The sequence below is a fragment of the Miniopterus natalensis genome, chromosome 16, assembly GCF_054644295.1.
Source record: "Miniopterus natalensis isolate mMinNat1 chromosome 16, mMinNat1.hap1, whole genome shotgun sequence".
NCBI classification, from domain to species: domain Eukaryota; kingdom Metazoa; phylum Chordata; class Mammalia; order Chiroptera; family Miniopteridae; genus Miniopterus; species Miniopterus natalensis.
In genome coordinates this window covers 19,090,972-19,379,329 of record NC_142096.1, presented here as the reverse complement: position 1 = coordinate 19,379,329, position 288,358 = coordinate 19,090,972, and the positions used below count along the sequence as shown (strand labels likewise).

The 288,358-nt window shown below is 39.9% G+C and overlaps 1 protein-coding gene and 1 non-coding gene across 2 annotated transcripts; both read right to left on the bottom strand.

Annotated features, from left to right (window-relative positions):
• Nucleotides 1-49,696: 49,696 nt before the first annotated feature.
• FAM110B (family with sequence similarity 110 member B) lies at nucleotides 49,697-52,227 on the bottom strand. Its single transcript, XM_087825387.1, has one exon. It carries the CDS (start codon nucleotides 52,225-52,227, stop codon nucleotides 51,115-51,117), a length of 1,113 nt encoding a protein of 370 aa, XP_087681513.1. The 3' UTR covers nucleotides 49,697-51,114.
• Nucleotides 52,228-52,266: 39 nt separating this feature from the next.
• LOC107533153 (uncharacterized) lies at nucleotides 52,267-163,140 on the bottom strand. Its single transcript, XR_015715786.1, has 3 exons — nucleotides 162,895-163,140; nucleotides 103,242-103,328; nucleotides 52,267-52,558 (listed from the first exon to the last, which is right to left on the bottom strand). It is a non-coding gene; the product is annotated as an uncharacterized LOC107533153 (transcript).
• Between the last annotated feature and the right edge of the window lie 125,218 nt (nucleotides 163,141-288,358).

Here is a 288,358-nt window from a genome sequence, read left to right as displayed (position 1 = left end):
ATATTTCTGGAGTGTACCTCAGCTCCATATTTTCCAATGCTCAGCTCTGCATGGAGACTTTAGAATATAAGTAGGTTAGGGGAACTCTTTGTGAAAAGGTTAAATAGATTGAAAAATTTCAAAGGTGACAAAAAGGGAGAGGGGTAAATAAAAAATGACTAACAATCTGTTGGGATTATTGATAAAGAGATTTTCAAAGATGATGTAAAAGGTAAATATGGTGACATTCAGTAGGAGTAACCAGTGGTTTACACAGGAACTTTCTTTCTCCCCACTATCAGATCGAAGGCTCAACGTTATCACCAGGAGCATCTTCCCAGTGTTTCCACGAGGAAGTGGGGGTGGGGAGGTCCTATCCCTGCTTACAGCTGGGGAAGTGAAATTCTCCCTATAGGTTTCCTTATCAGTTGGTGTTTTGGCGCTCACAATTAAATTTGTTATAGTCCCATATTTCCTAATCACTGGTTTGCAGGCACCACTGGTCTAAGATAAAGCTTCCACAAGTCCTTGAAAAAAATAAATGAGTTTTCATAAAGCCACATTCATTCAGTTGAAAGACTGACCTCTAAATTGCAATTATGTCCTTCCTACTTTTCCAGTTCTAGGAAACTTGACTGTTTTTCTTATTTAGAAAAAGAAATGGAGGCTCTAAATTCTTTTTATTTGTCCTTAATCCCCAAATTGGAATATCAATACTGACTTGCCTCACAATCAGAACTAATAAAACACATAGAAAAAATACTCATGTATATTAATATAGGTAATACTTTTCCTGGTGGTGTGTCTAAGTATCTGGCTATTATTTATTGGCCTATTCTACTGCTTTTGGCTACTGTATACTGAACACTTACCCTCTGCTGGGCACTGGAATAATTGCTGGACATGGATTATCCCATCTAATCTGAACCTAGGAGGGAAATACAACAATTATCCTCAATTTACAGATAAGGGAACTAAGCCATGTGGAGTGTGGCTTCCCAAGTCATACAGCTAAGAGAAACAGAATTCAAAAGCTGGCAGAATTCAGAACATTCTATCTTACCTACAGTGTGGTTCTACCATTGGCATGTTTATGTGGGTAATATTCAGAAGGTAATATAACCATTAAACAGATTCAACTGAAAAATCAATTGGGCACATAACCTAGTGTACATATTTTCTTTTTTTAATGGGTCTGTCAAATTCTGGTCATGGACTGAGTCAGGGTAATAGTAATAAACATAAGTCAATATTTATTTGCTCTTCTATCTGTCAGGCACTGTGATGATCATCTCAAAAAGATTATCTGACTTAATTCTTACCACAAGGTCATGGGTGAGAAACCTTTATTATCCCCATGTGCAGATAAAGAAACTGAGGCTACCAGAGAATAACTTGACAAAGATCCCAGTTAACAAAATGAGTGCATAACAAATTTCTTTTGTTTGAAGCCACCCAGGTTGTGGTGACTTGCTACAGCACTTGACATAGCTTATAAACTTACTGTTAAAACAAAACAAAACAAAACAAAACAGAAAAACTCTCTTAACTTTACTGCCGCCTCCAGCTGCCACTTTTTCTTTATAGCAATATTCCCCAAGACAGTTATCTATACGTACAGGCTCCAATTTATCTCCTCTCACTCTCTCTTGAATCTATACCAGCCAGGATTTTTCATCTCTCATGGTTCAGAAATTGCTCCTCAATATTGCCAATGACTTTTCATTCCTGAAGGCAACTGTCAATCATCTTGATGGCCCAGTGACAGTGACACAGTGGGTTACTCTCTTCCCTGAAATGCATTCTTCATCTGACTCCCTGACATGGCAAAGGCCTGGATTTCCAGGCCACTCTTTCTTGGTCGTCTGTGCTGGTTCCACTTCCTCTTCTTAAGAACAGAGTCCTCCACAGCCCTTCTCTCTTCTCACTGATTCCCCTCTGAGATCTCATCTGTTCTAATGGCTTAAACACCATCTGTTCCCAGTGACTCCCAAATTTATATCTATAGCCCAGGTCTTTCTGCTGCTTTCTGTACTTACGGAATTCAACTGCTTACTCAACCTGACTACTCAAATGGCTCATTGGCATCTCAAAGTACCATGTCCAGAGCTGATCTGAATTTTACCCCAGGCTGGCTTATTTATCTCCATTACTAACTGACGAGGGAGAGACCTCAGTCCCCCTCCTGTCTTTGTCCTTTGCTCTCTCACTATTGCCACACTCACTACACTTCTGACATCAGATGTTTTATGCCCCACTGAGCCAGCTTGGGATAACTCAGTTCTGACACTATCTCCAGACAGCATCAGATCCCACAGGTGAAGGGCTTATCCAGTCTCAAAAGACTGCGCCCACCCCCACTTCAGATGCCAATGGCAAGCCCAGGTTGTCACCTGGGCTTCTGACCTGGTCGGCTGCAAACTGGAAGTTACCACACACACACCCTGCCTCCAGTTTAAATTTGCTAGAGTAAGTTATAGAACCCAGTAAAACACACGCTTACCAGTTTAGTAAAGGATGTGACAAAGAATTCAGGTGAGGTTCCAGGTGGGAGAGATGCGTAGAACAAGGAACGTGGAAAGGGGTGTGGGCTCTCAGCCCAGTGGGGGCTCGCCACTCTCCTGGCACCTCCACCTGTTCCCCACCAACTCTACGGCTAACACGAGGGGGCCATGCCACCTCCATTTTCCAAACCCTGTACTTTGGGGATTTTTATGGAGGCTTCCTCACATAGACAGGATTGATCATTAACTTCATTTTCTGCCCTTCTCCCTTTTCAAACTAATAGGCAGCAGGGCTGAAAATTCCAAGCTTCTAATCATGTCTTGATCTTTCTGGTGACCAGCCCCCATCCAAGAACCCACCCAGAGTTACTTCATAGGAACAAAAGATACTGCTGTAACCCAGGAAATGTCAAGGGATTTAGGAGCTCTGTGTCAGGAACCAAGGTCAGAAATAAAATATTAGAACAAAAGATGGCTCTAGTGCTATTATCACTTAGGGAATTACAAGGGTTTTAGAAGCTCTGTGCTAGGAAATGGTGGGCAGAGACCAGTAGATATAATTTCTATTCTCTCCCATCAACCTTGCTGTTGCTCTTGTCAAAACCATTGGGGTCCTCTTTGCCTCCTTCCCTTCGCATTTCACATCCAACCCACCGACCAATTCTGGCAGCTCTCCTGCCAAAGTACACTTGGAGTCCAGTAATTTCCCACCGAGTTTATTGCTAACAGGCCGGGCATTGCCACCTCCATTTCCACCTGAGTGACAGCAGTAACTCCCTCAACGGTCTCCCTGCTCTACCTTTGCCCCTTTCACACGAGTCACAACCTGCAGCCAGAGTAGTGCTGCCGTATCCCAAGTCAGGTCGTGTCACCTGGTGGTCCATGCATTTCCTGGTCCTTCCTTCTGGAAGCCTCTCCCTGTGACCGCTTCATGGCTTGCTCCTTCATTCCTACAGGTCTTCACTCAAACGTCACATTCCCAATGGGGCCCTTCCTGACCACGCTGTCTAAAACCCTTACTCCCCTCCCAACACCTTCAAGGCACCTCCCTTCCTTTAGTTTCCTTGGCATCCAGCACTATCTGATATGCTTACATTTTATTTTTTTCTCACCTAACGCCCCACTAGAATGTAAGCTCCCTGAAGACAGGGAGTTGGGTTTTACTAATGCAATGCCTGGAGCATAATAGCACTTATCACCAAGCTGTTAAATAAATAAGTACATGAAAGTGCCTTTTGGAATATTAGAAATGGCACAAAAACAGGGGCAAAGTAAATGCACTGTGAATACATGTTAAGAATACTTATTACAAAGGCCAACGGAGTTAAGATGCAATTATCATGTAAACAATGGGATGATTATAAATACAATAAGTTGGGCTTACACTTCATATAAACACCTGTCTATCTCTGAAGTGATGTAAAGCCTTCCCGATATTGTTTCAGTGTTTCAGAGTGTCTCTGGGAGGTGGGCCAGGGGCTTTATTTCTATTTCCTTTGTTTGTCAGAGCTTCTTAAAATGCTATCAGTATCATTCAGATTGCAACCTTGATTTTTCCCCCTTTGTTTTTGTTGTGGAGACAAGGCCAGTTGGCTCTTAGTTAACTGAAAAACAGCTCCATCAGGGACCCAGGTGCCCTTTCTAACCTCTTGAACAGAAACTTGGATTCTTGTCTCATTGTTTAACGATGGTTTTCCCTTGCCGGAGGGGCTTCCCCACCACAACACTGCACCCCCAGAAATCAGGCTGCTCCTTTCCACTGGATATAATGTTAGTGGAAATATCTTTGTTGATAGGAACTAGCTTAGTTTTCAGTTTAACAAAGGCCAAAATCAGAGTGAAACAGTACAATCAATAGTATCTGAATGAATATATTGGAGACCCGTATAATAGTTCCTGATTCTCCTGAATATAAAAGGATACAAATAATACTCAAACAAGGTGCAGGTAAACCACTAGAAGACACTTCCATTTGTTGATTGCGCTAAGTACTCACATATTTACTTCTTGCCATTTGAAAATTTAAAATCAGTTCAAGGCTTAAGATGACATTGTCTTCAATTAGATTTTCACTTTAGTTACTGATAATACTAATGCCTACAATTTATTGAGCACTAACTCTGGGCCGAGTCCTTTACTTAGTGTATCCTTACGACAAATCATGGGCAGTAAGTGTTACCCCGTCCTCAAGACAAGGAGTTGAGGAGGAGAGGCCGAGTGGCTTGACGCAGTGGCTACAGAGCTGGGTTTAGGAAACAGGCAGGCCTTTGGCTTGGAAAGAGTTTTAAGAGCTAACACAGAGTTATTAAGGTTCAAACTGGTCTTTCTATTTCTGAGCCTCATGTTTTCTCAAGTACGTATTTATGGTCGTTTATATTTCTTATCAGTTGTTAACATTGCTGTCCCTGTGCCATTATTTATAGCTATTTATCAACCTCCCCCTCTCTCTATTTTTTGCTACACAATCCTTGTATTTTATTCCTGTTCAGTTTTTCACTTTTTAAAATATTTAAAGCTTTGTCAACCACATAGTCTTACCAATCATTTATTAGCCAATTGGTAGCGTCCAGAACAACACATTTCTGTTTCTTTCCATTTGGAAAGTGGATAATTTCAGTGCACTTTTCCTCCCTTTTTGATTGACTATTGCGTTGACATTGGTTAATAAAATTATATAGGTTTCCGCCCTGGCTGGTGTGGCTCAGTTGGTTGGAGTCTCATCCCTTACACCCAAAGGGGGCAGGTTTGATTCCTGGTCAGGGCACATACCCTGGTTGTGGGTTTGATCCCAGATGGGGGCTGTGCAGGGGGTACAGGAGGCAGCCCCTCAATGTTTTTCTCTCACATCAATGTCTCTCTCCTCTCTTTCTCTCTCTCCCTCTCTCTAAAAAAAGTCAGTAAAATTTTAAAAATTACATAGGTTGCAGGTGTACAGTTCATAACACATCATCTGTACACTTATTGTGTGTTCACCACCTCAAGTCACCCTTCCACTCTTATTCATAATATGCTACATTAATAAATTTCAGGGCTGCAAGTAATAACCTCACTTAAATCATTACTCTAAATGTAAATTTGAGAACTCTTTATAACATCAGAACTTATTGTCTAATTAAAATTGGAACTGATTGATTTAAAAGTATAGCAGACAAAAATTCTTGAAACAGGAATGTAGAGTCCATTGCTTTGCTTTTTCTAACAAAGTTATTTTGTTTTTTCAGAACTGGTTTATTTAGTCTGATAATATTTCCAGAGGAATAGTGCTCTTAAAGAAAATGATAGCTTTGGTCTTCATATTTATAATTCTTTGGGGACATTCCCTATATACATTTAAAATTGTCCTATAGGAAAACTTAAAGAGTAGTTAAATAGTTTCAATAAGTACGAAGTGATAGGTGCATTTTTGAGGAGTCTGGTGGCTTTTGCATAAGCAACTAAAATAGCTTTTATATGAAAACTTGGATAATAATATATTGGTATTTTGAATACTGTTAAAACAAAATAGCCAATATATTAATTCTGTCTAAAGAAGACACTTACTCATACTTTACCACATTTAAGATGTAAATGTATAGCTAGTTTTCTGCGTAAAGATTTGTTTTGGCTTGTTTAAGTATTGACGCACAAAAGAAACGTTTATTTTCCTCCCTTTAGCGATACCCCAAGTAAATTACTCTATAAATATGGAATTGTCCAATTCTGCATTGTCCCTTTTTGTGAATTTATTTAATATGTAAATATTACCTCTAGGAAGATGTATAGTTGACCTGTATACATCACATGAAGCTCATTTTCTAAAACTTTCAGAGGTTGCAGATTTACCCAGCATTCTGATATAACATTTTCTATGGAGATTTATAATCAGCAGTACCATAAAATGCATTATATATTTCTTGAAACTAGGCAAAGTAAGAAAAGCTTAAATTGGAATTTTGTCATGTCTTTAGTAGAAATATGGTTTCAGAGTCTAATTAGTGTCATTAAAATATGGGGCTCTGATAAGCACCACAACCCCTGTCTATTGTTATTACCTGGGTTTGTTTTCTGGGTAATATATTCCTTTGATTCAGTCTCTTTGTTGCCTGAAAAGGGAGCCGGCCAAGGGGCTGATTTTACCATCTATTTTCAATTATCACAATCACACAACCATAAAAAGTCAGATAAGAAACATTTCAATTTTAATAGTGTCTCAAAAATGAGCTGTTAAATTGTCATGTTCATTTATCATCTGGCATGAGACGTTCAAATTACTTTACTATCCTTTAAAATCAGTAAGGGTTGTGTTGAAGGAAAATAACCACAGTATTATAGATTTTGTTTACCCCTTTGTTAAAAGAATAAATATCAGCAGCTTGTGTCGGTTGGGGAAGAGATGATGAACTGTATGTGGAGTCTCGGGGAAACAAGAGGAGCCTTCACTTGACATCACAGACTGATGGCTGTCTCCTCACATTTGTCAGCTGCCTCGCTCACAGGCCCTTAGTCATCACTTTACTACTCTTTGCTGTCAGCTTGGGTTCAAGTTGTAGTCTGATAGGTATTGTGAAAACATATTTAAAATCGTGAATGAAGTTTGGAGTCCAATACGAGGCACTACAAAACCTGTTAACACGTATATTAGAAGAAATCTGGAGGACTTCTAAGGCTTACCTGCTGTACGGGATGGCTACCCTGCTGCGGAAATTAGGGGAGGCACATGGAGTGGGTCGTTGGGTCCTAATAGAGGTTTATTACTGGAGGTGAGGGATATTGTCTCCATTCCCTTCAAAGATGGAATAAATGTTCTCGACCTCAGCCACAGACCAATGCACAGACTCGCCTACATTCACATGAAGTTGAAGTTCATGTATGACTGACAGGCATCCACAGATCCTTGCTTGAAGAATGTTTGCAATGAGAATATGTATTAGATGCTCTTTTCCTTTTGATTGTTTCTACCCATTTTTCCTGGATTCAAATCCTGACTCTGCCATGTACTTATGGCATGATCTTGGGCAAGTCACTACACCTGTTAATGCCTCAGTTTCCTCAGCTGTAAGATAGGGGTAAATAGAATTCCAACTTCAAGGGAAATTATAAGAACAAGCAATTCATATAAAGACCTTAAAACATCTTGGGCTCACAAGCCTTCCAAGAGGGTTAGCCACTGTTGTGGCTGGTGGTGGGGTTACGTAGCCTGCTGTTACTGCCTCTTTGTCCCCATGTAGAGTAAAATGCACTCTCATTTCTTGTATCTGCAGGGAAAAGGCAGTTTTAAATTCCAGACTTCACTGCAATGTTCTTTTATTCACTTAGCTTCCCACAGACACTGTAGAGGCAGGTTCTGAGAAACTGCAGGTGCAATGCTCTAACTACCAGGAAGTTCAGATTTATTGGACTCCACTTTCCACCATGCAAGCTCAGTGCTTCTGCACTGTGACCTTACAATCAAACTGAAGGTAGGAATTAGCCATTTGCTAAGTCCTCAAAGATAACCTGAAGCTATATCAGAAGGGATTTAGGTGGTGGCTTCTATTCTTAATACAACCTCTAAGAAAAAGAAACCCTTACTTAAACTTGTCCTTGTGATAATGCGGACTGTAGCTATTAAGATATAGAAGATCTTTTGATTGAAGAAAATCAGACAGAATCCAGTTGACCAATGGAAAGAAATGGATATTAGTAATATAATATAATTAATATAACAATATACATTTTAAATCATTAATATAGTTCTCTTCCCACCCACCCTGAAATGGTTTATATGATCCAATTTAGGTAAATTCAAAAACAAAATGAAGGTCTTCAAGGTCCTCAAGACTACCCCAGAGAAAGAAATGGCCAAAATACCATACTCATGTTTACCTCCAGAGGGAAATTGCTGTAATTGGATTTTCTCCAAACCATGTCAATGTACTTGCTTTTGCAAAACTGGTCATGAGTCATTAATCATAACCTAAGCACTGCATCTCACCTGAAAGCCAAAAGATCCTCCTTTGGCCGCAGCCCAAATAATTTCTAAATGGCATAGAATATCTAGTTTTCAGTTCTCCACGTGCGTATTATTGACCCACCTCTGAACAAGTCCAAAAATAAATTCAGTTTCCCCAAACGGTGAGAATTATTTCACCCTAGAACATTTTTTCTCTTGGTGTCAATAGCACAACAGATTCCCTGGGACATGAAGCATTAGAAGCAGGACAAACCCTTCTAGGATGTTCTGACACTAAGAGTATAAGTACTAAGAGCCGTGGCAGGATCACTGCCAGAAGACAGCATATTCCTACCTTCCAAGGTCCCCAGAGAGGCCCCGATGCTTTCTGAAGATTTGTGCCTATTCATTAGTTTCTCGAAGGACCTCTTAGGGATGTTCATGTAATTCTAGAGACAAAGACAACGTCTAGGTTCTGGGGAATTCGGCTACTACCTTTATTCCATTCCTCTCACGGGGACAGAGTCTGGATAGAGGCAGATATTTTAACCTTCCATTTACAAGCTGTGTCTGGTAGAGCAGTAGCTTTTTCCAGGCACATTTTGTGCATTTTTTAAAGCCACATACTTTAAATTCACCCCCAATTTTTTGTCTGAGAAGATGCTTACACTCTTAGCAATGGATGTAAAGTAAATTACATGGAACATTAAAGTGTATATTTTGGAGAAACTTTTGGAGAGACCTCTTATTGATTTCTGAGAGAGGAAGTGGAGAGGGAGAGATAGAAACATTGCCTCTTGCATGCCCCCTACTGGGGACCCAGCAGAAACCGGCAACCTCCTAGTGCCTGGGATGGTGCTCAACCAACTGAGCCACACCAGCCGGACGAGACCTGTTCTATTTTATAGTAAGAACATAGTTTGTATTATTATCTTAGAAGTGGTAGAGCTTCCTATAGCTAATTTTAGAACCACAAAATATTTAATAATTTGCCAAACCACTTATCGTATGCATTTTGTACTTGTGCAAACAGTGTGTAGAACCCAAAATAGAAGTGTGCTTTTGAGCTTTCTCCTTGAGTTTTATTCCACAATGCAGGGATATCTCAGAGGGTCACATTTTCCTGCAGATTATCACAAAACTCCTCCTACAGATCCATCAGGGAGGCCGTGACGGGAGAAAATGTCAATATTGCACATTTAGGCTTAAATATCATCTTCACGGGAGCCTGTAAACTAAACATCCTGAGGATTCTGGCTGTTCTGAGTGTCTTGCTGGCAGCTGGAATTTGCACAACACTTTGGTTCAGGTCTCTTGATAAACAAGAACTAGGGATGTGGGGCAGCTCTGCCGCTCTGATTTATAAGGACGCAGTGTGTCTTGTAAGAGCAGAAAACACCTAGCCCTGCAGTTCGAGAAGTGATGACATGCTCTTACTCCAGACAAGATCATGGATTTATGGACTCTGCTATCTGTGCTCAGCATTTGCCGCAGAATGTGCAAAACAGTGAAGGAGGTGTTTTCTGTCCGGCCCAGAGCAACGGCAGTGATTTCTCCTTTCTGGTTTGTGGCCTAACTACTCCATGTCAGACCACACTTCAGCCTGGGATGTTTCACAGCCCATGTTTCCTTGGTGTGAGGATGACAGACAGTATGTATTTTATGTCCCAAGTAAATGTCAATCAGCCCCACGCCCCTCAAGTGAGGCCTTGCACTTTTGTGCCCGGTCTTATTCAAATGAGCCTTGAAATCCTCAGCTGTGTTGCTAATATGGCTCGAGATATTGATTCCCTAGGTTTGGGCTGTGAGGGGCTTTTTATGGAAAGCATCGACTCAGCTGCTCAACTCAGCTGAACTACTTTACATGCTCACAATGTGTTGCTTCTGCTGCTGAGTCGTGAAAATCAAAGAGGATCCTTTAGTCATTGGAAGTCTATTCAGATTACTGTGGGGGTTTCAGTTCTTTCTTACAGAGCTGGGAAAAGAAAAAGAAAAAAGATTGCTTTCATCATCATGGGGTCCTGCCCCACGCTTCCCTCCACACAGGAGTATATCTTGTGAAGAGACTTCGCCATGTGTGATTTTATTATTAGCTTTCAGAGACAGTGCTCACAAACCTTTCCCCAGTCACTGCCCACCCTCTCTTCTGTCGATAGCCAGCTCAGCCCTGCAGATGAACTGTTGTGACTTTCTGATTGTCTTTTTAAAAAATATGATTTATTGATTTTGGAGAGAGATGAAAGGAGAGGGATAGAAAGAGAGAAACATCGATGAGAGATACATTGATCGGCTGCCTCCTGCACACCCTCTCTGGGGATGGAGCCTGCCACCCGGGCATGTGCCCTGGCCTGGAATCAAACTGGTGACCTCTTGGTTCATGGGTCGATGCTCAACCACTGAGCCATACCAGCTGGGGCTGATTGTCTTTTTGATAATTCAACAATTATTGATTAATCAGGGTGCAGAGATATTGATAGACATGACTTCACAACATAAATAAACAAACAAAAGAAACCCAAACCATTCACCTTTGGAATGCAGGTTGTAAATTCCCTCGGGCCAGAGGTAGCTGGGGTTAATGAGAGTCAGAGGGCTCAATAAGCATCTTTATCATCAACATCATGATCAAGCTCTTAAGTCCTAGTCTTGAGACCCACAGTATCCTCTAAGGAGCCAGTAACCATTAACCATTCTTTGGGAATCAAACAAGGGCAATAAATTCTAAAACATTAAGTCACAGTGTAATTGGTTAGATGATGCCAGGGGCTCTGGGAATTCATTTACCCCACATGGCTGAGCACTGGCTTTAGGTCCTCAGTGACTTACCAATAATGTAAACAGTCCTTCTGAAGTATTGGAGAGGATCATTTGCTATTCATATTATGGGGATTGTGTGCTTCAGCGTCACAGCCTGGCATAGGTCTGTGCATACCTTCGCTTTGTCTGGAACAAAGCAGATGCTCCAACATTAGAATAATTGTTTTTAACGGACATAAAAATAATAGCTGCACTATAGTAATCTACTCTGCTACACTTCAGCAGAGTACAACCTACAGAGCATGAGGCACAGCCACAGGACAGGCCCTGTGCAGAACGTTACATACAGAATTTATTTGAATTCTCACAAAACTCTGGCAGTTAGATGTTATTCTCTCCCTTTAATAGAGAGAAGGGACTCTTAAGCTTTATGCTAAACCTATGCTGTCTGATGTGGGGGCTACGTGACCAATAGCCACATGCAGCTATTGAGAACTTGCAAAGAGAAATATGGCTAGTCCGAGTTCAAATGTGCTGTAAGGCTGGAATCCAAGACTTAGTATAAAATACAAAAAATATATCAATAATTTTACGTAATGGATTAGATGTTGAAATGGTAATATCTTTATACAGTGGGTTAAATAAAACATTATTAAATTAATTTTACATTTTTCTTTTTAAACTGTGACTGCCTGAAAAATTTAAAGTCCACATGTGCCTCTCATTATCTTTCTAAAGAATGGAGCTGTGTTAGTCTGTTTTCCCTTTTAAAGCATCTTCAGCTCTTACAAATAAACATTGTATTGGACCTGAGAAATTCTTTCCTTCCCTTTAAAACAAAACAAAACAAAGCACCCTGTGATTTAAAATAAAAGGAAGAGTGATAGTCTAGTTTTACAAATTCAAATTATATATTTACAAATTATAAATACATATATAAGACACGGATGAAAAAATAATTTTGCCTTTTTACTTTCCCCTTTCAAGATGTTAGTATAATTATTTTCTGTTGTCTTAATTTTCTTCAAGTGTCCACAGTTTGTTTATTTTGGTAGACCAAGTCCAGGGGTATAGAAGAGTGTTCTACCTTAGTACAATGTTTTTCTCATTCAAGGTGTCTTTTGTAATCCATTCATTCATTTAAAAAAATATGCACGATCATCTGAAGCCTTTCTGAATTGGTGGCCAAACGAGACAGGAGACATGTAGCAGAGAGCTACAGCACTACAGCAAGTATTTAAAGTCTGCGTGTCTCAACTTTAGGAGCATGAAATTCAGAATATTACATTTTTCTTAACACATTGCACTCTTCCCTAGCTGGTTTGGGTCAGTGGTTAGAGCATCGGCCCTTGGACTGAAGGGCCCCGGGGTTCGATTCTGGCCAAGGGCACATACCTCTGTTGCAGGCCCCATCTCGGGACCCAGTCAGGGCCTGTGTGGGAGGCAACCGATGGATGCGTCTCTCTCTCACTGATGTGTGTCTCTCTCTCCCTTCCACTCTGAAAAAGCAATGGAAAAAATATCCTCGGCTGAGGGTAAGAAAAAAAGAAGAAAAAACAAAACTGAGAACACACACACATTGAACAGCAGCATTTCCCTGGTGGACATCATTGTGCGTGGAACAGCTGAAAGCAGAGTTCTGATATTAAATCGCATGACACCCTCAGGTTTTCTACAGTTTTCACTCCCCTCCCTGATGGCCCTTTATTGCAGTCAACAGAGGTTTTGCACCTCAGGACTGAATCTAAACCACCGTTTCCAGGTACCTGAGAATGGCTTCTTCAAAAACTACTGTCAGTTTTTCAGACCAGAAGTCCCACTAGGTTAAAAAAAACAAACCACCATAATCCTAAACCCTTGCTGATACCACTGGGAGACAGGCAATAAAAATCAGTGGGACACATTCCCTTATTTCCGAGGTGGACATTCTGTCCTCGGGGACAGCTTTGGCCGGAGTCTTAGAGAAAAAGACACCCCAGGGCAAGGCACACTGGCAAAGCACTGATCTCCAGATTCCCGGCCAGGCGCGCACCTCTCTTACAATCATCGCTTTTAATGTGGGAGGAATTTGGGTTTCTTTGTTCTCATGATGCAATTTTTGTACAGTGCTTATTCTTCTTATAAGATCAAATGATTTAATCTTTTTCTAAATTCAGCGATAGGATCTGAGTCCAAGAGCTCTATGACAATGAGTTTTCCAAGTTCCACAAGAGATTATATGTTCCTTACTAAGAAGTAATGTGGTGAGGCAACCAAATCTGTCTTATGACAAACCAACAAAAACAGAGACTCACCATCATGGGTTGGTACAAAGGACAAAATTGTTAGGTGACTTTCTAAACCTATTCCTAATATTATCTCTTTGCTAAATAGGAAAAGCCATATATAAGAAGCCCTTAAATTAAGTTTCTTTATTTAAGGTACTATACTAGATATAATTTCTCTCTCCTGAATATTGCCCTTTTATCACAGGGGATGCAGAAACGACTCTCATAAGCAGCCTGGAGTTTGCATTGATCCTTTGGTTTTTTTCATTACTTACTTCTCAGGGAACAATAAAGACATCATATATATATTTTTTATGGACAGTGTATTCTAATCATGATCTTTGCTTTCCATTTGTGTTGCAGAAGCACCGCTCCCTGTTTTCCTTCTCAAATAATCTGAGGATACAGAATACCATTAGGCCTTGGGCTTTGGTGCGATGCGTGTGAGTTCCCCTGAAGAAGCGCCTGTCGCTAACGGAGCCCTCCGAGTGCTGGCGCTCCCTCTCCAGGTGGAAGCTGGTGAGCACCGCGGCTGCGCTGCTCGCCTCCCGTGTGTGAGAGCCAAGGTCTACAGGCCTGGGCAGCCTGCTCCTCTCGCTTAGCCCACTCGGGGAGCTCCCACTAGAAAGCACCAATTTTAAATATTCGCCAGCATAGCTTTAATTATGCCCTCAACCTAGGGAGTTGGTGAGCCTTCTTGGGACCAAGGGGCTGGACATTTCTCCTTACTTATTTATTTTTTATTAAAAAAAATCTTTATTGATTTCAGAGAGAGGAAGGGAGAGGGAGAGAGAGAGAAACATCAATGATGAGAGACTCATTGATCGGCTGCCTCCTGCACACCCCCTACTGGGGATCGAGCCTGCAACCCAGGCATGTGCCCTGACCGGGAATAGAACCTCCATCTCCTAGATCCTAGGTGGGTGCTCAACTTCTGAGCCACACTGGCCAGGCTCTCCTTCTCTGTGTACTTTTTTCTCTCCTCTCCTTATCTGGTACTGAAACAATTTGGGATAAGAATGGAGTTAGAGAAAGAGAGTTTTTCCCAGGTATATACTAATAGCATTGTGATATAAAGAACTTTTAGCCCTGGCCAGGGTGGCTCAGTGTGTGGAGCGTTGTCCCATGCACCAAGAGGTCGCTGGTTAAATTCCTGGTCAGGGCACATGCTCTGGTTTCAGGCTTAATCCCCAGAAGGGGGAGTGCAGGAGATAGCTGATAGAAGTTCCTCTCTCATCAATGTTTCTGTCTCTCTTCCTCTCCTTCCCTCTCTCTCTCTCTAAAAAAAAAATCAATAAAAACATTAAAAAAACCCCAAACTTTTATAACCTTTGCAGTAATAGAATGTATTGAAATAAATAAATTGGGATAATTGAATTATGAGCCCTTATTTCAAAATGAGTACATATTAAAGTGATTCCATACAAGTGTACTAGTTATAACACTTTCTTAATTCCTTCCCAAATATTAGAGTTAATAAATATATTTTTTAAGTTTGAAAGCAAAATAAAAGAAAAATTATTTTTGAGACTATCAGAACTATCATTATCAGTTCATAGTTATGTATCTTAATAACTTTATTTAAAGATTGGATTATCTCTCCCTATAGAGACAGTGAGTATAGGCTATCAAAAAGATGAATTTAAAAAAAGATGAATGACAACCTCAAAATTACCTTCATCATACTTCTAAATAGTGTTTTCTTAATAGTAAAGCACTGATAAATGTAGAGGGCATGTAGTTAACGCATGAGGGATGTCCTGATTGTCGAGGTTCAAATCCTCATTCTGACTTAGTTGCAGGGCTTATAACCTCTCTGCGCTCATTTTCCTCATTTGTTAAATGAGGGTCATAGCAGTATATGATTCATATGGTTGTTGTGAAGACTGAGTGTGTTAATACATTTTCTAAGCCTATAACAGTATGTGGTAGACATAAAAATGCTCAGAATATATTAGCTGTGGTTATTTGTAAACTTAGTAGTAAAGTGAAAACAGTTGGAAACTTCTTAAAACTTAGTGTCAACCCATCTGTTAAAATTGAATACTAATACACCAGCAGCGTAACATGCTCCTTTGTTTCTTCTGAAAAGTGCTAACCAAATACCTACCTGCAGGTATGCCAAGTAGAGGATGCAGATAAATATTTGGAAAAATATGAAAAAAGTGGGAGCATAAATTATCCTGTAATATAGTATTCTTCATCATTTAAATATGGAGCATAGTAATTAATAAATTGGGGACCTAATGGATATCAATGTTCTAGAACATTTAGAAAATATAATTGTAATATTTTATTTCTGAAAATTCTTTTTTCTTCCTCTATCTCTGATCAGACACTAAAAAAGTACAAAAAAATTTCATTGATTAATTTAGACAAATAAAAATCTGAAGTTAATTAAAGTAAAATGGTAAAAGCTCTCTACTCTACAATATGAGTCTCTAAATCCCAGTTTAATTTTTCCTGTCATGTAAAATAGCAGCTTCAATAAAAAGAGGAAATTTTCTAGTCTCTGTTTTTGTTTACAAATTTTATACTCTCTTTTCTGCACTAAAATGTCATCAATTAAATCACTGGTCATTTAAATCACCGTCCCCCAAGCAAATATACATTTTCCTTAAATTCAACAGAGCGTAAGATTTAAAATAATGAACTGCGCATCTAATAATTAAATATAAAATAGTAACTTATATTTTATTAACGAGATGGCTAGGAAATAACTTCTTATGAAAGAAATCTTTCATTAACAAAAGACATTTTCTAAGTAATATAAAAAATGCTTGTATACTGATGAAAATTTTAACACTAAGTGGTTAAGCATTTCATAGTTTAGTATTGTTTATGAGAAACAATACTTTAGATTAGATTCTTCAGGATTTGGAATGATGGAAACATTTTTTCAATAGAATGGGAATGTAAAGTATAGGAAATATAGTCAATAATATTGTAATAACTATGTATGGTGCCAATTGGGTGCTGGAAATATCAGGGGAACCCTTTGTAAAGTATATATTGTTTAATCACTATGCTGTACACCTGAAACTAATACAAAAGAATACTGAATGTAAACTGTAATTGAAAAAATTAAAGAAAAAAGAATTGTCCCTGTATATCCATATTGGAAGAGGAGGAATGAACCTAAGAGCACAAACACAGGCTTATATTTTATGCTACTTAAATAGTCATAGCTGTTCTATGAGAAATTATAACTGGTCCTGCTTCTCAAGCCCCTGGCACCACCCAGCTTCAGATTTCTGTGGGATAAAAGCAAGAAAGTTTTCAGTGTCTTGACTTTCCTCTTACCCTCCAAGCTACTCCCATCTATAGCCCACCTTCCATACTGCCTCATTGTCAATGTTCTGTCTCACTTTGCAAGACTCCTGTACTACTGACCAAATCTAATCTTCGTAACTGCCAAATATTTCTTAAATGATACTAAGAACAAACAATAAGTATTTATCAGAATTCTATTTTCTAAATCCTTTCTTCCATATTTTGCTTCTTCATAGCCCAACTTTAACTTTGGCTGTATTTTGTCCCTTCTCCTGAGTGTGATGAACTAAGTTTTCTGGAATGATCTCTCCAAGTTTCTTCACCTGGGTTTATACTCTCTCTCCCTTGTTTCCAGCTTTCAATTATTCTTTCTCTTTTAGAATGTTTTGATTGACTATCAGGTTGTCTTGCAGCAAACTAAATTTTACTGTCTTTACCATTTTTCAGTTTATCTCACTTATTTTTCTTGTCTCCTTGTCTGTCCCACCAATCATCAGTAGAGAGTTTTATCTTTGGAATAGAACTCTCTTGTCAACACCATCCTTTGACTCAGACTAGAAAGTTCCATGATTCAGAGAGCTTCTCTTTGGCCCTCCTCTGGAAGTGCCTCTCCCCATGGGGGGAGGAATCCATGGGAGGAAGGGAACATGCCAATTCAAATTCTGTGCTTCCTTCTAGAACTTTTAAAATCACATTTTGGTACGTAGGACTCTGTTTGCCTGAACTGTTATCTTCTGCTTCAGGCAGCTTCAATGTTTCATTGCCTCTGATTGTTTTCAGTAAATGTCCATGGGGAAAGGCTATTTGTACAGGTGAATTCAAAGTCAGACCCAATAAAGATATCCTTGCAAGTAGGATATTACAGGGAAATGCCACACAGTTCAAATAATGACAATCTTCTGGAAACAGGTCTTGAAGGAGCTTCACCAGCCTCATTCTGCCACCAGAGGCTGCCAGGTTGCTGTTTTTCACCTTGAATTCTGCCTGTCAGTTTTTAAGGCTCCCACAGAGCTTGGGAGGAGAGAATGAGGACAGAGTAAGTGAAAATACCACAAAGCTCACTGTTCTTACTGAGATTTAGCTTTTACTTGAATAAATGCTCCTCAGACTGCTGCAAGCTTTGTTTAATTTCCAGAGTGCAGAAAAAGTCAAATTTTGACCATTTTTGCCATTGTTTTCATTACTTTTATGGAGGAGAGAAATTTGGAGGTGTTTACTCCACTATTTCTGTTGGTGTCCTCAGCTTCTTTGATCTGATTGAAACAACACTAAATCTGGTCTTTCCTAGCACATGATAAGAAAAATCTCTCCTGAGTCTTCCTTGCTTCCTTTTTAAAAAAAGTTAAATTATAGTACCCTTTTAAAAAGGCTCTTTCTTTTAAACCCCAACCATATTTGGAAAGTATTCTTTCTCCACTCTTTCTTTTATCTTCTCTTATGTCATTTGAACCCAGGGACACAGTAACGCCACATTGTACACCTTTGCTCCATCCTGTTATTTTTCCTCATGATACCCATTGATCTCTGACCCCAATTTTGTAGCTATCTCTTCTCAGCCCCTGTCCTTTAAGGCTCTTGCCTGTCTTGTTTGCGGGAATTTGCCATGCCAAGGCAGGAAATGCTCCCAGATTGTGTATCTCTCAAATCCCGCTGGCCTCCAGCTGCCCCTGCAGTTCATAACTTCATTTTCCTTCTCCCTCTGCCTAATTCATCTTTTTCTTTTTCCTCAAGGTCAAAGACTTTCAAATTGGAGTCTGCTGAACTTGGGATGTGGGCATGGGGGAGTCTGGGAAAGGCCACGGGGGCAAAGCTTCAAGCCCCAGTCACTCTGATCAGATCCGCTCAGCTTTTATCTGTTTCATTTGCTTAAATCTCCCTGTAAGACTTCTTAACCAAGTGCTCCCTGGCAAAAGACAAAAAAGTTTGAAGATTACTTCTCGAAGGAAAACAACCCCATTGTTGCCACTGATGAAACTGATAGACTACAGAGCCTAATGACATGAAAGGAGAGCCCACCAGTAATCAATCCTTGTTTAAAGACAAACTTAAAACTGCTGGACTCTCTAGACCTCTACACAGTAAAGTTTAGCCTTTTATTTTATAGATGAGAAAACAAATGCCCAGAAAAAGTAAGTGATTTATCCAAGGTCAAATAATGGTGTAACTGGAGCCAGAAGTTAAATCAACAGTGTATTGGCAGGTGTGGGTCTTTCTCAGGGTCCTTAGTGCACAGCAGGCTTCTTAGCCTTCATGGTTCTTAGCCTGTGAATGTGTGATTCTCCACCCAGTCTAAGTCCTTCTCACTTTGCCCTGCTCTCCTTTACTGTTTACTCTCCTCTTCCCGTGCCTTCTTTGATTAGCCTCTTGTGGGTTTAAAAGATGGCAGCAAATTTTCTATTTGTTTTAATTAGCGATGTCTACGTACTCTGGCTATTTAAATGTCCCTTAGTTCAAATCCTTAAGATCTTAGATTCAAATCCTTAAATGCCTATTTGGTTCAGTCCAACCAATGGATTAGCTACCCTCCAGACTCCTAGTCAGTTATCCACCTCTGGTCCAGTAAATTGTAGCCATGGGAGATGGCTTACCTAGTATAAGCATAGCCATCCAGACCTGCTCCTTCACTGGGTTATGAGTGGCAAGTAAGCCAAATAGTAATAATGAAGCATATTTTCTATAGCATATCTTTATGTGGTCTTAGAGACCTGTAAGTCTCTTAATGAACAACTGGTACAATGGGTCTGTTAATGAATATTGCCCTTAGTCCAGGCTCTCTCTCTCTCTCTCTCTCTCTCTCTCTCTCTCTCTCTCTCTCTCTCTCTCTCTCTCAGGAATTGGACCAGGGGGGTTAAAGAAACTGGCAAATTTAAATCTGCAGTGTGGACCAGTAGGCTTGGACCCAGAAGGGCTGAAGGTGAAGTTCTAGTTGTAGGGCCAGGATCCTGGAGACTTGAGAGAGCCCATGGTTCCAATGCAATCCGCAGGAAGTCATCGGGAGACTCCCTTTACTTAGGAAAGCTAGTCTTTTTGCTCTGTCAGGCCTTCAACAGATTGGATGAGGCCCATCCACATTATGGAGAGCAATGTGATTTCTCTTAAGTTCTCTGATTTAAATGTTAACCTCACCCCAAACATATTCCAAGTTTATACCTAAAATTAACCATCATAAATGAAACTAATACAAAACAATTTTGAATATAAACTATAATTAAAAAATTAAATTAAAAATATATTATCAGCCACGGGGGGTGGGGTGGGGGTGAAATATTTACCATCACATCTACTTTCTTGGATTAAATCCAAAACAGCTCAGGTTCCACAGCGTGAAAGTGATTTGACAGTCTTCTTCAGTAACTCATTTCAATTCACTTTTTATTTAGCCCCAAATCATCCTTGCTTTTCCTTACTTAAATTTCTTGATACTTTCTTGACAGTTTACATGTATAGAACTGTCTAGAAGAACAAAGGGACTGACATAAAGAACGAAATGAGACTTGAGGTGGTCCCTTATACAGAGTGAAGTGGTTGTGTCATCTTTACAGACTCTTCTTGATGAACCGCCCGCTGACGTTCCTGGCAGGTAAACAGCGTCATATTTTGACCAGTGCATAAACGATAGTTTCAGAGGGATTCAGTACATTCCAGAGAGCTGGAAATTCCTTGATTACTCACTAACTTTTACATGAAGTTCAATAATAAACAGACTTCCAACTAACATGACCACATGGTAAAATTCCTTGCTAAAAATGCCTTGTTCTACTCTCTCTCCTCTTCCCCTTGGAAAATTAGAGCAACCTGTTTATTGTCAGTGCTATATGAGCTATAAAAATTAAATTAGGCCCTAAAACCCAATTCATAGGAATCTGGTGGAGACTAACTGATTCATGATCAATAAATCTTTCTAAAGCATGTGGGTCTATTATCCAAGTGCTAAGTGTTACTACTGTCACTATAAGTCATATAGTTGGGGTCTTCATTGCTCAGAGGAAGAAAAACAAATCCTCTTAGAGAACACAACACACTTTTGTATATCCATGGGCCATAAAGGTAGAAGTAAATGTCATGTACTGTAAGCCTAGAAAGGACATAACCATTCTTAATGTCGTAACCAGGGATACCAAACCAGTAATGTTTAGGCATATTACTCCTTACGTTCCTGCAGGTAACCTGAGGGTCATTTTTCTTTTTTTGACATGTAAATAATTTATTTGTCAGGGCTTTTAAAAAATAACACAACTTTCAAGATGCCACCTGCATCTTAGAAGTTCTAAACAGAGCCATGTTTTGTCTACTCTTAGGTAGATGTATACTAAGGTAAACAAGTTGCACTCCTCATCTTCAAGGAATTCCCAATCTGGTACCAGAGAAAGACTCATATATGAATATTTACCATGTATTCTGGTATGTGCACTGATGGGCACTTGCAATGATGGATATCAGCACAGATAGGTTACTTGGATACATTCTCTGAGTGCAGAGTAGGGAACCTAAATCAGCATAGATTAGAATTATAAAGCACCCACTGAAACATCCAATTCTGAATTTTTGTGTTTCATATGTCAGCCCATTAGTGGCCATAATATCAACTTAATTGGTCATAACCCCCATTTTTTTTTAAAGAAAAATAAGCTAGAAAACTTTTGCTTCCAGTCTTACCTTCCTCCAATCTACTCTCCACCACTTCTCTGAGATGCAAATTTGATGTTTATTTTCTGATTAAAGCCCTTCTGAGTCTCCTCTAGCCTGACTGATGACATCTAAATTCCTCCATCTGGTCTCCTTCCCCTCTCTGGCTCTCCTAACTTTCCAACCTCATTGCCGTTATTCACCTTTCTTGTCCCAATTCCTCAGCCACACTCACACACTACAATTTGTTGCCAATTCCTTCCCCTTAGAATGTTTGTTTGCTCTAGATGGTATCCGAAACAATCACTGTATAAGACACAGCTCAGGAGTTTTCCCCTTTGTTAAGCCTTTCCTTACCTCCCAAGCAAAGTGACCTCTGTCACCTTTGTGCTATCACTGGAGCTAATTTGTATCTCTATTATAGCAATAAGTGTAGAGCCTTGCTATTATTTGTTTATATACCCACCTCCACTCCTAGCCTCTAAGCACCTTGACAACAAAGAAAATATCTTGTTTTTGTCTGCCTGACATATAGAAAGTACTCAAAAAGAAACTTGTGATCTCTCTTTGCTTTGTCATAACAGTTTGATGTCTTTCAATTATTAATTTACATAATCTACTTCTAGTCCCAGTATCTTGAGGGCAGAGACTAGGCCTTAAATATTTTTATCTGCCAAGCATATGAATAAACAAACAGATGAGTTAATTTGGGAAACAGACTATTACTAGTAATCCTTTACATCTTCAATCACCATTAAATTTTCCTAATACAAATACTGCATTACTTGAGAAAAATATATCAAGAATGTAATTGGTGAAGAATATCTGCTAAGGTAATTTTGAAAGATAATAATAACCCCCTCTTTTCCTCCCTATAGAATATTAACAATTGACGATCCAGAAAGAGATATGGTACTAGATACCCTGGAAATAATCAATAAATGAATTAAAGTGAGACTTTAGTGACATGCAAATTGGCTTCTATTTGGCCATGCCATCACTCTCAGGGTTTGGGACAAATCTGAGTCCTGGAAAGTCAGCCCATCTTGATGCTTGTGGCAATCTATAAAAGGAACTAACAAAACATCAGGTGCCCCTGATTTAAGAGAAGATTCAAGAGCAGCACTTGCCCTTGGTAAGACCTTCTTTCCCCTCACCAAGACTCAGTTCCAGAATATTTAAAGAACCCCACAAAGCTTCAAGTCTCCCAGCTTCCTGGCCTCATAATGGATCCTATCCAAGGAGGGCATCACCTCTAACAACTAGAGACCACACAGCAAACACTCTAAGTGTTAATTTCTCTCTTTTTAGTTTATTTTAGTTCACTATTGGACCCCATCAAGACCTCCAAGCCATTGACAACCTGTCACATCTTCATTTGTCTACTTCAAACATTACCCAGCTTTGAGTGTACTATTTCCCACTATAATAGGTTACTTGGATACACTCTCAATTCCCTAGACAATGGGTCAGTAAACTAAGGCTCTCAGGAAAAATCAACCCACTGATTGTTTTTACAAGTAACATTTAACTGGAACACAGCCACCCTCATTTGTTTATGTATAGTTTATGACTGCTTTTGCACTATAATGGCAAGCTGAGTAGTTGTGACAGAAACTGTATGGCCCACAAAACAAGCCTAAAATATTTACTGTCTAAGGCCCTCTCTCCATCATATTCACTGGGGAGAACTCCAACTTTCCATTTACTCCTAATCTGCTCATGAGCAGCAGAATAATCTGAACAAAAACCCACACCTAAATTGAATAAGCTCAATTTAAATTTTTGACCACAATTTTCAAGTCAGCCTTCAACACTGTCCAAAAATTCAACTTTAATTTTCTAGTCAATTCACTCTTCTGTTCTCTGAAATTACTATTTCACATCTTCTGTTTCCTCAAAACTTGAATTATCCCCTTTCCCTTCTCTTAGATGATGACTTTACTTCTCATTTCACTTAAACAAATAATAACTATTAGGAAAAGATCTACCCTGTCTACCCACCACCAATTCTACCAACCTGTTGACGTCTCTGCCCATTTTTTTCTGTGTACTTCTTTCTTGCAATGCTTAAACTATGTCTACTCCTGAGGGCAGCCACTTGACATGTGTGTTGAATCTTGTCTACTCAAGGACTTAGATCCTGTAACTAATCCCTTTCTTTCCTGTTTTTTTAATTTATCTTTCTCTACCAGGTCATGACCATCAACAAACATACTAAAATAATTCCCATAAAAAATACTTTTCCAAGAATCCTCATTCCCTTCAGCTTCAGCCTTACCTTGTAGCCATCCATCTAGAAATCATTGTCCCTGTAGACTCTGTCTACACCTCATCTTGAATTATCTCTTCAATCCACTCCATTCCAGCTTTGCTCATGCCTCCAGACTGAAAACATAATTGTCAAGGTTACAAGGTCATTGTGTTCAACCTCTCGGGAGCATATGATATAAGGATTATTCTTTTCCTCCTGAAACACTTTCTTCTTTGGATCTTCAAAGCACTGCCACTTTCTGGTGTTCTTCCTTCCTCCCTGTGCCTCCTCGGCCTTCATTGCTGGCTCCTCCTCTCCTCAGTTGCTAAATTGTGGGAGATCCCAGAGCTCCGTGCTCAGTCCTCAGACCTCTTCTTTATTTACATTCATTTTCTAGAGGATCTTGACCTATCCCATGGATTTAAACATCACCTATATTCTGATGCTTATCAAATTTTTATCTCCAGCCCAGACCACTTTTCTGAACTCCATGTCAACTTCTCTATTATGCATCTCAAACTTAACAAGGCCATGCAAAGCTCCTCCCAGGCCTCTTCCACAGTCTTCTCTGCTTCCGTAAATCACTCCATTCTTCCAGTTATAATCCTACAAATATCCTAGACCCACTAGTCACTTCTTCCTTTTCATCCAGTCCATCAGAAAATCTCGTAGCCTTTCCTTTGAAATGTACCTCAGTCTGACACACTGCCACTCTGCTTCCATTTCCTGTCTAATTCTCTACCATCATCTCCTACTTGGTCTTCTTTTCTTCTACTCTCTCCTCGTCTCCCCCCTTTTCCTTCCTCTCACTCAGTTCTCTCCATAGCAGAGGGATTCTATTTTAAATATAAATCTGCTTATGTCATTTCTATGCCATAAACTCTCCCGTGGCTTTCCATGATGCAGGGAAGAGAGTGCAAACTCCTCCACAGAACCCAGAACGCCCTCCGTGACCTGCTTTGGTCAGTGTCTCTGACCTCATCTTAAAGAGGGCCACACTTACTCCACCTCAGCCCCCTCAGCATTTTTACTATTCCTTGATGTCATTGTTCTTTCCTCTCAAGGTTCTGATACTTGCTGTTCCCTTGGCTTGGGATACCTCCCCCGCTCCCCCGCCCCACCCCCCCAACTTCTTCATGTGGCTTACTACCTTACCATTGTCCATATACATTCTGTTCGAATGTCACTTCCTCAGAGAAATCTCTGACCACCAGCTTCTCTTCTGCAAGGTTATCCCCCACCCACCTACTTTGCTTTGTTTTTAGAGCACTTATCACCATGGCCATGACATTACACATTTAATTCTTATTATCTGGATCTGCCTGTAGAGTGTAAACCTTATGAAGCCAGTGACTGTCTAATCACCACTGTATCCTGGGGCCTAGAATAGTGCTGAACTCATGGTAAGCTTAAGGTAACTATTTTTTTGAGTAAATAAATAAACTTGTTTATATCTGATTCTGTGTCCTTGTAATCATTATAAGAAGACTGAACGTCTGCAAACTTAAAATAAAAATCAGCTGGGAAAGAAACGATCTCTTTCCTTAAAACACTGCAATACAGTTTTAGAATGACTTGATGTTCTATTGAAGGCCCATTAAATCTCTACAGTTTACTTTTGTTAAGGCCCTTATGCTGTCTCAGAGATCACTTTCTTGGTTAAATTTGTATATTTCAGAGTACTTGACCAGGGCTTATATTAGGAAGGAAAAAAGACGGGCGGTTAAAGAGTAAATGAACTGACCTGCACGACATCAAGGAGTGAGGGGAATGATGACCATTCCGGATGTGTCTGGCTGCCATAGGAGAGACTTAATTGTGTTTATTATCCTAGGTCTACATGGTCATCACACTTGCCAACAGTTTGTTACTTACGCAGCAATGCATTTCTCTCTCAAATATCCATTGAGGCAGTGAAAGATTCTGTGCAACGAATATCTTCCATCAAGTTCTAGTTCATAGAGGTAGGTCTTCCTGCAGAAGAAGCCTCCATAGGTCACACCTCACCATATATACAGCAGACATTCTAAGTATTCTTCATCTTCTACTTCTGAGAAACACGTAATTGCATTTAACAAAAATATGTAAACCCACAGTTTCAATAAAATGAGCCTTTAATAAATACTCATTGAGCTACAATTAAAAAATGACATATTCAGAGGAGAAAGAAAAAAACTAGCCCTCTGAAGAAAAGCACATACTAATTATTCACATTCAAGGATTTAGCCTCAAAATACAGTTAAAGGGCCAACATATGCTTTTGATTATCTCCTGTTCCCACCGTCAGGCTGGCTTCTGCGTTCTTTTCCTGCACTGATATTTTTCATGATTATAATTCCGATATACAAAAAACCTCACTCCTTCTACATTTACGGTGTCACAGAACAGCCAGTATAAGGCCAACGGGGAAAGAACTACAGTTCAGATTTTATCCTAACAGGAAAGAGATATCTTTATAATTTCCCAGTAGGAAATCAGACCTATTTCTCTGAGCAGCTTGACAAGATGATGGTATGTCTCTTCTTTCTCTATTAACTTAAAATATCAAAATAATGGTAACTCAGAGTTAAATAAACAGGAATAGGCTTCTAATGTCAATCAAAATATATACCAAACTTACTTCTACTGTCAGCTGCATGAAAATCAAGCTCATTATTGAATTTATTTATAATTTTCTTTCCTCATTTTTCTAAACCAGAGAGAAAAACATTAGGCTACAACTTTTATCATATCATTTCATTTGAAAAATTACCTTGTTATAATTTTCTCCCAACTGTCCTCATCCAGCTGACCCCCTCACCCCAGTTTTAGCTGCAAGGTGACATATGAAATAGGTGATATGCTGCTTATATATTTACTTGAAAAAGTGAGCATAAATCAACTTATGCAAGAATGATTCCTTAAATCAAATTTCCAGACTCAGGAACCTCTGGTTTAATTTGCAGAGGTAGCCTCAGATTAATTTTCCTCAGAGATACATTCTGTTGCTTTCCAAGTTGAAAAATGTATTCTAGATGACTAATGTTTCAGTGCTATTTTTCCCTAAGCAACATAAAATGGACTTTACATTAGAAGGAGACTGATTTACTGACACAGCTGTCTCTCAGTGGGGGGTATTGCCAAGTGCCTCCATATGTGCTGTATTTAAGATGCTGCTTCTAGGAGGCTTTTTATCAAAACAATGTGTAAAGCAGTGACACTCCTGGGGGGAGTTACTGGATAAAGAGAGAAACCATGAAGAGATGCCCAAGGCTGGCCTGGGCTCCTATTAGAACATCTATGAATTCTTCAGCTAAAAACTTTATCCTGGATAGGTGATCATATAGTCTGTGGTGAGTATGAGGCTGAAATTTAACAATGGAGAGGAGAAAGACTCAACTTAGATACTTCTATTACACACTGGACATTTATTCAGTGGACACAGAAAGGAGAAATTGTCAGGCCCTGTGTTCCTGGATTCCATAGGGGATAGGCAAAGGGTAAAAGAATAGAAATGGATTGGTTCTATTTCTTCATATAAATGTGTCTATCTCTATTAAATATCTATCATCTATCTATCATCATCACCATCTATTTATTTATCTCTAAAAGAGAGTGTATATGGATAAGATTTATTTATTACAGAAATGTCTTTGGAGAATACACACTCAGAAAAATATTTCTCCGCTCAGTGCTTGCACTTCTGAAATATATAACTGTGCGGTTAGCTAGATAATGATTTTATTGCTTGAGGTATAGCCAAACTCATTTCAGCTCTCCTGCTAAAAATATTTTTGGAAGAAAAAAATTAAAATTCAATTGTGTTCAACGTCCAAATTGTTCTCCTGTTTTTATTATGTTCTTGCATAAGACCCTTGCTATGTCCTCTAACTTTACACCCTTATGTGAGCCTGATAAAAGCTAAGAGGAAACACAAAATTAGCCCTGTCCACTGTGAACGCTGCAGCCATCGGCTGTGGTTAGGGCTTAAATGAAATGATGCAGTAAGACCTTCTAGAATCGCATATGCCATCTCTTCACATGGGTAGCTCCTTGAAAGTGCCCACACAGTTAACACGATGTTTTGGAAGAGTCATGAGAATCATGTCTTCCTATTCGGTTCCATAAATCACAGGAAGAATGGAGCCCACCGACTACAAATATTGGCTGTATTTAATGCGTTATATTAAATGGCATCTTTTCCTTAATACCACATCATAGATGCCTCATGTAAAGCACCTTTCCTCTTGACCTTCTGAAGGTGATATATTAAAACCTATTTTCTGGCTTATTAACTAAAATGCACATATTTTGTATCAAAGGCTCCTTTAAGCCTCTCACAACACGTAGAAAAGAAAATTAAATCGAACTCTTCAGTTGTTGTTGGGCTGTACAGTCTGATCAGGGGGTCTCAGTGAAATCTGCACCAGCACCAAAAAGTGACAAACAAAAGGAGCTACTGTAAAATTATAATAAAGATAAACTGATTAGCAATGCCTTGGCGTTCCATGTTGGGGAATCCAGGTGGCCTTGGCTTTCTTCTCCTTGGGGTGATGTTACTGGAGCTGCTGCTCATTAAATTTGCTCTACATGCATTGGTTAGAAAATTAAATAATAAGTTCCCTTAACTCTAGCACATAAACATGTCATGGCAAAACTACTGTGGTTAGAAAACAAATTAATTTGGGTTTAATAAGTAAACTTTCTTTGTTAGCATGTTTTATTAAGAAAAAACCACCGAAGTGATAAAGCAGTAAAATACAAGTGTAAAAAAAATACACAGAATGTCAAAAGATCTAAGTTAATCTGTGAGTGTACACTTGATTTAGAAAGAAGCCAATTCCCAGAAAATTAAGATTTATTGCTTACAACCCAGGAATACAGAATAAAATCTGTATTTTTAAGTACACAGCAGTGTCTAAGCTAAAACAGCTAAAATTCTGGGGTGGTATGTGTGTGTGTGTGAATGTATGATTACTAGAGTAAAATTTTTCCCAGAGCAATATTGGTTTACAAAATGTTTTCAGTTAAAGTAAATGGTCAGGCAGTTTCTAAACGGTTGCTTTTTGCAATGAGTTCTACTGTGGGGTTGTCACCCTTGAGAGTTTACTTCTAAAAAGGAGTCCTTTAGAAGCATTTAACAATCTGTCTACTATAGTTGACAATTAACAATTCACATGAAAACTGGACTGTACTATAGTTAATATTAAGTGCAATTCCCTTAATTCTTACCAGATAGTGTCTATATAAATATTTAACAACCAATTCTTGGGGTTGAGGGTTGGAATGCTGCCCTGATTTGTAGTATTTACTTACGTTCTGGGTGTGCATATACTCACCAGGCCGATTTCAAGTTACCGAGCTGACATCACAGATCGTGGAGTTGGGGAGAGATGTACAGTAGCCACTATTATATAGTTTTTCTATCACATGGGTACAAAAAGAACTAAAGATACTCAAGAGCATAAAGTAGAGGAAAAATGCAATAAAATAATTAGAAAGTGTTGATTTTTAAATGTTTATGCCTTTTATATAATATTGTAGAATTATTATGTAATTTTTAATAATGTCTATCTTTAACAACCAGCTTGAACAATTCCTGAAAATTTAACATGTGATTCTTGGGAATTAGTATGAATTAGCTTCAGCATATCATGTTAAGACTTTCAAAACTCTGTAATATTTTTTCTGAGAAAAAAAAAAATTTCATTTTTAAAGGGTGAAAATTTAAAGGGCCTTCGGTTAGCATGGATCAAGCCAAGGAAGTGGGCTCGTTTGTTTGGCGGTGATTTTGACTTCAGGGCCTCCACACCAGGATTAAGTGCTGCTGGGCTTGACCATAAAGAAGGGAGGAGCTCAGGTTGCCCAGGTTGGGACCCCGCAGGGAGCTGGGTGCAGCCGTTCACAGCTTCCCTGCTCCCCTTCCCGTGCCAGAGAGAGGCACCAGCTTCTTCCTCCCCAACTTTAATCCTTTAGATTAAAAAGTATTTTCTAGCTCATATATATCATTTTATATTAACCTTTTTTTGGGTATTCATTCATCTAGTTGATGTTAATCCCCTACCTGAAAAGTCACTGAATATAACAGAACATTAAGTAATTGCTAATATCTTTGTGAAATGATTTGGGAAGCCACAGGAAGAAATGAATTGATCGGGAGGTGGAAAAGAGGAGGGAATAGAATATCGCTGACGAAAGGAGGCAAAACCAGTGAAACTTAAATGTGGCCAGTGATTTTTGGAGCCAGTATAGGCAAACTTGTTTTAATATGTAATAGAATAAGAACATTTTGAGTGACATAGAATAAAATAAGAGTCCTTTAAAATGTGTGTTACATAAATAATCAGGGTGGAAAGGGTTGGCATAAAATGGTTTACTTCCTCTATCCTGGGGAATAAGTTATTTTTTCAAAAGACCCTATCATGCATTATTTCTTAATTCTTCCATGATTTTTTATTTCATTAGTTAACTTGAGTGCAGAATTTAAATCCAGGGGATACGAATTATGCATTTTAATTTAAAACATTTGAGTACTCAGTTTGCTGTTCAAAAGAAACCAAATGGCCTGGGATTCAGCCGTTTTAACAAGTTCCAAGTTTTCATACTATGAGCCATCTGCTTATGCAGCAGACAAATTGAAAACTCAGGAATATGTGTACACCAAATATTCGTAGAAATTAAATAGAATACATTCTTTAGGAAAAACTATTCATACTTCCAGATATGCTACAACACACAAATTACTACGTTTTGTTGTCAGTTTTTAAAAATTTTTTTATTGATTGATTTGAGAGAGAGAGGAAGGTTGGGAGAGAGAGAGGAACATCAATTTGTTGTTTCATTTATTTATGCATTCATTGGTTGATTCTTCTATGTGCCCTGACTGGGATTGAACTGACAACCTTGGTGTATTGGGACGGCCAGGGCCTTGTTGTCAGGTTTGTGTGGGTTAAGGGTAATCACATGCAACTTACTTTGTTTTAGATGTAACTACATATGTTGATGGCTTTGACTGATCTATTCAAAATACTTTCTATCCTTCTGTGTGTGGGAAGCCACTAGTTGCAAAGGGGTATTTACAGTTAAATAGAATTTTATTTATGAGCTCTCTCAGTCTTTCTTATCTTCTTGATTTAGATTTTTTTGCATGTGACAGGTTCAAAAGGTCAGTCTAGATAAGAATGTGAAAGTGATGGTATTTATTTAAACCTCTTGCATCTGCAAAATCTGGCCAGAATCTTTTGAGAGCAGCTGGTACCTCCGGCTTTCTTTCATATTGTCAGTCTTAGGCAAATTGTCTACCTCATGGCATTGCATCACTTCTGCTCTGAGCCCTGGCAGCAAAGGAGACATGCAGATACTGAGGAAACATCACATTTGGAGAGAGGAAGGAAGAGCTGCATTTTTAGCATTGGCTTTATGTGACATCAGTGGGTGTACAGATATGAAGGGATGGCCCTCGCCATTTCAGAATTGAGCCATTGAATTATTATAACATTTCAGGGATATTATACCTTTAAGCTTTACATTTTAGTATTAATAACTTTAATCTTTTAGATTATAAAGTCTTTTCTAACTCATATACATCACTTTATATTAATCTAATTTTTTGGTATTCATTAATCTGCTTGATGTTAATACCCACCTCTGCACTGGCACTGAGTGAAGTATTGGAGATCCATTTATTCGAATAAATTTTCATAAATAACTAATTCAAGGAGGTGCTCCTCCAAGACTCTTTTCTCTCTCCTTCCACTGAGTCAGTACCCTTTTAGTTTCTTTTCTTTCTTTTTTATTGGTGTAAATGAATCAAAATTATATCTATTTTTAAAATTTTATCACTTTATTTTTCAACTACAGTTGACATACATTATTATATTAGTTTCGAGTGTATACCCAGTGATTAGATACTACATAACTTACTAAATGATCATCCTGATAAATTTCATACCCATCTGACAACATATATAATTATTAGAATATTATTAACTATATTCCCTCTGCTGTACTTTACACCCTCATGACTATTCTATAACAACCAATTTGTACTTTTTAATCCCTTCACCTTTTTCACCAACCTCCCAACCCCCCTCCCATCTGGCAACCGTCAAAAATGTTCTCTGCATCTATGAGTCTGTTTTTGTTCTGCTTGTCTGTTTATTTTGCTTTTTAGATTCCATTGTTGATGGATATGTATTTATTGCCATTTTATCATTCATATTTTTATCTCTTTTCTTCTTCTTCTTCTTAAAGAACATTAACATTTCATATTATACTGCTTTGGTGGTGATGAACTCCTTCAGCTTTTCCTTGTCTGGGGCATCAGTACTCTTTTCTATGCCCCCAGGGCACCTGATTCATTATTTAACCAATATTTCTTGAACATTTTGTTAGTCAGGTATTGCTACAAATGAACAATCACTATTACAAACCCTCAGGGACATAAACCAATAAGCATTTGTTTCTTATTCACTCATCTCGCTGTTAGATGAGTGTTGGCTGATCAAGGTTGGCTTTGCTGAGCTTGGTTCTCAGCTGTGAAATGGGCCCAGGCCTGCTTCATTTGTTTTTTATCTTCCTTAGACCATTGGGTGCCCAAGGATCTTCTCATGGTACAGGCAGATGCACAAGAGGGTAAGTAGAAACGTCACAGCCCACACGCCGACACATTTTATTAGCCAAACAAGTCGCATGGCCACGTTCACTATCAATGGCGAGGGGATAAAATACTCCTGCCTTCGAATCTGGCTGGGGAGGGAAGGGAAGAATATCTGCTGAACAGTCATCTACTCTATCACAAAAGCCTACTATGTGCCAACCATTTGTAAACTGCTAAAGAGGCAATGCCTTCTAGAAATCCAGCGTCTGTCTTTATCCCCCACCCACAGGCCAGTGCAACGTGATCAGTTAAAGGCAATGAAGGGAGGGGTTAAGAATTTGGGCTCTGGAATCAGGCAATCTGTGAATTCTGGGCTTTCCACTTTATGAAATCTATGATCTTGGACAAGATTTTTTTCAATCTCCTCTGAGCCTCAATTTCCACATTAATAAATTGAAAGTGGCAATAAGGTGCCCAGCTCAGAGTTTTTTGTGTGGGGATTAAATAGTTAGTACATGTAAAGTTTTAAATTAGAGTCTGACCCAAAATGAATGCTCAGTAAATGGACACTATCATCATTACCAGACATCAGAAATGGCCAAGAAGAACGGCCTCACTTAGGAGGGACTAGACTAGGGAGTAAACTAAAGGAGGCTCTATTACCGTGTCTGTCTGGTTGGGTTACGTGAGTTGGCTGGCCCTTCTCCTTTCTAGCTGAACTGTGCGCTCCTCCCTCCCAGCTGTCAGCACACGGCAGGCTTTCAGTGCGTGTTGACGGTAAACCGCTGCAGTCCAGCCCCTCCCCACTGTGCTCTCCACAGAGCTGCTGTGAGAACTAGTGGCAGTGAGGGATCTCTTCAGTTTTTTGTTTTTCAGTGTTGCTGTTGTTTTCATTTCCAGTCTGTTGCAGATCATTGTTTTTTCACTTTACTCTGTTCAATGAGACATATCCCCAGATCATATGCCTGAATGTCGCAGCCATGTCAAATTGCCATAAACATTTCTAAACGTCACTCATTATTTCCACACTTAGCTGCTTGTGAACTAGTAACAATCATTCTGTAGACCAGCACCGGTTCCCAGACCCCCACTTGGAACAGTGCTGCTGTGCCTTTTATGAGTTTCCTCACTATATAGGCCCATGGAAAACTCTGGCCAAAAAAAAGTATGTAGATAAGCAGGTGTGCTTTTCTGAGAGCCAAAGGGCAAAACCATCGTTTTCCTTGTCAGCGGTTTTCTTTCAGATCATTTGTCCCTGCTTCTTCTCCACAGCCTGGTTTTCTTACAAAAATACAACAGAAGCTGCTACAAATGCAGGTATATGAGTCTAGGGTTGGGCCCACTCCAGTGAATTCTCCGTTGTGCAGTTCAGGGTCCTCTGACAATGCTTCAGGCCCTGACACCTCTCAAGCAAGGGACCATCACCACCCGGAGAAGAGCTTGGCCTGTGCCAGAAGTGTGTGAGTACTTTCTCAGAGGCTCCCAGGACTGTCAATAAAATTCACTGAGAAGCCAGTCAAGTGCTACAGCCTGAGCATAAAGTATTTATAGGCTGTTTCACTGCTGTCTACTTCTGGATGCTCAAGTAGCTCACTGCGTAACCTAAGTGGATCTGCCCAGCTGTGACTTTAGCATCAGCTCTTTCTAACTAACCTAGGCCTGGGGCGTGATCCAAGCCTCCCAGGAAATGGGAAGCTCCAGGCCTGGAGCCAGTGTCCAAGACTCTGCAGAGGGTTTCAAAAACCTCCAGCCTGCATCCCTTCCCTCTCTACCTCGCTTGCTGTCCAACACCATGGCCCTCACAGGCCTGACCCACCTGTACTGGAATGCTCTTATATGGGGGAAGGGTGGCGCAGCAGCGTGGGCCCCCTACAACCTCCAGGAGCTAGTGGGAAGGTGTGTAATTGGGTCATACCCCCTTCCCCTTGTCCCTACCTCTCTCCCTCCCCATCGGACTGTATGTGCCTCTATCCTCTAACCCCAGTCTCTCTGGACACCTGCGCTCTCCACCTGTTGCAGCAGGGTGCCCCTTGTTCCACCCAGATTTGCCATCTCTCCTCCCGTCCTGTACCTCTGTTTCTGGGGCCTCATCACTGTGGAAGATGGGGATGGTGAGGGTATTAGTGGGTAGGAGGAACGAGAACGGTCTGGAGTAGAACAAGGTGTGTTTCTGAAGGTGGTGACGACATCCAAGGGAGGGGTGACCAGCCTTGCCTGGTGCGTGAGAAGGCGTATTTCTTTTTCACCTTACAGTGCAGCCATGTGCCACACAATGTTTCTGTCAATGGCGGACCACGCATATGACAGTGGTCCCTTGAGGTTATAATGGAACTGAATTCCCTGTAAGAAATGGAAGGATATGTGCTTCCAGAGGGAATATTTTTTCCTCTGATGGGAGCAATATCTGTGGGGTTTGGCAGTAGATTCCCTCTCACTCCCAGGACCTCAATTTTGAGCACACAGACTACATCCCAATCAGCCAGCCACTGACCTGTTTCAGCATAGAGGAGCCTGTCCCCCTGCGCTACACATTCAGAGGGCGCTGCAGCCTCCCAGACCTCCAAAGAGCATATTGCAGTAAATTCTTTGTTAAGGACCTAAGATCCCATAAAAGGACACAGGTCCACAGGAGCTACCTTAACCAGTATTAAGTGTCAGTGCCATTTATTAGTAAAAAGCTTTCTGCAGTAGTGTTGACCCAGCCTGTTCCTGGACTTCGTAAAATCTTCAGGTTGTAATGATGTAAAGCATAGATAAGTTTTATTTCATCAGTTCAATATCAGAGAGAATCCTCTGTGCCAGTAGGGTCAATGGAACCCAAGACAAAATTCCAAAAGCAAAATATTCAGTCCTCAGCCATGCAGAGGAGTGAATCATACTCTCCTCTCTCAAGGTTGCTGTGAGGATGGAGTGTGATGATGCCTGAAGAGCTCTTAGCTCAATGCCTGCACCTAACTAATAAGACACATGCACTAAAGACTGTTTCCTATCACTATGATTATTATTCTCACTTAGAGACAGGGTATATTCTGGTGATTGTTATTAATAAGGCATAACTCACCAACAATTAATATACTATAGTATGGCCTACTATACAATGACACTAATATTTACAAATAGCATCACATAATATATTTTATTTCAAAGTGGTGTATATTAAAATATCTTTTTGAAATAATTTTATATTGTAAAAAGAAAACTAAGATGGTTTTTGAACTCTGCTTTACTTCCAAAAATAAATGTTAAGGGTCAGAGCTTGAATTTAGGTTCAGATAATTTTTAAAGACTGATAAATATAAAAATTAAAAATAAATGACTTTCCCCTAATTGCTAGTCACTCTAATTAAGATTTTCCTGAAAGCAAACATCTAAAAATTGTTCCCTGTAGTCTCTTCCACAACAGGGACTGGGTGAGGCTGAGCAGAGTCACTAGGCTCTGTTTGGGTCGAGAGCAACACAAAGCGAGTCTTTATCGGTTTTGTACCAACAAAGCTCTTTCAGGCAATAAATCGGTGTGACAGTGAGAGGGACGACACAACACAACAATACTTTACCTGTCCCCAAGCTAATTTGATGGGTATTTCTGAAATGTTTGGAGTTGTATGGCATTACTATAAGGACATATGCTTTTTAATAAACTGGCTGGAACTCAAACATCTAAATGAGGCTTACCCTTCAGAGTATTTACTGTGGGAGATGAAATACATATTCTCACAGGGGTGTCATTTCCTAAAATATTCTGGAGCTGTTTTTGGAATGGTTCTCAAGATACATTTTGAAAAACTGCATAAGAATTATCCATGTATTATTTATAGTTATATCTTATTCTAAAATAAAAATAAAATTTGCTGACTCATATTATTCTCTTTGGTTGTTTCCCCAAATGGATTCAATTTCTTTCTTTCTTTTTTTTTTTTAATGTATTTGTATCGATTTCAGAGAGAGGAAGGGAAAGGGAGAGAGACAGACAGAAACATCAATGATGAGAGTCATTGACTGGCTGCCTCCTGCACGCCCCCGACTGGGGATCGAGCCCAGAACCCAGGCATGTGCCCTGACTGAGAATCGAACCTCAATCTCCTGGATCCTAGGTCGATGCTCAACCACTGAGCGACGCCTGGCCAGGCTGGATCCAATTTCTAAACATGAGCATGAGCCATCCAAAGTGAAAGGTATCCTACTTCAGGTCTGTGGTTCAAGCTCACACAGCAAGGAGGACAGTCCTTGTGCAGGGGCAAGGGCTACAGGAAGCCACTGAGCAGGAGAAATTTGATCCTTAGGTTAGAAAGAAGAGTCATGGTTGGTCATCCTTGGGGAAGAGAACCCAGTACACGAGATCACTGTATCTAACACAGTGAAACGCAAAAGCCTAGGAAATCTCTGAGCCAAGACTGTATGCAGGTCTGACTCCAAAACCAACTGCTATTCAGAACCCCACCTGAGCTTCCCAAAATTTTATGCTGAGGGCAGCTACCAAGGATCCTTGGGCTTGTCTCTAGCTGCAAAGGGCCTCATTTACCCCTGAGTGTCTTGCAGATATGATTTTTCACGGGGGCTTGGAAGATTTGGAAGCACCGCATTGTGCTATGCACCACTTCATTCAATTGTTCACTATTTTAATTGACTATTATGGTTATTATGAGGCAAGCATAGTGGTAGATCTTGAAGCTGCTGACTGTGTACAACGGAGGGATAGACAAGAATTAGCAACATCTTCGCCTGTGTGGATAGTGAGAATTATGGAGAAATGATAATTTTTTCTTTATATCTTATCAGTTTTTTCCAGTATTTCTATAATTATTACGTATTGCTCGCATAATAAGAACAAACAAGTTTATGTTTTAAAGTGCCCATAACTTCAGAGGGAGCCCCTGACTTGGGTAGCTGAGGGGCCATTCTTACAGTGGTCCGCTGATTGTTCCTGCTGGTTCTTCTCTATGTGCTCTAACAAAGTCTTCCTTTCGACCAGTTTCCAAGGAGAACATGAGTTTGAGAAACTGGCTCAAGCCTTATGCGATTATCCAGTGTCTTTAAACTAATAGACTCGCAAAGACACCATGCATAGGGCATTCACCCGATTCTTTGCTGAAAGTGAGAGAGAACACAACCCACACTAATGTCAAGGGGGAGACGCCTTTTTTTCAGCTAACAGAACTGAAAGTCAGGTGGGCTGCAGGGCCACCCCTTTCCTCTCTGGTCTTAGGTAGGCCTCACTCTAGGTGGTGGCCACCAGAAGCTCCAGGATCACCCCCACTGGCTTGGTCTAGCAGAGCCTCTCTCCACTTCTAACGGAGAACCTCTACCTCTGATTGGGCCGTGTGCCCAGGAGATGGGACACTCTAGAACTGGCCCTGCATGGGTCACAGGCAAACCCTTAGCTGACAGGGAGCTGGCTGGGATGAGGGGCAGTGGTGGGGGTGGGAGGGTAGCCTTGAGACCTTAAGGAAATTAGGAGTATTGTTTGGGGAGAGTGGGTACTGCTCAGACAGAATCAACAGTGTCCACAGCATGGTCTCTGAGGACTGGTGTATAGGGAACAGTCCTGGTGAGCATGTCTTTGCATTTGCCCCACGCTGCTGAGTGGTCTGTATTCCAGCCTTGTATATTATCGGCACGAACATCCATTTCATCTACAAGGTCTCAGGGTAGAAATAAAGTCAGCATGCTTAAAATATTGGCTCTGATGTAGTAAAAAGCAGCAAACAAACCATGTGGCAGAGTTCTGTCCCCTCTATTCACACTTTCAAAGCCCTAAATTATAGAGCACAACTTTCCTAATAAAACTATAAATACACACTCATACACATGCTCACACACACACATTGGTATAAAAGCATTCCCACAGAAAATCCTGTGGGTTCAACAGTTCCAAGTCTTCAGAAGTGTTCACTTTCCGTAGCATCTAGAACACCAGCTGATCCTGTCCCACGGTCTTGCGGCTCCTTTCTGGGCCAGCAGTGGGAGATGTACACGGGAATGATCTCAGACAAGCTCTGCAAAGGTGCTTGTTTTCACTGAGTTGCTGCTCGTGGTCTGTTTCCCAGCAAACTGCCTCTTTCTATTTCAAGTTCAGTGCCATAATACAATTCCGCACAACTGAGCCCAGAATTACTGTGAGTCAATAGAAACACCGTGTAGCCTAATTTCTAGCCCATGGAAAGTTGTAAGAAATAATGAGTTCTACAAAAAGCTTTATTTCAGTAAGTCAAGTTCACAACAGTATCCAGCACTTAGCAAAACTTCTCTCCCTCTCCTTACTGCCCCCCCCCCAAGGTCACTAAAGTTCCGATAACTGTAAGAATGCACCACAATGGAAAACCTAGCCGCTTTAAATGATGTTTGACTGCAGGTGATCGCAAGGAAAGGAAGAGCAATGCTCGATTCAGAGCATGGATTGTTGAGCTACATTTTAATTAACTGCACATGTCTACATGTCTCTACACTCCATTTGAACCTAAACGATTTTTAGAACTACAGTTAATTTTGTAGATAGACAAAACCCAGAAAGTCTTCCACTGTGAATTGGAGTTAGAGTTAATGCCCTAACGCCCGGCAGCAGGCACGCAAAGTGGGTTTTCCCAGATGAAGCCACAGTGGGAACCTCCAGATGGGTGCTTTTCCCATTGCCTTCTCAGCGGGAAAAGTTAATAGACTAATGTAAGGTTTAAAGAACAATATTAGCAACAATTTAAAAAATGGAAGACATGATACCTGGTCATACATGATTTATTGCCAAATGTTTTCTACAGTACTTAAGTGTCATAAACATATGCAAAGAGAGGTGTTTTAAGCTGGGAAGACTGGGTGTGGGGTCTGGGGTGTGGGTCTGTGGCAGGAATGCAAAGACCTGGAAAGGAGGTAGTTAATTTGGGTTCCAGAGATTTGAGCTGGACAGGGGTGAGGGGCTACCAGGGACAAGGAGCTCCAGGTGGCTAGACGCTCAGGACTTGTGTACCCCCCCCCCCCCCCCCCCAGTAATCTTTTGAGTTCTCGTTAAGTTTCAAAAAATCCAGGACATGCCAGCCTGCAGTGGTAATTCTTATTTAAATGATTGAAAGGAGTTTTCCTTGGCTAATAATTTTCTAAAGCTCAGGCCCCCATTCTGGTGGCACACTGTCTGTTTTTTATGAAAGAATACAGCAAGGAGGTGGGGAGATACCAGACCCCACTGTGAAGTACTATGCACACAAATTTAACCCCCACAAAAAGCCTTCTGTATACACATATTTAACTCAGAAAAGGACTACTCCAGTGCCCACTGTGTATGTGGACCTGCAAACAGTGTCTCCATTTTACCAAAGATGAAACCGAGGCTCAGCAAAAGAGCAAGTTGCTGGGGGACCATAGCAGGAAAACAGGAGCTGGGAGCTGCACCCTCAGATCCCCAAGTGGGTTCCACCCTCTCTGCTGCCTTCTGGCAGGAGTGGGGAGACAGGAGGGGTCTGGAGCTTTCCAGGAGCAAATAGGGGAGTGTCAGATATTGCCACTGGCTGCGCTGCCAGAGTCTGGAGTTTCAAGTTCTCAGAGATGACTCAGCCTCTGTGGTTGGCTCTAGTTGAGGTTCCAGATATTTCTAGCTCTAGGAGACTCCACCCTGAAAGCTTTTGCTGGTCTTCATTGTTTCGTTGGTTTCTGTTGTCTGTTCTCCAAGTGGGGCTGGTGGTAACACTTTCTCCAACTCACCACTGAAAAAAGAACTCTGAGCTCAAGTAGGGTGGCCAGCTCTTCATGTGTGTGTGTGTGTGTGTGTGTGTGTGTGTGTATGAAAATGAGGTATATGTATGTGTTATATATATGTATAGCATATATGTATACCTATGGTCATATATGTATGTGATATATGTGAATTTATAGGAAATGTATTATGTTATGTATGTATACATTGTATTGTATATATGGTACATGTATAAAGTAAATGTATACTCACTATATAGATATGTATATATAATTATACACATGTAATTACTTTATTATAAAGATATGAAAATAGGTATTTATTTGAAATCTTTTATATTCTGTATTATTTACTTTTCTGTTACATAAGTACTAATAATTAAAATAAACTAGGATCAGCTAACAGTGGCAACTGTAATGGTATAGTACAGTAGCTAACAGTAGTAATTAGTAGTAGGACTAGGTAAACAAATATATGCAGGAAAATGTAGTATTTCTTACACTGTTCCTTTCGTCATCGACACAGCAGTTCAGTTTAGCTTGGATATTCCTCTTGGATAGTTGGATGTCCAAGGCTAGGTTAGGGGCACTGGGGACACAGCAGGTGATGAGTGTGGGCCACGAGGCGGCCTCCACTGCCGCCCACCGTCCCAACCCCTCAGCTTCCTTCTGTGATCTTTAGAGAACTGAGTTCCCCCCAAAGCGGTTCCTGACTCAAACATACTTAGGGAACAGTTTGTGCTAAAGCTGCCTCTCAGAGAATAAAAGGTTCAGACGAAGACCAGGGAGCCAGCTTGTTTGTTTCACCTGGAGTTTCCCCAAGATGACAACTGATTTATAGAACTTTTGTTCCTCTGGCACTTATTACTAAATAGCTATCAGGCCCTACCTGGTCCCCCCTTTCCTCTTCAGCCCTACTGGCCTCTGGCAGTTTATTTGATGTGTCTGTAGCCAGTATCTGCAAGGATCCACCCTCACTCCCGTCTTTACTCAGATGCCACCCTGAGTAAGCCCTCCTTCTATCACTCATCCCTGTTCTAGTCCAACATACTATACATATGTCATCTTGAGCTATTTCCTGTCTGTCTTGAGAGGAGACCAGAGCTCCTTGTGGGTGGGCATTCTGTCTGGAGGGCTCACTGCTGCACCCCAGGCCTAGCGTAGTGCTCCGTACAGGGTGGTGACTCATGGAAGGGAAGGGAAATAAATGGGGAAGACCGTGTCCATGGGGAGTCCTGGGAAGGGACAGGCACAGCGGATGGGAAGCCTCTTGCTCAGCCTTTCTGGCCTCTTCCCTCAGATTAGGACTCCTAGTGACCTTGGGTTCTTTCTGCCCCATATTCATTCAACAAACATTAAGCACCTACACCCAGTAACAAAAGGCAGTTAACTGGGCAGTGGAGACACGTGCTAGCAGGAGAAAGAGTGCCTGTCTTCAGGAGGTTCCTTCAGGTGGGCACATGCAAAGGGAAGCAAGAGGAAAGTGGAGGAGCAGGACACCACAGATTAGCTGTAGCTTTGTCACTAGGCAAGATGTTTGCTCGCCACTTTTTACTTTCCCCCTATTCCTGAATGTGTGGGAAAGGCAACTTAGCCATGGGGGAAAGAGAGTTAGGGCCCCCCAAAAAATGCTAAAGAAGATGTTCTATGTTTCCTTTTCAGCTAGAAACCAGCCTGACTATCTGCTGGTCTGCACATATTTCAAATCCCCTGAACGGACCCCCCAAAATCAACTGGATCTTAATTTAAAAAATAACCATAGTGTAATTTGACCCTCAGCACATTTGCCTGGAATAAATTCTTTAAGAGACCCAACATGTGCATACATACAAACACATACTCATGTAGGTGCAGAAAGCACAGAAAACCGTTTCAACTGTGAGACTGGATTTACAAGGCATCAGGTGATGAATTAAATGCTGAAAACAAAACCTTGGGAACCCGAAGTGCGGTTCAGATCTCAATTCACAGATTCCTTAAACCAAAGAATTCTCAGCAGATGGAGGCAAATCTGTAAACTCAGAGCAAAGGGTCTTTAGGGGAGTGGGTTAGCTTTATGTCAGATGCTGAACACTGAGATGCTCTGAGAAATCTGAAACATGGACAAAACACATCCAACCTGTGTTCAGACCAAGTGGAGTCATTTCCTGCAGCCACCGACGTAGCCCCACGTCCCTCAACCATGTGCAGCTATCGGTTCATTGGGAAAAACCTTTCATGAAATACCCACGGGCCCTGGAATTACTAATTAGATATTTTACCATTTTCCATAAAAAAATGCTCAGTAGCTCAAGCCCTTAAAGTGGTCTAGACCTCAATAGAGGAAAGTGAAGTGACTGAACATTTGGAGCCCGCCTGCCAGAAGCTGAGCTTGCGATGCACAAAAATAACTCACCTGGCTGCTGTTCTCCGTCTTTATGAAAAAGGGGAAACCACCTGAAAAGATTAAGCACGCATAGAAATCCTCGAAAGCTCCAAACTTATTTACAATCACGAAGGCAAAACATGCCAGCACAAGCACTCTGGGAGGCGGTGTAATGAGAGCCGCCCTCCCTGTCTCCTCCCAGTTGAACTTCCATATGTTATCAATTACGAGCCGCCGCAGTTTAATTCAGCTGAGGGAGCAATTGCATTCACGCGTGGCTTGCCTTTTCTTTTTCTTCCCTAGTTAGCAGAATTTTCAGAGAACAGGGTGGGGAAGCCGTGGTTGGGAGGTCAGTGTGCACACGTGGAAAGGCTAACATGGGGGGTGTTTCTGAACCAGGCCTCCCTTGGGGACAGCCAGCCAGGAGGGTGCCCTGATGGTTAATATTAGTAGTGTAACCTTGAGTATGTAATTTCACATAAAGGGTTAACATTTGTATTTTGGCGAAGAAAAGAGGTGTGTTGCTCCTTGACCTTTGGGACAAATAGGAGGGGGTCAAGATAAAAATCGAGCCTACAGTCTCGGATTGCCCCCTCCCCCCAATGCACACACACACACAGAGCTGAGCTTCTCACTGCTTTGGGCCACAGTACCTAGTGGACAGACGACTTCCCTCCTGCCCAAGGTACATGAGCAGGGAGTGAAAAATATTGCTTATAAAATCCCTTTACACGGTAAGGTCCATACCGTGGGCTCCCATTGCCTTAAACATGCTATCTCTTCATTTTCCGGGAAAGCGGCTCTTAGATGCCAACCCCGGCTCCCATTTGTGGAACGATGGAGTCACCAATGGGGACAGGAGAGGGACAGGGAGAAGCTGACAGGAGTTTCTGTTGTCATGAGGTGGGGTTAGGTGAGCAGCTTGGTTTGGGTTCATCCATTCATTTCAAAGGTACACTTTATTCACCAGCCCTGTACCAGGCACTGGACTAGGTACAGGGGGTGAAAGAGTGCCTAAGATAGAATAACTTATTGAATAAGGGAACTTCAGGTTGTGGCAAGGGCCGGGAAGGAAATAAGCAGGGGACAGGTTAACACAAGGGATCTAGTTGACCGAGTGGCGGGAAGGGTCCTCTGAAGAATGGACAGCTGAAGTGAAATAAGAATCTAAGATGAGAAGTCAGCCCCTGAAGGTGGGCTGCCAAGGGGGAACTGGCCTGCGAAGGAAAAGCAGCATGATCCTGGACCCTGGGAGGGGTGAGAAAGCGTGTATGTTCTACGGCACAGAGGCAGAGTGCAGAGAGAGGGGAGCCCAGGGGCCGGGGGCGTGGTGGGAGGAGACACGTCTATGGGCCGAGGTGCAACATTTTTAATTTTGCCATAACTGCACATGGAAAACCACTGAAAGATTTTAAGCAGTGGAATGACACTAGGTATATCCGTTTTTCAAAGTTCACTTTTGGTTTCTTTACGGGAATGAAGTGGGGGAGTGAGAGCATGGTGGGCAGTCGCTGAGAAGCTACAGGAGTGGTCCAGATGGAAGACCTGGGCGGTGGGGGCAGGCTGGGCACTGGGGATGGGCAGACTGCCGTGTGCCTCCAAACGCCAGCCTGCTTATCACAACCGGCGAGCAGTCTTGAACGCGTTTTTCATTTTCACAAATAAAAACTCCGAAGGCTAGTGTTTGTAATTCTGATTCTAAAATGCACTAAAAAATATTTTCACATATCTGGCAACTGTAGTATTTCTCACCTGTTTTCCAGTTAGAAGCATTAAAAGTTATCTGTGAAAGTAGAGACTGGAATTTTAACAAATCTAAGAATCTTCTGGAGGGCATTTGTTACAAAGACAGACCCCCTGAGCCCACTCCCTAGATTCAGTCTCAGGCAGTCTGCAATGGAGCTCAGGAATTTGCTTTGTGCTGAGAACCTCAAGAAATTCTAATATAGCGTTTGCGGGGAACTCTTTGAGAAACTGTGTGAAAGCTGGCCGGTTTATCCTGCCTCCTGCCTCCTGCTGGACTAACGTGGTCCTCTTTTATGTGTCTGCATCTTCACCTGGAGAGATTGCTTTTCACTGGAGGCAATAGTCAGGATGGCTTACGTGGTGCTGCAGTAAAAAGCAACTTCCAAGGTTTAGTTGGCTTATAAGGACAGGGTTCATGACCTGGGGTTTACCCATCCATTCCGGTTGCAGGTGGAGGGCTCTTTTCTACACTGACCTCGCTCAGTCAGGATCCTAATGATGGCTCCACCTTCTGGAACTCTGCACTGTCAGGGGAGGGGAATGGAGAATCTGGGCCTGGCTGCGTGCCTTCTCCCAGCTGGTCCAGGTGTCACTTCCGTTCATGGTTCATCATCCAGCCTAATGCTATGGGGTGTGAAAATGCAATCCTCTTGTGAGGCAGGCAGGACAGGGAAACGGATGCTGGAACCAGCGGCAATGTCTGCCCCAGGGGACACAAGAGGCAGGGAAATCAGGCCCAGAAAAATGATTCCTAAGCTTTTGAGGAGCACTGGGCATCTCTGAACTGTGGAGGTATTAAACTCCTATGAAAATAGTGGCAATCACTTCCAAAAGCTTCCTTAGAGGAATTTCTTAATTTTGTTAAGTATTTTATATCTGCTATGGTTAATTGAAAAATAATGTGTATTAACAGAAAATCTCCTAGTTGAAGTTTCTTTAAGTATCTGATCGTTTTCGAGACAAGGAACACTGCGTAGGAATAACAGAGCTTATGTTGATCAAGTTGCTCCCACTTCATGAGGTGGGGGGTTAGTGGCACACAGTTCCACAGTTCCCTGAGCAGGCACTCAGCAAGGGCCACGGAGCATCAGTCTTCCTCTGCTCCAGCTCCATCTGCAGTCAACCTGCACTACCGCCCCGGCTGATTCCTGCCATCTCATTCCCTGTGTCTGTTTCCGCCTCTGTAAAATTCGACGGAGGGGACAACTGATCACTAATGTCCCTCTCAGAAGTACCTAGAAGCTTCAGGCCTGATGTGATCAAACAGGATGAATAGTTTAGGGTCACTTGCTGGATAGAAGAATCACAAACCAGTACACACACTAGTGTTTTAAGTTTCTGAGAAATGTTCTGCTCTACAACTTATTGCAGAGGAGCAAACATGGCACCTGCTGTACTAGGTGCTAAAGTTTCATGATGGAATGAGTCTGAAGGGGTGCTTTTTCCACTTATTGGATGTGAGGCTTTGAGAAGTTGCTTAATCCTAAGATCCCTTGTGGGCAATTGGATTCTAATTTACTTTTAAAGTTCTTAATAGAATAACATGAGATAATGTGACAACTTAGCATCACATCTAAGTCACATTGCTCGTTGTTTCATGAATGTGAAATGATGAAATGCTCAGTGAGTGAAAGACAGTATCATTATTGTTCTCATAACTTTGTACATTGGTGTATGTGATCACATTCAATTCTGTCAACTTCTGACAACCTAAAAAAGTTTTTGGAGATCCCTTCCATTCAGAGAAGAATACTTTTATAGATGTCATTTCTTCCCCCAACTAATAAGAATCTCTCAAGCAGCTGATGCATAAAACGTAATTCAGTGAACTGTTTGGGCCCCATCAGGCCTTACCTGCCATGATAATATGAACCCAGTGTTCTCTAAATTTTCATATCCTTACACCTCAAACTAATGCTCCAAAAACAGTTCTCAGGGCTGTCACAAAGCCCTGAGGCAAAGGGAATACACCAGGCAAATGGCTTTCCTCCCATTTTACAGATGAGAGAATGGAAGCAAACTCTTAGGCACATGGGTCTTGGTTATTGGAGGAAGGGATTCCAAAATGCTGCAGAGGCCCTTTTCTGCCTGGATTTCCCTTCTATTGCATTTTTGCCAAAGCAAGGGGGCATGAGCTGAGCACATGAGAGAAACCCTCCATGAAGGTGACTTGTTCAGAGCTGAACATGCAGCCGCTGAGCCTGTGGGCCTCAGGGTACAGCTCTTGGATAGCCCTGCAGAAGTCCACAGAAATCTCAGTCATTGTACAGTTCGAGAGGGTGAGTCACGTTTGACACTTTCAACATGGTAGTGTCCTTCCTAAGAATCATTCAGTTCCTCTGGATCACCCTTAGCCTTTCTATTCCTTTCCCAGTGCACCTTCTGGTCTGAACATACCATGAAAATCCTCAAGGATGGGGAAATGGAGTGATGCTGATGCACCAAGTTGTCAAAATGTGTTTCCTGATTATTGAATTGTGGTGGCATTTTTCTCTGGTGTTGGCCCTTCTAAAAGTCCTTGATCAAAATAGGCAGGATGTGGTTTCAAAACATAGCACTTTCAGAACAAAAAGAATGCAATTCCAACAGCCTTGTCTCTCTGAACTCCATGGGCTATATGTTACTCCTAATAGAACAGCTGACATCTTTTTTGAAATTTTATTGGTTACCATTTAGGTAAGAGTGAAATTGCTGACTTCTGACTGTTTGAGACCTTTTTACATACGCAGGCAGCAGATAAAAAGTATGAAGATGAAGATGAATTTAAGGGCACTTCTGTTTTTAAGTACAACACTCTGTCTGCCTCTCCTTGTCGTGAGCTGGGTTACACGAAGGCCGGAGCTGGAACCACAGACTTTAAGTGCCGTTCCATCACTTACTTCCTCTGGGATCTTAGTTAAGGGGCTTAATCTCCGTGGAATTGAGGTTCTTAACCTCTAAAATGGGACAATAACTATCACCTTGGGTTCATTATAACATTTAGAGTGTAAGTAGCACAGGACTTAAATGTGATAGGTTAGAAAAAATTCACTCAACACCTAAGTATCAACTATATATTCTGGGTTGCCTGTTACGCACTGCCCAACTCTGGGGCCATAGGTCACATCATAATTACTTGATATTTGTAAATTTACTAGGACAGGTTTCCTTCCCCACCCCCCCCACCCCCAGCAGAAAACAAAATGTTTTGAGGAAAGTATCCCATTTAAAAATTCTCACAAAGGCACCACTGAGGCTAGCTAGCGTAAAGGGAAAAGGCAACATAGAAACTCAAAATCATCTCACTGGTTGATAGTTCTGTTGAATCTTGAAAGAGCAAGAGACTGCAAGGCCAAAGAGAGAGCAGAAAGCATTTCTGTAGTGGTGATTTCAAAACATGTCTGCATATCCTTTGATATTCCTTCCCTTAAAAGATGAGGTCTAACTGTCCTCTTCATGAGCGCGGGCTGATTGAGTGACATGCGTCTACACGAACTGGATATGGTGGCTGGGTGTGCTTCAGAAAACTGGATCACAACAGGATTGTGACTTCCTCTTTGTTTCCTCCTGGGTCACTCTCTCTGGGGGAAGCCAGATGCCATGCTGTAAGGACTCTTGCCAAAACCAAGTGACCCGTCTTGGAATTAGATTCTCCAGCCCCAGCCAAGCCTTCAGATGACACAGCCTTGGCTGAAGTCTCGTCTGCAGCCTGAGACACCGTGAGCCAGAACCATACGGCTAAGCCACTCCAGGATTCCTGAACCACAGAAACTGCATAATAAATATTTATTGTTGTAAATTGTTGAATCTTGAGGAAATTTGTTACACAGCAATAAATCATTAATGCAGTGGTAAGGTGTTTCCAATGGAAACTTCCTTTGGTTAGAGCCTGGCGCCTAAGATGGGTGGCTGATGGGCACAAAGAAGATACGGTCTGAAAGGTAACTGCCTGGCATTCTTTGTTAAGAAGTTAGGATTTATACTATCAGCAGAATATTCAAGCTGGAGGATATTTTTACATAGAGGACGTTTTTACATAATCAGAGTTGATTTTGAGAACTTTGGCATGAAATGGGATGTGAAGAGACTGGCTGAGAGGAGGGAGAGTTCCAGTTAGGAAGTTCTAGAAACAATAACAGGTAAGAGAAGACAGGAGTTAGAACTAAGACAATGGCAGAGCAGGTGGATATGGGAGGTTTGTCTTAAAATTTGGTGTTTTTTCAGAAAGAAACAAGTTTCCAGGCCCATCTAATGCAATCATGCTTCACTTTGCATTGTGTAGTGGAAAAAAGTGTGCTGAACTATGATAACCCTGTATTCATACCAACATCATCATCACACACACACGCTCACACACGAGATATTTACTTCCACACACTAATAGAATGAGCATTTTGTTAAGAAAACTTTACCATTAGGGAGCGGCTCCCTCTTTGGATTTAGTATTAAGCATCTGAATTAGTTCTTTATAGAAACTCCAATTTCAAGAACAAAAAGAAAATGAGTGCCTACCTTCCATAAAGGGAACCAAAAATAAAGTTACAGAATATGAGACTGAATTACAGTGGAATGATTTATATAGCCCCGTTAGAATACAATTTAATGTGGTTTTGAAATGTTGGAAGATTCAATAGAATTTATGACTAAAACAGCATAGGCAGTGATATTAAATTAGCAAAGAGGTGCTCATCTCTCAAACAAACTAGTTTCTTTAGAAAAAGAACATCTATTTTGGTATTTCAATAGCCCCAGAAAAAGATGGATATATATATAAATGCTAAGCCTTGAATATTTTAAATGGCCACATTTCTATCCCAACGGTGAAGGAAGAAAAAGAGTGTGTGTGTATTTTCATCCCATTATCTTGAATGCATTGTATAATCACTACTTGTAGCTGAATTTACAAATATTTCCTTTGGGAAGGAGTTCTAGTTGGACTGGAAGTTAATCGGAGAACCAGAAAGAATTCAAAACCAGTAGAGAGAGTCAAGGAACCAAATTTGATTTTCAGAAGAAAAATGTTTATGAACAATAATAGCTAGGAATCACATCATTTCTGTTTCTGAAAATGACTTTTTAAATAATGTTTTTTTACATTTACATATTATATGGAATTTGGAAGAAAAGTTAATCTTCAAATAATTTGATTCAATAAATACTCATTGAACACTCAATGTCCTAATAGGAAGTAAGACATTTCCACTAAGAGGAATATTTCTTTTAAGATTAATGTGAAAATCTAAGTTGCTTGAGGCAGAGACTGTGCTGTTGACCACAAGTCACATGTCTATTGTGAGGCCTAAAAAAGGGTCTCACTCAACAAATGACCTGTTGAAAGACAAATGAATGAATGAGTGACAAATTTATGAACACATGTTGTGTTCAATGAAATTGGGCCTGTATAAAAATAAGAACAAGACTGTAAACTTCCAAGGTATGTCTCCACTGTAAGAAATCATACACGTTTACAACTGAAGAGTCTAGTGGAAGGTGTAAAAGATTCTGATGTTTAAGAAAAGATAAAAATAACTGAAGTGTGAACTAAGAACAAAAGAGGCGGCATATTTTAGGAACCTTGATGCAACTACTTTAGCAAAAGCACACTGCTATAGCTACAATTAAGAACACTGCTGTTCAAAAGAACTGTGATATGGATGGGGAAAATAACTTAATAAAACAATGTTTCTTTAAGACTAGCAAAAATCTGCGTCTGGTTCACATTTCAAAGTTAAACTTTCATGGAGAGAGCAAAGGAAAGTACAAAGAGAAACCACCACCATTAGTGCCTGCACCAGAGCTATTTATTAGCATAAGTTTTTCTTTTTTTTTTCTTCAAGATTTCATAACAACTGAAGTATGTACAAAGTCTTACAGCATTTACACCATAAAAAGTTTCTTATTAGCTGATGAAGTCTAAGGTAGTGCCCCTGAACTTCAGAGCGTAACCACAACAGCAATGAAGCAGACCACTGCACGTGTACCTCTCTGCTACGACACAGTTGTCAGCTGGTTGACAGCTAACTGGAAGACAGGTTATTGGGGGAAAAGGGAACAAGTTGATATGTAGCACTAGAGGCTGGGGGTGGCGGGTGGGGCTATATAGTGTTGTGTTTCTACAGTTTCCTAGAGCTGGAACAAAGGTCCACGGCATGAGGGAATAGCATACGCAAGACAACACAGTCACACTGTTCAGATATGGTCCAGCCACCAAAGGTGTTCACTGTTGAATAGGAGGCTCGATACTGATATGGCTGGTATTTCCGTTTGTGTTCATGTCTTCGGATAGCACAAACCTGCACAAGCCCCACCCCCCTCTCCCAAATAAAACAACAAAAAAGGAAGGGAAGGAGGGAGAGAATTCGTTATTGACCAAAGAAGCAACCCCCTCAAAATTTTAAGACATTCAGTAACAACTTTAGGGTGGCCATTCCTGTCGAAAGATTAATAGTAGACATTTCTGAATCAACCCAAATCAGAAGAATATTAACAAAACCCCAGACATTCAACCTCCCAGATATAATCGCCTTCATTGTATCTGATTGTCTTTTCTTGGGGTCAGTATTACACAGAGCCACCAGCATTTATTTACATACTGAGTAGGACACAGGACATAGCATCGTTACCCCAACCATTACTGTAGCAAGTGGCAGGAGAATTGCAACATGTTAAGTGATTTAACACGGGCCTCACCACTTTCCTCAGAAAATCCAGCCTGGTTCTACCTTAGGGCAGTTACTCTGTTTGGTAGCAGATGCCATTTATTTCCCCTTTGTTTTGGTGTCACACGTAGGCAAATTGGCTTTTATTTCAAAAAGATTCTACTCTCAACTTAAAAGCCAGTTGATAAAACTTTTAATTAAGATACAATAGCGCGGGATATAAAACACAAGAAACCACATAAATATTGAAGAAGTCGTATACCGTTTCCGTGTAAACAGTTTTGCTTGAGATCAAAGCCCTAATCCGATTCTGGCCTGAAACCTTTGGCAGATGACGTGTGTTCAGCCAGGCTCTGCAGCGATGGTTGACGCGGACGCCAGGTCCGCCCCCATGTTGACAGGCATGCAACTTGAAAACATTGCACAACAAGCAACACAAAGAGAGTGGAGAAGCTCACAACACTTCAAGGAGACCTCACAACCTTCACAACTGCGGATGCACAGACGAGACCCACCCCTCCCTCCTCTGCACGCGCCTTCTCTTACACGTGGGAGACCTTCTGTGACTCTCTAGCTTGCTTGATGCTATACAACCACTTGATGATCCTAGCGTTTCTCTCGATCGCAGAAATGCCATACGGCACCCGGTCATTGGCACTGTCATCGTTTCTAAGGTCACTGTTACTGTCCTGAGACTGTTCACAGTCTGAGCTGATCATGCTTGCACTGCGGAAGTTGAGGGAGATGATGTCAGAGTTAGCCCTTGCAAAGTTTTCCATCCCAAGGTTTTCCAGCTCTTCGGGGTCCAGTCCGCAGTAGTTGAAGAACCTCTCCACGTCTGCGTCCACCCGGAAATATCTGTCACTCAGGTCGGACTTGGACCGCTGGAGGGAGGGTCTTCGGCTGACCCCGCAAGCTGGCTCCACGGGGTCGGCCTCGGGGGACTTCATGGTGGCGATGGCCGCGACCTTGGGCTTGGGGGGCAGGGGGGGCGCGGAGCTGCTGCAGGGGATGGCCTTCAAGGGCTTCACGCTGGTCACCTTGCGGATGTCCGAGGAGCTGTGGGACACGTGCAGGAAGGACTCGGCCGTCTGCTCCAGCAGCCTCCTGCCCACGTGGGAGCCGCTGTCCTGCGGGCTGCCTCGGCCCTGCGTGGGGTAGACCTTCAGGGACTCGGCGAAGGAGTGCCGGTGCAGCTCGGCGGCGTCGGGCCGGTGCGGCGGCCAGTTTCGGGAGCTGTGCTTGTGGCCCGAGCCCGAGCTGGAGCCTTCGGAGCTGTTGATGATGTTCTTCAGGATCTCGAGCTTCAGGGTCTCCCGGTGCACGCCGCCCTCGGCCTTGGCGTTGGGCCCGAACACCTTGAGCGTGGGGCTGCCCAGCGCGCGCTTGGCCCCCGGGCACACCGGGGGCTTGGCCAGCACGGCCGGCTTCACGGGCTCCTGCTTGGCGTTGATGACCTCCTGGCTCTTCACGTACTTGGCCTTGTCGGCTTCCAGCCTCTCCACCGCGCTGAGCCTCTTGGGGTTGGGCTCGGCCTGCCTGCGAAAGTAGTCGGGCCCCTTGTTGAGGATGCGCAGGGGCACGGCCGAGGTGAAGGTGCCCGCGGGGCTGACCGGCTTCACCATGCTACCTGTCTGTAGGGTCTCCGTGGGCATGGCGGGTGGTCTCTCCCCGGCGGCCGTGTTGGATTCTCTTCTGGGCGCCTCCGGATGCGCTGAACAGACACATGTACACGAAGCGCAAAGGGCAGCAGACGGACCCTGGAACCTGAGTGTCAGCAGCGGCGGCGGCGGCAGGAACAGCAGCAGCGCCTCATCTCACAGCCCACTAACCGCCCCTGGCTTTCGCTCACTTTCCCCCTGCCAGGCACCCCGGTGCCCAAAGGCCACAAGCCCCAAGTTCCTTTGATCCGCGCCGCCGCCTCCTTTCTTCTCCGCGAGGAGGTGGGAGTCTCCCCCAGGTCTTTGTGTTCAACTGCAGGCAGAGCTGAAACACAGAACAACCAACCGCGGGTTAGGATGGGCGAGTGACATCACGGCTGTAGCAACCGAGAAACCGCGGCGCCCCCGCCCCCGCCCCCGCCGCCGTCCCGGCCGATCCCGGGCGATCCCGGTTCACCGAGCGCACGGCGGGCCCGGGGCGGGCAGCAAGCGGGCGGCCCGCGCGCAGGCGGAGGCCGGCGTCGGGGGAACCGGGCTGACGGTTCCCACGCGTGAACTCTCCCGGCTGCCTCCCGATTGGTGGGAACCGCCTCCGATCAAAACCCCGGTTGGCACTGCTTATGCCCACACCCAGGAAATGCTGGACGCGTGTGGAAACGCGGGTTCAGCAAAGCCCGGCTCCCACTTCATCGCGCGCCGCCCGGCTCCTAGGACTCTGTCGGGCTCGGGCTCCAGCACCGGGGACCTGTGCGTCTCTTTCCCCGGGAAGCACAACTTCTGACTTCTTCCTGCCCATCTCAATTAACACTTGAAACAAGCACCTTTTAACTCTTCGAAAACTAAAACGATGGTTAGCGAAGGAGAAAACGTTTTTAGGAATCAACATTTCTGTTATCTTATTTTTGCCATTCAATAGATTTGAAAACACTTTTTCCTGGAAACCAAGAATGCTTATGAAGTTCATTCCATTTCAAGCTTATTTTTTAAAATAAAAAACAACAACTAGAAATACTTCTAGATAAACTATAGAAGCAGACAATTGGATTTTAAATGCTCCATCATTTTTCACACTCAACGAGCAGAAATCAAGTTTCTTTGTGACATGTATTCCCCACTGCCCTAGAAAACTAAGAACAAAATTTTAAGATGTCAACCATACCTACAATGTTACTGTGTAGAGAGTTTGTATAATAGTTAAGCATTCCTAGAACTAATTTATGCTTTTCTGAACTCGATGACCCCACTCCCAACCAACCAATGTATAGCTAGAGAGATTTTTTTCTACTTCGGAAACAATATAATGTAGCATTTACCTCTGCAGCGCTGGGAACAACTCTCTTTGCCTGTTATTGCTGGCAGAGAATGCTTATGAATGCATCAGCATTTGAAAGTAACTCGTTAAAGACCTTTTTAGCATCTTTGGTTATAATGAGGACTATTAGCATCTGCTCTCATGGTAAGAAAATGAATAATTAATAATTCGGGGGGGGGGGGCGGACGATATTTCTCCTTACCATCTTTTGAAACTCTTAATCTCTAAATACACCCATTGTCATGTTTCGTTAGAGACAATTTTTGTAATCCACAAAAGGATTTGTTCTAGTAAAAATATTTTCCTGTGCAAGATCTGAGAAGCCCCAAGGCAATTCCTACATAATGATTTCCTTTAATTGTGTGGTTCTATTATAATACTTCAATTTAGCTTAAAAAAACACCTCCTCTTATGAAGATTAAGTGAAATTGTTTCTTTGAACATATTTTGAGTGAAATGCCAGAAGAGAAGTGATGATCACTCCGCAGGGCCTCTGGGTCTGCCCATCCACCACCCTGGGCCCACCTCACTGGGAAGATGAACTGGGGCCCCTCCACTAAGAGGCTCACAGCCTGGGCTCCAAGACAAACCTTTTGGATCACACCCAGGGCGCTTGAGAGAAGAATGCCCCCAGGACAGGCCACGTGTGACATCTTCACCGATTACCTCTGCAGCTTCCAAAATTCATCCAGGGAGGGGACAGCCCCAGAAGGTTTGGGGGGCAGAGTGAAAGACAGGCCTGTTGTCTGCACCCACCAGCTTTCTGCCTAAGGACTCAGTAAACCTCCAGCAAGCAGGACGATGGCCCAGTAGACAAACAGGAGACAGAGCTTAGACCTCTTCTTCTGGGGCCTTGTCTCCTCACCTGTGAATGAATGAGGTGCTTGGACGAGATCCCCATTCCTTCTCCATCTAAAATCATGTGGTTCTGAGGAGCTAACAACGAGTGAGTTATTTCCAATTTCGAAATGGCACCTGGAACTATTGGCCTGTGACTGAATTTTTCTATGGTTCCTGAATTTGCAGTTCTTAGGAAAATGCTCTTTGATGAGCTATAATTAACATATAACCACCACTGGCATTAAAGCTCAGAATGGCCTGTCTTCTAATTTCATCTTATTAGGACCAGATGCCCCAAATGACCACTGCTACTGACCTGACTTGCCACCTGGACCAGGTTTTGGTACCATTTGGAACACTAAAATAAAAATCATTGCTCTCAACTCATGAGACTGAGAAATACCTATTTTCTAGAAAACGTTCTTCAGGAAGCTCATTGTCTTCCTTTCACACTTTCTTTCTTCACGGCAAAGAAGGCATGCATGAAATGGGTAAACAGAGGCAGACACTCTCCAGATGGCTCGTCCAGGCACTCCAACCACCCAACCTTATGAAGCAGTCACAAGACATAAAACCAGTGTGAAAGAATTCTTTCTCTCTCCCTCCCCCTCTTTCTACTTTCAAAATTTCCCTAATAATTTCAACACACTGATGATGTTTAGAAATAACCATGGTCAGAGTTTAAAAGTTTTAGTTTGAATTCTTTGAGGAGGGGAAAAAAAAGCATCTTATTGGAAGAACCCAAAGCCAGGATAATAAAGCACAATCTAAGTTTTCTACCTGTTTTAGTCAACAAACTAAAGCTACTTCAAAAATATGGCAGGTGGCTTCGGCTGCTCCTTCTCTTAATACTCACAGAATCCTTAACTTCTGTTCTTGTACTTTTTGATGTTTAAACAGTGTCGGCTGGAACAGAGCTGTATAGTTCCCAGAGTTTTTTTTCCTTTTTAAGAAATTTATTGGGTGTGACACTGGTTAACAAAATTATACAGGTTTCTGATGCACAATTCTACAACATATCATCTGTACACTGTACTGTGTGTTCCCCACCCCAAGTCGAGTCATTTCCTAATATGTATCACAAATAGTTAACAATATTGTGGTTATCACAAAAAATCATATTTAGAAGCAGAATGTGCTAATAAATAATGCTTAGTCCTGTGGGTTAAAGGCAGCAATGTCATTCCATTTGGAAGACATCAACTTGTCCATTTTAATTAAGAAGCCATGTTTTTCAACATTTTCCCTTCCCTTCCCAATGCACAGTCACTTTTATAGACTCCTTTTATATTGTGGAAATAACTTGTGAAGAATTACAAAGTAAAGTTGAACACAGACTAAGAAATCAGAGAACCAATCATCTAGAAACATTAAGCCAAAACCACCACCCTTTCAAGACCTGAACTTTCTCAATTACTGAATGACGTGCCTCCTTTTTTATCACCAGATGAAACCCCTCATCCATCTATAATACTGAAGCTGAATCTTCTCTTTTCAGCCATCACTCCAAGCTGTAAATAAAATCATCTTTTTTCCAACAACACTATCACTTTGTATATTCATGGAAACCATGGGCTTTTCCTAATAACATTTAAACAATGATTCCACTATCCAAGGCGTTATTTTTGCTTATACTTTCCTTTGGCTGGAGTAGGTCTTCAAATGGCATTTAATAAAAAATCAATAAATAAATCCTTGCCCTAGGTTACCATTCCTTTGCCTTAATTTTCCACATGTTGGGTAAACCATTTACCTCTTTTGAGCAACCTCTTTAAACCTTGTTTCTTGTGCCACATAGACTCTACTGAACTAGAGAGCAGGAAACATGTTGGAATGAGTGTAGAGGTGCCAGAGAGGCCAACCCTTACCTTCCAGTGACTTTATGGGTACCGATGAAGGCATAACGTCTACCCGAGGCTCTCATAAGTGTGCGAGGCACATTGGTGGGGCTGCACCACATTCTGCCAATTGAGGGTGTACCAGCAATATCCTGCAGGGGGCACTGTGACCTGAACAAGTCTGGAGGGAAGAGTCGGGGTGGGCAATTTCATACCCAAAGAGTTTTGGCTGACATGAGGTGGACCAAGAAAGACAGCAATGGGAATGGGGGGAAACTTCACCTCAGTTGAGTAGGATCGGGCAGCCTCAAGCTCTTTGCTCAGAGCTGTGTGTAGGACAGTGGCCAAGTGTGCCTGCCCTCATCTCAAACAGGCTGATGCTGGACTCCGGGCCCTCTGAAAACTGAGGAACACGGAGATGGGCTTGTAGCTCAGGCCTGAGAGGTTCAATGGCAGGGTCTGTCCTGGATTCTACAAACTCAGGATGCAGGTGAGGGGAAGCTGCGTTTCCATGTGCACGGGGTGAGGGTTTTCTAGGACTATGTGTGCACCTGGGGGAAGGTGGTCAGTGGTTACCTTAAAAGGAACTCTCCCCAAAGATTCTCGTCCTCCCCAAAGGAAGCCCACAGCCCTACCCTGAGGAAAAGGCTGTGAGCCACCCCCCAACGGTGGGATACGTGGCTGCCCCCAAGGGAACCCCAAAATTCCCCAAAAGATAGAGCTGTCTGAAGAATGCCCCTGCTCAGGGGACACTAGATTACAGGAGCAGAAGTATGGAGAGGAACCTTGTGATCTGAGGACTTTCCCTTAACAAGCTGCCTGCCCTGCCCTGCACGCAGGGCCCCGAGAGGTTAGAAGTGATACCTAATGGTGAGCAGGAGAGGAGCTGGAGCAGGGAGAGAGGGAAAAACCTACCACCACGTTTATTCAATTCCCTGTCCCCTCCTCCAGAAGTTTGTTTTCAGGCCAACACAGACCTGAGCTGGGAGAGGGAGGAGCTCATCTAGACAGGAGAGGCCAGAGTTTTGATCAGGAGGTTGCATGGGGCTCTTGCATGCCTGCAACTGAGCTGAGGACTTTGAATAATTTAAGACTAGCCAGAGAGGTTATGGGTTCTGTCTGAGATTTCATCCCAGGGAAGAAACATTCAGTAGAGTGGATTCTTAGGGCATGGGAAAAAGAGTATGTATTCTCTTCCGCTTTATCCGCTAATGAATCCAGGCCAAAAAATAAAAATAAACCTGTAGTATCCCCTTCAGGTTTTCTGTTTGTTTGCCTGTTGATGCAGCGCCCCTCCTCAGTTCAGAGCGAGGCCCAAGCGTCCAATGGAGTTTTCTGTGCCCGGCCACTTACAGCTCTGAGACTCTGAGCAAGTGACTCAAGCTTGGTCTACCTCAGTTTCCTCATTTATGGGACATTGACAGTAGTAATTCCTACATTTCATGGGGCTGGTGTGAGATTTCTGTGAGGAAACACATGGAAAGCGCTCAGCGTGGGCCTCGGCCCCAAGTTAGCTCAGTAACTGGGAAGCTGTTATTAAATTTCGTCCCCGGTGTCCACAGCTTGGCACCGATCATCACCATCATTAGATTTCAAGCTTTATGGTAACTGAATGATCTTTTGTCCTAAAATGATTCCATTACACTCAAGTGATAGCGTGTGTGGCTACTTCTGTCAAAGTGGATTGACTGTGCAGTTTCTGTCTCAGAGGTCACTCGCATGACCCCATTTTTATTTGAGTTACAAAGAAAATATGTGGTTGCAAATTTCAAAGCTAACACTTATGTGAGTGCAACAGGCCAGAGTAAATAATAAAGCCATTATTGGAAATGAAATAAAGCCTAAAGTGCTCAGAGGAAAACAGCAGGTCAAATCTCAATCCACGATGGAGCCTTTAATGTCACTCTCTAACGTCACTTAGAAAACTCCGTTCACGTGCTTCTTTGTAAGGAAACCCATTATAAAAAAAGGTTATGGTTTCTCTTAACATGTCTTCCTCCTATTTAAGACAATTAAAATGAAGTAGAGAATCAGACAAAAAAAATCACACTCTGGTTCAACACATTCCCTTGGCAGAAGGTAAAGAAAGGATTGCTAGAAGAGGGCCACTGACTTGCATGAATGTGGGGGAGCCCTGCCTTTTACCTGAGATCACAAAAATAAATGTGGTGCATAGCCAGTGTCAAAGTTGGCCGGAAACTGAATGATTTGCTAGATGAAAATAACTACAAGTAATTAAAAAGCAGGGCCACTAGAATTCCTAATGAAAATCCAATAGGATTGCTTGTCTTATCCAAGCAAACATAAAGTGATCCCACTTTCAGCCACTTTTGTCTTCTCCTGGAGACAGCTTTATGTGGCTCAGGTTCCGCTGTGAGAATGTGCTAGGCCACGGCCAAACTCTAAATGACCGTGGGGTTCAAGAGGCCATTGTCCTTTTTAATAAACCACTACACTCAAATCACAGGTTTTAGAAGACTCGCTGGTTATGTAAGTCTAAATGTAAGCTGGTTCCCCCAGTTAGGTGGACCTGGAGCACCTTCCCTGTGGCAGTAATAACATCTCAATGACCTCTAGAAGCAATTCACTGAGTTTATGGAGACCTGGTGCTGGGAGCTCACACTCACCAACCCATCCATCTTCACAATTACCATTTTAAGAGGTTGTCTGATCCACTTTGCATAAGTAAGAGGGTAAGTACTTGTGAGTGGCACCCGGACAGCCTTGCCCAGAACCCAGGGCTAGATCTGGGGACGCTGCATCCAGTTCTCCCACCAATACAGATTTTAAGCATCTGCACTTTGCATATTGCTTTCACCTTTAACTGTGTAAACTTATACTCTACAGCAACTGCATAGCACATACAATGAAAAAGACTAAATGGCAATAGAGATAGAACACTTAGTTCTGAAAATATTTGTAACTTCTAGTGGGCAGTCTTGGGACAAAGAATAAAATAAACTCTAAAACAAATATTAAAGTAAAATTGTGAAACACTTAAACTTGACAAGAAGAAAAGTAATGAGCATTTTTTAGAGAGTGAACCACGTTTGTTGTGAACATATTAGGTAAAATGCTCTATAAATTATTTACAAATTACCTGTTAAAATGACCAGTTCTTATTAAGCATATATGATGCCCCAGAACTGTACAAATGCATTATTTATAGGTTTCTAAATTCAATCCTACCAGTATCTCGAAAGCAAGTGTTATTATCCAAATTTCACAGGTGAGGAAATTGATGTCCAGAGACTCTAAGAAAGTTCTCTAAGATATTCAGCTACTGAGTGGCTATGGGCTCTACACCCTGGTCTGTATATGTACACCTTGACCCACCTCACCATGTCCTACTATTCCTTCAGGTCTTAAAAAGGTATGTATAATGTATTTTGAAGTGCTTTATATTTAAATATTATGGCTCAGGAAGCCACACTAATTATATTTTAGTTCCTAAAATCTACTATTTTGGCCATTCACTGCTTAGTACCATCTTCTCCCAGAAGGGCAAGGAGGAAAAGAAATCATTTAACTTGTTGTTAAACCAAATAACCATGCTACTTGCTAACAGCTTAAATGCACAGGCATTCAAGGTAGGTGTTTACAAATTGGGTTCCATTAATTCAATTTTCTTTTTTGATACCACTGGCTGCAGATGTACCAAAGTTAGCTGAACTTTGATGAAAATAATGATTATTAAAAACAGCAAGAAGGCAACATAAGACTGTGGTTTCAATCTATCTTCCTACACAGGGCATTCAGAGAGCAGGAATCATGTGCATTTTATTGCTATTTCTACTAACGCCCCCAGCCATGCACATAGCAGACACTCACTAAAATGTGCACGGAACTAACTAGAATGCTAAGCACTCAGTAGAAGGTCTAGCTCATCATTTTACATTGTAAAGGCTCCATAAAGATGCCAAATAACAAGCTGGGAAAGTGAAACTTGGAAATACACTGTTGATGAGTTTGAAATAGCACTCCAGGTGCTGCCTGTTGATTGGAGAGCATGGTGCTCACAAATGCACAGAAACTGTTTATTCACAACTTAATGAACACATCAGCACTGAATTGTGCTCAGAACACATATATGGTGCAAAGAGAAATCAGTACATGGCAGAATTTTAAAGCAGAACCAGTAGGTTCACTTAAAAAAATAATAAATACTGTTGGTTTCATTTGCCAGGAACACCTGGAATTATTTTCCATCTCTTGAATAGCTCTTGGTACAGCAGTTGTTAGAACGATTAGTTCTTTGCCTCAAGTGTGCTCAGAAAAGACAAACAGTATTTTTTCATTTTTAAGGACTCAGACTGCATTGTGGGACAAATAATAATTTTCAAAATAAGACATGGAGTCGACAGACACCTCTGTCTGCAGCACATATTTTAATCTTTAGCACTTAACACATCTTACATGAATCATTTCCAAGCTTAGAATGGTACAGGTAAGGCTTCACCACAATTTGCACCTGTAATATTATTTTTGGGTCCAAGTGACAAGGAGCTAGGAATGACTAATAAGCTCACCCCACCTTGCCTGGGCCCGTTGCAGCTCTGCCTGTGAGCTTGCTGAAACTTAAAGCAGCAGGCTGTGTGCTTTGCTGTGGCTAGTGGCAGACACAGAGTTAGGAGGGAGACGAGACACTGGTGATCAAGTGAGACACCTGGGGCTGCAGTTGCAGGTCCTCACATGTCCTTCCTCACCTGTCACCTGGAGCCCTCCTCCTGGCTCCATTTGCTGATGCCTTCTTCCATATTCTTCTCCTGACCAGAGTATTCCCAGCTGGAGAAACTGTCCCCAAACACACTGGGAAGCCTGTTCTGGTTTCTCGTTTTATGTCCAGTCCCTCCTGTCCTTCCTCCCTGGCACTGCCCTCATGGCCTTTATCATCAGAGCGGTGGTGATGCCCTGCCCCCTCCTGGCTCTCTTCCGCCCCAGTCTGGCACCTGATGTGGGTGGACAGAAGAGTTCAGACTCTTGTAAGAACCCGTCTGACATGTGTCCAGTTCAGGATGTGTCTGTGCCTCAGTGTAAAAGCTAAAACTACCAAAAAGGCTTTGCTTGCTTCCCCACCCTCCTACTCTTGCTGCCCAAACAAACAAAGGGAGCTTACCTAATAGGCTCTCTCAGGGTTATGACCGTTAAAAATCTACAGTAAAAAAAGTAATCTGATAAATACTTAAAGTAAAAACTGCAGACATTGCCAGATGGACAAAATAAGTCTTTCATTAGATCCGAAAACTCTGCCTTCGGTATCCGTCCTAGGACAATGCACTTTTCTACTCTGTTCCTTTAAGCTTTCACTGTAAGACACTATCTGCCTCTTCTTGACTCATTTTTAAGCTTCTCACTATTGTTTCCTAAAGAAAAGTGACTCATCCAAAGTGAAAAAAGGGAGTTAGCTTTTAGAAACAGTGTTTTTTTCTCAGTCTTTAGTGTTTCTTTTGATTGTTTAGCAAGCAACGACGTTTTCTATTATTTTTTTACATAAAAGAGAATAATGTTGTTTGTGCCAAAAGGTGGCTGTTGATATTTTGTACTTCATGATCTCTCAAAATTCCGGGCCCAATCCTGAGCCTGAGAAAGACCGTCCTCTGCTAGGCCTCACATCAGATGGACGGACACCTTGTATCCACCAGCCTGGCCCCACAGGCATCATTTGTTTCCTTTAATAGATGGGGAAACGAAGGCTCGAAAGGTTTCAGAGACTTTCCTGAAGCCAGTGAGTTGAAGGAGCCTGTGGCAGCCTCAGGGGTCTGCATTCTAAACCTGCGCCCTTGAACTGCTCGCAGCAGTCACGGAGACATCTGTGGCCGGGAAGGGGGCGGTTGGACATGAGCCAGGAAGGAAGGGAGGAAGGAACACGAGCTCCTGCCCTCCTCACCACCCCTAGCCCATCCGATGCCAGGCCCCAGGCTGCTCTCACAACAGAACCTCCTTCCTGCTGCGAGGGCAAAATCTGGGCAGCCGCAGTTGGGAGAAACTGTAGTTCACATCACTTGCTGTGCCACAGGATGAAACAGTGAGGGGGAGTGAGAGGCAGGAAGACGTTCTGAAAACTCTGTGAGAAGAGGGCATTCATAAAACATCAAATAACAGGCCCCATAAATGCAATTTGTGGCAGCGACAATAAAAGCTCTTTGTTTGGTAAGATTCTCTAAGGGGCTATCACAATTTGACTACACCCTCCTTAGTAAAAAATAATTATTCTAATGTCTTCTTTCTAAGGAAATGAGAACACAGAAAAATAACAATCTAGTCATCATCCGATCATATAAAAATCAGACTCTGTTTTGGAGAAGCCGGAGCCCACCTCTGGGCTTGCCTACAGAAGGGCATGAATATCCTTCAGACCACGGAGACCCACTGAATGGGACAAAGACAACTTCCTATAATCCCTGAGCTCAAGGGAACGTTCCCCTCTGGGGACACACTTAACATGTTTATACAGACATAGGACCTAGATGCAGGAAGCACCAGTAGTATTTCCTGAGCATCTACTATGCACCAGGCAGTAACCAAAATGAACAGTATGTGGAGCTCACATACATGGCAATAAACAAGATAAATAAATAAAATATCTAGTATGATGAGGACAGATCCCAAAAAGAAAAGGAGAGCAAGGATTCAGAATGGTGGAAATTATTGTTGACTTCAAAAAGAAGAGTTTTGGTAAAGTGACTGGTGAGGTTCAGGGCAGAATAAGAAACTGGAGACTGCTTATTTCAGGAGTTTTAAGATGCAGTGATAGCTGGAGGGCTGAGCAGCAGCAGGAGAGAGCTTTTTCTTACTAGACAGAAGAAATCACAATATATTTGTATGCTTTTGAGAACAGTACAGCAGAAAGAGAAAAATGCACATGATGCAGAAAAGACTTGACACGAACGTGCTGACAAGGGGAATAAAAACGAGAACCAAAAGCTTTAACACGGGTGGTAAACGATGGCTTAAGGGTGTCAGAGGTTGGGTGAGACTCTTCCTAACTGTCTTGTGACATCACAGGAGACCTTTTTAAATGCTACCAGCTCTACTGGCATGGCAAGGGAGAGCGCTGCCGAGGGTCAAGGCAGTCCCTGTACGGAGCCCTTGGAGCCTGCGGGTGGGCGGGGGGCTGAGTGCATCAGGCCGATGCGGATGCTAAAAGAGGTAAAGAAAATCACTGGTGTTGCCCTGCAGTGTGGCTCAGTTGGCTGGGCATCAGCCCATGCACCAAAAGATTCCAGTTTGGTTCCTGGTCAGGGTACATGCCCAGGCTGGGGGCTTCATGCCTGGTTGGGGGGCTAGTGTGGCTGCAGCCTGCAGGCTGTGGGGTCAGGCAGTCCCATTCCCCACCCCGGCTTATTCCACCCTTTACCGCAGGACCTTGAGCCTCTCTAACCTTCAGGTTCCTTACCTGTGCCGTGGGGATGACACTGGGACCTATCTTAGCACAGGAGATAATACATGTTAGCCCCTGTTCCTTTCCATAAGCTACAGAAAGTGCTACTGCAGACTGATTTAAGGAAGAATTTTTGAACAATTAAAAGTGTCCCTAACAGGACTTAACTTCTTTGTAAAGAGCAAGCTTTTTCTCTCAGGAAGGGTTTGTATAGACACAGGCTTACCAATCTGTCCTAGAACTTTGAGAGGGGATTCTTATAATGGGTGGGAGGGTGTGGCAGATGTCCACTTCCTTTCCAAAAAGTTCTGTGTATCTCTGAAACGTTCCTCACTGCCCAGCTTACTGTTACTCTGTTCAAAGCAAGTGAGGAACCTGAGGGCAGAGAAGATATGAAGACAGAATATGACGACAAAGAAAAGTTGAAGATAAACTGTAATAAGTTATTACGCACTGAAAGCATAATTGAAGAGGATATTTTAAGAAAGGGGCAAGAATGTTTTTGATAAACGGATTAAGTCTCCCAAGAAACAGCCCGTAGAGAGGAAGGTCTGAGCGAAGTGGGCTAGAGGAACGTGAAAGAGAAAGAAAGAGGGAGCGGGACATCTCATCAGTCATGACCACACCACGGTCACCTAGCTGTACCCAAGCAGGCTGCCCGCCTTCCTCTCCACACTGTTCCAGCAGCCCCAGATCTGTGCCACGGTTGATCTCTTACATTCTTTTTGCCCTGAAAGTCATGTGCTTCTTTACACAGCATGTTTCTATGTGTAGAATGTGTAGAGTCCTTCAAGCAACACACAGAGTCTTAAACTGCCCAGGTCGGTCTTAAGGCTGACTCAGGAGATCACCACGCAGAGGCCATTCATTGGGTTAAGGGATGATCTATGGGGCAACCAAGGGTGGTTGATGCCTGGAGGCCAGAGGCAGCTGGATGGTTAATACAGTAAGTGTGTTAAGAGAAGTGTTGTATCTGCATTCAATATGTCAGCTTATTTTTGAGATCATGTCATCCCAAATTCTTCAGGAAACATTTGGCCAACAACCGCAGTGCAGTAACAGTTATTAACCTGCAGTCAGGACGTTGTATGCTCGCAACTGGAGGCCACTGGCTCCAAACTGACAGATGTTGCCAGAAGCCACTTTGGATGCAATGCCTGCATCTCCAAATGAATGTTTTGATTCATGTAATTTCCTCCTCCATTAGCTTAGAGAAACTCTAACTCTTCTTCTGTGACATTCTTTTTTCTTTATTGATTTCTAGAGGGAGGGGATTGGATTTTTCTCTTTTGTTTAATAGCTTTAAAGATAGACAGAGGCTTTTAAACCTTCATCTGTTTTACTTACTAAGGCACCCCAAGATCACTCAGGGAGGTTAGAGCGTTCCTGTGTTTACAAGGATAGCTAGAAAAACATTTCTATAAATGAAGCCAATCTATATATGGAGACTAAATTACTCCTTTTATCAAGCTACAATTGACCATTAAAATGAAATTTATCTTAAGGAGACACTGGAAAAAATAAACTATATTTAAAAAGCTATTGTCCTCTCTGAAAATATTTCTGTAATCCATTGCTAGCCTTTGGACAAAGAGCTACTCAATACTCAACTTCTCATTTTTCAACGCCAGCTTTTTCAAACACTATGATAAACATTCTAAAGTGACCTACTTCTCCTGACACCTAAGAAAATTGATGTGTCATTCCAAACCCATTTCTCCCACTTGCAGAGCATGAGAGAATACTTCTAGAGTCATCCTTCTCTGACAGATGGGAAAGGTTCTTTTAAATGAAAATTCAAAAAAAAAAATTCCGAAAAGTACCTATCAAATGTTCCCTTACAGCTGGACAATGTAATAGCGTGACTGGGTTTGGCTCTCTTGCAGGAACTGGAATGTTCTGGTAGACTGAGAATATTCAAATCAGAGCCTTGTAGGGAACTAGGTAGTGAAGTGATGTAAAAGGATTAGTGGTTTTCAAAAAGCAGGGTTATCTGAGAGAGCATGTGGTGTGAGTCCCCCCTGAAACCAATGAAGATAACAAGACTTCTAGAGGGGCGGGGACACTGAATGCATGCAGGGCAGACTGGATTCAAGTTGGTCTATGTTTGTACCCTGCTTCCTTATTTTCTAGCTCTGTAATGCTGGGCAGGTAAACTCCCTAATGTGCTTCCATTTTCCCATCTGTTAAATGGGAATAAAAATAGTACTTTCCTCACAGGATGGTGTGAAGCTTCCATGTTACAAGATGGAAGGCACTGAGCATGGGACCAGGCATTCAGAAGGCAGCACTAAATTTTTACAGTAAAAGTGTTATTTCTTTCTTTATATTAAAAAATATATATATCTTTATTGATTTCAGGGAGAGGAAAGGAGAGGAGGAGAGAGAGATAGAAACATCAATGATGAGAGAGTCACTGTTCGAGCCCACAACCTGGGCATGTGCACTGACCAGGAATTGAACCCCGATCGCCTGGATCCTAGGTCGATGCTCAACCGCTGAGCCACGCCTGGCCGGGCAAAAGTGTTATTTCTAACCAAAAGTACCAAAAGTACTTGGTATTGTTGGAAAATCATTTCCCTGGTCAATTCATCATTTTCAAAGCACATGGAAATTCTAGATGTTCTTGTGGAAAAAAGATCCATCAAAAAAGAACTGTATCTACAAAAAAATCTGTCTGGGGTTTTGAGAGGCATTGCATTAGACCTGTGTAGCAATCTGGGGACAGCTGACATCTTTGCTAGGTTGAGTTTTCCAGAGTATTAACCTGGTACGTCTCTCCATTTAATTTAAAGTCTGATTTTTTTCACCAGAGTTTTATAGTTTTCAGCATACAAGTCTTATGTATTTTGTTAGATTTACCCTTAGTCATTTCATTTTTTGAGCCATTGTAAATAGTATTATATTTATAATTTTGGTTTCCATGTGCTCATTGCCAGTACATAGAAATACAATTGACTTTTGTATGTTGATCTTGTATCTTATGACCTTGTTAATTCACTTTTTTAGTTCTAGAGTTGTGTCTTTTTTGTCTTGTAGATCCCTTGATATTTTCCAATTAGACAATTACGTCAGACAAGATAGACAACAAAGAAGAAGTAGTGAGCAAAGTGGATGAAATGAAAACAGGCAAGAGAGGAAGGAAGAGTGACTACCAAGCAAATCCTCCCATTAGTTATATGCAAACACAAGATTACCTTTAAAATTTATAAGGAAGGGCAAAGGAACTATAATAGCTAAAACAATTTTGAAAAAGAAGAATAAAGTGTGAGGAATCATTCTGCTCAATTTCAAGACTTATTAGACAGCTATAATAATCCAGACTGTGTGGTATTGTGGAGGGACAGACATACACATCAATGGAACAGAACAGAGAACCCAAATATAGACGCGCACAAGTACAGTTAATTTGTTTTGACAAAGGTGCAAAAGCAATTCAATGAAGGAAGAATAGTTTTTTCAACAAACAGTGCTGGAGCAATTGGAAATCGATAAAAATGCAAAACTCATACCTTACAAAGGACTCAAAGCAGATGGATGAGCAGTGACTAACCTAATGGGGCACCCAGTGGGAGTTATATTCTAGGAGTCTGCTGGAAGATCCCAGTGAACGGTGAGTAGATTTTCCTGGCACTCTCAGCTGAAAGACGCAGGACCCAGGATCTGGACAGACCCAGAGCGGGGTTAGAAACCAAGCTGAAAATATATAGCCTGTGAAACTCAAAAGCACTGGCAGGCCCAAGACCCCCACCCTGACACCCCACCTCTGCCAGCACGCACAGGACTCCTGGGTGGGCAGGCATGGTTGCAAGCAGGGCTGAGTTAAAATGAAGGTGCCAGGCTCTGGCCAGGTAGCTCAGTTGGTTAGAGCATTGCCAGATATGCCAAGGTTGCAGGTTCGATCTCTAGTCAGAGCACATACAAGAAGCAACCAATGAATGCATCAATAAGTGGAATAAAATTCATGTTTCTCCCTCTCTCTCTTTCTCTTTCTCTCTCCCTCTCTCTCTCTCTCTCTCTCATCAATAAGTAAACACTGAAACAAAAAATGAAGGTGCCAAGCAGTGAGGTCTCCCGCTCCTTCCTCTGCAGAGCTCTCACTACCTCAGTAGCAGGAGATAGGGCACTTTCCAGAAGGAATTTTTTTTCCTTCTGAAGAAACTGATCAGCTCTGCGTAGGTGTGGGGTGGAGGAAGGGGGAGAGAAATGGGGAAGGAGAAGGAGCCCTAGTGAAGTTTAGGGGTTCTAGTTTGGAGAAAGCTGGCTCAGCATATGATTGCACAGAGTGCATGCTCCTCAGCAACTCCCACCTTCACTCACGGAGACCCTCATCTGATTCTCAGGAACTCTCTCAAGTGTTGACAGGTGGCCATGCCTCCAACAGGAAAGCCAGAGACCCAGATAATCTAGCAGAGAAAAAGGAGCCTGGAGGGAATGAAATATGCAAAGGACATTTGAAGAGAACTTCAAAAGGCCCAGGAAATCACCTAAAGAAATAAGTGAAGCTATTGCAGCCCTAAAATAAAACCCAAAGGCTCTTTTTTAAAAGGCAGTATAAGCATTGGAAATTAAATGTTTAATTGAAATAAAGATTCCACTGAAGGATTTGAAGGAAAAATCAAGGAAATTGCCTAGAAAGTAGAGCAAAACCCAAAAGTTAGAAAAATAGGAAAGAAAAGATGATAAATATGACAGGATCCACCCAGAAGGTTCAATATTCAAGTAATAAAAATCCGAGGCAAAGGGAACAGAGACTATGAAGGAGGGGTTCCTAAAGAGTTAGTCAGGTGGAACCAGAAACAGCAGTCCAAAGAATAAAGAAGCACATAGAAAAAATCCACACTAAGTTATGTCCCTGTTAAATTTCAGAAAATCACGGTAAGGACAGGATCCTTAAAAGCTTCAAGAGGAAAACAGGACACAGACAGGAACCAGGATGTCACTGTACCTCCTAAAAGCAGCACTAGATTCCAAAAAAACTAATGGTGCAATGTCCTCAAAACTGAGGGAAAATCGCTTTTTAACCTCTAGTTTTATGCCCAGGCCATCCTTCAAGCACAAGGATGAAATAAAGAACCCTTTCAAACATGCGGGAATTTAAAAATAGGCTTCCCAGGCACTTAGGAGGCTTACAGAGGATGTGTTTCAGAAGGCAGAAGAATAAACCTAGAAAGAAAAGACACAGGAATCCAAGGAAGGAGGTCTCCCCAACCCCACCCCCAGCCAAGGTGCAGTCCAGGATGGTTCCAGTATTCTGGTGACCAGAAGTCCCAGCCCAGCAGCTGCCGAGCAACTGCCCAGAAGTGACCCTGGGGATAAAGAACTCCAAGAAGCAGGCACATACGAGTATTTGTGACATTTGGGGGGAGGGGGGGGAATTGACTCTGGGTATATCAGAAAATAAAGCCAAGGGCCAAAAGAGGCCTTCAATATCCCCTCTATGATCATGAGACCATTTTCTAAAAGAAAGGAGCTGTCCTTGTAGTATGCAGAATGTGAAGATATATTACATTGTTCATAATAAAATCAACTTAAAAATAAATTAATTATAAAGATTCTAAACCTCATATAATTTTTGATGTCTGGCATATCCCCTGGGCAATTCAAGGGGGAAAATACAAAATGAGTTTAACACATCACTATATCACATCTGCATATAGGACAAATAAAACGTTTTAATTCAACAATGTTACATATAGAGCATTCTCAGATGGCTGTTTGGAAGCTGGGCACCTCATGTTGACTAAAATTCAAATAACCTTTCCTTAGTCTGATGAACTCTACCAGACTCTCAGGCCCACATCAGAATAAACGAAAGGCTTTATTACGCTGTCATGCCAGCGAGACCATTTAAGCTGCCTCCGCCGTGTGTGCATATGAACAACAGAGACCGATGACTCTCTGGCTTACCTCGTTTGGCCTCTGCTCAGATGTCACTTCCTCAGACCAGCAGCCACGTAGCCTCTGGACTCCCAACTGCCCCATCCTATTACAATGCTTATTTTTTCTGCATAAATTTGCCATTAACTGAAACCCTATGCATTCATTATCTGCCTCCTGCACCAGAACGTAAGCTCCATGAAGACATCACGGTGCCTGATAGTCACCCCTGTATCTCCAGGGAGCACTGTTAATGTTCAAACGATTGAACGAACAACGGGTAAGTAGGAGGAAGAGATATGTGTCTGCTATGTCTCCGAAGCAGTGTCCATTGAGCATCCCCTACACTTCTCACGCAGGGCTCCCCACATCACGAACCCTCAAACTCCACCTCATGGGGCTGTTGTCTGGATGGGCAAGGCATGGGTCTGCTGAACAGCTGCATCAGCTGATTTTGACTCTAGCCACCCCTCCGGGGTTTTAAATAACTATCACCTCTGCTTAGAGCCCAGTTCCATCCATTCTTGTTTGCTCGCCTTGGATATGTCATGGATCCCAGAGGCATGGACTTACTACCTTGCCAGGTGCTTTAAAACTCAGCTCTTGGGAAGCTAAGCCAAAACCTCACCAGTGTGGGCTAGTATCCCCTCCCTTTCAGTTCTCCAGCACTCACCCTTATCTACAGTAAAGGGGTGGTCGCTTCTGGGATGGGATCCAGCGGTACGTAAGTGCATATTCTGACACAACGGTAAATTAGAGGGAGAGATGTTCACCTGCTCAAATACCACCGTCGTCTTGAGGTGACCTGTCTGAATCAATCTTTTGGTAGGTAACGGGTATCGGTGCGGTTATTCTTATTCCTACATTCCCCACCATTCCTCACTTTAAACCATTTACAGGATAATTCAGACAAGAAAGCTAGATCAGAAAGATCAAAAGGTAGGCAACCAAAGGTACAAACTCCCAGTTATAGAATAAATAAGTCATGAAGGTGTAATGTACAGCATGCGGACCATAGGTAATGCTGTCTTACATATTGTATTACATATTTAAAAGTTGCTAAGAGAGTAGATCTAAAAGCTTTCATCACAAGAAAAAAAATTTTTTAAACTATGTGCGATGATATTAACTAGACTTATAGTGGTGATAGTTTTGCAATATATGCAAATATCAAATCATTACGTTGTACACCTGAAACTAACATAATGTTATGTTAATTGTAACTCAATAAAAAGGGAAACATCCAGAAAAGGTGACCCATAAAAAAGATTTCCTAAATCAATCTTAATAAGAAAGGAGCATATTATGCACAGGGTATCTTAAATAATAAGATATTTACGTGCAAATGCAGCTTGGTTATCTTCTTTCACATGCTCAGGCCACATGCCTTTCCTTAGCTCTCATTCTATTAGAAACCACATGCCCTTGTGGAAGGTGTCCTTGGAGTCACTGAGTCAGGGACACAAGTCTGGGAGGTAGGATGTTTTGTCCAATTGTTCAGTGACAGTACAAATGTTGACTGAAAGTAGGAACTTGGAAGAAAGTATGAACTTGGCTTAACCTTGGGCTCCATCATTTACTGGCTGCATGTCCCGAAGCAGGTTATTTACCTACAGCTGAGCCTCGGCTTTCATGACAGTAAAAGGGTGCCTACCTTCCCTTACCAGAGGGCTGCGGATTTAAAACGAGACAGCATGCGCAAAGCACTTAGCATCATGCCAGTCACAGGGAGCACCAAAGGGCTGCACAATCACAGCCATCGCTTACTCTCCTTTGGTACAGGTCAGCCTGAGAAGCAGTGCGGTCCTGAACACTGTCTGCACACAGGCCAGTGTGCGTGTGGGGACTACAGTAAGAAGACTGCAAGGACCCATGAAAAAAAGTAAGGGATATATCTCAACCAACTTCTCAAAACCTTGCAATGAGAAACAAGTTATTTGGAGTGTTAGATCTTCTATCACAACGAGAAATTTCTATACCCCTATTTTCCCCAAACTCAAATGAAGAGAAAACAAATTAAGAGAAGGGAGAGCGTGCACACTAACTTTCTTCAGTGACGCTGCCTGAGTTTTGCTCACTTCATCCTGGGTTGCAGAGCGGCCTTCCTGAGATACGAGGTGCGTGGATGGGCACAGTATCAGACTGTGTTTGTTTTTTGGCTACTAAAAAAACACCATGATCCCACTTGTTCAGATAAATCATGAATAATATTAATTCTGAATGCTCAAAGTAATATGTAAGAATAATGTCCATAGGCAATGTTAAAATGAGAATCTGAAAATGAGACTGGAAGGCTAGAGGCACAAAGACGGTTGAGAGGTTTTACAATTCATCATTGTTCCTGTTGTTCGTTTTCAGGGCAGCAAAGGGAGACACTTTTCCCCAGGCTGCACCAAACCAACGTCTCAAGTTATATCCATAAAAATGGGGTACTTTTCAACCCACACTTTTAATGTTCACAAAGGAACTTTTGGAGTTTTTAACCTGTAAGTGGCCTCGAAATTGTCCACAGCTGGAGCTCCTGCAGAGCCGGCTGTTTCACAGTTGACAGTATGCGTGTGTTGAATAAAAACATACTCCTAGTGCAGCCTCTCCAGAAACATCTCGGTTCCTTGTACCACAGCTGTGCCACCCCAATGCCCCCTTCACGAGGAGCCTCTGCTTAGAAGTAGCGACCTGTGATAAAGCTTCTCACCTAAGCCAGCCACCTGGCTAAACTTTCCCCACCAATCTGCTGAGACAGCGCCCTGACGTGACATTTGGTTCCCCCACACCTTGCACCAAAAGACTCAGTTTCAGGATGGGAAGAGTTTAAAATATGAAAGCCCTGGACTGTGTGGCTAGTTTCCCTTCTTAAAGTCAGTAGGTCTCCAGAGATTTTTGGCCCTTGAGACTCAACCGATGCTTCTTGCCGGTATCTACCTGCACTGCCTCGATTAGAGGGACAAGCATTTCCAGGACTGAAGGCTCTCACTCATCAAATGTGTGGAAAATGATGTCACAGGACAGGTCGGTGGAGAGAGAAGAAAAGAGAAAAATAACACTGAGTAATGGAAATGGCATTATTATCAATAAACAGGTCAACGATAACCAGGATAAACATCTTGAAAACTTAATGACATTTGTACATATTAGATATATCTTTTTCATATCTAAGAATCTCACTCTAGAATCCTGATACAGTACTTACATTTTGGAGGCCAAGATATCTTGCAGTATTACATAATTGTTTATAAAAGGAGATATTCTGATTTAAATTTAAAAAATGTTGTCCTTTAATCTCTTTTTGTTTTCTAACGAAACGGGGAACCTACATCTCTATTAAGCTTAATGAAGATTAAACAAGGAAACTGCAAAAATGCCTTGAGTTATAAAGACAAACTATGCTTATTAATATACATATTCGTTAGGTGCATACTACATCATAATGATTATAGCAAGAACTCCTGGGCGGTGCTTACTATGCGAAAGATCTGTGCTAAGGTGCTTTACAAATATTGACACATTTACTCCTACAATAACTCTATTAAGTAGGGGTTATTCCTCTCCCGCATTTTCAAGTGAAGAAACTAAGGCCCTGAGATGTTAAGACATTCAATAATTTGCCACAAAAATGAAAATGCTGGCTCTACCTGAGCTAGAAAGAGGTGGAGCTAGAATTTGAATGAGGCAATGTGGCTCCATGCTAGACACCTCTCCTGATCACTACTTGGCCAATGAAGAGACTGAGCTGATGAGAGGTGAAGGGCGCCCCCAACAGGCCACCCCGGCTTTGGCATGGTCTGTGGCTCTGCTCAGACATCAGTACTGAGGCCTTTGCGCTTTCCCCTTTCTTAGCTTTCTCTGGCTCTTTTCCTGAGCGTTGGTTCATGGATCTTTGAACTGGGGAGTAAACTTGAACAAACTACTCTTTGTTCCTGTATCTGTGTCCAGCTGCCACCGAGAAAGCATCACACAGAATCATGTCAAGTCTTCTCGGGGAGCTCAGCGTGCCTTCTGCTTTATTAGGCTCGGAGAAACCACTTCACTTAGATGCCCTAATTGGTTTACCTACTATTGATTTTTCTTTTTCCTGCTTAAAGGATCCTGGACAGAACTGCATAAAAATGCGATACAATAAACCTGTCACAAAACAGGCTCCTTGCTCTAAGCCATCCCATGGGGTCTTGACACATGTACTTTCCGGCCTTCTCACTGCTTTTCGTTAGGTCTTGAGGGAGCTGCTTGGCTCAGAGTCCTGGAGGCAGCCCTCCAATGCTGTGTGCTTCTCATTAAGGAGAAGCTCAAAATGGTTTTGGGTTAACCGTTCCTGATGCTCTAAGATCTGTCATGTCCTCCCATTTCCAGAATCCAGAATTACAAGCTTGAAATGGAATAAATTCTGGACAAGTGTCACAAGTAAGATAACTTACTTACTTGTCTTTTCCTAAGAAGCTAAATGTTCATTCATTCATATTCTTTGGTTACTATCATGACATACCCGAATGTCAGTGTCTGGTAGGAAGAGAACCCCTAAACCTTGAAAACAGGCTACTTTACTCCACTCAGGGTTTACAGAACTATTAAAGTGTTAAGGAACATATCTTGTCTGGATTTTAGGGTTGACATACTTGTATATTCAACAGACATGTGAGCTCCTCCTACATTCAGGACTGCTCTGTCAAGCAGAAGGGACCTCACTGGAAAGGGACCATCTGAGCAAGGTTTTGAAAGAGGTTAGGGAGTGATCACAAAGATGTTAAACAAAGACAAATGCAGAGGGCTGGAGGAGTTTGGACCTCGATTACAGTAGTGGGGTGGTGAGAACTGGGCATTTTCGGGACGCATGCTAACAGTGGAGCCAGCAAGATTAACATGTATTTATTTATTTACATGTCTGTCTTCCATACTAGTATTAAATTCCACTGGAGCAACCTTGGTCTGCTTTGTTCTCTGCATCTCCAGAACCTAGAGCAGTACCTGGCACGTACGAGTGTACAAATATCTGTCCAATAAGTAAATGGACCCACCCAAGTTTAAAGCGCTAGCAAGTGGCTGAGCTAGGATTCCAGTCCAGGCCTTTCTCACTTCCAAATCCCAGTTCATAATCACAGCAGTTCTGCTTCTGTTAACATTACTGTTTATCAAGAGTAAAAGTTTTCTCCCTCTATCCTAAGTTTTACTCAGTGTAACGTATTTCTCAACATCTGAATAAGGCACCTGCATCATTATCGATCTGCAAACAGCACTGACATTGGGAAGTTAAGGGTCAGAGACGGGGGAAACTCCCAAGGAGCTCCTATACACAAAACCTGAGTCCTGCTCAGCTCTGGTTTGAGTCTACGTGTGCACAGTATTTATTGTCTAGTGAAGGTACCATATTAATAGCATCCTATAGTTACGAAATGTGCCTGCAAGGGGAATTCCTTCTTGTAGTTCTAAAAAACAAATAGAAAATGAGTCAGAAAAGGAGTCTTTAAAAAAAAAACCTGGATGGGGGTTAGGCACAAGTAGGTGTACAATGGAATACTCTGGAAAACAGTGTTATTCAAGATGAGTCACAGACTCTGAGGAAGGTGGATTTTCACAGAATTTACAGTGATCCAACTACTAATTAGAACAACAAACATTCCAACAGAGAGGAACAGGTAACCCCAGAGCACCGGGCTCTTCCAGAGATCTGGTGCCCATTAAGACCGGCTCTCATGATGCATTTAATCAGAAGACCGCACAGCATGAAGTCTGGAGAGGAACCTGCTAGGTTTAGATATTGCCTCCACCTGGCCAGCTAAATGTCCTTCAGCAAGGTACTTATATTCTCTGTGTCTCAATCTCCTCACCTGTAACAAGAGATAATCTTTATCCCTCTCCTAGGACTATTAAGTCACGATGAAGTAAATTAACATGTGCCAAACATTTAGAACAGTGCCTCTCTAATATGGATAGTTAAGCCTTACTGAACACACTGGTTACTTCACCCAGTGCTTGGGTCTCTCATCACAGTGCCAGCAAATGCACCTAACGTCTCCCAACTCGTCCAGGTAACTGATAAGGGAAATCTTCTGGTGTCTGAGTCCAGAAGGAAAAGCCTTGCATCCTTCCTATGCCTGGTGTTGGAGACAGAGATGAATGTGGAGTCTATATCAAGAACGTAAAGTCACCAAGGCCAGCATGAGGCTGGCTGTGATGACAGAGGCCATAAGATGAACACACTTGGAGAGAATGCCAATACCTCTTTTTGAGTGTTACACACTCAAGGAAAGTTCTGAGAATTCATGGAAATGTGTATTCTTGTATCAGAACTCGAATAAATAACTACTTAATATAAATCCATGTGACTCTTGGCAAACTGCAAATGTGGCTCCTAGGAGTAATTCTCTCAGATTAACAATACCTTATCATGGAAAGGGGGACAAGTCATGGACAGGCTCTATCAGGACTTCTGATTCGTTCTGTCTCCTATCACAGCAATAATCTGAGAGTAGTGTCTCCCTGTACAAATATTAGCCTTGAGTTGTGAGTATTTCCCTTCTTAAGGGATGGGGCATGTTCATTAAAAACCCAGAGGGCAGACTAGAGCAAACTTATTAAGTCTGCAGATGACATTAATAGCAGGGCAGGATGTGAGTTACTTTAAAACCCAAAATACCAAAATAAAGGGACAAGAGGCTGTGAGGGAGCATGAGCCTTTTAAAAAATGATAGAGAAGTCACTTACACTCTCCTCTGACATTTATGTGCTTTCTTTGCTAAGTTGTAGCCAAGGCATGAACCAAAGCAGTTTGCAGATATGGATACCAATGAAATGCCGTGAAGATCCATGCCCAGAGGTCCTTCATTATTAATGAATCTCTCCCAGTCAGAGATTTGTTTCCTTCTTTTGCAGGAAACTTTAAGAGATCCCTTAGAACCCTAAACCCAGATGATGTTTCCTACAGGTATGTTCCTGGGAACACACTGCTAGAAACTGCTCCCAGGTTTAATGGGAATCAGCACTCATCTGGAAAGAGGTGGGATCAGGCCAGGGCTGTAACCACAAGGTAGGGCCACACACCCACTCGGGAGCCCTGGGACCTGGCCCAGTGGGCTCTCAGCACCACCTTGGCTATGTGACGTTTAGCTATGGGATGAGTGGGGGTCATTACTAATGCCACAAGCAAATGCTCAAGGTGCAGATTTGGATACTCAGACTTTGGAAGTCTAGCTTTAGACAAGGTGATATTCATGATTTTTCAAGCAAAAATAAGTTCAAATTTCCTTGTAAAAGTTACTAAGTAAGCTTGGCTGGTGTGGCTCAGTGGTTCCAGGAGATTGCAGCTCAATTCCTGGTCAGGGCACATGCCCAGGTTTTGGGATTGATTCTTAGCAGGGGGTGTGCAGGAGGCAGCTGATCGATGACTCTCTCTCATCATTGATGTTTCTATCTCTCTCCCTCTCCCTTCCTCTTTCTGAAATCAATAAAAATATATTAAAAAAATTACTAAGTCAGCTATCCATGTGAAGACACTAATCTTAAGCTATAATAGCATTATAATTTTAAATTGGCCTAAAACAACCCAAAATAAACTTATACTGTTTCACCAGGGGCTTTTGGCTTCGAGTGTAATTAATCTGAACTACGAATATCCATGGGCGAATTTGTTTCACTCATCTCAGTTAAATAAAACAAAGAAAGTGCCAACCACAATGCCAGGCACAAACTTGACATTCACTGCGAGAATATGGCATTAATCCCTCAATTACTTCCTATTTCAGGCAATAAAGGGCTTGTGCATACTTGGGGGGACACAGGAAATGAAAGCTTATGTCTTTCACTCACTCACCAAGTTTGTTCAAAGATCCAAACAGTTTGCTTAAAGAAGTGTTGTGATGGAATCTTTTTAAAAGCAGTCTGCATGCTCGCATGCCTTTTATTGATAATTCGTGGCTCTTTCATTGCTACAGTACACATAAACATTGCCTATAGATGTTTACTTTCTTAGATTTCTGGTGTTCCACATGGGACCAGGTTGTTAGTTATTAATTGTCCTGTCGCTATTCTTGTGTCCAAATGTCTCCCAATCCCTTCATATTCTTGCTTCTAACCTACTGAGTCCAAAAACCAGATAATAAAATTTTCAAAATGCACATTAGATATAAGCCAAAAGGCAGTTTAGGAGTAAAGAGCATTATTTTTATGTCCTTATATTGAGATAGCCATTTTCTAAGCACTGAATTATTTTTTTAAACTTACAGGTAGATGAGGGTTGGGCCGGGTACAAAATGAACATGTGTATTTAGAATGTTGCTTTATGTTTGCAAAAAGAGATGAAGAATTGTAAATAAATACAAAACATAAAATTATTTTTAGAAAGATTAACTCACATTATTCAAACATCCAATATTTTTCCTAACACAAAATTTATGAATTGCTATTATCAAGTAATAATGTCCAATCAAATCAGTTTTATTGAATTAGAAATAATGCTATCTTCAGAAAAGTGAAGTTCCAAAATGACACTTAGAAGATTTTATATTTGTCCTATTATAATTTGGACTCTATTTTCTATAAGCATCTTTTATAGTAATTTAAAGACTAACCTTTTACATGAGGGAACACTCACCACCAGTGCATCCCTTCTATGTCACTCTTTAAAGTGTTTTGCACAGTTTTATAGCATTGTTCCAGCAACACATTCAAGTACCTAGTATATAATTGACTTCCTGTGGAAATTGTCTTAAAAATGGAAAAAGAACTGCGTCTGTTTTAATCTCATTTTCTACCCCATTTGTCTGCATTTGAAAGAAAAAAGGAAGTGTAATACTTGGCCAATAACACAATCCAAGTCAACATTTGAAGTCATTTTTTCCAGAACAAAAATAATCCTTGGTCAGAGGCTCTGGTTTATGGTAAAGAAGGATACGATACATAAAATAATGCTACCAGGTAAAATATATTTAAAATACTGTTCCATTTACATAAAACTGAATTAAATTTTCATTATACATAAATCAGTGTAACATTTCCAGCTATATTCACCTTCTGAGCCATTTTGGGTCATTCATTCTCCAAAGAAATTTAAATTTTAATCATCATAACCACTGCCTTTCCTTTTTCTCCTCTGCAAATTAAAATGCAGAATGGCATAAATTTCATAAATAAATAAACACGGATTTCTTTTTCTTTTTTCTAATCATAGCATTTAGTAGCACATTCTGGTTTGGGGCATATTAGACTTGTAAGTACATTTCCCCCTGCAAACAAATGAGTATGATAATATAATCATTTGCCTCAAAGAATTTCTTGGATAAATAATTCTGAACAGTGCAAATGTAAAAAAGTGAGTATTAAGCAGCTAGCAGGTTTAATTCTTGCTCACCCCAAATTACAGAGTCCTTCTTTTGGATGGAAGCTTCAGACCTTAGTGGCCCTATCTCAATTTCTCAGGGAATTCTGTGCCCCAAGCTATGTAGTAGATAGTAATGGAAGAATCATCAGAGTAAACACAAGAGGCATGATGTTCCCAATGTTCGATCTGGCCGTGACTCTTGCTACAGCCTTGAGTTAGTAAATTAAGTAAATTATAACAGACTGTTTTCGCCAGGCCTGCCCCACACCCATAATAAACTAGTTGCATGGAAGGGAAGATTAATGACTCGAGGGTGGCGGGGTGTTATTTAGTCTAAGGGCCAACAAGCACTGCAGGCTGGGATGCCACTGGCTCAAGCGGCCTGACTATCCCCCGACCTTCTGCTTCTCTGATGTCAGTGGGAATGCCTGCTGGCCCTTCTGGATCTCCATCGGTGTCCTGGGCATCTTGCCACTGTCCAGGATTGTTGACCCCGTTCCCTTGTGTGTCCTTCGACTGTGGCATTGGAGCACACGGCTGGGGAGGAGCACAAGCCACCTGGACAGCAACAAGCTCTCCTCCCCAAACTGCCCATATACCGACTGGCCAGTAACCAAAAGAGATGCCTACACAGGGTCAGTGCTGTGGAAAATTAAATCATCATTTTTCAAAGCCCTTAATAGAAACAGCTACTGTGCCTTTCTTTGAGACCAATAAGTAAATTAAGCCCCGGAGTCTTTAAGAATTCTATTTACAGAGACTCTCACCGTAGCCAAATTTGTAGAGCCAAAAAATATGTTAATTTTGTAAAATTGGATTTTAGTCTTTTACTCCGTAGGTACTTGGGAATTGATTCAAACTTCCATTCAATCCCTCATCTGGGTCTCTGATAACTGTTTTTTATGGGAACAAGGGCTGGGGGCCAAGCTCGGGACTGGATGTTCAGGACGGAGGGAGACGTGATAACCAGATAAGAGAGAAGACTGTACAGTCTTGGGGGGGTGAAAGTGAAGCAGGCAGACAGTAACCATGCAACGCACGGTGTGTTTCCACCCAACTTCCTCTTGTACGGTGACACTCAGGGCAAGGTAGCTGCTTCCTCACCTCCTGGCGTCTGTAACGGGGTTGAATAGGGTCGTTGGGTGAACTGAGATCATGTGTGTCAAGCGCCTTGGCACATTATAGGCACCCAAAAAACAGGGGGTATCATGGTGGTTAAAGAGTCAATTACTCCTGGGACTCGGGTGAACTCTTAATGAAGTTTCCCGAGAGGGTGAGAAAGAATGTGTCAGCGTTTTAACTGCGGCACACAGTGACCACGTGGAGAAGGGCAGGCACTACTAGCAGGAGGGCCGTCTGAGCTGTCACCACCCCCAAAAGCCAAGCCAGAAAGGGTGGGAGGAGGGGCAGGAGTGGGGGCTGGGGGAGGAGGGAGAGGAGGGAGAGGAGGGGGAGGAGGGGCAGGAGTGGGAGCTGGGGGAGGAGGGAGAGGAGGGAGAGGAGGGGGAGGAGGGGCAGGAGTGGGAGCTGGGGAGGAGGGAGAGGAGGGGGAGGAGGGGCAGGAGTGGGAGCTGGGGGAGGAGGGAGAGGAGGGAGAGGAGGGGGAGGAGGGGCAGGAGTGGGAGCTGGGGAGGAGGGAGAGGAGGGGGAGGAGGGGCAGGAGTGGGAGCTGGGGAGGAGGGAGAGGAGAGAGAGGAGGGGGAGGAGGGGCAGGAGTGGGAGCTGGGGGAGGAGGGAGAGGAGGGGGAGGAGGGGCAGGAGTGGGAGCTGGGGGAGGAGGGAGAGGAGGGAGAGGAGGGAGAGGAGGGGCAGGAGTGGGAGCTGGGGGAGGAGGGAGAGGAGAGAGAGGAGGGGGAGGAGGGGCAGGAGTGGGAGCTGGGGAGGAGGGAGAGGAGGGGCAGGAGTGGGAGCTGGGGGAGGAGGGAGAGGAGGGGGAGGAGGGGCAGGAGTGGGAGCTGGGGGAGGAGAGTGAGGAGGGGCAGGAGTGGGAGCTGGGGGAGGAGAGTGAGGAGGGGCAGGAGTGGGAGCTGGGGGAGGAGAGTGAGGAGGGGCAGGAGTGGGAGCTGGGGGAGGAGAGTGAGGAGGGGCAGGAGTGGGAGCTGGGGGAGGAGAGTGAGGAGGGGCAGGAGTGGGAGCTGGGGGAGGAGAGTGAGGAGGGGCAGGAGTGGGAGCTGAGGAAGGAGGGGCAGGAGGGGCAGGAGCAGGAGCTCCAGGAACCATCAGGGGCTTCAGGCTGCAGTTGGGTGCCCGGGCTGCTGGGCTGGGTGTCCCTGAGCAGGAGACTACACTGGCCAGGAGGCCAACGAGGAACAGCAGCAAATTCCAAGTCACCCATTTTGCTGATTGTGCCAGAAAGCCTCACATGGGATTCAAGCCAAAGGAGAGGCTTCATGTATTTTTCAGACCAAGTCTGAAGTTGAGGCCTGTCGGGAAGTGACACTCGGGCTGCCTCTGTGTCCTACATGATTCTGAAGGTCTTTCTAGAGCATGTGCTGGTTCAGGTTCTATAGTCCCCGTATTTTTACCCTTGAAATTGCCCTTGTTTTGGTTGTTGTTTAAAAAACAATAATAACAACAATCTGAGAATTGGCGAGGGATCTTCAAGCCCCATTTCTGACCCCTTTCTTTACTGTCACTGGCATCTTCTTGCTCCTCATGGGACTCTTCACCTCTGGTTCAGGCAAAAATGTTTTGGAATCAAAAAGTTTATTTTTTATAAAGCTGATGAGTATGATGAAATAAATCACATGAAAAACTACATGCAAATTCATGTATATAAAGAGGGCAGATCCTGAAAAGAACAAAACCAACTGGATTCCTTGCTACATGACTGCTAAGGAGGTTATTTTAGTAAAAAGTTGGAAAAGGCAGGGAGGAAAGCCAATCTTTCCCGTCTCAGAGTTCCTCTGAGGGAGCTATGTTTAAACCAGCTCCATTCCCTGAACATGATTAAACCAATCTTTGAAAGCACAATCATTCCCCACACAAAGCTTTTCATTACTCTATGTGACCAAGCACGCTGTCAGTGTGGGGCCCAGCAGGGAACAGCAGGACCATGTGGGCATGCTGGTGGCGCTGGTGGCCCTGGGGACATTCTCCACAACTGTAATCAGGCTCCTTTCTCTGACACAGGCTATAGCAAAGGATCTGATGCATTAAAAATAACCCAGAGGCTCTTATTATTCATTATACTAACATCTTTCAAAACCAACCAATTTGGTTGGTTTCAAATTACAGGTATTTATTATAAGGTTGAATGATACAAGACAGTTTTAATTATTTCAGATGTTTTAAAATCAAAACATTCTGCATGCATACTACAAAATACACAATGAAACCCACAGCTTGTTGACTTAAACTAGCAAACAAGACTACATGCTCACCCCCCGGGAGACTGCGGATATGAATGCTAAAGCTCCAATCGCCACAGAACTGCCACTAAAACGTGCCATGTCTAATGCAGTGATTTGGCTATTTGCCTATGCAGTGTACCAGCAGGGACGGCCTTCTTCTACAGTGAAAAGAAAATGCTTATACTGCAAAAATATTTCACAAAAAGCACCAGAAAAATATGAGTCTTTAAATATTTAATGTCGGGACTTTTTGAAAAGTAAAAGTAAATATTAGAAAGTCAAAGAAGTTTTATAATCAGTAAAACATCTGTTACTATATAAATTGCCTTTAAAAGGATAAGAAAGTGCTTGAAAATAGAATATTAAAGGGGACGTATGAACTAATTTTTCAGTAATACCAAGTCCAAATGGCAAGAATTTAACTAGTTTTCACTATAGATGGTAAGGACTTCGCTTGTCAAGGTTATGACTATAAAAAGAACCATATAAACCGAACCCATGCCATGTACTCAATAATCAATGGCAAGAATTATGAAGGTTCTGTAACCTTTAAAAAACGTGTGTTAAAACTCCCTATTGTCGGTTATAAATGTATAGGGAAATGAACACTACAACCTAAAACACTGTAATTGACAACATAAACACATTGAGAATTTATCTCTTTGTAGAAAGTTATCAGGAACAGGGTGAACGATCGATGCTTGCCTTCCCTGTCTTATCCCATATCACACACAAATGAGGCAAGCACTTTCCTATGCCTTGGCGAATTGTCACAATCCTCTCTGGATCAGCTTCCACCTTTCATATTATTATTATTTCATTTTATTATTATTTTACTTAGCTTCCACTATTTAATCCTTTATGCTTTCAGTGTCATGAACACATCTGAGAATTTCTTTCCTGTGGAGTTTTTGATGGCATCACTTCCTCTGGGACAACTTTATTCTTTTTGTCGCAACCACTTTCCTCGTTTATGTTCCCTTCACTCAGCTCCTGTCTGCATACTAGAGTCTCTGCAATGAGGGCAGGGCCAACACGCCCACAGTGAACCATGTCTTCTATCTTACTTTGATTAGAATTTCACTTCCCGCATCACCACTTTCATTGCTCTAGTGCCCTTCCATCTTGGTTGGCCAACTCCCTTGTGAAGTGTCCATTTTTATAAAATGCCTCAAGTTTATCACCTTGAAACAAGGAAGCAACATGACTACATGCCTTCCCATGGGTAGGTGAACTGAATAAGAGATGTGCAGTGACCCATCACTGACAGACTTAGAATGAAATGACGTGATTGGTCCTCGATCATGACAAGCACCCACTATTTACGTGGTGATCTGTGGACTAAAGAGCTAGGGACAAAGTCTGTACTTTATGCAATTACAGTGAATATGCTATGGGAACTGAAATTTAAACTGTGGCATTGGACAACTGGTTTTATTTAGCTAAAAACATGTAATCAAAAGTCATGCAGACTGGAACCATGTAAAAGCAAAGAGAAATAATTGGGCAGAGTTCAAATCTACTAGAAGCTTTTGTTCTAACTCTGTGGCCTGCAACAGAGTATTTCATAGTTTTTTATGTTTTGCCAACAACCAGATTCCCAAGCTTTACCCAAACATTCAGAATTGAAAAAGACGTCTGACTACAGGAAAAATGAAACCTTCTGAGAAAGAACTCAAACATCCTTTTTAATGCAATAAAAACTGGACCATCAAAACAACAACAAAATAACACTATATACTGACTGCTTTATATCCATCTTCTCAGTTAATGCACTCAAACCCCAAGGAAATGGCCTCGAAGTTAACTAGCTCGCCAGAGTCACTGCACTAATAGGTGGTAGAGCTATTTTGATTGGTTGTACTTGCACATAAAAACACAATTTCAAATATTTAAAGAACAATGAAAAATTTAATAAAATATGAATTTTTGAAAATACATAACTATAATATAAAAATTAGAAATATTAAACCCAGGTGTATCCAGCCCCAGAACTTATCCCCCAACAAGGAGCCCAAAGCAATTTTAAGAAAATGGCAAAAATCTTTGAAAGTATCCCTACCCTCTGCAAAAGGCAATGCCGTCCAGAGCACCTGGTTCTACTGCTGGTTACAGCTCTCGTCTGCACACTTGATAGTTACCCACCCGAGGGCCCTCTCATCTCCCAGGAAAGGCAAGGAAAGACATCTTTCTCTGTAAAGACTGCTGGTATAGAAATCCAAGGCCTAATGTGATATCATGTGGCTGATGCAAGTTACTCAATTAAAACTCAACCTGAATTCCCAGGAGAAGATAGACTGTGGTTTTCTCCATTAATAAAGTGTTTTTCTTTCTCTTAAGAAATCACTGAGCCCTGTCATTTGAGAAGCTTTTGTAATATTATTTCATACAATGTAATTTTATTTTGATTGGTTGTACTTGCACATAAAAATACAATTTCAAATATTTAAAGAACAATGAAAAAAGTAATAAAGTATGATGAATTTTTGAAAATACATAACTATAATATAAAAATAAGGAATACTAATATAAAAACTGTGAGGAGTAATTATTTTAAAATCATATAAATATTGTCTTACAACACAGAAGGCTGCAAGCAAGTTATTGCAGTTAAATTTTTAACATTTACCGTCAATTTTATATGTTATAAAAAAGTTCACAATCATTCTTTAATCTAGTCTCATTCTACCCCCTAGAATTCCCCCTCTGGGTGCAAAGAAAATGGTCCTTATGTAAAAAGATATATTTACATTTCATTTTTATCTGCAGTTTCAGTAGATTGTTTTCCACTTTGTCCAGGACCCAGCCCAACCTCAGGTATCTGTCATCTTTTGCACTAGACTTCCTAAAAATCCACTGCACACACCTCACACTGTGAAGGCTACACTGCAATTCTTGGAGACAGAATGGGTGGAACTATACTGTCCTTTTCGGACCATGAGGTTCCATATTACACTTCAAGAAACAGCTGACCTAACCAATGTGTTTCTTAAGTTGAAAGGTAAACCTTGACACTTAAAGTCTTAGGAAAAATCAAAGCATGAAGTATAAGGATGCAGAGAAGCAAAGGTTAAGGAGCTGGCCGTAGAGTCAAGACATCTCTGCTTTAGTCTTTCATTCATTCATTTTGCAAATGCATACTGAGTGGGTGGTATAATAAGCACAGCACCAAGTGCTGAGAAGTGAGGCAAAGAGTGACACGGTTCCAGCTTCTAACACACTGTGCTCCAGCTGAGCAGACAACCAGCCAATTATATGGGAGTGTGATATACAGTCTGTTAGAATTATGATCAGAGCACTAAGACAACTTCAAGGAAGGCACTAAATGAACAGTGTGGGGCTGTGGGAGGCAGGAAAAGAGGAGTTTTCCAGGAGTGCTGATGCTAGAAATGGGTTTCTAAGGAAGAGAAGTTCACTGGAATCCTTGTTCCCAATCACATGGGCTCTGTGGAGTGCCAGGTGAGAAAACAGGATGTTCTGGAAAAATAAAACTACTGTGACTCATTTTTGTATCTTTATATTGCCTGGAAGGGGTCAAAGTAGTGAAAACGATGGGATAATGGGGCATTGCACCCATGCGATTTATAACCAAGGTTGACTGATGTCTGGGAAGGGACATGGGTATTTGCTTATAGAAATACATGTCATACTCTCTATATTGCAATAATTGAATCAACTGTATAAACTTCCCTCCATACTCCTCTTACAGAGTTTCACAATTCTGAGGACTGAAATTTGCCTTAAATGAAATAAGAAATTTTTAAAATTCAGGTTAAAGATCCTTAGATACTGAATCATCCCCCTTTTTGGTGCGATTTAGATTTGCTTAATTCAACAGGCCTTTTTATAATAGGCATTTCATTATGTAATATTGCACAGGTAAAGATTATTAACTGACATTTCCAAAGCACAGGTCTGATCATGTTACTCTCATCTTGAACCTGTATAAAGGTTTTGAGGTTTCTAGTCCGATCAATGTCCACCTTGGTTTATGGCATGGCTAATACCTGAGAAGTGAAGGAGTGATATATGCTAGAAGGTGGTGGACTTGTGTGAAGGGAGGTACAGATGTGCAAGTTTCTCTGGGAAGGAGGGAGACGTAGGAACTCAGGGAAGTAGAGATGGGAACATATATGGAGAACAGACAAAAGCAGAGAATGCACTGGGAATACCAATGTGGGGACATGGGATGGTACCAGGAAGGGGACCTAATGGTAGGGCAGAGGAGAAAGCTTAAACAACCCCAGCTCAGTTGCTACAAGTGAGATATACTGTTATGACCTTGGTGGAAATCAACCTGTTTGTGCAACGTATTTAATTAGCTTTATACTAATACCCAAATAAATTCCTTTCCATAATTAAAAATCATGTACCCTGATTTAAAGTAGTTTGCTATGTTTAAAAAATATTCTTAATCAGTTAATTTAGATATAATCTGAAGCTAAAGTAATACATAATATGTAATTTTACTGAAGATAAAATAAATAATATAAACAATGAAACCTCTAGCATTAAAGTCAAATTACATAACAAAAAAATAGTACACTGTAAACAGTAATTTTCCTTTTTTTTTTTTGCTCTAAAGTATAAGTAAATTGATTTGTGGGAATATCCATTTGTTGCACTGTGTCATCTTTTCCAAGTTCTGCTCATCAGAGCTCCTCTTTCTGTAACTGAGGCAGGGCAACTCACTCTGAATTTCACTGAAGCTGTGGCAAAGTTGTTTGCAATCTGGGTCTCTTAACATCCTCACTCTGCTCTAATGTAAACACATTCTTGAGAAGGGCTGGTAAATTAGCATTGTTCAATGAAAGGAAAAGATGTGATGGTCTAGAAAATAACTGAAAGCAATATTAATACCGAAGATCTCCTTTCCTTTCAAGTTTTAGATGTAGGGCTTGAACATCATTAAATAGAGTAAATACAATTTGCTGAATGCTCCAGCTCCAGCTTATTGCTTTAGTATTTCCCCTTGGGAATACTATAAATGCAGCATGGGCCCTGGGACTCCAACTAACACAGTTACTACTGCCTCATGGCTGGTGGGCACAGACCTGTGGCTTTGAGGAAATGGCTACGAAGAGGTACAAACAATGGTGAACTGCTAGATGCCATTTGCCATTTAGAACCTTGCTGTATTAATGGTTGGTGACTTAAGTCCACTATAATTAAATTACAATGCAGCAAACCCTAAAGACTCCATAAAAAAACTATTAGAACTAATGAATATATTCAGTAAAGTTGCAGGATACAAAATCAATATAGAGAAATTTGATGAATTTCTATATACCAATAACAAGCAATCAGCAGAAGAAATTAGGAAAACAATTCCATTTACAGTTGCATCAAAAAGCATAAAATACCTGGGAGTAAACTTAACCAAAGATGTGAACGACATGTACTCTGAAAGCTATAAGACAGTCAAGAAACTGAAGAGGAAACAAGTAAGTGAAAGGACATACCATGCTCATGGACTGAAACAATTTATATTTTTGAAATGTCCTTAGTACTTAAAGCAATATGCAGATTCAATACAATCCCTATTAAAATATTAATGGCATTTTTCTCAGAACTAGAACAATTAATCCTAAAATTTACATGGAATCACAAAAGGCCCAGCAGAGCCAAGGAAACCTTGAGAAAAACAAAGTGGAAGGCATCATGTTCCCAGAGTTCAAACTATACTAGAAAGCTTCAATAATCAAAACAGTATGGTACTGGCATAAAAACAGGTATGTAGATCAAGGGAATAGAATAGAGAGCCCAGAAAGAGATCTTCCATTATATGCTCAATTGATCTACAACAAAAGAGGTAAGGATACACAATGGGGTAAGGACAGTCTCTTCAATAAGTATTGTTGGGAAAATTGGACAGATACATGTAAAAAAAATGAAAGAGGACCACTCTCTTATATCAATAAAAATAATAAACTAAAAATGGATTAAAATATACATGTAAGGCCTGAAACCATAAATTTTCTAGAAGAAAAACTTAGGCAGCAAACTCTGTGACATCAGTCTTAGCAATATCTTTTTGGATATGTCTACTTGAGCAAGGGCAACAAAAGCAAAAATAAATAAATGTGGCTATATCAAACTAGTTTTTGCACAGTGAAGGAAACCGTCAACAAAAAGAAAAAGCAACCCACTGAATGGGACAAGGTATTCGTAAATGATACATCCAGTAAGCAGTTAATATCCAAAATATATAAGGAACTCATATAGCTTAACACCAAAAACAAGCAAACAATACAATTAAAAAATGGGCAGAGGACCTGCATAGATATTTCTCCAAAGAGGACATACAGATGGCCAACAGACATACACAAAGATGCCCACCATCACTAATCACCAGGGAAATGCAAATCAAAACCACAACAAGATATCACCTCATACCTTTCAAAATGTCAATCTTCAAAAAAAAAAAAAAAAAAAAATCAACAAATTAAAAGTGTTAATAAAGAGAAAAGGGAAGCCTCAAACAATGTTGGTGGGATTGTAAGTTGGTGCAGTCACTATAGAAAATAGTAGGGAGATTCCTCAAAAAATTAAAAGTAGAGCTGCCATACAACCGAATAATACCACTTCTGGGTATTTATCTGAAGAAAACAAAAACACTAATTTGAAAAGATATGTATACCCCTATGTTCTCTGCAGCATTATTTACAAGAACCAAGATATGGAAGCAACCTAGGTATCCATGGGTAGACGAATGGGTAAGGAAGACATGGTATATACATACACTGGGATATTACAATAAAAAAGAATAAAATCTTGTCATTTGTGACAACATGTCTAGACCTACAGGACATTATGGTAAGTGAAATAACCCAGAAAAAGACAAATACCATATGATTTCACATATATGTGGAATCTAAAAAGCAAAACAGATGAACAAACAAAACAAAACAGGAACAGACCCATAGATACAGACAGCCAAGCTGATGGTTGGCACAAGGGGGGTGGGTGGAGGAAAGGGTGAAAAGGAAAACATTTACAATGTACTAGAGCATCGAGAAATTAATTTTTGAAAAGTGGAAAATGTTCGATTTTGGCTAAGTCAGTTTATCTAGATTGGAAATCAATACAGCTCTAATGAATAATATACTATGGTTTATTTTGACTAAAAACACTCATTACAGTCATGCCTACTTTTGAATTAAAATAAAATTATCATTTCATGAAAAGGTTAAAAAGATGTTTAGAGATTTCACTGCTTTCTGGGAATAACAAATGCTGGCACAAGTTTAGACACAATTAATTTATTCTTTAAATAAGGTTAAGCTAGTATGATTAGGAATAAATGGATACTCCACTTGTACATGAACAATCAGAGTGGGGTGGGTCTGGCCAAGGCATAAACTCCAAGACTTCACTTATTAAATACTTCCACAGCAATTACGCTTGATATGTACTGTGATCCAAACCCAAGATCTACTTGTAAAATAACTGAATCAATTTAGGATATAAATCAAGTTTTTCTGTAATGATACGTTATGGGTTGAATTAGATATCTCTAAAATGCCTACGTGAATGTTCGAATCTCCAGTACTTCAGAACGTGGCCTTATATGGAAATAGGGTTGTTGCACATTTAATTGGTTTAGTTAAATTGAGGTCATATTGGAGTAGGGCGGATCCTGCTCCAATATAACTGGTGTCTTTATGAAAAGGGAAAATTTGGACACCCACACAAGGAGAAAACTATGTGAAGAAGGCAGAAATTTGGGGTGATGCTTCTACAAGCCAAGGAATGCCGAAGATTGGCAGCCAACACCAGGAGCTAGGGAAAGGCCTGGAAGAAGGAATGAACCATGGACACCCTGATCTAGACTGCTGGCCTCCAGAACTGAGAGGCAATACATTTCTGTTCTTTAAGTCACTCAATTTGTGGTGCTTTGTTCAGGCAGCCCTGGGAAACCAATACACTATGTGAAATGTATTCAATTAAGATCAGAACCAAAATACAACTACCTGCATGTCGCTCTCTTTGAAGGAACCCACCCACCTTTGGAACTTACCTTATGGAAATAACTACAAGTACCCAAAATTGAATCAATGACTGACCTTTCAAAGTCTAGGAGGAAGCACCAAATTAAATTTAAGAAGTGGCATTTCAGTATTTGTAGTTTGTGAATGTGTATGTGCTGGGTCTGACACAGAACCAGGAGAACAGTTTATAACCCCTGATCTTCAAATATTTTCCTAGAATCTAAGTTACTATAGAAAAGAAAGGGACAAGGGACAGGGATTGGGGCAGGGAGAAGTTTAGCGGGACGATATTGATAGAGCACTCGGAGAAGCAGAAAGTGTGGACAGATTCACACAATGTGACTAGCACACTAGAACAGGGTCATATTTTTGAATGCTTATCGACTGGGTAGTAGGAAAAAAAGAATGAAGAGATTCACAGAAATCAATGAAAAAACTTGAAATGAAAACAAAGCACATAATCCTGGCCTGGGTGGCTCAATGGTTAGAGCGTCAGCCCACGCACCAAAGGGTCTCGGATTCGGTTCCAGGTCAAGGGACAGTACCTGGGTTGCCGTTTTGATCCCTGGACCAGGTTGGGGCACCTGTGTGGGAGGCAACCAATCAATGTGTCTCTCTCAGATCAATGTTTCTCGATGTTTCTCTCTCTCTCTCCCCCCTTCCTCCATCCCTTCCACTCTTTCTCAAAAAAAAAAAAATCAATGGGCAAAATATCATTGGGTGAAGATTAACAAAAACAAAACAAAACAAAACAAACAACAAAAAAGCACATAAAACTCACTGTCTTTGTTAGGTCTGCCTACCTGACAGAAAAGAACGGTTCCTTGCCAGAGTTTCAAAAACATTTAAATATTGAAAAATAGTTAAGTTTAATTTTTTAAACTTATTAGGCACTCATTTTAAGAACTACATTTAAATATTTCAATAGATCACAATTCCTATATAACCTCGACGACTTCCGTATACCCCTGCAGATGTTATTCCCAGTTTTAAACTAAGAAATTTGCAGGAATAGAGACTCTGCAGATGAAATCTACTGCTAAGTGAGAAAAGTGAAGTTATTTATTCTGTGCAGGGACAGCAGGCTCGGTAGGTACAGAATGTCTCCATAAGGAAGTTGAGATTTAAAGACAAAAGCAGTAGGTAAACAGCAAAATGTGCTTATAGAAAATTAAATTCTCCCAGATAAGCCTAATGCCACACCCCCAACTACCATATGGAGAAAGAAGGCCCAGTTAGTGTCAAGAGAAGGTTAGGGGTCTTAGCAGTGGATACTCTGCTTATAGGAAGTATCATTATTAATAATATCAAATGTGATGCTTTTCTGATGAGAAGAGTCTATTTGCAATTTAAATGGATGCTTTTCTTTCAATAATTTTTAACTCTTCAAAAGCCAGACATTAATCTTAGATTTATTTTTTTTAATACTAGCATAGAGTTAATGTTCCTGAAACTAGCCCGAGGGATTAGAAACTAGTGAGTGCGTTTCCATGGTAACAGACTGCTTTGCCATGAAGAGATCATTTCATACATTTCCTATAACCAGAGACCGCACGAGGCAGAAGAAAGATCTGCATTTTGGGTTTTTAGGGTCACCATCAATTATGATTTTTGGTAGGATTTTTATTTTTATGAGAATGCATATGGCATTTATGAATAGAAGTTACCTAAGCTTAAATTTTTAAAAAAATGTTACTGAACTTATTGGGGTGACACTGGTTAATAAAATTATATAGGTTTCAGTTGTACAGTTCTGTAATACATCATTTGTGTATTGTGTGTTCACCACCCCAAATCAAGTCTCCTTCCGGCACCATCTGTCACTCTTTTACTCTCTTCTACCTCCTCCACCCTCCTCTCCCTCTGGTAATCACCACACAGTCATCTGTGTATGAGTTTTCACCTTTTTCACCCAACCCCCTTAAATTTTTTCTCTTCACTTTAGTCTGTCAACAACCATCAGGCATGTGCTGTGATGGACACGTGGTAGTGAATTAAAGCTTTCACTTTAATTCATGCTGAGAGTTACAGCACACCAGATTATAAAATCGCTGGATCCTGAGAGAGGAGGGGCTGAGCCAAAAAGCTGGACATCTGCAACACCCTTCAAGTCCATGCAATTCAACACGTGGCTGTTGTCCAGCAGGGGCTTCATGAACACCAGCTGGACAACTGAGTGGTGATAAATGACCAAGCGACCACGAGAAGGACGAAGCAGAAAGTGTGGACTACAGCGGCTCACACCCCAACTAGAAACAAGTGTAGTAGATGCCCCAAACCTGAAGTTGAGAAGCTGCAAACCCCTGAATTAGGGCGCCTTTGTTGGAACTGTGTTTTTTTAAAGAAAATGTTTTCATTCTGCTTTGCCTCAAATACAATTCTGGCTGAGAGATGAGCATGTGCACTTTTTGGAGTGGCATTTACTTCTGGCCCCCTACAGAGCTGAGTGATCAACAAAAGGGCACGATTTATCAGGAGGGCGAAGGCCCAGCCACACCTGCAGTGCACGGCGCCCTCAGGCAGCGAGCAGCCCCACAGGGCCAGGACTCGGTGCTTCAGTTTTTTCATCTGTACCAAGGGCAGGTGGTGAGAATTTTTAAGTGAGAAAAGCCAGGTAAATGCTTAAAATGGGGGAAGCATTCAATGAATGTCAGCTGCTATAATTATTCCTGTTAATATTATTAGTATTGTTAATATTAAAAATTAGGCAGTGTCCTCTGCTAGGCCTTGTTAGGTAAAACGCAAGTCAATCTTTATAAAAGATGAGACAAAACTCTGAGATTCGGAAGGAACTCTCTGAAGGGTGTACGGGTACTTTAGCTTGATTTTGAATAAAACTAGTGAACTGGAGATCTGCTACTGAATTTTGCTCATGTAGGACACATGTGGGGAAGAAGGCACAAAACATACTTCAGATGTATAATGAATAAAAGTTTCTAAAACATGCCATTAATGTAAAAGATAGATTTTTAAAGTAAAAATTGGTTTCAGTGGTATTTTACTTCTATGAAGTGTTTTCTTCTAAAAGATGATCTCCTGACCTAAAAATAAACAGGGGTTGTGTGAACTTTTACAGTGAATAACTAAATTAACTTAGAAGTAAAACTTATCAATGCCTCCATATTACATCTGTCCCCCAAATTCTCTGTATCATATCTTTACAGTGTTAGGATGTTTACGCTTTTTCTCCAAGTGAATTTCTTTTCAAATTGTCTTAATTATTTTGGTTGTAATACATTTATCACACCAAGTAGAATAACCTCAAAGTAAAATCATAGGTGTCAATCAGAAAAAGTGACCAGGGAAAGACATGTACTTTGGGTAGTAGAAGGTAATGGCTTTAAGCTCAGATTCTCTGTGTGTGTGTAAAGCAAGAAGCAAACAAACAAAAAACACCAACAAGTAAATTAAACCACAAAACTAAGTTACTGTGAATCTAAAGGCACCATGTTTTAAGCACTACAACGGAGGAAAGCAACAGTCATCACAATACATCACCAATGCTCTCTAATTTTCTCAGAACTGTAGAAATTATAGCTTAGCCACCGGTGACCTTCAAGTGATGAAATACTTTATGACCCTTATACACTAAAGGTCACTGATTGACACAAATAATGCACAAAGGCAGAATCTGATGGGCAGTGTTAAAACCCCATAGTTGATATGAAATAAAACCACTCATCTGCGAAGGTTTTGATTTTAGCTTCTCCCTGCCCTTTGTTGGACGATTTGATTGTGATTCTAAACATTAAAGCTTCCCTGCAGAGTTTTCACCACTACTAAAGGAATATTCATGGCACGGGCTCTGATCCTGTCAAAGGCAGTTTTTATGTACATGAGAATATAAAACTGTTTTAACAAGGAAAAATGTTGCAGATTTACAAGAGGAGAAATTTATAAGGCAGCAAGTTGATGTGCATGGGCTTCACCTTGTGAGACCTCTGAGCAAAAAGTTAGTATAAAAAGCAGAAACATCTGTCCTTGGTGGTTTTTTCGACAAATAAGCACTTCCCCTTGGAACGTGGTCATAACTCCCACACACCCTCTTTCTCTTCCTCTAGGGATGGGCTGCACCAAGGACGAGGGCATGACTTGGCCTCGGTGTTCAGTGTTCTTGGAATTTCCACACAGATTCTAGTGCACACATTCAAGTGAGAATCATAGACCTTTCTGAAGTTTGGGAAATGAGGGTGGAGGTGGAAGAGGGCCTAGAGGGGATAAATGGTGACAGAAAAAAGAAAAAAAATTAGATTAAAAAAATAAAGTTTGGGAAATGAGAGAAATAATGTTTGGTTTATTAAAATGAGTGTTCATGTTCATAGCATCCTATAAACAGAGGCATGTATGATCCCTCTACTCAAATCTCTTCCAAGAATAAAGGTAGCACGGGCACTGTATTATGGAAAGAAATATTTCATTGAATTCAGAGTTTATGAAAGATGGGACATTCTGTCGGAAATGTCATTTTTTTGCAGGAGTTCTGAACTAGTTACATGACTTGAAAATGTTATTTGGGTCCTGATGAAACTGGGAATTCAAGTCACTAAAATAATGACATCTACGGAGTGATCAGAGAAGTCGGGAAATTCATTGTTTTATACAGACTCACTGAATATATGTATGCACAAAATAAAATGAAATTTAATGGAAAAACTAAAAGTTGTGATTACATATCTTTTAAAATTGTGAAATTATTTATAATCCCACCATACCATAATAGGTGTAAAATAAGCACATTTTTGATATTCTGTACATTGATGAAAATAAATGCCATAATAAAATGTGCTTTTTCATTTAATTTCATTTTTGCCAACATTTACTGGGCCCCTACTATGATCCCAGTGCTGTTCTAACCACGAGGTATTTAAAAATCTGTGCTCTGTTATAGAGGAAATCAGACTAGAGAGGAACAGATACTATCTGAATTGAAAGAGTCTGTTTCAGTGCAGAGATGATGGGAAATAAGGGACTGTGAAACCACTACTGAGGGGCATGTGGGGTTAAGTCACCGAGCACAAGGTAGTTATATGAAGCCATCCTGGAAAAAATGATGCCTGGGCAGACTCCAGAAGCTGAGTGTCAGGCACAGGAACAGTATAAGCCCGAGCCCAATGGCACAGAGGGCCTGGTATTCAGAGACTGTGCGTCCTTCCACCATCCTAGAGGGAAACTCTGTGAGGGAGGAAGATAGAACAGGAGAGGTAGATAGACTGTCATGGGGAATCTTTTACCCAAGGGAAGGGGCCTGAACTTGACCTCATAAATGATGGGAGCCACTAAATGGTGGTGAACAGGGGGTAACCTGATGCTTTCCAAAGCTGAGGGGCAAGGAGAGCAGCCAAACCCCAGAGAAGGTAAGGCTAGGGTTTTAACTAGGTATTTGGCATACTGAGCTAGGTAACAAGGACTTTTACTTCTGGGCAAGTCTCTTGGCCTTACCCAACAAGTATATTTCTGGAAAGCTGAAAATTAATTTTGTAACCCAAGTCATATTCTCCCATTGACAACGTACTCGTGTTTCTATTAATTTCATTGATTTTTTAAAAATTGGCACTGGCCCCTAAAGGCTAGAGCTTAGAATAGAATAAGAACCTTGACGTTCAGTAGTCTTCTAAGTATTTTTAGCTTCAGAAGCTTTCCTGAAGCGAAGTTTGTGGAATATCAGTACGTAACACAGACAGATGCAAAGTGATTTTGGCTGGAGCAGAGCCTCACATCTCGATGCTCTGTCTGTGAGCCTTGAAACCCCTAGTACTCCAGGGAACAGGGTCTGAAAACCACTGATGAAGTTCAAGTTCATGCCTTCACTTTCTTGGACCTCCTCACATTTTTTCCACTTCCAACTCTAGGACAAGTAGTTGTCACTCTTCTCAGAATGATTTTTCAAACACAAAGTTTTTAACCCCTTCCCAGGAATGACTGAGAATGTGTTTCAGGGGCAGGGAATGTTTCTTATCCTCACTGAACCCCAGGTGAAGGAGGCACCAAGTCTGTATTTGTTATGAAAATGACGAGTGGATGAAGTCCGAGGACAGGAATCCGGGAGAATGTGAACAGCAGACGGTCGCACTCGCTCCTTACTCAGCATCAGCTCTCACGTGTGGTCTACTGGGGGGCCTCCCCCAAACTGAGGCATTATGGCAATTACTGAACTTGGGCCAATCACAACTAATGGAGTTTGTGGATGGTGAACGTATGAATTTCTAGGGAACACAGTTTGAGCTTAAAAAACAGAATTGTATCTGAGCAGAATTTTGTACACAAAGCCTTATTTTAAAAGCAGTTGAGAAGTCTGGAGCCTTCTGACAAAGCTAATGATGCCTTGGTTACTCCCTACTTTGATTAGTTTAAAGTTTAGGCTCAAGTTCTTCTTTTTTTTTTTTTTTTAATATCTTTATTGATTTCAGAGAGAGGAAAGGAAGGGGAAAGAGAGAGAGAGAAACATCAGTGATGAGAGAGTCACTGATCGGATGCCTAACCCTCAACCAGGGCATATGCTCTGACCGGGAATTGAACCCCGATCTCCTGGATCCTAGGTCAATGCTCAACTGCTGAGCCATGCCTGGCTGGGCTAGGCTCAAGTTCTTACACCATAACATTCAACTTGACTCAGTTTCCCGTTTTTCTTTCTTCCTTTGTGTCTGACTTCGTTTTCTCCTTCCTTTCTCCACCAGTAGACTGTCTCTTCTGGTGAGATAATCCCACTGGCCGTTAGCCCCCATGTTGCCATGTTTGTATCTGCTCCCAGAGCTTTTCAAAAGGCAGAGGAGAAACCTACGGGGTCTCCTTTGTATGCACAATGACCTCAGTCCCACTAAAGTCCACAAACAGTTGTTAATCCTTATAGTTAGCCAGAGCCGTGCTGGACTCTAAAATTACAGAGTTAAAACATAAGTAATTCCTGAAATTGCTTATAATCTACTAGAAAGAGGCGGAAGCAACTTACTGCAACACAAATCAGGTGATAAGTGCCCTTTATGCCCTCGGGGACTGGAAAAAGACCATGACTGTGACCTCACAGCCATAGGACCATGAGCTCACAGAACATAAACTGAATAAATGGAGATTTAGGATAAGAAGCACCTTCACACAGGACAGGGAATCTGAACTGGGTCTCACACATGAGTGGGAGCTTGATCGAGTTGCTACTCCGCTTCTTGCTGTCAGTGGGTCTGTTTTTCCTTCCCAAAGAGATGCCTTTATTCTCTTGATTGTATTTTCTATATGTCAACTTGGATGTCACTCTGTTACAGACGTTTCCATTCCGGTTGGTGAGTAAAACTTCTTTTCATAAAGGGCTGCACAGCGTCAGTAAATAACTTCACTGGTCTTCAGGAAGTCAGGCAGCCCACAGAACTGTGCTAACGGTGCCAAACGATCTGAACCTCCCCTCGGGTTTCAGCGGCCCGTGTCTGCACAGTGCGCGGTGAGGTGCGGGTGGCCTGGTCCATTCCTGTTCATTCATCCCCTCGAACAACTGAGCCCGTGTATCCTTGGAATTACAGGAAAAGTCTGAAATGAATTGCTCATATAATTTGAGAATCATATAAATGTTTAAGGGAAAGAATAATTTCAAGACTAAGTACAAATGTATATGGTATATACTGAATTGTAACTAAATTTGTTGCATACATTTTTTGAATAGATGAATAGTAAAACTTTCTGGATTTTGTTCAAAAGTTTGTTTTTTAAAGGGAAAAGTAACTTTTGAAACGGGCCTCAAAGGAACTCCTGGACTTTAGGAACACGGAATTGATAAGGATTTCTGGACAAGAAACAGCACAAAAGCTCTGATGAGTCAGGTGTGTAAAATACGTAAGAAGAGTAATGGATATTGACTTTGGATAAGTATGGAGAGACCAGTTAAGAGGTAGTTTGTTTTTTTAAGTTGTTTTTAATTCTCACTGGAGAATATGTTTATTGATTATTTTAGAGACAGAAGAAGTGTGGGGGGGGGGGAGAGAGAGAGAAACATCAATGTGAGAGGAACATCGATCGGTTGCCTCCCCTACATTCCAGAACAGGGACTGAACCCTCAATTCAGGTATGTAACCTGATGGGGAACTGAACCCACAACCTTTTGGTGCAGGGATAACACTCCAACCAAATGAGCCACCCGGCCAGGGAGAGAGGTAGTTTTAACTGCCAGTCTCTGGAATTTAAATTTGACTGATAGGCAACTAGAAGAAAACAGGATTTTGGAGCAGAGAACACGATGAAAATAGCGTTTGTAAAAGAATGTTTTGCTTACTAATCTGACCGGTCTGAGAGCAGAGACTAGAGGCAGGCTGACTAGCATAAGGCTAAGTCATTAGTGGTTGATAAAGAGACAGCAATACCAATGCATGATGCATGAGGAGTCAGCAGGGCTTGATGCCTGAATGGGCATGTGTGGTAAAGCACCAGGAATTACTCACTGGGGCTTCCTTCCAGAGGAAGGGCCTTCCCATGGACTGCCGTGGTGAAAACTGTCTCTCTCCGACCAAGGATAATGTTGAGCAGCTCTTTTTTAAATGCATCCTATTGAGAATTAGATCCACGAGACTCAAGTAAAAGCAACACATAAATTTTAGCACAAGGATAGACCCAGAAAGACATGTGAAACTATGAGAGGAGGTATGTCCAAACACTACCCAAAGACACCTTTCATCCTAGGTGTCTAGCCTGTTTGGGTAGTTATAACAAAATACCAAAAACCACAGACTGGGCAGCTTATAAACATAAATATTTGTTTCTCACAGTTCTGGAGGCTGGAAGTCCAAGATCAAGGTGCCAGCATGGCTGTGTTCTGGCGGTAGCCCTCTTCTGGGTTGTTGACTTCTCTCTGTGTTCTCATATGGCAGAAAGGGCTACAGAGTCTCTTTTATAAAGGCACTAATCCCATTTATTTATGAGGGGCTCACTTTTAGGACCTAATCACCTTCCAAAGTTCCCATCTCCTAATGCCATCTCTTTGGGCATCAGGATTTCAACATATGACTTTGCAGGGGACACAAATGTTCAGAACCACAGCACTATGGAAGAGTGCTATCATCACATAGGTTATTAGAGAGGCCGGTGTGGAGAGGAGAGGATACTCCAATGCTCACTAATCACACGGTCCTGATGAACTTCACATCTCTCTGAAATTCTTTGAGTAGTCCGAACACATGAATACTTTCTCAATCCACATCCAACAATAACAGCAGACGCTTAACAGGCTGGAGAGTAAAATGTGGAAGCCTTAACAGTCTGGCTTTACTCCCGGACAGCTGCAATCACTCTGTATCTCTAGTGGGTGTGCTCTCACCGTCTCTGTCTCTCATTACTGGGCTTTTTGCTCTCTTCCCTTTTTTAACTAATTGAAGACTTTCCGTGGTTTATAGGAAGTCATTCTAATATTCCACCAGATATTCATGTTTTCTTGTCATTGTCCCATTCTACCTTCCCCACTGTCCAGTTTCCCCAACCAACATTTCCATTCCATTTGTGACCCATCATCACACAGAAGTAAACTGGTGTGAAAGGTCTGGTAAGGATTTGATAGAAGAACTTGGGTTAACTTGAGTTTTATACCCAGCAGATGTGTTATCATTGGCTCCCCTTTCATATGAGGTTTAACTCTCATTCTTGCATCATCTACACAATCTTCCTTGTCAGCTGGGCAAGTGAAGACTGCCGATGAGGCACGTGGCGCCTCCAGCACAGTTCTCTTGGAGCAAGCTTTCCCCAGATGACGGGCTTAATGTTTCTGCTGATCTTTGTAGGAAAGCAATGACGACACTGATAATGAGCTAATTTATATTGTAATAGCATTAATAATTTTTTTCAAACTACACACACACAGTAACTTGTAGAATTTGACTTTCACTTGATTAAAAAATTTAGCATTTTAAACATGCCAAATAACTTAATTGGTAATTTAACAATTTAAATTGTAATCAATAGTGGCCCTTGAACTGCCTAATAAATATGTTAAATCTTCAAAAACAGAATTATACTCTCTGTGTGAGTATAAGAGTATTTTATTTTAGAGAGGGGAGTAGCCCCGTATCTATCCGTCCAGAAGCCTATTCGATTTTTGTGCGAATTTAGTTGCAGAATAAAGCAACTAAAATCCCAGCAACTTTTTCCAGAGAAAGTCCCCTCCTCTTGCTGTTTTTAAAAAAGCAGCAAGCAAGGTCAAGAGTGTGGCTCTGTTCAACTGCATGGATGGGTCTCGTTACTGTGGCCGGCTCTCCCTGGCTCCCGAGAACACCTTGCTCAAGGTCAGCTGAGACGGCTTTGGAGGAGCCACACCTGACCGTACTGGTGGAACCTGAGCTCTGAGTCATTCCCTTGGCAAAGAGCTCATCTAGGAAAAGGCAAAAGTCAGGGACACGCTGGCGTGAAAGACAGATGAGTCATGGACAAGGGACAAGTCACTCTCGACAGCGGACCAACTTTAGGAAACACTGAAATGGAAAAAACGATGTTTGGGGAAACTAGCACTTATTTTTGGCCAGGATCATTTAACACACACACACACAAAATCTGCAAAGGTTTGTTTTTGCTCCCAGCAATTTCTCAAGTACTGACCACTCACACTATAAAAGAACAAAAATCTGTCCCAAAGAAGTTGTGAAAAAAGAAACTTTCCAAGAGAAACTACCAATTACTTAAGTTTGATTAAGATAAGAAGAAATTAAAAACAAAGGGAACACTGTAACCTATTTCCTGAAATTGCAATCATATGAACGATGCATCGAAACTGTTGTCTGTATATCCCTTTAAAGATGACTTACGTATACATTACACAGGTGGTTTTATATTATATGTTAAAAAACTCAAAACTTTGACCAAAAGAATACTACAAGGTCATTTTATACCTTCATTTTCTTTTTCAGTTTCCTTAAACATGGCACCATTTTAAAAAGGACCCACCTTGTCCTCCAAGAACAAATCTTAAGTGCATATATTGAGGAGCAGTGAAAAACTTTAATGACAATATGATACATATGTCTTCATGAGGCTACTCATCTATAATATAAGAGCTCAGAAAAGAACCAAGTTTTAATGAACTTTAAATACAAAACATTTGGAAAATAAGGAAAAATAATCTGTTCACAAAACCCTTTAAAGCACTAAGTTTCCATCTTATTTATGGGAACACTGATACAAAAACAACTTCAAGTAACTTGCACACAATGATCTATTTGAGAATTAGATTTATGAGCCAGGATTTAGCGTCTATAGCCCAGGTGACATTGTGTTAATGAATCACAAATCACATGGTTAAATACTTTCTAATCTTCCTGAAGCAGGACCTGGCTAAATAATGATATTGACAAATCTCATGATGGATATGCTTGCTAAGGTAACTAACTGTCTTCTCCAGAAAGTTCCACCAGGAGGGAGATAGGAAGGGCCTCCACTTCTCAAATGTCCCTACTGTACCAGGCACTTCCCAGAGCTACACCGTGTAACCTTCCCCAAATCCCTACTAGCTTGCTGTTATTCTTACCTGGCACATGGGAAACTGAGGCTTAGAGAAGCCCATTAGCAGTGGTGAGGTTACAGCCATGTCTACTCAACTCCACCCCCCAGTCCTTTCCTGGCCACTAGGGCTGCAAATTCACCTGCTGTCAGGAGCCAGCTCAGTGAGCATTAGTATCACCTGGCTGTGGATAAGAGAAGGGGTGCTGAGAATCATGAGCGGGACCAACAGGTCTGTTTGCTGGGGACTTTTTGTGTTTTTAGCACTTGAAAGTCCCATGTCCCAAAAAAGCCCTCACTCGTGGGCTCCTAGAATGATGCAGAGTGGAGAATACAGCCCTGTCAGAGGCAATCCCCGTTAAATCCACCTGTGCTCAGGTGCAATTCTACTGCCTGGGCTCTAAAGGCCTGGGGGTAGGAAGTACTGAGCTCTTTCCAGCCAAAAGGAGTCCAAGGCTCTCATATCAGAACTTCTTATTCTGGGATAAGAGAAGAAGATAAGGTAATATGGTGAGAAGAGTGATGGGTTTCAGGGTATATCACTGAGAGGTCTTGTTTGCTTCTCTTTGTCTATTTCCAGAGATTGTAGAATTCCACTTGGCACAGGCTGATTCTTACCTGTCAGCCTAAGATAGATTCTGAGGGTTCTGGAGAGCCTCACATCTACCTAACAATGCCGTGCACAGTGCCATAATAGCGAACTATAAAATGCAAAGCACACTATATAAGCAATAGTACATTACATATGGGGGCTGGAGAGGAGACTCCCGGAAGGCTGTCAATCAAATCAGAGCACGTGGTCACTGGGGAATGTGGCACCCAGGTTAAGACTTTGTGTTCTCAGGAGGGCTGCTCTTTGGCACTCTTCAAGTCATTGCAGACATGAGTTAGCTACAGAGCTGTCTCTCAATTTTCTAAACATCCCCAGTCTCCTCATTTGGTGACTTTGAGCTCTCAGGCCCTCTGTAAAGAGGAGGAACATTGGTACCTTGAAGTTCATCCACTCCCTCAGCTCCTGCAAGGGTCTGGTCAGAGGACACTTCTAGGCTCTCCATCAGCTTTGGAGACCAGGAAGAAAGCCTGGGAAAGGCGTGGACATGCAAAGTACCCAGCAGTGTCTTCCATGGTGCACACATACCTCCGGCACCTGCCCCACTCTCAGTGTGTCCCTCGGCTGGCACATAGGTTCCACCCTCTCCACATGGCCACCTTTGGACATCTCCCTCCCAAAACTCCCAGGGCACTTGCTGCTGGCCCCACACCACTTGGCATGTCAGAAAACACTATCTCATTCCCCAGCCACAGACAGTGTACTTCTCAGTGGAGTGTAAAGATATCTATTTTTTATATTGTCTTCAAATCCATTCACTGCCACATACCTGATTATTGGTAAATATAACCTAGCTTTAAAAAACCATAACTATTAGCAGACATGCAGAAGGCATTGTGGAAACCCTTGGGAGAGCAAATCATCGTTACTACTATTTGGTGCTGGCAGGGACCTCAATAGAGGGGACTCTTTTTTTTTTTTTCCTGCCAGACAGCAAACTATCTGAAACCTCACCTCTTTGTCTTACTGTAATAATGACACAGGTTTTCAGAGAATCAATACTCTCTGCTGGGAATGGATCAAAGCAAAGCAATATACTCACTGGAAAGGAATGAGTACTTTATGGCTGGTAGGCAGAAGTCACAGGGAGGCCTTCCTTTCTTAAAGTGCTCTCTGCAGCAGGAAGTGCCTAAAATTAGAGAAAGAAAAGACCGCCACTGCTGTTTTATTTGACAAAAATAGGCTATTAAATATATATAGCAACAGAAAACGATAATACTTTTAAAAGTTGGTCAGTAAGTTTTAAAAAACAAATAAACATGAAGGTAACCCAAAATGTGTTAGTCTTTATCAACTTGATTTAGAAGACAAGTATTTTGCTCACTTCAACTGAATTTTTTTTAAATCTTCACCTGAAGGTGTGTTTTTCATTGATTCTAGAGAGAGAGAAGGGGAGAGAGTGAGGGAGAGAGAGAGAGAAACATCAATGTGAGAGAGAAACATCAATCCATTGCCTCACGCATGTGGCGTGACCAGGGATGGGAGCCATAACCTAGGTATGTGCCAGGGCTGGGAATCGAACCGTGTACCCTTTGGTGCACAGGACGATGCTCTAACCACTAAGAACACCGGCCAGGGCTCAACTGTATTTTTTAAGGAGACATTTAACCATAGACAGCAATTATATGAAAAGGAGAATATAAACGTCCAGTTGTGAGAAGTCACATAATTAAAGGTTGCCAGGACGTCATCTCATTTCTGGAACTGAGTCTGAGCCCACGGAGGTATGATAGAGTGTTAAGAGTGTCAAAGGGCCTCAGAGCCCATCTGGTACACAATCCCTATTTCAGACCAGGAACCAGAGGCCCACTTGGGAACCCAGATCTGTTCTATGCTCTTGGGATTAAGACCAAAATCTCTGACCTCTGAGAGGTCCAGAAAGAGGAGACTAAATACAATAGATACTATATTTCAGAATGTCCCACTGGGGTGGCAGGTGGAGACATCTAAGCAAAATCTGAAGGCAGTGAGGACGTGAGCCATGGGCCTATTGAGGGAAGCAATTTCCAGGTAGAGGGGGGCAGCCAGGGCCCACGGGAGGGGGAGGGAAGTGGCAGCTACGTCTGTGGTAATGGATGAACCAATCGATGGAAATCAGGTAACAGGGAAGCTGATGAAGACAGAACCTTGGGGAATATCTACTTAAAAGGTAGGTGGAAAAGGAGACTGGGAAGGAGCAGCCAGAGACAGGGGGAACAGAGAAGGGAGGCCATCAGGGCTGGAGAGCTGCCAGTTTTGACAATCAGCTCTGAGGTGAACACTTCCCACTCAGAGAGTAAGGGCTGGGGAAGGATGGCTTGTGGAAAAGGAAGTGTGGAAGCCTGACCAGGGCAAAACATTCTAGAATTAGGAGGCATCCCTGACCCCACGTCCTGCAGCATCGGAAATGCAGTATCTGTTTTCATGTAAACACTTAACTGGTAAATATGTGACCCTGATAGTGGGCTTGCCCTCCAAATTTGGAAATATTTAAAATGTCTAAATTCAATTAAATGTAGAAGAAAAGCAAAAGGCCTTAATCATAGTAAGATTAAATGCAAGTGTTATAACCAAAGCCCACATTTTACAAGCTTGTCTTTAATAAGCACATACAAAACAAATGATTTTAATAAATAAAAGAGTCAGTTAAATAAATAAAAGAGTCAACAGGCATCCAACAGCAAATGATAATTCCCAGCAATGCCAACAGTTCCAAAAGTAATCACTAAGTTACTTGAGGACAACAGTGATGAAAGTATTTTCTAATTTCTTCAAGATGCATTTTGAAACTTCTACATGCATTTAAAATTTTTTTCAAATTCCAGGTGATGTAAATCTATTAAAATAAATAAAAATACTTCCATGCAACAATCTAAAAAGAGATAGTAGAAGTAAGGAAAAAAATGATAGTTTATACCGTTGACCACTGATCACGGTTTCGAACTGTGCAGGTCCACTTATACTTGGATTTTTTTCAGTAAAATACCTGTACTGTTTTCTATCCTTAGTTTGGGAGTCTGTAGATGCAAAGGACTCACTGTATGCATTGATCTAGGCCATTTTATATCAGGGACTTGAGCATCCCTGGATATTGGTATCTGCGGGGGAGTCATGGAGCCATGACTGGGGGATACTGAGAGTAGTTAAGTTATGGGGGAGTCAAAAATTACATGTGGATTTTGGACTGTGTGGGGTTCAGCGCTCCTAACCCCCACATTATTCAAGGGTAAATTTATTACATTGAATACAGATCACAAATAAGATGACACGTGAAACTGAAACATAAAATATGAACAGATCTGTGGCCCATACCAACTCCCACTTAACATTAACAGTGGTGGGAGTGGTTCAGGATGGGTGGGAAACAGTTCATTCTGGATCAAGCACTTCTATCTTTCTTCTCCTGAAGCCTTCTTGCTTCCCTCACCTTTCTAGAGAACTGGTCACCCTGCTTGGACTCACCAAGCTAAGTTCTGCTCCTTACACTCCTTGTTATTTTTTGCTGCCTCCCCTAAGTAGGCTGCTTCTTGCAGAGTGGGTTGTGTCTTCCATCTTTCTCTCCCTAGGGGTTAGCACAGAACCTAGCACATGGCAGGTGCCCTAATTATTGAATAAAATAATGAAAGAAAGAAAAATACACTTAGATGATAGGCCTGATGTCTCTTCAAATATTTTTTGAATCCAGGAAACTTTAGGAGGGTCAATGCTAAAATATTTATTGATTGCTAATGACAGATCTCCCTCAGTTCTTCTCATATCACAGATGCCCAAGGGACCAGCCACACAGCCACCTATACTCACATCCAATAGCAGGTATTGCCCATTGCGCCTTCCTTTTTACAATTATTTCAGGCCTTGCTCAGCCCAGCTGCTTTGTGGCACATCATATTCTACAGGAAGTGACTTTTTGTTTTTAAAATGATGACCATTTTTCCTGCTAAATCATAAACCCCTAGGAGAAAAAGTTCAAAAATATCATGTACAACAGAGACTGTTGCAATTTAAAAATATTATGTTTTGCACTCTGGGTCAAGCTAATAGACCTATTTGATGGGTCAGAAATGTCATTCTCTCATCATGAAAGAGTATGAGATTACAAGGAGGGGAGAGAACAAAATTTTTAAATGCCCAAGAAATTTATTTTTACTTTCTTATCCCAGAAATATATAAAAAGATTCTTTTTAATGTAGTTAAATAAAGGTAAGATGTGACTCAGCTGAAGTTAAAAGTGCAGATTTTTGCTACTTTGTAAAAATATAAATAACATTTTATTCAGTGCTACTGGAAAAATGCCCCTTTAGTATATGGTGGAAGGTCCTTTAGGCTATCACAGTGCATTACACAATGTACATCTACCATTTATGTTACATTCTGAAGTTCCTTCCAGACACCAGGAGTCTTTTAAGACCCAACCCTTGAGAGTCAACAACACTTAGAACACTCCCCACAGCTTCTAGTGGCACTCAGCTTAACGGTGCTATGCTCACAAAAGGTGGTTTGCAATGTTTACCTTGGGCAATAATTTATTTTTAAAGATTTTTTAAAAATTTATTTTTAGAGAGAGAGAAAGATCGATGTGAAAGCGAAACATTGATCAGCTGCCTCCTGCACACCCCTTACTGGGGGTCGAGCCCACAACCCAGGCCTGTGCCCTGACCTGGAATAGAGCCAACAACCTTTCCGTGCACAGGAAGACACCCAGCCAAGTGAGCCACACCGGCCAGGGTGACAATAACTTATTTTTAAGGCAACCTACTTCTTAGAAATTCTTGAAGACCAAGGTAATTTAGGAAGTATTTCAGGAGAGGAAGAGGGAGAGACAATTATGGAATGGCATCAATTTTTTCTTCCCCAAACAAGTGTCCAAGCCTAACTGTGGCTTCAGAGAAAGGTTATCTTCCTGTCCACAGCAAGAAGCACAGAGTGAGGGGGTGAACCCCGAGAGCGGGGTCTGGACAGGTAAAGAAGAGCAACATCACTGTAGTCAAAACTGTGCTTTCCACCACTGCTCTGCGACCTTCTGAAATCGGAACGAGGTGGGGTTTGTTACGAAGAGTCCAAAGAAGAAGTAGGTGCTCAGTAGAGCGCCCCTTCTCATGTTCACTTCAGCACACATGGTGTCTCAAAACTGAACACTGCAGATTGCTTGAAGTCACAGAGATCCTGTATCACAATGCATGACTACCAAACTTTCTTATTATAGATGATACTGTATTACAGTAAATGGCAAACTTTCATAATATTCCTTATTTTTTCCTTAAAACTGATTTTGAGTGAAATATTACAGTGGATGATTTATTACCCTTCAGGAGGGAATAAGGAGGGGGCTTGGGAGGGGCAGTGAAGCAGAGTTAGTGATCTGAAGTTTTCCTCTACCAAAGACTATACCGACCCCCTGTAACCAACCAGTACACAGCTCTAAGTCAAAGCAGTTATTTTAACAAAGTACTTAAATGGCAACGTTTGGCTTTTCAGGAGCAGGGAAATAATTCCTGGCGGCTTTCAGGTATCAGCAGGGCTCTCCACTGATACCAGACGCATGGTGGCAGCCAGCCAGCCGTGTGACTGGTGACTCAATACACAAGTTTCTGTGGTCTCCACAATCTGATACGGTAAGAACATCAATTTTTAAGTTTGAGGACTAAATGGTAGCAGGGGGATCTTCTGAAAGAATGAAACTCCATGGAGAAGGCACACGGAGAAGCAAAATCATTGCACTTGTTTGGGTTTCTTTAAGCTCAGCCTTGGCCATTTAAATATTTTCCTTCAGAAGGTACCATCTTTATTACAGAATTTTAAGATTACTTATTGTTTGATTTGGAAAATAATCCAGACAGCCATGAACAGAAATTTTAAAATGTTGTCAAACATTAGTCCAAGTGGCAAGAACCCCACCTTCCTGTGATTAATCTCAACTCCAAAAGCAACATCCCCGTTAAACAAAGCCCGGAGTCAAAAATTATCTCTTAGGCACAGCTGCATACACACCTAAACATATTTTTGGCAGAACGGAACATGCTGTCATTCTCTATGTTAAATAGGTTTAAAGAAAACTACAAAAGGTGAAACAAAGAAAACCATCCAAAATGAAGGCTGCACTCATCTTTGAAGAAACAATAGCACATTACTTCCCCCAGGACCCTGCACTGACACCAGGAGAATTGCTGCCCTGTCCTAATTAAAGTGTGTTTCCCTGAACTCTGCTAGATTGCTATTATTCAGGAGAGCCTGGACTCAATGCATACAAAGTCAACCGGATACTGAAACGCACCTCCAAAGACACCTAAAACCGATGCAACACAGGGCTCTCCAAAACAGAAGAGAACCAATAAGAATCACTCCCCAGCACATGCACTCTTGAATCCAGGTAAAAACAATAATCTTTTATGAACGGAGTAGCTGTTTACCAGCCAAGCCTTCTCCGGAGGGGGGGCATCTTTTGGTACGGGATGCCGGACTATGCATGCTATTAACAAAAAAGCACAATCCGATTAAACAGATGACATGAACTCGCTTCATCGCATGCATGGCTGTGCTTTTCCTGCGAGATAAAGGCTCAGAGTAATTACCATGAACTGAAACTTCCTCCCTGATCTCCTTGGCAGCTGGCAGTGGGTGACTGCCGATGCTCTACAACAAAGAAGAACGCCTTCTCCTCCGTGCCTCCTCCTTCCTTTAACCTCCCCAGCTAGGCACCTCCACGGCGGCCAGAGCGCAGCGGAGTGTCTCTGTTTCCATGTCCCCACCGCATAAAGAGTGCGGGGCAAACCTATCCAAGTGGCGAGCAGCGAGCTCGCAGCCAATGAGGGCGGCGCAGGCGGAATCCAGCACATGCTCGCTGAGGCGCAGGCTGTCACCAGCCCTTAGCAGGCTGCTAATCTAATTATAGCCGGTCTGCCAGCACACAGCTATTGGAGCAAAGCAACGAGCAAAGGACATTTTAATAAATTAAAGCCCGCGGACAAAAGCGTCTTGATTTCTTATCATTTTGAGGCTTAATGTGTCATCTTAGAAACTGTAAGTGATTTTTAAAGTGCATTCTTGTTTTGCAAGAATCCAGAGAAACAAAGAGTGGTTAAGCCTAACGGAGAGTCCTGCCGGCTGACTTACACTACAGATTCCAGCGCTGAGGAATAAATGATAAAATCAATACGACAATATTAGGGCTAGTGCTATAAAATCTGAGTCTTATTTTATTTGTCCTGATGTGCAATCTGCCACTTAGTTGTCCTAAAGTGCTAATTAGTCTCCAATATACTTTGAAATACCATGCAAATTTCCATGCACAGTGGAAAAGTGCTAACCAAGGTGTCAAAAATCCTAATCTTGATGACAGTGATGAATAATAATTCAGATGAATATAAAAGATGGAAAGGGATATCAGATATCAGTGTAAAAGCAAAAATTAAAGAAATCTGCCTGCTCTTGAATCCAGGTAAAATTATTATGGAGTTAAAATTACTGTGGAGTTTTTGTATGATGTTCAATAAAGTATTAAATAATTTGCCTAGATTAAGCCTAAAATGATGACCAGCTATCAAATAGGATATCTTGTTTTGAATCTGTTCTGAGACTAAAGTTGAGTAAAACTCATACTAAGAAAAAAATTGGAAATCCAATTTGCAAAGTAAATTCTGTTGACTTCTATGATTTATGATAATCAAACCAAACTTGATGATATAGTTTAATAATATATTGGACCAAAATAGAATTTTTCCTGGTCATATTGAGAAGCTTACAAGACTGCATTGTGTACATGAAAATTTATCTCTTAAGGAAATGATCTGTGTACTTCTTGCTCGTATGCCCCTAGACCTCCTTGAGTTTTCATAAGCCTTTAACTTTTATACTCTAAATACCATCATCTATTTTCAATAATAAAAAAGTTTGCCCATTGTGCAGTTTAGTGGTAAAATTAGTTCTAGAAGCTAAATCCTATGAGTGGCAGTTTGACACACAGGTGAAAAGCATACATTCTAATAGCTACACTACCTGGGTTTAAATTCTGGGTCAGCGGCTTCCTACCGGTGTGACCTGGGACAAGTGACTGGATTTCTCTGTGTCTCAGAGGCAGCAATGGGAGACATCTTGCAGGACTGACAATGAGCTATAGGCACTTAGGACAGGGCCTGGCACAGGCTGAGTTCTAAAGTAAGCTATTATTAATAGCAGCAATCTTTTCACCACACCATATTGTCTACCTTCTTTTCCAGTAACACACTACTCAAAAAAGAAGTGTCTAAGCACTTCTCTGTTGTACAGTTTTGTCAGAAACACCATTTAGAAGTAATTGATAGTGACAAGCTGGTGGCAGACTTGATTAATCATACAGAGCTGTTATAAGTATTCACTGCGGTAACAAAAATTACTTCCCCAACTTCTTTTTGGTTATATCATAGTCACTAACTTCACTTAATTCTATATGAACCAATCTTAAAAGGGATTTTCAGGAAATTAAGGGCTTATAATTATGTTTCACCAATGACTTGCAATACAGATTAAATGATGTTATACATTTGAAAAGTTTTCTATGGAATAGAAGTTGAGTTAAGTTTATAATGAGGCGTTTGGTTAAATTTAAAATACTCCCTTTCTTCTAACTATGTTCTACGAATTTAACAGTCCTGGGGTGATATTAATCAAATCTATTAATATGTTAAATTTATTTTCAGGCCCTGGACGGGTGGCTCAGTCGGGTGGAGCAGCATCCTGTCACCAAAAGGTTGCAGGTTCGATTGGCAGTCAGGGCACAGGCCTAGGCTGAGGGCTCCATCCCCAGTAGGTGGGCATACCCGAGGCAGCTGACTGATGTTTCTCTCTCACATCAATGTTTCTCTCTCTCTCTTTCTCCCCCCACTTCCCGCTTCCTTCCACTTGCTCTAAAAATCAATAAAAATATGTTCTTGGGTGAGGGTTAAAAACATTTTTTAAAATTTATTTTCCATAATTCCCAGGAATTGGTGTGCTCTACCAGTCAAGCTCCAATCCAGTGATACTATGCAAACGTCTCATTTTTGTAGTCTTATTTTGCTTTGATTTTTACTTGAAAACCTTTACAAAACGCTATCATCCTCAACAACGGTTATGATCTGCTCTAAGAAACCAAATATTCCCCGGGATTAATTAGTAGCCATGGAAAAGGAATACTGACTCAGAGGCATTTTTCATTCTTCAACCTTTGTATACCATAGACTGTTAGCGAAATAAACCAGGGAAAGGAACGGTATGGCTCATAAACTTCAAGGGAAAGAAAGCAAAGAAACTCATGGTCCATTAGTTCAAGAGTGAAAAATTGTGTACAAATGTAGACACGAACACAAACTTGCAAAACAAGATGGAGACACGCCTGCTAAAGGAAAAAACGCTGTGTGTGCGACTTCGTCCAGGTGAACTATCAAAGCACGATCACCATTATCAGGAGCTAAAACTCCAAGAGGAATTGGCTTCTGTGATTTGGCCTAAGGCACAGCTCCCTGGAGGCTGCCAGGATACAGACTAGTAACACTTCCAGGCATTTATTTAGGAAACAGCCAACAGCTCTGCCTTCCTCTTCATTTAACAGACTGCAAGCTCAAAAATAAGGGCACTTTTAAGAAGCTGTTTGCTTAATTTGTCTCATGCCTGTTCTGTATAAGACATTAAGCAGACGCGCGTTCTAAGAAACGGAGGCCACTGCCCTTCCTTAAGTCTTATCTTTCCACACACTTAGAAACAATATTTGTCTGGAACTGAGTAACAGTTAATTGGTAATCTTTTATATTCTAACCTCTGCAATAGCACTGTTGTCTTTGAACTTCAATCAACTCTTCCTGAAGAAGCATTCATTTACTCAATAGTTTTAGACACCTACTATGTGCCAGGACTGTGCTGGATGCTGGGAATACAGAATGCAGTGGTCTGATTCCCAAGGGAGCGTCCAATCTAATTAGGGAGATAAACATTAAGTGACTCATTAACTGAGTGGGTATGGTGGGGAGACTGCTGGGAAGTGCGGGCTGCTGTGAAAACATGTAAGTGGGCGTGGAGAGCCTGGAGAGTTGGGTCTGAGGCTGAAGGAGGCTTCTGGCTGGAGTGTGGGTGAAAGCCAAGGGTGCTGCGAAGGTCCTGGAGAGCCCAGGACCAGGGGACACAGGATGGAGTGTGGACAGCTACAAACAGCTCTCACGAGAGGAGGAAAGGGGTAGGTCAAAGCCCTGCGGAAATCTGATTGCTGATTCATTCCTCCCAGTTCTTTCTAGTGACAGGTTCCCATTACGTTCCAAGTCAAAACCCTCGATTACCCGTCATTGCACAAAGAATAAAAACCTGTATATTTTACATTTGGGGCACTGGGCAAGTAGAAACAGGCAGTCACCACAGATCTAACCTTGGAGGATGAAGAGAGGAAAGCCTGTATATTGAGAACTTCCATACAGAACTGTTACAGCTTTCTCCCCTTGGGAAAGAAAACGGGCTCACGCACTAAAAACAAATCATGGCTCCCACATAACTTCAGGCTGGTCAGAATGCTCTGACCAGAAGTGTCTCAGTTTCAGGTGTCTGGGAAGCTCCATCTTGCTGGAAGGGACCCAGGGCAGTGGTTTCTGCTCTGAGGAACAGCGACCTGGGTGTGGGGAGGCCCGATCACAACCTGGGCCACCAAGAATGACATTTCTCCCATTTTCTGGGGATCCCCCAAACCACTTCTACACCCCAGCTCTGCCAAGAGAGGGAGAAGGTGCCAGCAGTCCTGGATGGTCCCTGTAAAGAGTGGTGGGCCAGTGAGTGATGGAATAGACAGTTTGTAGCATTTCCACTGTGGTGTTTCTGGCCACCAACACAAACTCACCGCATGTGGAAATGGGCAGACATGCTAACAAGTGGCTCCCTAGGCCCACATGAGGGGCTCTAGCACCGCCCCCCCACCCCCCAAGAAAAGGAATGGATGCCCAGGCTATCGAAGTCTCTCTGGTTACCAGGAGTAGGACAACTGCTGGGCAAGCGTATCGGTAATTGGTGCCCCTTCTTTCTGTGCTCAGAACACCCACCCATTGGCTTTTTTTTATATATATAAAGAATGTGGCATATGGGGTGCTCAATGCAATTGTAACGTGGATGGTCTGGGCAAAGCTGAATCAGGCTGCTGGAAATTACTCCAGCTGCTCCAACGGCTATGCGCAGCTCTCGGCTCCCTCTTTTCAGATTCTCAGCATCCTGCCCTGTTTACCACAAAGTGACCCCCCTGCCTGAACGGGGCCTCAGAGGATCCTTTGTATGTCAGTGCGGGACACATTGTGGAGTTAGCTCTGAGGCCTCCTGGGAAGCCTCCCGCTGAGAAAGATGATTATGTTTGGACAAGTGTCTTACCAGGCTACGTAAACAGCCCGTGTGAGTTCTCTGTGGGGCGCGGCTTATAATCCAGTTGGGCATCTTGTAGTGTCTCCTCAAAGCCTTGCCTACGCCATCGCCTTTTCCCCCTTCTAGTGATTCACGGTTTACAGCACTGGCGAAGAGAGACGGAAGGCTAGGCAACAAGACACCAAGGAGTGCTGAATTTGAGGGGCGGCTAGCTTGGGAGGCCCTTGGTCATGGAGGCTTGCTTCGAATGGCTAGCTGCTGCTACCCAATTAAGAACAGAAGTCCTGGCCACCTTGGCTATCTGACCGCCTCCCACACTGCATCCATCCGCAAGCCCCCACCTTCCTTTCATTCACATTCATGCAGATCTCCAAGTCAAACATGGGTTCGTTCGTGAGCTGATGAGGTAGGACGCACATGGACATTTCATACAGGTGTAAGTACCTGTGGGTATTAGAACACGCGTGTCCAAATGGCAGGTGGACAGCAGAGTGTCCTGCACGAATGGGCATTCTGACAATTAAAAATTAATGTTGCTGCCCTGGCTGGTGTGGCTCAGTTGGTTGGAGCACCATCCCATAGACCGGAAGGTCACAGTACTCTCTGTACTATGGAAAGGACCCAGGATTGGACCCTCTCTCTATTGACCATAAATTACAATAAATGGATTAATGCCTTACATTTCAGCTTTGTCTCCCAAAGTGGAACGCCTACAAATTTCAGTTAAATAACGTTTCCTAGAATTTTAATAGTTCTGTATAGCATCAATACCAGTTCTTGAGTGCACCTCTATACCACTGTCCAAGATCAAGGCATATAATCTCCCATGAGTAACACAGGCTGCTATTTTAAGCAAAAACTTCACGGAAGAACTGCAAGTATGCATGGCATGAATGTTCATCATTGTGTTTTAACGTTACAAACTTTGAAAGATTAGACTTTTATCTAAACAAATATGTAACTACAAGAACATGATTTGTTACGAAATTCATCTTGTGCCTTTCTGACCCTCTTGAAGTCAGCAGAGGTGGAGGGATAGCTGTCTTGAAAATAGGTCATATCAAAACTTCCAAGGTTATATCCTGAATGATACTTCTTGGGAGAAATTTTCTTGCTAGAACAATATACTTCTCATCTTCTACAGAATTATATCTTATCCTGATGTAGCTACTTTCCAGCTGGTAACTTTGGGTACATTACTTAACTTTTCTTTGCTTGAATTCTCTCATCTGTAACATGAGGATGAAGAAATGAGTTACTCTACAAAGAAAGCATTTAGGGAGTGCCCAACATTTTGCAGACTATTATCTAAGTTCTTCCTGCTTGGCTGATGACAAAATTAAAACATCCAGGCCAAATGATATTAATGTTATTAGAAAAGCTGTCCCCTTCTCTGACCTTTTCCTGACCCAGAAAAAGAAATATATAGTATAAACACAGAACCATCATGCCTGAGCACAACCCAGATGGAGCGTGTTATACTGTTAAGAGTTTGTTAATAACATCTAGAAATTCTGGAACTTAAATATGTACAACTTTTTCCTGGGGCAATTTGGAAAAAGTTCTTGAAAATTTTACAAATTTTACCCCTGGCCATTCACTTTGGGAAAACATCCTAAGGAAATAGTTGGAATCATGTACAAATATTAATTAGGAAAAATAGGGGAAATGTGCAAAAAGTATAGAAGAGAGGTATTTATTACAACATACTTTCTAGAGCAAATACAGAAACTGAAAACTTTTTTCAACAATAGACAACTAATTGCATAAGTGATGCTGTATAAATAAAAATTAATGGAATGTTATACAGTTCTTCAAAAGTGATATATATTATGAAAGAAAATTTATTAAATGGAAATATAGCCGAGTATTAAGTGAAAGTCATAAATCAATGTATATTATGATTCCATTTTCATTAAAATGATCTCTCTGTGTATATATACATACATCTCTGTGTATACACATAGAGAAAATATCTAGGGGCAATGCCACACTGGGATTAATTCTTGTCTCTGCATAGTTGACTTGACTGAATTGTTTAATTTTTCTACTGTGCTATTACTAATGTTGAACATAAATTGTTTATTAAAACTTTATTTTTTCCCACCCATGGAAAAATCTATGGGTGGTAAGTTTTTAACGAGTAGCCCTTCTAAAGTCTCAGGCTCGAAGATTCTGGCTGCCTCACCTGCCCTGGTCATTGGATCTGTCCTACAGCCAGTCTACGCGGTGCAGCTTAGCTGTTAACCAGCTAGTAAGTGGCACCATCAGCAAATACGATTTTGATGTGCTAATCGTTCCCAGCCATAAATCAAACCACTACGGTGGGAACCAAAAGTTCAGCCTGGATTATCAGCCAATTTGCTGATTATTATTAAACATTAGGGCGAGCCTCTGTTGGCACAGATGCAAGTCCTCACTGCTAAGTACGGCTTAGATACTCCTTCCCATAGTTATTTGGGTAATTTTCTCCTTTTATCTAAAGGCATTCTTGTACACTTGGAAGATATGGCCAGGTCCAAATGTCTGGAAAGAAGCCAGTAAGTTTAAGTGATGGAGAAAATGGAAAATAATTTCTTTGGATATGAAGTTAGAAACATTAGCATGATTCAAAATTGACTGGAACCTTGGCAAGTTTCTGAAGCTCTATGGATTGTTACTAATATAGTGGGAATTGAGTTTAAAATAGAAATCACCTTTCGGCGTGTCTGCCTCTCTGAACTCTATTTTTACTTTCACAGTTTAAAAAACCTTGTGAACCACACAGCTCCTTATCATTAATAAATAATGGTTTGATGATGGTTTTGCCAGGAAGATACTTCCATTTATATGTGTACATTTTAAAGGTAATTTTATTATATATCTAGGACCAATTTTTAAGTTCCACAATAGAAATTAATATGCAAATGAGAGTTGTTTAACAGAAATTTGCCTTGAAGCAAATTGAGCTGTATTCCACTTCTGCAGCTGAGTGTGTGAGTACCTATAAAGCCAAGGTTTTCCCCCCTCCTGAAAATAATCACATACACCCCAAAGTTTCTGTTTTGAATGTTGTTTTTTATAAATGGTGACCAGTGTTCTGTACCTAGATTCCCTGTTTCTATTTTCTCCTGTTTCTACTTTCATGTGTATGTAGACATCCTTTCCCATGTTTTCTTTTAGAGCAAAGAAGTATTTTTTCCTTATGTAATCCCATTAAAGGCAGTGACAACAACGATGGGACTTTTTTTGGTTTAACAAGTGTTCTCCTCCGGGAAACATTTACCACTCAGTGACTTTAACAGAAAAAATATTGTGTCCTTTGAGAATGAGGAAGAAGCTATTGGAAGAGAAAGAATCTTTTGTAAATCTGAGCATCTGAATAGTTTCTAAATAAAGAAGCAAATCTGTGTCACTTATTTAAGGTAGTTTCTCGGCTTAACAATTTATGCTTTATGGACACAACAAAGGAAAAAGTTTTCCTCCAAACGTGACTGGGCCAGTGTGTAAATCTGGTGCTATTTGAAAGTCATTTTTGCAGACATGGGTCCTCTCTATGTAGGGCACCTTCTCTAAGCGGTATCTGAGTATTGGGGTACCATGGGAAAGATAAGATTCATCACGTATTACTTTTATCGTGTGTGTTAGTCACAAGTGATCTGAAGGACATTAATTCACCTTATGGAAACTTTCTTGGGTTTCTCTTTAACTTTATTTTCAAAGTCAGACTACAAGCTAATTTAAATTTCAAGTATTCAATTACATTCCTCTTGAATGACTGCTCATATCTTTGCCAAGTCAATGCTCCCATTCAGGGAGCAGCTATTTTAATTCCCCTGCAGGCAGGTGCTCTAACGGAGAGGAGAGCTGCAGGTCCTCGTACTCGGACTAGCGCGTGATGAACGCTTTTGATCTCAAAGTCTGCATCAAGCCTACACAAGCGGTTTGCGTGCGAAATTATATAGGAGGCTTTTTAATACTGCAGAAATGCTCTCTAATGGGAACAAATGCCACAGCGTACCTAGCAGGTGAGTGGCAAAGCGTGGCAGGAGTCCAGAGGGCACCAAGAGAAACGGCCCACCTGATTTCTTGATGGCATTTGTGCATTTTATACACGAAAGATTTTACAGTTTAATTGTCTTCCCACCAAGGGTAAACACAACTTTCACATTTGTTTTTGTTCTTGTTTAAGAGCAAAAACAATCTGAATGTGGGATATGAGTCAGTTCGAGGCTTTAACTACATGGTGCCTGGTGTTCCCTTATCCTGAGGGAGGGGTGGGCTGGTGGAGGAGGGGGTGGGTCCTAGCTAATTTTATTTTGTCTACAATGGGCACAGCTCATTCACACAAACGAGTGGACCCTGGCTTCTCTGGGCAAAGTGGGAAAATCTTACAGGCCTTGCTCTCCATTGGTAGCTTTGAATGATTAAGTTGATGAGAATTAGTCCTGTAACTCCCTGAGATGCTCCAGGTGAGAAAGCCAGAGCCCCGCAGAGAAGGGCACCGGGCTCCTGCCTCAAACCTTAGCCGGGGACAGGCCAAGAGAGGAAGAACAGAAAAAGAAAAATTTTTTTGATTTGCAATTACTACTTTTCTAAAAATGCCCTTATTTCCAGCAGTGGAACAGGTTTTTTTCTATGTCTTTTTTTTTTTTTTTTAAATATATCCTCATTGATTTTAGAGAGAAGAAGGGAGAGAGAGAGATAGAAATATCAATGATGAGAGTCGTCATTGATCGGCTGCCTCCTGCACGCCCCTGACTGGGGATGGAGCCCGCAACCCGGGCATGTGCCCTGACTGGGAACCGAACCCCGATCGCCTGGATCCTAGGTTGATGTTCAACCACTGAGCAACCCCCTGCTGGGCTCTATGTCTTTTTTTTCTTTCTACAAAATAATTTAATTTCTGTCCTCTCAAAATATGTTGTGTACTGTGTACTGTTTGGGAGAATGTATTTGGTGGGGGGGGGCAGACCAAAAACTCCACTGGCAACCAAGAAAAAGCAATATTAAAGCATTGTTATTTTAAACACTGGTTGGTCTCAGTTGTGTGAAATTAACTGGAATTTCAGTTAACTTATCCTGTTGGATATACTTTTTGTTTTGAGCTGCTCTATAGTTTGTGCTCACTGATTCCTTCATGCAAATTTCAGCATTTTTCTTGGACCTAAACTGCAGTGAAATGAAATGGATTACATAAAAAATTTTTAAATCTGAACAAACTGAAGTCATCCAACTGCAAAACACATTCTACTTGCGAAATTTCATGTCAAGGACATGTATTAGTGATGTTTCACATTTTGTGGAAATTCAAACTGGGAGGACCTAGATGGTGGTTCATCTGTGCTCCCAGCGGGAAGAAAGTGTCCTTCACCCAGACAAGAATGGGAGGCTCTTTCATAAGGACAATGAAATCCCAATACAGTGGTGTGAATAAGTATAAACAGATCGATGAAACAGAAGAGAGGGTCCAGAAACACATCCACAAATGTACAACTAATTTTTGACAAAGGAACTCAGACAATTCAATGGAGAATGAAAAGTACTTTCAACAAGTAATGATGGACAACTGGATATCCCTTTGAAAAAACAGTAAACCCTGACCACTGCTTCACACCAGAAATATCAACCTGAGTCAGGTCTTAGACCTAAACGTTAAAAACTTAAACTACAAAGCTTCTACAAAAACACAGAGGAGAATATTTTTGCAATCTTGTAGCAGGTAAAAATTTCCTAGAATCAGAAAAAAGACTAAATGTAAAAAGAAAAAAAAATGGCAGATTGTTCTCTAAAAATATTTAAAACTTCTGCTCAGCAAATGACAGTTAAGAAAAGGAAAAGGCAAAACACTAAATGAAAGAAACTATATCCAATGCATACATGGAAAGAGGGTTTCTAGCCAGAAAAAAATAAAGAACTACAAGTCGATATCAAAAAGATAATTGTAAAAAATGGTAGAAACTTGGACACTTCACAAAAGAAGCCATACAGAAGACCTATAAAAACATGAAAATGTACTTACAGTCATTAGTCATGAGGGAAATACTAATTAAAACCACAATAAGACACTAGTTCATAGCCACTGGAATCACTAAAAATGAAAAGACAATACCAAATGTTGACAAGGCTGTGGAACAACTGGAATCTTCATACACCACTAATGGGAAAGTATGAAGACAATTGAATATTCACCTATGATCCAGCAATTCCACCCAAGATAAAGGAAAACATATATCCCCCAAAAGACTTGTTCAACAATGTTTGTAGCAACTTTATTCCAACTGCCCACCTAGAAACAATCCACACATCCATTAACAGAAGAACAGATAAACAAACTGAGGTATATGCACACACGGGATACTATGCAGCAATAGGAAGGAGCTACTGAGACTAAGGATGAATCTCTAGGGCATGATACTGAATGAAAGGAACCAGCACAAAGGGTACTGGCTACAGTAGAGTCCATTGAGGTAAAGTTAAAAGCAGACAAAACTACTTTATGGTGATAAAAATCAGAACAATGATTTCTCCTGGGGGGGGGGGGGGGAAGCAACTAGAAGGTGGCAAAAGAGAATCTGCTGGAGTAGTGGAAATGTTTTATATCTTTATTAGGGTGGTTACGTTGAGTGCATATATTTGGCAGAACTTCTCAAAGTGTAAGCTTAAGATCTGCAACTTTTACTTAAAAACACACCCATATTACATTAAAAACAACAACAGTATTATAAATATAGTCTTACTACAAAGTTTTAAAATGACTTTATTAATTTGATATCTTACTAAATTATTTTTATTTTAAATTCTTCTGAACCTTTTGAGCTCTTATATGTAATGTGCTATGTACATATAAGAAAAAAATGACTCAATTCTACATGAATTCACAATAATTATAGTTTACTTATTTGAAAATTGGACTGTGCCTTTATATTCATACTACTTTATCAGGAACTGAGAATATTTTTCCTACTTGTAAACCCCTAGTAAGCTTATTTTAAAGTTGCCCAGCCGGGCGTGGCTCAGTGGTTGAGCATCGACCTAGGATCCAGGCGATCAGGGTTCGATTCCCGGTCAGGGCACATGCCCAGGTTTCGGGCTGCAGCCGATCAATGACTCTGTCATCATTGATGTCTATCTCTCTCTCCCCCTCTCCTTCCCTCTCTCTGAAATCAATAAAAATATATTAAAAAATAAATAAATAAATAAATAAAGTTAACCACTGGTAGCACTCATTTAAAGGGCCTTTTCTCCAGTTACTTTTGCCTCTTCAGCTTTTACCTAACCAATTTTTCTTTTCTTTGTCTCATGCTTATAATAAAGCAGTTTTCTGGAAGAAATTAATACATATTTTATATAAATATACTATACAAAAATACCACATGATCTCACTTATGTGTAGAATCTAAAGAACAAAATAAATGAACAAACAAAACAGAAACAGACTCACAGATACAGACAACAAAGGGATGGTTGCCAGAGGCAAGGAGGCTTGGGGGCTGTGAGAAAAGGTGAAGGGATTAAGAAACACAAATTGGTAGTTACAAAATAGTCACGGGGCTGTAAAGTACACCACAGGGAATATAATGAATAATATTGTAATAACTGTGTATAGTGCCAGGTGGGTATTAGGCTTACTGGGGGATCACTTCATAAATTATATAAATGTCTAACCACTATGCTGTACACCTGAAACTAATATAAAATAATATTGAAAGTCAATTGTAACTGAAGAAAAAAATTTCAAAAAAAATTAAAAACCCAGACGCACAGGATAAAAATACCTGTCCCCACGGGGAAAACTGTCCCCATTGATAGCACTATGACAACTCCAAGCCATACAGTCTAAGCATGAGGTCAGTCTTCCACTCGGGCATGGCCCAGAACAGCTAACCTTTACTGAGTATCTTCCACGTGCCTGGTCCCGCACCCAAACACATTCATTTAATCCTCGCAGGACTCCAAGAAGCAGACACTACCATCACCACGTTACAGCAGAGAAGGAATGACAGGGCATAACCTTCTCGAGGCACCGCCAGTGAGTGGCGGAATCAGGAATCGGGGGCACACCTGCAGTCAACCCCAACACATGCCTCTGAGCCATGAAGCCGCACTGTTGTTTCTAAGCTCCGGAGCCTTCCTGGGACATTTAAAGGGTGACTGGGGGGGTGGGGGGGTGGGAGGGTCAGAAATGGGAAACCCTCCATTTAAAACAGTCTGTTTTGGAGAATTTGGATCCTCAAGCTTGAGTCACAGCAGTAGAAAAAATAAGAATAATGAAACGGGCAGAGCCCTTAGCTTTATTGCTTAGGAAAATAAGCTACAGTCTAATTTCCCAATCCACAGTAAGTACAGAGGAGCAGACTTGCTGAAACTGTGTGTTTAGTTGTCTAAGTATGTGTGTGTCTCCCACTCCTCTCAGGTACTTTACACTGAAGCCCAGCATTTCCTCAGCCGTGCAGCATCTTGTGCTCTGGGAGCCCTCACCTGGCTGCCCAGGGCTGTGGATGTGTGAGCTGCCCACTGGTCTCACCAAGGAGACAAGCAACCGACCCACAGCAGGGGCCAGCAGGGGAGCAGAGCCCTCCAGGCAGCCCAGACCAGCCGAGCTGTTTTCATGGCAATGAACTCGGTCCTCAGGGCATGTGGCTATAAATCAAGCAGTAATTAGATCTTGCATCATTTGACACAACCCCTCTGCTGCCCTAATTTACCAGCTCTGGACAGGAAAGAAAGAGAGCCCACTCCCACTTGAAAGCCTAGGCTTCCTCACCTTGAGCCCTGTGTTCTGCCTCAGCCCGCAAAGCACAAGACAGCCAAGGAGAGAAAGTTCTCTCAGGGTCCGGGTGGCATGACCATAGCCTGCAATTACCCTAGGAATGGGGATGGAGAGAGTGCTGGGACAGAGGGGATTCATCCTTGTCACACTGGGGCACACGTACAAGGAAAAGCCTATGAAAAATGAAAAAGCAGTTTAAATAAGGTATGTATCAGTACAGAAATTTAATTAACCTACCAGAAAAGCATAAAAATCATCACAGACACATGCACACACAGGAATCTATGCAAACTAAGCTCTCATCTGATGTGAGTAAAGGCAAACTCAGCCTTCACTTTAGGCCATAAGCATGTCATCTTGGGGGATTTATAAGGGAGACCTCAGGAGACATTCGAATTATGCCTTCAGGAAGATTTCAGTTTTAAATGTTATCAAGCCCTATGGTTTACATAGAAATGTCAGTGTTCTCTTTTAGAGTGACTTGGTGCTTTTTATTTTACATTTCCACACATAATGCTTCTTATATTAAATAGATTTTGATAACCGGTAGAAATTGAAATGGTACTAAAACTCTAACCAACATTTAAATTTTATTAAAATAACCACTAGCTATTCTCTTAATGGATGTGTCCTGACAACTTTAAAAAGCTAGAGATACGAATTATTCCAAAAATTACTTTCTGACTGAAAACTTTCAGTTTTAAAAAAGTTCTGTATTTTAGACCAGAGGTTGGCAAATTTTTTTGTAAAAGGTCACAGTGAATATTTTAAGTTTTACAGGTCAAAGAGTCCCAACTGTGCCACTGCAGCATGAAACCAGCCTATCAATAAACACATAAACAGATAAGCATGACTGTGTTCCAATAAAACTTTATTTACAAAACCTGACAGTGGGCTGGATTTGGCCCATGGTTTGCCAACTTCTGACATAGACTAGACTAAAACAGTGTAGAATCTGGTCTTTAATATATATTGGAAACTGATACTTCCGAGGAAAAAAAAAAACAAAAACCCCCAGACAAACCTAAAAAAGCAACCCCTTATGTGCAATTGAATAATGTTAGATGTGGCAAATGTTTCTTGAGTTTCTCGAAGTTGCTAATTTTTATCATGAAACAAGATCTGAAGGTGTTAATCCTTTCCTGCACACAGCACATTCACAGGTGTTAATGCTGATCACAGCCAGGAACAGAGCATGTCCTATGTGTGACTCCAGATGGCTAAAGAGAGTGTTCTACTTACAAGGGAAGGCTTCATTTGACCAGGACTGGATCTCAACAGGGCCAAAGCACCTCAAAAAAGAAAAAAGTCACGTCTATCACTTAAGAGCACAATTGCTTCACTCAACTTCAAAAGGGCACTGAAAATGCCACGCTCTGAAAAACACACAAGGCACCGAGGGAGCAGAGAAAAGCCCGATGTCTCCTTCTCAAATGACACAAAAGAATTTGTGTCCACAAGTTTAAGGAACATGAATTAAAGTGTAATCTTTAGATCAGGATTGGTAACTATTTAAATGCCAAAAAGAAATATAATCCCAAATGAAAAGGAAAAAAACAAGACAAAAAAGGTGCTGTAGTGGGTGAGAGAAGAATGAAGGTATTCAAATGAAGCCGCTAAGCCAAGGTCCTCAGCAGAGCGCTGGCCCCGGGTCCGAGCAGATGCGCACGGCAGGCAGGGTGCACAGTTACGCTGGACTTCTGAAGTCAGGGTGCATACAGAAAAATGCTGTTGCTCTCTGACCCTGCTGCTCACTGGCCCGGGTGACAAGCCAGCACAGCTGCCGTGGGCTGGCACCTTCATCACAGACAGCAAACCACTCAAAACCCAAACTCCCACAGGTTGCCACTCAAGACCTTTCTGGAATGAGAGAGGCTGTAAATAACTGTCTCAGTTCCCAAATGTGCTAATGACTCCCGCCCACCTTCTCTCCTGCCCTCCAGACTTGCATGTCATCAGCAGCTCGAACTTATGGGTCCAAAACTGAGCTGCTGAATCCCGTCCCAAACTTGTCCCCACCACACTCTTCTCTGCCAGTTAATGGTAGCGTCTTCCTTCCTGGTGCTTTGGCCAGAAACCCTGGAGTCATTCTGCATGTTTCTCTTTCTGTCACACCATACATCCTAGTTGTCACTGAATCCTATACACTCAACTTTCAAAGTATTTCCAGACCTGACCATTCCTCACCACCTGCACAGCTGGACCCTGGCCCAAACCGCTATCACCTGTGCTCTGAATTACAGTGCCTGTCTCACTGCTATTGTCCCGCCTTAGCTCAGCAGCCACAAAGACCCTTTGAGAACGATGGTCAGACCATGTCACTCTCAGTCCAAAACCCTCTAATGACTTCCCATTCCTTTAAGGCCAAAGCCAAAACCCAAGTAACAGCCCAGTGGCCCTTCCCACGCTGTTTCCAAGCAAACTCTCTGACCTCACTTCCAAGGGCATGACCTGCCCCTCCCCTGCACTGCCAGGTCCCCTTTGCCTCAGGGGCCGCTCCCTTCACCTGGGGCCTTTTCCCACAGAAATCTGCCGGTTCACATTCTCCTCTGTGGCCTTAACTCAAATATCCCCTTCTAGTAACACCTTCCTGGCCCCTCATTTGCATCAGTTTTCTATTGCTGTGCAACAAATTGCCACAAACTCTGCAGCTTAAAGTCACACCCATTTACTATCTCACAGCTCCCATCAAGCACCAGGCTTGGCTTAACTGGGTCCTGGCTCAAGGTCTCTCAAGGCTGCAATCAAGGTATTCTCTGGGCAGCCTTCCTTTAGGAAGCTCCAGCTCTCCTATGAGTTCCCATGGTTGCTGGCAGAATTCAGTCCCTTGAGGCTGGAGGGCTGAGGTCCCAGTTTTCCTGCTGGCTGCGAGTGGGGCCACTGTCATCTCCTAGAGGCAGCTGGCAGTCCTGCTGTGGCCCTCTCACAGCTCACTTCTTCAAGGCCAGCAGGAGGACCTACTGAGATGGAGTCTCATGTAAGGTGACCTAATAATCACAGCGGTGAAACCATCACCGGCACATACTCTGAGTCCCCCCACCCAGTACAGGGACATCTGAGAACTCCGCCTGCCACGGCTCTCAATGCTACCACACCACTCCCGACACACATACATCTACCCCCATCCCTGCTTTTCTTTCCTCCACAGTACTTTTTATCACTTGAAATAGTAAATATTTGTACCTTCCGTGTTACTGCTTCATCGCACTGAAATATAAGCCTCGCCAGAGCAGAATTTTTCTGTTCTGTTTCCTGCTCTCTAGACGGCCTGCAGAAAAGCTGGCACAGAACAGTTACTGATGAACAGTTATTGGATGAATAAAGGATTTACTATGTAGGTTTCCTTCAAACACGTGAGCCTCTCAACATCGCCAATCCCAGTGCTACATACAGATTTCCATGACCTCTTTCTCCTGTCCCTGCATTGCATCAGAACTGTTTAGTCACAAAAGATGAAGCTAAGTGTTCTCCTTCCCATGGTAACAAAGCTACATAGTTTTAGTTTATTTATAGTTTTATCAGCCGACTGTGGGCTGAGAACTCCACATGGAGTATTTGTAACACCAGCATTTTATACTCACGTGAAAACAGATATGGTCACTGTCCGCTTCCCAGGCTCATAGATGACTTCTAGGTTTGTTTTTTTTTTAATCTTAAAAATTCTTCAAACAGTGAAGGAAATAGGAAATAAGTCAAACTCCCTATAAATACTGACTCCAAGGCAATGACAAATATGTGACTGAGTCGGTGATTTAAGCAGAGAGAGAAGTATGGTGTCCGGAAGCAATGAGCATCCTATCACTAAAATAATAAATGTTACAGATCCATTATTCACCTCACTTAAAGTAATACTGCTTTTTTTTTTGCAAGAAGTAGGGAAACAGCAAGGCCAAATACTATAAATGTGAAGTACAACTAACTCCATGTAAAATACACATTGGGTATCCATTTTACCCCATGTGCCTCTGGTTAGTAACATTTTTTAGGCGATAAAAGAATGCACAGTACATGCACCTCAAACAGTATTCATCAACCCAACTGCAAATGCCAGTTCTATAAACAAAGTGACGATTTGCCTGGCAAGCAACCTAAAACCACTCTTACGTGGTCTCCACGAACAGTAACCGAATGCTACTCAGGTGATCACAGGTCACAAAAGGCAGCCTGCTTTTCTCTTTCATCTAGTTTAAGCTTCCCCTCTTTTATTTATTTGGCTAGCACCCTCCCTATTACTATAATTCAAGGAACACAATCAACTTCTAAATCTCCCCTGCCACTGATAAATGAGCATTCGCTTCTGAATTCCTGGCTGGTTTTTGCTTCTGGCTGCCCCTCTAACCATATATACAGTTTCCAGGTTAACCTGCCAAAAACAGTGATTCTGGCAAATCACTCCTCCGGTCATGAGCTCAGGGCGGCTCCCTATGGCCTAGTTTGTCAAGTTCACAGCTCTCCCTATGGCCTTGCCAGTCAAATTCGTAACCTGGATTAAGCCCTTAACATGGGTCAGTCTGGTGTCTATGTTAATTACAGGACTGCGCACTCGGTCCTCATCTGGCCAGGCCCCAGGGTGACTGGCTGAAAGAATACAGATCAATGAATAAAACCACAAACACCAAACCCTAAGCCCTACTGACTGTAAAAACATCTCTATATGAAGAACAGGCTACTTCTCTTTCCCTCAGAAATACAGTACAGTTAAGAAAGAAGAAAGTCCTTAAAACATGGTCTTTGGCTTCTCAAAGTGAAAGTACTATAAGTATGGAGGTGATGTAGCATTTCCCGAGCACCTTAACTGAGCTTTCTGTGGAAGCAGAATCCTAGCAAGGCCCGTAGGAATTCCCAACCCCCTGGTGTGCACACCCTGCCCAATCCCAGGGCAGTAGATATAATGGACTTTAGTCCTATGATTAAGTATGTTATATGGCACATCAATCTTAAAATAAGATTACCCTGATGGGCCTAGTCTATTCTCCTGAATCCCTTAAAAGCACAGAGTTGTCTCTGGCTTGGTCACAGAAGGGTAACCGAAGAGATGAGAAGTGAGGGAGATCTCATGAGGGAGCCTGCTCTGATATTGTGAGAAAGCCTGTGAGAAGGCACGTGAGAAGGCCCAGGGCAAGGGCTTCTAGAAACATCTAGAACCTGATGCCATCCCTTGGTCCATAGTCAAGGAATGGGGACCTTAGTCCTGCCAAAAGCCTCAATGACCATAGAAACAGATTTCCCCCAAAGTTCAACTGAGATATGCAGTCTGGCCAATACCTTGAATGTGAGACTCTGAGCCGAGAACCATGGCCAACTGTGACCTCTAGAACTGTGGGCTAAGAAATGGCTATGGAATTTTGTGGAAATTAGTTATGCAGCAATAGAAAACTAATATGCTTTCATCTAAACCTAGCCTCAAACCATACACATAAAAATACTAACATTATCCCAACAGGACCTCACAGCATTATCAACTGTGCTCATGGGCATGAATGGGCAACCAACACGTGAAAAAGGGAGAAAAGCACAGGAGGCCTCCAAGGAAATCTCTATCTTCCCTACAAAGTCATGAAATCTGGGAACAAGCAGAACATAAAAATATTTAATGACAGGGACTATTCTAAGGATCATCATCTATAAGCAATATTTATCAGAAATGTTAAAAATACAAAGTAGCCCTTCCATGATATTTTACTAATGTTAACATCAATAACAGCAATATCAATATCACAATTTATTTAGGTTTCTATGACATGTATTAGGAAAAGTATTCATCTTTTATTCCTCAAAATAGTAATTGATTATCTACTTCATACAGTATCTTTAGTATGTGCGTGTTGAGTAATCCCAGGGAATATTAAGAAAAACATGCTATCCACATATTATTACAAGAAAAGTAAATATTAGAGGGTGTTTGCCCACTGCTTTTCTTAAGAGCAGACATTAATTGCTAAAATACAAATATTCTGCATCTCACTTTGCTTTTAATTTAAATTTTTTTAAATCCTCACTCTGAGTGAGGATATTTTTTTCCACTGATTTTTCTCTTTTTTAAGAGAGAAGAGAGAGGGGAGAGAGAGAGAGAAGAGAAAGGAAAACATCCATGTGAGAGAGACATGTGAGAGAGATTGGTTGCTTCCCACACGGGCCCCGACCAGGAGCAGGGATCCGACCTGCTACCCAGGTACATGCCCTTGACTGTGACCCTCTGGTGTGCAGGCTGACCTTCAAACCACTAAGCAACGCCAGCCAAGGCCTCATTTTGCTTTTATAAGCAATCCTGCGGTTATTTCAAATTATAAACATTTGTTTCATTTCTACTCCACAGTAGGCTCTCTGCTAGGCACTAAAAACAGAAACATAAATCAGTCCCTAATTTCCAGCCACCCATGGCCTATTGAGAAAAACAAGCCAATTAAGAATTGAAACTAGCAATTTCAATCATTAAAGTATTAGTGGTATGTGTATTGAATGAGGTGCAGTGTCGCATAGGAATTATATAATGTTTGGCGTGATGGTGGTGAGCGATCAATTAAGAAAGTGTTTATCTCCATCCGTCGTCCGTCCGTCTGTCCGTCCATCCATCCAAGATTATATTATGCGTTAAACAGAAACATCTGACACAATTAAGGGAAGTTCTTACAATTACTGTGTCCCTAAGGACTGTGACCAACTACATTCTTTTATTAAAGAAAACTAGTTTTTCATGATATACTTCTATCCACAGTCTGTTTAAATATAAGAGGTGGTTGACAGTCTTAATCTGTCACAATTAAGTTTGAACATCTCTAATATAACAGTCTGAGTAAAACAAAATTTTGAGCATTGATGGAAAAGTAACACTGTGTTCACTAACTCCTAAAATTCCCCAAACAGAAAGTTATATTAAAACCAGACTGTCTCCCACAAACAGAATAGAATATATGAGAGTTTAGGACCTAAGTCAAACACTAAACCTTTTATTCCTGACCCAGCCATGTAAAATGACAATAACTGTATTCTTGTATTCTTGCGGAGACAGAGTAATTAAAATAAAAAATACTGAATGTTATAGGTTAAGTACACACAAACACAACAAGTATCTATCATACTAGTCGTGCTGGAAGGGAATGAAAATCTTAATGCCCATCACTCTACAATGGTTTTTCTTAAGTGAGAAAATTCCCCATGATAAAGCTTATTTGGCATTTATTTTAAAAGAATAAACCGTGAGTCCTTACATGAGATGTTTAAAATTTCCACACCTAAAAGTTATTCCTAATAAAAATTTCCTAAACTCAGTTGTGAAATGTTTAACATTTGCTGTGTGCTAGACAAAGGGATGCAAAACATAGTGCTCGGTGCATAGTGAGTGCATTGACTGGATGCAGTGAAAGGGACAAGACCTGACCAAAGCCCTTAAATAGTTTACATATCAGTGGTAGGGATGTGGCTCATAAACATACACAAAATTAACAAGCCATAATATGAAACAATAACAAACACCACTGAGAACTTTACACTTGGAAATTATTAAGATGGTAAATTTTATATTTTTACCACCATTAAGAGTAAAACAATAAAAATAATCCTCGTTGATAATTTAAGACTAACTGTGAGACCTTAAAACAATACTGTATATTCAAGTTAGAACTTTGCCTTTAAAGGAGGCACAAGATGACTGACTGACTATGGTCCATTTTAAAGAGAAAGGAGGACAACCTACCTTCCTCACACTGCACAGAGAACAGGAGAGCTTCACAACATGCAAACCTGCACAGCGGCACCATTCTGCAAATGCATGAAGAATACAAGACAAGCAGGAGCTGAATACCGCCAGCAGGTGATGCCTGCTCATGTTTTGTCCCAAAAGGCAGGCACCCCACCTGGCAAAGGGGTCTCCCAGCTGCTGCTTGACATTGCACAGGGGACCCAGGAGAGCCAAGTGGAGCACTCGTTTTACTTAGTTAAGGGGCCTTTCAGTTCATAAATACCAGATTTTACTTCAACTCGATAACTAACGAGTAACCATTTATTCCCACATAAAACAGAAGTCCAATAGACTAGACAGCGTATTTGCTAGCACAGTCTACATGCTTGTTAGGAATCATCTCATTTAATTCTCACTAGAACTTCATGAAGTGGGTACCAGGAGAACATCAATATAAGAATAATAATAGAACGAGGCCAACATTACAGGTTTGTGGTGAGAATGAAGTGACAGAAACAAGCTATGCTCATTAGCACTTTGCCAGGCACAGAGCACATGGTCAATAGGTGGCAGGTATTACCAATACCTAGCTAAGTGAAAAACAGGAAAGGGCAAATAAGAAAGAGCCAAAGAACAAAAATACTTAATGAGCGAATGCCCAGGACTTCAGGTGATTCTCCAAGGCTTTCTGAAGATGATTCCTTGGCAATGGAAGCTCAGTGGTACTCTAGGAGAAAGGCCAGGAGAGAGGCTCGTTTAGCAGGAACATCAGGGGATCTGTTAGTGACACTGTGAATTTGAGTTCGGAGTGGAGCAACGGTTAAGTGGACCTAGCAAGTGGTATAAATGCTGAGATAATCAATGGTGACGCACAGCTGGCACCAGGTGTGAGGACCAGGTGCGAGGGCGAGGGTGAGGTTCCCGGGTGAGGGCTGACCAAATGGCTGGGCCTGAGCCCTGGTGGATGCCCAGACTTAGGTCACAGGAAGTGGATCACCAGGGAGGGCAGGAAAGGGGAGGTGACAGACTCTGACTTAGGACAACATAAAACAGAGCAGCAAGTCACAAGGTCCTGAGGTCAGGGAAAAAGGAATGAAAGTGTCCCTAATATATGAATTAAGATCCTAGAGAAAGTATAAAAAAGAGAGAGAGCCGAGGGAGGGCAGAGGGGATCAGGAGGGCAAGGATGACCACAGACAGGACAGCAGAACACATGGACGTGAGGTGGGGAAGCAAAGAAGGGAAAACTCCACTGTGGGGGCCAGAGTGTCAGGGCTCAGCAGGGTAAGGAGAACAGTGGTGAGATGGTCAATGTTAATATTCCTTTTAAAAGAACAAATATTCAGCAGCACCAAAACGTCTCCCACCAAACATTCAATGCTTCTACTTTTACCCTCCAAATATGAAAAGGTAATTTTCCTGAAAAGAACTTGCAGGTGCTTCTGAAAGGGACCAAGGCAGAGAAAAACCACTGCAAAATACTGTTTGCTAAGCACTTCACTGCTGACTGTAGTAATGAACTATGTTTAAGCACTCTGGAGTTTCAGGCCGGGTTTAAGGATTATTAACCAAGTATTTAAAATCAACACTGAATTTCAACGGTGCATATATACCCCAGAGAATGCAAATCCATTAAGCTTATGCTAATAACTATGCTGGAGAAGTTGAGAGTTAAAAGAAAGAAGCTAAAGTTTACATTAAGTCCTATTTTCACATTAAATTTTTCCCCCCCAAATTCTTAAATTGGTCACCAAGTGTAATAACCTCCTACACAAAGAAACTATTTTTAAATACTCTAAAATCTCAATAATCATTATACACATTAAATAGCCTCTCAAGTTTTACAAGAGAGCAGTCATTTATCAAAACAAGTATAAACTGTACAAAGAAAGAATTCCTCTATTACTGTTTGATAGGGAATTACCTCTTCAAACACCAAGTATCATTGCTTGATTAATATCAGTTGAAAAAGAAGAAAGAGAAGGGAAAAGAGGCCAATGATTAATTATAATCTCATGAGGCCGACTGCTGTGCTCGGTGTCTAGAACCACAGCCCAGGCTGAGTGGCCTCTGGGGACGACACCGGGGAGGAGGGAGGAAGAAGCAGAAATGGCAGCTTCCAGGGACACCCCAGATATAGCTTCAGTTTATGAACAACATACTCCTCGCCCTGAAACCTCACTACAGGCATCCGACCCAAACAGCTGTGATGCCAGAGCTCAGCTACTAATATGTCTTCCCTACAGGTAGGCTGGGACTCTTGGACTAAGGCATAAGAATTATTCACCATTCACAATCCTGCAGAATGCTCATGTCACTGCTTCTGAAAAACCTAGAATATCACATTCTCCTTGTATAGGAGAATGTTTTCATAAGAAAGAAATCTACTGAGTTTCTATTTTCCACCTAATTAGGTTCACTCCTGAGATACCATTTCAGTGCGGTTTGGAAATGCTCCCTACCATCACTGATGTTTTCTCTTCATAACCCTTCCATACAACTTTCTTCTGCTTTGCAAGTGTGTTAACATTAGGGTTGTCAACAACATTAGCATTAGCTCTAGAAATCTTTCTCTCTACACACACACACACACACACACATCCATCATACATATAACCCCGTGTATTTTAAAGCAAACTCTTCCCAACATTTGTAAAACCACAAAGCATTGCATATTCAATTGAACCATGATCAATACATTAAACCAGGAGACCCCACCCCCAACCATCATTTGGCAGAATGGCACAGTCCAGAGCAGGAGTGGGGAACGCCTAGCCCATGGGACTTATATGGCCCTCGAAACCACTTGGTCTGGCCCTACCAAGGCAACTGCAGGCGGGACTCTAAATTCAACAAATCTAGTTTTTTTCATAGCTAATTTTTAAGTTGATCATTTTGTACGGCTCGAGAATGATGTTATAACTATCCAAATGGCCCTTGGCAGAAAAAAGGTTCCCTACACCTGGTCTAGAGTGAGACTGCAGAGGTAGTATTTAAAACTGCACAACTAATGGATGCCTGACTTGGCATCAATCACTCTTCTTACCAAAGTGAATGTAGGCAGCCGATACAAGCTGAAGGTTAAGAAATGTTGTGAACACACGTCTGTGTGTTCATCCATGGTAAGACATGGACTTGGATTTCCTTCTCCAAAAATCTTATCTAAGGGGATTCTCAAAGATGAACCAGCAAAAAAGAAATTATATATGCATACGTTGTACAAAGACATTCTGGTTATCTCAGATTTGTTAATGGGTGACTATGTGTTTAATGAGGATTCTTGGTATACATAGTATACATGAACACCATACATGGAATTACAAGGCTTCGGTTTATATCTAACAGTTAATGCCTGGGCCTCCTATAACCTCAATGTGCCTCAGTTTCTTTATCTATGAAGTGGGCACTCTTTAGAATTGCCATAAAATGTACAAATAATTTCTGAGAATCTAGAAGGCCTAGAATACTGAATTATTAAGGTTTTATTTGAAAGTCTATAGTTGTATATTAATATATAGTAAGGATTAGTTCTGACAATTAATTACAGAAAATATGAAAATTCAATTATAACTAACCCGAAAATGCTAACTTGGTCACCACACTCAATGAATATTGCATTTTATTTTTCTTATGTTAATAAAGTGCTCTTCGCTGAAAGAAGGAAAAATTCACTTTAAAGGAATGTAATCTTTCTTTTTTTTCATAAGATGAAAATACTCTTTGGTTTATGCCCCATTCTGCAATGGTTTGCACAGGTGGCCACTGAAGTTTACTCACTAGATAAAACTACAATGGCTGTGATCACCTAATGGACATGGCCATCAGATGGAAGGAACTCAGGCTGAGTGGCACAGTAGAAAATGGGCCCAATGTATTAAAAGGTGCCACATAAAGTAAAGCTGTTCATGGAGACATGCAAGACCTATGCCTCCTGAGTACAGAGTGTGCACAGTCAGATCAGTAAACAGTCGAGGCCCTGGGGCTAGAGCAGTCGACAGACCAAACTTCTTGCCCTCATGGAGCCCAGTGCATAGCCCTACTCTTCAACCTTCTAATTAAAGAGCAACCCAGCAGCAAAGGAGAGTGTGATTATGTGTCAGGGACAGGAAACGCCACAGTGCAGGGCCATTACTGCTGCCCCAAGCAGTTAAGAGAATGCAACACTAGCGAGCTCTGAGCCGCACAACGTGGGGACCCAGGCCTCCACCTCCTCCTGTCATAAACGTGGCAATAGCCATCCCAATGGCACAGACCTACATCCCACTGCCTTACCATCAGATTGCAATTAGTTTCACTTCACTAATTTTTAAAATAAATTTTTAACAGACTATTAAGCTTCACTTCTAATAATTAAAGTTGCTTAAAAAGAGCTTTTTATTTTAGCCAATGAACTCATTATTTCTTAAAACTAAGTATAAATGTTACATAACCAATTTAATACTGAACATGTTTAATTGATAAAACAGTTTGAGGGTTTTGTTCTAATTCATCCACACAGTGTTTTGTCCTTGCCTCACAAGAACTTCCAAGCGCTGATTTTAACTACAACTAGTATTTAACTAAAGAGTATCCAAGAATCCCTAAAATCTGATGGATGAGTGAGTTTTGTTGGCTTGAAGCTAAGTGGCAGCTGAAATATTTAAAACTGTCTTTTATTTTATTGGGTGATGTCCATAATTTGCAATATTGCTAACCTGATTATTTTGTAAGTGTAATATCCACAGTCTGGCCAACTAATGTCCATGAAAATTGGGTATTGCTACAGGTACTTATTTTGATTTCTCTGTTACAACCCTAATAGCTTCTTTATGCAGATGGTGTCTGCTGCTTTCAAATGAACATTTTTAGCACGTGAAGTTGTTGAAAGGTCACTCTGATACGCTAAGGTGAACTTATAAAGAAAGCATGAACTATTATTATCATAGGTACAATATATGGATTTTCTATACATTCATGAAAGTTTTCTATATAAGGCTGTCCATCAGCTTATGAAGGGCCAGGCACACAACTGTCCAGGCTGCATACTACACAATCTTGGCGGTGTCATCATCATGACTGTGGTCTACGTGAGTCGTGTACGGTGCCTCTGAGCATTCAGATGTGTGGGAAGGAGCCCAGGCATTACAGAAAGTAAAGCCCAAATAACACAGACAAGGTGTTTCAGGCAGGCCACCTAGAACATGCTAGTACCAGAGAAACAGCAGTCATATTCACTGGTTCAAAGAGCTTCCATAAAAAGATCAATGTATATTCACACAACCAAACCAAACACAAAGGAATCAGGGAACACGATAAACATTTTTCGAAGTGGCAGTACAGCACAGCAGTTAAGAGAATGGCATTCTACAGTCGGTCTCATGGGGTTCATATCCTATCCACTACTTATGAGTGTGACCCTGGACAAGCTATTTCACTTCTCTATGCCTCAGTTTCTTCATCTATAAACTGGAGGTACCAGCAGAGCCTAACCCAGAACTGTTATGAGGATGACATGAGGTAACATAGTTAGAAAGGTGCCTGCAATAGTGAACACCATGGAAACGTTCAGATTTGGGATTCGAATTTTGGGTAAGAAGATCAAAGCAGAAACAGATTAAGTAACGTCTCATGGGTTTTAGAATTAGTCAGTGATTCATTTCAAAATGAAAAGGAAAGTCCTTGACTTATAAGGAAGTTTTCATTAGGCCATATTGCTTTACACTGCAACTTTCTGACAAAGGTAAAGCCCATGACTTGCAGTAACACCCCTGAAAAGCAAACTCCGTGGCATGTGAGTGCTTTGACTACTGACACAGGTTGTCCCTAACGGGCCACTTGGGTTGATGTACGTGGCATTCTGAATCCATGGGCTCCCAGCCAGTGCCTGGGCTGACATTTACTAGCGGCCTCTCCTTGTGGGAGAGGGACACACCACGTGGACAAACAGCTCTAGTTGACATAATCAGCCGTCAGTAAGACTTCAAATTCTAAGAGGGAATCAATGTCAAAAAGCTCATGGGTTCTGCCCTGGTGAGGTGTCTACTGCTTTTCTTCATGTTCTTTAAATATTAGCCAAGCCCTGGTGTATTACACTTGCACCTTAGAAAAATCACCTCATTCATTTCAGTGCAAACAGTGTGGGCTCCAGGTGCCTGAGGGAGAAATAGTTATGATGAAGACGAACATGTCATGCAGTCTCCAGGGCTGAAAGGAACAAGGCCTATTTCCACAATGTGAAGTGGGACAGCCTGAAGTCAGAAAAAGTCCGGGCGTGTTAACCAGCGGATCCTTTCTATCTGTTTCAATTCTTAAACAAGGACCCGGGGGGGGGGGAAGACTGGATAACCGGTTTTGAGAAAGATTACAGCTTTTAGATATTGGAAAACAAAACACACACAAGAAACAAGTCCTTCACTCACACCTTTGTCTTGTGTATGAGAAAAGTACAGCCCTGCCTCAGCAAACCCTGGCACACAGGGCACACGCTTCATCCAGCTGAACCAAAACAGTCCAGAAGCCCTTACAGGCTCTCCAGGGGCTGTGTTAGCACTGCCTATCTAGCTCCGCTGCCTCAAGAAATGAGATGGGGAGATCGTATGGGGCAAAATTAAAATTTGTATTGAAAAAAGTCCAGGTAAACTAGAAATCTGAATAAACTAGGAATATACTGTGCGAAACAATCTGTGTAAAAAGCAGCCAGAAACCAAATGGGTCACACAATGTCATCTCTTAATAACATGAACATTTCACCCACAATCCTCAGTACTGTGGAATTTAGCCAGGAAATCAGGAAAAAGCACCCAAACCTTGTTCCTCAACAGCTGAATGAAAACGTGTATGTTCTATTTTTAAATAAATTAACATCTGTGGTTTTAAAATGTCTTCATCATAAATGCAATTAGTGTAATATCCTGGATCAACTACAGAATATGGTATCTAAAAAGAAGGAACAACATTATTTTCGACCCAATATTACTCGTTCTAACTTACTGCTTGATTATACTAGTCAAACCAAAAATTGTTTGGCTTATGGAAGGAGAAAAATCAGAATCTATTTCTCTTCATGGTAAACAAGAGGAAACTAAAGTTTGGAGAGTTTATGCAGCTTATCTGAGGCCAAACCCTACTTGGAACTGAAGCCAGACCCCTGCTTATTTCATACAAAAAAGACCTGGGTACTAGGAAACAGTTTCAATTCCTGGTGCTGCTTCCTGACTTAAAGCCGATTTTCACTCCAGGATTACCAAGTCCTACAGCTGAAACTGAGAGTGGTGATATACGCACTCCTCAGGGAAGTCCTCACTTGCCAGATGGTTCACGCCAGGAAGTGTTGTTGACGCAAAGTTCTTCCTCTGCCAGTCACTACAGCATAAAATCTCTATGCTACATGTTGGTGACAGTTGGTGACCACTCTGGTGAGTGAATTTCACCATCCACGGTAATGCACTCACTTTCCCTACCTGGCAACAGGACTTCCCAGCTTAAGATACACCTGCTGTGATTCCCTCTGGTTGTGTCTTCCCATAAATAGGCAAAAATATAGACTAATTACACATAAAAATGAAAGAACATCTGCTAATGTGTTGGCTGAAATATCACAACCAATTACGTGATGGGGACCACCAAAACTACATGTAAGTGATGTACATAATCATACTATACATGAAAGTACAGAATCATGATAGGATGTTTTAAGTTTCATTTCTAACACCCTGCTTAAAAAACACACACATACGTCCTTGTCACTAAAATTTTTTTCACCAATGACTATCATATGCCAACAACGTTGCTGAAATGATAGTAGAGAAAGAAAAAATATAAGTGAAAATTTTAAGGCTCATTAAAACTGAGTAAAGCCCTAGCCGGGCGGCTCAGTAGTTGGAGTGTCATTCCATGCACCAAAAGGTTGTGCGTTTGACCCCTAGTTGGGGCTTGTACAGGAGGCAATTGATAAATCTCTCTCTCTCTCCCCTTCTTCTCTCTCTCAAATCAATAAACATCTTCAGGTGAGTATAAACAAAATAAAACAAACAAAAAAACTGAGTATAAAAAAATGTGGTCCTGCTCCAGGAAAAGACCATGCAGGAGTTGGAAGGTCTCTGCGTATGCAAACATCAGTTTCTCTTTTGTGAGCATTATTTCAGATGTGGTAAAATGAAACGCTTAGAGAAAAGCAAACTGCTTTTGCTTTCCTTTGTTCTGTTCAATAAATAAATTGCTTTGCTTTGTTCAAGAAAAAAATGTCACTGAATGCAGCAGAATTAGCTTTTTGGACAGAATAATTTATGCCCTAATCTAAAGGTAAATGTTTTGCAGGAAAAAAGTAAGGGGATCACCCAAAGAGAGCTGAGGCAGGTTCAGTGAGTCCAAGAAGAGGTGACCTTCAGACAAGAAGACTGACTTCTCTCTTGGTGACTCAATCCACGATTAGAGGGCAGAGCAGGAATTCAGCTCTGAAATTCCTACTGCATGTGTCCCACTGTCCTACCTTTTGTTTGGGTTCCTAACACAGCCTTTTACAGCAATGACTTATTAAATTACTCTGACCATGTAAAGTCAATGTGATCCCATGTTGAGACTCTACGTGATGGTTAGAAGATTGAAAGGAAACAAAAAGAAAATGGAGCTGTTGACAATGGCCTTCTTGCTCACTGGAACGTTGCCTCCCCCTCTGTCAACCAGCGAAGGACACATTACATTCACTCTGAGGGAAATGAGTTCACTCTTCCAGTCAAATGAAGGCTGATCTAAACTCTCTGCATTTTTAACATGACTCACACAGGAGGCTCTCGCAGGGAGCCGGTCCCCCCACATTCTCAGAGTGAGGATGACACAGGGCTGCTTGTCTCCTGTCCCCAAGCAGGCCAGTGGGGCGGGGTCCTGGGATTGCCAGTGGAGCCAGGTTAACTGTAACTTAATCCCAGGCACCACAGGCGACAGGCCAGAATTACCTCAGAAGGACATGGGGGAAATGCCGTTTCATAAACTCAGACTGTGTTTCTCCAGGGCAGGAGTCTGGTCTTTTCAGAAGGTGCTGAGAATGCCCCAGGCCCATGTCAAGTCAACTATTAAATGAGCAAATGCAAACACGTGGCCACATAGGAAACTCCTGAATGCCAACTCGGCTCCTACATGTCTCAGGTGAAGCAAATCTGTCCCTTACTGGGGTGGGTGTTGAAGGCTGATCACTTTTAATGTAATTTAATGTACTAGCTACTTTCCATGAACATTTTAATTACACAAAGAATGCCTATATTAAGAATAGCAATAGAAAAATATATCTTTGCTGCATTCTTATAAATATATTAAATGAAGACAACTGTAAAATGGTCTCAATTTTCTCCTCTGTGAAATCAAGGAGTTAAAGTTAAGTCTGCTACATCTCTATCTTAGACACCCCATGTTTCATACACAAAATATGCCACAGTTCTGAGCAGGGACAACAGTCACCAATAATGCTCCCGGGGTTGCGGAAGAGTTGGGGCAGTTTTGCCACCTGATCCAGACTGACTAACACCTGAGATTTAAAATTTAAGTGAAAAGAGGCTACAAGTACATGTATGTGCCATTAGCAACCATTCAGGGAGACAAAGATGACAGGCACGCTTTTCAACAGGTACAATTACCCTCCTTTTGAAGATTAAGAAACAAAAATTGAGAGAGTTACTAGGTCAGGACAATCTAGAATTCATTGGGTCCCATTCACCCTGCATTTCAAATCCAGACAGTCCCTGCTTGTGTCACATTGGGTGATGCCTATCTGCTCAGGTGACAGAGATCAAAGGCAGAGAACAGCCTCTGAGATGAAATGCGAACTGCAGCGGGTGGAGAGAGAAGCAAAACCAAGATGACGAGGCTTGGCTGCCTGAGCAACAGTGAGAAAGAGAGAAAAGGAACGTCCGTTTTCCAATTCAAATGAACTTAGGAAACAAGTCAGAAAACAAAGCCAAGAAACACAGTCACTGAAAAAAGATGCTACTAAAAAATTTTAAAAATTATAAATAATACCCCTTGCTAAAACACAAAATCATCTTCATGACTGAAGTGTGTGACTTAAACTGTAAACATTTTAGGTCAGTAAAATAAACAAATTCCCTTTTAGAGAAGCCAAATACACACTTGTGTACCAAAAAAACCTGAAATAGGGCTAATTTTTTTTTTTTAAAGAATCATATGTAACAATTAGAACAGGCTTTATAGAAGGTTAATCAGAGCCTAGGAATATAGACTAAGTTGGAAAAAATTTTTAATATACTTGTACCTTAATGTCATCAATACACGAAGATCTACTGATAACTTAATGGACTCAAAAAGCTCCAAAAAACCAAAATATACCATAAGATGTCTTTCTCCTTCAACACTACAAGGTAAAAATAAGTAAATAAATAAAAGTATAACTGGACATCAATTGGGAAATTCAGTCTAGAAAAATCTAAGTTTACATGACATAAATTTTAAAAAGCAGGCATTCATGACTTGGAGAAGAGAAATTCAAATACTTAGGCTTTGAAGGGTTTGAAGAACTGTGTATTATTATATACTCCTGCTTAAATGGTTTGCTCTTTGATGGTACTCAGGTCAGATCAACTCCAAAAGCAAGTAAGGAGGCAAACTCAATGGGAGTTTAAATCAAAGGTCACTTCTGGGTGGGTAAGAGGGGAAAGCAGGAGGGGATGGGACCACTAATTTATCCCATTCATATCAGCATCTAAACTGGCCTTCAGAAACTTTTACTTGGCACTTCTACCAATCTTGAGAAGTAGCTGTACTCTTCTTACTTGTTTAATCTCAAGACAAACCATACATATATAACCTATTGCAACCACGTAACAAAGTCAAATTTTTAAAGTTATGCAAATTTCAAAAAAAAAATCAATTAAAAGAGGCTAATGTCTACCGTTGAGAGGAACACTAAGCACGTTGCGGAGTCGTGCTAGATTTCTACCATGACGGATGAGCATTGGAAGATAGAAGAAAACAGCCTGAGCCTGGGTATTTCCTGTGAAACACAACCATTAATACTGTTCTCTGCCAGAACATAGGGATGTTAATAGAGGCAGAATGTTTTCCCCCAAAATTAGCTGAGAAACAATGCAGCAAAGGGCATTCACAAAACCATCTAAGTGGTGGATTTAAGTCAGTATCAGAGATGTGCCACCACGAATGCCAATAGAAAGGCTGGTGGCTCCCTCCTCCGGGTGTGTAATGCATGGGGAGGGGTCTACCAGGACACAAGTCACAACAGCAGAAAGGGCGGGGATAGTGTATTACTGCTCAATGCTGGTTACTGCTCTTAGTTTGAATTCTAATCAGGACCTTTAAAGAAGTGGTCCAGGCCACTGCACAGGAGCGCTGTGAGAGGGGGAAAGACAAGGCCTTGCTCAAGGTCCACCTCAAAAGGAGGCAGGAGATGGCAGGGAGGAGGGAAGGTAGACAGGGAAGGAGGCAAGAAGAGACACTCCAGGCCGTCAGCATCCTAAACTGAGAGTAGAACAAGAACTGCATTCAGATACACACAAAATATCACCCCCGCTCGAATGTCTTTATTTATAGTTTAAACTGTGCTGCAGTAATACTAAAGGCAAATTTGAAAAGTCATCATAGCCTCAGCATTCTAACAAAGGCGTGCTCAGTGCTCCGATTCCCCTGCTGTGTTTTCAGCCTAGTCCCCACCTCCACGAGCGTTCCCAATGCCAGGCGCGGGTGCAGAGATGACAGGACGGGGCTCTTCTGCCAGAGGGGCTCAAAAGCATTCACTTTCCAAGGCGACTCACAGTCACGTCAACTATATACTCCTTTAAAAAATATTTTTAAGCCAAGTAATGTCATTTGTTTCAAGTGTACAAAAAAACAAATGTGTAAAACAAATGAAGATAAATTCTCTAAAGCACCAAAAATTCAAACATGCTTTTGGCTCAAAGTACAGAGAGAAAGACATCAACGTTTTCGTTTAAGCCTCATTTAATTTAGATATAGTAGAATCAGGCGTTATTAAATTTCAGTTTTATAGTTTTGGAACAACCATATAGCATGGGTGATGTTTCTCTTTCACATCAATGTTTCTCTCTCTCTGTCTCTCTCTCTCTCTCCCTTCCTCTCTCTCTAAAAATCAATAAAAACATATCCTTCAGTGAGAATTAAAAACAAAACAAAAAAGAAACTGATTTTCACTGAATAATAAAGACAGTACATTTCCTCATACACCTGGGAAAAGATGTGTTCAAATCCTCTTTGTAACATAGCTGCTCCAGCAAACTCTAAATTGATTCTAGGAAAAAACCCCAAAAAATCAAGTATAGGATAGGCTGTGTTTGTGCCTTTCATGGAAAACAAACCAAAGAAGCCATTAGCCTGAGATCCCCGCACGGCTTCACACCATGCCCAACACAATATCCCCAACACAACTTGCTCACACAATCCTGCAGGAAATAATCTAGCCTTCTCACAAAAAACTGCAAACTGGGAGGCACACAGATATCTTCTATTTCAGAAACCCTGTTCACGCTTGCGAGGGAGTAAAATATTACCAAGCAGCATTTATCTTGTCCTCTGAACACAGTTCCAGTTCTGACACGTGCTCACAAACACACGCTTCTTTCTCCTGGACCGAAGGCTGACCTTGGGAGGCAATGCTGCCCCACATGTTGAGTATACAGTAGTTCGTTTTTAGGAAAGAAACAACATGGACTGGGCACATGCTCAGACCCAGAAATAACATGACTCCATTTACAAAGGGGGAAAGAAAGAGGCTTTCTGGAGAAAGTCATGACCCTAGGCCCCTCTGACACCTAAATGTTCTTTCATTTTCATATGTATTGGGAGATACTTGAATGAATCATGAAAGTGATTGTTATCTGTGCATCTGGCCACTCAAATGAAAATACCGTGGTGGAAAACTCAGCCGTCTTCACCACTGTCATCTGCTTTTGGCCTGTACCTTCAGTCCAATATCTATATCCTTGTATACATGAGTGGGGGCTCACAGACAAGGAGAGGAAATGCTCTGACTATAATAAATACATTTTTATCGACATTTACTCTATTTTGCATGGTTACAGAAGTAATCAATAGTAAAATATTTTAAGGAGGCACTTGGGACGTCAACAGATGATGCCTAAGGACACTTCATTAAGGTTGACGCCAGCTTCCCAACCATCCTCTCCTTTCTGGACCGATGTGTAATGAACGACTTGCCAGGAGTTTATTAGTAACTTGTAAATCTTGGCCTAGATTTTGTTTAGCTCCAAATAAATAATAAATAAAAGGAAGCCTGAAATGTCTATTTAAATAACAACCAAGACTGATACTTCAGCCTTCTCACATTTAAAACATTCAAAACAAGCTAGTTTCCCCTGTTCCATTACCTAGCAACGTTCAACAACAACTAAAAGTAACATGAGTACTGGATTAAAACAGAAATACAAACTCCAAGTTTATGGCTCTTTTTGATTGCTTCCTACCTATATTTTAAGGTTTTATTTTATTTGTCTGCTGAAATGTATGGGATTCCAGGAATTCAAAAGAATAAAGTCGTATACATTTAATAGAACATTAGAGGAACTTTAACCAAAAATATCTTTGGGTCCAATTTAAATTGATTGCGGCCCATAATAAAAAAAGTAAAAATGTTTTATATTTTACTACTGTGCAACAAGTATTGTTTGTTTTGTCCTAAAATTGTATCAAAAGTTCTTTTTCATATTTATCATTATTTTTGCCTTTTCCTTCTCACATTTTTGAAGAGAGAAAATAACAGCTGAACTCCTACTCTAATGATTCAGAGATGGAAGAGTCACACAATTATGACTGGAGTGGTGAAAAATGCCACATATGAAGAACTGCAGGACTGGATTTATCTTCAAAGGTGCCATGTGACACCAAAACCATCCTAATAAAAATAACTCACAGCACCTATTCTCGAATCTAAGGTATTGTATGGTCACCTGCTCCTATCGACTCATTTCACAGCTGAGGAAATAAAAGCCCAGAGTGGTTCAGGGACCTCTCCTAAGTCACACAGCACAACTGGTCCTAGATCTCAAGATTTCCTAGGTGCCAATCCAGCAAACCCACAACTAGTAAAAAAAAAAAAAAAATGTTACACCCAAGATAGAAGTTTCCGAGAAGCGTTATAATGGAAAAATCTATAAACTGCTCACTATCAGGTCAGTGTTACAGAATTCTTTTAAGAACAAATGCACTTGGTTCCAAATAATATTAAAAAAAAAAAAAAAAGTGTTGCACATCTCAAGTGTTCATTTTTAACACTCTTAAAAATCGTACTTTGTCACACAGTTTGATATACAAATAGATGTTTTTAAACCTAGCATGTTATTAACTGGTCATGATCCAATTACTAATATTGTCAATTTCTAGGTTTTAATATTTGTGAGTCAGTAGCTGGGCATATCTCATTTAGAAAAGATTAAAAAAATTACAAAGCAAGCAGGGTTTGTAGTGCTTCCCAGACTAAATTCCAGCAGCAGCTGGGAGGGACGGTAATTTAGCAGCAGGAACATATAAATAAGAGTGATTCTGATATATTCTGCGGGACTAATATGCTACCCTGGGAAGAAAGACTAGAGAGAGGAACCTCTTTCACTAAAAATGTTCAAACCTATATAACACCAGAGAGTTCCTAAATCCAAAATATATTAAGAGATATTTTCTTTTTGGTCAGCATGCTCTTCCAGTCACTGTACTTCTTTGTTCAGAAGAAACTGTTGCAGAAAACACGTATTTTGTAGTTTCTCAAATTCTTATGTGCAAAATGCCTTAATAACCTACATTATGAAAAATGCTTCTTTCAAGAAAAAACTCAGGAACCAGGAACTCACTATAACCTCAGGCAGAAAGCATTTATCTTATCTGGAGGCTGATCTTTAAATTATTTCCCCCCAATTTTTCATTGTGATAAAATACACATAAAATTTACCATCTTAACTGTTTTGAAGTGTACACTTCACTGGTGTTAAATACATTCATAATGCTGTAATCGCCACCATCCATCCCCATAACTCTTATCTTGTAGAACTGAAACTCTGTACCCAGTAACACCAACTCCCCCTTCCCCCCAACCCCTCCCAACCACCATTCTATTTACTGTCTCTATGAATTTGACTACTCTACATATTTCATGTAAGTTGAATAACACAGTATATGTCTTTTTGTAATTGGCTTATTTTATTTAGCATAATGTCCTCAAGGTTTATCCATGTTGCAGCATGTGTCAGAAATTCCCTCCTTTTTCCAGGCTGACTGATGCTATATTGTATGTATATACCACATTTCACTCATTCATTCATCTGTTGATGGACCTTTGAGTTGCTTTCGAGTTTTAGTTGTTGTGAACAATCCTGCTGTGAACATGGGTGTACCAGTATTTCTTCAAGACCCTGCTTTCAAGTCTTTTAGGTATGTACCCAGAGGTGGAGTCTCTGGGTCGTATGATAATTGTTTTTATAAATTATCATTTTTAAATGCCTACTAAATCAATCACTATGTTACTTGAAAAGTAAAAATTTAAATTATACTATAGTAATTTAAATAACCTTAGAATATCATGCCAAGAAATTACATCAACAAAATTCCTTTTTCAACTATGATTATAAACTGGCAACTTTCCTTCCTTCCAGGCATCTCCAAATACCAAATAAGAGAGAGTGTTAAGGAGGCTCAAGTCTCTTTTATTTTTTGACTTAAAAATTAGCATCCATGATACATTCAGTGTTGGACTACCGGACTCTTAGTATCAGTCAAGCTGTTTGAAAATACACACTCCTTATGTTCATCAAGCACACGGGACATAGCTTTCCAACACTGTGTCTTGGGTCTTCATGAGATGAATCTGTTTAGCATCGCTGAGGGCTGGGGCTGTCCTGGCTAGGTGACAAGGATAATTGGAGTCCCCCCCTTCAAGTGCTTTCCAGAGCAGGTGGCAATGATTTCAGGTCAAAGAATCTCTACTTTTCATCTTTCTCTTTAAAAGGCTATTCGTTTCTTTAATAAGCAAGTGTAGAACAATGCCAACATCAACACTGGTATTTCCTGTCTTACAAAAACTAAGCATAATGTTAATAAAATGCAATACAATCTACTGGGCACTTTTTTAAACAGTTAAACACGGGCTTTATGAAACACATCATATTATTGCATTTTTCATTGTGCTAAATACATATAACGTAAAATTTACCATTTTAGCCATTTTTAAGTGTACAGCTCAGTGGCATTAAGTACTTTCACACTGTTGGCCAACCATTACCACCAGCCACATCCAGAACCCTTTCACGTTGCAAAACTGAAACTCTGGACCCATTAAACATGAACTCCCCAAACCCTTCTCCCCTCAATCCCTAACAACCACCATTCTACTTTCTGTCTCCATGAATTTAAGTACATCATTTAAATGGAATTATATAGTATCTGTGCTAATGTGCCCCCTCACTTCACTCAGCATAATGCCCTCAGGGCTTGTCCATGCTGTACCATGTGTCCACTGGGCTCTTACTTCTCACATCACAGGAAAGCCTAAGCCATCAGAACGAAATGTAGAGCCAGGGGGCGTCTCCCCAGTGAGGCCCAGCTGCATAGACGGATAAATGTAAATCCCTGTGCTATGAAAGCAGGATCCAGAAGGACCAGCATCAGCAGCACCACACAGTGCTGCTCTGGGCTCCTTTCTGCTGGAGCAAGCCCGAAACCTTCAATGCTGGACCCCAGCAAGTGAGCAAGTGGAATCTGTGAGCCAAGCCACCTGGCACATCTGTAAGATAACACAGGGTAAGGTTTCACTGAGAACTGAACCTTTCATATTTAATGTCTGCTATACTCTATCTTGAGGGCTTCGGGGAAATTAACGTCAATATAAATGACTGGCCAGGAATGATTTACACTGAGTAAACATCAAATTAATGGCTCTATTACATTTAAGGCAATTTTGCTATCTTAATGGTGATACTAACTTGCATGATTAAAAAAACAACTTACTTCATAAACTATAACATTTATTATATAATCTTTCAGAGCAACTTTTGGCTGTTTGGCTCTTTAATGTAAGCCTTACTTCCCCAACTAAATTATGTTTCCCAAACACAGTCTTTGAATTCTTTTATGTTCATCTCAAATTGATGTCCATGAAAAAAGTAGGTATTGGATAAAATACAGCTAGTTGATCTAACACATAAAAAATAAATTGATTAATCTTCAAAAAATCGGTTAAACAAGGTAGTATTTATAGCTTAGCGGTTATAGGCGTATGTTTTATAGTCCAATATGTAATCTCAAATTTGAGTCTCAGTTCTATTCAGGGTTGTTCTGTAATAAATGACAATATATTTAACACCATTGGCTCAGAACTGAAACACAGTAAATAATCAATTAAATTTCAGCCATTAGTAGTAATTTTATTGCTAAGGACTGAATGTTTGTGTTCCCATCAAATTAATATATGGAAATCTTGAACCCCTATGTGACGGTGTTAGAAGTTGTTGATTATGTGGGGTTGGGTAGCAAGCCAGTGTGGGACATTATTAAAGATCATCCTTCAGGAAGCTTCCCTGACCAAGAATTTGACCTATAACCAAAATAGTTCAAAGAGCACCAGGAAAGGGCCCAGGTGGGATAAACTGAGCTCTTCCCACCCATGGACAGCCAGCATTAACCCACCTGCCACCTCGCTGCCACCTCAAATGCAGCTCCCCCAGGCCCCATCCAGCCTCCAGGTGACTGCAGCCCCAGCAACACCATGACTGTGGCCTCCTGAGATACCCAGAGTACCCACAGAAATGTGAAGATGGGACATCTTTATCATTTTGAGTCACTAAGTTTTGGGGTCATTTGTTATGCAACGAGAGATAATATAGATTTTACTTCAGTTCCCATCTTTCTTTTTGCCCAGTATAATCATTTATCTAAAAGTAAATATTTCAATATTTCATAGATTAAAAAATAACCAAAGGGGCATAGAGAACACGTTTTAGTTCCCTCTGGCCACGCCATGGAGACATCAGGTTGCTCATATTTAAAAACTGTTTGAGCCCTGGCTGGGTGGGTCAGTTGGCTGGAGCATCATTCCATACGCCAAAAGGTCGCGGGTTCAATTTCTGGTCAGGGAACATACCTAGGCTGTGAGTTCAATCCCTGGTCAGGGTGCATACAGGAGGCAACCAATTGCTGTTTCTCTCACATCACATCGATGTTTCTTCTCTCTCTCTCTTTTTCTCTCTTCCTCTCTCTCTCTAAAAGTCAATAAAAACATATTCTCGGGTAAGGATTTAAAAAACAACTGAGAAGATACTCTAGTTCCTATGCTGTGAGGTATTCAGATTAAATGGGTCAACTATATAATTAAACCATGAAAACAGAATGAATTAACTGATATAATAAGAAACAGTTCAGTATTCCATGAGTTAAATTTGTTTCCAAATAGGATTTATTTTAATTATAGAATACACATTTTACTAGGTTTCACTTTAAATCCTTGTAACTTTTTAAAAACATGTTTTAGTCCATTGAGGGCATTTTAAAAAATTAAATTTATTGGAGTAACACTGATTAATAACATTATATAAGTTCCAGACCGAAGACTGAATTTAGAAATTATCTTGGTGGTGGGTACACAGAGCAATATATAGATCTTGTAACACAGAAACGCACACCTGAAACCATTAAATGTAGTGATTATAAAGTATCTTTGTTAACATTAATACTTTGGGCCATGAAAATGTACATATTTCCTTCGATTTGAAGATTTTAAGGTTAGGGATAATACAGTGTTATTAATCTTTATTCTCAGCAACTAGCACAGTGCCTGGGCACATATGCACTCAATGAATGAGTTCAATGACTGCCTCCACACCATTCACAGAACAGGGCTGGTGTGGCACAACCTTCTTTTCGACCACTACAATTTTATCAAACTTGACCTTTTCACAATGACTTAGCTTACGTTCCTTTACGTCACTGACATGAAACAAGCTGTATGGGAGGTCGAGATCGACCCCAGCCTGTTCTTGATATAGCAATCCATACAAGATATTCTGAGAACTGAGTCCAACCAGTCAGAGACATAGCCACGCTATCCACCACAACTCTCTGTTCTCTAAATTGTCCGCAAGCTTATCAGAGGAGACGTTCCAAATGTACTACAGAAAGCCAAATATAAGTCTGTAGAATTGTTCTGATCTTCCAGCTTAGTAACTTTATAAAAAAAGAGGCTAGGCATAATTTGGTCTTAGTGCAACTATTCTTGCTTTTAGTTACTACTACTTCCTTTTCTACATGTACACAACCATCTGCTCACTGCTATGCTTGAGTATGCTGCCAAGGAAGTGGAGTAACATCATGAATGGTAGAGTCTAGAACATCTTCCCATGGAAATACAATGCAAGTCAAAATGTGGAACATATGTTATTTTTAATTTTCTTGGAGCTGTGTTGAAAATTAAAAAGAATTTGGTGAAATTAATTTTGATAAGATATATATTTAGCCCAAAAGATCCAACATGCAACATAAAAATAGCAATGAGTTGCTTTATATCCTTTTTTCCAAACTAAATTTTCAAAATCTGGTGCATATTTTACACTAACAGGACGTCTTGTTTCAGGTCAACTACATACCCTTTGCTCAGTAACCACGTGTGGCCAATGCAGCCATACTGGACAGCACAGGCCTAGGATCTCTTGATGATTTCTGAAAAATCAGGGCATTTATCTTGATTCTGGCACCTCTGGTCTTTGACAGTCTTTCAGGATATCATCATTCGTGGTACTTTGATCCCATCTGCTCAATCTCAAACTGCAAACTACTCTCAGAGCAGCAGAGTGGTTTCAGACTGACGCAGATATTCATTAAGAAGTGGCTGGTTTAGATATGATTTACGCCCCTCTATCAAGGCTTAGAGAAATGATAAGGCAGAGATAGACTTTTAAGCCTTTGCATTCAAGTTACTTGAGCACCACAGAAGATATGATTATTTCTTCTGACCATAGAAGGTCAAGGAAAATAATTTGAGAAGAGACATGATGAAGCCTTTTAGGATAATCAAGACTGCATGAAACAGAGAAAAGCACTTTTAGCAGAGGAAAGAGCAGGTGCAAAGACAGGAAAGGGGCCTTAGGTGATGGAGGCCAAGTCAGGGAGGACCTGGACCAGCATGGTAATAAGAATTTGTTCTGTACACGTGGCCAGGGCTTAGAGCAGCTCAGAGATGTGACAGACCGGTATCAGCTCATTCTGCAGGCAGCAGAGACAGGAAAGGGAAGAAGGTTGAGGCAGTGAGATCGGGCAGGAAGGAAAAGATGACAAAATCCTGAACTAAGGTGGAAGGTGCACCAGGCATGCAGAGCAGGGCCAGGAAGGAGAGAGATTTCAGGATTAGAAAGAGGGAGAAACCTAGGATGTGGGATATCAAAGGGAATTAGGACCCTAATTTCAGTATCATGGTGATAGTGAGCTGCTGAGCATCTGTTGGCAAGAGCGCTGGCTGACGAATATGGGCCCATCTTCCGCTGACAAGCAGGAGGCCTCTCCAGCTCAGAGGGAGCATTCCTGGTGTTAGCCTCAGCTCAGATGCAGGGGGAAGAATTCACCCCCTTTCAAATGCAAGCTTTTCATGATTCCTCTACTGTCTTTTCATTAGACCACAAGCATCAACTATTCTATTAAAAATTTATGAGCACATACTAACGTTTTCACTATGTTTTCTATTTTAAGTTTGAGGGATTTACTGGTTTTTTGGAAAAAGTTTCTTATAGTTTTGCTACTTTACATATTAAAATGCAAGAAAAAATACCTTCTGATATGATAATCCTTTTTATTACTTTTTGTTCAAAGGGGAGGTAGAGGGGCCAAAAAGTGTCCGTAAAAAAATGGCAAGGCCTTATTTTTACCCTGTAGTAAAAAGATGAATCTTCGCTCCATTGACCTGCATTCCCCCAAGTCAAGCAGATAAACATGTGATGCACATGACTCCATTCACAAGGCACTCTGACAATTTCAACAAAGGCACACTTCAGAGGATGGAGAGGTCAGAAGCACCACTGAGGACAGTAAGTTGGGGTTAGAACTAAAGAAGTGAAGTTTCTAACTAAGAGATGGATTAAGATAAAGAGGAAGCTCTATGGGAGGTGCCTTGTAGGTCTTAGAGCCCCAGAGTTTCAGCATGAGTGAAGCCTAGACTTCCACCGAATCAGGCAGCGGCATGGTCCCTGGCACACAGCTGGCACTAGAGTATTTATTGACTCGGAGATGGAAGTGTTGTTAGTGACCAGAAACATAATATCATTACTGCTAGTATTTTGATTGATTGAATGTACTAATGGAGGAAAAATCAGAGGTGTGAGTAATCTAAATGTTTTTCAAAAATGATATAGCACTCAATTCCTTCCTACATTCACTATGATGCACAATAAGTGAGGCCTACCATCAAATCTAATGTTGAAATCAGAAAATGTATGTTTTTAAGATTCAAAACATTTCCTTGCCTGATTGAAATCTGAAGACCAAATATGAGTGAAAACGTAAATCAGACAGAAATTACATAACTATATCACTTCAAATCTGAAGGTAAGTTGTGTTAGAGAGACACCATAAGTGGAGACTTAGCCCATTACAGTCACGGCCAAGAACACCATTTCCATATGCGCTATGCAAAGACCACAGAGTAGGGAGCAGGCAATAACAACACTGTTTTCCTTGCATAGGGAGAGCTTCTGTGGAGGAACACTGACACTGTCACCATCCCTGATGAACACACTGTCTCACTAAAGAGACAGTCACTAAAGAGACAAGCACACATCATAAAATCCAGCAGTCTATTGACTCAACGAAGGGAGTGTTGTTCAGAAAGGTAAAGGTGTAATGCTGCTGACACTTCTGAGAAAACCTTCATGGAAGAGCAGGACTTAGACATAGGTACCTGGGCCCACTGTTCTAGGAGTCAGATCACTTAAACAGACTTGGAAAATAGTGCTTTTACAAAATGTTTTCAAAATAGCTTGCCTAATTCCTGAAAACACTTTGATTATATGACAAGTGTGTGGTGGTTAATTTTATGCATAAATTGGACTGGGCCACAGGGGTGCTCAGATATTTAGTTAAACATTATTCTAGGGTGTCTGTGAGGATGTTTCTGGATGAGATTAACATTTGAATCAGTAGATTGAGTTAAGCAGATTGCCCTTCTTAATGTGGGTGGGCCTCATCTAGTCAGTTGAGGGCCTACATACAGCAAAATGGTGGAAGGGAGAATTTGATCTTTGCATGACGGTTTTTCTCCTGCCCTCACACTGGGGGTTCTCCTGGTCCCCAGTTTGCAGATAACAGACTGTGGGACATCTCAGCCTCCATAACTGCATGAGCCAATTCCTTATAATAAATTTCTTTGAGATAGAGATACAGATAACGATGATAGAGAAAGAGATAGAGATAGAGAAATAGAGGAGAGGGAGAGAGAAAGAGAGAGAGGAAGGAAGGAAGAAGGAGGAGGGGAGTGAGAGAGAGATTAAGATTGAGATCCTATTGGTTCTGTTGCTCTGTATATGTGAATAATAACTACCATCCTGTAAAAAAAAAAAAAAATCCAAATTAAAATGATATTATTTAAGTATTTCAGACATGAAATGTATAAAGACATTTGGTAATGTCTTGGATGTCGAATTAAAAGACTCGAGATGTGGTCTCTTTATCACTAACTCACAGTGCCTAAGAGCCTTTTGGGAAAGGTCCAAAGACCAGACAGAGCTTTTCAACAGCTGAATGGTTCCCTCTGAAACTACTCTGGAAGAGGCATGTGCAAATAGCAATGGGGAATTAACAACCGAAGCAATTTAGTCCTGTGCTAGTGAATTCTGAAAGGAAAAATACCTGTAGGAGAAATCAGATAAGCAAAGCAGGCCACAGGAGCTGGATCAGGCTGCACTGGGGTGAGGGCAGAGCGGCTTCGGACTGGGAAACACGGCCACTGTGAAGCTCATACTGAATACTGAGCCTTCTGACTCACACACACTCACACATGCACAAACACACTCACAAAAACTCACATACACACAAACACACACATACCACACACTTACACACTCATGCTCATATACACACTTATAGACACACACACAAATTCACCCCCACACACGCACACTGAGACATACATGTGCACCCTACACTCACACATATTCACACACCTACACATTCACACACACACACAAAGTCACACACACTCACAAACTCACACTCACACACACACACACACACACACTCTAAATACATGCTATGTGTGGGACTCCTATCACTTCTAAGGAAAATTCACTTAAAACCAATTTCCAAACAACATAGGCAGACCACAAATCTCTGGTACTACCTAAAATACTATTTCAACTTCCCACAAAATATACATTTCTATGGCAGTAATACTCTTCCCCATGAGAACTATAAATATAAATTCATTAACAAGAATTAGAGAAAATACAATCTTCATTAAATTAAAAAACTAAGTTATTGGACAGCCAGTCTATCCCTTCAAAGATGGTGACCACTCTGGCCAAAACATTACCAAAAGGTTCACAGTCACATACCTGACCCTTGTTGCAGACTGGAACAAAGCCTACAGAAGCTATGAAGAGCACCTATGACTAATCCTATTTAAAACCAACCCAATGACTTCTCCTCTTCTCTCATGGTCACTGAACAAAACATTTATTGGGAAGAAAAACATCTTATTCTTAAAAATCACAACATTCCAGTGAATGATCACTTGAGACCAAGGAATGAACACAAGCCAGGGATAGATTAAAAGGGTTTTTAAAAGCCCCAATTCACAGTCAAGTGTACAATGAGCCTCCCAGTTCACCTTGTTTGAACTATGTGGTCAACACACCCACCTGATGTGCTGTCAGGATTCACTGTATTTCCCAACACAGCTGAGTTCCCAGTTTCCAAGTGTCTCTTTCTGACCACGAGTGGAAATGGTGCCAGGGAAAGGAAGATGCCGAACAGGTTACACGTGCGTGTGAATAAGTACGTACACACTTATAATTGTGGAGTATCAGCACAAGGATGTGAAAATAAGTCTTCATGTTTTATTCACTAACCTTCACCCAAAAAGACTGTAGTCCACAAGCAAGCAATGTGAAAGACTAAAAGCCCTGAGAAGAATTTATAAATATTCTTATTTCTAAAATGGGTGTGATTTCCTTTTGAAACATACAAATAGCATCAAACTCAATGCATTAACAAAAGCCATTAATGAGATGTGGTATTACAAATAACATAGTGAAACCTGGAACCAGACGAACAACCCTAAGTCCAGAGCAGGTCTATTAAACTACCAGCTACGGCCCCAATTTCAGTGCTGGCTTCTGTGGTGGCCAGAGCACTGTGACACGCATTGCTCACTTTTATGGGGAGTACGTTTCCCTACCATGTTTACCCTTGTGGCTTTTAGAGGAGTTACGTGCCTGTAAGCTGGCATCTCAGGCACTCGGTAGGCCTCAGGTGACATTCAGCTTGAAGACGAAGCAACTGAACCCTATAAAATGCCAGAGCAAACATAAGCATGTCCAACTACCCCAAGAAACCCATGTTTCCAAATATAAACTCTCTTCTGACCCCCACTCTCCCCACCAAAAACTGCTCAGAACCTGACCACCAGACCTCCACTATATATATATATCAATCACTGGAAAGCCATCCATCTCATTGCACAGAAAACAAAGTCGGGAGAAGATCCCTGCTTGCTTTTGCTGTGCCTTCAAGGTCCTCATAATCAGCAGGGTCACCCTCATACTCCATTTAGTAAATATATATTAAGCAGTGGGATGTGGCCTGACACTGTTCCAGGCACTGTGGATACAGCAGTTTACATCATAAAGTCCCTTTCAACTTGGAGAAATGTATTTCAAACATATAGGGAAATTACACAATTTCAGCTAGAAATGAGGGCTAGGAACAAAATAAAATAGGGTAATGGAAAAGGAGGTGGCTGGAGAAGGGGCTACATTAGCTTCAATGGTCAGGGTGCCTTTGAAAAAGCGACTCTTGCCCTGTGATCAGTAGGATGAGACTGTACGAGACAGATGGAGCAATGTAGAAAACCCACGAGATCAATTTTGCAAGCATCATCTTACTTACCCCTCAAAACAATCCTATAAAGTAGGTACTGTCGTCATCCCCATTTTACAGATCAGGAAACTGAGGTTCCCTAAGCCTCAGTAACTAAACTTTACAGAGAGTCAATTTTTGCACCCAGACAGACTCAACCAGAAAACTCTCCCATTCTCTCAGTAACCAACTTACCTATTTGCTGGCCTACAACTAAATGTTTGGCCTGAAATCCCCACGGCTGTGACCAAGCCCCCACTTGCTCTGGTGTAGCAGGGAAACAAAGCTTGTAATCCCAAGTGATCTGCCACCCATTCTGAATGTGCACACACTGTCTCTGACTTCCCTTGAACCTGACAAACCTGGGCTGTCCCAGTTTCCTTGCTCTCTGAGGCCAACAATCTGTAGTGCACCTGGAGGCAAATAATCTGTAAATGCTTTCTCTATATTTTTTTAAAGTATCAGAAAGGCTGCTAATATCAGATTAATTGGGAAGTAGGTGATTCCACTGCACATGACCCCTAGGTCCTTCCAAATACGGCAGTTCCCCCTTATCTGATGTTTCGTTCTCCTCAGTTTCAGTTACCTGCAGTCTGAAAATATTAAATGGAAAATTCCAGAAATAAACAATTCATAAGTGTTAAATTGTACGCCTCTCTGAATAACATGATGAAATCTCGAGCTGCCCCACTCCAACCTGCTCAGGATGTGAATCATCCCTTTGTGCAGCGGGTTCACGGTAAGAATGAATCTTCTACCTGTGAAATGATCTAATTTGTAAATTAAACTTTATCATAGGTATGTACACAAAAGAAAAAAGTTTATACAGGGTGCCGTACTATCCATAGTTTCAGGCATCCACTGAGGGTCTTGGAACGTGTCCCCTCAGATAAGAAAGGACAGCTATAACAGGATTCGACTTGTATTGTTCAGATACAAATAGAAATGAAATACAAGTCAGTGAGCCCTCTCAGCTTGATCTCCAGAATATACCATATTTCACTGAATCTAAGACACATCTATTTTTGTTTTAATACCTGAAATCAGGATCCACATCACAATGGATGGCGTGTCAGAGCTTAACTGGCATTATGTTTTCTGTCGATTCCAAGAAAGAAGATACCTACCAAGAAGGGCTTCTGTTCGCAAACTGGGCTCCAATTTAAAAACACAGCCTAGCCCTGGCCAGTTTGGCTCAGTGGCTAGAGCGTCAGCCTGCGAACCGAAGGGTCCCGGGTTCGATTCTGACCAAGGGCACATACCTTGGTTGTAGTCTTGATCCCTGGCCCTGGTCAGGTCAAGTGTGGGAGGCAACCAATCGATGTGTCTCTCTCACATCGATGTTTCTCTCCCTCTCTCTCCCTTCCACTCCCTCTGAAAAGCAATGGGAAAAATATCCTCACATGAGGATAAATAAATCATTTAAATAAATAAAAACAGAGCCTAGCAGCCATTTCTAAACAGGGGCTTCTCATGCAAGCCATGCTTTAGGGAGAAGCCTGCACCAAACTGCCTGCTTCCTGCACTGAATTGCCTGCAACCACCCCTCTACTGAGCTGCCTGCCTGCACTGTATTGCTGCTGGCTGAGGCAACCCTTACAGAGGGTTCTGGAGTCATATTTCAACCAACAGGACTGAGACCTTCACTGTCCATTCTGAGCTGTGCTGCTATATTATATATTCTCCAATAGCATCTTCATCAACCAATCAGAGATGCTCTATTCCAACCAATCAGAACAGTGCTTTTTGGACCAATCAAAATGTGAAGATTTGAAGTCTCTATTTGCATGAAGTTGAATGAATCAGGGATCAGAGACAGGGACTTCTCTCTATATAAGTGGCTGAGAGTGTGCACTTTTACTTTTCACCAAACACTTAAGTCTGCATTTCCCTAGCTGGAGCTGAAACACTAAAGCGGTCCCTCCAGAGCAGAGCAGAACAGAGCAGGCTGGACTGGAGTGCAGCCCAGCTGTCTAGCTGGAGAGGGGGCTCACCTGAGGGCCAACTCATCTGAGGGCCATCTCACAACTGTGCTATATCATAATTGAGCTGTAACACTATTGAGCTGTCTCACAGCCATGCTGTTCTGCAGCTGTGTTGTATCACAACTGAGCTATTTATACCAAATAAAGTTTCCTTCTTCAGTGCACCCAAAATTGCAGGTAACTGTCAGTGCTGAATTGGCACCAATGACCATCAGTTGACATTTCTTCCTTAGTGGTATATATAATAGTGATGCATCATAAGATCAATGCTGTGAGAGGTTAGGAGAAATTCAGAATCCTGCAAACACTGGATTCTCTCCATCCCCTCTGCCTTCCTTCCCTTCTAGCTCAACTGGCACTGGTCACCACAACAGCTTCCTACCAGCTCCCTCCTTCCACTCTTTCCCAATAATCCATTCTCTACAAGGTAGACATAGTGAGCTGCCAATTCTGAAAATTAGAGCCTAGCCCTCCTTATATCATACCCTCCAGCACCTCCCACTATATTTAAAATAAACAGAATCTGCCCTCCCTCCCATGGCCTACAAGACCCTGTTGACCTGGTTCCCCTGCTGCTGTCTCCTGCTCCTCATAAAGGAAGGTTCTACCTGCCTCTGGGTCTTCACACAAGCTGTCCTCTCTGCCCAAGAACTTCCAGTGGTTGACTCTTTTTTCCCTTAAGCCTCAGCTTAAACATTCTCCATAAGGCCTTCCGAGACCACCCAGCCCAGATCCAAATGTCACTCTCATTCTTTTTTTTTTTTTTTTTTTAAATTTCAGGGAGAGGAAAGGAAAGGGAGAGAGATAGAAACATCAATGATGAGAGAGTCATTGATTGGCTGCCTCATGCATGCCCCCTGCTAGGGATGGAGCCCACAACCCGGGCACGTGCCCTGACTGGGAATTGAACCATGATCTCCTGGTTCCACGCCTGCCAGGCTGCCACCCTCATTCTTGAGTGCACTTATGACTGCTTTAAATTAGCTTGTCACTTACTTATTTATTTTATTATCATCCTCCCCTTGCCCCGCCCCCTGCTACCACCACCATTCACTTTACATTGTGAATCCTCAATGAGGCAGGGGCCTTGTCTTTCTTGGTCGCTGCTTATCCTCACCTGGCTCATAATGAATCCTCTATAAATATGTTTAATGTAATAACCATAATAGAAGAAATTCTAAACAACACCCTTTCACATAACTTCTTTCTTTTTATTAAGTTCCAGTCAATGGGGCAAAAAAATTGTTGGCAAGAAGGATCATTCTGAAGCCTATCTGTGATTCCTCCTAAAAAAAGACAGAGATAACACAAACTTCTAATGGGGCTATCAGGAAAAAATGCTTTGCATTACAACATAACCACTCAAAAATTTCCCATATGCTTCTGAATTATATTTTTAAAAGCTCTATCTGGAACTGGAAAATTTCAAAATCCATTGATCTCACTGACATACAAAACACACCACAGAATTCTTATAATTCTTCTAGAACTGTCTGCCAAATGACATATTGCTTCCTTTTGCTTAAGATTCACTTTTGAACTTCTCTCTAAAGTGTTTACAGTTTTAAAATCCCAGCTTTAACACCGGTTTAAAATTGCTGAATCATCCACATGTTCACTATTTTTATCACCAAACATACTGAAAAAAGAAAGTAATTGTCTTCATCTACTCAAGTTTCATAAAAACAAAACAAAACAAAAAAAAACCCAGGCTCATGTCTTTGAATGCTGTGTTCTTATGTGATTCTCCTTATGAGACTCAAACTGCAAAATGTTAAAAATGTTAGAAAATCACATGCATTCCCTCGTCACAAGGGAAAAAAATCTAAGGTGTCAAAATAAGAATATGCATGATTTAAGTTTATTAATTTTGTATCACAAAAAAATCATCCAGAAAAAAACCCAGGTTTAAAAACAGGATAAACATGTATTCCACAAGAGTGTTGAAACCTTACTGATATCTTAATTATCTTTGTTAATTGTTTGGATGATAACATCTAAGAATAATGAAAAACTAAATTTCTTAATACTACTCTCCAAAATCATCTATGCAAATTATCCCATAACTTCTCCCGTCAAAAAGTACGAATCAATGCTATCTTTAGCTTCTTTGACAAACATTTCGGGTATAAGCTGTGTTCTCTTTTGGACAATTCTTAAATTTTTTTTTTGGTATTTCTATAATGCTTTTAATACCCAAAAAAGGCCACCATTGAAAAAATAAATCAGGCTCCAGCTAAAGTGTAAAATTTTACAAAACAATAATAAATACAGAGAATGGGAATTTGAACCAATGTTTCATTAATCATCATAATCCCCTCTGATGTATTTAAGTGATCAAAATGAATAAACTTCTTTTAACCCAAGAGAAAGAAAGTCATGGAGGTACAGAAGAGGTAGGGCTTTCGCTAGATCACCTGAGCAACAAGGCCAAAAACAGATCCAACATTACTTGTTCATAATCTAAGCCATTTGCATGGCCTTTCTATAGTTCAAAGAAGTTAAACCTGCCATCCGTCTCAACCCTCCTAAAATAAGCAATCTTTAACATAGTATTGTGAAATCTTAGATTTCTTCTGAAAACTAAAAGCAGCTCCATTTCTCCTGATTTGAATTCTTTAATGACCAAATGCTACCCAGGAATTTCAAAGCTTGTCATTGAGTTACGAAGAAATCTGTTGGTATCAAACCCAAAAAGAATGCAGTGAATGCTTCTTGAATGCGTAAACCATAGGTTATTCCTGGTGGCAGGGCAGAAAGATTCATGGGCTCCAGAAGAACATACACACCTGAGCTAAAATTATAAGCTTTGCTACTTATTAGCTGCATGACTCAGCCAAGTCACTTCACCTCACCTGCAGAAGGGAGATAACAACAACCATCCTGTGTCATGGAGTAAAGAGAATGCTGTCAACTGCCCAGGAGTAGGCCGGTCCCAGCACTGGCCCACAGAGATAACTGATTATAATCCCCAAAACGCATGTTCTGGGTGTATTCACGCCCTATGCTCAATGCTGTACTAAATAGAATGGATATACTTCTCTTAGATGAGTCAGCTTTGCAGAGGGTCAGTCTTCATCCTGAAAATCAACCCTCACTGCATCATACTGGCAGTCAGAAAAATTATAGAAATCAGAATAAATGAGGATTCACCCTAGAAAGTTATTTTCTTTAATTCAGTCATGATGCAAGTTGGTTTCTTATCATTTGTTTCTCCCTATTAGAAGTATTGGGGGGGGGAAATGTCCATGTTAGTTGGGGATCCTCTAGGCTGATAACAATTACTCTCACTCTATTGTGGGAAAATCAGAGTAAAGGTACAGTTGACTCAATAATATTTTTACAATGTTTGTATTAATACCTGGAATACTATGGTTTTCAGAGAGAAAAATCTGGCCAATAGTCTTAAAAAGTTGAAAACGCGGAGGAAAAAACTTTTAAAAAGTCTATTGCTAAAGACTGTTAGATGGTATCTGTGGGGTGAGAGTATACTTTGGGGAGAGGACAAGTGACTGGGGTTGCTAAATGAATCCCGCCAATTCCTCTTGAGCACAGGAGTGCCTCCTCTACCAGCGTTATCCACAGCACCATCTACTGCCACATGGTGCCTACAGCAGCTTTGTGTCTGCCAGGCCCCAAGAGTTAACACCATGCCTTTGCTTAGCTAATTACACTGTTTAGGGATAAAGAAGATGTCACTTCACAGTTAAGTGGGGTGGGTGAAAAAAATCTCAAAATGAAAGTAGACTCCTCACAATCTTTTAAAATATCTAGGCAGCAAACATAATCTTTTCGTTACTGATTCATGACAAATAAGTAGTTTTAATTTTTCTTACCTTAGCTAGTTAGGCTATAAATATTGCTCTAAAGATTTTAAAGCACGAATAAGAATTACATGCCCTGGTTGATGTATATACGGTATACATATTTATCTTTTATTACCTTTTACCACAGTGGGAGTTACCTAACTGCTGTGCCAGCACAGTTCTTTCAACTTAGAACTGGAAGTGTTATTCTAAACCTAGAGAACAGGAGAGTTTGGGGGTAAGGTTAACAGTCCAGGTTTCTCCTAAAGTCTAGGCCTCTCCTTAGACCATTAGGCACTAAGGATAATTAGGTCTCCTTACACTGAAATGTACCTGGAGACTGGGTTCAGGGCTGTGTTCTGGCACTTACAGATATGCTACAGAAGATTTACTAAATCAGCTCTTGCCATGCATAAGAATACACAGAACAGCTTGTCTGTCACAAAAAAACAACAATCTAACCTCAGTTTCTGATCTAAAATTAAACCACAGGCTTAAAATAGACCATGATTTAAAAGATCTAGGATTAAAAAAAAACACCCACACACAAAACATCCATTTTGCAAAAAAAACCCACACACATGGATTGATAATAAAAATTTAAAAATTAAAGAAAAACAAACTAGCTGCCACTTACCTAGCACTGTGGTCCGGGCACTGCTCTAAGCCCTGTAGAGATGATCAGGTTGACAAAGCATTGCCATTTCAAATACTGACTTTACTGTTGTATGATCTATAGCAACACCATAGATTAAGTACCATAGGGCAATCAAGGAGACGTTTCCTATGGACCAAGACTTTTGGTGTACCATTAACTCACCCTCATATTAAAATAACCATGCTTAATAAATAGCTCATCTGAAGATGAGGGGTTATGGGGTCCCAAAATAAGTACAAGTTAATGAAGGTATTGTCCATGGAATGACTCTAAGTGCAAACTGGGGAAGGGGGGCGCGGGGAGTGCTAAGTATCTTCAATGCCAAGAAGAAAAAGGAAGAAAATGGAAGTCACACTATTAATGTTGCAAAAATGCTCGTTCTACTACCATATTCTCCTCCTCAAAAAGAGTGGTTTGTAGAGCCAGCCGTGCAATATTGTCACAGATGTGTGCCAGATTTTGCACAGGGCATGGCTGGGAGGAAAACCTGAGAGTTTGCCTTATCTGAGGCAAGAAAGAAAGCCTGCTTATTTGGAGGGCTCCAAATCCGAAGAGCAACTTGAAAGGGTTAAAGAACCGAGCACCAGGTGTTTTCTTTCCACTTTCCAGAGTAATTTAAGCATACAGCAAAGTTCTCTCCGCCCCCCCCCTCCCTGCCCACAGGCCCGCAGAGAGGGAGAACTGTCACTGCCACTCACACAGCGCAGCAACGATCCGAGGGCACCGGGCTGGGCAGCGGGCAGCAGGGCTTCCCACAGCCTGCGCGCGCTTGGCTGCCAAGTTAGGAGCTCCGCTGGGTGATGGGGCACGCGCGAGCCAAGGAAAATTTAAATTCTCTTTCAAATCTCTATGCTTTCAAAGAAAGTAGAGACAATTGATACCAAGGACGGAGATGGTGGGGGTAACCAAAAAGTAACTTTCAGAGCCTCTGAATCTGCATTCTTGCAAGAACTCCCAGCCAGCGATTAGGAGACACTGACAACCCCAAAGTACTTAGCGCCCGAGACGAGGGACCTTCCCAGGAGACCTGGCCGAGCAGAGTCCCGATCCCTCGCGGACCCCACCTCCTGCAGCAACCCGCGGGCACATTTCGGAGCCCGCGCCCCTGCCCCGCCAGCCCGCCCCCGCCCCGCAGCGCGGCCAGCTTCCCCCGCCGGTTCCCAGGGCCCTCGCCCGCCTCCGCCCCGCGAGCCCGGGGCGCGCAGCGAGCGCGCAGGGGGCGCAGCGACAGCAGCAGCGCGGCGCCTGCAGCCTCGCGGCCCTGAGAGCCGGCCGGGGTCGGTCGGGGCCAGCGCAGCCCGGAGGCCGGGCCGGACCGAGACCCAGGCTGGGCGGGTCGGCGGCAGGGGCGGCCCCGGCCACTCTCCGGCCGCTCGCGGCTTGGCATTGTCTGCAGTCGGGGCGCGGCGCGGCCCCCGCTCAGCCTTACCTCGGCCGCGCTCCCTGGTCCCGGGCGGCGCAGCCCGAGCCGGGCGCCAGGTTCCCAGGCACGGCGGGGAGGGAGAGTCGGCGCCCGCGAGGGACGGGACCCGGCCGCCGGCGCCTCCGGAGGGTCGAGCGTGGGCCGCGGGGGCCGCCAAGTCCTCGCCGCCGCCTCCGCGGGGACACCCGCAGAGATGGGCCCGGCTGGCGAGCGGGCCCGGGACTCGCGGCCGCGGAGGGCCCGGGCTAGCGGCGGCCGCGCGGCTCCGGTCCGCGCCGAGGGGCAGGACTCGTCAGGCTTCGCCTGAGAGCCAGGGAGGGAACTTAAGCGAGTTGCTGCGGCCCAGAGCGCGTGTCCCCGCGCAGAGTGCACGCCCCGGAGCGCCCCGCCCCGCCTTCATCCCGCCCCCACCCCCTTGCCCCGCCCCCTCTTCGCATCCCCACTTCTAGCCCTGCCTCCTCCCCATTTCCACCCCCCTCCGCTCACTCCCACCCCCAAGTCCCTCCCTTCCACTCCAGACCCCTCCCCGGAATCCCACCCTGCCCCAGTTCCAAAGCTCTCCAGCCCCCCAGCCCCACTCCCACCCTGCGAAGACTCCCCTGGGTTTCAGCTGCCGGAAGCCCAGGTCAGACCAAGCAGCGCTGCGACCTAGAGCACGTTTTGTGACTGTGATAACCTCACCAGGGAGTCAAGCCATCCGGATGATCTTTGGTGCCTGACAACGTTTTCTGCTGACTAACTTTCATATACTTAAATTGGCCATCTTAGTATTTGTAAATTTAATTTCTGAAGGCATTTTTTAAGACTTCAGTAAAGAATGTAGAAAAAAATCTCAAGCAGGATGGATGTACTGCCCCTAGAGTATGGTGGGCCAGCTGATGTTTCAAAATTAAGTAAACGTTTTGGAGTGCATCATTCATCTCAGAATGTACGGTTTGGAAATGCTTTTTCTTTAGATGTGCTTATTTTAGGAAGACCAAAAACATTCTAGTATAGTTTTTGCTATTGGAAATCCATATTTATCAAAAAGACTGAATGAGAGGCACTCACAACATAATTACTTCTTTATAATATTTAGCGAAGGTTTCTTTTATACCTTTAGTACGTTTGAAATACAATTGCATTCATTCCATTTTCTCAGAAAGTTCGTCTATATTCAAATTGTGTGACCGTTGTTTCATTCTAGTTGAGAAATTATCAAAGAAATAAAGTTAGACTTCCATAATAAATTTTTGGCTATCTACAAGATAACCATTTTAAGAAAGTGATGTGATACTGGGTTTTAAACTGAACTTTCCTCTGTCATACTAATGCATTCCATGTGATCACAGATTATGTTGTGGTCTTCATTAACCCCAAAAGTCCTGTAACAGTAGAATGAAGTTATTTTATCACTCTCATAGCTTCTTACTCCCATAGCAACTTCTCTTACTCCAAAGTAGGTTATTTCCCCCCCAGAATTCTTTGCCCGAACCTCTTCCTTTTGGGAATTGCTCCCTGTTATTGGGTCTGACAGACCTCCCCACTGCAGGGGCATGTGACTCAGGCCTGCCAATTAGAGTGCATCTCATGTCCTGGGCGCAAAGGGAGTGAGGGGAGACAGGATCTCAGCAGGGAAAATGTTCTTTTTCTGAACTGATATGGCAGCTTCTGAGACCACGCCGTGTAGGCCTGCAGCAGCTGGCTACTACTGCTTACTACCTAGCAGGTAGCCTACTAGACAAGAAAGGCAACTGAGCAATGGAGATAGAAAGAGCCCTGATGACATTAATTTGCCCCTCCAGACAGCCATCTCTGAAACCAGTCAAAACCCCTGGACTTCTGAGGAAATGCACCAATAAATTGTCTTTCTAGCTTATGCTATTTTGAGTTAGGTTTCTTTCCAAAATACTCACTTATAAAGCCAAAAAATGAGTCCCATATGAGCCGTGCTCTGAAAATCAGAAATGACTTCTAGCTTCTTTATCATTTAAATTACTTCTTCATGATAAAGTCTGAGCCAAGGAGGTCACTTAGTAGGAAGCCCTGAGTTTTAATAGGATTAAGGCTCTAGTTTAAGGTATTACTATTGCTCAGTGTAGAGTTAACATTTTCACATTGCCTTTGCCAAAACCCAAATTAATAAAAGATGTGGTTAAAGAACCAGAGAACAATAAAACATCTAAACCAAAACATCCCAGTAATTTTATCTTATCAATTACTCTAATCAAGCATGCCTTCACAATCCCCAATATTTGCTGATGTAGGACATTTCCCCTTCTCTGGATTAAAGATTGTAACGGCTTGCTATAGATGTTCAGGAATTGTTGGAATTGGTTGGTTATGCTAGACTTTTATTTGTTGAGTATTGTTCAGAAGTAGGCCATTGGCCTATGCTTGGAATTCTTTTGTTTCACAGAGATTTTTGTCTCTAAAGATATGTAACAATATTTGACTAGTTCCCTAACAAGCATCCATGCACTACTCAGTATGTTGCTTAACCGTGCTCACAGGTCACTGTGAACTGTGGGAGTGTTGGTGTCACGGGAATGGGCCTGACAGATGGACATGAAGGCATTGCTCTGAGCCTTGGATTGCAGGCGTGGTTTCTTAGTGGAAAGTAGGATACCAGTTCAGAGTTTTCACTAGTCTTACTTCAGATGGGTATGTACCTAGTTGTGTTAACAACTAATGAAATTTCTTGTATAAAAAAGCCCATGAGCTCTGGCTGGCTGGCTCGGTTGGAGTGTCATCCTGAACACCAAAAGGTTGCCGGTTTGATTCCTGGTCAGGGCACATGCCTAAGTTTCATGTTTGATCCCCAGTAGCAGCCTGAACAGGAGGCAAGTGATCAATGTTTCTCTCTTCCTCCCTTCCTCTCTCTGAAAATTGGTAGAAACATGTCCTCAGGTGAGGATTTAAAAAAAAAAAGTCCATGAGCTGAAGAATAATATATCATAAACAAATTTGAGCCTCACGAAGAACAGTATAAGGAGGTGAACCATCTCCAGAAACATGACAGGGTAGCTTAGGAGGACAAATAAAGAAAAATTAGTTCTGTAATCTAAGCCCGGCTCTGAGTGACACTTGTTCCAGTGACTGGCTATGATTCCCCAAGGAAAACATTAGTCACATATCCAGAGTTCCCCAACATCCATGTGCTGGACCCATGTGATGTCTGTGCCACTTCCCTACCCAAGAGTGGTACAGCAGTCTCTTGGTTGACCTGGGCTCAGACAATCCCACCTCTGGAACTCACCCTGGAAGCATGGAATTCGCCAGTGGTTTTCAAGCCCTGAAATGGAATTGCCTGGAGTGTTTCTACTGCCAGGTCTCCAGGGTGAGGGAAAGAAGATAGACTTGTATTTTTAAAAGTTCCACCCAGATATTGTGATGACCAGCCAGGGTTAAGGTAAATAAGGTCTGTGCTCTAAATTCCACAGAAAAGGGCTTGAGAAACCCTCCGATCAGACTCCATTGGCTTAGAATTGTCTGTGAAATTAAAATTAGTGATTGAATCAGTTCGATGCGTCATTTCTCTGAACAGCCTTCTCTTCTTCCAAGGTTATAGAAAAAGCTTTGAGGAATGCTCCTTAGGAGCAGGGAGGCGGATTTGCCAGAAACAATTACACTGAGAAAGGACAGCTCACAGCAAGGCTGAGATAAGAGAATCACTAACTAGAAAAACATTTTAAGTTACTACGGGAAGCCACCCAGAGGCTACTCCATCAGAGGCTACAGCCCCAAGGGTTATCTCTTATTGTATATTTCATAGTTTATTACATATTCATGGTGATGATCATAGGAATGAAGACAATTGAATTATGTTCATGAATACTGAGCTACATCATTTAATATTAAGTAATAACTATCATTTATTGGTCTGTGTTAGGCAATTTACATGCCTAATTCTTAGTCATCACAATGACCCTAAACATAAATATTATGACCTCCATTTTATGAACAAGGAGCTCAGGCCCAAGGAAGGTGAGTGACAACCTAAGGTCATAGACTTAGTAATTAGAGGATTAAAGGCTGATGCATGTGACCCCAAAGCCTATATATCTTTTATTCTAAAACAAGCTTGCCTATGAGTTACATGAATCATCTATCCAATAAGATAGTCCCTAGCCACATGTGGCTATTTATATTTAAGTAAATTAAAATTAAATTGGATGAAGACTTCAGCTTCTCATTCACAGTAGCCACTTTTCAAGTGCTCAGTAGTCACATGTGGCTAATCTCTGTTTGATGGCACAAATATAAAGTCACTTCCATCTCAGCAGAAAGTCCTGTTAGACGACATGCATGCCTCACATAGTTGTCTGTATCACCAAGTAAGGCAGTGTTCTCTGTGACTGAATTTTTGAAGTAAATTACTTTAACTCCTTTATGTTAATTGTTTTGATGTAATTCTTTCTAAAACATGTAATACATTTATGTATCTGTGTCTCAGTTTGAGCGGTGATAATAAAAATACCATAGACTGGGTGGCTTACAAACAACAGATATTTGTTGGCTGGGAAGTCCAAGATCACGGTGCCAGTCAGATTCCATGTCTGGTGAGAGCCTGCTTCTTGGTTGATCATAGATGGCCATCTTCACGTTCACGTGGCAGAATGGGGAAGGAAGCAGGGAGCTCTGTGAGAGTCTCTTTTATGAGGGCACTAATCCCCTTCCTGAGGGCTCCACCCTGATCACCTAATCACCTCCAGAGTCCTCACTACTAATAACATCACTTGGGGGTAGGATTTCAATGTATGAGCTTGGGGGCACACAAACAGTCCGTTGCAGCCTGCCTTAATCAGCATAGGTCACTGAGCGAAGTGCCTCTTTAGGGCATGCAGGGCAAGGTGCCCACCTCAGTGGACCCAGATGGCAGGCTTTGGGGCCTATGCTTCTCTCTCCTCCTCTGGCCTCTCTGTTCTTCGCCTTCACTTTCTCTTTCTCTCAGACTGTCTGCTTGCTATTGGCCATATTACAGTGCTCACTGAAATGCTGCCCTCAGCCTGCTTCTATTTCTGCCCATGTACTGTGCCTGTGAGTTTTTTCTAATTCCATGTCTTCAACTGCCACAGATTTGCGAGGGACTCCAGAATTTTGACCTCCAACTCCCACCTCATTTTCTGATCTCAGAGAAGTTTCTTTTTTCTAGCCCTTAACTAGACTAGTGCTATTCAAAGGGCAGTCTGTGGACCCACAGTGGTCTGTGAATTGTTTGTTACTGCTCTAGGGCAAGATGAATCTAGAACAGGGAAACCTGTGTTTAAAATCTTTTATAGCAATTTGACATTGCTGGGAAAGTATGTTGTATTGTATAGTGTGTATGTAATTAACAGACTGCAAGGGATTGGAGGTTAAAAACAACAACAACAAAATTTCTGTACTTGATTCTACTTGGCTGTCTCCCAGGCCCCTAATTCTCATTACCACCACCTGTCGGTAACTGACGGTATTGTTATCCCCCTCACACATCAGTCAGGATCCAGGCAGGAAACAGGGGACGAGACAAGAATGCCGGGAACTATGCACAAAAATGCTAGAAAAGGTGAACAGACAAACAAGGGAAGGTGAGTCAACCCAGACTTGAGCAGGAGCAGGAAACTCTACCGTAGAGAGCACAGATAAAGGATCTGGAAGCAGTGAGGGAAACCGGTTTATTACAAGGAATAGCAAGGACTGCTCCCCAGGAGCTGAGACCATGGAGGGCACACAGGTGCTGCCTGTTTAATTGAACTAGACGGAACTGAATTATTTCCTATTCTGTTAGTCACACTGAACCCCATGAAAAATCTCCCGAGCAACTCTGGATTACCAAATATCGCATAGAACAAGTTACTTATGCAGAGCAGGGATGAAACTGCTCAGGTCCTTGCCAGCTGTAAAACTGATCTGTGCTTCAGAACTAAGATGCTGTGTCTCCTTTTATAAAATAAACACAGGAACCCTTATTTTTATTTGGCTCAGAACTTTCAGTTACATCCAGATTTTCAACTATTTAGAAAGGATTTAGTTGTCAGAATTTGCTTGTATCGTGTGTAGAATATTAGGTTAATATATAGGCCTTCTGAATTTTCATAGACAGTGAAATAATGTACGAAGTATGTTAAACTATTTATGACAAGGTAAACTTAAGCTACTTACTTAAGAGAAATATAACCCATCTATTTTGTGCAGAGCTCACTAATTCTCATTTTTCCTGGCATCAAAAATCAGAGGCGGCGTGAATAACTGAATAGCTGAAATCTCTGATTTCATTCAAACCTCTTCCTAATCAAATATTAAACCAGATCATTAGTAGCCAGAAAAATGAACTAATTTGAACTTTTGTTCTCCTTTTACCACGACATAGTAGAGATGCTAATGAGCAAAATAGATAAAGCAGGAGAGAACAAAGAGGAAAGGACAAATAAGGGACATTAGGTCTCCGAGCCACAGATGGTCCTGATACATAATAACCATTTTCCTCTATTTAAAGCACATTTAAAGTAGGTACACGGATTTCTGAGCCTTAGGGTTCAAGGTGGGTTTTTTTTTCCTGAACTCTTTTGCAAGTGTAGATTATAGTTTCTAAATGTTTGGTAAAGATATATTCAGAATTGCCCATACACATCCTATTTTTTCAGTCACAGTATTAATCTAAGGGATGAGCAATGGTTACTTTTTAACATTTGTAGAAATCACCTGCAGTTTATTGGAAATTTTAACAAAATGTCAGTGCTTTTGGTATAGATGTCAGTTTTAGCTCCTTCACCCACTCACTCCTCCCTCCCTCATTCTGTCACCAAATCTCTCATTTTCAGTGTTTTCGCTCATGCATCTAGTCACTCACATCTTACCTACACTTAGTACAATAGCTTTCCCGGTTCACTGTGTGATCACACAGCCAGTCAGATGTATTCTTTATTGCCTTTCCTATGATTATGCTTCCATTTCCAAAATTGGTTAAAAAAAAACCAACCTTTTGAGCAGTTGTTTAATGATTTTCACGAGTTTTATTTACTCCCAAATTACACACAGCCTGAATCTTCTAACGGTTAGTTTGACCACCAACAGCCCAGACTTTGAAGTAGATATCAGTTGAGAACATCAGCATTTACAAATTCCCAGCCAGTTTGTCATAGAAGACAGATGAGCTAGAGAAGCTGAGGGAGGGAGGTTAGGGAAAGACTGAAGGGGATGGGGGAGAGAGTGTCTCTACTTCCCAGCTCACCATTCCTACCCAACCCAAAAGGCTTCATTCAAACTTTGCTGAGAATATACAGGAAAACTGCATCTCAACATGCTGAAACCTTTTGGGGGAAAACTTCAGCATATGTTGCCATTTGGGTATTTCTGATGGAACAGAAGTGTGGATGCACACACAATCAGCATGGGCTACAGAATGTCAGTGTGTAATTACGCCATTTTTGCAAATGCACCTCCTCCTCTGACAGCCTCTGCTTCCTGATTGTCAGTTGACAGTTTTATGCAAAGTAGTAAGTAGAAAATTTAAATACCAGCCCAATTTTCTCATAATCATAAAGCATAATAATCTCGTGTGAATTTTAGATTGGCTGGGCTCCCAAACACTTAGCAAACATCTTAATTATGCTGTTCTTAGAAGGTCCTTCTATGTTACATTGGATTAGATCACATATTTCTCAGAACGCAAGCCTCACTGTGCACTAATAAATTGTCCCGCTCAATTAACGGTATTTGGGTGGCTCCTCATTATCGCCCCTGGACGGTAACCTATATGAGAACAAGGGACGTAGCTAAGCCCTTTTGAAATTTCCCACACTACTTAGCAAAATCAGAGCAGCTGACAAAATTTCATCGAGTGAGTACTCACTGAGCTAAAGACAAGCTCTGCTAGTGGCATAATGATGATGTCACTTTATATTCATTGACCTCGCACCCTAGGAACTGGTATAATGATGTCTCCACACTGCAGCAGTTCCTGGGTGACCCAGTCCTGAGTGACAGGAAGTGCTGTCACCCCAGAGAAGCCCCCAGTCTGAGTGCAGCTACCGACAGCCACCAGCTCACCTCTCCCAACTGGAAACACACAGCAGAGCGCAGGAGGGAATGAGAATGGAGATTCCAGGAAGGCCTGACTTTCCCTTGCATTTGAAAAGCTTCATGAAGTCATATATTTAAAAATACTTTTGTTAACCTCCTATGAATAAGGTGTTATTTTTCTCTAAATGCAAATACTGTATTTGAGAAAATAGAGTTGTGATGGTAGTTCTTCTACTAAACCAGATGGGAATCACTCAGGCAGGGCTGTGGAGGGGGCGCCCTCAGGAAAATGGGCTTTTGAGAACACTGGAAACCTGGAGGCGAAGACGTTCTTTGGGTAAGCCTGACAGTGATTCCGCTTTCTCCCCGCAGGAGCATATGGCTTTGCCTATATTTTCTCCCCTCAATTTTATTTGAATGTAAGTGATGTATAACATTGTGTAAATTTAAGGGGAACAACATAATTTGATATATGTATATATTGTAAAAAGATTACCACACTTAGTTAACATCCATCATTTCACATAAAATTTTTTCTTGTGATGAGAACTATTAAGATCCTCTCTTAGCACCTTTTAAATATACATTGTTGTTAATTACAGTCACCATGCTGTACATTATATCCCCGGAACTTATTTATCTTATAACTGGAATTTTGACCTTTGACCCCCTTCACCTAACCACCCAAGCATCAATTTGTTCTCTGTTGCTATGAGTTTTTGTTTTAGATTCCACATCTAAGTGAGATCTTACAGTATTTGCCTTTCTCTGTCTGACTTATTTCAGTTAGCACAATGCCCTCAAGGTTTGTCCATGTTGTCATAAATGGCAGGATTTTCTTCCTTTATGGCTGAATAATATTCCATTGTGTGTATCTCTGTGTGTGTGTATGATATGTGTGTATATATATATGTGTGTGTGTGTGTGTGTGTGTATGTATACACACTTCAATAGCTGATAGCTCAATTTTGAAAATGAAACGTATTTTAATAAACACTGCTTTCATAATTATTCAAAGTGTGTGTATACATATTTGGGGACACACATTTTCCCCCCCACCAGTCTATAGCCCACCTAACATGTTACATTTTCCATGTAGCTTTATAAATTTAGAAAAGTCATCTTATATACATACAATCTACTCCTTAACATGCATTTAACTGAGTAATATGTTAATAAAACAGATTATGTTTGTTTTCCTGTGCCTCAAATTCTAAAAATATATTTAAGTTAGAAAGCATATGTATATACTTTCTATATATGCAGTTGTTCATATGGAAAACAATACAATGATTAATAAATAGTAATACAAGAGTAAACTGTTTCGTGTACTCACAACTGTAAACCTACTTTTGCCTCAACCTGTATATATATATTTGTGATATGCTAGGTAACAAATTTTGATTTTCAATGTTTCATGTGGTTAATAATGTCTAAAAGGTACTATTATATGACTAAGAAATAACCCAGAATATATAATTAATATGCTATTATGAAAGCACTTATGCTATTACTTTGGCATGAACTAATTAATTTTAGCTTTCCTAAATGATGGCTTTTTGTGGAGACAGAAACATCACTACAAAACCTTCTCCTATTTAGAAACATCATAGTTAAGCAACACACATTTGTAATGCTTGTGGTATATTTGCAGACTGCTTAGACTGTGAAAAGTATTTAATTTAAGATGCTAGTCATATCACATTTTGTTTTATCCCTTAATTCTATTTTATTCACATGTATCTTAAATAGATAGTTTACTTTTTGCTGTTATATTTTAGTTTTCTTGTTTACTAAATGAAGTGATTGGTAAGGACCATTGTACACTTGGACATCATGGGTCATAACAGATTGACTAGACATCCATAAGAGTTTCAAGACTACTTAAGTGAGGAGTGGCACTGAAGTTTAAAATTTTAGAGTATTCTTCTCTAAACTCTGGTTTCTGCTTGGGTGCCATACAAAACCACACAGCTTCCATTGCCCAACTCCACGGCCCATGCTGCAGATGGCGCCCCCTGGGGGAGTGCATACACTGGTGCTAGAAAATTTTATTTTGTGAAGCTTTCTGTCTTTTCACCCCATAGACTCTGATTTCCTCTCTGGTACAATAAACTTAATGTTGTAATTGTAAGTGTACTGTAAATCATTCTGCTAAATGTTTTCTGACTTATAGTGACATTAGTAAATAACTCTGTTGTTCAAAAGCTTCTAAGTGTAGACTAGCATTTATCTGCCTATCTTCATATATGTACATGAGCTAATAATTTCATTGAGAAAGCCTTTGTTTTGCTTAAGATTGAATATTTTAAGCAAGAACAAATCTATTTAAATGCTGAAGCTTATTATATTTTAATAGGACATTTTGATAAACCATTGCGTGAACTTAGATTCGTACACGTAGGTTGCAATCTTCTACCCTTACTGTTGCAACAAAATTAAGTAATTACATAATTTATGGCAATGTACCCTGTCCAAAATTGTGTTCTGTCATGAGAGATTGTTCCATGATCCATTCACTAAATTTTAGAACATCCATTCTGCATAGGTTGCTAGGAGAAGTCATATAAATTACAAAATGTGATTTCTATCCACTAGTAATTTTCTATTTCTTTTAGAAACAGAATACACCCATAAAAAACTGAACAGATGAACAAGGTCAAATAAATATAATGCAAGATCAGTTTCAAATAAGTACCAAACAGATGCCATATAGAGAAGTCAGATGGAGAATGATTCTGAAAGTTTCCTTAAGGAAATTAAGTTTTAATAGGACTTTATATAATGGGAGGTTTAAAAAGGAGAGGGCAGGGGTTTCCTGATTGAGAAATTACAATTGTAAATAAAATAAGGCATACATCAGAAAAAAATTGATAATTACACATAGAGTAAGTGGTAGACAACGATTTTAAAAAGGTAGTCAAGTTCAGAAATGATATGAGTAAGAATCATGAGCAAGTGGCCAATAGAAAATCAGCCTGATGGATGATTGCTTCTAACCAGTGTTTCAAAAATTTTAGATGGTTGTAAGAGAATCAATGATCATTTATCTCTAACTTTAACATAGAATATTATTGTTGAATATTGTTGATGGGCATGATTAAATAGTAAAATAAGACTTTTAAATGTACAGATAAAGACAGGGTTAATTGAAGTATACAGTAATATAATGCATAATTATGTAACTTAATATTCAACAAATTTTTATATAGAACAGATGTTTGAAATTGTGCATAAATTTTGTCTATATTTTTGAAATCATCATAATTTTATATTCAGATTGATATGTCTAACTCAGAATATTACAGATATAGCAAAATAGCTAGTCCTTGTGAATTTCCAAAATTCCAAAGAAAAATAAAGCAATAGATTTTTATGACCCTTTTAATCCTCAAAACTAAGTACAAAAAGAAGTGTTTCTTTTTCTTATTAGTGAAATTGATGAGGTCATCAAAAATATCAGAAACGAAATCAAACCGTTTAATGATTTCTGGGAATTATTTATTAAAAAAGTATTTAATTTTGAAAAATGTAACTGGTGGGGCATAAACACTGATACACTGCACACATTAATTTAACCCACCCTCAATAAGAATAGAAGAATTATGTTACCTGGAGTAGAAAAGTTGTAATTTTTTGTTTGATACAATAATAACTCAGAATTCTTTCTTTTTGTCTTTCTTGATGAGCAGGTCTGACTTATTCCATATACTTCCATGAATAAATGGCTCCAATAAACTTAAAGGCATTTCACACATTTGCAGGGTTGGAATGCTTTTAGTAAGAGTAGAGGGCAGGTAGAAATGTAAGTTCTTAGAAAAAGCTTTTACAAATAAAAAATTCTTTAAGCAGATAGACATTAATTATTCAGAAAAGATTTCAGCATATTGTGTATTTATGATAAAATATATGCAAAAAAAAAAAAGCCATCTGAGTTACACAATACTGTAACTACACCCTGTATAATGAAGGTCTTACTGTATTTTTCCACACATTGAGGTGAACCACATAATGTACAAGTAGTGGAATCACTTGAGCCACAAATATGCCTGCAAGTTTCCAGCTTCTGTTCCTTTCAATTTACTTGGATTTCTTTCCTCTACAGTGATAAGAAAAGCTTCAAAACTCTTAAAAGAGAATCTAAGAATAATATTTTCTGTAAGAGAATTTCCAGGTATTTATAAGGTTACTTGATGGCAACAATAGTATGAATTATCTTTGATGCTTCATCAAATGACAGGCATAGCCTTCAAATCATTTATAAGCAATGGGATTGTTTTTATAAAAGGAAATCAATATTAAGAGGAAGACATTTTCAAGATAGCAAAGATGGTTTTTAAGGGAGTTGGAAATAGGTCATGGGAGAACTGGGAAGAAATAAAACTCAAAGTTTATGAGACTTTGGTGGTGGGGCAGAAAGCTGGCTGATCAGTTGTCCTACATTTCTGTAAAAGACTAGGTATAAAAAATATCTTCATTTAGAAATAGAAAATATCCTATATTGCTATCAGCAAGACCTTTGTGGGTTTAAGAAGCAAAATACTTCAAAATTCTTCTGAGTTGTGTAGCCCTGTAAGACTAAGTTAGAAAACAATTAGTTCTGGGTAATTAAGACCATCTATTAAAAGCAGAGGGCCGATGATTCTCTAATGTTAAAACAGTGTTATATGTCTATTAAGTGAATTAAAACTCACTCAAATGCTGATGTAATTGATTATAGGCCAAAGTAGAACAGAAATACTGTTGATCTTATTTTGGGGTCAGCAAATATTTCAATCCAGTTAACTGGAGTGAACAGACAAAGAGATTTTTTTTTTTCATAAAAGAAATAAAAATTTCTATAATTTCTATATTATTTTTCTAGTAAAAAATGTTGATCCTTTTAGTACTATGAAAATTAAAAAGGAAAAACCTTATTTAAAATGGAGTCTGGAGGCTAGAAGAGAGAACTCTCATGCACATGCTATTCAACATACACTGCTGGCCCCAAAAGGAAGAGATGTAACCTTACACATCGGACGGGAAGTGACATTACTTCACCACCTAAGCAGGAGGAAGAAAAGATTTCTCCTTGCTTAGTAACAGCTCAACCAGTGGGAGACTGCCATGACTCAGCCAATGAGGAGTTACTATACTTCAAATTTTCAGTTTCCTCCAATGGATTCTTTGTTTACAACAGCCTTTCCTAAATTCATAAAAGGGTGTACCTTTCCTTTGTTTCTCTGTACTTGGCATGTGGTTTGCCATTAGACTACATGCCTCACATTTAAGTCATTTGTTCTTTCTGAATAGACCCATTTTGCTGGACAAATATCTGGCTATTTGTTTAAGGTCAACAGTAACTTATAAATATTGGATAAAAAATACATAAAGAAAACAAATAACATTTCAACAATTTTATTCAACTACCTTGAAAAATAAGAACAAAGTTGGAAGAATTTTACTACTGTGTTATACCAAGATATTATAAAGCTACAGTGATTAAAGCATAAAGTAAAAGATTAACAAAATGGACTGCATTAAATTAGGAAATTCTATTCATTTAAAAAAAAACCACAGAGGGGAATAATTTGCAATACATTTGCAAAATATGTAAAGGATTCACGACAACAAAGAAAAAACTTGAACAAGATTCACAAAAGAAGATATCAAATTGGCAGTAAGCGTTAAGCATATAAAAAAAATGTGTTCCTACTCATTAATAATCAGGGAAATGCAAATTAACTACACAACTATCAGAATGGTCAAAATTAAAAACAAAACAAAAAAACCCTGACAGGTTGTGGAATAACTGGAACTCTAATACATAGCTTGTAAGAGTGTAAGTTTATACACAAACTGTCATTATCTACCAATGCTGACCATATCCTTACTCTAAGACCCAGCAATTCTACTTCTACATATATGCCCCACAGGAATGTGTGCATACATGAATCAAAAGACATGCACAAGAATGTTCACAGCAGCACAATTTACAAGAACCAAAACAGCAAAAAACAATGTCCTTCAACAGTAGAATGGATAAATCAATTACAGTAGATTCATACAAAAGAATACTAGAAAGCATAGCAAATTAGCTACGGACACATGCAACCACAAGGGTGGAACTCACGAACACATAATTAAATAAAAGAAGCCAGGTACAAAAGAATGTGCACCATATGATTCTACTCATATATAATGTTTAATAAAAGGCAAAAATGTTATCAGTAGGGTATCCTCTGCATCCCCACCTGTTACCTGTGGAAGTGGGATTCTTGGGGTGCCATGGGAATAATTTCCTGAAGTTCCATGGGAGGATGAGGTATTGTGGAAACCTTTATTGGTGAGGTAACATTAAGGGGGCTTCCCTCCAAGGTCCCATCTCCCTCCATCTCACCATGGAAAGAGTCCCATTTTGTCCTCAGCAGAGGTAGAATTAAAGGCACTGACCAGATTTTCTGCTCCATGTTGAAGTCCAGTCCAGTGCAGCATCTGGCTGGCTTAGCTCCTATTCCCAGCTGTAGTCCAATTCATGTGGGGCCTGAATGGCCCTGGGCCATGCAGCTTCTAGGGCTACAGGACAGGCTACCACGGGCCATGGAGCAATCGAGTGTGAGGAAGCAGGAGTGAAGCAAGAGGGACAAGAGAAAGAATTCTTTGTTTGGGGATTTGAACTAGGAAATTAACCAATGAATCCTTCAGGGTTTCACACGCTTGCAGTGGCTCTACCTTCAGCCAATCCCTGGTTCTCCAGGCTTGCCTGACATGCTAGCATCTTCCCAACTTCACTGTGCATGTGCTCACCTTCCCCTTTGGTTGATCCCTTTCCCCAGTGATCTGCAGGGAATGGACCGGTGGTTCCCTGGGAAGTGTGAAGTAGTAGCTTCCTAGTGGTTCCCTGGGAAGTGTGAAGTAGTAGCTTCCTAGTGAAAGACCATGCTTATAATGTCTGGCCTTCCATTTGCTTTCTTCTTCTTATCAATATTAATAACTATCTAGTTACAATGGTAACAAAATGAATCTATGGTTTTAGAAGTTAGGATAAGTAGGGTTACTTTGGGGGAATAAGGTGATGTTAGTGAGAAGCAAGGGAGGGGCTTAAGAGGCGCTAGTAATTTGACGCTTCTATAACACACAGTGGCTATATAGGGTTCACTTTGTGCTAATTCAGCAAATTTACATTCAAAATTTGTAAAGTAAGTTACACTTTAATGAAATATATATTTGTTGCATTTTAATTACATATATGTAAATATATGTCTGCAAGTCAATTATATTTTAATTAAAATTGTATTAAAAATATACAAAGAGCCTTGGCCAGATGGCTCAGTTCATTGGAGTGTCATCCTGTACACCAAAAGGTTGCAGGTTCGATTCCTAGTTAGGGCACATACCTAGGTTGAGGGCACAATCCCCGGTCAGAGTGCATATGGGAGGTAAATGATTGATGTTTCTCTCTCTCTCTCTCCCTTCCTCTTTCTCTAAAAATCAATAAAAACATATCCTCGGGTGAGGATTACAAATATAAATAAATAAATAAATAAATAAATAAATAAATAAATAAGTTGAATAACACTGCTAAATTTCTAAATGAACATAACCTATTACATCTCAAGAAATACAATTAAGGGGAAAAGAGTGACAGAAACAGATTTTAAAGAGATTTCAACAGTTTGAAACAATAAACCAATTCTACAAGGTTAAGTTTGATAGGTATAAGTATAAAGTCATTCTCATGTGTTTAAAAGAACAGCCTACCCTTAAATAGTCAATAGCACATGCAAAAGAAGTCCAAGAGCTATGAGTAGGGAGATTGAAATGGTTAAATGTTGTCTAGATAGTAGCTCTTAACTGACTCCTGTTAATCTTTCTCTAGAATAGCAATAAAGATGATGGTAATAGAATGAAAAGACCAAAACTGTCAATGTATTGCAAAATTAGATAATTTTCTGAGACAATTTTCTGTAAAATATTAAAAACAAAACAAAACAGTGGAGCTGAATTAAGAATTGCAATTGTTACTGTGAAGCTATTTGGTCAGATGAAACCGAGCAAAGGTACTGGACAGAATTAAGGTTGGAATCCAACAATTTCTCCCTAACTTCCTGCCAACCAAAACAGAAAACAAGAGTCTGCCCCATTCAGAGAACATTCAATGGTGTTTCTATTTGTTTTTCCCACTTTTACCAATAGAGCATTTTCTAGCTCGCGGACCACAACTCCCTGAAAAGAAAAAAGGAAGTTGAATATGGGACCAGTAGAGCATACTCTGAGTCCGGCACAGTCCAGAATAGCATATGTTGGGCCTTGGACTTGTGAATGCCATCAAAGAATCTTGTCAGAGAAACAGACATTAGGTAAAGGGAAACACCTGTCATATTCCAAAGGAGCTTCATGAAATGGAAATTTATTAGACTGACAAATGCCATGAAGGCAATGATGTAAAATAATATGATACTTGCTGCTGGTTAGGAGGATGGTGCTAAGGTGGGGTGCTCAAGGAAGCCCTTAGAAAAAGCTGATTCTTGATCTGAGATCTGAAGGACACAATGAAGCCAGCCAAGTGAGTGGAACATTCCTGGCAAGGAAGAAACTAGTGCAATGGCCACAATGCAAGGATTAACTCGGCGTATTTGAAGAACAGAAAGAAAGTTGGTTTAAGTTTATTCGTTGTCTTTTTTCCCCCTCTCATTTGCTAATTGTGCCTAGTGGTCTAACCTGCCACCATTTTGCTTCTGTTTTGAATTTTAATTTGCTATCAAACATAACTTTACTCCCACCTTGATGTCATTTGTAAACATAATAAAAATGTATCCTATTTTTCATGGAAACTAATGCTAATATTTTGAATAAGACCAAACTGGAATGAGCCCAAAGTAGAATCTATTCAAAATCCTATTACAGCATGACATTCACTAAGTGCCAGTTTTGAGAAAAGAGATTCACAAATTTACATAGCTATAAAATTCTTCGAGTTGCCATTATTAAAAATAATTATAATAACGGCCATTTGTGAGTTATTAATATATGAGGGCATGCAATTAGATTTTGCATAGTCCTCTAAACAACCTTCAAAGTGCTGTGCATAAGAGGAACTTGGGGCTTGAGAGTTAAATGAATTAATTTCCTGAGGACAACAATTAGGAACTGTAGAACCGTTAGTACCTGAATACAGGTTTCTCTCCTTATTTGAAAGTAGAGCTTTCCTTCAAAACCTTTCTTAAGCTGAAATGTTGTAAAGAAAAGAGGCAGTTACCTTAGGACACATCTTGCTAACAGATGCACAAACTAAATCAAGATAAAGCACAGATGCTCACAGCCACAGCTCACAGCTCAGGCAGCTTGGTGCTGAGATGCTGAGTGTGGTTCCCAGGGAAGACACTCGGCAGGCCACTCTCACTGTCCAGGTGGGTGCTGCCTCTTTTACTCGCTGCACAGAAACATATTTTAAGGTGGGGCTACAGGTTAACCTAAGCAGTGACAAATTCTAAATAAAAGTTAGTCTATGCTAGGCTATATATATATTTTCAAAATGGGCCCAGGCGCATGGAATTTACTGGTCTTCCCAAATTCACTACTATCCTGAATCATCTGATAGAATGACCTTTTGAAGACTCATAGCATCAGTTAGGTGGCAGCACGTTGGGGAGCTGAAAGTTTTCCCCAGGATGCACTATGCACTCTAAAATAACTGTTCCTCCCATACCCAGGAGAAATGCCTTCCTCTGACTCCTGTTGATCCATAAAAAAAATTGTGCTTCCTGTTTCTGCAACTTTAGACTTCGCTTATCTGGAGATCTTAATTCCAAAGGGAGGAATCTTTTCACAAGGGGAAACAACAATAATTCCATTAAGTTGGAAGTTGAGACTGTCACCTGGTTACTTTGGGATCCAGTGAACCAACAGACAAGAAGGCCAATAGCATATTGGCTGGGATGATTGATCATGACCATTAAGGAACCACTGAGTTACTACTCTACAGTGGGTGTAAAGAGCAGTATGTCTGGAATGCAGGAGATCCCTGGGTCACTTCTTAGTACTTTCATGTCCTGAGATTAAAGTAAATGAAAACTACAAAAACTCAATTCAGGCAGGATTGCTAATGGAATTAGCAGACCATTTAGGAATGAAGGTTCGGGTCACCCAAGAGTGCCCAACCAGCACCACCTGAGGCATTTCCTGAAGGCAAAGGGAATTGTGAATGGGTAGTGGAAGAATTTAGTTGTAAATATCAGCTATGACATGTGACCATTTAGAGAATCTAGCACTGTAATAGCTAAGAGCATTTCTTCTTTATTTTGATATGCATGTTTCTATTAACCAATATTTTTGTTTTCTTCCCCTTTCCCAATATCCTCCTATCTTACATAAGATGTGTTAATAGTGATTTACTTTATAGCTTGGTATTTAGTAATAAGCTATCAAATTAGGAGAGTGTGAGTCATTCGAAAGAAGAATGAACATCCACTTAAAACAAAAAAGGGTCTTTGCTTCTATTTGGGGGGAAAGGGTTACCCTCTTTCAGCTTCTACTGCTGAGCCAGCTGTGTGCATATATCTCCATGATTCAGAGTGTCAGCTTCTGCTACAAGACATGCACTTTATCATGATGGCAGTGAGAACTGACAGGGGCCCAGTGTGTCCTCATGAGTTCCAGGCAGCTCATACTCATAAGTTTCAGTTTATACTCATGGGTTCCAGTTTGTCTTTGCTCTTCTTCACTTTACATCCACCTTACATTCAGGATTGCCTGCTGTGTGTCTTCAAGCTCCAGCATTAAATACAAAGAAAACAGCCTTAGAGAGTTACACAATCTTGTGTAACTTTGATTGATACAGATACATAGGAATAAATTGAACAAAAGAGGTTTAAGACCCTCACATTGCAAAGTATAACACTGCATAGAGGAAATAAAGATGACCTAAATAAATAAATGAAGTGATATATACCATGTTCATGAACTGGAAGACTCGATACTGTGAAAATGCAAATATCCCCAATTTGATGTATAGATATGACACAATCCCAATCCATAATACAGTGGATGTTTTTGTACAAATTTTAAAAATGGATTCTAAAATATATATTAAAATGCAATGGATTTGTGATAGATGAAATAATTTTAAAAGATGATGAATCTCTCACAAAGAGGGCTTACTCTTTGTGATTTTTAAGGCTTATTTTACTGTAATCAAAACACTTTGGTGTATAAAAATATTAACATACAGATCACTATAACAGAATAAACAGTGTGTCTGGGATGTAGAAGAGTCCCTGGGACACTTATTGCTGGCATGTTCTGTGACTAAACCCACAAACATAGTTTAAAGAGATGTATATGGGTGGCATGTTGATAGAAAATGTTGTCTTTTTACCAAATGGTGGGGAAACAACTGGATACTTGTCTGAAACAAAAAGGACCTCAGCTCTTCACACCATGAACAAAAATTAATTCAAAGTAGGTCAAAGAGCTAAATGTAAAATCTAAAACTGTAGAATTTCTAGAAGAAAACACAGGGAGAAAAATTTTGAGGCCTTAGAAAGGCCATAAAAAGTTCTTAGCTAGATCATCAAAAGCATGAAAGACAAAAAATCAATAAATTGAACTATATCAAAAGTAAATCTTTGGTCTTTGAAAGAGACCATTAAGAAAACGAAAAGGCAAATTTTGGATTTTTTTTCACACCAACAACCAATTTTTTGATTCTCCATACACCCAACTGGTGGATGTGTTCACCAATTTGAAAGTTCTCCAAATCACTTTGTTCAAGAGTTTTTATAGAACTTAATCTCCAAGTGACCCTTTCCCCTCAGGTAGGTAGGTGGGGCAGAAAGTTCCAATCCTGTAATCACTTGGCCTTTCTGGTGACCAGCACCAACATGAGGCTAACTAGGGGCCCTACCCTATGTCACTTCATTAGCATAAACTCAGGTATTATTGAAAGAGACTCATTATAAAGAACAAAAGACATTCCTATCACTCAGGAAATTCGAAAGTTTTAGGGGCTCTGTGCTGGGAATAGTATACAAACATCAAATATTTATTTTTTATTCTTTTTCAAGAAGCCACAAACTGGGAGAAAATATTTACAACGTATATATTAGACAAAGAAGTTATATCCAGAACATATAAAAAACTCTTAAAACTAATAAGAAGAGAAACAACCCAATTTAAAGATTGAGAGGCACAGTTCAAAAATGGATAATATGCCTAGTAAAAGATACTCAGTATCATTAATAATGAGATAAATGCAATTTAAAACAAAAATGAAGTACTACTACACACCCAATAGAATGGCTGAAATTTCAAAGACCATATCAAGTATTAATGAGAAAGTGGAGCAACTGAAACTCTCATACACTGCTGGTGGGAAATTGAAATGGTACAACCAGTTTGGAAACAATTTGGAATTTTCTTAAGAAGTTAAAGTTATTAGGAATAAGACTAAAGTGCCCACTATCACCACTTCTGTTGAACATAGTGTTGGAAGTCCTAACCACAGAAATCAGACAAGAAAAAGAAATAAGGCATCCAAATTGTAAAGCAAGAAAGAAAAACTCTCATTATTTGTAAATGATATGATACTATATATAGACCCTTAAGACTCCACTAAAAAAACTATTAGAACTAATAAATGGATTCAGTAAAGTTGCAGGATACAAAATCAATATATAGAAATATGTAGTGTTTCTACACACCAAAACTAACAATTGAAGAAATTAAACACATCTATATATTTATAACTTTATTACATAGCCTGGAACTTCTGGAAAAAATATTCTAAGACCTCAAATATAAACATCTCAGAAGCAAGTTAACTCTTTCATTACTTTTTTCCTACTATCTCAACAGCTGTCTGACTATAACTTGCTGCCCCAACTAATATCTGTCATGGCAAGTTGCTAACCAGGTCATATAACTGAAGCACATTAACCTTCACATATTAAAATGTACAATTATATATAAAATTATAATTTATATACCAAGTTTAGATATAAACCTATAGGTATATGTATGTTTATATATGTGTATATATACACACACATATGTGTGTGTGTGTGTGTGTGTGTATATATATATATATATATCTATCTCAAAGTTGTAAAAAAAAATCTACACCTGAAAAGAAGGTTAATGCTGACTTAGCAAAAATTCAAGTGCTTTGCAGGCATTTGTAGAAAACACATGTTATTTTTCCACCCTTTCTTCAAAAGCATTTCCACCTTCCTTTGGGTGACTCCTTTCCTTTCACTCCAGCCATGGTGACAGAGATATATGATACAGGTTGTGCTAGTCATGTTACTCTCTCCCCTGCCACTGGGATGAGCATGTAACCCAAGACAAGCCTCTCGCTGTCAGGATTAAACTAGAGCTGGCTTCTCTGCCACCACTTCTTTCTGCATTTAGAGCCTTTCAGATGTGACTACAGGACTGCTAGAAACCTCGTTCCCCTACTGCACTCAGAATAAAGGCCACATAAAGAAAGGAAAGATGAAGGGAGGGACAGAGTGAAGAAGGATGGGAGAAAAGGGGACAAGCAGGGAAAGAGGGAGAGAGGGAGGAAAGGTGGGAGAAAGAGGAAGGAAGAGAGGAAGAGGAGGGAGGGAGGGAAGGAGGCAGGGAGGGACTTCCCTCTTAAGGCTTAAGATGATTTAGGTTTCCGACATTTCCAATAGAAAGAGTCTTGACTGATACAATATTTACTTAGTGCCATTCTTTTTGACTGAGGAGAGAGGTGAGATTCACATTGTTCTGTTACCTGCTGCGTTCTCATTGCTTAGAAAGTAGTTCTTTGTGGTCCAGGTTAGGCACATAAAAGACAAGATCCCTTAGTATCCATCCATTTCTTTGAGGACTTTTCTCTCTCTTCTTGCATGTAATGTTTTTTCTTAAAGTTTCTTTGTCTTTTAGGATGTGGGCTATGTTTTGTACTGGCAGTTTCAAGTCCCTGGTGGGTGGTAGGAATGGAATTTTAAAATGAATAAGTTACAGAAATCAGAATGTTTCCTCCTCTCCCCAACCACACTGTACTGGTTTGAGTGTGGGGTAACCCATGATAATTTTTCTCAATTGAGCACTACTAATGCAGCAATTAGTAAAAATTTGCCCTTCACTCTTGGCATTTCATTTTCAGTCCTTCCTTGTTTATATGGCAGATAGGAAGCCTGGAAACTTGGTCTTCTAACATACAAATTATTCTCTGTGTCCATCGGACTTGTAAGTCTGGGAGCAATTAGCCTTCTCTGGTTTTTCTCTGTCATGGAAACCCAAAGGCATGGCGATTTCTTTGATAGTGAAATGTCAGTTGTCTTAAGGGGTTAAAGGAGAGACATTTCCGGACAGATTGGCAGCCCATCATCCCCTACGAGGACTGCAGCAAGGTCTACTAACTCTATAAAACTGGTCTTGCTTCCAAAAGAACATAGAACAGGGTGCAGATGAAGAATAACATTTGAGCAAGCTCTGGAGTAAAGAGAGTACATCTGAGCAATGAAAAGCCTACTGAAAACATCTCCAAATTAGACTCAGAGGGCTCCTCCATTTGGCTTCTCAGATATTTTTCCCAAATTACTGGCCTCCCATGACAGATGTTAATTGGGAAGGTAAATTATGGTCAGACAGAGGGTAAGAGGCTGGGAGAAAAGTGGAAGAAGTAATTTGCTCTTGGGATATTTATATTTAGGGGCTTAATTTTTTTTTTTTTTCTGGGAAGTTCCAGGCTTTATAATTTGACCCTTGCTATAAGAGAATATTCTCATTTGAATTTAGAATTGTTGGGGGAACCTTGCCTAAGATTTACACCATACTTGTGTAAATGTCTTATATAGTTACTTAAAAGGAGCAAACAGACTTAAGGGCAAAAGAGCCTGGAGAATGTGTTTACAGAGCTCAGCTGGGCAGATGCACAGGGAAACCTGGTTCTGAAAAATTTGCTTCTGACACCACTCCAACCACAGGGCTCTGAGGATTACACTAGAATTCCACCCATATTCCTAACACTCATGCAAAAGGGAATAATATCATAAAATTTGAAGTCAGAATATTTGCTATAAATCCTGAAATATTCTTCCACTATATTCTGTCAGAAAATCTGCTTTCCATAATGAACATCTAGTTAAATAACTCACAGCTGGCTGGCTAGCTTTGTCTTTATAACATTATGAATCTTTTTTATTTATGCCCAGAGAAATTATTCTTGAAGAATGGATTTGTAGTTGAACAAATATTTACCCTCTATTAAGTTTAAGATGTGAAAGAATGCATAACAAACTTTTACTCTTTGTTATTTCTCTTCATTTTTATATGCCTTTCAACTAGGCTGGAAGAATATGACATATTGATTAATAATCTACGTAAAACTTGAAAAAATTTTGAACGTATATGCATAAAACACATTAAGGAGTAATTAAATTCAGGTCAGCAAGATGGAAACCTTCACAGTCCTCTAAAATAATTATAGGTAAATTTACTAGGGAATTTTGAATATAAATTTTAATTGGGTTAGTAATAGTCCTAGTCACTATTTATTATGTAACTTAAAAATTATACTGTACCTCACTGATGTTTCATAAATCTATTATTAATATAATTTATTTATTAAAGAAAGTGAGAAAACTGTACTGTTAATCCTCATGACTCAGTCATAAATCTTTACTTTTTTGCAATAAAACACATTTCCAATAACGCTGAATATACTTTCCACTGAATTTTATTCTCTTGGGCTTTAGCCACTCCACATTCTTAAGACTATGATATATATCCCCAAGCGAACCACATGTTCTTTTAGACTCTGAAATAGAAGGGCTCATTGAAATGTGAGCATTTGTGTGTATTTTCCAATATCTCTTGAGAGATTTATTTTTTTCAAATAGTACAAATGCCAATGGTTTTCAATTACTTATTTACTTATTTCTTTAACCAGAAAAGAGTTCTAGGAAGAGTTATTCCTGAACAGAACCACTGAGGGAATCAGGCTGGTAGTGTCTGGGGACTTTGCCAACAGTGTCCATATACAGTGCTTCCTCTGTCTTGTCCTTATGAGCTTCCAAACATTCTGCAACTTATATTATGGCTTTTCTTTAATCTCTTTGGTAAAACTTGTGAAAATTATACAAAGGTAATAAATATAAATTTATTCTCTGCACTCAGAGTTAATAATTAAGCATCACAAAAAGTACAAGACCGGAAAAATAAGAATATATTTAAAGAAAGCACATATACATATGCAAAATAATTCAAGGGACTTCCTTAAGATTATTTTTATCAAAAATTATTTTATATAGAAAAATACATAGAATTTTCAACATTACTCACTGAGTTAGCTTCTCATGGATATTTGATACATATGCAGATGTTAATAGCAATAAACCAGAGGCTGGACTAAAAACATGTTTGTACACACTTATTTCTTTTATCAAGTACATATCATTTAATTACTGAAGATTCATACTGGATCCTCAGCACTTCAAAGAGATGAGATCCTAATTAGAAATATGTTAATGAGGAAAATCTTTTTCAGTTGTCCGGAATGTATTGATTTCTACAGTAATTATTGGATAAATATATATTGCACAAACTTAAAGGAATAGATTATTTCCTTCATTCACAAATATTTATTGGCCATTTATTATGTACCAGGTACACGTCTGGGTGCTGGTGACACATGAGTGAACAAAACAAACATCCTTGCCTCTGTAGTGCCAACATTTAAGTGTGAGGAAGAGACGGGGCACCAAATAGAGAGTCACATGGCGATTTGAAGGGCCAGGTGCTCTGGGAAGATGTAGAGCAGGGAAGGAGACCCGGGAGGCCTAGGGGTGAGGCCAGGAAGACCTGAAGGACGAGGGAGCTGACCATGTGGCTACTCAGCTTAACAGCTTCCTGGCCACAGGGCACAGCAAGAGCCATTGCCATATAGCAGGAGTGGCATGTTTAAGGCCCATTGGGAGCCAGCATCACAGGAACATGTGACATGGGGGCAGAGAATAGGAAAGCAGGTCAGGCACATCAGGAGGGGACAGCCAGGGGGTATGGGGACTTATAGGCTTTGGAAGGACCTTGGTTTTCATTCTGGAGGAGAGGAGAGGCTTGGGAAGTTTTTGAGCAGAAAACAGCAGCAGCAGGCTCTGACCTGCATTTTAACAGGATCACTCTGAATTGTCCTTTTCTTTCTTTCTTTCTTTTTTTTTTTTTTAGAGTATAGTGCTTTTCTGGTGTTAATATTTTACTTTTTTATAGAAAACTTAACATTGTCATCTTCATGCATGATTTTGAAATCACACATCAGTCCATCACATAACAGTAAATGTACCAATACTTTATATATTTCACTTTATTATATTGCAATAAATTCCTGTGACATTTTGCATATGCTCAATAAAATAAAAATGTCAGTTTCTCTCCAGTCACAAGTTCTTTTTATGAGAAATGTGAATATGTGAATTTACTATTAGCATATGTGAATCAGAGTCAGCAGGATTTAGGTTCCATTGAAAAGGAGCTGCGGGCCCTTTTGGTGGAAATTAAAAAATAGAAATTTATCCTAAATTATTCAAGCAGGCCCTAAATCCAATCACAGATGTCTTTCTAAGAGCGAGATGGAGGGAGGCGACACACCCAGAAGAGGAGGCAATGGAACCGTGAGGGCAAAGATCAGAGTGATGCAACGAAAGCCAAGCAAGGACGGCAACTGATTTGGGGCTCCTGGACTCCAGACCCGTGAGCCAACAAATTCCTGTCCTAATCCACCGAAATTGTGGTAATTTGTTACAGAGCAACGGGATTGCCCTCCTTCAGGAGTCAGAAATGGGAACTTTAGTTAAGTGGAGAGCCTGAGAGGGAATGTAAGGAAGGGTTTCTTAGCTAGGCAGAGTGAACCAAGGATTTCCTCAGTTGGGGTGCCCTGGACATCACAGATTATCACACCACAGGGGTTTAGGAGCTTGTTTATTCTGCTCTTGTAGTCACTGATATGGCTTTGACCACAAAATTCTCAAGGTCTGGGATTTTAAAGTCTGAATCTTCTTAATACCATGCCCTTGATGCTGATATAATTGAACAGCACAAGGTTTATTACTGTGCTACCCTTGAAGCTTATTAACCAGGGAAGCTTCGACAGATTTACGCAGCATATACATGTGCCTGCATAATCTTGCCATTAAGTGCAGGAACTTTAGCAGATATTAAGGAACCACTGAGTACGCTGTTACAGAATGGATATCAAGCAATAGTGACCCACAAAACCAGTTACTCTTTGTTTCTTAGTTTGTAAATGAGAAGAATTGACATGTACAAACGATGCTTGTATCAATTACTATTCTTTGATTTAACCTAGCAATTTTGAATCTGCATGGTGATGGAATTATAATAGTAAGCCATTTGGGAAACTTTCTACAACTGTGTCTGAATGTGGTGATTACCATATTGGAGGTCAGTCAGCCCACTTAGAGGTCATTCAGCATTTCCCCATTTCTTAGAGACAATTCAGAAATGGAGAGTTTTAAAAGGACCCTTTCCAAGCTGAGCTTGATCTGTAGATCAGAGAACCACAGAAGCTCCAGAATTATACTGGGAAGGGTTGTCAGTTCAAGTTGACATCTGCAGAGCTTGTTTACAGTGTCCCTGTTAGAGGTCAGATTTAGGACATATTCTTATATTTCAATTTTGAAATTTCACCAGACTTTATAAATTACTTTTTAGGTTGAAAATGTTATTTGGCTAGAGATTAGTCAGGCTGTGTTGTTGGCATTCATTTTTAAAACTGCATCAGCTTTAAACGCATCAAATTCAAGACTTGTGAGAAGCAGCTCTGGAGAGGAATTTAAAATTGAACCTCACCACAAGATGCACAGTTTGTAAAAGGAAGCCTCATGACTAGCTTGCTTTGTCATTGTCTACTTGAAGTGGGTTTGGAAATGGCTTTCAGATATGAAAACAGAGATTAAGTCTTAAGAATGTATTATAACTCAGGGAAACTTGTTTCTTCTTCAAGTAGAAATATTGATCTGAAGATCAGCACAGTAACAATCATATAAATGAAATCAAGCGCTGTAATATAATACTTTGATTTTACTCTAGAGTGTTCTTCTGAATTTAAGGACGTTTTGCAGACTTCTAAAAATATTTTCATAAGTGGATTCTTCTTAGCGAAGAACAAGTGTATCAACATTTGTACTAAGAAATCCCTCGAAAATGTTTTTTTTTCTGTTATTTGAGTGTAACCCAAGATCTCTTAACTGATTTTTCTTTCCGACTAAACCTTTGAAATGAAAACAGGAGAGGAACAATTGTTTAACCTACTGATATTTCTAGTGAATATACTGTTAGCATAATGAAGCAAATGGACATAAACTTTGCAGCAAATTCAGTTATTATCTCGTCTAATTAAGAAATCTAAATTATTTTTTAAGTGGCATGACACAAGACAAGAGGATGTGTCACTTCTGTAAGTAGAAATTTATGAGTTTGATTCAATGAGATTTTGGAGACTTCAGCTTAGTGTAAGAGATTTCTGATTTGAAAACTTTCCAAGTTCAACTTTGCCTGACTTGCTTCCTTGGGGTGAGAAAGTTATTACCAGATGCATTCCTGAGGATGTAGGGTAGATGATACTCCCTCAGAACTTTCCAAATCTTGAATTAAAAGTCTAAATTGGGATGGGAGCTTGGCCAGGGGAGTGTGTGGAGGAGGGTGATTTTGAGTGTAAGGAACCTTCCTTAGTACCTACCAGTTCTGTTGGTGACAAGATTTACTTATCTCTTCCACCTTCAACAGAGAGTTCCTGGCCTCTTCATCATAGTGAGCTTAAGAAGCAGCCTTGTTTTCTGGAGAGTGGATGGAGATAATTCTCTTCTGTTCACGAGGTGGGTGAGAGAGAAAGAGGGAAGACTTCAGTGTCCTTCTCTCATGGCTGAGCCTGGAGCAAGCTTGGTGAGCACCTCTAGAGTATTTATAAGGAAGACACTCCTAGGCACTGAGGAAAAATGTTCATGACAAAATAATTTGCCCTTAAGGTGAATTTAGTCAGAGAAGAAACCAAAGAGCAAGAAGAGGGAAAATATAGAGGAAAAAAAAGGAGAGAAACCATGAATGACCATTTCAGCATATGCCCTTTCTAAACTAAGATCTGACTCTAAATGATAATTTCTCTTTAAGTAAGGAAATAAGAGGAAAGAAAGATTCAGAGAATTGGGTAGAACAATTTGAATAGTTTCAAATTTATGTGCCTGCTTCATTTTTTCTAACATTTCTCTTAAATCAAATGGGATAAAACATCTTTGATTATCTGTGGAGAGTATTGTTATTTAAGGCTTAGACCAATGATGCCCCCTTTTCTGGCCATAAGTAATAGATTGCCCCCATTGTCCTAAGACTCTAGCCACATCTTACCTTCCTCTTCCCAAAAATGAGTGCCAATCAGTCCTAGAATAGCTACTTATTATGAACTCAGAATGAAGACTCATAAATTTGATGAAAATGAAAATTACATATTTAAGTTGTCAACATATCAAACCTATTTACCTCATTAGTTTAATGAACAAATTCAAATATTCTTCAGTAATTTCAGAAATACCCAAAATACAATATTTCAAAAGAACAACTTTATTTTTATTTCTTAGGGAAGGCCGCTGAAGGACACATAACTGTATTTTTTGTTTTCCCTCCCAAATAAATACGTTCAGACCAAACTAGAAAAGTTGGTAAATTATACATATATTTGATCTTGACTTATTGTGATGTAATGCCTTTCTAATCTAACTTGAGCACTAACTTTATCGTGAGCCTGCTTTATTGAAATACTAAGAAGACATTTTGGTATGCAAAAAATTTAAAATTTATATCATTCTTTGTTTCTCTTCTTTTTAGAATAAGTGAATTTCCTGTTCTCATATATCTGAAGATCATGACTCAAAAATATTATAATTATGAAAGCCATATATTACAGGGAAAATGCCACTTCAGTCTTATACCTAAGTACTTACGAAGGGTAATCTCACGAATCACATTTAATTAGAGAGCCTGTGCTTTGCTCTTCTGCAGACAAAAGAACATTGAGCTGAAAGGGGGCGAGCTCTCGCAATCAAGTCTCAAAGAGTTGTAGTTAGCAACTGTTTGAGACGAATGCTCCTACGTATTGCATGTTACACTGATAATAGACAGGGCATGCTAAAAAGCTTTTCCTTAAAGTGAAATGGGAACTACAAAGCCTGCATTTTTCTATACCTTCGGGTTTGAATTTGGCATTACATGCCGATTGTGCTGTAGCTCTCTGCACATGCGCTGAAGAATATGTAGTGCAGGACTACAGGGTTTGTTTCCCCCCACTTGAGACCCATGTCGTCACTTACAGCTGCTCTTCTCAAATACTCAGTGTTACAGCGACCTTGCTAAGCTTGCAGCATTTCAAACACCAAGGATTTTCCATATGAATTAAATTCAATTGCATCCATTTCTGTAAGAACTAATGTAATTGAAAATTATTGAGCAATTCATCTCTATGCAACTACATTAATCCTGCAGAGATTACCATATATCCTTTTGGAGGAGACACAGAGTCAATATAGTGACACTGATCCAGTTACAGTGGGTTTGGGAAACTTCTCAGACACTAGACTAGAGTTTCTGTAGCCCTAACCCCGGCCTAGCTGACAGTCCTGCCTGCACCAGCAGCTCCGAGCCACCAGGGCTTTGTCCCCTCTCTGGTGCCCCCTACTGGATTTCATCCTGGGAGCAGAAGCGCAGCTGGGCAGGGGTGTGCCTCCCGACCACATTCTCTGCAAGTGGCACGTTTTCAACAAATCTTTGAGGTGATTTGTTGACGCGATGGTTAAAAGGCTACGACGAAGAAAACATTAGAGGAGGCAGTGTGAAGCGAGATGGTGAGACACATGGGGAAGCTTTGCCAGTTTGCTGCCTTATGTCTGGCTGGTTTCCTGGGGTGTTAAAAGTTTACTTCCTCTGCCTGGGAACACACCCATTGTCCCTATACAATTTATCATGACTGTCACCCTGGTTTAGAAGAGCCTCCTATGCTGCACAGGGTAGACTAGGTATTTTCTCTATCTTTCCTTGGAGGAGGCACACACCAAAGGCTCGTGATGCAAATGCAAACTGTTCTGCCTGTCAGAGGGTTGGGGAAGTGCAAAAACGTAAATAACACTGTGTATCACTTCACTTTCTAGGCGGGGGAAGGAATGCCGCCTAGCATCAAAGAGCGACGGCACAAACTAGCCAAAGGAGAAAGGTTTCAAGGAGTAAAGGGGACAGGAAGAGAAATTGGCAGAAATGGCACTCCCCCACGGTTGCAGTTCTTCCCAGGTCTTCTCAGGACCTTCTGGAAAAAGGGGCTCTCTCATCAGCAAGGAACACGCAGGTCTATTTTTTGTTCTCTGTTTTTTCCCATAAATCTACACATCTATCCTTCTAATACTACACTGTTTTGATTATTGTAGTTTTATAGTAACTCTTGAAATCAGGGAGTTTATGTCTTATGATTTTGTTCTTTTCAAATTTGTTTTCCCCTTTCCAGGTGTTTTGTACTTCCATATGCATTTTAGAATTAGCTCTTTAATTTCTATGATAAAGCTTGTTGGGATTTTGATCAAGATTACATTCGTCAAAAAGAATATATGCACCCCTGTGTTTACAGCAGCACTATTGACAATAGCTAAGATCTGGAAACAGCCCAAGTGCCCATCAGTAGATGAGTGGATAAAAAGCTATGGGACATTTACATCATGGATACTATGCAGCTGTAAAGAAGAAGGATCTCTTACCTTTAGAGACAACATGGAGGGACCTGGAGAGTATTATGCTAAGTTAAATAAACCAGTCAGAGAAAGACAAGTATCACATGATTCCACTTATATGTATAATCTAATAAACAGAATAAACTGATGAACAAAATAAAACCAGAGACATAGAAGCATGGAACAGACTGAGGGTTATCAGAAGGAATGGAGGGGGGTAGAGAGATTAACCAAAGAACTTATACGCATATATGCATAACCCATGGACACAGGCAATAGTGCGGTGAAGGCCTGGAGGGTGGGTGGGTGTGGGGTGGAGGGGGTCAATGGGGGGAAAAAGGGACATCTGTAAAACTTTCAATAATAAAAATAAATAAATAAATATATATATAAAAGATTACATTGAATCTGTAGATCAGTGCTGTCTAATAGAAATATAATGTGAGCTACAGGTAATTTTACTTGTAGCTTTTAGTTTTAATTTTTAAAAAATTTTTAATCTTCATCTGAAGAATATGTTTTTTATTGACTTTTAAAGAGAGAGGAAGGGAGAGAGAAACACTGATGTGAGAGAGAAACATCAATCCGCTGCCTTCCATAGGTACCCACTGGGATCCTGAACCTGCCACCTGCGCATGTGCCCTCACTGGGGGTCCAACTTGCAACCATTTGGTGTAGGGGACTACACTCCACCCAGCGAGGGCTAGTTTTTTATATGTATCTAGACTTTCTAGGCTGATAAAATTGCAGAATGAGAAAAATGAAGAGTATTTGAACAGGCAGCATAGTTTGTTAGAAAGAGCATGGGATTTGTAGATAAAATATTTAAGTATTGAATCCTGGCTCTATTCTAAGACATTTGGCAAGTTATTTAATCAGTCTAAGCTTTGGTTTATTTTTCTGCAAAGTGGGGATGATAACATAGCTTGATTTTTGAATGAGATAATGTAACAGGAATTAAATCATTAAAATGAATGGAAGGAGAGAAAATCCTAATTCACTAGAATCCTTTCAGTTTCATTCTTTGTGTGAAAAAAAATAACTTGTAAGAATGGCTCTTACTGAGTGTGTACCTAGTGTGTAGTGAGCAGGAGTGTTAGGTTTAAAATACTTTATCATTACTCTATAAGCTGAAGACTAAGACAGTGCTCGAGTAAATTATTTTTGCTAATAACTAGAATCACCTCTGACAGGCAGGGAAAAGGGTGAACAAAATGCTGGTGTAACAGAGAGAACTTCATTGGATAGAGAGAAAGGACAGAACAGTAATCTGTCAATGGATCTAAATCCAATAGAGCAGAAAAGTCGTGGCCAGTTTGGCTCAGTGGTTAGAGCGTCAGCCCAGGGACGGAAGGGTCCCAGGTTCGATTGTGGCCAAGGGCATGTATCTCGGTTGCAGGCTGAATCCCTGGCCTCTGTTGGGGCATGTGTGGGAGGCAACCAGTTGTCTCTTTCACATAGATGTTTCTCTCTCTCTCTCTCCCTTCCACTCTTTCTGAAAATGCAATGGAAAAATATCCTCAGAGGATTAAAAAAAAAAAATAGTGGTCAGGACTGTCCAAGATGAGACAGACAAGCTCTACAGGAAACCTGTGGAGGGGCTGTCGTGCAATCCCCTCCTTGGGCTTGAGTGTGGAGCATGCCAGTTGTGTCCAGCAGTGCAATTTGTCCCCAGCTAAACTGTTACTGCTTTTATCTTCTCATTCCTTTCTGTTGGGCTCAGAATAAGGGAGAGTGAGGAAGTGAATGATAAACACCATTTATCTTAGTGCTCGGCCTCTGTCTGGTCAGCTGTCAGCTTCTTTTGGACTAGCTTCCAGGTAAAACACTGCTATAATAGAGAACCACAGAGTTGACAGAGTTCTTGAAAACCATGAAAAATATCATTAATCATTTTGGTTAGTTGCAGTGATGTCAGCAAAGCATTTGACAGTATTTCCTGTAATGTAAATGCAGATAAGATGAAGTCACAGAGTTTCAGAACTGAAAGAAAAAATTCCCAGTGGGTAACATTTGCATAAACAGAGTAGTTCAGATTCTTTTTTGGCAGGAATTCTCAAAATCTTTCATGTGCTAACATATTGTAAATCTCCAAGAAGAATGTAGTAAACAGTATTTCACAAACTTGTAGCATTGATATATTTTTTCCTTCCATAGGTTTAATGTTCTTTAGACCCCATTTGGGGAATTCTTAGAACCCTTTAGGGTTCCATGTCCCATAGAATTCCATGCATAGGGTTCAGGGTTCCTGCATATAAATATCTCCTTCAGGGATTCTTTTGTGTTTGAATGTTATCACTGTTTAAGCAGAAAGTGATAGGGGATCTATCTTTTAAGACAACACATTCAATTTAAAATCAGCATCAATTTTTATATGTTTTAGCTTATGTACTTGATTTGTGAAATCTAATTATTATTGTCATTCTGATCACATGATTGAGTTTCCAAATTACCTTAAAAGAGTGAAAAATGGATAATCCCCCCAAGATTTAAATTTAAAAAGATGTATGCCAACCTCTCCCACCCTCACCCAAAAAATAGATTGGAATATACAAAGTATGAAAAAATTTGCCACGAGGAAGGTATAAACAGGACAACATACGAGGCCCTGAGTGAGCAATCAGGTCTGGTTAGAGTCATTCAGAGACTCCAGAAAATATTTCTTTAAAAAAAAAATTGTTAACCTGATAAATACAGAATGTGTTGGATGAATTGAGAGGAGGTTTACATCTGGGAAAGAGTTTGGGGTTTATACAATGGGGGAAGATAAGACCTTTGAAAACCCAGGAAAAACAAAATTGTTTTCAGGCCCATAGGACATGAGGTGACTCCACTGCGATGATTGCATTCCCTGTCATGGTGATGTACACACTGAATATCTATAACCCAAATTGTGATTTGGTAAGTAGTGTGGGCAAGGATGATTTAGTGAAAAAGAGATAAAAATCTTCACCTTCTCTAGTGGGAAGTCAATAGATAATGCTTAAAGCTACAAAAGGAAACAACAGAAATGTGTTTAGCAGAGGAAGGCCTATGCTGAGAGTCAGTTGAAATTGTTGCCTCTGGGAGGCAGGAAATGGGGAGAGGGAAGTGCATGATGTTGTTGCTTTTTTCTGACAAGGATTTGACAAACAACTTGCCTCTTTATGCTATTGAATAACTTTGATTTAAAAAAACTACATTAGAAAAGATATGGGTTGAATTCAGTTGATCTCATATTTAACTTTTCTATCCCCATTTCTTTTCCACACAGTTGCTCCTACAAACTGTGTTCAAGGCCTTGGCTGCACTGAAGAGCTGACTCCGTGTAGGATGCAAGAAGTTGTGATCCCCGACACAGAGTATTATGCCCACTGGAGTATTATTTTTAATAATACTGCTATTACAAACAGTGTAATGCATGTATCATTATAGAACTATCTAAAAGCATAGATGAGAAAGGGAAGAAAATAAAAATAAATCATAATAAGCCTCTGATAAGTGCTTTTACTATTTCATTGAAATGCTTTCCAGATTTTTCTTTTTTTTTAAATGGAATCATGCAGAGTTTTGTCTTATTTCATTTTTTTTTATATTCAGGGAAAAATCATGAGTATATTTTTATCTAAATACATACATATGTCATAAATAACTCAATCTAACTTTGAATATTTAATTTATTGTGGGGTTTTTTTGGCCTATTATAATCATTATTGCGTTAAATATATAGTGAACTAAATTTTGTGTATATCTTTAATTATTTGCTTGGGGTAGTTTTCTAGAAAGCAAATTGTTCACTCAAAATGTATATATAGGCATTTTTAGACTAAAATGCTAAATGGGAACAATTATGAAACATACATTCAGAAAAGTGGAAACAACATATATGTACAGTTAATAAAACTATAAGGTTAATATCATGAAATCACCATTAAGGTCAGAAAATAGAACGTTGCTGACACTCCGAAACATTCCCTAAACTAGCCTTATGTCCTTTCCTAAAACATCTCTATTCTTTCTCAAGAGGTAAACACTACTGTGGATTTTCTAATAATGACTAGAATAAACCATTTGAGGGAACAAGAGAGGTCTCTTCAGATAGGTAAACTACTTCTACAAAGAAAATGTATGAATTCCTTATATCCAGTTCTAGATAAGAGAGTAAGGTCCTGTAGAAACTACAGGCAGGTTCCAATTAAATATGAAAATAATATTTGTAACAATTCAAGTGATCTAAGCAAGAAATGTGCTGCTATGAGCTCTGGAAGTGTGTGTGCAGAGGGCAAAGGATGACTGAAGGAGGAAATGACGGATGGGGCTCCTGCCTTGGGTGAAAGTTGGATTAGATGATTATTAAGGCCTCTTTCAACTTCAAAATTCTCTGTGACCTGTTCAGGTACTGAAGGTGACCTGAATGACCCCGTAATAAGATGTGCATAGAGCACCTTTTATCCAAAGGATTGGTTAGCAGCTGTTTTCAATTTCCACTGTTGACAGACCAAAAGGAAATGGCCTTTGGTTGCAGCAGTGGAAATGTCAGAGGAGAGGAAATGTGAACACAGAGCCTGACGCAGTAGCAAAACTGCTGGAGATTTTTGAAAGGTTGACGCTTGCCTTTCTCTTTTGATGTAGGTGCACAACGCCATTCAACATTTACCATCAACTTGTGCCCGCCATTTGTGACAGCATGGATGGAATTTGAGCATATTATGCTGAGCAAGATAAGTCACACAGAAAGATGAATACTGTACAATATCATTTAGATTTAGAATTTAAAAGTGATGGTGTTTAATGGTACAAACTTGGAACAAACAGTAAATAAGCTATAGGGATCTAATGCACAGCATAATGAATGTAATGAATATTGTGCTATAATGATGTAATATGATATTCATTGGCAATCATATTACAATATATAACTGAATCAAAATAACACGCTAAATTTATAAAATGTAACATGTCGAATTTATTAAATAAAAAATGAATTGAAAGAAAAATATTGATGCTTGTCTTTCTCTATTGACTGAGGCACAACTTGCCATCCAACACGAGGAGGCTGTGTACCATAACATTTCAAATATTTTTATTTTCTATTTTTTTGGTAAATATTAAGAGCTAGTGCCCATGGCAACTCCTAACAACTTGGTGTGGACTAAGACTCCAGTCATTGAAAACAGCCTCGTACCCTGGTTGAATGAGATTGATTATTTAGATGAAATGTCCTTTCATATAGGGAGCCCTGTCTCTTTTACAGGTTAAGAAAGTAGAGTCCAGAAAAGCTAAATGTTTTGCCTAGAGACACACGTTCAGTAAACTACCAGAAATGTCATACCCTTTTTTCTCGCCATACAACTTCTGTCTCCCCATTTAGGGCTATTGACTAGTATCTTGAACATACACAGATTTTGGACAGGTAACTGTTACTGAAAGCAAATTGTATTTCTCATGCTTTTAATAAAATCTTATGACAACCCGTTTTACTTGCTTTTTAAATTTTCCTTATGAAAAATTTTATTTACATTTTTACTATGTTTGAACATTTGTGAATATCTTGAATGGACCAAAAAGTGAGAAAGGAAATTTTTGTAAATCTGATTATAGAATGTGAAGCTAGGGGGGATATTAGACAACATCTAATTATAACCTTCCATGGATGAGAAAACAAAGATTAATTATTGGATCATTTCTTTGAGCAAATTCGTGAACTTCCTACCACCTGCACCAAATTTCATTCCTTCATTCATTCAATATTATAAACTGAGCACAACTATGTGCCTCATCTTATAAAAAATGATTTTGAGGACTCTTGATTTCTCCTTCAGAATCCATAAAATTATCATAAAGCCTTGAACTACATTCATTAGACTGATATAACTGTGACTAGCTTTCCATTTTCCTTAATTAAGCTTATCTTTAGGAAATATATTTTTATCTTGCCTCGCTCACTATCTGTGCAAGTTTGTATCATTATATTGCATGTAAAATCTGAAGTAAAATTTAGTCATTGATATTGAAATTATTTTTATAGACAATTTTATTGATGGTTAAAGAAAAAACTTTCAGCAATTACTATATCCACATATATTCCATATCATTCAATTCAGTTAGTATATTTAGAAATCATAAAGGGATGTTATATGAAGTAATACGCTCACTGATTAAAGTAGCTTTTAACTAGAATTATAACAAAATTCCTAGTTTCAATGTACTGTTGTAATAACTAATGGAGCTATTAAGTTGGGAAATACAGAATGAGGAGTAATAAAATTAAAAACACAAAAGTTCTCAACTTCCAGTTAAGGAAACATTTTGTATTTACATCTTAAAGATTAACACGTGTGGTGGGCAGAATTCTAGAGATGGTTCCGGGATCCCTGTCTTCTGCTTGTTCAAACACTGATCTAGACACTGTTGTGAAGGGACTTTTCAGATGGAATTAGGGGTGCTAATCAACTAACCTTAAAATAGGGAGATTATCCTGGATTATTGGATGGCCCAGTATATTCATGGGATTTTAAATGCAAAGAGGAAGGCAAAGGGTTAGAGTGCTGAGACACAGGACAGGTCACAGGGATTCCAAGTGAGAGATGGACTGGGCCCCATTGCCAGCTATGAGATGGTGAAAGGGGGCTGGGACCTAAGGGGGTGGAAGCCTCCAGAGGCTGAGAAGGGCCCTTGGCTGAAGGCCAGCAAGCAAACAAGGACCTCAGTGCTATAGCTGCAAGGAAGTGAATTCAGCCAATACCTGGATGAGCCTGGAAGCAGATTCATCCCTAGAGGCTCTGAAAAGTAATAAAGCCCCTCTGACACATTGACTTCTGCTTCGTGAAACCTGGAGCAGAGAAGCCAGGTGAGCCCAATGGGACTTCTGACCTACAAACTAGGAGATAATATATTTGTGCTGTTTAATTTGTGGTCATTTGTGATGACCAGTAATAGAAAACTAATACAAAATGCACAAAAATATAACTATTTTTCTATCATGTAAATAAAAAAAAACAATATACTAAATGAAAATTGATGAGGAAAGAGAAAAGAAATTAAGAATGTTACTTGTTTTCTGACAGCACACTTACATAGCCACACTGAGTGGCAACTTTTCTGTTGGGACTGGAGCAAATCAGTACTTTCTGTCAGCCACAGCATTGTATTGTATTGCTAGGCATGAGCCAGGTCTACCGAAGCCTCCATCCCAGGCCGTGGGAAACTGTGTCAGAACTTAATTAGTATGGTACTAAGCCTTAATGCTCTGAAAATGAATTTGCATTTTATGACGCTAAACAGGTTTCGATTTCCTACACACATGAATGCACACACACACATCCAACAAGAATAAATAAATAGTTAAATAGTTAACCGTGCAGGGACCTTAGTAAACTCTTCATGGCTAATTTTGGTTGGTCAAATATAAAATCCAGGCACATTCCTAGATTTGATTGTCTAATGTGTGGCAGGTATGAGGTAGTTGTTTAGTATGTGCCAACTCTGTGACCTGGAACAACTTACCTAACTTTACTGTGTTTCAGTTTCCTCACTTGAAAAATGGGGATCAAAGTACTCCCTATCTGAGGGATGCTATGAGAAAGATGTGCGTTAATACACACTCAATGCTGCCCTGGCCAGTGTGGTTCAGTTGGTTGGAGTGTAGTGCCGTGCACAGAAGGGTGGCAGGTTTGATTCTGGTCAGGGCACATGCCCAGGTTTTGAGTCGGATCCCTGGTCGAGGCTCATATGGGAGGCAACCAATTGATGTTTCTCTCACATCAGTGTTTCTCTCTCTCTCTTCCTCTCTCTAAAATCAATAGAAAACATATCGTCAGGTGAGAATTAAAATACACACACAATGCCTAGAACAGTGTCTGGCTTATGGTAAACACTGTGTACCAATTAGCTACTGTTATTTTTAATTTCCTAAAGGTGTGAGAATGCAAATACAAAGAATCAGTCTTTGTTCTGTACGGACGAGGCTGCTGGGATGTGAGCCACAAAGTATAGGAAAAAGAGAGAACATAACCTTTCAGGGTAGGGAAAGCCCAGGGAAGCTTTCCCAGAGGAAGAGGCCCTTCAGCTGGGTGTTCACGTAGGCAGGGTTCTCCGAGAGAAATGGGGTCAGGTGCGAAGGGGAGTCAGCATAACAGACAGGCCTCTTGGCTCCTTAGAATCTGGCAGAGAGCCCACAAACTCTGATTCCCTTCACTTTGAGCAAGGAATTAACAGCAAAGCATGCTTTCTCAATAACCTACATCAGGGCACCAACCCTAATTTTGACTCATTATGGCATTATTAGTATTCAATGATAATAGTAGGGCTTTAGGAGATCATTTAACACTTTCAGTGGTTTTTACAGCAAATGTTATTAGTCTAGGGAATTGCTTGCACCTGTTTCAGCAGTCAAGTTTAGATTTTTCTTTACTAGATTTTGAATAAAATCTTAACAATGCCTATATTTTAAGAAGCAAGCAGTGTCTTCTGTACTATAGAAGCCACCTTGCACACATGTGGGGGAATGTGGTTATTAATGCCCTAAATATGTGAAATCCTCTCCCACGTCTTCCAGCTCAGGATCATGGCTCTGGGTGGCAGGTCACTGTTGTAGTCCTCTTGCTCTCTACACCATGTCACAATGCCATTATTTAATTCCTAATTTATCAAAGATACTTGCTTGGAGCATTTTCCCTCACCTATAGCATCTTAGATGTCTTAATGACTAACTTATTTTTCACAATCCATGTCTTATTTATTTAACTGAATTTTAGAGAGAGAGGAAGGGAAAGGGAGAGAGAGAGAAACATTGATGTGAGAGCAAAACATCGATCGGCTGCCTCCTGCACACCTGGCACTTGGGATCGGGTCACAGCCTGGCATGTGCCTGAGCCGGAATTGAACCAGCAAACCCTTGTGCATGGGACAACGCCCAACCAACCGAGCCACACTGGCTAGGACCATGCCCTCTTTAGAAACCTAAAATCATATTTAACTAGCTTTTGCTGACAGTCTATTGATGGACTGTCTTCGATTCCTTAATCCTCAGTATTCATATGATATTAATGATAAAGATAAATGAAATCATAATGGTGAAATTTATGAAGCTAATGAATGTCAATATTTTTAAACAGGTACATATTAGAAATATCTGTTCAAATACAAATGAGCTTGATCTAGAACTTGTGTTTAAATTGTTTGAATGCCTTTGCTTCTTTGTAATGCTAAGAGATTCTAAAAAAGAATGACTTTTTATTACCAAGTGGAACTAACGCTGTCAAATTATTATATTGATGACCCCAATTCAAAGCTTCAAAGTGTTTTCTAAATTGAGTGTTAGCACCAAGATTCTCAGCACACACAGGGGCTGTGTTAGAAAATACTGTGAGCAGTTCAGAGAGCAGTGTTTTCCATTTTCCCTTCATTAGAATGTGCTAAAGTGGACAGCGTGGGGCTAGGCTCAAAGTTAGATTTTTGAAACATTAGGGAAAAGCAGAGCTGCCATTAAAATAGTGTGAATAAGTTTAAATTCAGTGCTATATCTTTAAAAGACATCCCAATCAATTACTGACTTGGTTTATTTTGGATTTTTCCCTTTTAGTTTCTAAGGTTGGTAAAAATATAATTTACCACCAAAATAACTGGGATTTCTAATTCTCTTTCTATTTCTGTGCCAGAATTAATTTTTATTACTCTTTCTCTCTTAATCTGGGTTGCTGTGGGCATAATGAGCACGTCTCAATCCACACGGGTTTTCATTTTATACTTTCAATGTATAGCAATCGTGTTGGGAAGAGCAAAACTGGCAGATAAACCTGAAAGTATGAAAGCTCCTTCCTCCCTCCCTCCCTCCCTCCCTCCCTCCCTCCCTCCCTCCCTCCCTCCCTCCCTCCCTCCCTCCCTCCCTTCCTTCCTTCCTTCCTTCCTTCCTTCCTTCCTTCCTTCCTTCCTTCCTTCCTTCCTTCCTTCCTTCCTTCCTTCCTTCCTCCTTTCCATTCTTTAACTGCATTTCATGGACATCAGTATTATAATATTGAAGTTAAAGAGAAAGCAGTTAAATATTTACGATCGCTCCTGAAATCGTTCGTTTATGCTTAAAATAACTTTACCCTAATGATTTGCCCTTCTTTCTAAAGTGAACCTCTTTTTCTTGCCACTAATGCAGCCAAGAATGAATGAATCACTTTAATTGGAAAAACATAAACTGACTTCTAACTACCAGACCGGGTATTCGAAGAGATACCATTGATCTCGAACATTTTTTTCAAAAGCGGGATTTGCTTTTCCAAACAGTCTCGTTATCAGGGCATGACCCCGGCCCGGTGGCTCATCAGTAGTTACTCACTGTCGGCCTTAAACCGACGGGCCACAGGCCCCGAGAGGCAGCTGGCTCTCATCCCTTCATCACCAGCTCCAGCTCCCGCTGTCAGGGGCGCTCCTCTCACCCCCCTGCGTGCAGACTGGACACGCGGGACTCGGTGCCCTGTGAGGGTCACACGCCGACTGCGCCCAGCTCACAGCCCAGCGGGGGACATCCTCAGAGCAGCCTTGCGGGCTCCAGGGGTGAGACAGAGAAAGCAGTTGCCAAACTGGGCGTAATTCCGCCGTGGCTTCCAGGAAGCCAGGTCCTAAATGCTTTAAAGGTGAGGGTCTGGCTCTGCCAAGGAGAAGAAAGCGGTGCAGGCGGGCAGACGCCAGCGCAGGAGCCTCAGCCCTGACTCGGCTGCCTTGCGTTTCCCGTGGGGGTTTCGGAAGTTCACAGTCCGCTGTGGGGAAGACAGGAGAGTAAGGGAGTGAGCAGCGGGCCTGGGGTGAGACAGCCTCGCTCCCTGCCTGGAAAGGGGTGCCCGGGGCCCCAAACAAAGCTTTCTCCTTGCCCAGGGCTGACCTTAAGTGCATATGACTTAGTTGGTAGTAAAAACTAGAAGCAGCAGACCAAGACAGAATTTCAAATTATACCTGAAGCATACCACTCACCATTCAATTGGATTAAAGAGCGAACACTCCTGCAAAAGTTAAGAGGGGGGTGTGTGTGTGTGCGTGTGTGTGTTAAAGTTACTTAATTTACTCTTGCCTTCCTAACACTAGGCATAGAGGAATTTCATATATATATATGTGTGTGTGTGTGTGTGAATTTCCTATATATATATACACACTATATACACACACACACACACACACACACACACATATATTTTTATGGCAACAGAAGAAAGGAAGAAAGAAAAATTTGTTTTGTAGGCACTTTTGGGAGAGAGTATTTTCTAAGGTGCAATATTCTCCCTGGCAGCTGGGCTGATGTAGTGCTGAATTCTGAGCAAACTTCCCTTACATTACCCCATTTGGGAACTGGGTTAGGCTCACAGTTTGATAGTGGCAGAATTTACAGTGTGGCAGTTAAAGGCAAGCTAACCAGAAGTGGTCATGTGTGTTATGCTCATCTATGATGTGTAGAATATATTTTAAAGACTCTGCAATGTATATTATTATCATCATAAATGTTTCTGCCAATTGAGGATTTGGCTGTAGATTGGCCTCCTCTAGGCAGCCTTATTCATTAGTGCCCCTTCCCAGCACCCTTCCTTCCAATATTTTGCCTTTCCCTCTCTACTGGCTGCCTGGACTTGTAACTTTGGTGTGCTTACTTAGGTCTGTAGTATTGGACTAGATCAGAACTTCCTGAAAACCAGGTCAGCTTCCACTTCCTTTGCTTACACAAAATGTTGTGTGCTAATTAATTCTCACTTTTAAAGAATCCTAATTTTTAAAAAAAAATCCTAATTTTTGCTTTTATCTTGAAAAATGTATTTTCTTGATGAGAATAAGTTGACTTCTCCCTTATTTCCAAGTAAAACATAAGAGCACCATTCTAAATAATGTAGTATTTTATTGTCTTGGACCCAGTACTAAAGGTTTTAAAAAACCAATTGTAATTGCTAATGATGCGAATTAACAGCATAAAGAAGATTGTGGTACATTTAATTTACAGTAAGGAGGAGAAGTTGGCTTGGAGATTCAGTAAAATGAGAATTAAAAAGTTAAGTATTTCAGCGATTAACATCCCCAAATACATGGATTTGACAAAATCAGTTGGCAAAATTTAAAATGAGTTAGTTATAGAGTTGCTATCAGGAAAAAAAAAAAAAAAAGAGCTTTTTTTTTTTTTTAAAAAAACACAAAACCCAAAACTTAGTTTTTTATAGCAATTTTAGGCTTACACCAAAAGTGGGAGGAAGGTACAGAGATTTTCACACACTCCCTGCCTCCCCCCATATGCTTTCATTAACTTAGAGGGATTTTGCCTTTTATATTTTGGGTACTATCTGAAACAAGCTAGGTAGCACTTTGTAAAAGTGGGGAAAAGAACCAACAAGTTTACAAATGTCAAAACCTCTAGGGATTTAAGATAGCATTGAGTGTGGTTAAGGGAGAGTGTTCACTGGAGTATATATTGAAACCAGGCCAACGTCTTTATTTATAACCTGTGTGCTGAAATAACATTCTTTCTAGCACTAGAATTTCATTGAGTGTTTTATATAGGAAAGTGATATTTGTAGTCATCTAGCCATCTCTTTTTTTTAGAGAGAGAGAGAAAGGGAGAGAGAGGGAAACATCAATGTGACAGAGAAACATTGATAGGTTGCCTCCCCCACACACCCTGAGCTTGTGGCAGCTCTTTCTGCCTTTATTTCTTTTACCTACATTTGAGGCATTTACTACTATGCTAATCATATAGACTTTGGAGGTTTTATTCAAATCCAAGAATGATTTAGAGCTGATTAGATGAGCTATTTTCATCTGCAAAGAGCCAAAAGAATCAGAAGAGAGATTCAGTTCAATACTTGCTATAAGAAAACAAGCCAGCTGGAGAAGTTCTCAGATTAAATCTAATTCAACATGATTTAGACAAAGAGTCCCACTGGGGACATAACTCATCAGTAAGGCTCAGGCTAGAATGCCTTGCAATGCCAAATGAATTCAAGATACAGGACCACTTTGGAAAGCAAGAGCTGCTTCCAAGGCTGACGCATATAGTAACCCGGAGCCCGGCTCGCTTTGTTCAGGTAGGTGAAGACCCTCAGCGTGCTCCACACCCTCAGGATGAGTCCATCAAGACAGGATTTGGGCAAATTCCTTTTGTGAGAAGGAAGTTTTATGGGAGGATGGGGCTCATTATTTAATTTAAAGCTAAAGACTCATCATGAAGACCTAAAGAATGTGACGCCAGCTTTGGAACTTGAAAAGTAAAAAGTATTTTCCCCACCTGACTGTAAGCTGTAAAATGAAGCATTGTATTAGCTAATAGACGGTTGCAATAGGATGGTCATGGGCTTCAATGTTAGAAAAGTCGTGCTTGAACCCTATTTTGCCACTTAGCAGTGTGACTGTGAGCAGCTTACCTAAACTCACAGAGTGGAAGTACTCTGATCGGTAAAGGGGGATATATCCACTTTCCACTTGGGATTATTCTGAGGAGAGCAGGAAACAAGTATAATAGGGTTTCTGGACCACGTGTGGTTCGCTTGACCCCAGGATCTAGAATCCATGCTTCAGCAAAGTCTGATTAAGGTATGGACACCTCTTGCCTTCTGATTCCATATGCTTTGCCAGTACCAAAACAGGAGGTTGCCACCACTGGCCTTGGGCACAGTCCTATGCATTCAGAAACCAGGCAAACCTTTTTGGATTCCCCAAAGACCTTGCTGGCTTTTTCTCACGTGGCCTCATTGTTAAATGCGCTGTTTTGGAGAGAATAGCCTAGAAGTCATAGATAGTCTGAGTTCCATGTGGCTGCTTCTCTAACAGAACTTTGATGGGAGGGACCGAAGAAAAGTAAGGAAAGAGGTGACCTAAAATACTGATTGGAGGTCCTGAGGTACGGTACAGAGTAGGGTTCAAAATAAGACTGTCTTAGCGGCTCCCAGGGACATTTGTGGATATTTGAAAATCTACTGGTGTCTGAGTTAGGGGTACATTCCAAATGTACTGAACTGGAATTGGAGTGAGAGGAAGATATTAGGGATTGGAAACTGTATTTTTTTAATGCATTCTTTCTGTTTGCCTTACGGAAAGTTAAGTTTGTTTTGCTACTCTTTTCCAAGAAATAATTTTAGCTTTGTTGATCCTTCATATGGTGTTTTTGATTGTTTAAAAATTTTGAGATAAATTTAGACTTATGGAAGAGTTGCAAAAACAGAACAACTCGAGCAACAAATAAATAATACTTCTGGGTTATAGACCAAAATATTTATTTATATCAATATAAACTCATGGATATATATTTTTTATTCTTTGGCCTATAATCCAAAAATTTTGTTTTTCATTTGTTGCTCAAGTTTTTCTAATGTTTGCCTTTGGGAACTTTTTTAGATCGGCTCTTGTGCTTTTTGCTATGGCCCATCCTTTCTTTCCCTTTTCCCCTCCCTCCTTTCCTACCTCCAGCCCCTCCTTCTTCCCATCCTTCATCCCCCTTGACCTTTCTTCATTTTTTATTTTCTAGTTCTTTCTTACTTTTTGTAACCACAAGATCCTCCAGGCTCACCTTGTATTTTGCAAACCTCATTCCAAGAATCAACCAGTTCTCTAAGAATCCCTGGTTCCTTTAATTGGAGAATGGTGTTAGAAGCCAAGATCTGGGCTAATGTGCTCACTGCTACCTGGTTGTCTCTGCTTCAGCCCCGTCAATGGACAGAGCTAGATAATATATGCATGTATACTAACTCAGACATACACATCTGTATTTATTTTTGAATCTCTCTCTCTCTCTTTGTGTGTGTGTGAATATAAACTATGACTCCATATTGATAGGTCAGACTCCAAGCTAGTCCCACCAGGTTCAGTCTAACCTTTCCCTTTCCTTATTTGTGGCTTCTTTCTCTAAACAGCAAGATACATAAATCTTCTTGTCTTTACCTATTTGTTCAACCTTAGTATACAAATAAAGACATTTCAGAATTTCTAACTCACATTCTATGAGAACAAAATGTTCCAATTAGACTGTAGTGTTTGCGTTCAATTCTGTTAATGTATAGTATTCAGAAGAAATGCCCCTTTTCAAAGTTACTTAGGTTAGCTCCTTTTTTCCCCATCCCCTTTAGTGTGGTTGTGTGATTTATTGGTAATACAGTTAGAGCTATTTGTTACAGTCTGCATTCCATCTTTACCCATATCCTCGTTGCATTATCTATTTGCATGAAGTAATAGTTTGTTATTTTTGTGACATATAAGTCTATAGGATTGGCAAATGGATAGCCATGTAACCACCACCACAGTTCCATGTAGACGATTTCTGTCCCCTCCACTCCCAAGTTCCCCTGTGCTACTCTTGTATGGACAACACTTCTGCCTACCCCATGCCTCCTGGAATCATTTATTTGTTGTTCTCCCTATAGTTTTTCTTTTGGTATAAATGGAATCCTACAACACACAACCTTTAGGGTCTGAGTTTTTTCATTTAGCAAAATACATTTCATATACATCTATGTTATCGCATGCCCATTCCTTTTTCTATCACTGCATAGTGTTCCATTATGTGGATATAACTCAGTTTGTTTTTCCAGTCACCAGTTGGGTTATGTCTAGTTGTTTCAGTTTTTAACTGCTATGAATAAAGGTGCTATAAGTACTCACGTGTAAGTTTTTGTGTGGGTCATATAGTAGGTACATGTTTAACTTCACAAGAAGCTGCTGTATTGTTTTATAAAATGGTTGTACTGTCTCACACGGCCGCCAGCAGTGTACGGAGAGTTCCAGTTGCTCCACAAGTGAATGCTTGGTATGCCCAGTTTTTAAAAATTTTATATCCTTAGATACGATTAACATTTTTCTAATAATTAGTGATATTTAGCATCTTTTTATAAGTTTATTTTCTCTCCAGATAACTTTTAAAACCTTTTTCCTTTCTAATCCTCACCCTAGGATATGTTGGAGAGAAGAGGAGAGAGAGAAAAGAGAGAGAAACATTGATCAGTTGCCTCCCCTATGCTCTCTGACCGGGAATCGAACCTGCAACCTAGGTATGTGTCCTGACCAGAATCGAACCCGCAATCTTTTGGTCTGTGGGACTGCACTCCAACCAACCGAGCCACCTGGCCAGGGCTCTCCATATATCTTTGATAAAGTGTCTTCTCAGACCTTTCCTTCTCCTCTTTTTTGGGTCATTTGTTTTCTTATTGTTAAGTTTTAAGAATTATGTATACAGTCTGCATATAAAACCATTGTCAAAAATGTGTTTGAAAATTTTTTTCCTAGACTATGGTTTGTATTTTCATTCTCTTAACAGTGTTTATTGCAGAACAAAAGTTTTAATTTTAATAATGCCCAAATTATCAATTTTTAAAAATTTTATCGACTGTGTTTTCATCATCAATCTTAAAATCTATGAGATAACCTCAAAACATACAGGTTTTCTCCTATAAATTTTTCTGGAAATTTTATATTTTATATTTTACATTTAGGTCTATGATACTTTTTGAGTCAAGTTTTCATAAAGTATGGGATATAGTTTGAGAGGTTTTTGTTTGGCATAAAGGTGTTGAAGTGTTCTATAATAATTGGTTGAAAAGATAATTCTTTCTTTAACAAATTGCCTTTGCACCTTTGTAAAAGATCATTTCTGGGCTCTTATACCTTAGAAGGTTCATTTCTGGGTTCTTACACCATTTCATTGGTATATATGTCTCTTATTTCACCAGTACTATACTGATTTGATTATTGTATCTTGAATATGCATATTGGGACTCTTCCATTTTTTTTTCTACTTGCTTTGGGTTTATTTTATTTTTTTATTTCTTAAGGTGAAAGTGTAGATTATTGATCAGTGATTATTGATTTGTGATCTTTTCTAATATAAGCATTTAAATGCTGTAAATTTCCCTTTAAACACTGCTTTATGTGCATGCCACAAATTTTAATATGCTTTATTTTCATTTAAATTTAATTTAAAGTATTTCTTAATTTTTTGAGACTTTTTTGTGGCCCATGGATTATTTAGAACTAAGGTTTTCATATTCGGCCATTTGGGGATTTTCCATATACCCTGTTACTGATTTTCAATTTAATTCCATTATGGTCTGAGAACGTATTTTGTGTAATTTCTATTTTTAAGAAATTGGTTCATTGTTTTATGGCTCAGTATGAAATTGCCTGGGTTTGAACTTTGTTGTTGCTATGGTAACCATCAGTATATAGTTATGCTCTAAGAGATACTTTTCTTTTAAGGTGGGGATCTGCCTGCTGAATCCTGAGTTTTAGGTCTTCCCTTTGCACTGTGACTCAAAGAAGATTTCTTTGAATGTTCTTATGGCTTTCCTGGTCCCTCCCATCAGTAGTCTGCTGTCACTTATTATTTAAAGTTGCTACCTTGGAGCTAAGGGCTTTGGTCTTTGTTGTTTTTATTAATCCTTTGATTTAGGCAAACATTATTTGTCTGAGTCTTGAGGGTGTGAACTTCTTCTTCCCCTCCCCTGACTCTACGTAGTTGTGAGATCTTGATCCTTCCCAAGTGTCAAACTAACTCAAAAAGAGCCTGGAGGCTTTGGCTGGAAATAAATGATAAATATTTATTCAATGGTCTTAGAGTTTGCAACTTTGAAAGTTGCAAAAACTCAGCTAGGCAAAACCCAGAAGTGGCCCAAAGAAGAAAGAGAAGTTAACAGTTCTTATAGTAAAAAGTGCATTCTTGAGAATAATCAGTCCTGCATTCTTAGCCCTAAGATTGATGCAGGATGGATATCAGTCAGATGTCAGGCAGTCTGGATGATGGATGCGAGGTGGACTAGAGAATGGGCGTCAAGAGGTCTGGTCATGTCCAGTGGTCAGGATAACGGATGTCAGAGGGCCTGGATATATGGGCCCTGCAGGGGGTAATAAGAGGGTTATCTGGAGGTTTGGCGTATATTCAGGCATTGATGCAGGACCGAAAGTTCAAAAAGTTTAAGTTCCCAGGCTAGTTAGAACAAGAATAGAATTATGTCCTCATGCCTGCTTGATTTTAGTAATTTAGCAGCTTATCTATAGTAACTACATTTTATTTCTTCACTTTATGCGTCGCTGGGCTTAGGTGTCCCTCCGTTCCCTTCCTCTAGCCGCCAGCGGTTTTAATTGGTGCCTAAGGGCAGCAGGGCGCCTGCACTCCTGCTCCTCTCTTCATGTCTGCACCGCAGAGGATGCTTCTTAGGGCTCTTTCTGATCTTTTCTGTGAACAGCCAACGGGATTTGTAGAGAAGGAGTCTGTAAGTGGGTGCAAACTCAATTTCTGCAACCCGTAGGGGTTTTGCACCGTCTGGCTAGTCCACAATTGGCTGTCACCAAGTTTTCAACTGTTCTAGCCTAAGACTTTAACTGGTGTCTGGTTAGATTTGCCACACCCAGCTAAGTGTTCCCATCTTCTCTCTCCTTGCATGTGCCATCTCTTGTTAGATTTTGGACCCATTGTTGCTCTGCAACTTCACTTCTCCAATGGGTTTGGTAAGTCATGAATTTGAAGTGAGTATGGCTGATTCTGTTGTAAGGGTGGGAGCAAGGGTCCTCCAGCTTTCTGCATCCTGGGGCAGGTACAGGAACTCTTTGCTTTTTAGTTTAAGACTTCTTGCACTTATCTTTCTGCACTGTATCTTTTATTCTCTGGGTTTATGTCACTGTGTTTTATTCTCTCCTGTATTTCATAAGCTATACACTTAGTTCCCTGCAAACAACAACAGAAACAATAGCAAAACAAACTAAAAGAGGTCGATATGGTGAACTAACACTGATTGTGCCTCTGTAAATAATCAAGCCAAAGCTAATGATGGCAGCCTTACTTTGTGATCATGAACAATCTTTCTGTGATAATATTATTTTAAAAAATATTTAAAAAAATAATAAAATATTTAAAAATTGATTTCTAGAGAGAGAGAAAGGGAGAGGGAAAGAAACATCAATCGGCTGCCTTCTGCATGCCCTCTACAGGGGATCGAGCTCACAATCCTGCATGTGCCCTGACCTGGAATCAAGCCAGCAACCTTTCAGTGTCTGGGATGATACCCAGCCAACTGTCACACTAGCCAGGGCCTGTGACAGTATTTTTTTTTTTTAACATTAGGGGGGTTACTGTAAGGAAAAATGTATGCTTCTATGGAAAAATATGCATTGTCTATATAAAACACACCCTTTGGAGTTATCTGATTCTACTATTGCCATAGTTTTTGAGCTATTTTATAGCACTGCAAGTAACTGAGAGGCTCACAAAATAATTCTTGTCTGTAGGCATGCAGAGTCTGTCTGCTCCTTAGATAGAGAATCAGCTGCTTTTCTTCTTCCCTTGTGGAAAAACCAGTTTTGCTTCCATTCGCACATTCTTTTCAATATTCCTGACCTATAAATATGTCTATTCTTTGGATTGTCTTCTAAACAGATAGAACATCTGCTAGATTTCCTCACTGATTAATGAATAGAATAAAATCTTTAACATGTGTTTAGTTTTATATCTCTATGGGAGTTATGATTTTACCTTTCAAGGAAACTTAATCTTTGAATATGGTTATGCATTTGTCATTAATCAATGCTTTGGCTACATTCCACGTATTTTATGGCACAATATTTTAGTTCCTGCTCATTTATAAGTATTTTATAATTTGGGTTCTTCTTTTTTTCTTTGATCTCGGAATTGTTTAGAGTTTTATATTTGGGAATATGTTTTTTCTCTCCTGCTTTATTTTTTATTGACTTCTAACTTATTTACTTTGTAGTCAAAAATGTGTCATCAATTTCAAAATTGTTCTACTTGTGCTTTAAATGAGTAAAAGTTATAAAATTGTTGGATGTAATATTTTCTATATACCCGCTAGGTAAAACACATTATCTAAAACTATAAAAAACATTTTTAGTCTAAGACCATAAATAAATAGCATGGGAGCTACTCAGGGCCTATGGGCTGTAGTTTGACAACTGTCTTGGTCTTACTTATAAACCACATGCAGTTTTGCAAAAATTACTTTGTCTGATTAATTTTTGTCTTTTAACTCAGTAGTTTAATCCATTAAACGTGATTTCTCATACATTTAGGTTTATTTATTTCCTCTTATTCCATATTTTTCTGCTGTCCCACCCTCTTTTATTTGCCTTCTTAATTTTTATTTTCTTTGGATTGAGATTTTTTTTTTTTGAGAGGGTGGAAGGGAGGGAGAGGGGGACATAGAGAAACATCAATGTGAGAGAGACACATCAATTGGTTACCTCCCACATGCCCCGACCTGCCTGGAGATCGAACCTGCAACCAGATATGTGCCCTTCACAGAGAATTGTACCCATGACCCTTCCATGAGTGGGCCAATGCTCTAACTACTGAGTCACACTGGCCAGGGCTTAACTTGCATTTTTGAAATCAATGCCTGTTTGGGAAATTATGTGCTTTATTTCTATTTAGTTGTTAATCTAGTTATTTTTAAGATGCACTCAATCTGTTATTATATCACATATTACATAGCCTCTGGAAAACCCCACTGCACACTTAAAGGAAAATAAGAGTGAAGAGGCTAACAACATCTTAACATTACTATGAAAATAGTTTTGATCTGGTAGCCCTTTGATAATGTCTCAGGGATCCCCAGGGGTACATGGAACACACTTTGGGAACCTGAAGCTTTAGGAACAAGTATTTATTTTTTAAAGCAAGTTATTCTTCTGGGCTTGTGTGACTGAGACCCACAGTGGGATTCTCAGCAGCTTCAAAGCATTAGGTGTTTCAAAAGGTGCTGGGGGAAGGGGGTTAAAAGGGGGGAGCTTTAGTGGGAAACAGCTCAACTTTGCTTTCTTCACTATTTCTCTTGGGATTGATATTTCTGATCTGCCCCTCTCTTCAATTTCACCCTCTTTTCCTGCCAAACTCTCAAACTGCTTTGCTAGACCCTTTATAATGTTTCAGCTTAGGCTCCTAGATAGTCTGTATTTTAAAAAATGGGTAAAAGTTCTGGTTATTTAAGAGAAATAACAGGCTCACACAAAGTCATGCTAGCAAAAATGAGTCTGTATTCTAGTTTCAAAATTCTGATTTGTTTACATAAAAATTCAGTTTTGCACTACACGTAAGTTGTGAATGAATTTTGACTTTCATTAGTGAAAGTCAATTTCTTTTCTTTAAAAATTATCTGTAATTACTAAAGCTAAGTTTAAGTCATGGAATGTCTCTGAAGTCACTTTATCTTTTATTTTTATTATTATTATTTTAATCTTCACCAAAAATGTGTTTATTTATGAGAGCGAGAGTGAGAGAGAGAGAGAGAGAGAGATTGCCTCCTGTATGTGCAACTTAGGTATGGGCCCTGACAGGCCCTCAACCTTTTTGGTATACAGGATTACACTCCAACCAGCTGAGCAGCCTAGCTGGGGAATTTATCTTGTAAAAATATGACCAATTGATATCTGAAAACATTAATATATTGGATATTTATGTATAAGACAAGCTCTTGGCTGAAATTTTTACATTAAGTAGTCTTTTAAATTAACATATATCCTAGCTAAAGCACTTAATTTTCTCACAGTAAGTCTTAGTTTCAAAATTACAGTATTATTATCTCTAAAAAACAATAAAGCCTTGATTTTTATGGTTGATTAACTAGGTTATTGCAAATCACGTCAACTTTGAGTTTGGCATGTCTCCCAGAAAGCAAACTTCCCAGACTAAATTCAAAGTTCCTTTTTCCATAACAAAGATCTGAATCCATAAAATCCCTTGAGATTTTTTTGCATCCAAAACAGACATTTCCCAGGGTTTCATATGGTTTTCTGGAAAGCTCTTGACCTAACAAGTAGTTCCATATGGAGGCAGCTGAGCTAATGAAGCTTCATTTCCTGTGAATTCATCTTACTTCAGATATTCTATTCAAGTCATTCTTTCAGTCATTGGTGTCCCAGCCTGTGTTTTTTTTGAGGGAAGCTACAGCTATCATCAGTGACCTGACAAAGTATCTTACTTATTTTTTAGCAATCAAGTTAGCAGGGTATGTTATTTTGGGATTTATTAGGTGACTTTGGGTAGCTTTGTAATAGAATCTGCACAGAGTAAGTGGCAATTAGGTCTTAGGTATATGCCATAGCAGGAATAACAAGAATGTTCCGGAAAAGTGTGGTTTCTGGGCAATGGAAAAACCCAATGTGATAGTGATATTTTAAGTTTGAAGACTTGTATTTATTTCAGATTTGCCTGACAAAATCACTTAGTCCCTTTGTGGCAGATACTATCATTGTTCTACTCCAACCCCCTGGAATCCCATAGACCTTGTCTCTGCACCCATCCCCTAGCTTTTATGTACTTTTGCTTCTAATGATTGGCACTTGCGCATGTCTTTGTAGAACAGTTCTTGGCTCCTGGATGTAATCTGCCCCATGCCAGAGAGTCCAAAGTCCCTGGGAATTCACATTCTCCACCCTCCATTGCCCAGAGGTAGCTCACTGCCCACTACCAGGGATGGGAACTACCAGTGCAGGTGGGGAAGGGGCATAAAGGCCTGCTCCCTTGCAGAGCTCTCCTGCTGAATCAGGCCATCTGGGCCTTTGCCTGAAATCACACCTGGATTCTACCCCTTCTAAACTGGGGCACTAATTCGTACTGCAAAATACTGCTATAAAAATAAGACGATATAGGGTTTGCGGAAGGATTGGTAACTAGTTAAATGGCCTGACCAAAATGACTTGTTCTGACCCCAAAGCAGGGATGTCACATAGACAAGGCTACCTGAAGCATAAGTTGACAATTTCAGCCCTACTCTGGGCCTAGTGGATTTAAATAAAAGGCTCTTCCTCCCTCAGCCCTGCTTCCCTACCTGCTCCGTAATGTCACATTAGCTAAGGCAGATTTCTGCAGCAATTTACTTATTTCATCAATGCTGACATTTACTATTTTGTTTCTCTTCCTCCTTATTGCTTTCTGGTATTTGAAGACGGAAGAGGGCAGGGAAGTCTTATCCTTTTATTTTCAGTGCAGAAGTTGCCATTTCATAGCTGTGGCCAAGCCCCGAGTTATTCTAAGTTGGGACTGTTATGCCAGAGAAGGAAGCATGCTGATGCGAAAGTGCTTTTGGAAAGCTGGATTATTGAGGGCATGTTCCTTGCCTTAACAAGCAGAGCCTACGGGCAAGGCCTGCCTCATTTACAGCAGATCTCGGCCTATCTACAGTATACCATCACTTAACCTACAAAGAACCCCAAATACAAAAGTCCGGCAGGTGAATCCCAGCACTGATCTGTTTACCCTTCAGGAATAACCACTGTTGGTTTCTTTCTTTCTTTTTAATTAAAGAATAGTTTATTGATTTTTAGAGAGAGAGGAAGGGAGAAAAGAGAAACATCGATCAGCTGCCCCTCGCTCATCCCCTACTGGGACTGAGCCCAAAATCCAGGCATGTGCCCTGACCGGGAATCAAACTGGTGATCTTTTGGTGACCGGGCCAGGGCCACTGTTGGTTTCTTAATGAAACCATTTGGATTTTGATTGGCTTAGCTGCCTTCCTTTATGAAGTGGTAAAGAGAGTTGTAAGTTACTTTTGCCTGAAACATTTGTCCTGCATCCCCTATGGAGTTCCTGTTCCTCTGTGTCACCTCCTCAGAAAACACATATTCCTGAGGATGCCCTTCGGGTTTCAGAGTACATTTTTCTAAATACAAAGTTGAAAATGGGCCCTTGCATCATTCAAACTATACATTAGTGGGTTGATTTTGGTTCATCCTGGATCAAATAGACTTTGTGATGTTGGTCTTGTCTTAAAACCTAACTTCCCTATGTGACACTGTTTCCATGGTGAAATATATTCCAGGTCCAAATTGCTGCTTTAACACACGAACTTGCTATGCGACCTGTTCCTAAACTGCTCTCTGCCCACATGGCAAGAGCGTGCTAACGCATTTGCAGAACACACCAGCTCCACCTCAGCTGGCACAACGACAGGCACAAGAAGTCTCCTCAATGGCAGCAGAGTGAAGACGACAGAATCTGGGGCGGTGGCCTCTAGTGGATTTTCAATGGCTCCCTTACTAGGTGATTGTCCATGTGGCAGATTTAAAAGTCATTTTCTCATTAGTAAGAGACTGTGCTTAAGCAATATAATTAAAAGATTTGCCTATTTCTATGTCATGAGTGGGAGATGAGAACTTTGGAGGGAGAACTTTGGACCCAACACTTAAGTTCTTGTTCTTCATTATTTCCATCTGAAAATTGGAGATTAAAATGAAGTGTTATTTTGAAATGGGCTGGAAGGCCAGAATGATAGGTGTGCGGTGTCATAGCAATCCAAAAGTTTTAAGGTGGAAAAGATATTACTTCCCTCTCTTGCTTACTTATACTCCCTCCATCCCACATGCTCCATTTATTTATTTTATTCACACAGGTTTCAACTTCTGAACCCACTACAGCTTCAGTCCATCTAGGTCTGTCCAGTTTCTACTGCTGGGTATTTATCATCACAGTGGTTTTCTTGAGCTCTCAATTAAATATTCACACTCTGACTTTGCAAAAGTGGAAATGGCTTATTAATGGTTTATTTTCAGCTGAAAAAGTGGCAAACAGAATGACAATATTTCCATGAATACTGAAACGCTGCTGCTGTAAGTGCTCTCTATCAACTGCATCCTGAGGCCTTATTAAATATAAAGAATTCCTATCTCGAGTGCAAATAAATTTAGAAGATATATAATATAAGCCTTAGTAAAAATAATTGCATTCTTATGAAGAGGCACACGTGCTTTAGAGCATCCTCTTGAGAATAGGATGACATTCCACATTCTGCACCCGAGGTGGTTGATGTAGTAAAGTGTCGCCTGCAGTTTCCTTGGAAAATCTAACAATATGCTCCAGGTCAGCTGCTCAAGAATAAGAGAGTGTAAACTCCCCAGTTGCATGGTTAAGAGCAGGTTGTTTGCACAACACGATGTACAGATGCCTTGGCTCAGTAAGCTGCAGCTGGGAGAGAGCAGTGAACATCCTTAGAGCCTGAAGGTCATGGAGAAGTGCTTAGAGGTCATCTTCAGGGAGGAAGAGCAGTGTTCTGGGCGCCTCCACCCTGGATTGGGCCAATGTGACTTCTTTTTAACCTGTTTTATATATCTTAAATATTTGCGTTTGTGTGTGTGTGTGTGGGGGGAAGTTTAAACACAAACCACTCCTCCTAGCTTTTCAATGGTGGGGATTTAGCTCTTTCCCCCAATAGCAAGGCCTCTGGGTTCTAAGCAGAGATTGTGATTGGGGGTTGGGCTCTAGGAGGAGCTCTTTCTAACTGTTTTACTCATCAATTAATCCATTTATTGAGATCTACCATGTGTCATCTAGTGTTCTAGGTGCTAGGACTCTTGCAGTGTACAAAAAGGATACACTTTTTGCCCTATGGAGGCAGCCTTCCAGTGATAGAGTTAAACTGTACACAAGTCTATAATATCTTATGAGATAGCAATAAGTACTGAAGCAAGTAAAGCAGAAGTGGATAGAGAAGGCTGGGGCTGCTGTTTGAGGATATTCCCCCCTAAGGAGAGGACTTCTGAGCAGACTTAAGTACAGTGAGTGAGAGGGTGGGCCAGGCAGAAGTCTAGGGGAAAGGAGGTGCAGCTAGAAGAATCAGTACATTCGCAGGCCTGTGGGCAGGATTGGGTTTAACCTCTAAGAAGCCCCGCATGGGGGTCCAAATGGCTGGTTGAAGTGAGGAAGAGGGAGAGGGGGAGAAGGGCAGAGAAGTGATCAGGAGCCAGGTCACGTAGGGACTGGGCAGTCATGGTCGGAACTTCCTTACAAGTGAGATGGAGAGTTTCAGGTTTGTGCAACAGGGTCACCACTTTAAATCCTAACTTATGGCACTGCAGAACGTTAAGGTATTGTAAATCAAAATTAATTTTAGATCGTTATAATAAAAGCATTTATTTGAGCAAAAAGAGCTTCCTCCCAGGAGACACAGATTCAAGTAGCAACCTAAATGGTGCTCTGCCAAAACAGAGGAGAGGTCACTTTTCATAGAGAAATTTTCTGCCCATAGTTCCCATTTTGGTTGTTTCATGTGCAGTTTTAACTGATCTAAATCATGCAGTTCTGATTGGTTGGTATAGAAGCAAATAAAGATACAAATTTGTGTAGTTCAGATTAGATGTGGCAGGTCTCAGTTCATTGGTAGAAAGAGGAAACCAAAGGTTTCCTGCTGTGTTTGACTCAGACACTTAAACAAGCCTGGTACAGTGTGGGAACTTCAACCTGAGGTTCTTTCTGGTACACAGGGTATGTGAGGTCCCCCTGTCAGCAAATGGCCAATAGGCTCTTTTATTTATAAAATTTGGGACCTTGATGACCATGGGGAGTCCATCTCAGCAGATAAATTCTTTCTTGGGCTTCGCATCAAGTGAATCTTTCTTCCCAGGGTCCATAAAATGAATAGGCGTTATTTCTGCCCTCATGGATTATAACCCAGTGATGCAAATGTAGAAAGAATTACTTTGAAAAAGTTATATCTATATGACTTTATGCAGTATATTTTATGGTCTTTGGTTCTCAGGAGGAGGACATTTTGATATGGCCATAACACAAACATGGAATCAGTTTGTGTAAAGCAAAAATTATAGATGCTTATTTGACAAAGTAACATCTTTATTCAAAATAGGGTGTCAGATCATTAGATGTCACAGAACTAAGAAGAAAGGAAAATTAATTTGGAGAAAGCACTATTTAAAGTAAATGCTACAGAGCCTGAGGTAGGTGCCCAGTAATCAGAGGTAGAATTAGTCTGCTATTATCTGCCTTTATTTTTCAGTAAAAAGAACCTTAATTTCCAATCAACACTGTGCTCAAATATTTAGGTTAGTTTGAGAATTGAACTTACAAAGAATTTTTTTTTAAAGTTTGATTCCTTAAAGTTTGATAACTTAAAGATGTTTTAAGCTATTATTCCACAATCTTATTACTAGACCAAAAGCATGTTAAAAGAATCTTTTTGCATATGAGACTACATTGAATTTAAAAGATAAATTACACAGCCGTGCTTTCTATCTTGAGGAGTGAAGAGGAGTCTTGCCAAAATGCTTCTACCATAAGGATCCTTTCTTATCTCTTTAGCTATGCTCTGCTTTTGTGTACGTAGCTGGCCTGTTGACACAAAATGACAGCTGGGTAGTTAAGCTTAAATAAAATCAATATCCTGAACTGCTATGTTCTAAATTTCGCTTTGAAAAATAAGAAAATGTTTCCTTCCAGAGCCTACCTGTCTATTTCTTGGTCCAAAGGATTTTTTACATAAAATATTAAAACAGTGATCGCACAATGAGTTCTTCATTGCTGCTTTGATTTTCTAATTTGCAAGTGGGAACACCAAAGTGTCAAAGCTGATTCTTTCCTGATTCTTTCCTTTGTCTTTAAATAATAAAACCAATTGGGGGTTGAGGGGAGGTGGGTGCTGACCTAAGTAACTTCAGAAATGTGTGGAATCTGTAAGATTCAGGCAAAGAAACTTTATGTAAGCACCACACTCTAGTTTATGAAGGTGTTTTTTTATGAAGGTGTTTCTCATGGGGTTATGGGTTAACAGTTATGATTTTGTGATATATGTGTACTAGAATTGAATAACGGAGTAAGTGAATGATGGACGGTTCTCTGACTGTTCAAGTGAGAGGTTACTATATGTAAGAAGGGGATGCTAGAATGATCCATGGTGTAATGGATAAGAGTTGGAGACATCAGTATGAACTCACGGTTTGCTTAATATAGATATAGATGGTTATGTAGATGTAGATGGTTACATATAAGACATACAGATATGTGTATAGACACAGCTAGTATACATATATTAATGTATATGTATATATACTTCCTTGTTCTGTTAGCTGAGGTGCCCTAAAAGAAATGACACCCCAGTAGCAACAAGCATACATAGAACCCAGATCTTGGTTTCTAATACAATTCTCTAATAAAAGGAATTAGGGTGAAATAACTGATTCTAGGACTGAGGCAGGACATAAACAAGATGATCCTGGAGCATCTTAGAGTGCCAGAAAGTAAGACAGTGCTAAAAAACAAAACAAAACAAAACAAAAAAACCCAAGCACACATAATGATAGGCGTATGTCAAAGGGACACGAGTCAAGTGAAAGACCTCTGATTGTTTACAATGGAAGCAGTTTGAACAACAAAATAAATAAAGTAATATTGGATTGTAACTCAAAGTTTAAAATAAACACCCATGCCCTGGCTGGTGTGGCTCATTGATTGAGCAATGTCCCGTGAACTAAAAAGTTGCCAGTTCAATTCCCCGTCAGGGCACATGCCCAGGTGGCGGGTTTAGTCTCTGGTTGGGGTGTGTGTGGCAGGCCACCGACTGCTGTTTCTCTCTCACATTGGTGTTTCCATCTCTTTCTCTCTCTCCCTCTCCTTTCCTCTGGCTTTAAAATCCATAAAAAATCCCATAAAAATAATAAAATAAAATAAAATATAAAATAAATATCCATGAGTCCATATTAATATAAATAAAAGAATACATAAGTAGATGGGGGAGAATAAACAAATTGCCTATGTAGAAAAATTAAAAATTATGTATGTAGATGCTTTGCCCTCAAGGAAGTAAAGCATAACTCCTCACTCCTGAAGTGTGGGCTACACATCGAATGACTCCTTTCTGAAGAGTACAGTGTGGAAAGGGGGAAACTAGAGTAACTTGACGGTGATGAACCTGACAAACTCTACTTCTGCATGCGGCCAAGTTCACCATGACATGGTAAATCACATTGATGGTATGTATCCCTGATAGGATGTGGTAAAAATGGCACTTTATCTCTGTAATTTTCCTCCCCCAAATACATAACCCATTCTAATCATGAGATACACGTCAGACAAATTCAAATTGAAGAACATTCTGCAAAATATCTGACCAGTATACCTCAAAACCATCAAAATCGTCAAAAACAAGGAAAGTTTGAGACACTATCACCGCAAGAGGAGCCTAAGGAGACAGGATGACTGAATGTAATGTGCTATCCTGTATGGGGTGCTAGACAAAAAAAGAACATTAGGTAAAAACTAAGGACATCTGAATAAAGTATGAATTTCAGTGTCATGATAGTTTACCAATATTGTTTTTTTAACTAGCAAATGTCTCATACTAATATAAGATATTAATAACAGGGGAAGTAGGGTGGGAGGTCTAGGGGACCGCTGTAATATGTTGGGGCAGTTTTTCTGTAAATCTAATTCTGCTCTAAAATAAAAATATTTTAAAAAATGAATCTAATTAAAGCTTGCAAAAGTAATTCGAGCACTTTATTAAGCTAAGATGGATATGATTCTTCCTAACTCTTTCTGTGTGCTTTGTCTTAGTGTAATTAGGAAAGTACAAGAAATTGAAAGAGAACAGAACCTTTAATTACCTATTGAAAGCTACGTCTGGCTGCCTTTTCTGTGCCCTCAGTAAGTAATAAAAACATTTCAAACTAAAGGTCAGCTCTGGAGGGAACGTTGTACATGAAAAAAAAAAAAAGACAAAATGCTTTTTCCAGTGTTTTTATACCATTGCTGTAAAAAACATTGTCCCTGCGTATAAAAACATTTTATCTATTGTAATCCCCAAAGAATATTCTTTATATATTTAGTAAATAAATGCATGTTAGGTTTGAGTTTTTGTCCTATTACTGTGGGGCTGAGACTGGCAAAGTGCATGCTTACAAATGCTAGAAGTAAAGTGTTTAAATGCTTAATAATGGTTTGTAAAACTGTTGAAACAAATGATCTTTTTGAAATTAAATAGAGAGAAAAAGACAAATATTTAGTCCATGTGTGAGGACAGTCTGAAGGTTCATTACCTTTTGCTAGACTTTGTAACAAACACAAGTTTCTTTAAATACAATATTGATGGTTTTACTATTAAATGCATAAACCCGGATTCAGTATTTTTTCTCACACTTATTACTCTGGAACATTTAGAAAGATGATTTTGGGTGTGTGTGTCTGGAAACATAGAGGGTTGTAATTTAAGACACACTATACAGTTTGCCAAATAGATTTTGACAGTGCTACTTCATCAATATTTTCCTGAGCATGAAAAATGAACACAGACCATTTTATTCTCTCTAGAGCCTGGTGACCTATTGCTTTGCTCCAAGGGAAGTCCTAGTACTTCTAAAGAATATGGTCTTTTGAAACCTCTCAGGAAAACTTCATTGCCATCTGCCCACTTTTTATTCATGCTTTAATTAAAGCCTTTTAGTCAATCCAAGACTGGTGACACTTTGCTAAGGCAAAGCTTGGTAAATAAGGGTTTCTTTCAATATACTCTATTTTTATTTCAACAGAAGAGATTATGATGTTTGACATCTGACCTGTCAGGAGGAATGAAGGTTACTTTCTAGAACAGCCTACCTGGGACCTTCTCATCAAGGCTAAGTTTTCAGTCACGATGGAGCCCTGGACTGAGTGAGAGCCTCAGCTCTGACGAGACCTCCAGGTAGGCTCCTGTCCACCATTAATGCATTTGGGTAAATCCTTCCATCATTTTAAAGCTGAGTTTTCTCACATGAAGATGTGAATGGTGGTTTCCCCCACTATGTCTATTAGTTTTCTTCTTTCTCAGTTTCTTATAACCTCATAGTACAGATTCAGGTGAAGGAATCATAAACCATTCTTCCTTGTGATGCATTTGGGAAAGAAGCAAGAGGAAAACTGATATGAGTATGAGTGATATGTGCAACCAACAGATGGGTAAGTGCATCTCATTGCTGTTGTATAGTAAGTAAAATCAAAAGAAAAAATGACAAATTTCCTTTCCTGACTTGTCAAAATATCTAATACAAAATGTTAATCCCAAACCTTGAGAGGTACTTCTGCAATCCTGCAAAGACCTTACTTATAAATGAAGGACAAGAACTGAACACTTGGTTGGCATTTAAGGATGCCACCAGATATTTTTCAAATGTAATTTACTATTTCTATAACCATAGAAATCGTTTTCTAGGCAATAAAGTTGATGTGATTTTATACAATCTTAGATCCTGTATCTTTGGGAAGGACACGATGAATCTGTAAAGATGCATCCCATCAATTTTTAATTTTCTTTTAGAGATGATTTTACCTCTTTTATATAGAGAGATATATAGAGGTATACATACACACATTATATATCTATATAGATCTCAGTATATCTCTCTAGATAAAATGTACCAATACATGGAATGAAAATGAGATATAAGTATGGATACTATAGAGATCATTATGAAATCTGACTAATTTATGAGTATAATTTACTATATTAAGTGATCAAAGGAGAAAAATTATATTACCAACTCAACAGGTCTGGAAAAAGCATTGATCTCAGTCAGGAATCATTCAGGTTATAAATTTTTTGCAAAGTAGGAGTGGAAGAGATCTTTTAAAACCTGATAGAGAATGTCTGCAAAAACCTATAGTAATATACTCAGTAATGAGATTTTAAAATCAACAAGAAGCTGAGGACAGCTGTCATCACAATGTAGATTAGACACTGTTCTAAAACTTTTCTTCATTGTAATAAGACAAGAAAAAAAACTATAAAGATAAGGAGGAAAGGAACAAATTGTCATTGTTTATAAACGACATGATTATGTACATAAAAACACACAAATACTCTATAGAAAAATTATTAGCATGTGATAGTTTAACAATGTTCCCAGATGGAAGAACAATAGACAAAAGTAAGTTGCATTTTAACAAACTGACAACAAACACAATTTTAAAAAGCTACCATTTATAATAGCAACCAAAAAAAGGTACATAAAAACAAACCTAACCAAAGTTGTGCAAGAACTCAGTTGAGGACGTTATAAAAATAAACAAAAGATATCAGAGAATAGCTCTTTTATATACTGAAATATGTCAGATACACAAAAGAATGTATATATAAAGAACATGTTTTTTAAATGGAATACCTGCTTCCCAGCTTAAGAAGTACAATACTAGCAGTTGGTCTCTTTGAAGTTTCTCCTTGCACTGCTTGATCCAGATCCACTGTCCTGAAGCTTACGTTACCCATTTCCTTGCTTTCATTTATTTTTTTAGCACATAGTTATGTATTCCTAACTATTTAAAGTTTTGTCTGCTCTAAACGTTATCTGAATGGAATCTTATATGTGTCCTCCCACAGCCAGCTGTTTTGGAATGCATCTAGAATGATTCACATAACTCTAGTATACATATTTCTCTGCTGTATGGTTTCCCACTCTACAAATTCATCACATCATTTTTCTTCAATCAACTCTCAGTGGGTATTTGGGATGTTTTCAGTAATTTAGTATTACAGACAGTCCTGCTGTAAAGTTCATTCCACGGATATTCCTGGTGTACCTGTGCAAGATTTTCTCTAGGATACATACGTGGAAAGATAATTATTGGGTTGGAGGGTACACGGAGACTTTCAGTTTACTAGCTAATGGCAAATTGTTTCCCAAAGTGGTTGCACCCTTTTGTACTTCTGTTGTTAGTGTATGAGGATTCCTACTGCATCATACTCTTGGGCCACACAAGCCCCATCAGACTACTTAATTTTTGCCAGTCTGGTTGGTATGTGATGACCTTTCACTGTGATTGTATTAGTTTATTATTGCTGTTGTAACAAATTATCCCAAACATGGTGGCATAAAGTATCACAGGTTTATTATGTTATAGTTCTGGAGAAGTCCAGAATCATTCTCCCTGGGCTGATGTCAAGATGTTGGCAGGGCTGTCTACAGGAGAAGTTTCATTTTATTTTTGTATTGAGATATAATTGACATATAACATTATATTAGTTTCAGGTGAACAATATAATGCATATATTGTGAAATGATCACCACAATAAGTCTAGTTAACATCCATCACCACACATAGCCACAAGTGTGTTTTCTTGCGACAAGAACTTTTAAGATCTACTCTCTTAGCAACTTTCAAATATACAATACAGTATTATTAAGTATAGTCACCATATTGTACATTACATTTCCAAGACTTAATTATTTTATAACTGGAAGTTTATACCTTTTGACCCCCATCACCCATTTTTCCCACCCCCACTCCCCATCTCTGGCAAACAAACACCAGTCTTCTCTCTGTATCTATGAGTCTGTCTGACTTATTTCAGTTAGCATAATGCTCTCAGGTCCATCCATGTTGTTGTAAATGGCAGAATTTCATTCTTTTTGTGGCTGAGTAATATTCCACCATGTATGTATACCACAATTTCTCCATCCTTTCATCCACTGATGGACACTTAAGTTATTCCTGTGTCTTGGCTGTTGTAAATAATGCTGCAATGGATGTGGGGGTGGTGCAGATATTTTTTTGACTTAATGTCTTCATTTCCTTTGGATAAATTCCCAAAGGTGGAATTGCTGGATCAGGTGGTAGTTCTGTTTTTAGCTTTTGGAGGAAACTCCATACTGTTTTACACAGTGGCTGCACTAATTTACATTCCTACTAACAGTGCACAAGAGTTTCCTTTTCTCCACATTTTCATCAACACTTGTTATTTCTTGTCTTTTTTATAATAACTGTTCTAACAGGTTTGAGATGATATCTCATTTGTGGTTTTGATTTGCATTTTCCTGAGGATTAGTGACCTTGAGTGCCTTTCCAGGTACCTGTTGGCCATTTGTATGTCTTCTTTGGAAAAAGTCTAGTTAGGTCTTCTGCCCATTTTTAAATTGGATTGTTGGAAGGTTTTTTGTTTTGTTTTGTTTTTTGTTTTTTGGCTATTGAGTTGTATGAGTTCTTTATATATTTTGAATACTAACCTTTATCAGATATGTGACTTGCAAATATTTACTCCCATTCCATTGGTTGCCTTTTCATTTTGATGATGGTTTCCTTTGCAGCACAGAAGCCTTTTAGTTTAATGTAATCCCACATGTTTACTTTTACTTGTGTTGCCTTTGGTTTTGGTGTTGAATAATAATAAAAAAAATCATCACCAAAACCATGTCAAGGAGTTTACTGCCTTTCTTCTAGTAGTTTTATGGTTTTAGGTCTTCCATTTTGAGTTGTTTTAGTGTATAGTGAAAAAGTGGCCTAGTTTCATTTTTTTGGGTGTGTGACTGCCCAGTTTTTCCAACACTGTTTATTGATGAGACTCTCTTTTCCCCATTGTATATTCATGGCTCCTTTCATCATATATTAATTGATTATATATACAGGGTTTATTTTTGGGTTCTCTATTCTATTCCATTGATCTATGTGTAAGAGTAGTTTTAATATGCATTTCACTGAAATGTCTTCTCATTACTTCTTCCTTTAAATTTCCACCTTACTCAGCAAAACACATTTTCCCAGTTAAAGAATGTCTCTTTGCTGGGAGAGCACATTCCATTTTGAGTAATGACTCATTTCTATTGCTTCATTAAACAAATATTTTTAGCACTTAGAAAAAACACAGACATTGCTGGGAGTTCAAGACAAATAGGTAGACAAGACTAACACAGTCCTTATTTACCTAAGTTTCAATGCTATTAAGCTACAAACCAGGCACCGCCTGTGGAGCTTACCACCCCACCTCTGACAGGGGTCAACCTACATTCTTAAAGCAATATTTGTACCCAGATTTTCTCAGATATACTTTGGGTTTCTCCCTATATTCACTTCATCTTTTCTTGGACATTTATGTTTGAATTGAAAATTAATTGGCTCTCTCTTCCTTAAAAAACATAACTCCTCCTTTCAAAGAACTGAGTGTGGAAATTATATTTTGGATGAGTTGTCTAGAAGGCAAAAGGTATTCATTTTTCCTAACCTTCATATTTTTCATGTATCCAATCATATAGGTTATAAGAATATATATAAGTTCTAAGATCTGGAAAATAGGATTTGTTAAAATAAGAGCTTATGTTCATCAAAAGACACTTGGAAAAGAGTGAAAAGGCCAGTTAAAGGCTTGGAGAAGATACTTGCAGCACACGTACCTCATCCTCATCCTTCAAATGCACAAAGAATGCTTCTAAATTAATCTGACGGAGGCATTACAGTGGAAACAAATGAGTAAATGACACAAACAGATACTTTACAAAAGAAGATCTCCAAATATGAAAAGTTACTCAATGTATAATCAGGAAAATACAAATTAAAAATATACTGACTCACCAGAAACATTAAAATCATTCTGGTGAATCACTCACTCGGGGAAACGGGGGAGGAGCTAACTGACATGCTGTGAGGACACAGTCAGCCACATCCACTCAGTTTGACCCTCCCGAATTCCTGACCTTCAGAAATTGGCAGATAATACATTTTTGTTGCTTTAAACTAAATTTTAAGGTAATTTGTTATGGAGCAGTAGATAACTAATACACCCCTCCACTCATGCATGAGAAGATTTAGGCAGGAAGCTGCTTCAAGTTTTTCATCTGCACAGTGTGGGTGAGAAAAGAACTTATATTATGCACACCATGTAAATGTGATCCTCTTGGAGAAATACTGACAGTGTTAGCCCAAACAGCCATTTACCAGGAACTCCTTCAAATAGGTTGTATGTGTAAGAAAGTAGAAGATTGCTTAGTTTTAAATCTCTCCATGGTTTCTTAAAAACTGTTATGACTTAATTACATCTTGATTTCAGATTCTCAAGTCATAACATTTATCTGGAAAACAGACAGACAACCTAATAATATAGCATTAAAATCCCAGGGAATAGTGATCTTGGAGGGGTGGTGGTGGGGGGAGGTGGGATGGTGTGTAGAGGGAGACAAGAAATTCTCTCCAGACCAGACCTCACCTATAAAACATCAACTCACCCTTGTTCAAAGATAAAATCTTTATTGATGTAATTAAAATATATTGTTCTCCCAAATGTTTACTTTTATCTACCTTCTGAAGCCCCTCCATTAAGTTATGGTGGCCTTTTGTTATACCCCCTTCCCTAGAGCTGGGTATTCCATGGCAAAGAGTAAATAGGAGAGCACTTTAATGGAGATTTCAGTCGCAATTCTTTTTTTTTTTTTTTTAAATTCTCACCCAAAGATATGTGTATTGATTTCAGAGAGAAAGGAAGGGAGAGAGAGAGAGAAACATCTATGTGAGAAAGAAATGCCTATCAGCTGCCCCCCATACGCACCCCAACTGGGTACTGAACCTTCAGTCTTGGTATGTGTCCTGACTGGGAATCGAACGCGCAACCTTTTGGTGTACTGGACAGCATTCCAACCAACTGAACCACCCAGCTGGGGCTCAGTCGGAATTCTTTTTTTTTTTTCCTAAACATATCTTTATTGATTTCAGAGAGAGGAAAGGAGAGGCGGAGAGAGAGACAGAAACATCAATGATGAGAGAGTCATTGACCGAGCCCACAACCCGGGCATGTGCCCTGACCGGGAATCGAACCCCGATCGCCTGGATCCTAGGTCGACGCTGAACCACTGAGCCACGCCCAGTCGGGCTCAGTCACAATTCCTAATGATAGGAAAGTGAGACACAGCTCTCTCACATTAGGTGAATTTGGATAAAATATAAAAGGTAAAAGCAAAATACTGCTTGATAAAGTTAACACAAGATGATTCCTATTATCCTCTTAAATAAAGAATACATGAAAATAACTCTAGGTAAAAACATAATCTCCCAAACACATGCTAATATGATTAGTGTATTTAAATTATGCTTCAATTTTTTCCAACTGAAATATTTATTACCATTTCTTATCTCAAGTTCTATAGGGATTTAAAGTTTTTACATTCACTTAAAGCTGAATAATAGTTTTAAATGTTTGAGTTAAGATTTTTTCTCATGTACTTTAAATGTGGGTGAAACACAGATTATCCCTCAGGAGTATAAAATTGTTAAAAAGAGGTATCTGAGAACTGTCTGGCTAGTGCAGATGTGTTCACATTCCATCTTGTCTACTATTTTTGCCTGAGCTCAAATTTGAAATACAAGCCATTAAAAAGGAGGTCAGCTTCACTGAGATATGAGAACAGCTCTGATTATAGTTATTTCTGTGAAAGATAAAGATGATTTATCTTGTGCTGATTATAGGTTTACTTTCCTCTCAGGGCAAGTTTTAAAATCATTTCCAACTTTATCAGTAATGTTAAATAAAATCATGTTTGCATTTATTCTTCCTGATAAAAATTGACTGAAATGGAATCATTTAAAAAAATATATACTGTAATGGAAAGAGAATGCAGTTTGGAGTTAAACCTTTAGGTAAAATCTGCTTTTGCCATTTACTGCATTACTCTGTGAACCTCCATTTCCCCATCTGTTAAATGGGGCTTGTGAGAATCACTTCATTAGGTCCTGAGGATGAAAAATAAAACAATGCTTGCAAACCTTACAGCACAGTGGTTGACCAGTAGTACATGCTCAGGAACCAGTTTCTATTATTATTAATATTTTCAACTATTATTATTACTATTATTTCATGTTACTGCTACTATTTCTTTCACATTAGTTTCCCTAAACAGCATATGATTGTGATCATTTACTCATTAGAAATGATTTTTAAGTAGATTGGCTTTTCCTTGATAAATATTTTTTATGCATATGTGTAGATAAAGGAAAGTGAATGCATAAGTTGTCCTGTGGAGTAGTGCCATGTCCAGGTTCACCTAACCTCAACACACACACTTTTCCTGTCATCTACTTTTGTATTGGTCTGCTAGTGCTGCAGTAACAAAGCACCAAAGGCTGGGTGCCTAAAAGTGGGTGTGAGAAACTTATTTTCTCAGTTCTGGAGGCTAGAAGTCTGAGATCAAGGCGTTAGCAGGGCTGGTTTCTCCTGGGTCTGCTCTTCTTGGCTTATAGATGGACCATTTTCTCCCTGTGTCTTTACATGATCTTCTCTCTTGTGTGTGTCTATGTCTTATTCTCCCCCTCTTATACGGATACCTACCAGTCATGTTGGATTAGGGTTCACCCTAATGACCTCATTTTAGCTTAATTACCTCCTTAAAGACCTTATTTCCAAATATAGCCAAATTCTGAATTATTGGGGGTTAGGACCTCAACATATATATTTTGGGGGGACACAATTCTACCTATAACAATTTACAAGGACTGATTGCATATGAACTTTAAAACGTTCATGATTGTGGCCCAAAGAGATTTGGGACATCAAAAAAGGAAGCTTGTTTCTCAACAGAATTCTGTCCATTGGTGGTGTTTGGGGGTGGGGAACAGTGAAGGTTAAGGATATTTGAAGAAGCTTTTGCCAGGCTGGAGTTGACTGTAGAAGATGATAAAGCAGGGCTGCTGGACTGTTCAGGGCAGCCTTGTCCAAGGAGTATAGACATAACCTTGGTCATCAGTGGAAGCAGAAGGATTCCAATAATTTAAACTGACATAGTAGGTAACAAATGGCTTAATGATTCAACAGCAGAAAAATTATCAGTATAATTTCTACACTAGTAGACTAAAGGAGAAAACACATACGATTATTTCAAATGATGCAGAATAAATATTTGATAAAACAATACTTTTTGTTATTTTAAAAACACTCTCAGAAAAGTAGCCATGACAAAGAAGAGCGAAGAGGTGAAACACACCAGATCAACGAGTCATTACTATATAACTGTGATAATAAACCCTCAGGGCAGGTGCAAGAGCATACAACCAAACCCAGGGAACATGATGAGAAGCTCAGAAATGTATCTGTGGGGAATTTGATATTGATAAAGGCAGACCCTCAAAACACTGGGGAAGTGGTGGATTTTTCCATAGGTGGAACTGGGAGTAGTCACTAGGACAAATAAAGCTAAACCTCTTTCTGGCACTATTTAGAAAGAAGAAATCTAGATAGATTAAAGATCTTACTAAGAAAGATAAAATTAAAAAGTCAATAGCTTTCCATACTAGCTATTTGTGTCACAAATCGTTCAACTATTCATCTCATGAAGGACATCTGGCTTGTTTCTAGTTTTGACAATCATGATAAAGCTGCTGAGAACATTTGTGCACAAGTTTCTGTGTGAACATAAGAATTCATTCCTCTGGGATAAATGCCCACAAATGAAATTACTGGGTGGCATAGTAATTACGTGTTTAGTTTTATAAGAAACTGTCAAACTGTTTTCCAGAGTGGCTGTACTGTTTTACATTCCCACCAAAGCATGTGAGTGATTCATTTTCTCTGCATCCATGCCAGCGTTGGGTGTCATCAGGATTCTTCATTTCAGCCACACCAACGAGTGTGCAGTAATTTCTCCTTTGTTTTAATTGGCATTTCCCTGAATGCTAATGATGTTGAACATCTTTTTATGTGTTTACTTGCCTTAAGATGTACTTTTGAGGTTGGGAAAATAGTTCATTTAGAGAATCTTGAAGCAATAAATCCTGGAATGGGAAAAAAGTACAATACATTTATTTGACTGGAGAACTGGAAGTATTTAGAGAGAAGTCAAAGAGGAAAAACTTGCTTCAAAAGCCAGAGAAGTAGGATAGAGAAAAAGAGATTCTTGAAGTCAATGACATCCTGCCTTTTTCTTCTTTAGGTCTGCTTTTTTTTCAAGGTCTGTCTTTAACCTCTAATGACACCTGAATATCAGCTGATATTGGCCCCCATGACAAGTGCCTCCTTTCCACCTGTCCACCAGCTTTTGTTAAGCCCTGTGCCTCTGTTGTTTGTACCCTGGAGCAGCAGAATTTTCTCTTTGCTGAAAACCTCACTTCTCAGGTTCTACCCCTTTCTTTCCCATTCAACTGAAATTTTAATAGATCACAAGCCTTAAATTGAGAACTTGAAGACCTAATGCAGTGTATTTTTTATTTATTTTCCATTTTTTAAATCTTCACCCAAGGCTATTTCCATTGACTTTATAGAGGAGGAAGGGAACGAGAGAGAAAAGCAGCGATGTTCAAGAGAAACACTGATATGTTGCCTCCCATACGTGCCCAAACTGGGGATTGAACCCACAACCTAGGTATGGGTCCTGATGCGGAATTGAACTCACAACCCTCTTGGTGCTGCACTCAACCAACTGAGCCACCCAGCCAGGCTGTGCACTTATTTTATGCAGCAGGGGCAAAGCATTCAAAAGTTTCAAAATTTTGAAAATTTTCACAATACTTTTTATAAAAAATGGAATATTTCTTTTAGTTATCTCCTGACTTCTCTTGAAAATGAAACACTCTGGTAACTCTAGGCCTGCATTCTTCACTTAACAAGTGATCTGAGTCTTGGTATCCCCCTTTGTCAGGCATGTGTGTTCCAGTTAGGTGCAGTCTCCCCATTCTCTATTATACCCCAAGACATAGTTGAGACACAGGAAATCAAAACCAGTTGAATTACAATAGAATGTCTCAACTCTTAAAATCTCTCCTGCTTCATATTTTTATTTTACTTGTCTGACTCCTACCATTTTGAAATTTGGTTTTTCTACCCTGCAGGGTACCTATTTTTAAACTAAAGCCTAGTTTTGTGAGCCCCACTGAATTCCTGAGTCAACGGGGGTCAGATCAGATTGTAAGCTGGGAATGCCACGTCCAATGGGGCTGGGCTGGGGTTGATGTTGCTGGACAAAGTCTGCTGTGCCCGGGCCCCAGGGTGCTGCTCTCCTAACACCACCAGGTATCACCAGGCCTTAAGAAGCTAAACTGCTAGCAACAAAATCACTCTTTCTTGGATGCTGAAGCCTGGCCTTGCTGTCCTGGGCTGAGTTTACCGCTTCCTTTCCCACTAGACACTCACATTTTGACTTTAGGGTCGATCCCCATATGCTGATGACACTTCTCTCTTTCATTTTTCCCTCCATCATGATTCACACATGCTGAGCCTACAAATTTTATAACATGGCCTTTATATATTTTCAATTTTTTTGTGGTACTTCTCCCACCACTTTTTCTACCCTTGTTCAATATTCACAATTCAAGTAAATAACTAAAATTATAAAAGTGTAAGATAATTTCAGCATATAATCCATGGTATCAACAAAGTTACAATTTTATTTTAATTAGTATTAATATTATTCATTTTTATGCTGTTGTCCTACTAGACTGAGGCCATTTATCATTCTTCTTTGTATTACTAGCTCCTGTGTGCTGCATCACTAGCTCCAGGTATTATGCCTGATACACAGTAGAAAATAAACAAATGAATGAAAGCATAGGTTAAAGTAATTAGCAATTTATTCCAGAGGTCTCCCTATTGGCTTTTCCTGAAAAAGAAATTTAAAAACCCTGAATATCAGATCATGTCACATGCTTCTAGATAGCCCTTTTAAATGGCTTATTGCACTTAAAATCCAAACTCCATACCTCATTTTATAATTCCTTGCTTTGTCTTATAGCTCTACCCTCAGCATTTATTTTCTTCCCTCTGCACTTTTAGTCCCATCTCACCTTCACCCCATGCAAAAACTTAGCTCTTTCCATCCTTCAGGTATCTGTTTAAGTATTGCCTCTTCAGTGACTATTTAAATAGTCTACCCAGCAGAATTTTGTAATTCTGTTTGATGTTAAAAGTTGATTTCAGTTTATATAGACTGAGCAATGAAACAAAATAGAAAATCCAGTAACAGCTTCAAGTGCATAATGATATTTAGCAATGCGACAAAGACAGCTCCTCAGATAAATGGGCAATAGATGGACTTTTAGTAAGTAGCACTGGGATTACTGAAAGACTATTCCTCATTTGAATTCCAGATAAATTGCAAATAGATCAGAGTTTACATATAAAATATGACATCAAGCAAGTATTAGTTAAAATGTAGGTGGATTTCGCTATAACTTGGTAGTAGGGGAAACTTTAAGTGTGACTGAAACTCAGAAGCAGTAAGGGAGAAGAGGGACACATTTGATGACAGTAACATCACCATTGTGTGGCAATTGCCCCCTTGTCAAAACAAAACAAAGCAACAGCTAAAACAGAAGCCAAGTAAAAAAGAAAACACACACAGCTAAAAAAGTATTGGCCACCTATTTACAAAACCTGAATATCCCTAATATATAAACGCTTCTCAAAATACAGGAAAAATAGGCCAATGATTATAATGAAACAGACAAGCAAACAGGCTACGGGTATGAACGCTCCATTTAGAGAAAATAAGATTCAAAATAGCTCTTAGCCACCTGAAACACATCTAATAGGAAAAACGCAAGTTAAAACTGTTGTGAAATACATTTTCTCACTTACCAGATCGTAAAATTCCAAAAGATTAGAAAAACTTGGTACGTCGTGCAGAGAGAGGAGATTTCATACTTCAACTGGAGGGTAACAACATTGTACAGTATCTATGCAAGAGAATTTGGCGATATCTAGCAAAGTTATATAAGCATTTGCCTTGTGACCTAAGAGGGGTATCATTGAGTAAACTATAACCTGGTCACATGACGGGGTACTCCCTGTCTTTTAAATGGAATGAGCAATACCTCTATATATTATACTGGGTCAACCACTCCAACATATTTTTATGAGAAAAAGCAAGATGAAGAAATTTGCTTACACTTCCATCTAAGAAAGAAGGGAATAAATATATGTTCACTGATGTATTTGCACACACATACATTCTTACATTAAAAATGTAGAAATAGTTATAAATTGAAAATTTTTAAAGTTACCCAGAGTAGGAGGGAGAAAATAGAATAGAGGGGAGTGATATAGAAGCCAGATTTCTTTGAAGATGTCCTATTTTACAGATCTGATATTACAGTTTTAAAGCAGTGTAAACCTTTGCATAATTAGAAGGGAAAATTAAATTTTAAAAAGTAATCCTTAAAAGTCAGAAGTAAAATAAAACAGCTGAGCTTGATTGTATATCCAGTTGCTAACGTAGCTGCTCAGAGAGTACTATTATTCCAAGGGAGTTTGCAACACTATAGCATAAGGACAAAAAGATTGCTCCCTCCAAAAATCTTAAATTTTTGATGGTGATGTTGGTTTGCTATTCTGAGACTCTGTGTGTCTAGAATGTGATGGAGCAAACGAGCTAATTAGCTTTTGACAGTAAGAACTGCAATTTTCAGAGCTTGAGGAAGTGTATAATGAATGAGATTATGTAAAAATCTTGTAGAGCTGATTCTTAGTTTAAAATTCGAGCATAAACTCATATGTATTTTATCTTAAATATATATTTTCCAGCTTTTTTCATCAAAAAAAAAAAAAAAAAGGAAAAAATAACCAATTAATATCCTCAGGATGCAGACTTCTGCTGAAGAAACTAAGGCTTCTTGGAGAATGGCAGATCCCAGGCCTGCGGCAGGAAATGAACAATAACCCTTGAACATCTTGCCATACCCCAGACAAGGAAGGCATCCAGTATTGCTAGGGTCATGCCACAGAGATTCAGGGCCCATCTTGGAAAGGTTTCTTGGAGTAAAGATGGGACAATTTGAGAATCAATAAGCATAACAGGTTATGAAATGAAACACATTGATTGTGTACAACTCAATGAAGTAGGTCTTTCCCTAAATTAAACCTAAGTGTGACCACACCTAATTTCACTACTGATCTAAATATCAATTTATGATTAATAAGGGGCCTGAGGAACATGTTCATTGACACCACCTGATATAATCAGCAAAATCTAGATAGTGAGAAACCTTCAGGATCATTGTTCTGTTTCTTCAACAAGAAAAAAACAAAATTACTAGGAGAAAAGAATGCAGAGAAGGCCAAAGGAGCAAAAGAGATTTGAGACACATCAACACATCATTAATTGTACTCAGTGTATGAACCTTTGTTTGAACAGTAATGCAAACCAACAATAAACTAATAAAAATAAGAAGGAAAGTCAAGGAAATTAGAACACTGGTTTGATTTTTGAACTGTCATTGTCTATTTTTGCCTATGTTTAATGGAAGAATTCTTGTCCATTAGAGGCATATACAAAAACAATTATATCTGATATAGAATGATATATATGATATATTGCCTGGGATTTGCTTAAAATAATTTGCAGTGGGCTGAAGTGGATATGAGAAAAGAATTAAGATTGGCCATAAATTGATAGTGTTGAAGTGCATGGTGGTGTACATGGGCTTGTGTTGCCTACTTTTATATGTGTTTACATATTTTCATGATAAACAGAAAATAATCTTATAAAAATGATAGCAAGGAAATATATCCTTTAGATGCTATTTATTTCCTTAACACAGAATTTCTTTGAAAGCTACTGTGCATAGACCAGTAGCAATCCTACACTTATAAGCAATCCTACGCTTATAAGTAAGTTGTGTTCCAAATAACTGTCATCCAGTATTAAAAAAAACCCCACATACACACACAAAACTTTCATGACCAGTTTTGTCCCCCACAGCATGTTTTTAAACCTGATTTCTTTAATATTAGTATGAGCATGCCATGTCCTGTCCAAATTTTAAAGAAATTTGAGTGAAACGGAAACCTTTTAAATCTATCCTGTAAAATTTCTTTAAATTCACCAAAAGCCAGTACTTCAAATCCAAAACCAGAGATTGAAAACTTAATTCATATCAAAACAGAAAGCCCAAAAGTTCATTGGTTCAATCCTCAGTCAGGGTGCATGTGGGAGGCAACCGATCGATGTTTCTCTCTTACATTGATGTTTCTCTCTCTCTCCCTTCCTCCTCTCTCCCATCCTCTCTCTCTAAAAAATCAGAACATATCCTTGGGCGAGGGTTAAAAAAAAAAGTAAAGACATTCATTTACCAAACACAAGGCAAAGCAGTAACAATGAATGAACAAACATGATTTGGTTATGCTGGTGCCCAATCATGGGGTAAGTACAGGTTTGTTCAGAAAAGGGAATTTGAAAATGACTCAAGTAAAACATTAGGCGACAAGCTGGAAACGGGCTGGGCAAAGCCTGTGATATTAATTGCTGCAGTTGAAGCTTAGCACTACAGCCAAGGCAAATGTTAGAGGGAAAACCGGAGCAAGTGCCAGTACTTCAACTCCAAAACCAGAGACTGAAAACTTAATTCGTATCAAAACAGAAAGCCCGGCTCTCCCACGCCTCTTGAAGAAACAATTGTGCATGATCTCCTCCTGTAACACAATTTATCTAAAGCCCTCTGAAAGCTCCATAGCAAAAGAATAAAAACCAGAACTGGACCTCATGGACTGAAAGGGATTACTTCCCTATCCCAACAGTCTTGGCTCAATTTGCTTTGACAATAGCTTAGTTTTATTATTTTTCAGTTCTGTTTCTTTTTAGAGTCCCTTCTCCTTTATTATTCAGACTATAATCATTATTACTTTGTTAGCTCACTCACCAATAATACATTTAGTTATGGATTCTGTAGGGTTAAATTTTTTGTGCTTTAACTGCATATATTGTGGAAGTGTTTATTGCATGGTTAACATGCACACACACCATGCTCCATATGGTAGAACTGCTTCCTTAAAAACACAGGGTTTATAAGTAACCTAACAGTAGATGAGATTTTGACTTTAATGCAATCCTACGCTTATAAGTAGGTTGTGTTCCAAATAACTGTCATCCAGTATTAAAAAAAACCCCACATACACACACAAAACTTTTTAAAGAAAGCATAGTCTCACATAAAGAAAGTTATAGGTAGTTGGTAGGTTCCACAAGCAACTGGAAGTTCATTTATAGAATACAGGTCATGAAAGCCCTTTGAAGCTCATCGAGTCCTCTCCCCTCATTTATTAAGATAATGAGGCCTATACAACATAATGAGTTGACCAAGGCCACACAACAAGTTAGCTGTCTGGATATGGCTGGAGTCTGGCGGGGTCAAGACTCTAGAATGCGGCCACTGTTTCTAAACATGTTCTTAACTTATGAAATAGTTTAAAAAGATTTAAAAACCCAACAAAGCCCGGCCGGGCGTGGCTCAGCGGTTAAGCGTCGACCTAGGATCCAGGTGATCAGGGTTCGATTCCTGGTCAGGGCACATGCCCGGGTTGTGGGCTGCAGCCGATCAATGACTCTCTCATCATTGATGTTTCTAGCTCTCTCTCTCCCTCTCCTTTCCTCTCTCTGAAATCAATAAAGATATATTTTTTAAAAAAATAAAATAAAAAATAAATAAAAAAATAAAAACGCAACAAAAGTGGATTTTTATCATGAACCTGGATTTTTTAGGATCGCCTGGGTTACAATGAGATCGCAAATTATCCCTTAAATTCCAGTGGCTGAACACAACAAAAGTTAGTTTCTTGCTCTTGCTACATGTTTAGTGAGGGTCAGCCAGGGCTCTGCTCTCCATAGTCATTTGAGAGCCCAGGTGGGTGCAGGGTCCATTGCCTTGTGGCTGCATTATCAGGCATGCATGGGGTGTGGGCTGTTCAGTATTGTGGCTCTAGTAGTTTCACAGTGAAAACTAGTAAGAGATACTTCAGGTAAAACAAAAAACAAACACATTAGAAAAATCTTCTTGAATACTAGTGCTTGAATAAAAGCAGATTATTTTGAGGAGGAAGTGCTCATATATTCTGATCATGAAGCAGCCTCTGAAGGAGAAAGCTGAGTACTTTCCAGGAAGAATTTGAAAAGCTGGGCCCTGGTTCCCTTCCTGAATGAGGAGAGACTGTAGCGTGATCCTATGTGTATCAGATTTCATCAGGATGTGTTTTGACTCAGAAAGAGAAGCAGCACGTTCACATGTATTTTAAATTTTCAGCCCCATTTGGCAGATAAGATAGCTGTTATCATTTCAGCTTTATGGATGGGGCCTAGGACGGCTCAAAGGAGTTTGTGCTAAAAATATTAATTGAATTGTTTTTAGGCAATGTGGATAGAGCTCTGATAAGACAAAGTGTTTTGCCTCATGTGTGTCCATGGACACGGGCAAGAAAGGGACAGAGTTAGGACAGGAATCCAAATTTCCTAATTTCTGGTCAACAGCTCTGAACTCTACAATGTATTGTTTTGGCTAGAGGGCAAATGTCACATGTGATGACTGATTCTAACAATGGAATCTTTCATCTTTGAGTGTGGGTAAAAACCAGTATTTCCTAATTTTCAACCTGGGACTTTTAGTTTGGCTGAGCAGAGACAAAGATACTATCTACATAAACATCTCCCTCCTCCCCTGACTCCCTTTCCCCAGCGCAGCGTCTACTTGAATCTATAGATGCACACATGGGAAGGTGTGTAATTGGTTCTAGTTGAGAGTGGTACAAGACGGAGGGGATATTATGGCAGCAATTCTGCAGATTTTGTTTTTGATACCATGACTATGGATGTTTGAAAGCAACTTTCATGAGAAACATGGTATTATTCTGGGCAAAAAGTAAAGGCCAGGACCTAACAGAGCTATTCAGGGGACACTTTGTGAGTCTCAAGAGCAGTGTTACAAGATAGGAAAACCCACTGCCCCTAGCTTTGCAGCTGGCCCTGTGCACAAAAGGCCTGCACATTCTAGGGACTTTCAGAAACTGCCTTTTTGACACAGACAGTGACATTCTCATTATATGTCATGATGGGGACAAGGCTTTTCCAAGTGGCTTTCTGCAGACAAGGACAAGCGGGATCAGAAGAAAAGAGAAGATAATAGGAAAGATAATGCTGCCTAGTTGGTTTTTGGGCCCATGGAAGGAACCTGTCGGAGCTCTTGAAGAAATAAATGGAGTCTATTTCAGTAGGGAGAGGGTGGTCATGAGGTCTTTTGATTGTGTATGTGGCAGCTAGGAAACCAGTAGACACTAGGATTACATACTTTTAATAGGTATGTACACTCTCTTCAGGGAAAAATATAAGCCAAATCAAACCCATTTTAATTGTTAAATTATTACGCATCTAAGGAAGCAATTGCTATTTTTAAGATAAAAATATTTTCTGAGCCTTAAAATAAGATGCTTGGGATAGTTTTAGACAATGTTTCTCTTAAAAAAAAGGAAACTACTTCAGAGCAATTTCTGAAATAATTCCGTAGAGGGTAGTGCTTGGAAGCTATATAGGGCTCATGTGAACCAACCTCGGCCTGTTAGAGATCCCAGAAGTGTGCTAAAAGCACATGCCACACAGCCTGGTTCCAGCTTCATTCTTCAGTGCTTGATAGTTTTCAGAGGATGGCAGGTTTCCTTTTGTACTTTGGCTAATTAAACGCGGCTCTGGCATTGCACAGGGTTTCATAGCATGGAAATGAAATATCCCGTCAAATTGATGTGCTCTCTCTCCCTGGTTGCAGATGAATGGCCTGCATGCTCTCTCACTACCACGGGCATACAGAGATCCTGCTTGTTTTCACCTAGACAATCAGACAGCAGGGAGGCTGCATTTCCCGTATATACAACTGTTACTTCATTCATTCACAGGTAGAAGTCAAATGCTTTATAGTGAACATCTACAGCACAAGCCTCATAAGTTATTGTACAAGGCTATCATCCCATAACTCAATAGGAATCATTTGTTTTCTTGTTCAGGAAGTGTGACTTAAAATTGTTTTGTTACCAGCAGTGACAGAGTTTTTCCAAATGGCTTTGCAATTCCCCGCCCCCCCCCAATGATTTCAAGATATTTTAGTCTCCCTGCCTGATTTCCCCCTTACTCTCACATGGACCATAATATCTTTAAAGCAGCCAGCTGCTTTCTATGATGAAAATCTTCCAACTTGCACACATACGCCCAGTCAGGAGAGTGCAGAGTTAGGTTACTGGCTGATTTGATTGAAACCTAAACCAGTGACATTGTAGAAAGGATGGGGGAGACATTACAGTAAAACCTCTATATAAGAGACTAATTTGGGTGAGGGGGTGTCCGTTAAAGCTGGAAGTATGTTATATAATAAAATAGGTTTTCCCAATGTGTATGTTAAAAAATTGACAAATTAGTTTACCTGTTTTTACTTATGTAGACATGTTTGTGTAATTAAAATTAAGTATATATGAAAAGTTTAATTTCACAGAAAAAATTTTTATATGTATTGCTCTAACTTTAAATTTATACTGAATAAGTCTAGTAAATGTGTGCATTCACCAGTCACCTCACATAAACAAATGCACATGGCTGGGGAGTGGCTTACAACACATGGGAACATAGGCCTGCTCGGATTAAAACTGCTTCAGAAAGTCACGCCAGGTAACAACAGACAGAATCAATTATCTCCAGTGATGCAGTGTGATCACGTGCTAATCATTTGCCAAACATTGTTTACAAGTGGTGACTTGGATTTAAATATGTAGACTATAGTTGTAGATATGTAATATTTATTTATGTTGGAGAAATTACTAGTGTTTTTTCCAACATATGGCCTATTTGCTAAAATTTGTTAAAAATAAGTGAACTAATAACAAAAAAATAACCTGTTAATTTAATTATAAACAAATCTTGGTTAAAGGCATTTTAAAATTAACCCAGTGTTAATTTTCACTTATGACTACAGACTGGAAATTTTGTCTCTTAGATTCAAAATCCGTTAAATCGAGGTCCACAAAGTCAAAGGTTTACTGCATATTATTCCATGTGTGCTATACTATATGCTTTCAGTTCAATTTTAGAAAATATCTCTATATTTTTAAATTTCTTTGTTTTTCATATGACAAAAGTAATACATGCTCTTTGGTGAAACTATGAAAGATTTTCTCTCATTTAAAAACAATTTCTTTTGGTCACTCAGGAGCTCAAACTGCACAGTTTTAAATAATGTTTCCCCCTGTGCCCTGCAAAGCAGCCCGGTGCGTAAAGAAGGGAAAACAGGGGCTTGACTCCGAGGGCCTGAGTGTTCCGTCTCCCTTCTTGCCGCCCCGCCTGCAGCAGTGAAAGCGCAGGAACGGCAGCCTGGGCGGGAGGGATGGCGCTCGGCGTGGCGGGTGTGTGCTGAACGAGTGCAGGACTAGCTTCCCCTGAACTTACAGTTCACTAGGAGATGCGCTGTTTTTCACTCCATTTTGTTAATACTCCTCTAAGGTAGGGATATGATTATATCAGTTTAGAGCTATGGAGACGCAGAGGCAGAATTTTAATCGTTTGTCTCCCTGTGGGCAGGACAAAGATTCGAGCACAGGTTTGCTGGGTCCCAGTCTTTTTCTCTCCACGACAGCACTTGGCTCTCTCTGCTACTGCAAGGACTGTGCCTTGGGGAGAGCAACTATGTGCACCACTGCGGAAGGCCTTTAACACACAGTGTCTGATTTCACCTTCACAAGACCCTGCGAGGTCACTGTCATTGCCTCTGTGCTCTGGATGAGAAAGCGGAGCCTAGAGAAAGTAAATCATGAACTCAGGTCCCTTGATGAGGAACCGCCTGGAGTGGGCTGGTCTGTCTTACCCATGCTTTTCCCTTTAGACTCGCCTCATGCCGTTACCAATCTGGAGTGTAGTTTTTTGTTGTGGTTGTGAATTCTCAGCTGAGGATATTTTTTCCATTGAGAGAGAGAGAGACATCGATGTGAGAGAGACACATCGATCTGTTGCCTCCCAAATGCGTCCCTCCTAGGGCCAGGGATCGACCCTGCAACCCAGGTACGTTCCTTTGACTGGAAGTCGAACCCCAGGCCTTTTGGTGCACGCCCAACACCCTAACCAGTGAGCCACACAGGTCAGGGCTGGAGTGTAGTTTGATTGACCACAAATGAAGATGACACTGCTCCCTGCACCTAATATGATCAGCCTACCTGAGCAGTGCCTAGTAGAGTGACGGAAAAATATGGTTTCCTTAGTTGTTAACTAAATGAATAAGTGGGTAGCACGTGTGAATTTGCTCTGTGCGCCGTGAAAGAGTCCACGTGTGCTATTACCAAATACATTAAGACAAAGGAAAAAGGAAATGAGGACTCCCCTGGCCCAGCCTTTACCCTTTCTGCCCTGTGGCCTGGGGGTAGAGGGGCAGAGAGGAGCAAGTAGTGCTCTCTAAGGGCGTTTTCTGGCGTCATAGGAGTTAACGTTGTTATTGAAGAGTTATAAAAAATGAATAAAAAGAGAGTCCAATAAACATGACCATGTCGATGGAAAAAAATAAAACCCATTAAGGGGAAATGGCCTGACTTTGAAAATCAATAAAGAGAAAATGGACCAATCTTTTAACCATAGATGCAGCCTAACATATTTATTTACTTTTTGTTTCTCCATTGCATTATTCTAGAATATGAAAAGACTACTCTAGGTTTCCTCACTTTCGCCAGATCTACCCCAGCAAAACCTTTCCCTAATCCAGTGTTTGCTTACTCTCTCCTCAATTTGTGTCCCAGAGATGTCACTCAATTATATTTGAGCCTTTGCACCTTTCTTTCCCCAACCCCAGGACTTCCAAAAAAAAAATCTCTTATTCAGTCCAAATCTTTCTTTTGTGTATTTGCATCCAGATATAAGGTAATTTCCAGAACGCAATTGCATTTAACTTACCTGTTGCCTTTTTGTTGAAGAATTACCTAGTTAGCTCTCTGCATGCATGTATGTGGCTTGCCATGTCTGCACATACCAAACTGGCAATCCCTTCTTTTTCCTGAATAAATCCTTTTTATTGATTAAAATACAAACAAAACAAAATCACCTATTTAAGTTTCAGTGACTGATTTGAGTCACACCAACTCCTGTCATCAATCCTGTGCAGCTGGTGGCATAGACGGTAAATCACAGCACTGCCTCCTGGCAGCCACGAGACAGCGGAGAAAGCACCAGAACTGGCCTATTGCAGGCCCCTCCTTCTGTGACATCCCAGAATTGAAGATGAGGGAAGGTGAAGCTGCTCCGGGTGTGAAAGTGACTGCAGAGTAGAGAATGGATACACAAAGCAAACACGTGTGGCCCGCATGGCCTGGTCCCTAGATGTAGAATTCCCAATGAAGATTGAGGGAGGGTGAAGTCTAGCCACTGGTTTACTGTGTTTCAAATCTGCGTATTTTAGGACTAGTTATCTTTCCCACAAATTATCTTTTCTCTTCTGCCTTAGGAAGAAATAATATAATATCTGGATAACCAAAAACAGAATTTTTTTTTCCTTTTACTGTCCCTCTAAATTGAAAATGTGAATTCTAAAAACCCTATAGAGTGGCTGAGTTTTATTTTTAGCTTGAACTTTAACCTGCAAGTGTCACAATGGGGCTTATTACATATTTTAATAAAATATTTTTGTTGATAAATAAGATATGTTTTATTTTACAGGCTATAAAATGACTGCTTATAGTTTCACATCCTAAATATAATAAATATTTAATATAAATCATAAAAATTTCACATGTAAGCATTCTTTCCCTGCTAAAAGGGAGAAAATGCCAGTCCCATCTTACTTGCAAACAAACATATTTTTGGCTGTTTTTAGAGATACTCTTTTGATTTCTCATATGTATGGATTTGTATGAAATTTAGAAAATAAATTTGCTTTCTTTATTTTGTATTCTTTAAAATCAAAGGACAGCCCTGGCTGGTGTTGCTCAGTGGTTAGAGTGTTGGCCAGCACACCGAAGGGTCTTGAGTTCGATTGTTGGCCAAGGGAAAGTACCTGGGTTGCAGGTTTGATCCCTGGCCTGGTTCTGCCTGATCCCTATTCTGCCTCTCCAGAACTAGAGTCATCATTATCTCCAGTCTTCCACACAAGAGTCTAAGTGTCTTCTCCCCAGTCAACTGTGATGTCTTCACCGAGTCCTGCTGGTACATCAGGAGAATGGCAAGTGCTTATAATGGATTGAATTGTGGATTCTAAAAATAAAATTAAAAAATGTTGAAGTCCTAACCCTCAGTAACTCCAAATGTGACCATATGTGGAAATAGGGCCTTTACAGAGGTAAAGTAGTTAAGATAAGGTCATTAGGCCAGGCCCTAATCATATGACTCATGTCCTTCTAAACAGAGGACATTTGGACACAGAGACATGCACGGGGGGACTGTGTAAAGAGACATAGGGAGGAGGCAGCCATGAGAAGACAGGAGTTACACTGTCGCAGCACTGAACGTGTGGGGCTAGCAGAAGCCAGAAGAGGCAAGGAAGGATCCTTCCTCTCTAGGTTTCAGAAGCATAGTCTGCCAGCACCTTGATTTTAGACATCCGGCTTCCAGAACTGTGAGACAATACATTACTGGAGACTGTTATTAATGATACCAACCAATATACGACAAGAGGGAAATAAATACTGTAGTGTTTATTAGAGTTCAGCTGCCAGGTTAATCAGATGTGTTCATTTTTCCATTCACTTCATTTAGCAAATGTTTGTTTAGTATCTTCTAGCTCCCTCATATCTCAATTTCTAATGAACCAATGCCACAGATACCTTTTAAATTTTGTTCTCAGTAGTAATAGAGTAGTATTTCAGAGATAGTTCTCTTCCCCCTACCTTTGCCTATAACTCAATAGCCAGATAGGATGTTCCTACAGGGAAGCCACACCTGACTATGCTAGTTCTCTCTTCCCACTCCCTGGCCATTCCACACCACCAGAGAATGAAAGATTTTGTATTACTTGGTGATTCTGTCTGTTTATCTCATCTGCTTAAGTCAATAACGTTTGATTTGGTTAATTTTAATTTCCAGCAAATTCTTCCGTCAGTGCTATTAGAGCTTTTGTGTATGTGTAGACATCACCTTTAACAGAATGAAGCATTTTCAATAACTCTCCTTAGACAATTTTAGTTCTGGAAAAAAGGAAAGAGTGATGTTTACATTTACCTAATTTTCCTGAATTACCTATGTGAGTTATTTCTTTTGCCCTCCTCAGAGAACTAAGTGAAGGTCCTCAGAGGTAAATTTTATGAATATAAGAAAAACAGTCCTAATGCAGGAAAGCCTTATGTAACCTCAGTAAACACCAAAATAGTGCATGGGTAACTGAACAGAAAGGCGCTGTACTGGGGAGTTGTTTGTTATGTCAGACAGCATCAGATCTTCAGTGGCTTTATAGGAAAGGAAATTAGAGTAATGAGTTTCTATTAAATTATGAACATGAAATCGACCTCAATTGTGCTAATAGAACACCCTAATGTTGATCCTGGCATAGCTTCTAAGCTTTTAAACATTAATGCTTTTCATTACTCATAATCACCATTAAAACTTGAGTATTATCCATAAAACTAGACTATTTTCAGATTCCAAAACATAAAACAAGAACAGTGGAGTTTCTAAGTGTAATAAAATGCCAGGCAGACATATGAGGCTATAGAAATGTTTATTTTCATAGGTCTTTAGGGCTCAAGGAGTTATTGGTACTTTATTGTATCTATTCGTATAGCTTCATTTATACGTATAAACTTATAATTAGGGAATTTCTGTAACTAATTTTATTTATTATTATACCTTATAACATTAGAGCATTTCTGTAGATATTATATGATCCCGAAAATGGTTTTAAACCCTCTATTATATTCCAAGACTCTGACCTCTTTTCCCCTCAACAAATCTTTGAAAACTTTCAATATATGTGGCTGTGGACCTTGGGAATGGGAAATGTAATAATGCCAGTCTCACAGGGTAGGCAGTGAAACTTCTCTCTAATGAACCTCCGACTGACTGGAATGAAAGAACTCTGTGTTCTAGCTTCGGACACCTCTTAGCTCAGCTGCAGGTGGAGGTGACCTGGCTGAAATGTTCATGACATGAGTAATTCAACCACAAAGGATGGAGGGAGACTCAAAATCCCAGTTTCTTGACCTATGCTGAGGTTTTATTGCAGAGGTGAAAGCCTGTGTGGTTATCCAGTAGACATTCGATTACTGGATATCATTTTCCTTACTGCTGTACAGTGGATGTTCTTTGCCCTGGAGAACAGTTTTCAATATTTGCCTTTCTCTATTTTATAGGAGAATTTCCAGATGATCTTTGATGTTTAAGGTATAAATCAGACAAATGTTTTAAAATGACTTCCTGCTGCCCTCTTCCAAGTTCTTAGTAAAATACTTAGAGAGTAACGTAAAATATGAAAACAGAGTTCCTTGGAAAATTAAGAAAGACAGACAAATATTACCAGAATTTGGGCAAAAATATTCAACAATTAGGTAAATGGAGGTGTATAGTTTAAAAATTAAAGCAGGTTGTAGTATAGACTTAGCTTCATGAAACAAGGGCATCTCCTTTCTCAAAATAACTAGAAATATGGTTTCTCTCCCTCCTTTGACAGTTCCTGTGTCAGAGGCCCTGGAGTATGTAAAGTAGCAATCACAAACAAATGACTACCTACCGAGAAATAAAAATAATTCTGGCCAGATTTCTAACTTCCAGAAATAATAGAATCTGTATTATCTCCAGAATTCTGAAGGAATGATGCTGTGACCTAGGCCTTGTAAAGATCTGCTAAACTTATTATTTATGTATGGGGAGAACAGATATGGCTATAATGGAAATATGATATTTATCTGCATGTATTAAAACAAAATTACTTACAGGCAGAGTTCAGTCAACTGAGAGCTGTATTGAAATAAGAATCACAAAATGGAGATGTCAGGGTATGTGCTATAGGCTGAATATTTGTGTCCCCCCAAATTCATATGTCACCCTAATCCCCAGTGTGTTGATATTTGGGGGTGAGGCTTTGGGAAGTAATTGGGTTTGAATGAGGTCATGCAGGTGAAATCCCCTTGATGGGACTGGTGCCCTTACTGGGGAATGAGAGGCCAGAGCTCTCTCTCTCGGCACCATGGAAAATATGCAAGGAGACTGCTGTCTGTAAACCAAGAAGATGGCTCTCATCAAGCACCCAGCGTGTTGGCACCCTGATCTCAGGGGTCCAGCCTCCAGAACTGTGAGAAAAAAATGTTGTTGTTTAAATCACACAGTCTATATTATTGTTTTACATCAGCATGAACTAAGACAGTATGTAAACATGGATGGTGAGAATTAGAAATTAGCAGTTTAGAGTCAAATCTCAGTAGTAATGACTATGGTTACAAATGTAGATATCACTATAAAAATAATTATTTAAAATAAGATGCATATACTTTATAATAAAGGTTTAATAACACTGACCTGGGTTTTGTACTTCATGTTACATTAACAAAAACTAAGAATCGGGAAAACAAGGAGACAGTAAAAACATACTTGTCTTGTGTTAGGGAAGTCCCAAAAATATTATTCAATTTTTACCTTCATAAGCAGAGAAAAAGAAGTTAACAAATATTATTCAAAATTCAAAAATAATAAATAGTAGTATTAAAATAGAATGTATACTTTCTAAAACTAAGGAAAAAAGAATTAAGAAATGATAGCTTAAGCTAATACAGCAAAAAGCTAAAAAAAATAATAAAGCAATGAAGCATTAAAGTTAGAATTAAGAAGATTTAAGACAGCATATTATTTCTGTCAGTATATTAAATGTGTTAATTTCTTCTAATAAAAGTAGAGATCTTCATGTTGCATTACAAACAAAACTAAAATAAGTACTGGTTAGAAAAACAAACAGGAGCGATGTCAACATATAAATTTTAGAGGGACACAGTTTAGCCATAACAAATGCCAAGGGTCCATTGAACATTCTGACTTCACTGCATATTGATCAAAACTCCAGACATTTATTATTTATCATACAATCTATCAATTAATTAGATGCCATCTCATTATTTTCTAATCCTTCCAAGAATTATTTTTCTATAAGATTGCAAGTTCTCAATATCCACCAATGTGGATAGCACAGCACTAATCCTTAGAAGGGTACTGAAACTGAATAATTTCAAAATAAAATATTTTGATAAAACATTTTATTAATAATTTTACTTCCCAGTTTCCCTCCAACAGAGGACCAGGATGTTTTGGATCACAAATATTTCAGTATTTTTATATTCATTAAATTCATTCTACAAAAATTATTGATTCTTAAGCAACGTTTTAGGCCATCGGGATAAGGCAGTCACCGAAACAGAATCTGTGCCTCGCTGAAATTTAACATATTATTTGGTGGGACATAAAATAAGCAAGTAAACATAGAATTATGCCATCTAGTTTCAGCCACTAGAAAATACAAACACCACACACACACACACACACACTGACTAAAAATTAATGAATTGGATAGGATTAATAAAATAAGGAATATCTAAATAAATACTTAAGATTCAAAATGAATTGTGATGTGATTTTTTTAGGAGTCGATGGGCTTTTCTTCCTTTCTATTATAAAGAATAAAAAATGGCTGGGTTAAAAAAAGGAGTCTTTTTGGAAACAGAATGGCAAACAAGGCAGTACTTCTTTTTCCTCAACTATTTCTTGTGTCATGGTTTCATGATCTTATTACTAATATTAGTTTTTGACAATGTATACATTTTAAGTAAATGCAATTCTTTTAAACTTTCATATCCATTTAAAAGGTTATAGTTTCTTAATAAGAAACCTGATTTTATCTTTCAGAAATTTGGTTACTAAATCCATAAAAAAAATTACGTTCTTTATTGTTTTTCCAAAATGAAATGAATTAAAATCCTTCCAAACTTGCGGGTAGCAACTTCTTATTTTTTAAATTGTGGTTGGGCTGCTGACTTAGCGTGAAGCCTTTCTCCCACTCCCCACTAAACCAGCAGTAACCAGCAGAAAGGTGTTCAAGGTAAACTACAGGTGTCAACAAACTTATTCTAGAGAAGTTAGTCCAGGCTCAGGGCATCAAGAATCTCAAGTTATCCAAGTTATTGCGTGGCCAATGGTGAGGCCAAAGCATTTTATGGTCCCAGATCCAGGATTCCCAGGATGTTAAATGTGTTATATATATATAAAAAAAGAAAGAAAACAAATCAGACTTGTCTATTTCATTTCTTCAAATTCAAAGAATAATAAAGTTAATTAGAAAAATGTAAGTGAATGTTAAACTTCTTATGTAAATAGTTCGGTACCTGAATTATGGGAAAAAATTGTCCAAATGGTATGCAAAGATTCTTGTTTGTCTTCTTTGTTTTATTTCAGTATTTATAGACAGATTATCTAGCTCACAGGGTCTTTCTTCTTAGTCCATATTTAAAATTAGGCAATTAAACTACTTTTGCTGTATTCAGAAACTGTCAGTTACAAGCCAGGGAAAGAAATGAGAATATAAAATTCAAATTTCTGATGTCGCAAAGAACAGATTCAGGGGGAAGCTGAGGCTGCGCTCACCACAGGCTTCGCTGCTCTGGGGCTGGGAGAAGAATCCATTTCACCCCAGCGTCAATTTACATGGAACGGTGTCTGCAGAGAAACTAATTGAATGAGACCCTCCGGAGCTCACTGCGCGTTTTCATAACCCATATAATTTTTATTGCATTGTGCACTGGACGACATAAGCAGAACATTAATTAGCTTGGCGAGGAAGCATTGTGCACCTGTCAATAAGCTATTCGGTCGTGTGCGAGTTATATTACCATCCTGTCATCACGTGCTGAGTCGGGGGAGTGCTGTGTAAGGGTGAGGAGACACCTTCTCGGTGCACCTAGTTATCTCAGCCCCCTTTTGTTTCTACCTCACTTTTCTTCCCCTCCTCCTCTGTGGGAAGCCTTGGAAAGGACTGTTTTACCAGCCGTCATTAAAGCAGCCTCCTGTCTCCTTGGCAACCCTTATCAAGCTGTCGCAGGCTGCTCGGGCTGCTGGTGAGAACCTTCCACCCTGCGTTGGATAAGCAGCTTCAGATTGTTACCATCTGGCACACTGAGCTCCCAAAGTATCAGGAGAGGCGCAGCATCTCAGACAGCCTGCAGCCTGTGGTATGAGCTGTCCTGGAATTCAGCGAAACGAGAAAGGTGGGAGGAAGGTTGAGGTTCATTTCATAGCCACAGGAAAAAAATTCTCCTTGATTGAAACTGATGAATGATTTTTTTGAAGAATGTTCATCTCCCACTCTGATCAATGATATGTTTTAATATTCTAAGTTTCTCTTCCATATCTCCCTCTCGGCTTACGATGCACCCTGCCCAGCCACTGAAGGAAAAGGGGAAGCACCTCCTCAGCTTGTCCGGCAGTTCAGTGGTTAAGGCTGAAGGAAGCCCCATTGGCTGCCTGCTGCCCCTTCTCCCTGCTTTCTTGCTATAGAGTTCCAATTTTGTTAAAAATTTCAGCCCCCTACCCAACACATATATATGGCTCAGGAGTAAATCTGGCCAATTCAAGCCAATCATAGTGATTTTATTCCCTTTCCAGAGATTGGCTTAGGAGAGGATCCGTGACTCAATGCTGGTTAATGAGAAAAGAGGGGAAGCCAATTGAGAGACTTCAGAGGGCTTCTTAATCAAGAAGAGACACAGGGGGGAAAAACAGCATGATGCTTCTATTACTGGAACTGGGGTAGCCACCTTGAGATCATGCAGGTGCTGGCCTGAGGTTGGCAAGAAGAGACATTAGAGAACTGGCTTCTTGATGACGCTGAGTTGTTGAATTCACCCTGAAGTAGCCCAGCATTGGGACTTCTAATGAAGTAAGAAAGTAGAATTTCCTTATTGTTCATGCCACTTTATTTGTTTTTACTTTTGTCATCCTAATTGCACCCTAAATTCTTCACACCTCTCACTTTCAGCTCCCAGTTTCTCAGAGTACTTCTCTTAGAAACCTTGCTTGGAGTACAAAATCATCAAATCTATCTTCACGCACACAGGTGCACCTTGTGTTGAACTATGGACCTGAGTTGGTTAAATGCAAATATTTCCTGGGGAGGCTGTTCGAATCAAACTATTTGTCATATTAACTTAAATTCAACTAGCTCCTTAAGACAATTTTATCTTAAGGTAGTAAACAGTAAAGAGACTTGAACTCCATCAGGGGTCTTAGTGATGAGAGAACAGCATGAGAGTTATTGGGATATGAGGGAGCAGAAAGCAAGAGAGGCAGGCTTGGGAAGCAGGAATAGAGAGAACATTTTTAGTAAGTTTATAAATTTTAACAGGTAAGGAATGAAAAAGAGCCAAAACCTCACTTCTCTTTCAGGGAAGGTGAAAAATTATTATCTAAAGTTGATAAATCAGGAAATAAATGTGTAAGCTTATTATTTCCAGAGTAAAACTATGTTTTCTGATATTCGAAAGACTACAGGCCTAATCACAGGCCACCCCCACCGACAACACATATGCTTTAAAATAAAGCCCAGAGGGAGGTACTAGGTATTACTTAATACCTATAACTTAATACCTAGATATCAAGAAATATTTCATATTAAAGATGAAAACCTAATGAGGAGACAGACATTCCTAGAACACAGCAAAGAAAACTTACACCAGCTACCCTGTATTTTATTCTTAAATATGAACTTACTCCAAGGATCACCATGTCATAAGGAAATAGAGAATCAAGGATGATTGTAGAAGATTGGAAAATATTAATAAAATACAAGAGCTAATTGGGAAGATGTTTGAGATTGAAAGCTTGAGCTGATATATAAATACATTCTGAAGATCTAATGCACAGCATGGTGACTGTAATCAACATACTATATTATAAAGTTCAAAGTTGCTAAGAGACTAGGCCTTAATTGTTCTTATCACAAAAATTAAATGATAATTATGTGACATGATAGAGGTGTTTAGCTGATGCTACTGTAGTAATAATATTGTAATATATAAGTGCATCAAACCAACACAGTGTATACCTTAAACTTACACAATGTTATATGCCAATTATACCTCAATTTTTTAGAAAAGTTAACAGTAAAGGAAACATGTTTTGAAAAGCAGAGAGAACTTTGAAAAATCTCTAATTAGAATACTCAGAAAAACTGAAGGTGTTATTTCTTACTTATAAAATGAGAACAGGGTGAAAAGAATACTCAAAGAATTTGACAAACCTTCCAAAGATTAAAAATATAATTGAACAAGAGGAAAAATTTTAAGTAGAAGCCTTGAAAAACACAGTGACAAAATTTTCCAGAACGTAGAAGAAAAAATATTTTAAAAGACAAGGAAAGATATTAGAGTGAGAGTGGAGAGACCTGTAAGATGAAACCAGGAGATGTAATATCAGACAACGAATAGTTTTAGAAAAAGAGAACATAGAAATGAGGAGAAGAGAAAATTGTCAGGAAAATAATAGGAAACAATTTCCTAGAACTTGAAAACGACAATGGTTTTTCAGAGTCAAAGGAGCATGGCATTTACCAAACCCTAGTGCTTAGAAAAAGTTACTAGAGGTTAGGTTGGGAGGACATAGGACTCTGTGAGACAGGTGTCTGAGGAAAAACAAGATGCCAAGGAACGACTAGGATAACTTATATGGTAGAAAACCTTGAGGTCATGATAAGGGACTTTATTCTTTTATCAAGAAGAAAAGTAAGTTAATGAGAAACAAAAAAACTACTATAGACAAACATCATAGGAAAGGTAAGTGGAAGATTAACATAGCTTACATAGTGGTTGAACTTCTTATTTCAAAATGAGGTGCCACTTTCCAACTGCCTTTCATTAGAACATTTAGACTTTCTCCATTTGTTTGAAGGATACAATTATTAGATTGTAAAATGTATCCACATGTGTGTGCTGTGCATTTGTGTGTGCATCGTGTGTATTTGATTTCATTTCTAGAATCTTTTTCTATAAAAGTCCCACCTATTTTCAGTTAAATAGCTTTATGTTTGAATAACTGAAAGGGCAAACTTTATGTCATTTTTCAAGTCTGTCCAGCCTACTTCTGTGGATTTATTCCTCTATTTGAAACTTTAAATCTTCGTGGCAACTTCCTCCCTTCCCCCAAACTGTGACCTGTGTTTTTATTGCAAATGCATTAAATTTATGTTTCTTTGGGGAAGGGAGATTGTCCCATCTTTACCTTATGATCCTTCTCCCTGGGAAGAAATAAGTTTCTTGAATTACTGAAATCTTTTATTTTTCTAACCAAAGTTAAGCATTAGGAGCTATAAAACCTTTCTGATAATTTCTTGGAAGCATAAAACCCCCACTGCTCATTTAAAAATTACATATGCAAAAACTTGTAATATTTTACGTAATATTTCTGGAAAATAAATTATTGAAATTCCCTCCATTAAAAAATCTATCCATTAAAAACTGCTACTTTTAAGAACAGTTTTGCAGAGGTTTTCTTTCCTTGTGGGTCTGCCTACTTTAGATATAACATTTGTCTACATGTTAAGCATTCAAATAATAATATCATTAATGTTTTCAAACATGTCATTATGACAGGGTGACTCAGAGCATGGCCTCTGAAGCCAGTCTATGTGGATTCAATCTCTGACTCTTCCACTTACTGGTCAGGTAAAAAAAAAAAATCACTTAACTTTATTGTATCTCCGTTTCCATGTCCTTAGTGGGGTGAAGTAAAGGTAATCTACCTTAGGACAGGCCTGGCATATACTTAAGAGCTATATAAGTGTGAACTGTCATTATTAAAAATAGAATTTTTTTCAAATTCATTATCTATATCTGGACACTTTCTAACTCTCTTTAATTTTTAACAGTTTTAAAGTTCAACCTCTCTTAAATTTTCTAAGTAGTATATACTTGCAAGTAATAGTAATAATTTTGGTTCTCCCTTTTTAATATTTATACCTTTTGTTTATTCTTCTTGCTTTGTATTGGCTAAAATTTGCAGAGAAAAACAATCAGTGATGGCAGATGTCTTATTATTATCATAATGGGTATGTCCCTAGTATTACATTATTAAATATGGTTGTAGCTGATGGCTTTTTATCACTAAAAAAAGTATCCTAAACAAATGAAAGGTAACTTGTATCATGGCTTTTTTAGAATTTTTTGGGTAACTACAATATTATTCCCCTTAAAATACTAATATGCAAAGTTATGTTAGTTTATTCCAAATTCTGGTTCTTACAATAACAATTAGTTTAATGGGGTATATTATACTTCTAATAATAGCTAAGTTTTTTTCTTCTTCTTTTTTTTACTAATGCATAGATCTAATCTAAGTTCATAAACTCAAATGCCATTTTGTTTATTTTCTAGAAATGTTTTCATTCAGACTCTGAGCCACCATCCTGCAGGCCTGTGCCCATCTGAGGGCCCACCATCCACCCTCCCGGCGCTCGTCAAGGCCCCAGCGTTTGAGGCAGCACCGCAGCACCGGTTGTCCACACAGGTCGCAGTCAGGTACCCACTCACCCTTGATCTTTCCCGATCCAACGGCCCTCTGCTATTCCCATGACTCTCCTGGAACTTCAGAACATTTGCAAGCTGAAAACATCAGGTCAATGGTCGTGTCTCTGTAGACACATCTTGAATTCACTTCTCTCTGGGGCACTGCCAGCCTTCAGGAATTTATGATCCATTAATCCCTCTGCCTGAGTTTTGAGCAACCTAAAAACGACTTTCTCTTTCTGTAAAAGCAGCAAGAGCTTTGCTCCGGGTCTTTCCAATCAGTGTTGAAACATGTTTATAATCCATCATTTTAGAAGAACAAAGAAAGGGTAAAAATGAAAAGCTGTGTTTCCATATTTAGTCAGCCTAAATATCTATATCTTAACCCACCAATATTTTATTTAGAATTTTTACATCTGTATTCATAAGAGAAAGTTGTTCATAATTTTTTTTAATCCTCACCTGAAAATATGTTTTATTTATTGTTAGAGAGAGAGGAAGGGAAAAAGAGAAAATCGATTGATTGCCTCCTTAACATGCCCGGACCGGGGATCGAACCTGAAACATTTGGTGTATGGGACAAAGCTCCAACCAGCTGAACCACTTGGCCAGGGCAGTTGTTTATAATTTTTTCTTAGTCTATCTTTGTCAGATCTTAATATCAATATACTAAATAAATTTAAATCATTTTCTATACTCTTGAACACATTAAGATCAGAATTATTAAATTAACTAGAAACAGAATTATCTGTTCTTTGAGATTTGGTAGAATTTACCATCTGTACACAGAGAATATTTTAGGATAGATCTTTGACAGGTTTTAATATATTTTATGAGTCTTAGTGCCTAGATTTTGGTTTTGTTAATCTTCTGTTTTATGCAGCAATTTAATAAAATATGTAACCCGATTGGTGTGTGGAGGCTAGTGGTCCCTGGTGACCTCCAAATCTTTTCCTGCTTGTGAGTTCTTCATGGCTTTTCTAACAAGTTATTTTTTATCCCCTCTGATCAACTGGCTTTTGTAATTATCTACAGTTAATTAAATTGTGTTATGATTCCCATATAGTCAGCCAAAATTGCCTTATTATTTCTTTTAAATATCCCTACCACCACTTCAAATGCAATTTGCTGAATATTTATCTTTAAAAGGGAAAGTGGTAGGGAGTATTTAGAACCGACAAACTATATTTACAGCCCATGTCAGAGATCTGGAATTGGCAGTCCTGCAGGAATTCCCTCTGAAACAATGCTGTGATTTAAATACAAACAGTGACATTAGTCAGCTGTCACTTGTTGCTAAATTTTTAAATAATGAAATAGAGAATAATGAAAAACACTCAACAATGAAACTGGGTATGAAGCCCAGAAATTGGTTTCACTACTCTGAGTTCTAAAAATCCTATTAACTATTCCATTCTCTTACTTAATGAAATACTTATACAATAGAATTAAAGCTTGGGGAAGAGCTTTAGCAAACAAAAATGAAGAATTTTGCATTTACCCAGGAAACAAATTGTAAGTTAAGTAATCTGTGCATCTTTAGTATTCTTTATTTTCATTAGGTGCCAAATTTCTCCTTATTTTAAATTTAGAAATACGGTCTTATGTTGCTTAAATTCCTGGTATAGAAAACAATTAACATTTCTTTGTGGGAAAATTATTAGTTAAATGTAAAAAATTATCTAAATAGTAGTGTGATACGAGTGACACATATATCTTTAAATCGGACCATCTATATACTACACAAAAGAAGTGATGAAAACTTCTTGAAGATTTCTTTCCTTAAAACAAAATCAAGGTGTGCATTGAGAAATATTATTAAGATAAAAAAGTCCACATAACCATGACTATTGTGTTCAACCAATTAGGACCAGGTTGCAGTTAGTAAAATGCCCTTTGCCAAAAGTGAGCAACTGGCACCAATGCAGAAAGTCAGACAGAATTAAACCAACTCTAAACAAATTAAAACCCCACAATTCTGAGTTCTCAGCTCACATAAACATTTACATTCTCTAATTTCTCAAAGAGATCCCTGAAGAGATACTTCATCTAAGAATAGAGATGGGGGAAATTATGTCTATTAAATATAGATTCATAATGACAAATATTTCTATTGCAACATTTTGCTAATTTCAGAAGCAATATATGCCCAGTGAATGAATTTTAGCAAACATAGAAAAATCACAAGAAAAACAAAAAATAAAAATCAGTAAAACAGACCCAGTTTCTTTTTCTGTTGGACAAGTGGCACGGAAATCACTTGCAGTTGCCCATTGATGATGCTTTCTCTGGGGCAGTATCTGAAGTAGATATTTATGGTCACCAGTGGGTGAGGGTAACTCTAGAGTAATTCATTCTGCAGGTTGACCAATAAGGATAGCTCTTTTGTTATTCCAATTTTTACTTTTTTCTTGTTAGGCCTCACCCAAGGATATCTTTTTAATTAATTTTCAGAGAGTGGAAGGGAAGGGAGAGGGAAAGAGAGAGAGACAAGGATGTGGGAGGGACACATCAGCTGGTTGCCTCCTTCATGTGCCCCGACCGAGCGGCCTTAAGCCTGCACCCTTGACTGGTTTTCTCTCCTCCTTCTAGCTCCTGCTGCTTCTTCACTTCTTATCAACTACCTGCATTCGAGCTCTTTTCTGCTTTAGAAAATCCAAACTAAAAGATTGATTTAAACTTCCTCTACAAAGTTATCAAAGTTTGCTCTTTGGGGATTAAATTATTTATCCCTGAGCCATTTATTCATACAAGGTAAGAGCATCTCAAACTGTGATTCTAAGTAAATACATAGAATTTAAGTATTGATTCAGTTATGTATATATTTCACTTTGCAAACCTATAAGGAGAAAAGGTCCTGTGGGATGAAAAAAGCCAGACTCTCTGAATGGCAAACCAATACAAGATCACCGCTTGTGAACTGAGAAACACGTCCATGAATCACACTCCACTGCGTGAAATCACTGTGATGTAACAACTGCAAAACACCGCGTGAGGCTGATCCGTTCCTTCCTCAGGGCCGCTTTCCTTGGTCTGGGCTGCTCCTGTTCCTTCTATACTATAGCCCCCACTTTTCCAGGGGGATCTATTCCAAGACCCCCAGTGGGTGCCTGAAACTGAGGATAGTACCAAGCCCTGGATATGCTATGTTTTTTTCCTATATATATACTTATGATAATGTTTAATTTATCAGTTAGTCACAGTAAGGGATTAACAATAATGAGTAATAAAATAGAACAATTATAACAATATACTGTAATAAAATTATGTGAATGTAGTCTCCCTCTTTTTCAAATTATCTTATTATATTATGCTCACCTTTTCACTTTAAGGGAAGCCCCTTGCAGCTTCTCTTTGGCATGTTTGAATTGCCAGCATCACTGCCCTTGAGCTTTGGGGCTATTTAGTAAAATAAGGGGTGACTTGAACGCAAGCACTGTGATATTGTGACAGTTGGTCTGATAACCTAAGTGACTGCAGGTAGGGAATGTACACAGAGGGGAGACGCTGGACATGGAGAAGATTCACATCTTGAGTGGGTCAGACCAAGACAGTGTGAGATTTTATCATACTACTCAGAATGGCATGCAATTTAAAGTCTACAAATAGCTTATTTCTAGATTTTTCCATTTAATATTTTTGGTCTTCAGTTGCTTTTCCCAGCCCAGGCTGTGTATTTCCATGTATGCTTTTTTCTCTCTCATTTTTCTCTTTCCCTTTTAAAAACATCTCTCTTGACATTGTGCCCCTTCTCCCCATTCAACCTTTAAATAATTGTGTCATTTAAGTCTTTTTGTAATTGAGGTCCCCTCTCTAGTAGTTTCTTGGAAGTACTGTTGCTTTTTGTTTTCTGGTTTAATACCATCATTCCTGAAATATCAGATTTCAGAGAGTCGCTGTCTTTGATTCCCCAAGTCCATCGCTGATTCCTCAGTGTCTTGAGCTAGCAACTTTTTTTACAAATTGGAATCTCAAAAAATACATAATGAATGTTTTTTGGAATCCCGTTGCCTCAAGGTATTAAAAGCCAATTTCAGGCACAGAACTCTGTAATGTAAGAATCCGAAGGCCTCTCTGTCAGTGGTAGCTCAATAAAGCTAGGATGGGGGGTAAAAACAGATAAAGATACTATAATTGCTATTTTTCTATAATATCAAGAACGTAGTTGAGCTGTTGAATCACTGATATGTTCTTGCCTCAAGGGCTTAACAAATAATCAAGACAGTGTCAGTGGATGCATTAATCCTGAATCCTGTAAAGGAAAATGTGGGATGCTTACTGGAGCTGGTTTTTAGAGTAACATTTTATCATAAAAACCTGTAAAGGGGCACATTTAAAAAACAAACAAACAACTATTTTATGGCAGCAGAAGGATGTCAGAAGCAGACGTGGAAGAGGAGAGGGTGTTAAATATGTGTCAGAAGCTAAATGCCCTTTCCAGAAAGAAAACAAAAACCATCTAGAAGTGGAAATGTGATAAGAATGCAGAATAAACATCCCTGAAACTTATTTTGACTTTTCACACTCCTGTTTTTCAAAGCCTGCCTCCTCCAAGCCATTTTTCTGGTGGAACAGCCAATATGGCCCATGACCTACTCTTTCACACCTCCAGCGCGTGACCCCTCTGTTGGTGTCCGAAACGCTTTCCTTGCCCTTCCCTTGACTCTCTCTCCCACCCTCACCCCGTGTGTGTGTGTGTGTGTTTTAACACTGAACCACCTGAGAGATGGCACACTACCATTAGGAAAAGGGGCTCAATGTGAATGAATGTGCAGAACAATCTCTAGTGTCAACTGAAAATTAATATCAACTAGGTGTTTCTTCACCAAAAAACAAAATTTATTTGAGAAAAAGAAAGGTTTGCAACCCAACACATGCAGTCAGGGCATGCCAAGTGCACACTCTGCCCGGGAAGCCAAGACAAAGACGCATTGAACCAAGGGGAGAGGGAGTTAAAGGAAGGGAGAGTTAGAACCACAGAGCTTTATCACAAGCACAGAGGTCTTCCTGTGGAGTCCTTGTGTGCTCTCGGGATTGCTTACGAAACTTCCACAAGCCCTAGCTCCTTCCATAGACTGATAGTGTTTTCTTAACTATCAGTTAGTCTTGATCACTAGAGAGCAATGTGGTTTGAACGTGTGGTCTCCTTAACCCCAGCCAGTGATTGGGACCTGCCACCATAGCAGCAAATGCCCAGCATCTTCCTACTGAGGACCGCTGCCCTCAGGGCCGGGGCGGGTGGCGAGAATTAAAAGGTGGAATTAAAAGGCATTGTGAATGCTGACACCTCTTTTTTAAAGTTCTCTAACTCAGATGCTTTGTACAGTAGCCCTATAGGTCCAATCACTTTCTAAAGGTTTTTTTTTTCTCATGCAAACACTGAAAACGCTTTATATTGTGAAAAAAGCCTTGGTGTGAGTTTAAAAGGGTAGAGTGTAAAAGGATACAGTTACACTATAGTAGCAAAACTAATTTGCTAGATAGGTTTGCAGTATCCCACAAAAGACAGAAAATAAATTGGAGCTGATTTGGTAGAAAATGTCTCGTTTTCCAAAACTTGCTATATTTAATGAGGATGCCAGAGTTTCTTAGCATCTTGAGTGTGACTGTTTCCTTCTAATCATGAAATGTTGGCATTTTAACTCAGTAGCTTGGGACTGGAGGGACATTTGTCGAATATGCAGCCCTTTCCTGGAAGCTTTTGAGTTCACCACTGAACGGTAAAATAGGGTTTTTCCAGTTTCCAGATTTATTTGATATGTTTTACATCAAGTGAAGAAAATGTTTATATGGTAAAAAATAAGCTTTAAAGAACAAAATATGTAAAATCCCACACATTTGTTTCCAATTATTTGTTACCTAATCAGCGTTGAACGCTAAGCCAAATCTGCATTCTGTAGTATTTACAGTTTAATTAAGTGCTTTCTTCTGTTAACTACAGAACTCCTAAGCCATCATTTTCCACCAGGCCCTTTTTGCTGTGCAGGCTGGATTCTGGATTCCGTAACGGGCCACGGGAACTGTCAGGGCTCTGCGTTCCCAGGCCTCCTCCATCCAAACAGGGCTCCGGGCTGCTCGGCCTGTGCCCTTCTGAGCCTCCCCACTGCAGCGCTCAGTCCACCGACTCCAGGCAGATCCTTTTGTTTAACCATATAGATTTATTGAAAATAAACTTTGGGCTCAAATAATGTCCCCGTGGTCAGTGTGAGTGCTATTTCCTTTCAAAACGTAAAGAAAGTTGGTTCCTCTGGTTCTGTAGTAGGAGAGAAGCCAGATTCTCTGTACACCGCCACCAAAGGTTCGCCTTTCTCTTCGGAGCCCTGCCGACTCTGGAACGGGCTTTCTTTGCATATATCTTTGCCTGCGCTTTTTTGATGTCATCTATGGCCAAACTGTCACCTCCTTTCTCTCAGCAGTACATTTTCTTAGACTACAGAGCTCTCATTAATGTCAGGGAGTCGACACCTATTCCTGGGCTTTTTTTTTTTTTGTCTTTTTTTTTCCTAAAAGAATTCCATGTTCAGAGCAAGCTTATGTTAATAAGATACGAACACTGCCAATTAATAAATAAATCTGGTTGATGTCCATTCAAAACACTCATTTTAAAAAAATACACTTGTGAACGTTCTGTTTATTTCTATGATACCTATTACTAGTATTATTTTTATTGATATATATCAGGACTTTTGCTATTACATTAGGGGGACAAAAATATTTAAAAAGGTGCAAAGAAATGCTGTCCATTTTCCAGTGCCCATAGATAGACACAGAGGCAAATAGAAGAGGCGATTTCCTAGCAGCACTTTATCCCAAGAAAGGTAACACGATTCTAAAGTGTTTGGGCTGCAAAGGGATATGTAGAGTGGTACTTCGTTTCCCTTCTGTTAATCATAGTAGCAATGCAAACTGTAGCATGCTCTTTGCTCTTGTCTATTCAATTATTTAACAGTGGGTGGGGTTTTGGTTTTTGGCAAGAGATTTATTGAAAATTAAATAGCTATGTTGAAAATTTAGTAGTGATTTAAAAATAAATAAATGATTTGTTGAGTTTTTAAAAGGATAAATAGCATAAGAGGGAATTGGGCTACTTACGTAGCATGAGGCTTGAGTGTTCCTGATGTCTAACAGATATTTAGGCAGTTAGCTTTGAAATCATTAACAAAATATAATAAATTACAAATAAGAAAACATCTTTCTTGACAATGTCATATTGCAGTGCTTTGTTATAAAACTCTGCAAAATGTGTTTTCTCAGCCAGTACAAATGCTTCACATTTGTGGCTGGGCTTTGATCAGTGGCAGTGGTCTATGTGGCATTACCAAGATGTCTGTGAGATCAGACTTTTAGAGAAGAGGAACTGGATCTTGGTAATGAGAAGCTTGTGCTTTAGAAATGTGCCAATTTAATGGCAAAAAGTCTTCCAAGGAAACTTGAAATAACTCCTGATCCAGAAGATACTGAAATTTTCTTTGTCTTCCTCGATGAGTGACTTTATTTCTGCCACATAAACATAAAAGAATATATCATGGCTCTATGAAAAATAATGAAAAATTTGACAGTTAATCTCTATTTTAAGCAACAAATAAGCTTGTAGGAAATAGATCTATAGTAGATAGTTTTCATTGTGTTTCTGAACTTGTTTAGCTCATGCAATTCACATTTTATGGGGTGCTATGAAAAGAACCCAGGTTTTTTTTTTTATTAAGATACAGCTTTGTGAGGAAGACTCTTATCTGTCTTATGCGACTATGATTTGGTTCCCAGATCCCCTCCCCTTCTGGAAGGTAGTATCCTGGCAGGGAATGTTGATAATAACCATGCTCCAGTGTCTGGTAGATGGCAGCTTGCGTTTTTCTTTGATTATTGTGAGGAAGCTGGAGAATGCCAGACTCATCTCCGCGACATCATTATAAACACAGATTGCAAAGTACAGAGCACCAAGGAACAGCAAATTTAGCTTCACATCTTACGCAAAAGGAGGAGACTCAACTTCAGACATAGAGGCATCAGTTTAATGAAGGCCTGGGGTGTGTTAGGCAGAAGCACCATCAGTAACTTTGCAGCGCAGCTCAGTTCCTTCAGTTCCTTCTAAGGGCCCCTGTGAATTAGGTGGTCAAAGGCATGGCTCATAACCATTGCACAGGCAGGCACATTTACAGGCCAGCTGGCATCAGCAGTCAATGAAAAAGGGTGCTGCAAGGTAAAATTTCATTTTGTCTGTAAACTGACACCAAATTTTCAGGGCATTGATGCATGAAATTTCTTAAATATTTGAACATTTTTATATGGAGAAAATGATTTCGTGTTAGTACATAACACGCCTTCCTGGCTTCACTCCTGGTTGGCCAGGCTGATCCAAGACCAAGCTGGATGTAACCACAACTCTTACAAAGGAAGTGCAGTGGGTCACCATGCCTGTGAAGTCTACACTTGGCACATTAGACTCTCAGTTTCATTAAATAATATTTTTTATACAGTTAATGTCAAAGGCCACATTGAAGTAGACTAGAAGGCACGTGGGTTATTATAGTACACAAAGGACTCTATGACTAATTTGTTACTTTGCTGGTACTTCTTATAGTCTTTGCTGGCCTTTTAGCCAAAGGATTCTTTCAGAAACTCCTGTCAACTTACAATAGTTGATAAATCTTTGATATTCTCAGCAGAATGTCTAAGGAATTCTTTGTTAGCATCACTTATTAATATACAATACAGACAAATTGATTTCCAAATCATGTTTTTTGCACAGGCCAACATTTTTGATGTGATCTAACAATATTTAGGAGTATTTTTGCTTCATCTAGTGCAGTTTATCAATATATGTAGAGTCAACTGGAGAGTTCTCTGATCTTTGATAGTTTTAAGTGGAATTGTTTATAGTTTATAATTTTTAGTTATCCAATTGAAAGAGTAGTTAGAGATTAAAATTTTCAAAGGCTGAGCATGGTTGTTGAAGTGCTAGCATTTTGTAATCCAATCCAATTTCAATGGGTAAAAATACCATTAGAATAAATGCATTAAAACTACAAAATAAAATGGTAATAAAATTATTGTTTTATCAAAGATTATAAAAAATTTAAAAATGAAAACTTTTTGAAAAGTTTCTAAAGTGGTTATTATATGCTGAAGCTTAAAGCAAGTTTCTCTGGAAGTACGTTTTCTTTTTTCCCCTCTCATTTCTTTTTTACAATTTCTATTTATTTATAAGAAAATGTTATATCTTTGAATTGAAATAAAATTTTAAAGGTTTAAAGATCACTATAGATACCAGTTAACAGTGATTAGGAGTTTAAGTAGCTGGAAAATGGCATCGGTAAATTTATTGATGTTTTTTAATGCCAGATTATGACAAAAATATATCACCTGCTTAAAATTGCAGATTTTTAATTAGAAAGGTATTGTCTTTGCTGCTTATAGTTTCTTTTCTCTAGATAATAAGTTTCAGTAATGTATTTATTCAACATTTTTGTTTATATGATAAAGAAAGTGACTTGTTTTTAATGAACTGCCCGTGTTTAAGTACAGCTTCTACCATTTAATAGCTGTGTGACCTTGAACAATGTACACAAATTCTTTAATTTATATGTCTCAGTTTACTTATCTGTAAAATGAGGATAATAGTAGTTCCCACCTGTTGCAGTTCTCAGGAGCATTCTATGAGTTAACATTTTTAAAGTACATAAAGTAAATCCCTTTGTGTTTGTTAAAGTAATAAACAATACAGGATACCTCGTTTTATTGTGCTTGTTTTATTGCACTCTGCAGATATTACTCTGCCGTTTTTTATGAATTGAAGTTTTGTGGCAACCCGACGTCAAGCAACCTGTGGGTCCCATTTCTCCACAATCACTTGCTCACTTTGTGCCTCTGTCATATTTTAGTAAATCATGCAATATTTCGAACTTTTTCATTATCATTCTATTTGTCACGGTCATCTGTGCTCAGTGGTCTTCGATGTTACTATTGTGATTGTTTGGGTCACCAGGAGCCGGGCCCATGTAAGATAAATAACATGTGTGTTCTGACGGGTCCACTGCCGGGCCTTTTCCCCGGTTCTCCCCTTCCCCTCCGGCCTCCCTGCTCCGAGACACAGCCGTGGAAACCAGGCCAATGCAAAGCCCTCGACGGCCCCTAAGTGTTCAAGTGAAAGGAAGAGTCCCAAGTCTTTCACCTTTAATCAAAAGCTGGAAATGATTAAACTTTAGTGAGGAAGGCATGTTGAAAGCCAAGACAAGGCTAAAGGCTCTTGAGCCCAACAGTTAGCCGAGTTGTGAACGCGAAGAAAAAGTTCTTGAAGGAAGTTGAAAGTGCTTCTCCAGCGAACACACGAGTGGTAGGAAAGAGAAGCAGCCCCATTGCTGACACGGAGAAAGTGTGAGTAGCCTGGAGAGGCGATGGAGGCAGCCACAGCCTTCCCCTCGGCCGAACCCTAACCCAGCGCAGGACCGAACTCTTCTCAGTTCTGTGCCTGCGAAAAATTAGGACTTGCTGGAGGCTCTGCTGATGGTGGATAGCATATTATTTTAGCAATAAAGCATTTTTAATTAAGGTATGTACATTGGTATCTAGGCACAATGTTATTGCACACTTAATAGACTGCAGTCTGGTTAAACATAAGTTTTATGTGCACTGGAAAACCAAAAAAATGTGTGCTTCTCACTTTATTGCGATGCTCACTTTATTGAGGTGGTCTGGAACCAAACCCCCAATATCTCTGAGGTCTGCCTGTTTGTCTGACAAAATAACCTTTTCTTTGGTCATTAATTTCTTTCTACCTGCCCCCTCTCTCCCTCCCTCTCTGTCTCTCTCCCTACCTACCTTCTTTCCCTCTTTCTGTTCTCCTTCTTCCTTTAAACGTATCAGAAGGCCACATTAAAATGTGCATTGAGATCATTTTTTCACTTATTTATTGGTTACCAGAGATTTTTATGGCTTCACTCCCCATATATATTTTATCTCTTCTCTCTTTTTATGCTATACATCTTGTTTGGTATCATAAAGAAACACTACTACCCGTGGAAAATAAATGTAAAAGAATCTCCATGGAAAAGCCCAAGGTGTGTTTCCTAATGAAATCATCCTCATGTAAATAAGATTGGGAGAAAGGGAACAATTTGACATTTACTGACATTAGGAGTCAAAGCCCATTTTTCAGAGCTTGTTTAAATGTAATGATGCCCAGGACTTCTTAATAAAGGAAATGGGCTGGCATGATTAAGAAACTTTCCTTTAGGGACCTGATAATCATGATTGAAGACCTGGTGCCTCACTGTGAGCACGATGGGATGGGATGGGATGGGATGGGATGGGATGGGATGGGATGGGATGGGATGGGATGGGATGGGATGGGATGGGGGTGGGGATGGGGATGGGGATGGGATGGGATGGGATGGGATGGGATGGGGGTGGGGATGGGGATGGGGATGGGGATGGGATGGGATGGGATGGGATGGGATGGGATGGGATGGGATGGACAATACCTGGTCTGAGAGGCTGGGGGCTGGGAGATGCAAGGAGAGCTAGGTAGGGATGACAGTGGGGTGCTTATGGAGATGGAAATGGAGAAGCCAAAGGCAAGCTTGATCATTTCCATGACTGCTCTGTCTCTGAGGAGGCTTTCTGGGCAACTCAGGTTTTGAGAAGTGCTTGACAGCAGCTTTATAAATTGGGATGTATGGTACAGTGTTCTAAACTGTGCTTCAGGGAATAGGCTCTTGGCTAACTCTGTTCAAATTGAAGAGAGAACAGACTAAATTATATTGCCTCAGGGACAGTGCATTCCGTTCACTGGGCAGAACCAAGCCACCCTGACAGAGGCTCAGCTCTAATCTCTGGGTCAGCTAAAGAGCAATTTTACTTTGCCTTGAGAATGCAGTAGCTCTACAAAATTGAAATTTCAAAAAGGCTTTACCGTTAAATATCACCCTGGATATTACCTTATTTCCTCTCTTTAAGTTCTCCTTTAGACATGGAGGCATTTCCACTTACGATTTTGCAGGACAGCACAATAAATAGGTCTCATTAATATCTCATTCGATCTTTATTCATATCACTAAATGTTTGTTGTCATTATCTAGTCTCTCATCACATATATTGGTGAATATATATATTCAGAACTTGAAGAAACAAAAATATTTTTATGGTAATTTATGATCATTTTTATGGTATATTTATGATCCTTATATAATATTTATTCATTTTCTTTTATATACATCAAATTTTATTTTCTTCTTTATTTTTTATTTCTTAAAATATGTCTTTATTGATTTCAGAGAGAGGAAGGGAGAGGGAGAGAGAGAGAGAAACATCAATGATGAGACTCATTGATCGGCTGCTTCCTGCACGCCCCCTACTGAGGATCAAGCCCAAACCCGGGCATGTGCCCTGACTGGGAATCAAAACACGATCTCCTGGATCATAGGTCCATGCTCAACCGCTGAGCCACGCCGGCCTGCCAAATTTGATTTTCTTCTCTAAATATTTTTCTCTTTCTCTCTCCAAATAGATATAGGCATTCATTAATTATTTTGATTCAGTCATCCATTTTTCAAATATTTATTATTAGTTAAAATATGTCAAATGCTGCACCAGGAGGTGAACCAAGGAGAACTTGTGTTTCTAGTTCAAGGTATAAATGTCTATTTGGAGAGATAATAATCTGTGATGGGCTGCAAAAACTTTTTAAATTCTTTATTGATACAGCAAAAGAAAGGTAAATGTGAATAAAATTGGATTAAAGAATAAAAATATATTTAGTTATCTTAAAGAAGGGAGAATATAAATTTAGGACAGGCTCTCAATGTCAAATCTTTTTATTCAAAGAAGAATTTGTTAATTTGGATTCTTAAATGGAAATTAAATTTTAGATATTTTTCCTTCGTTCTTTTTTACACTATTTATTATTTCTATATTCTTTTGTAGAAGAAAGGCAACTCCATGGACAGGAACAAACTGTCGCTTGTCCCCAAAGAAGCCAGGAGGAAGTGAACATCCATATCTCCATCCCAGTACTCTATGCTCATTGAAGCTTTTGCAAGGAACAAATTCCCTTGGATTGCTACCAGTGGAGATTTGGCTAGACAAACTGGTATTCCAGAATGCAGATTTCAGATCTAGTTTTAGAACCCAAGGCAGAGCCGAGGTGGACACCTGAATGCCTTGGCAGAAGGCCCTCATCTTCCTCCCTGCCATTACCACCACCTGTTTTGTCTGGACAATCCAAGAACTGGCTCCCAAGTGAGGCAAGGATAGCTTGCAAATTGTTTCTGCACATGGGATTTTGTTCTGCAGTTTAGGAGACAAACCGGAGGTTATGTTGGTGCGTCTGAAAGGGGATGCTGCAGGTCAGGAACACGTGAGACCAGGACTATGAGTTGTTACCCTAGCTGTCAATGTTGGACCAGGCAATCATGTAACTAAACTCTGTCTGTGAATGATTTACAGGTAAAGACCTTAATACCACGGAATCTGTGCATATGATTTTTTTCCTTGGAGCATTTAAAACAAAAGAATTCGAGGTAAAGTATAATAGAAACTCTAAGCAAAAGTCAAACAATTGTCTGCTTTTCACTCTTTCCAGCATTCTAGCAATTTTGTATGTATGGACATGCATATCTCTCCACATTTTTTTAAAATAGTGTTTAAAAAGAAAGTGTGAGTTATCTATGATCCTCTTGGTTGTCTTCCTTCACCTGTGTCTCCTCTATTCCTTTCAGTAGTACCTTTGAAAAATGTCTCTTGGATTTTGAAGCAGAATGTGATTTTACATTGCTACAATAAAGTAAAATAAAAATATTTGAAAACTCAGAAAGAAAATAAGCAGATGGGTAAAACTAGCTTAATACAGGAGAAGAAAATGTTAGTCACTTTTTTGTGATTGTTTTTTCACATATGTATTTGGAGGAATTGACAGGCTCATTAACAGATGCACAAACTTGAAGGTGCTGTGGTGATTTTAGGTAGAAAGTCTTCAGTTAGAAGCTCATCGGCGTTACTCAGCCCAGGACACAAGAATTCCGGTAGAATGCTGAAGTTTGTATCTCCTTTCCAACAGAGGGTATATGTGTGTATGTGTGTGTGTGTGTGTGTGTGTGTGCGTGTACAGAAACTATTGGTGCTCTGCCCCATCCCCTTGTTTCTTATCATTAAAGGGCACAGGATTAGTTAGACCAATCAGGGCCCCTCTGTGGAGCTAGAAAGGAGGAGGTAGGCATGGCAACCAACAATGCCCACTACAAACACATTACTGTTCCCAATGACATGTTAAATTTAGCTGTAATGAATCACTTGTGGTCCACACTTTCTCCGCTTCACAACTGTTTATTCTAATGGTCCTTTTAAATTTAGTTGGAAACACAAATCAATATTTCAGAAGGAGGTAGTTAATATAAATGCTCAAAGTCTATTCCTCTCTTTGAACTAAAGGATCTTTAGATGGGCCTTGTGATTTTTTTTAAACTTATATTTACCAAAAAAAATGTTATACTGGCTCAGTATTAACCCTCAACCTAGTTTCTGAACCAGTTTCTGACAGAAATCAGGTGCTTCACCTCCCATTTCTGGGAGAAATTCAAGTAAGCTAGAGCTAGAGGTAAACAGAATTTGGGGATTATGGTTAGATAAACCCTTCTTTATACCCTTCTAAAAAGTTATTTTTCTATCAGGTATGCTCATTCATACCAGAAATAATTCTTAGACCCTTCCCATGTACAAGTAGATGATTATCTAATTGGTGTGGTCTCAGTACTAGGAAACCCAATGGGAGTGTTGAAATCAGTGTTAGGGCTTTTTATGCTACCAGTTCTCAGAGGCAAGAGAGAGGTCAAACTGTGTGTTTGTGATATCCCTTGGATCACCTTCACCTTAGCTCTTGTTGGTTGTATCGGGGTAAGTGACAAATGTCTCCTTCTGTTGCTAGCTGAGAAAGATTGCACTCTCTTAAGAAGGGCTGTTGTCTGTCATCCCTCAACTGCTTTTTCAGGTTGGCCCCTGAAGATTTTGTCACATGGATAGTGCTCATTCTTACTTTTTGGAATCAATGGAATCTTTACCTATGTGTTGTAATTTATTAGTTCTGGACACTTGAGAAGAGACAGGAAAATAATTAAATGTCAGGGCTACTGCCTAACTCTGAGAGCTTACTTGACAAAAGAATTTAAAGGGTGAAGGTTAGAGGTGAGTGAATAAAAGAGTATAATATATTTATTCCAAGTATAAAGGATAACTTAGGGAAAGGATTTGAAAAACAGCCCAGAAAATATGTTTCATGCAAGTTGGAAAGGGCTAAATTCAGTGTGATTTCATTATCAACATCAATCACCATCACCATCATTGCTCTCATCTCAGACAGCAATCAATAACTAAACTCCTATTTGTTTAGGGTTCTGTGCTATTCAATGGAGATTTATGCCACAATGAGTCATCTTTGAAAAGGGCAATTCAGTAGCTGTTGTTGTGGTTATAATGATGACACTCAGGATGATTAAGTTTACAGTCTACTAACTACCGAGTTTATGGAAATAGATTCATCCATGATAAAAAGAATGGAATACAGGTTGGTAAATAAAGTAAGTTTGCAAAAGTGATTAAGAGAAGAAGTTTGTATTTCTGTGAATGTTTATTAAAAATCTAGTAGAAGGAAGCCCTCTTCTTCAATATAATCAGAACTAGGTGTTTGTTAATTATTCTGAAAAGTTGGTTAAAATCAGGGTATCATTATATAAACCAAACATAACTTAACATAAGATATTTAAGTTACTATAGACAATTTACATGAATCATGTCTGTAACATGGTGTATGGATACTCAGGACAGTGCACATAATGCAATGAGCAAGAAACTGGTGACAATGTAAAGAGCCCTGTGACAAGATCCTTGGTGATTCTGACCTCGTATCTAGTTGGGCATATAATGCATACATAATGGGATGCTATGTAAAACTTTATCTCTACCAAAAAATTGAGGGCAAAGTATATCAAGTGACCATACATTATAAAGAGAAGGGCCAGACCCCCTATGCAGAATATACTAATAATGACCACCACCCACCCTCACACACACACACACACACACACACACACACACACACCATGATCTGGGGTCCTAAGCCATCTGTAATATACAAAAAGAGTCAAGGAAATTAACTGAAGATGAGTAGAGAAGATTTCCTTGAAAAGAGGTGATGAGTGGCTCTTTGTCCCAAGCCCCAGTCCAATGATGGAAAGAAAGGCTCTCAGACAGTGAGAGGGCTCCAGAGGGGAAGCTGGATCTCTGGCTCCAAACAATGTGTTCTGAGCTACTAGAATTACTGAGCTGTTGCCAAGAGCCAGAAAGAGAGATGGAAGAGCACCTATGAGTCCAAAAAGTTTGAGAGACCCAGGAAGTAAGGCGTGCCTTTTGCCTAAAGAAGTCTGTTAGTGAGAAGCTTCTGGAATTATCCTGACAGCAGGGTAGGTGGAGAGAATCATGAAAGGACAAGGGCCTGAGTGCTTTAGTGAGTCAAGGGGAGCCTGTGAATGTAGGCAGCCTTGAATCACCCTGAGGGCTCCCTACACAGGCAAGGGGGCATAGGCAGAAAAAGGGTAGGTTGTACTATCAGAAATAGACACTCAGAGAAGGTGGATAATTCATCAGGCAGAGGGTAGAGTTCATGTCAGCAAAGGTTCATTTGCAGGTCCACATGGAGAAGATGTCTGAAGAACTTACAAGAGGGCCATGTAATAACTACAAACATGCCTGGAGAGACCTGCTGAACTTGAGGGTACCACTGCTTTGCTAGAGTAAATCCTTTCTCTCACCTCTTCTTTCTCCTGCCACTCCAGTCCTGAAGGAGCCAGAGGCAGAAGAGAGATTATAGAACGAGGGATGGAAAATTAAGATGAAAATAATGAAGTACTGACACACGTTCCCTTCTCTATTCCAGACCTGAGCAAGGAAAGGGAGAAGCTTTAAATTGGAATAGTTTGAAGTTGTGATTTTTTTAGATGGAACTGATCTACGTAATACTGTTAATATCTAAAAGTGACCAGAAAGGCTAAAGAATCTACTTGAGATTTTTCCCCCATGTGTAGAAAGTGTCCCCACATTCCCCCCAACTCTGTTTCCTGCACCCTAATTGTTGTGCATGTGGGTGGAACATTCGTCCATGCTTCTCACTGTTCCTTTCCTTTGCCTGCTGTACCCACCCACCACCTCTCTGCTCATCCTTCCAGCAAATGGAGGACCCTCCCTGAGGAATGGTGAGCAGGAAGAAATCGAAGAGAGAGAAAGGAGAAGAAGACATCTACAGAGGATTTAGATAAATGGGAGACATGCTTTCTGTCAAAATTACTGAACGTGTTGCTGTTGAGACTCTAGGATCTCTATCCACGGAGCTTCCAAAGTCAGGAGTTGCTGACATGTGGTTTTGGAGAGAACAGTGTGGCACTCGTCTTCTGCTAATGGCATGGCGAGGACAGCTCTGTGGCCATCTCTGGTCAGCAGATTCCTGAGGCCACAAGCTCGCTCAGCTGCCTGCTTGTTTTTACCACTAAGTTTTTGAATTGAGATGTGAAGACCAAGATGAGTGACCTATCTGGAGGCCACAGAAAGAGTTCTTTTATTGGAAAGAGTAAACCTAAATGAAAAAAATTCCCCTCAAACACATACTCAGGCTGGTGTATTCATTAAGAAAGAAGTCTGTGTGAAGGAAATTATGCATTTGGTTCTATAAAGTGTTTTGGCTTTTCCCGGTTGAGTTGCTGTGGAGTTAATCCCAAGGCAAGGAGAAAACTTGCTGACCTAGTTTTGTGAGGATTAACTCCTTAGACAACTATTATAGGTGAACAAACATCTGTTCTATTTCTGTGTGAAAGCTGGCCTGGCACTGATGGTGCCAGAAGGCCTCTGCTGAGTGGCAGTCAAAGACCAGAGAGGGCGTCAGTCTTTCAGCGACTGATGGTCCCACTGCAAGCAGCCACTCACCAGGCCCACAGTCCTAGGAGACAGTAACAAAACCATGTCGGGAATCTGTTCGAGGTTCAGCTCTACTTCAGAGCTTGACAGCACCTCACTATCCACCAGTCTTTGATCTGTACCTGGGGGCAAGCATTTGGGTGGAGTTGTGATTTTCATCGCTTTGCCTGCATTTCTTACAGAAAACTCAGTTCAGCGTTGCTGCCTGCCTTTCCTCTGGGAAGTCTGGAGTGCCACGAGCTTGAATTAGGCATGGTGTGATGTATCTGCACAGATCCATGAGCCTGTTGTCCAAGAATAGATAACTCATCGACTCATTGGTCATTATTATATTTTTATTAAATATTACTATTAGTTAATAATCAGCCATTATGCTAAGTGCTTTATATATGCTATTTCATTTACTATCCTATCAACCATGTGATTTAGATACTATCATTATTCTAATATTCTACAGATAAGAAAAGTGAAATATCTTTCCAAGTAAGTGGGAAAACTGGGGTTTAAATCCAGGTAATTAGACACGAGAGTCCACCATATACACCACACCTAGGTATATGTTTAGGTGATTTGATAGATCAAAGGTATATGCTTAGGTAACTTGATAGATAATGTCAATTTTCCCTCCATAGAATTTACATTATAAAAACTCCCACTCAGGAATATGGGAGTATCTGTTCCCCAGAGCTTCTTCAATTTTATTGTTTTCACATGTGATATTTGGCTAGCCTGATAGGTGAGAATTGACAACACAGTTTTAATGTGCTTTTTTTCTTCATATGAGTGAGGATAAGCCTCTTTTTATTTATTAAGGGCCATCTTTATTTCCTTTTCTGTGAATTATCTATTCATGGCTGCTGCCCAATTTTCTTATGTTTTTACTGATTTCAGAGAGAGAGAAAGGGAGAGGGAAAGAGAGACAGAAACATCAACAATGAGAGAGGCATTGATTAGCTGCCTCCTGCACCCTCCCCCACACACACTGGGGATCGAGCCTGGAACCCAGGCATGTGCCCTGACTGGGAATCCAACTGTGACCTCCTGGTTTATAGGTCAATGCTCAACCACTGATCTAAGCCAACTGGGAGCCCAGTTTTCTTTTTGATTGTTAAGGGTTCTTCGTATACTGGGAAGGTTACCTCTATGATTGTGTTATATGTTTTGCATGAATTTTTTCATTTTGTTTGTCTTTTAGCTATCCTTAAGAAGTTTTTGCTCCAAAAGAGCTTTCCATATTTTGTGTCCTTAACTTTATTAACCTTTCCTAGTATTACTTCAGGATTTTGGGTTCTACTCCCAGCTGTATCTCCTCACCTCGGGGAGGCTGTTGGGCTCTGCCTTGTTTCCCTTCCCCCCACTTTGGCCTGAAAGCTCACTCCAGGCAGTGCTCTGGGCAACCATAGCATATGCCTCAGAGTGGAATTTTTGGGTTAGCTTTAGCTGTCAGAAAGTTTTCCCAAGTTACTGTACCAACTTCTAGTCCCACTGGCCGTGTAAAAGAGTTCTAGTTACCCCACAGCCTTGGCAATACTGGTATGTTAGCCTCTAATTTTATTCATTTTGGTGGGACTAGTTTTAAATTTGTATTTCCCTGATGACTAATGGTGTTCAAGAGAGGAAATGATCTACTATTCTTTGGTCTTTACAGTCCAAAACTGTAAATACATAATCATAGACATGGTTTTAAACCAGCACCAATCAATCACCCCCCAAACACCCAGGGACTGAAGGCTCTCTTCGGGAGTCGTGCTGAGAGTGGGCCATCAGCCACAACCCTCTCTGTGGCACGGAGCTGTATTTTCTGAATGGTACCTTTTGATAACCAGAAGTTTCTAGTTCTAATTTACTCATAACTGCTTACTTTTTTTTTTTTTTCAATTATGGGAAATGTTTTAGTGTACTGTGCAAAAAAAATCTGTGTGGTTACAAAACATTTTCCCATGTTATATTTTAGAAACTTTGTTTTACCATTCACATTTAGATCCATAATCATCCTGGAACTGAGTTTTTTGTTTGGAGTGAGGTAGAAGTTAACATACTCTCTTGTGCTATATGCATCTAATTTATATAAAACAATTTATTTTAAAAATTATTATTTTTTTTCTTTTTCAACTGCTCTGCAGTGCCCTTTTAGAAGAAGCCAAATGGTCTTGTAAGCATAAGTCTGTGTCTGGACTCTCAATCAAGTGGGAGTTTTATTGCAGGAAGATCTTTAAATATAAATTCAAAACTTTTGGGATGGGCGTTTACACAGATTTTCCATTTCCCTTATGCTTGTTGTGGTAAGGTGTGCTTGACTAGACATTTATCCTTTTAATCCAAAATTTCAAATTATTGGAATATAGTTGTCCACTATATTCTCTTTTCCCCTCTGTATTTATTAATAAAATTTCAAACACTTACAAAAGTTGAAAGAATTTTACAGTAACATCCATGTACCACCACCTAGATAGTATAATTTATATTTACTATACTTCATTGTTTATCTCCCCACCAATCTGGTTTTCCACCCTGTAATATTTTCTATTTTAACATGAATTTCCAAGCTGCAAACATCCGTACAATTTCTGAAAGCTACTTTAGAATACATATTATTGATCTGTGTACAACTTTTTAAAACTTTTCTTTCTTCTGAGGTAAATTTACTTTAAATCACACATATCTGCAGTGTGCTTTCTGGATCATTTTGACTGCAAACCAAACCTTTACTAGGGTATAGAACACTGTCATCCCCAGGCGAATTCTTCATGCCCTTTCTCCGTAGATCACCCTTCCAGTTCCCCAGAGCCAACCAGTGTTTTGATTTTCTTTTTTTACTATCAACTAATTTTACGTTTGTGGAATCGTATGGTATGTTATTTGAAACGTTTCAATGCTTTAAATTTCCATAGCAATGCTCCCTTTTTTGTTACAGTTCTCCCTCTTCTTTCTCTTTCTTTTCCTTAGTGGGCAGGAAGAATTAATTTTGACAGGATTATATCAATTTTATTAGTCTGTTAAAAGAAATGCAGTTAGCCTTTGGATATATGTAGTTTTTGCTTTTCTATTTTATTAATTTCTACCATTTGTTATTTTTTTTCTTCTACTTTCCTTACATTGAGTTAACTGTTCTTTTACCAATGTCTTCATATACTTAATATTTGATTTTTTCATGCTTTTTTCTTATCTGATCTATGCACTTATAGCTATTAATTTCCCAGTAAGAAGGATTTGCTTGCATCTCACAAATGTTGATGTTTTATTTTCATTATCATTTGGTTGACTGTAGTCTTTATTCCATCATGATTTCCATGTCGATTTGGACCCATGGGTTATACAGAAGGATGTTACTTATTTATAGATGGGGGAAAGGTGGATTCTTATCTTTAAAAAATTGATTTCTAGCTTTATTCCACTATTGCCAAAGAAAATAGTCCACACATGATTTTAGCTCTTCGACATTTGTTGTCTTTGTTTTGTGATCCAGCATATGGTGAATTTTGAAAACTGCATCTTGTACACTTGAAAAATTATGTACTCTGTAGTTGTTGGTCTCAATGTTTTTTTAAATGAAATAGGCCAGGGCTGTAGATTAAAGACTTCTTTTATCTCAGGAAAATTATTCTTAAGTTATATCTTACGTGTTTCCTCTATTCTATTACTTTGAGTATGTGTGTTTTCTTCTGGGAGTATAATTGCATATATGTGTATATCATTTGCTTTTCTTTGTCATATGCCATATGCACACATATACTTTACACATTTTTGTTTTATTTATTCTTTTTCATTTCTACTCTCCATGTACACTGTGCATTCTGCAACATGTATTCACCCTTTCTCTGCCAATTTTACTTTATTTATTTAATGGTGGAATTTTTTTTCTTATTTACTAAGCTCTGCAAGGTCGCATTTCATCCATTCCTGCTCTCTCACTGTTTTCCCCTGGAAGTCTTGCATTTCTACCTAGTAGTCTATTGTCATACAGATGGCTCTTCCATTAAAGTTCTTTTATTTTGCATTCCTGACAAAAAAATTGTCAACAACTTTTTATCTGCCTCATGGAAAATTTTTTCTTTATGAGTATTCTTCATCTCTTAAGGAAACTTGCTACCCTTCCTTTTTGTCTTACAGTATTTTTATATACTTGCTGCATAGCTCTTTTTGTCACTCATTGCTAATTGAGTCTTTTTTTTTTTTTTTTACTAACCATTTGCATAAGTGTCTCATATATATGGAGGATCCATACATAGGCATCTTCTTAGATGCTAAATTCTGGCCAGCTATTTGAAATGTGGTTTTCTTTCAGAATTAATTGGAAAATAATCTTCCCTGTTTTTCTGAAACAAATCAGATCCAGGAGTGCCTTCTGCAGTCATCCCATTAACCATGTCCACAATGCTGCTGTAGACAGGCTTTTCCCTTTAGACTGCTCCTCACACCCTCAGTGGGGACATTTTTTGTGGGACTTTCTGTGATTTGACATTTACAGACTCACTGTGAGGTCTCTCCCTCAGATCCCCTTAATTCTTTCTTCTTGGGCCATGCATAAAATTTGCTATTTTCCCAGTATATTACAAATGTGTTTGAGTCTTATTCTTGCTGCATTGGAAATAAAGTTTTTGTTTTTTATTTTTCTTCTTGTTTTTGAGTAGTTTCCAGAAAGAAAAGTAAAAATGTTTCAGAACCCAGACCATACACTGTCTTGGGCATTTACTCTTTGCACATAGTGATTGCATGTGTGCATGCAGAGTGGAGAAGGGTGAGTTACATTTCTATTTGGTATCTGTGCTGTACCACTGGCAGGCTCCATGAAAAAAGTCTGGAGGTGATGCTGAAAACAAAGCAAGACCAAGGTGTGAAGATCTCCAGTGAATACATGTATTGTTCCAAGTGGAATAAATTGTCTTTTGGGAATTTAAACAAAAAAGAATGGAATCCTGCTCCAAGGTTGGTACCTGGTGAAGATCGACTGTTCATGGCAGTCACTTATATCTGGTTTACAGTGTGATCCAAGATAATTTGGTAGGAACTGTGGTCTATTAAAGATCAAAATTAAAGCTTTGGGGATCAGTATTAAAAGAAAAATGTTTTAGATGTTTAAGAAGTGATAGAAACAGAAGAGATGTGTTAATCATTAGAAATAGTTCTCAAATCTGCCTCTGTCCTGGCATGGGCTCAGCAGTGTGATACCAGAATAGGCAACTTGGAACGAAACCTGGTTATAGGTTCTTGGAATGTGAGGAAGAGAGCGACTAAGAGAGGGAGAGGCTGAATTAGAGACATTTCACATTAATCTCCAAAAGTCTGTTTGCATTGTATGCAAGGGAACCCCAGGGTTCACTCAGAAAAGGAATATGTGCCCACATAGATCTGGGAGGATGGTGGTTGAGAGTTCCGTCCATGAACTGCTTTTTCCCAGGTTAAGTGGGAAGCTGAAAAACCCTCTCAAAGACTCATGTGCCAAGGATAGTATTGACAGTGTAATATACTTATATGTTCATGTTTTTAACCAGTTTCTTTACTTAATTTTTAATTATAGCTTTTTGACATCTTAAGTATTCAGAGGAATGATGATACAGAAAATTGTGTGAAACTAAACACCAAAGGATTTGAATTTTAAAATGCAAGAATTGAGCTGCAGCAATAAAGATCCTCTTTGTAGATGCTTCATAGAAATCAGAAAGGAACACCCTGAGCCCTCCTGTCAGAATCACAGGTGGTAATGAAAAGACACAACGATCCATTTTGTTTCTCTGGGGCGGTAATAGCTTTCTGTACATTCTTATGTAATCCACTAAGGTGTGGGAGTCAGATAATAGGCTATCAAAGAATAACAGCAAAATGACAGCTGTGTGTGCATGTGTGTGTGTGTGTTTTCAATGCCAGATCTTGTGGGAACTATAGCTATTAGGAGTGGTGGATTAATTTCCAGTTTATAAAGAGTTAATCCACTTGCATTTAAAATGAAAGAGGGAACCTGATGGAGATGTTCTTATGTATCTTAAGATAATTCCAACTTAAGACAATCCTGTAAACATTTAAAATAAAAATTGTTGAGCCACATGACATTAAGAAGAAAACACCTATAGTCGCCCTAGCAACCACAGGCCAGTCTGAGTAGCTATGACTCTGCAACTACAGAGTGAAGCCAGCAAGAGGAAAGTGTGTTTCCTTCAACAGTGAATCGAGACTGGCTTAAAATTGGTCATAAAACAGTGATTTACATTCTCTGAAAAAGTCTCAATTCAAGTGCAGTATATACAAAATTTAATCTTATATAAAGTCATTTGGATTTTAACCTGGGATCCCCAATTTAAGAGAAATGAAAAGTCAGTTAAATGGAACTTTCTCAGAGATCGTTCTATATCTGGCTATTTTTGTTTATCTGCAACTGGAAGGTAATAATACTTAGTACTACTTATTTGAAAAACCTTTTGATTGTTGGTTTGGAAATATTCTAATGTAGTTACAGTACTTACCCTAGAGTCCAAGGAGAGTTCACACTAAGATTTAGTCATATTAGAGGATGCACATTATAGGATAGATTGGCTCTGCCAAGTGTCTGCAATTTTATAAGTTCTGGAAACTCTTGAGGAAAAAAGATGGTAAAAATAGAAGATGTATATACACATATATATACACACACACACATATACACATATACACTCATGTATATACACATACACATTCTCATATGTAATACACACATACATATATTTTATATACACATATATTATATGCCTATATTATACATAGGTTTTATATGCCACATATAGATATTATTTATAATATATGTGTATAAACATGTATATGTACTTATATACACATATTATAGTTAATATAAGAATTAGTAAATTTCAATCAACTTCACTGACCCAGTACCAAACTATTTTAAGCTTTATTTCTCTGTGATTATAGTTAGATTATTCTTAGCCTGAGTAAAGTAGCATTAAATTACAGACTCACAATACCATTTTTGACTGTGTTCTGACACAAAGATTAAACTCTGTGCCTTCAGAGTTTACCCTATATATGATCTATGTCAGAGCTTAGGATCTTGGTGTGAACACTGGTCCCTCTCAGTGTCCTCTCTTACACAAGAAGTACTCAGTTGTTGCTCGTGCATGTTTGCAATACAGTCTTCAGACCTCCCTCCTGTTAGCTGAGGTCTGCCTTTCTCTGCAAATGCACCGTCATTCCTTCCTCTGGCCCAGTTCTGCTTCCACGACCTGGCACACATTCCGGTGCCATTGACCTCTGTTGCCCTTGTCTGGTCCAAGTGCAGCCAAGGTTGGGATGTCTCATCACCTGTGATCTCTGCCCTTCACCCTCTACTCTCTACCCCCAGTGCTCCTCAAATCCCGCACCTGGGAAGCTACTCTGCCCTTTCCTTTTCTTTCCTGGTCTTTATTCCTATCTCCCAAGGCCTTTCTTCAATTTATGTTTCAAAGCCAATGAATCAGATTAGTTATTCCCTTAAAATGCAAGGGAGACAGCTAAGCATAGGAATAAAATGCCCCCAGAGGGAGTGTGGGTGGGGATGGTGGGGCAGAGAGAACTCACATGCAAACACATTTTCTCCCCAACACACAAATGTGCTCTGTGAATATGAAATCCTTTCTCTTTATCATGTAAGTATATTATAGATTCTTACATGCCTACGTTTTAAGTTAATGTTTAAATGAAAATCTCTCTTAAGAAGGAATAAAGGAACAGAGCAGGACTTCTCAAAGTTTATTATACACACTGCTCTGGCCTGTGTGGCTCAGGTGGTTGGGCTTTGTCCCATGCGCCTAAAGGTGGCCATTCCATTTCCCCTCAGGGCACATGCCTGGGTTGTGGGCTTCATCCCCCGTAAGCGTCCTGCAGGAGGCAGTCAATTGATGTTACTCTCTCTCTCCCCCTCTCCCTTCCTCTCTCTCTAAAAATCAATTTAAAAAGCCTTTTTAAAAAAAGTTTATTATACACACTAATCATCTGGGGATCTTGTTGGAAAAATAGAGAATCTGATTCGTTAAGTCAAGCGAGGAGCCTGAGAGTCTGCCTTTCCCACATGCTCCCTGGGACTGCTTCTGAGGCTCAAGTCCACACTGGGAGTAGCAAGGCTACAGGGTAAACGGATCCCAAATATTTCATAACTTCTAACTTAAGAAATATTTTAAATGGAGGTTTCAAAGTTATGTTTATGAGTTGGTACAATGATACAACACTTTCTTAGCTAAGCCTTTGAAAAATACATTGAGTTTCCTCCCTTAGAGCAACCAGATCACATGATCAGCCGTACTCCCCACCCCACCTCAGTGATAAGCATCAAGAGTCTCCAGGGAAAAGAGAGATAAGACTTGCTCTGGGCCCTCTTCCCTGCCCTCATTTAGTCCCAGTGCTGCCCACAGGTACCACACCACCAGCTTTCTCTCTCAGGAAAATAACAGTGGGAGTGCATGAGGTGAGAGTTCTTGAGTAGACAATGTAAATAAGATTATGAACTATAATTTTTTGAAAGCTAGATAGAACATTTTTACCTGTTTTATTCTCTTATCAAAAGATCCTCTATAAGTAGCAAAATCAAACCAAAGGCAGAAGGAAGTAATATTACCTCCCAGCCCCAGGAAAGCTTTAGGACAGTACCCAAGTGATGAGCACCAGGCATGGCTGTCATAGGACAGGACACAAGTGGGAACCAAATAGGATCTTAAGAGAAGCTGAGCTTAGGGCTGGGTTCAACATAAGGTATAAAAGGAAGAGAGAGAACTTGGAGTAGTGTCATTAAGTCTAACAAGACAAAGGATGTGTGAGATGGCTTGTCTCCAGAGGTCCTTGTCACATAAGCACACACAAGAGTGTACAGTCCTATCTTGACATTCAGAAGTCTTTCCCAGGCAAGGCTATGACTGTAATATAAGGGTTCAAGCTGGCAAAAAGAAGACAAAACAATCGCTCCAACTAGGAGACTGGGCATAATGTACCGAGGTGTTGAACAGACAGGGCCACCTAATGAGAGAAAATGAAAAAAATGTGATGCCAAATAGAATATCTTACTGTCTTTTGTTCTGAGGACCCAAAGATGTATCCACAGAGACCTAGGTGCAGGAGATGTCTCCACAGGCCTGGGCCCTTTGTGAGCAGGTTGAGCCTTGGGGTCCTTTCATGTTCCTATCTAAGATGCAGAAGGAGACAGGGTGATGGATATGACTCTGTTACTTTGGAGCCACAGACCTTTTCAAGCTGTGTGGCCTTGGGTGATTGTCTTAACCTTTTGGACACTCAGTTTCTTCATTTCCATGTTGGATAGTACTAACACCTCCCCCCTTGCCTTATTGTTATATGAATCGATAGTAATGACTTAAAGTCTCTCTATAGACTCTAAGTGTCTGGCTCACAGACAAAACTTAAAAACTGGTTATTGTCCCTGTAAAAAAATTACTTGATGTAAAATTATAGCATAAAAGACAAGATGAACAATAACTTAAACCCATTTTCTACATGGTGTTAGTAATAACGAAGATGGGAGATAAAAACATCGTTTTGTGGTCCAGAAGATTTTCATTATCAGTCAAACCATGACACAAGTTTTAATGCTGTCAGCACTCTGTTAGCTTTTGCTCTGTGAAACAAACTCAGCCATTCCAAATCTGCCAAATACTTTCCAGAACTGGGAATTTGTTTTATCCCAGTTACCATTTTGGAGGGAAATCGTTAAATCCCTTCTGAGCAAGTGAAGACAATGCAAGGTTTTCAGATTTGTTAGAAATGTAAGAAGACAGTTAATTGTCCAGTGAAAAATAAATGTATAACCAGCTAGGCAAGCTTACAAAGAAAGACCTGAGCAAGTAGTCTTGAAATAAAAAATCAAAAGTTGGTGGTTGAGAGTCATGGTTAGTAAATCTAGAATTTCATAAGACATTACTAGACCAGACTTGCTCTTTCAGAAATAGATATAGCAAATTATAAACACCTCCATTACTGATTCATTTAGGTAATACTTTTTGACATACTTTCTTTGAGACTGTCAAAAACAAAGAGAACAAAAGCATTTAGCTCGATGATTCACTGAAACATTGATATTTTCCCTTCTTAAATTGAATTCCCTTTATCTGGAAGGCTCAGAAGGGTGTCATGTAAATTATTGTTTCAATATGTGTGCTTTTTGTTCCTCTGAAATGTAGTCTGTTTTCAGTACTCTCTTTGCATATCTGCTTTAAGACACTGGGAAGCACTCCCAGCAGTTCTATTAAGAAAGGCTATAAAAGTTACTATGCATTTTTTAATCAAACGCTAACTCTACTCCAAGACTCTTCTTACAAACATGAACTAACTTTGTCCTCACAACAGTCCTGTGGTGTAGGTACTATTATCTTCTGAAGCTGGAAGTAATTCTCTCTTGCAGAGATGGACTTCAACCCAAGAGTCTGGGTCTAGACCCCCTGCCCTGAGCTGCTATTTGGTGCTGACTTGGCTCCATCTTTTATTTTTTATCTGAAAAAGGAAATTTATTTTATTTCGCTTTATTTTTATTCTTCAATTACAAGTTACTTTCAATGTAATTGTGTATTGACTTCAGGTGTATAGCATAGTTGTTAAGCAAGCATATACTTTACAAAGTGTTTCCCCCAATATTTCCAGTACCCATCTGGCACCACACGTAGCTATCGCATATTATTGACTATATTCCCTACGCTGTACTTTATGTCTCCATGACTGTTTTGTAGCTTGGCTCCATTTAACGATGGGTGCTTTTTTATATTTGAGCACTACTCCCTGATCTGATTTTATTTATTTAGTTTTGGATCTCAGGGCACAGAATTGAGTTAACTATATGGCAGAGTTTGGTTGTATGTGTCTGCAAGCACTTCTTTTGTCTGATCATGTTTTGTTTTTCTCTTTCCCATTCCCACCCTAATGTACTTAAAATGTAGCTCTCCAATTCCTCCTTCCTGTGTTTATGTAAATTCAGGCAACTCTATCTTTGAAAACCGTCAGGATATTTGTGTGTGTGTTTTAAAAATTACATCAGTTCTACTGTGTCATGGATCTCCCTCTGCTTTGTTTCTTTTTTCCCCCCATTTCAAATCCTTCTGATGTAGCCATGTTCTCTAAGTAAAAGGAATTCATTTCTGACTGTTGCAAAGTATGCTACTGAATGTACCAATTACCTTTTCCTCCCCTAAGGAACACCTATGTTGCTTCCAACTCCTTGTGACCATAACCAACACTGTGATGAACCTTATTCTACATGAGCCATGATGGATTTGCACAGGAATCTCTCTAGGATGAGCCTAGGGATGGAATTGCCAGATTCCATTCATATTTAATTTCTTTAAGTAGTTTTAGGTCTCTCTTTAGCTGAGCTATACCAGTTTGTATTTCCATCCATAATTCATACTATTTTCTTTCCCCACATTCTGACCAACACTTCCTACTATTCAAACACCTAACTTTGCCAATGTGATAGCTACAAAGGCTAATATGTTTGTAAGAAGATGCCCAACTCACTAAGAATCAAAGCCAGAACTCGACCAGTGTGGGGACAGCATGGCTGAAGGTGTGATGTGGTAGACGTTTTGAGGGAAGAAACTCAATGTATTGTTCAAAGGTCTGAAACTAAGAAAATGTCACATCATTGTGCTAATTCATAAATATGTATTTAACATTCATTTAAATATTTCTTAAATGAAAGGTTACAAAATACTTCATATATTCACAAATAATTTAAATACATCTTTCCTATTCTTTTATTGTTTAGCTCTAGAATTTTTTTCTTTCATATTTAGATGTTTTATGAATTTGAGATTTGTTTCGAGACTATTTTTTGAGTAGGAATCTTGCTTTATTTTAATTCTATATATCAGCTAATGTGCCCAACACCATCTACTTAATCATCCATATTTTCTCTAATGATTTTCAATGACACATCTGTCATATGCCAAATTTCCAAGTCTGTTTCTGGGATCGCTATCCTGTTCCAAGCTTCTATATGTCCTTGTGCAAGACTAACTTCATTACTCTTACTACTGAAAATTTATTTGAATCGTTTGTGGAAATTTATTATTTTATATAATTTTATAATCAATAGAAAAGTTCCTTCCGAAATTCTGCTGAAATATTTATTCTAATTGGTTTAATCTAATTGACTAATTTATGGAGATTGACAACTTTGTAATTTCAGGTATCTCATCTACAAACCAAGGATATATTCTGTTCGTTTAGGTTTCCTTTTATATTCTTTAATAGAATTTGAATACTTTTGTTCATATAGATTGTGAAAATTGTTAAAGTATTTCCTGTTCTTCTTAGTTTTTGTTACAATTGTGAGAGGCACTTTATTTTCTTTAGAAACATTTTTTTTTTCAATTATAGTTTACATTCCATATTATTTTGTAACACTTTATTTTTTTCACGTTTTCTAGTGGACTGTTACTGGTTATACAGAAATACTATACAGCACCCATGATAATCTTTAATTATTCTGCTACCATTCTCTTCCAATCCTTATTCCACATATTACATTTACAATCTTTTTCTTTTGCCATCAATACTATATTGAAAATTATAAGAAATTCTTCTAAAGTTTTTTTAAGGTTTAAATATAAGGTTTTGGTATCACTTTTAGTTGTTAGATTCTTAGCTTAAGAGTTTTTAACCTAAATAGATGTTAAATTTTGTTTTGTTTTGTGTGTGTGTGTTTTTTTCCATCCATTGGGATCACCATGTAGTTCTTCTCCTTTAGAGGCTTTTTTAAAAAAATGTCAAGCCATCCTTGAATTAATATGATGTTTGCTTGTTTTTATAAACCATTAGATTTTATAATTTAATATATTATTTAGCATTTATGTGAAATTGTCTTACAATATATTTATTTTCTTTTACTGTTCTTATAGTAGCATCATAAAAGAAGTTTGGTAGCTTTCTCTTTTTTTATTTTATGGATCTAATATAAAATAATATGTTTATGGAAAGTTTGGTGCAACTCAGCTGTAAAATCAGCTCTTATTGGCAGTTATTTCGAGGGTAAGGAAGGGAACTGGAGTGTGGTGAATAGGTTTTTGACCAACATTTTAATTTCTTTAATGGTTATTGGCCCATTTACATTTCTTTATAATTTTAACATTACTAAACAAATCTAGTTAAATACCTCTTTTCATGATTATTTTGCTTATATATATCTTCTCCTTTTTCCTGATAATGTGCAGACAGAAGTGTGTCTAAACTATTAGTCTTTTAAATGAATACAATTTGTGTTTTGTTAATTATTTCTATTGTTGTATTTTTGTTCTCTATTTCAATTTTTACCCTTATTTTTATTCTTTCTCTTTTTTACTTTATTCAGTTGGCCTTTGCTGCCTGGTTTCTTTCCCACCATCCTTTCTTATATTCCAATTTAAGCTATAAGATTCCCCTTAAATAACTTTTAAACTGTTTTTTACAAGTAGGCATATAATATTTTCATTATCATTCAATGATTAATATTTTTACAAATTTCTCTCATGTCTCATTTATGCAATAATAATTTTTTTTTAATCCTCACCAGAGGATATGTTTTTATTGTGTTTTTTTTTAGAGAGAGAGGAAGGGAGAGAGAGAAAGAGAGAAACATCAATGTGAGAGAGAAACACTGATCAGTTGCTGCCTGCATGTACCACGACTGGGGATCAAACCTGAAATCTAGGTCTGTGCCCTGACCAGGAATCAAACCTGCAACCCTTCTGTGTAGGGGACTATGCTCCAACTAACTGAACCACTTGGCCAACGCTACTCAGTAGTTATTTTAATTATATATTTTTGTTTATTTTTAAATTTCAGGCATATATGATATTATTTAGCTAACTATTATTAATGATTTCTATGACTTTGTTGTCTGATCATCAAAAAACAGTGACAGCAAGGTGTCAGTGCTGCTGTGTTCAATTTCAACACTACAGGTTAACATCTATGTGTCTCTGGGCCTTTAACTTCTCTGAGCTTCAGTTTGCTCACTTGCAAATTGGAAAAAATAATATTCATACACTTTTTATTCAGCAGTCATTGTCTGTCAGGCACTGATATGAGACCTCACTACTTCATAAGAATGCCAGAAGAATCAAAGGTGATGCCACGTAAAATCGCTAGGTAGGCCGCAGAATACGTTATTAAAGTGGAAAAGCTGCTTTGTGCTTAAAAACT

What these genes read in the sequence shown, in the direction of transcription:
- FAM110B (XM_087825387.1), bottom strand. Translation starts at nt 52,227, where the DNA reads ATGCCCACGGAGACCCTACAGACAGGTAGCATGGTGAAGCCGGTCAGC.